This window comes from Pimephales promelas, chromosome 1 (assembly GCF_988280905.1).
Source record: "Pimephales promelas chromosome 1, fPimPro1.hap1.1, whole genome shotgun sequence".
Taxonomy (NCBI): Eukaryota; Metazoa; Chordata; class Actinopteri; order Cypriniformes; family Leuciscidae; genus Pimephales; species Pimephales promelas.
This window is the reverse complement of record NC_142769.1, coordinates 40359104-40647461: the sequence shown is the minus strand read 5'-3', so window position 1 is coordinate 40647461 and position 288358 is coordinate 40359104. Positions and strand designations below refer to the sequence as shown.

The 288358-nt window shown below is 38.3% G+C and overlaps 10 protein-coding genes, 4 long non-coding RNA genes and 1 pseudogene across 27 annotated transcripts in view; 9 read left to right on the top strand and 6 right to left on the bottom strand.

Annotated features, from left to right (window-relative positions):
• htr2cl1 (5-hydroxytryptamine (serotonin) receptor 2C, G protein-coupled-like 1) overlaps positions 1–28920 on the top strand; it is a 102956-nt gene extending 74036 nt beyond the window's left edge. Inside the window, exons 2-5 of one of the 2 annotated variants that reach the window (XM_039651209.2) lie at positions 1178–1279; positions 16449–17054; positions 24840–25040; positions 26520–28920. In XM_039651209.2, coding sequence (XP_039507143.2) covers positions 16664–17054; positions 24840–25040; positions 26520–27478 — 1551 coding nt within the window. In that variant the 5' untranslated portion in view covers positions 1178–1279; positions 16449–16663 and the 3' untranslated portion in view covers positions 27479–28920. The remainder of the gene's footprint in view (positions 1–1177; positions 1280–16448; positions 17055–24839; positions 25041–26519) is intronic. The other variant, XM_089129698.1, reaches the window with a different exon arrangement.
• A 944-nt stretch (positions 28921–29864) lies between these two features.
• On the top strand, positions 29865–54646 carry LOC120462612 (actin-binding protein WASF3). 4 transcript variants are annotated; one of them, XM_039651211.2, is made up of 10 exons: positions 29869–30074; positions 40613–40754; positions 42317–42451; positions 48037–48190; positions 49080–49197; positions 49586–49669; positions 49999–50177; positions 51953–52237; positions 53055–53440; positions 54445–54646. In XM_039651211.2, exons 2-10 carry the CDS (start codon positions 40622–40624, stop codon positions 54600–54602), a joined length of 1632 nt encoding a protein of 543 aa, XP_039507145.1. In that variant the 5' UTR covers positions 29869–30074; positions 40613–40621; the 3' UTR covers positions 54603–54646. The 4 variants fall into 4 exon arrangements, with proteins under 4 accessions (XP_039507147.1, XP_039507145.1, XP_039507148.1 ...); XM_039651212.2 differs by having other exon boundaries at positions 29985–30074; positions 40616–40754; XM_039651213.2 differs by lacking the exon at positions 49586–49669 and having other exon boundaries at positions 29865–30074.
• Positions 54647–58790: 4144 nt separating this feature from the next.
• LOC148998480 (uncharacterized) lies at positions 58791–59556 on the top strand (annotated as a pseudogene).
• A 9759-nt stretch (positions 59557–69315) lies between these two features.
• gpr185b (G protein-coupled receptor 185 b) lies at positions 69316–71428 on the bottom strand. Its single transcript, XM_039651165.2, has 2 exons — positions 71205–71428; positions 69316–70406 (listed from the first exon to the last, which is right to left on the bottom strand). Exon 2 carries the CDS (start codon positions 70402–70404, stop codon positions 69406–69408), a length of 999 nt encoding a protein of 332 aa, XP_039507099.1. The 5' UTR covers positions 70405–70406; positions 71205–71428; the 3' UTR covers positions 69316–69405.
• An 11248-nt stretch (positions 71429–82676) lies between these two features.
• Positions 82677–184654, top strand: LOC120462588 (diacylglycerol kinase delta). 3 transcript variants are annotated; one of them, XM_039651178.2, is made up of 29 exons: positions 82677–82839; positions 84759–84995; positions 125070–125180; positions 125284–125364; positions 125467–125571; positions 126870–127002; positions 127268–127374; positions 127454–127579; positions 127839–127941; positions 128612–128771; positions 129041–129149; positions 130068–130207; positions 130301–130385; positions 130576–130661; positions 130786–130885; positions 131209–131413; positions 131775–131873; positions 133222–133312; positions 134203–134310; positions 134485–134581; positions 134823–134930; positions 137054–137167; positions 137724–137858; positions 139455–139615; positions 139898–140012; positions 181117–181206; positions 181302–181418; positions 182437–182545; positions 182867–184654. In XM_039651178.2, exons 2-29 carry the CDS (start codon positions 84819–84821, stop codon positions 182917–182919), a joined length of 3225 nt encoding a protein of 1074 aa, XP_039507112.1. In that variant the 5' UTR covers positions 82677–82839; positions 84759–84818; the 3' UTR covers positions 182920–184654. The 3 variants fall into 3 exon arrangements, with proteins under 3 accessions (XP_039507112.1, XP_088985823.1, XP_039507113.2); XM_089129697.1 differs by lacking the exon at positions 82677–82839 and adding an exon at positions 82921–83117; XM_039651179.2 differs by lacking the exons at positions 82677–82839; positions 84759–84995 and adding an exon at positions 116141–116350.
• Positions 183047–195598, bottom strand: LOC120462574 (cysteine and histidine-rich domain-containing protein 1). The gene is made up of 11 exons (XM_039651161.2): positions 195310–195598; positions 194635–194684; positions 194390–194446; positions 193311–193465; positions 193014–193117; positions 190045–190097; positions 187624–187694; positions 187245–187347; positions 186984–187103; positions 186834–186896; positions 183047–185586 (listed from the first exon to the last, which is right to left on the bottom strand). Exons 1-11 carry the CDS (start codon positions 195371–195373, stop codon positions 185269–185271), a joined length of 1158 nt encoding a protein of 385 aa, XP_039507095.1. The 5' UTR covers positions 195374–195598; the 3' UTR covers positions 183047–185268.
• LOC120474243 (uncharacterized) lies at positions 190346–192493 on the top strand. Its single transcript, XR_016167738.1, has 3 exons — positions 190346–190664; positions 191352–191403; positions 191572–192493. It is a non-coding gene; the product is annotated as an uncharacterized LOC120474243 (long non-coding RNA).
• On the top strand, positions 193084–193729 carry LOC148998479 (uncharacterized). Its single transcript, XR_016167749.1, has 2 exons — positions 193084–193262; positions 193331–193729. It is a non-coding gene; the product is annotated as an uncharacterized LOC148998479 (long non-coding RNA).
• A 4403-nt stretch (positions 195599–200001) lies between the features above and the next one.
• On the bottom strand, positions 200002–254617 carry LOC120462608 (phosphatidylinositol-binding clathrin assembly protein). 6 transcript variants are annotated; one of them, XM_089129693.1, is made up of 20 exons: positions 253234–254617; positions 235547–235689; positions 226335–226410; positions 226150–226252; positions 225850–225943; positions 224625–224736; positions 223504–223610; positions 221877–221918; positions 218879–218964; positions 217857–217992; positions 216173–216306; positions 213812–213909; positions 211161–211271; positions 207777–207908; positions 207463–207493; positions 207209–207359; positions 205803–205829; positions 204014–204070; positions 203788–203904; positions 200002–202021 (listed from the first exon to the last, which is right to left on the bottom strand). In XM_089129693.1, exons 1-20 carry the CDS (start codon positions 253361–253363, stop codon positions 202007–202009), a joined length of 1902 nt encoding a protein of 633 aa, XP_088985819.1. In that variant the 5' UTR covers positions 253364–254617; the 3' UTR covers positions 200002–202006. The 6 variants fall into 6 exon arrangements, with proteins under 6 accessions (XP_088985819.1, XP_039507136.1, XP_088985820.1 ...); XM_039651202.2 differs by having other exon boundaries at positions 205803–205826; XM_089129694.1 differs by lacking the exon at positions 221877–221918 and adding an exon at positions 221441–221461.
• LOC120483538 (uncharacterized) lies at positions 243477–247226 on the top strand. The gene is made up of 6 exons (XR_016167612.1): positions 243477–243925; positions 244030–244102; positions 244199–244306; positions 244429–244543; positions 244672–245162; positions 246761–247226. It is a non-coding gene; the product is annotated as an uncharacterized LOC120483538 (long non-coding RNA).
• Positions 254618–255718: 1101 nt separating the features above from the next.
• On the bottom strand, positions 255719–258932 carry LOC120462576 (uncharacterized). The gene is made up of 3 exons (XR_005618388.2): positions 258381–258932; positions 258173–258275; positions 255719–257261 (listed from the first exon to the last, which is right to left on the bottom strand). It is a non-coding gene; the product is annotated as an uncharacterized LOC120462576 (long non-coding RNA).
• Positions 258933–259981: 1049 nt separating this feature from the next.
• LOC120462575 (ras-related protein Rab-32) lies at positions 259982–266358 on the bottom strand. Its single transcript, XM_039651162.2, has 3 exons — positions 265799–266358; positions 262106–262386; positions 259982–261999 (listed from the first exon to the last, which is right to left on the bottom strand). The coding sequence occupies exons 1-3, from the start codon at positions 265989–265991 to the stop codon at positions 261820–261822; spliced, it is 654 nt and encodes a 217-aa protein (XP_039507096.2). The 5' UTR covers positions 265992–266358; the 3' UTR covers positions 259982–261819.
• Positions 266359–267223: 865 nt separating this feature from the next.
• Positions 267224–272215, top strand: rab39bb (RAB39B, member RAS oncogene family b). 2 transcript variants are annotated; one of them, XM_039651191.2, is made up of 4 exons: positions 267262–267401; positions 267492–267579; positions 268411–268637; positions 271543–272215. In XM_039651191.2, the coding sequence occupies exons 3-4, from the start codon at positions 268423–268425 to the stop codon at positions 271967–271969; spliced, it is 642 nt and encodes a 213-aa protein (XP_039507125.1). In that variant the 5' UTR covers positions 267262–267401; positions 267492–267579; positions 268411–268422; the 3' UTR covers positions 271970–272215. The 2 variants fall into 2 exon arrangements, with proteins under 2 accessions (XP_039507124.1, XP_039507125.1); XM_039651190.2 differs by lacking the exon at positions 267492–267579 and having other exon boundaries at positions 267224–267401.
• Positions 272216–273800: 1585 nt separating this feature from the next.
• vbp1 (von Hippel-Lindau binding protein 1) lies at positions 273801–278621 on the bottom strand. Its single transcript, XM_039651192.2, has 6 exons — positions 278474–278621; positions 278067–278191; positions 277767–277833; positions 276726–276824; positions 276208–276346; positions 273801–274419 (listed from the first exon to the last, which is right to left on the bottom strand). The coding sequence occupies exons 1-6, from the start codon at positions 278552–278554 to the stop codon at positions 274343–274345; spliced, it is 588 nt and encodes a 195-aa protein (XP_039507126.1). The 5' UTR covers positions 278555–278621; the 3' UTR covers positions 273801–274342.
• Positions 278622–280621: 2000 nt separating this feature from the next.
• syt4 (synaptotagmin IV) lies at positions 280622–285661 on the top strand. Of its 2 annotated transcripts, XM_089129692.1 has the most exons (5): positions 280622–280718; positions 280851–280964; positions 281647–282497; positions 283537–283657; positions 284564–285661. In XM_089129692.1, exons 2-5 carry the CDS (start codon positions 280931–280933, stop codon positions 284872–284874), a joined length of 1317 nt encoding a protein of 438 aa, XP_088985818.1. In that variant the 5' UTR covers positions 280622–280718; positions 280851–280930; the 3' UTR covers positions 284875–285661. The 2 variants fall into 2 exon arrangements, with proteins under 2 accessions (XP_088985818.1, XP_039507144.2); XM_039651210.2 differs by having other exon boundaries at positions 280638–280964.
• Positions 285662–288358: the final 2697 nt, after the last annotated feature.

Sequence of the window (288358 nt, the reverse complement as noted above, 5' to 3'; positions counted from 1 at the left end):
AAAATATATCAAATTTGATGAGGTAAGCACTGAGAGGTTTATGATTGGTTGTCTCTTGTTACATACTCAGGGTAGCATTTTAGCACCACATAGTCTCACTCATACTAAATAATTGTGGCACTGAGGTAAAACCTAGGGTAAAAACGAGCTTTTTTCTCATTAACCCAGGGTTATGTGAAAAGCCCTAGAGACCCATATTTCTCAGGATTACTTTTTCAGTGGTTTCTTATAATTGAATACCTAGACATGTCAGGTAGTAGAGGGTCAATTTGTGCTTGATACATGCCTGATATTCAAAAGCAATTTCATTTTTCCGACAGTTGACCATGTGATAGAAAAAATATTAAGAGTTGTTTTTCCTGTGCATATGATGTGGAGGAATGATGAAAAAAAAAACAGTGGAGAAGAGAGAGAGTGAGACTAAGGCATTTCCTTCTAAACTATCTTCTATAGACAGGCTTGAAAACAGAACACTGTTATATTTCAATGCATTCTCAATATAACACGCTTCGGTTATGGGTAGGTTTAGGTCTGGGGTAGGGTTAGGGTTAGACCACTAGGAGGCGCCTTCTGCCCCATATATATCTGAGTCTCATATTGACGCTAAAGGGTGCCATGTGCGTTGGATGCCTACTCCATCTTACATTCCTAAAAGCAGGGCTTGTTCTCTCTGCAGACAAAAACTTAAAGCCACACTTTAATTGCCTTATAACATAACAGCTAAGCTTTTTTTTTTTTTTTGACTTCACATAACCATTCTAATTTACATAGATATTCGAATTCTGTTGTCCCCCAAAGGCTTGTTAAATCGACCTGAAAGATAAATGATTATAGCCTTACAAAGAGGGAACTCCTTTTAATTTTAACAAATCATTTCTGGCCTTTATTGGTTCTCATTTCAAAAAGAAGTGGATCAGAAATAGGCTGACAAAGCAATTGGCTCCTAGGCTTTTAATGAGGGGGCAAAGGTGGCACTAACTTTCCCATTTTCCCTTAATTGCTTGTCTTTCATTATGTCTCCTTAATACTCGCAAGTCGCTCTGCATCTAATTAAAATATCGGATGAATATTCAGCGTAGGGCAGGGATCCTTCATTGTTTGGGTGTGTAGAATTAGAACAAGAGTAAAGGAGAGGGGAAAAGAGCTGCGTCTGATCAAGTGTGTCTCTATCCCACAGCGGGCGGCACTCAAGTCGGAGAGCAGACTTTGATTGACAGCTGACTGTGGATAAACTCCTGACAGTTCACTCTGCAGTTCTGCACGTTGAAGGAGCTCTCAGGTGAACACGGTAAAACACTGGGTGGAAGACATGTTAATCTACTTACTGCCTAAATTCAAATCGCTAACAGAAATTTGATCACAGAATTATTTGGTAACACTTTACGGTAAGGGTACATGAATTATCATGAATTCATGTATAAATTAATGCATGAATTATGCATTCATTCATGAATTAATATCTCATGAATCATCAGGAACTTACACAGGTTCAACGTTTTTCATTCATGACTTCATGAATGAACTACACCTTAATTAAAACATTAACTAAGATGAGCACATCATCATGAATTATGATTTATTACGCATGATCATGATGTTTTCTTTGTCCACAGTTATGCCACCATTAATAGCACATTGTTCATCAGTGTTTCAAAGGACCTAGTCACCACTTTAGTTGAGGGGCCACACACATGATGAAGTCATTGATAGATAATGCTTAGTTAATGATGACTTCTGTACAGTATTTGATTAGCAGAATATGTGTGCTATGAGCTGCGATTGCTCTATTTTGTTGTCTGTCTATCATTAACTAAGCATTAATCTATTAATGACTTCATCATGTGTGTGGCCCCTCAACTAAAGTGGTGACTAGGTCACTGACCTAGACTAAGAACAAAGAAAACATCATGATCATGCGTAATAAATCATAATTCATGATGATGTGCTCATCTTAGTTAATGTATTAATTAAGGTGTTGTTCATTCATGAAGTCATGAATGAAAAATATTGAACTTGTGTTAGTTCCTGATGATTCATGAGATATTAATGCATGAATGAATGCATAGTTCATGCATTCATTTATACATGAATTCATGATAATTCATGTACCCTTACTGTAAAGTGTTACCAATTATTTTATAGGATGAATCGATGTGGGGACAGTTCTTATGACTTATTAATTATCTGGATGAACACAAGAATGAGGGAAATAAATAGTTAAGAAAATCCATGTGAGAATTAGTTAATTATTTATTTATTAATTTTCTTAAATTAATAATCAGTTATTAACATGATTGCCATACATTTATGAATTATTAAAGCTGCAGTCCGTAGCTTTTTTGGGGGTTAAAAATGATCCAAAATACATATTTGAGAAAGTACATAACCAGCCAGTGTACCAACATAATAATGTTTTTAATTCCAGTAGTACTGGTGGATTTCTGTGGGAGATTCGAGCATGTCTTTGTGTCATTACGCCAAATCTGTACACATAAAGAAAGAGTCTTGGCTAGTATATTGCGTGTGAGGATGCTGGTGGAGATTTAGACCCTTTTCTTACAGCACTTGATATAGTTAAACTTATTAATTTGATGGCGGATCCAGAAAGGTTCAGATAATCACCAGTGACAACTAATTCACCCGTTGTAAAATGCAAAAGACTTCTCCGGACTTCGGAGTGGCTATACAGAAAAAAAGCAATTTCATTTGGAGTATCATTTGGAGTTGGAACTTGACTCCCATACGGCCGTTTCTGGAAACCAGTGATTATAGTTGTATAAAGTTATAAATAGGGATATTTTTTGATACCTCTTCATTTCAGAAGGCTTTTATTTACCCTTTAGAGCCGTATGAATTACTATGGATGGATGCATCGGATCCCATTACAAAGCTGGGATAGCCAGGATATTTTCAGATAATATCTCTGATTATAATTGGCTGACAGTCATAAAGTTATATACACCTAGGATGGCTTGAGGGTGAGTAAATTATGGGATAATTTTCATTTTTTGATGAACTAACCCTTTACAGTAAGTAAACAGTCTACAAAGTAATAACTAGTTGACATGCAGTTGCATTAATAGAATGTCTAAAGTGGACTATCAAGTTTATTCATTAATTAAATAATAAATGAATTAATATTTGATACATTCATAATTCTAAAATATTATGACAATAAATTAATGAATTCAGTATTTAATCCATTATTGGATAATGAATTCAGTGAATGTTAATGGAGTGACAAGTGAAAAAAATGTCTGAAATGAATGAATATGAGAATGCATGAGTGAATTAATGTATGATTGACTGAGTGATTAAGTTATTCAGTCATTTAATGATTAAAGGTCCCCTGACATGAAATTTTCACTTTCTGTGGTTTTATGACATTTATCTGTACTTCCGAGGCTCTTCCCGCTCTTCAATTTTAAAATGGAAGCTGCGTGAAATCAATGTATAGCTGTAGTAAAAGTATTTGAGAGAGTTTCACATGTAATATGTAGCTATTTCATATGCAAGCATGGCAGCCAATCACAGCAGAGGCCAGTGACTGAATCCCACAGCAGACACGCCCCTTAAAACAGAGCGTTCAAATCAGAGGCTAAAATCAGTCTAGGAAAAATGCCTTTTATTTCCAAATTATGACTATTTTTGATCTAACCATACTACCATTATAAAAGCAACCCAGGAAACATTATAAAATAATAAATAACCCCATGTATTGGGACCTTTAAATGAGTGAAAAGGGTAAGTCAGTCAGTGAGTGAATAAATGAGTGGGAGAGCATGTAACTTAAGGAGCAAGTGAGAAAACAACTAATAGCTAAATTAATTAGCCGTTTATCAGTGAGTCAGTGAATGAGCAAGAGAATGCATGAATTAATTAATATGGAAATGAGTGAGGGAGCCAGTAAATGAGTAAACATGTGAATGTGGGAGTGATGAATGAGTGAGTGAATGGATGGATGAAAGCCTGACTGAAGAAATTAGCGTGTAGTCTGAGTGAGTGAGCGAATGAGTGCGTGAGGATTTTGCACAGATTCACAAGCGAATTTATGCGAATGCCTCATGTTGAATAATGATGAACAGGAACAAAGAAAAGACTGTTGCACAAAGCTATCTTAATGTTCTTCATTCTCTCTTTTAATAATGGCAGCAGCACATTCATTATCCCCTTGACAGACATCATGGAAACTATAAAGTGAGAACAACGCTCACCTCAGGTTGAATGCATGAAGAAGGAACTTCCTGAGAGCAAACACTCAGAGAAAAAGCCCAGAGGGAGGTTCAAAGAGGTGAAGAGGACGGCTGAATGACACAAGCCCTGCAAAGGGACCCTGTTAGGACACGACATTAGAAAGCTTTTCAAAATGAGCACTTGCCACTCCTGCTTGTTGTCTTGTTTGCTTAGAGAGCAAAAAGCACTCTCTCAGTGCTTAAATTCCACAAATCCAAAATCCATACAGTACCTTGACACACGGGTGGATGTGTGACTGTGTAACCGAGAGGCAGATTAAGCTTCAGTCTTAACATTGAAGGGCCGCGATTGCGAGGAAGTGTTGGATTTAGTGACATTTGGCTCGCCTGTAAATTCAGTTAAAGAATTAGCAGCTTTTTCCACTTTTTGTTCACCGAGCTAGAGGAACAGTTTGAGAAGTTTTCTTTAGAGCTAAATGGTCAGTCAAAAGCAGCCTTGGTGCTAGAAATGAGGTAGAACACACTAACTGTGTCAACTATTATGTCTTTTCAAGTGGCTGTTTAGTGAAAGAACTCAAAGAGATGCAGGACCTTCAGCACTAAAGCAGTTTCTTATCCATTTATTTGTTGGCTTGCTTGTATGTGTGTGGGCAATGAAAGCCGTTGGATTTTTTTTAGCAAGTAAAGTTTACAAACAAATGCTAATTAGCAGTCTCTCATAAGTACACACTCACAAACTTGCGACATAATTATGGTTTTCGGTGGCCTGAATGTCAAAAAACACAGGATTTGTCGGATGACTCATGAGAGTTGGTGAGGTAATCAACCGACTGTGCGCGTCCTCCAAATTTTTACGATAAAGATGCTGAGTCTGAGAATAAATGTCTGTTTCTGTATCAGACCTCTCACTTGTCTTGAGCATGTGTGAAGTGTTATGTCAGAGCAATAATTTAAAATAGTTTTTCTTCCTTATTTTTATCTTTTCTTATTGTTTTTTATTTATTTATTAAATATGTTTTAACTAAACAGAACAAGAGCCGCTATGAGGGTCCGCTTATGGAGGGTCGGCGACCCATGCACTCCTCAACATTTTTCTGTGCTATATACCTGCTATATACCTTTTGTTCTCTCTCTCATCTTCACACAAAGCCTTGAACCATTATGACAACAATTAATACCTGCCATAAATCACAGAAAGAGAGAAAGTCAGAGGGAGATGAAACTTGTCATCTTCTGCACCATCTGTCTGTTTCACGTTGATTGATGGATTCCACTCCAGACATTGTTGTTTTTTCTACTCTTCTTTACAAAAGGATTCATTTCATTTTTCTTCCCTCATTAATCACCCCATTCAGATGATATTGACAGGCACCATTTAAGTGCCATCGTTTATAATAGAGCATTTCTGAGATACAAGTTAGGACATCCTGAAAAAGGGAAGAGACTATTTAAAGACTACATGATGTACTATTGAAGTGTCTCTTCGTTTTTCAAGTGGACTAATTTATTTCCCAACATACCCACTATTGTAAAATCAAACTAACACCTATATACTGTATGTGTATATTTCAAAGTAGTATTATGGTATTGCTTTCAGATGCCATAACTACACCACTTTGAGGCACGACTAAAGGTTGTATCCTTAATGAAATGCAAGGTCCCCTTGTCCTATTGCCATTTTGTCATGCCAAGGGAGTATGCAGGGGGCGCATTGAATGCCCTACGACAAGGGCTTTTTGCTAATGAGGATTCATGCTCTGTTCTTTTGCTTGCCATATCAGAGGCTTTAGTAACTCGCTTTGTTGTAGGAAAATCATAGGGGATTGTCCACAAGGACAGCATGAATGATGCTAAGTGAAGACAACCTCACCTACAGCACATGCTAATGGCTGGGCTAGAGAATGTACTGTAGTATGGTGTAGGGTCTCCTTTTGCGGCCAATATAGCATCAGTCTTGGAAATAACAGATACAAGTCTTTTTTTAGCCATTCCTCTTCCAGAACAGTGGCCAGGTCACTATGGGGCTGTTTACACCTGGTCACTTACATTTTCTGTGATCGTAGATATCCGATCGTGAAAAGACCAGGTGTAAATGTCCTCCAAAACGCATTCGAGACGGATTTGAATCCGATCGCTCAAACCACTTCAGGAGGTGGTCTGGGCCGCATTCCAGATGAAACTGGACAAGTGTAAATGCATCTGGTTGTTTAAACCACATATGCAAATTTTACTCCTCCCAAAAATACTTAAAAAATAAACGTGTGCGAGCATGTTATAGGCTATATGTCATGTTATAGTCAGATACGACGATGCTACTGCAACACGCATTACCGCGGATGAGCATCATCAAACCAACGTGCAAACTATCGCAAATCAAAGTGAAAGTAAGGCGATCATCTTCAAGTAAAGAAACTAAATAATCTTACCAAGGCTGTTGTCGCTCTCTCTTATTGCTGTCTGTGATTTTGAAATTAGCCGATGATCAATAAAATCCTCCATTAAATCTGCATATAGTACGGGAATTGAAGATCGAATTTATATCCGTTTTGCAAAAACACATAAAATGGAATCGTTTTGATAAATCAGACAGCTATCCTATCTGAGAAAACACATGAAGTGGCCAGGTGAAAACAAGCCCCATTGTGGAGGAAACCATTTTGTCCTCCAAAATACCCCAAAGTGGTGACTGTGCAGGCCATGGGAGATGTTTACCTTCACTTTCATGTTCATCGCACCATTCTGCTATCTATCTATCTATCTATCTATCTATCTATCTATCTATCTATCTATCTATCTATCTATCTATCTATCTATCTATCTATCTATCTATCTATCTATCTATCTATCTATCTATCTATCTATCTATCTATCTATCTGTACAACGCACACACAGAGCTATCTAAATGGGGACATTATAATGGTTTTTATACTGTACAAACTGTATATTTTATCCCCTTATACAAACTCATCACAGAAAACTTTCTGCATTTTTACATTTATAAAAAAACTTTAATTACTCTATATTTCAACGCATTCTCACCCCAAGGCGTCCCCTTTGACCATGCTTCAATATTTGACGTTTTAGGCGCCCTTTAGCGTCACTTACATGACGCGATCCTACGGCGTCATCTAACTGACGCTAAAGGAAAGCGTCTGTTAGAGGACGCGGTTAGGTTTAGGTGTGGGGTGGGGGTAGGGTACACACGATCCTAGGGCGTCATCTAACTGACGCTAAAGGGCGCCTAAAGCGTCAGATATTGAAGCATGTCCAAATGCTTCCCAAGGCGTCAGTTAGGTGACGTCTTGGGAGTGAGAATGGGCTGTATATTTATACCTGATTTACAAATGAGGACGTTCGTGAAGCAGGGTTTTTTTTTAGATTTTGTCAGGCTTTGGTCACTTCTGGGAACAAATGTGTCCCCAAAATATAGTTAAGTATGTACATACATACATACACACACACACACACAAGAAACAAGGGTAACACTTTAGAATACGGTTCCTTCGTTAATGAATAACTACACAAGAACTAATGAGTAACACAATATTAACAATCTAGTAACTATTATTAACTAACAAGAAACTCTGATTAACAAACTACTAAGTAATATCGCACAGACGAAAGTGGTAGTTCACTATTAAGTAATCAATAACTACTATTTTTTCAATACTTCCCAGAGAACTACTGAAAAGTTTATTAACAATCTAGTAACTACTATTAACTAAAATAAATTCTTAATAACGAATTAGTAAGTAATAGCTCACAGATGAAAGTGTTACTAGATACTTCTGTGGGAGTTACTAATTATTTGGATTCGTATTATAAAGTGAAGATCATTGGAACTAACTAGTAATTACTCAAGTGTTACTAAAGACATTTTCTAAAAGTATACTAAAGTTCACCAAAAATCTCAAACGGTTGCACAAATCATGACTAGATCATGTAGTAACACTTGAGTAATTACTAGTTAGTTCCAATGATCTTCACTTTATAATACGGATCCAAATAATTAGTAACTCCCACAGAAGTATCTAGTAACACTTTCATCTGTGAGCTATTACTTACTAATTATTTGGATCCGTATTATAAAGTGAAGATCATTGGAACTAACTAGTAATTACTCAAGTGTTACTACATGATCTAGTCATGATTTGTGCAACCGTTTGAGATTTTTGGTGAACTTTAGTATACTTTTAGAAAATGTCTTTAGTAACACTTGAGTAATTACTAGTTAGTTCCAATGATCTTCACTTTATAATACGAATCCAAATAATTAGTAATTCCCACAGAAGTATCTAGTAACACTTTCATCTGTGAGCTATTACTTACTAATTCGTTAATAAGAATTTATTTTAGTTAATAGTAGTTACTAGATTGTTAATAAACTTTTTCAGTAGTTCTCTGGGAAGTATTAAAAAAATAGTAGTTATTGATTACTTAATAGTGAACTACCACTTTCGTCTGTGCGCTATTACTTACTAGTTCGTTAATCAGAGTTTCTTGTTAGTTAATAATAGTTACTAGATTGTTAATATTGTGTTACTCATTAGTTCTTGTGTAGTTATTCATTAACGAAGGAACCGTATTCTAAAGTGTTACCGAAACAAGCACATATGGCTTATGCTTCCTTACATTCAAATTCCACAATTGTTATAAATAGAGATCTATAGTCTCCCTCAGCTCACTTCTTTTGCCGTATCTCAAGAGTATCTTTGATCAAAGTTTGATAAAGCAGAATAGGCTGCCCACAATATGCTGCAAGGTAGTGTTTCTGAAAGCAATCAGCCCCAAGACTTGCATTCAAAGGCCAGCTCTGCCCGGATCATCATCATTCCCCCACATGCCTCTGTGTGTTTGTTCCAGTGAACACTTTTAGATGATTTAATGGGTCAATCAGGACGACAGAATGCATTCAGAGGTTTCTTGCATCCCTGAAGGTCACTGATCCTTCAATCTGTGCGGCGTTAGCATTAACCCAGGCCACTCCTCCGGTTAAACCTAGCTGTTGAGGCCAGTGTAGTGCTCGGGGTGATGGTGACTCGCTGATTATCCTTGAATATCCAAGCAACTCAAGTGTCATTGAAACAGCTTTGTAGACAAGTGAACAAGGGAATGAACGCATCATCGCTTCATCACTGAACTGTGGGGTCACTGGGAGGAAGTGAAGAAACTGAAGTGGTCGGTAATTGGACTAGAAAAACATAGTTATTTATCTTTGGTAGTGTGGTATAATTGTGAAAAACTAAAAACAGATTACAGATTTGCTTTTGCAAACAAGCAGCAATTATCATAAGTGTTGGTTGAGTGGAAGTCTACAAGGAAAGGAAGACTGATGCAGCAGGTCGGGAATGGTATATAGACCAACTCGGATATGATTATAGAAAGAAGAGGTGCTAATGAAAGCCTTTGTGTCAGTGTGTTCGGTTAAAAAACAGGTGTTATATAAACAGGCAGGAGTAAAATCATGAAAAAGCTCAAAGGAGAAAAAAAGCACCATTCCCACAGAAGAAGCAAAAGGTGTTGCTCTGTTTGATGGAAAAAGAGAAGAGAAAAGGAAATGGAGGTGAAAGATACTTAGAGTGAGAGAAAAGGGGTGAAATTATTGCTGATGGTGCTCAGTCAAGGGCATAGAGCACCTCGACGGCTCTTCACCAACAGCTCCTGAAATGTGACACAGAGAGAGAGAGCTTTAGAATTGAAAAGCTTGAAAGAAGTTAAAGAAAGATAGCGTATATAGAAATCAATATACTGTCTCCCTGGTTGCCCCTTCCACTCCCCAAGGCTTGCGAAAATAAAAAGAAAGAACAAATATTTGATATTACAAATGGATTGAAAATACAAAACCGAGAGGAAGACAGCAATTTTAAAGATACCCGGAATTTAATTCTTTAAATCCTATATTGAATGCAAATAGATCTCATTCATGCGTCACTGAAGTCCAGACATGGTTTAATTTCCAAAATTAAAAAGAGTCTTTATCTTGTGTGCATGTATGCACAATTTCAGGGTTTTTTTCTCCAATCATTGGAGACTTATAACTATTATATGTGATCTGTATATGCAATATCTTTTTGTTTAAAAAAGTGCCTTATATAATGAAGTTTTATACAATCCTTGTATTCATTTAGCTGATGCTTTTATAGTCATTGGAATGGAAAGAAAAGTTAGAAAGTTTTTAAAATACATTTTCTTTCTTTTCAACTGCATTGTAGCAAGAATGACAAATAGTTTCATCCAAGAGAAGTTCACATTTCTGCACCTCACCCTAAAATAGCTTATCATGAGTGGTAGATTGCTAATATCAGAGATCAGGCCTAACCTCATGCATAAATTTACAGACGGCTTATTTTGCTTTTGTTAATAAATTTGGGGATGTTCCGCGCAAAGGCATGCCAATGGCCATTGTAACTAAACGACAAAAGAAACTGGAAAATGGTTTCAAATGGAATGCAAAAAAATGACAAAGAAGACATCCCAGAATGCCATGCGTTGGCCTGTTCTTTGGTATTTTGCCTGAATTCAACTTTTTCCTTATAGGCCTATTACATGCATTTTGCAATAGGCACAAGCTGACGTGAGATGTTGAGCCTGGAAAGACATATGAGAGGAAATTTTTATCAATCGCACCAGTTCTGGTAAACAATAGCAGGTGCATATTAAAAAGTTTGTGTGTGTTTGTCACCTTTATCAGATCCTGTCTACATATTCACCCTTCCAGAAAATACATCTAATGAAAGAGACTGGTGTTCTATCACACATTAAGACTTTCTGAAAGCTTCGTCTCACAAAGGTGTCAGAGTGACTTCGCTAACCCAACCAAGTAAAGATCCGTTTCATGGTTCAGAGAGGTTTCTTGTTCTCCCAAATACTTAAGTTTGTATGTGTATGTCTGTGTTTGCAAGTATATGTGTGTATTCTCATTATAATTACCTCTTTATGAAACAGAATCGATTGGTCATTGATTTCAGCCTGTTAAATGCACATTAGCAGTCTGACCAGCCTCTGATTCAAAGGAAAAATGTGGATGCAAAAAGCTTACCACAAACCAAAACCTTTGGCACAGGCTCTTGTTTCAGAATATCTGATGCGCAAGAAAAAGATGCTGCATACTAATATTTGAATTTAGATTTCGGTGACATTCTCAGTATAATCACAGAAAGCAGAGGCCTTTTCATCTTTTACATTACATAAATTTGTCGCCAGCGGCTTTAGTGACTCCTGCAACAGTCCTCCCATATGAGTTGAGTTATTATCTGAATGACCTTCTCCAGAGATGTGAAGAACAGGGTGAAACAGACATATATGAATAGATTTCAAATCATTAGCCTGGGTTATCTTACAAGAGCAGATTTTAATGGTATGTACCGCAAGCTGCAGATTAATCACTGTATCATATGGAAGAATTTTACTGTAGTGAATAATGTAGCCTGATATATACGTACTACGTACAGTATGTATAAATAGGACTGGGGGCCTTATCTTGCACCCGGCACAAATGAATTGTACACGGACGCATGTATCATTCCTATTTGCTCCCGTGCAAAGCGGGCTTTTCCCTCAGACGCATGTTGGTAAACTAGGAAATGAACTTTGCGCTCCCTGGGCGAGTCGCCGAAAAAAAGGAGGTGTGTTTCGTGCAAACATTTCCTAGTGCTATTTCAACGCATTCTCATCCCAAGGCGTCATATATGATGCTTTTGCCAAAGCGTAGACATCCAACGCACATTACACCCCTTAGCATCAATATAACACGCATAGTATGAGGTTAGGGTTAGACCACTAGGAGGCGCCTTCTGGCCCATATATATCTGCGTCTCATATTGACGCTAAAGGATGCCATTTGCGTTGGAGAACTGGCTGACTATTTTGCAGCTCCAGAAAACAATTCTGCCACTAACCTGAAAAAAAAAAAACTAATCTTAAGTCAGTGGCGCATTGTTCATAATGCTATTTTAAGCGCGCGCCGGCTTGGCCATAATGTAGTGGGTGCACAACCCTCATACAATTTGATCTCTCATCAACACAGATGCAGCAGTTTTTATTTTTGCAAATCATACGTTATATCAAGGAAAAATGAACACATGAGTGAAATCATTGTGGTGTCAAAATCTAGCTTTCACATTTACCCAAAATTTTCAGGATAATTGTAGTAATGACGGTGTTGTGCCTAATTTCGACCCCCTGCCAAATTATTACCCCCTTCGTTGAAGACAGTACCTGATTGCCTAATCTTAACCCCGCCCCTAATCCTAACCCCTCCCCCACTACTCATCCTAAACCTACCAATGCTAGGGGGGTAATAATTTGGCAGGAGTCGAAATTCAGCACAACAACCGGATCAGACCTGTTTGCCCTATAGTGGCAAGACACATATGTATATAAGGACATCTGACAAATTAGTTTGTCCATCAAAAACCATGAAAAAAAAAACATCCCCATACAACGTCTTTCACTGCCCTGACAAGAACGTTGGTCTCCTTGGCTGTGAACGTTCCTTGCACGCGTCTGGTAAATCCGCCATAATAATAACAATCCACCATGCTACATGTGCACCTGCTCTTAAAGGGTATGTTGGATGACGCTCTGATTGGTTTATTTCACGTTACGCCCAAACCACACCTATGAATAATGAGGCTACTTCAGACCAACCCCTTTTAAACTTGCGTCGGGCGCAAGAGTCATTTATCCCGCCAGAAAAATAGCAACAGCGCCCAAGACAACACAAAGCTACTTCGAGCTTGATACTTGCGTTTCAGATTGTTAAAATAGGGCCCAAAGTATTTTGTTGCAGTAAGGATGTTTAGTAGTTTTGTTTCAAAAGCCTGACCTAAGCATTCCATCCTGGTAGCAGCAAGAAAAAAATGAAAGGAAAAGGCCACGGGCGAGAGCCGAGCAGTTTGTGTTAAGCTGTTTGTTTTGATTTTCTTTTCTTCTCAAGTGCTGTTCATAAAGTGGCACACTTGACAAATGAATCCAGAAATGTCTTCCATTCTGTAGAAACAAGGTTTCAGTTTTTAAGTCACGATTTTACCCTACACCAGGACAAATTGAGCCTGGAATTTATTTTCTGTTCCATTAAAATGCTGCACTGAACAAAACTTGGTAAATGACTTTCTAAGCCTTCTGGTTACTTTAATACAGTACTATCAGGCTCTGTGGACAAAAATGAATGTCTCGGCTTTGAGAAGCAGTGCGGAGTTAAACAGAACAATAAATTAGGGGACATAAGTCTTCTCTGTTGGATCACAATTGGGGTCTGTTTCACAAGCACTTGCCGAGAAGAAAGCTGGATATGTTAAGTGCCTGCACATTGTGTTATTAGGGTCATTGGGAATCCCTGTAAATCAGTTTATTATTTATTTATGCCAGACCCCACGCACACATGGCTACTCCCGTTTGCCTGATTTTACATTTCATTTATTGTACCAAACAAAACGCCTGGGACCGCAATATTATATTTGTAATTCTACAGATTTCAGAGTCACTAGTCTCAAAATGCCTTCCTCTGTTCTTCATTTGCCTCTTGATCTCAGTCGACAGCCCCAGGACTAATTTACTGCTCAGCATTTATTTCGTATGCTTATTTCACACCACTCGGATTTAGCTTTGGAGATTTTTTAACCCTCCTGTCCGAAAAGGGTTTTTCTTAGTGGGAGGAAATGTTAGTCTCCTCAGGCCGATTCACCTTCCCACAATTCTCATCATGTAGAAACATTTTCATTTTCCAATTCAAATATGAAATGAGACGACCAGTTCTAACAACACATTCATGTAGGTCAGTGCCTCAGAGTGGTCAGAGTGTGAGACAGAATCATATTTTGTATGTTTTGTTTTTGTATTCATACTATTATAAAAGAAAATGTGGATGTTTCTGTGTTGTTTTGGTGGATCATGAGGGAATCTCTGAATGCTTTGATAACATTTTCCCAATGAAAGCCTTTCCAAATAAACCTAAAATCTAATCTAGTCCTGATCATTACCAGATTAAATGCTGGAGGGTATTTGGGCATTGTCCTTGTTTCCTGTGGTCGTTCTATTTCATGCCAATTTATCCCAATGCACAGTTACTTGATTGGCTTCTGCTGAGGAGGCTAATTACCCATTGTTGGAATGCAGGATCTCACTTAGTTTGTGAGTGCACTCTCATCCACTTCATTAATGGAAGATGAAGAGGTGTCTGAAGGGAAAAGAGAGTGTTTGAGGGTGAGCAATAGAGAGAGAGTGAGAGTTAGGAAAAAGATTGATGATTTCTCATCAAGTGAGCCACAATCAGCTTTGTTAACTATAATAACAAAGAGTTTTATGGTTCAGTGTTCTTTTCAATAAACTGCATGGTTTTTGCACTTCGCCCAACACATACTCTGAACCTATAGTATTTGAACACCTAAAATATTCATCTAAAATAAATATCAAAGAATTTTCTGACCTCTATGTGATATATAAAGTTCAATGTTTTTGAAACAAGTCTCTCATTCTCACCAAAGCTGCATTTATTTCACAGCGATACTGTGAAATATTATTAATTTTAATATAGGCCTATATTAAATATAGTGATGGACTCAAGTGATGTAAAAAAAAAGAATTTTATATTATATGGATTTAAATGATCAGTGTTGAAATCAGTTGTGCTGCTTAATAATGTTGATGAATAGAACATTATAAATGTTAGCAATTTTTTAGCAAATTCCTTGCCGAATCAAAGGATTAATTTCTTTCAGTAAATATATAAATAAGTTAACTTAATGACCCTAAAGTGCGCGCGTGGTGTCCAAATACTTTTTGGTGTCACTGTGTAGTGAGACAGACTACAGAAATGCTACAGTTCATAAACAGACTTCTAGTTCAGAGCCATTTAAAACTGATTTAAAACTTAGCCCTCTGCAGCCCATCATGGTGTCCATTCTTTGTGCCCACCAGCATGTCTCCCAGGAGGATGCTCTATTCTTTTATAATGGGGCTTGGAGTGTCATAATAAGATTCAGAGCTCACTGTAAATTGGCTAAAAAAAAGTCTTGTGGCTTTTATGCACTTTCTTTGAACCTGTATTTAAGATGCTCTCATGCCTATGTGTATGTGTGTGTGGTACACAGGAAAGGGACTATCCAGTTATTTATTTATTGTAGGGCTGTTTTGCTTTTTGCTGTCATTTGCTTTATCTCAACTCTCCAGAGAAGAGGTCAACTACCGGGGTCTCTTCATGCATCCAAGGAACTTTACGATTTTGCTCTCTATTTAGATGCAGGGAAACGTCTGTATATCAGAAAACTGCCCTCCCCTGCAGTGAATAAACCTATTTCTTAGCATTGTAGATGGAAGCCGGGACAGGTCGTGCCATATTTTCCTGTGCATTTCACATTTTCTGTCTATAGGGGACAATTTCAGAGGACTTGATTTAGAGATTTGTACTTTTGTTCTTCTTCTCTTCTGCTAGTCTTAACTGATAAAGATTTGTTTAGATCACCTAGTCATGGCGACAGCCATCGGAGGAGTGTTTTAAGTTTTCAAACCAGAGATTAATCATGTTGCTCATTTTCAGCTGCTTTTTTTTCCAAATTAAAGCATACATACACAGAGCACTGTTGGTACTTGTTATTCCCACACACGTAACATGCCATCAGTCTACACCTACTACAACGCACAGCCTAACTGATGGGGTGAAAACTGCAATTACCCACATCGTTTTTAGACATTGTTCGGTGACTGGCTTTTTGAAGTGACAATTTCCCACTTGTACATCAGTAATAATATAATAATGTCATAATAATGACATTACATCACATTACCTTTGACAGGTGTCTTGAGTTATTAATACAGCTATAATATCGAGTAACCTCTGATCTGGTGAATTATGATGACTCCCTGTAGGCCAGTACAGCAAAGTGCGGTAGGTTCGCAGATTGTAGCGTATCATTTGAACTTGTGAACTCAATTACCTCTATTACCACAGAGATCGGGTGCTAATGGTTTCCTGAAATTGACAGATCTTTCCGTAACTGATCATTTGTGCGTCTTCCAGTATTACAATGACGATATTCTGACTGACAACTGAAATAAATTCAGCAAGTCAAGTCAAGAGTGCTGTCAGTCACCATTTGGATGTAAATATTCAGCACAACCTTCAATTTTGTGTGACTTTGATTCCTATTATTATTTTATCTGAGCAGCTCTCAGTGATAGTCTTTTGTGTCTATTATCTATGAGTTCCTATTATCTGGTATTCATTGGTATTGTGTGTCTCTCATTGTGTTTTACAGATACAGTTTCCATGAATAAGATCCTGAGCCAGAAACGAGGAACAGGAAATGCTATGGATATCCTCAGCGCAGTTGATTTCTCCTTCACATAGCATTTTGAGTGGATCTTTTCTTCATTTTTGAACTTCTAAACTCGTCTTCCCATACGTGGCCATCAGCGGCCATGATAGGAAGGAGCTCTGATTGATACAGGGGACAGGAAACGGCATCAGAGGATGGGGGCACCTGGCGGGCCAGTTGTGGGTGGGTTTAGCTCCACAACATCCTCCCTAGACCTCGTTGGCTGGATGGTCTGGCCTGGTAATACCACTGTGAGCCTGAACCAGAGCTTCTCCGGAACCGATTACAGCGTCGATCTCCCCTCCTCATCTTCTTCTTCTCCTCATGGGGTCGAAAGGGAAGTGATGAAGGAAAAGAACTGGCCAGCCCTGCTAATTCTTGTGATTATCTTTCTAACAATAGGAGGGAATATTTTGGTTATTTTGGCCGTGTCGTTGGAAAAGAAGCTGCAAAACGCAACAAACTTCTTCCTGCGGTCCCTTGCAGTGGCGGACATGCTGGTCGGCATCTTGGTCATGCCCATCTCGCTCATTAACATCCTGTATGGTGAGTTGACACAGGGATTTCCAAACTATTTAATGCCATGGACCCTAAAATATAAAGATTTCTTTCCCATGTATATTATGAAAAACGATGAATATTATGAACATACGTAAAACTCGTTTTACATTAATACTTAGTTATTTGCATTTGAGCACTATATTACTCTGATTGAGCATAAAGCTCACATTCATATTCCACAACGTCATCAGGATTTGCAGTTTTGAGAGGTGTATTTTGGGTAAAGAGTTAAAGGGTTAGTTCCCCCAAAAATGAAAATTCTGTCATTAATTACTCACCCTCATGTCGTTCCAAAACTGTAAGACATTTGTTCATCTTCAGAACATAAATGAAGATCTTTTAAGGAAATCTGAGAGCTTTCTGTGTTTTCATCGACAGTCTACGCAACTACCACTTTCAAGCCCCAGAAAAGTATTAAAGGCATCATAAATGCTCAAAACAAAAAATCACTTTATACAAAATATTCATCTCCAACACGTGTTCACGTTATGTTGACATGAGAGCAGACTTATTGCGTGAATGCGCATAATATTTTCTAAATAATTGTGGGTGCAGATCACTAAAATATTCCAAGCTGGTCTTTAAGCCAATGTGCACTAAAACTTCTAAAATAACGCATCCCATTAGAAAGCCCCCTTCACCTACAAAATGTAGCCTCTCGGGAAGCCACACTTCCCGTAATATAACTTTAGTGGCATTTCCCTTTAAAACCCAGGGGCTTTTTTCACTGGTGCGAGGCAGTCCTTCTCCTCCAAATAACACGGCTCATTATACAAATGACACGATAGAATATAGCTTGGTTAAATAACACATTTAATTGGTCTCTTTCCACCAAAACTCATGAGATGATAACTTTTATTTTAAAGAAAAAAAAGAGTAAGGGTTTAGGTTGATTTAGTTTAGAGATTGTACATGAGTTTAATCATGTATAGTACAGAGCACTGACAAATTTAGAAATAAAAAGGGCCAGAGGTGGCAAGATTTAATAGCTTTATAGCACTGTATAGCGTGAAGTCTCCTTTCACAGAGCAAGAGAAAGAGAGAAACAGGCCGTGGGGCGGCATATTTGGAGAGACAGAATCTTCTTTGGCATTGCTTTGCTCAGAAGCCCACAGAAATATTGCCTGTGGCAGAATTCAGATCGTTTTCCAGTCCGGCCGCCTCGGAGCAACTGAGCTGTCTGCTTCTGAGTAATTCTGGCTCTTGCTATTCATTCATGGGGCCACATTGTCTATCTCTCCTCAGCCATGGGGAGCTCTTTCAGGATGCGTCGTCACCTCGCCAATCTCTGGACATGAGTGGGTTTTCCGAACTCTCTCAAACTCCTTATATTGATTGCAGAACATGTCCTAACTTTAAATGATCTTAGTTGCTTGTCAGCTGTAGATAGTGCACATGATGAGCTTGCATTTGTCAGTTTGAGAGGAGAGGCCGTTATTGATTACAAAGAGATATTGATCAGTACAGCATCCTGCAGGCCCTTAGAGCAAACAGATCATTGGGAAAAAGGCGATTTAGTTGCGGGAGAGAGAAAACTGGCATGGATCCATGCACATAGACACACTGTTATTCTAGTATCACTGATAGTACTGTTTGTAGTACGATAGTACAGTGGTGGGCCATCAGGGCAAGCAGGGCCTTCTTTACTGGCCCTGTCCAAATCAAAAATATTATATATATCATAAATATATAAGTGTCTGAATGTGTCTAAATTCAAATACTGTCTATTTCAGTACATAACGATTGTATTTCCAGAAAGAATATGTTTTGTTTTTTTTTTAGGCTGAGCTGGATTTTTTGCAGGTATGTAGCTACAATAACAATTTTCTGAAAAAAAAATAACATTACGATGTCCAGAAATACATTTTTGGGTCATTTTGGTTACATTTGTAATTTAATGAGATCTATGTTGTAATTTTCACTTGACTAAATGCATAGATTCGCCAACATTATTTGTGTACTTTAATGGTCTATTGATAGAACTTTTGCATAACGTGTCAGAGGTTATGGGTTCTAATCCGCACTGATATAGTTATTATTTTTTTTCTCATTAAAACCGAAAATGTTCCTCATTGGTTGTAATTTAAAAAATATTGATGGTTTAACTTAAAAAAGTAAGTAACCTGGTTGCCTTAAAATGTTAAGTTCATTAAACTGGAAAAAGTGAGTTAATACAATGAAGGAGATTAATTTAACCATCAGAAACTCAAAATTATATGCTATCTGAACTAAATAAATTATTTAAGTTGATTTGACAAAAGAAAAACTGTTGTGATTACTACACTGTAAAAAAAATATTGTTGGTTTAACGTAAAAAAGTAAGTAACCTGGGTTGCCTTAAAATTTTAAGTTGATTGAACTGGAAAAAGTGAGTTAATACAATGAAGTAGATTAATTTAACCATCAGAAACTCAAAATAATAAGTTATCTCAACTAAATAAATTATTATAAAGTTGATTTGACAAAAGAAAATATGTTGTGATAACAAATCTTGAAAATAGTTTTTACAGTGATAGGGACACGTTCGTGTGCATTTTGTTTTGTGATTTAACTGGTATGAATGGAGATCTCCACGGTGTAAAGCAATAGATTGAAGAGCGTGTCCGTGTCAAGACTGTGCGAGAGCCAAAAGAGAACAACTGTATCCGCGGCAACGAGCTCAGCAGCTTGATTTCAAAAACAACATATTTCAGTGCTAGAACGCATCTTTTTTTTAACAAACAAATGAAATGAATGCCCTGCTAGTTAACTGGAGATGTTTAGGTACATCCGTGCCGTGAGATGTTTCAGAAAGTGGTGGGGACATGTCCCACCAGCAAATTATGCGTATGTACAGTATATAGCATATATATAGTGCACAGTGCGTGTGAGCTATGGTTCAAGATCATCTGTCTCGTTAGTGTTATGCAGTACAGTGCATGAATGTATTTTTTTTGTGTGTGGTGTTCTCATGGTGGTGGGTGGGGGATGGGGGGTTGATGGAGATCGTTACTGAAGGTGGTGCAACCAACTCTCTTCAATATTTTGAATTTGGACTGTGGTACCCATTTCAACCACCATACTGTCAATTTTACATACTGCACCTTTAAATCATGGCCACAATTTAAGAATTTAGAATGTTGTTGTAACTTGTTCCCTCGTTTGGATTTAACTAAAACAAGGGAACAAACTATGACTGCTTGGCCATGGTTTAGTAAAAAAGGGGGAGCAAATTCTTAATTTGTGCATGGTTTAACTAAAACAAGAGGATGAATTGGTAGATTGTGCCCAGGATTAACTAAAACGAGGGAATGAATCAATAAGGGACCTGGTTTAATTTTAGTTGACGATAATAAACTTGCTCTGGCATCCACAAAACATAGGCCACATAAAAGAGTGTTTGTAAAAACTCAAGCATGCATTAAAATACAGGCAATATTTTATATACTGAACTGACACAAAATTGCAGTTTGTGTGCCATAGACATATGTTTCTTGGGTTTTGGTGTCTTACAACCAGAGGATAAGGAAAGATACACCCACCAACCAACACACACGGACACATAAGCACACAAATTGAACAGATAAAGATGGAGTGGAGGGTTTCTGCTGCATGTCTGCTTGTTGTCATAAACACTAACCCTGTGATGGCCATTACCAGCAAGCTGTCAGAGCAAAATATTATGAACTGTTAGAATGTGTGAACGTGTACTCTCAGACACCCACATACGAATGCTTTCACGCTCATAAACTCAGACACACCTATGCCTACACACAAACACACATTGACATAAAATAGTTTTCCACTGCAGTGGATGAGACAATGATGGATTTCACACTCCTCATTTCATTTACGGTGTGTGCGATTGTGTGTTTGAGAGTGCACCACATTTGGTGAGCTGCCATGTGACTTTCATAAGATACAGCCATCTGACCTTGATTCCGTCTGTTTAATCTGTGTGAGTTGAGTGTTAAGTTCCGGTGTATCATCTCAAAAACGGATGAAAAAGATGGCGAGATGAGATTTATGATGGAGTGTTGTGGCCTTCTCACATGTATTACCTTCTGAAGGAAGCAAAGAAAACTTATCGCTGAGAATCAGCAAAAGACAGACAAGGAAATAGCGAGACAGTACAGTTGGAATGAACAGAGAACAGAGAGAAGCATTAGACTGATTACCTCTGGGAACATACAGTGACAAGATATGTTTAAGATGAGCTATATACTGATACTCAGCCGCTTAGATGGTGTTGAACCGATCTCACAAACCAATTCTTTCTTAAATCTGAAGAGCGGTTCGGGGCCTGTTAAGGTCAGGTTCCTGTTCATGTACTGCACATCAACTCTAGCCACATTTTTTCCAGCCCGTTTGACAAAATTATTTAAATTATTGTATTTATAAATATTATATGTTTAAATTTATTTATACAAATTTAACCATTACATTTATTGTTTTGTTTAATATGTATATATATATAGTGGCTTGTAAAAGACCTGTGACAACATTGCAACATTTTTTTTTAAGGAAAAACTGAAATAAGTTGCACAACATTGCACAAGTATTTAAACTCTTAAATCAGTATTTAGTAAAAAAAGCATCTTTACAACCTCGAGTCTTTTTGGATATGATGTGACACATCCGCATTTGACAATTTTAGGCCATTCTTCTCCTCAGATCCTTTCACGCTCAGTCAGGTTGGATGTGGACCGTCGGTGGACAGATATTTTCAAGTTTCTTCAAAAGTTTCTTCAGCAAAAGCTCCATCCCTAACCACACTGCTAAATCTAACCCTCATTGGGGTGAATTAGGTAATAATAATTACAAATTCACCACCTATTTGTCTAAATGTAAATTAAAGTTAAAAACTGCAATTAGAGTGTGTTGTTATCCTAATTTTATTAACAGTAGTCTAATTGTTTAGTTTTCTGGATGATATTACTTTGGATGTTAAAATATGAGATATTAAACATCTACATTTATGCATTTGCAGCCCATTCTCACTCCCAAGGCGTCACCTAACTGATGCCTTGGGAAGCATTTGGACATGCTTCAATATCTGACGCTTTAGGCGCCCTTTAGCGTCAGTTAGATGATGCCCTAGGATCGCGTGTACCCTACCCCCCACCCCACCCCACACCTAAACCTAACCGCGTCCTCTAACAGACGCTTTCCTTTAGCGTCAGTTAGATGACGCCGTAGGATCGCGTCATGTAAGTGACGCTAAAGGGCGTCTAAAACGTCAAATATTGAAGCATGGTCAAAGATGACGCCTTGGGGTGAGAATGCGTTGGCATTTGACAGCAAAATCAAGTACATTCAAATTATATATAAATGCATTCATGCATGTTCCCTTAAAATCAAACCATTAATCCTGATGTTGCTAGTAGTTTCTGAGCTACAGGAGCATTATTAGACTTAGAGAGTCCACATTTATCACTGAGAGAAAATGTGTGTGCAAAGCCCATAAGCTAATTTGCTCATCATGGATGTCTGAAAAATGTTGAAAGAGCCTATAAGGAGTTCGTTAACTTTCAGTTATATCTGTGACGTAAAGAAAGCAACAGTTGTTTTTTCATATCTCTGTAGTGTTCCAACACTCCGTCTCTGTCCGTCTGAGAGAGAAATTAATCTACTCACCATGTAAATCAGGGATGAGTTATCAGTTGTTCCAATTAATCAAAGCAAAATGCAAAGGGCCGAATGCAGCTGGACCAATCAAGGGATGAAAGACGGTTATATTGTGTGCTTTCTGTCATCAACATGCAAATGAAGTTGCATGTTAACATGTGAGGAAATGTTGCCCTCCAGGCCCTGTTAATTAGGTTTAAAAATGTTTTGTAATATGTAAACACAGGTTGTTAAAGGAGACTACTTTTTTAAGTAGAATTAGAATATTTTGCTACATAAAGGAATATGTAAAAAGCATGAGTATTTAAACTAATTGATTCACCATTATTTAAAATTTCCAAATTACATGAAAGAGGATATATTGGGAGAATGTTTGATTATTGCTCCAATTGTAGAGCTGCATGCACAACAGAATGTGACAAAACAGTGTTAAATCAGTGATGTATTGTGATTACTTTATTACTCCTCTTTTATTTTCTGCCCCTCCTCTTCATCCCACTTTGTCTTTTTCTCTTGCCCCTTATTTAACACCATAATCTGTAACCTCACATATCTCCTCTCATTTAGCACTGGTGTAATGTGCTGTGGACAACAGAACCTGAATGGGAATAACGAACGATACGGACAAATAAACGAGGAGAGGAAACCCCTCACCCCCCCCCTAATCTCGCTATCTTGGCATCAGACGTTTCCCTCATTTCTAGTACAGGTGTTCTGAGCTCTAAAATGCTGTCTGGATGTGGACCAGTCTCGTTCAGCCTTTGATTGGAGTGCCTGCTCTTTCCCTGGGCTTCAATAAAATGTTAAATTGACAATGACTCACTCCTCGTGTGGTGCTAATGTCTTCCGAACCCTCAGACATGCCCCTCCAGACCTGTAGACCTTGCGTTAAGAGTGCCTGACCCTGCATTACAGCGTGTCCTTTCTGAGGAATGTTTTCATTTTGCCACTTCTGTCACCTAAATGCGTATCAATTACAGGTTGTAGTCAAGACCACCTAAACTGAGACAAAGTCAAGACCAAAGCTGGGCAAGAATGAACAAAATTCATCTTTGCATTGCAGAATGGCAGTGCAAAGATGATTTTTATAAAATCAATGTCACATTTGCAGTCGCACTTCAAACAGATCTCTTGCTCTTATAACAAAAAAGAAGAGTTGAATCATATCTTGAATTTTGTGGGCATTTGTATTCATTTTGGTGACATTTTTCACCCTGTTCATTTCTGACGTGGCATTTTATTAGTCTAATCACATGAATTATGTCAACAAGTTCATTTGGTGTTTTCATTTAAAAATTTAGAGTGAGTCTTAGTCTGAAACCGAGACAAGCCAAGACCTTCAAAAAATGGTCTCAAGACCAGTCTCACATGGAACTAACATTTAACAAGAACTTAAATGTTGGTCAGAAACTCAGGCTACTGAGGTGCTTACTAAAGCTAACATCACTATTACAATAGTCGACGAGCAGCTTCCCTTTAAATAGACATGAACGCTTACTCAAATTATGAGATTTAGGGATGCTTTCTTTCTATCTAAGCCTGTAGATTACCACCTAGCACTTAGAAACACGGGCAAATGTCCTGGTAACAACCCAAAACATCCTAGTAACTGCATAGCAATTCACTGGCAGCCACCCACAACATCATCATAACATCTTGGCAGCAGCGACAGACAGAACCACTCTAAAAATCTAGTTTTATTAAGTCACATTAAGGACACATTTCATTCAATTAAATCATTGTTTTACGCAAATAATGCAGGTGTTTCACATCACACTGTTTTGAGCATTGTAGCAACCTGGAAAACAAACTAACAAATAAGACAAATAAAAACCAGTGCTGTTTTATAATTCTGGTATTATCTCTGAAGACCCAGTGTGACTGTGTGTTTGTATCTCTCTCTCTCTCTCATCCTTGAACCTACACAATTCTAAATGAATTTCATTTTACATAACCTAACTGTTTCTTAATGTTTCTTAAGGTTATTTTAAGCTTGCTGACATAACAGTCTTTTTTAGCTCTTGGTTTGAAGTCAGTTGTCTGGACTTTAATAATGTGATCTGCCATGCAGGACCACTTTTCCTTGTCTCTCTCTTATCTATCCTTTCTTTCTTTCTTTTTCTTCATGTTTTATTAAAGCAATCTCTCTCTGTATATTTCCAGATTATGCCTGGCCATTGCCCAGTGCTCTCTGTCCTATTTGGATATATCTGGACGTGCTATTCTCCACCGCTTCCATCATGCACCTGTGTGCCATTTCCCTCGACCGCTACGTGGCCATACGTAATCCGATTGAGCACAGTCGCTTCAACTCCCGCACCAAGGCCATGCTGAAGATCGCTGCGGTTTGGACCATTTCAATAGGTCAGAGAAACATTTATAATATCATTGATTATTTCTAACAAAATGGTGCGGCAATCCCAGATAACCAGCAGCCTGAAAATCCTGCAGGAGAAAAGAAAGGACAAACAACATTATTTTCCAATGACAGTAGAGGTCTTTAGATTGAACAGTTGTTCCATGAAGTCAATTTCAGTCCACTGCAATCCTCTTAAATCTATTACTGGAATGTGTTCATATCTCACAGGACTCCCCAAAATGCCAGATTATTTTTTTAAGGCTCCGGCTGGGTCTAAGAGGCCCGTCAGATCAGCAACAATGGGAATTATTTGAAATGACATTGTATAAACAAGCACCGGTTTAGTGATTGGGGTGATTTTCTCTTTCACCAGAGCAGCTCCTCTAAATTCAGAGTAGCTTAGATTAATTTAATGTTTGTGGTCTGGTAATCACATAGAGAAGATCACCACCTATGGTTCAATAAAGCAAACCACAGCCTGCCATTGTGAGTGGAATGATGGCATGCTTCTGCATTAGCGCCCTCTAGAGTCGTGTGACTCTAATGCAGAGTGACCATGACTGATCTGATCCAATAACAGTTGAAGGATTATCTAAATTTATTGATTGATTTATACAACTGGTTAAATTGAAGGTTAAATTATTTTAGTGGACTTATTTATAGAAAAATAAACCCACCTTTCCCTGTTTTTCTTTTTCAAGCCTAAATGCTCTCTTGGACATAGTGTCTCTTTCTCTCACCCACATAGGCTTTCCCCTCTATTGTTTCCATCTCAGAGTTGTTGTTTTTTTTCGATACTATTATTGTTTTTATTAATATTTTTAATGAATTTTTATTAACATAAAGTTATTTTTTATTTATTCAGATAGTTGCCAAGGCAATTCATTCAGGTTTTTCATTTAGATATTTATATTTTAATTTATTTCAGTTTTTCTTCCAGCTAAAAAAAATATATTTTTTGTCCCTTTATGTTTCTCTTTGTCTCCTGTTCATCTCTTTAACATCAGTTAGATGATGCAATCTACTCCTAACCCTACCCTAGACCTAAACCTACCTCCATCATCTAACTAACTCGAAAGGTAAAGTGTCAGTTAGATGACGCCCTAGGATAGCGTCATCTAACTGACGTTAAACGGTACCCTAAAATGTCGGATGTTGACGTCAAAAGTGTCAGTTAGATGACGTCTTGGGATGAGAATGTGTTGAGAGTGCAGATGACAGAGAGCTCACACATCTAACCTCTCTCTTGTTTGAACTTGAGCCCAATGTTTCTTTAATTCTATCTGGGTCCAAAACAGCATTAAGGTTTCTATCTGCCTTGACAGTATCATTCATCTGCTCTAATTAAATAAAATGTTCTCTCTCTCGACCATCAGGAATACTGATCTACTCGGATAAGACGAGAGAAGATTTGTCTCAGACTTTGTTGGTCAGACTGTTTCTTTGGTGTTTACGTATATTTGTTCCCTTTTCCCCAACTCCAGGTATCTCAATGCCTATCCCAGTGATCGGACTGCGTAACAGAGATAAGGTCCTTATCAACGACAACTGTGCTCTGAACGAGGAACGCTTCATACTGGTTGGCTCTTTTGTTGCTTTCTTCATTCCTCTGGTCATCATGGTGGTCACGTATTGTCTCACTGTCCAAGCGCTTCAGCGTCAGGCCACAGTCTTCCTCTACGAGGGCAAAGCCTCTTCTCAGCAGCCATTGCAGCCTCCAGCACCATCCACTTCCCAGTTGGAGCCGTCGTCGGCTCCGTCACGTCGCAGCAGTCTGAACTGTCTACGGATCAGCAACAGCGATGGAAACGCGCTCGGTCTGACTGTGCCCCCGGACACCATCTCGATAATCCCGGGTTCAGAAGCGCCGTCTCAAATGAATTCGCCCACTGGACGGGACCCGGGTGGAGCCCGCGGGCGGCGAGGCATGATGCAGGCCATCAAGAACGAGCGGCGAGCATCCAAAGTGTTGGGTGTGGTGTTCTTCCTCTTCCTTTTCATGTGGTGTCCCTTTTTCATCACTAACGTTCTGTATGTCCTCTGCCGTGGAGCCTGTAACGAGCCTCTGCTCACGGAACTGCTCAACGTTTTCGTTTGGGTAGGTTACATCTCATCAGGTGTCAACCCTTTAGTGTACACTTTGTTTAACAAGACCTACCGAAGGGCATTCTCAAGCTACTTGCACTGCCAGTACAGACAGGTGGGGCTTAAACCCATCGCTATACACGTTCCTTGTCCATCCCATGCTGTCACGCCTATCCTGATCTGCGAAAAAGTTCAGATTGACCGGAACAGTAACTGCCGCAATGGGGACGGGAACGGAATCCGAAATCTGGAGCCCCATGACATGGACACTGACCCCGGACTGGAGCTGAAACTGGGAAAATCAGAGCTCTCCATTAGCAGCGGTCACAATCACACAGAACACACCAGCAGTGTCTGAAAAATATCTTTTAGTTTGACCTGGAACATAGGACAGGTGTGACAGAGCTGCAAGTGATGCTTAGATCTTCAGATGTCACACTTACAAGAAAGTGTAACTCTTATCGACTGTATAACAGCATAGAATGTATGCTGAGTTAGCTACAGAAACAATAATCTGACCAAGGTCGGAAAAGGGAGATGGAATGTAATGTGCGTGTGCGTGTGTGTTAACAGGTTCAGATGTTTGAATGCCATTAAGTACTGCATGAGCACCCGGTCTTTTACTAAAGCAGCATTGGACATTATGAGACAGCGGTTCGTGTAAGATAGAGTCATAGCATCCTCATGTGGTCAGTTGAAAAATTACAAAAAAACATGGTGTGAATCCAAACAAGAGTTACTTGTCATCCAAGCTTGTTGCATTACAATATGGATGAAGCTATGCTATTTACGAGTCAGATCATTGTTTGTGTAACTTGTAAACACCTTCAGTACGATATGCTGAATTCTTTGAGTGGCAGTAAAATGATTATACAGTTGGGGGGTACATCTTATTTCCTGGCAATACATAAGAAATGACTGCAAACCTATAGCAACCCAGCAACAGAACAATGGGGTTTTTTACACTGTAACAAAATTACACTGTAAAGGCGGCACAGAAACGCTTTTGAAGTGGTGATAGGTGTCTTTACACAAACTGTATAATTCTGCTCATAGGGGGAATAGATCTATTTACACGGCAATTTTAATAATATACATTTATAGTAGGGGATAAGGTGGGTCAGAGCAGGCATAATTTAGTCTGGCTTTTGTGCAGCATTACGAATTTACACAGAATTTTGAGCAGGCACTGAGCAGCCTTAAATCAGTTGTGCAAAGATGCCTATACTTAACATAAAACTTTGATCAACATAAAACTTTGCATCTTTAATACTATGTAATGCAGTTTGAGGTTTAGTCCAGTTCAAACTGCTTCTCAAGGATTTCTTTTTAGAAGGTATTAAAGTGATTTGCCTCTAGCTCTGGGGAACACGCTGTCCTGTGAATGTAAGGCTAGATGTGTGCTGCCTCAAGTGGTCATAACAGAATGAGAGAAGCAGCAAAAGTGCACAACAGAAAAGAGTACTAAAACATTTTTTTATTTTTTATGGAAGAATGGCAACAGATGTTGGTCAGTAAGACCAAAAATGCATATTTGAGGATGTCTAGGGATATATAATGTATAAAGCTGTACATAATTGCTGTTTTCCTGTGTAGAACCTTAGAATTTATCATATCACCTGCCCTTGTTCAAACTCCCACTTCATTTTTATACCATTGCCTGTAAATGTTTTTCCAGATCTTTATTTTTTTTTTTTTGTAAAAAAAAAATCTCCTACCATCCTCACAATGTTATCATTTGGTGAAGCTGCTATTTATTTAATTAAAAAAAAAAACTATTATCATTCATTCTGCAATACACCTCACTGTGGTGGTCATTGTGTTTGTAAAGTTTTTTAGATTTAAATCTCTAAAAGTTTGGGTACATCTACCTGCAATGGAATCAAACTGATTCCAGGACCATGGACAGCGCCAGATGCATCAGTGGGCGGGAAATCTATACATCTTTAACACAATTACATATTTAAAATCGTTTTGTGGAAATTACATCTATAAGCCATATGTTTAGATATTTTACCTCAGACTAGAAAAAACAATTCATTTTATAAATTACAGTTTAATTATACTACGGCATGGAATTCATGTCATTAAATTATATAATGTTAATACCTCTTTTACAAACTCTTAAAATTATTTTGGTGTAAACTGCTGACAATAACACAGGTTGTAAAATTAAAAGCCACACAATGACGTAAAGTTAATCAAAATTGTGCTTAAATACAAGTATTTCCTTGTTATATGTTTTATTATTAATTTATAATATTAAGTAAAATAAATAAAATAAAATAATAATAAAATAAATTGTGTATATATATATATATATATATATATATATATATATATATACATAGGCGATACTTTTATGTTTGTGTATTCACATATATTTAAGTGTAGCATCATATAGCCTGCCTACTTAACGGTGCTGCCATCTACTGATAGAAATACAAATGTACAGAATGAGAAACAAATTATGCATAGGTCAACTCTGTTTAAAAAAGCCCATTAATTTGTCTTTACCTGTTTGTGCTTATAATGGGTTCAGCCGTAAAGCATTTGTCAAACGACAGTAGCCTACATAATGGCAATGCAGTCTTAATGGACGGTTCTCAGTGTTATTTTGTAAAGATGAGGTAAAGAGCTAATTATTTTCTTCCTCTGCTGCTCCAGTCGGTCCTTATTTTGGTGGGAGGTGGTCATGGCTACAGTCTGCGCATGCGCGCAGGGCAGCGTTTATCTTGCTCTAGCAGAAGACTCACGACGCTGTCAAGGAAACGCGCACGCTGGGCGCATCGTTCCGAGATTTACAAACAAATGAACCTGTCTCGCCTACCGTTATTCATATAGCCGTTGCAGATAATAGGCGTTGAGCGACGCCTGCGATGTAACTATACAGTGGAAGATAAACATACGGACCGAAACCAGAGAGACGCCGCGCCAGTGCTTGATATACACAGGTAAAACGGTCTTTTAATCGGTTTTGCATCTCTCATGGGCTTGGACAAAGCTGAGCTGCTAACGCTAACATCGCGCGCAAGTGCTCTGTTTTGATCACGTAAAAAGGCTGTCACTGTGGTGTGTTTTGTTATGTGTATTTTTGCTGTAACGAGGATTAATGTGATGCCGCGAAAATATTCGTAACATATGGAGTGGGCATTTTATTATTATTTGCTTTGGCGAGAAATCATGTGGTAACGTTACTAACAAATGAAATATGTTGCCAATTGAGACTGGTAACTTTATTGGGGACTGCGACGTTGTACGTCCATATTTTTGTTTACATAATTTATAATAGGTCGGTCTAGTTTGCCTAAGGGCTTGCTGTCTCCAGAATAAAATATTATGTTTGTGTGAGTGAGAGTGTGAGTGATATTTCTTGCATTTATCTACAAAAACAAAAGTATGATAATTATAAACACAAAAATAATGGATTATCTTCTTTTTTCCTTCGTTTATTTTTTCTGTCCACCCAAAGTCTGTCCATTTTTTCATATAATTATATTCTCTCAGTTTTCAGACTCCTCAGTCTCAATTAGGGCATATCTGGTTTTGAGTAAATGTTGGACCCTTCACTTTAATCTCTTTACCAACATTTGTTGCATATACCTTGCATTTCTTATGAGCCTAAATAATTGCTTTTTTATTCAGAAATGATGTCAACCAATCTCAACATTTTTATTTTTTGTGAAAACATCTCCAGGGCCCCAAAATACTGCCCCAGACAGAGGGTGTCAATTTGATCATGTTAGCCCAAGTAAATGATGTGTGTCCACTGTCTAGCGTTCTCACCAACTCTAAAATGATCTGTTTTGGAATGGATCTGTTTTCTTCAACTTTAGCATTGATGTCAATTCGGTAAATGTACTGAATGGACATGTTCACTTTAACGTCCAAGTCAAGTCTCAACTCAAGTTTCTGTTTAGCTGAAATGTACTGTCTGTATTTGTACAGCAGGCCACCTCTCTGCTTTGTTGTGTTTTTGTGTGCAAATGTGTTTGTGAGCAATGCCTATGTAAAAGTGCTGTTTGCTGCTATTTTGCCTTTGCCTTTTGTTACCCTACACCAAAAAAAGAAAATGCAAGCATGGCCTGTCTTTTGAGCCCATCGAAAAGGGCTTTCTAGGTCACGCTACATATCAGGATACTAGACAGCTGGATTAAACCAGTGCCTGTCTCATTTTCTCTCTTTATTCACTTCTGTTGTCAACATGAGTAGGTACTTTAAATCATTTGTTTCCGGTTTTGTGAGTCTGTTTTACCAGCCTGCTTACTCAGTAATTTCAGGCAGCAGTAGGCATTATCGATGCTATGTCGTTGCAGTTACTTTACATGGGTGTGACGGTGGTCATCATCGATGTTGTGAATCAATCCACTTCTGTACAATGTCATCAATCTCAGACTGCTGGTCTGGATGTAGTTGGTGTTAAACAGTGTTCGACCGTACACCGATTACTTGGCCATCGCGGCACCGCGATGTTTAGCTTTTATATAAAAACAAAAACCATTTAGTTCAGTTGGACAAAGGACGCTATAAAATAAAAGGGCCCTATTTTAACGATCTTAGTCTTTAGTATAAGTCTAAAGCGCACGGCGCAAGTCCACTTTTGCTAGTTTAACGACAGGAAAAATGTTTGGCACACTCGGCGCATGGTCTAAAAGGGTTGTCCCTATTCTATTACCAATCAGAGTCTCGACGCTGAAACTAGCAAACACTTTCGTCGCGCCGAGTGTATGATGGGGCCCAAAGAGTTGTAGCAGGATTTCAGATAGATTTCACCTTTCATGTGACGAGTGAAAGGAGAGATGACTGACAAGATGATAGCGTAGAACTTGCACAACATATTGTCATTGACAAATATCTTACCTTGTAAAATGTGCGTTCAGTACTCCCTATACACAGAGTATGCGTGATCACAAATTCAAAAGCTAAAGTAAAAAGCGGTCGAATGGTCAGTAATGCATTTCAAGACGGTTATTGTCTGATGTCTAATTGCATGCTGTAAAAAATGTTTTTTTTTGCATCGTATTCCATAAATCTATGATTTTTGTACAAGTTTTGTGCAGTGACCCTGAATTGACCTAATTATGTAGACAAGGCTTAACTGGAAGCAACTTGAACTGGAATTTCTTAAAAGGCCAATGTTTGGTCTCAAAGATGCAAACCAGTAATCTTTTTTTCTAAAGCTTAAATGTCCTAAACTTAGGCCTAATTCTGACTTAAACTGGACCTTAAAGTCTCTATGTAATGGAAGTTGAGAAAAAAGAAAAAACACATACATGGATGAATCGTTCACAACACCACACTTTTTAAGAAAATAAATGAAATTGCATTCATTTTCATTTCATGCTGACTTTAAGATTTGGTTTGAATATCAAACTGAAGTAATCATTCTTTTGGGTCTTCTCTGGGCTGAAGGTTTCATCCATCTCTAATCTGCCCACAGCCATATTTCACTGTCCAGTTAGCCCACCGCCATCTCTCCAAACACCCCCGTTTATTTTTCCTGTTAGCCTGCCCCCTTTACACAGATGAAGGGGTCCATCCATGTCCTAATAAATCTACTGGAACTTCAGATACAAAGCAGGTCACAGATCAGAGCAGTCCTCAAAGCACTGGCTCCAGGGAGTGACCCCTTTTGCTCCAAGCCTGATCCAGCCAGGGGTTTATGCACAGGGACTCCAGCTAGGTCACATGGTGTCCTGGCTGATTTGTTCTGATTGTGCTGAATGCAGCACATTTAATTGTGTGTGATGGAGTGAGAAGAGTTCATGGGAGAGGGACAGAGAGAGAGCGTTGCTAACCATCAAGCCCACCCAGTTTAACAAATGAACTCTTTATTTTAAAGTTTGGGCTTTAGGGACTCTTTTTTCCTCTAACTGTACAGCTTATGATACCATCAAAATCAGAGCTTTTGATTAATTGATTATTTAATCTGTCTGGAGCAAGATTGATATAATTAACAAAGAGTAAAACAAAACTATTAAAACATTTGAATCTGTTTAATTAAAATAAAACAAATAGTAGATAAAAACTAAATAAATTACAAATGTGGCTTAAGGCAGTGCAAAATGTTCTATTTAATTTGTTTTGCTGTCGTACGAGCTTGCAGGCAATTTTTCTCTCGGGAGAAATCTTGTCTAAATTGTTGATGCTTGTGTGGTTGTGTGAGCGGAAATACTAGCCAAGCTTAGTTTGTTGCGATCACTTGTATTTCATATGTTTATTCTCAGTTTTCAGACTCCTCAGTCTGAATTAGGGCCTACCTGGTTTTGAGTAAATGTAAATGTTGGAAATTCCCCAGACTCCAGAGGGTGTCAATTTGATCATGTTTACAGTATGTTTAAAAAATCGAAAGTTTACCAGTGTATAGGCTGTCCCAACATACACAACCACATCACATAGGCTAGATCTATGAATATAATTAGCAGTGGAACGATAGTAGCAATGAAACCGAAATCGCAGTGTATGAAAATAAATAAAAACTGGAAAAAAAAAAGACAAATTTAACCATATTTAAACCACATGAAAATGTAAACATGAAAACAAATGAATAAAAACAATAATAAAAGGTAAAAAATATCATAAAACTAAAATAGCACTTTTCTGAGGTCATTGATCTTAAAGGGAATAATGTGCATTTTGTTCTGTCTTTCTGCCAGGAACTATCTTGTCTGTCGAAGTGTTTGGCTTCTGCTCTTCCTTTCCTCTTTTTTTGATCGAGCAACAATTGGGGGCATGAAAGGAAACCATGGCAACTCTTCCTCTCAGTCTGCACTAATGACACTCTTGTTCTGTGTTCCGAACGGCACTGAATATTTTGGATAAGTGAACAGAATGCAGAATGTAATCGTATTTCCTTAAAGTGGTCATATAATGATACATGCACTTTTACAAGTTGATTGTACAGAAATGTGTGTAGGCAGTGCCTGTACCTGCCATCAAATAATGATGAAACTCTATTCAGTGTTTTTGATTTATTCTCCTTATATGTTTTTCCCTGCCTCAAATCGAGCCGTTCGACCGTGTGACGTCACACGGTCGGACGCCCCTCCCACGATTGAGTCTGCTGTTGGACAATGTTTGTCAGTTTTGTGTGTATGGTCACAAATGTAATATCAGACATAGCCTGATAGCCAGACAAGTCTGATATTGTTGAGGTTTGCTTTTCAGTGTCTCTCTCAAACATCTATTATTATGAGAGATTTTCCTTCACAGAAATAAGTCACATTTTGAAATGCATTACTGTGCAAAAGTCTTATTTTTGTAAAAACCATTGGTGTAGTGTGTCAGGAGGAAATTTCAGTTTACGTTTCCAAACTCTTTGCTTTTGCCTCTCTCTTTGCCATTATTTGTAATAATCCACTCAGTGAGATCTTTGTATGCTATTGGAGTCTGACAACAACTGGTATGATCTGATTTCACTATCATCAAAACTTTTAGTCACTTTCTTAAGAGACTTTCAAAAATAATGTTATAAATACACTCACCGGCCACTTTATTAGGTACCCCATGCTAGTAACGGGTTGGACCCCCTTTTGCCTTCAGAACTGCCTCAATTCTTCGTGGCATAGATTCAACAAGGTGCTGGAAGCATTCCTCAGGGAGTTTGGTCCATATTGACATGATGGCATCACACAGTTGCCGCAGATTTGTCGGCTGCACATCCATGATGCGAATCTCCCGTTCCACCACATCCCAAAGATGCTCTATTGGATTGAGATCTGGTGACTGTGGAGGCCATTTGAGTACAGCGAACTCATTGTCATGTTCAAGAAACCAGTCTGAGATGATTCCAGCTTTATGACATGGCGCATTATTCTGCTGAAAGTAGCCATCAGAAGTTGGGTACATTGTGGTCATAAAGGGATGGACATGGTCAGCAACAATACTCAGGTAGGCTGTGGCGTTGCAACGATGCTCAATTGGTACCAAGGGGCCCAAAGAGTGCCAAGAAAATATTCCCCACACCATGACACCACCACCACCAGCCTGAACCGTTGATACAAGGCAGGATGGATCCATGCTTTCATGTTGTAGACGCCAAATTCTGACCCTACCATCCGAATGTCGCAGCAGAAATCGAGATTCATCAGACCAGGCAATGTTTTTCCAATCTTCTATTGTCCAATTTTGATGAGCTTGTGCAAATTGTAGCCTCAGTTTCCTGTTCTTAGCTGAAAGGAGTGGCACCCGGTGTGGTCTTCTGCTGCTGTAGCCCATCTGCCTCAAAGTTCGACGTACTGTGCGTTCAGAGATGCTCTTCTGCCCACCTTGGTTGTAACGGGTGGTTATTTGAGTCACTGTTGCCCTTCTATCAGCTCGAACCAGTCTGGCCATTCTCCTCTGACCTCTGGCATCAACAAGGCATTTCCGCCCACAGAACTGCCGCTCACTGGATGTTTTTTCTTTTTCGGACCATTCTCTGTAAACCCTAGAGATGGTTGTGCGTGAAAATCCCAGTAGATTAGCAGTTTCTGAAATACTCAGACCAGCCCTTCTGGCACCAACAATCATGCCACGTTCAAAGTCACTCAAATCACCTTTCTTCCCCATACTGATGCTTGGTTTGAACTGCAGGAGATTGTCTTGACCATGTCTACATGCCTAAATGCACTGAGTTGCCGCCATGTGATTGGCTGCTTAGAAATTAAGTGTTAACAAGCAGTTGGACAGGTGTACCTAATAAAGTGGCCGGTGAGTGTAGATTTGATTTATCAATTAACTTCTAAACTAAATCAAATCAATATTTGGTGTGACCACCCTTTGCGTTTAAAACAGACGAGGTACCCTCGCACATAGTTTGGGACGCTGTTGACCAGGTACGCTTGCACATTTTTCAAGTAGCTTTGCAGGTCCGTTTCTTCAAGCATCTTGCTAGACGTTGCTGCAATTCTTCTGGATTTAGTCCGGAAGCTTTTTCCTGTTTTTTCGTGTAATCACAGATGGACACAATGATGGTGAGATCAGATCTCTGTGTGGATCATACTGACTCCTTGCGCATACAGAAATTTCACTGGTTTATTACAATTAATGGCAACATGAATGTTTGGAAATGTAAACTGATAGTTCCTACTGAAACAGTACTGTATTAAACCAGTTAAATTTTCACAATTTTTTGGATAGAAAAAAAAAATCTAGCCGCAGATGAATTACATTTGATTGGAACCTGTTAAGAGAATGAACGTCAGTGTTTGTGACTAATGATTTAGTGTGTGATGTTTTGCAAGCAGTCTGCAGGCATTCAGTTCACAGTGGGAGATGAGTGTTGGATAGCATTACATTGACTTATAAACACATGCCTGTAGAGAGGGAGAGCTCACAGCAAATGATCATGCACACATACAAACTTAATAAATGACACTGATTCACATCAAAAACAACATACATCTACAAAGGCGGGTAGTTATGTCTTTAATATCATGCAAACAGAGACTATACACACACGCTTATTGACTCCTGCTGTATTATAACTGCTCCTAATCAGATCGTTGTGAATGAGTGTTTAGCGTTGGTTAATGAGGTGAACCTCATATGCTCATTGCTCTTAATATTCATATTAATATACACATTACATATTATTACTGCTTTACATCCCAACCACCGTACACATTACAGCAACTCAACAATTCACTCTGCTGCTCTCCTCTCCTGCTGTCAGAGAGAGTTGGGGAAATTCAGACATGCTTAGGTAGTCATTAAATAACTAAATGAATAAATGGGGTGTGTGTGTGCGTGTGCTGTCCTGCTAAACCCTATGTTGTAGGGAGAAAATATCCCCACAAAGATGGGAATATCAGTCATTTTTTACCTTAATATGGGGAAATGTTTGGGCCCATAGTTTTTTGTTTTCCCTGTAATGTGTGGGTTAGGGGATAGAATGTACAGTATAGAAATCATAATTTCTATGGGATTTCCCCATAAAACATGGAAACTCAACGTGTGTGTGGTGATTTTTTTTTAGATCTCTGTGCTAATGGCTGTACATATCAGAGAGGGAGGGGCTTACAAGAGTGGGTGTGGCTCTGCTGCATTTCTGATGCCTCGTTGAGATGTAGAAGGGATTTTCTCTGCACCATTTTTCACTCTTCTCCCTCTCTCTCATTCTCTCTCTCTCTCTCTCTCTAATTCAATCCTTTCTCAGAAGCCATTTCAGTGTTGTTTCCATGGCAACATCATCAAGGCCCCTCCTGGCAAGGTGGCACATTTTTTTTTTGGCTCTCTCTTTCTCTCATTCATTGCTTTACGTTCTCTCTGTGTGTGCTTCTTATAATTCTCCTCATTCTCACCCTCATTTTTTCTAGTTTGTGTTTTTAAGGGTTCAAGTTTTTAATATTATTATAATATAATAATATAATATATAGGTCTATAATATAGACCTCCAACCCCCCACCCCCATTTTAGTGATTTGATTTCAATTCAAGTTAAACTAAATGGAAATGTCTCTTTGGGAACGAGCTGAAATAAAATAAGTTTAAGTTTTTATTTTTTATTCCAATTAACATTTATTTCAAGAAATGGAAAAAAATATGCTTTTTATGCTTTTGGTTTTAGTTAAATAAAACCCAAAATTATGTTAAGAGAGAAGATGAGAGAGAATTTTATTATTATTATTATTTTTATTTTTTTGGCTAAGTATGAAAATTTCCTGAATAGAACATTGAGAATTTTCTCACACTATTACACCTAACCAGAAATAAAACGAAGCAGCAATTGAATATAATTGAAAATGGGAGTTGATAATTTTTTGTTCTTAACCAACCACAAAGTCTTTGCAGGATTTAGCCAGGTAGTTCTACCCACAGTGAAATATTATTGGTCCAAAATCCACCTAATTGTATTTTATTAAAATTTTGAATTTTTCTGAAAATTTTGGCTGTGATTTGCATGCATCAAGTTGCGATGGAAACTTGATCTATCATGGCAGGTTAGGATATGGCGTTGGTATCAGTGACTGTGTTTCTGATCTTACATATTTGCCAATCTAAACATCAACTAAAAACTGTCTTGGTAGGTAACATTCCTGCAGCTCAACTGCCAGGCCCGAACAATGCCAAGGTCACGGAGTTGATTTCCAGGGACATTCTGACAAAATTCAAATCATGAATTTTTTAAAAGTCAAAATCACTGCAAAACCACATCTGCTGAATGCATTTTACTGTATAAATGTAGATAAAGAGCTCACATGGTTTTTAGAGACAGCCATGATGAATTGTCCTGCTTCTCAGTATTTTGACGTCAAATGTGTCCTTTCATAAACACATATTCTCTCTCTCTCTCTCTCTCTCTCTCTCTCTCTCTCTCTCTCTCTCTCTCTTTTTCTCTTAGTCTCTCTGTCTTCCATTAACCCATCCTTTTTATTACTTACACTTCACACAGTCCTGCCTAGCGCTCGAGGGAGTTAGGATTACAGCCGTCTCTCTATGGTCTCATTCATCTCTACTGCTTTATTCATGAGCAGACCCAGAGACTCAGAGAAGACAGGCTGAAAAAGAGTGTGAATATTTCAGTGCAGTGTAATCTGTCATTGAACTGGTGTGTAATTGTTATGATGGTGTGTATAGAAGAGATCAGGCCAGCACTTGATCAGCTGAGCAAAATTCTGAAGACTGATAAAGTATCGGGTCTAATGCTTTTCTCTAGTTAATAAACATTACCACGGTAAGGGATGCTGATAAGGATTAGAAGTGAAGAATAGGATGTAGAATCTCTCCCTCTCTTTTGATTGGTAGTGTAGTGCAATATGTTTGTTAAAGCTGGGGGGGGGGGTGTTAAAAATTATCCAAAATACATATTTGAGAAATGTTTCACCCTCACAGTGTCCTCAAACATTGTGTTCATCCACGCTGTGCCGTGTCGAGGGTGTTGAAGTACAACTCGTGTAAAGTTGATAATTCCACGAATTACTGCAATTGCAGATTTCGAACAGAGATGGCGACAAAAAGGAAAAATGCCGAACTGCAGCTTTAACATTTACTTTATAGAGATTTTAACAACTAGACACACGAGAAAGCAGGAGCACCCACTCACACACATGCCTGCTGTCACACAGGGCTATAACAGCGCTCTTTTTCATGTCTCATTAGCAGCATACTTGTCCACTTTTGTTTGCCAGGCAATGTTGTCTGCATGCCCAGGTCGCTGAACCATTGTGCCTGCACCAATGTGTGTGATGCCAGTGACTGTCTTTATTAGTCTTTGTCTGTGGTCTTTGCTGGTCTGTAAACATAAGCAGACCACAGTGAGTCACAGGTATGTAAGGTTGCCCTTATAATGTTAGTATGTTTTAGATCAAAAATAGTCATTTAGAAATAAAAGGCATTTTTCCTAGCCTGATTTTAGCCACTGATTTGAACGCTCTCTTTGAAGGGGCGTGTCTGCTGTGGGTTTCAGTATAACCGCCCACTGCTGTGATTGGCTGACATGCTTGCATATGAAATAGCTGAAACTCTCTCGAATACCTTTACTACAGCTATTATACGTTTTTACTATTACAGATATCGAGATTAACAAATCATGAGAAGTTTTTAAAGTATTTAGATCTATTCCCATCACATAAAATGTTGTTGTGATGAGCATTGAGCAAGCAGAGGACAATGTGTTGATCGTGAGAATGAAGATCTTATCCTTGCCACGCAGTTTCTGCACTCTATTGCTTTCACCAATGCAAACACGATGATATACATACAGCAAGAGCTTGGTTGTGCAGTGTAACGTGCTTCATTGATTTCATAACGAGTTGTCCAGATAAATTCGGGCAGTGTGCAAAGATTGTTGTTTGATCTCTTTCTGTATAATTTGTTCACAATTTAAATAGGATTATTTTCATCCTACTAAAAGAAACGCTGTGAAGTTGATATTTTAGTCACTGGCTCGACTTATGCATAAACAGTATATTGAATGATTTTGAGAGAAAGATTACCTGTCTGAACTTGAACAATTAGGCTAGACATCAGAAATTGTTGCTTGCTAGCTCCATTTATTTTCAGACGTTCATCGAGGCCAGCTCTGTATCGGCCCAAGTTTAGAAAACAGTCGTCGGTGAAATGTTTGGACCATACAAAACTTTGGGAAGTTGTGTCTACACATTTACAGAGAAAATAAAATTAGCCAATTGTTTCTTCAGAGGCTCAGATGAAGGAACTAAAAAAATACTTTTGTGTTCATTTGTACATCCGAACACTGATCAACTGCCATGCTTCGCTCGTTTGCAAGCCATGATATCTCTCGAGGAAAAAAACCTATGGGAAAAACTCAACGTACTTCCTAGCTCATTTTCTCATGGGTGAGCCAAATTCTCTAGGTGGGCAAAGCAGAGAGAGGGGAGGTTACCTTTCCTCCGTATGACGTCATATGGAGGAGATTCAAAATCAGCTTGTCTGAGCTTTCATTTTCTCAAAGGCAGAGACAGATCGCCAAAGCTTGGTTTACAACGATTGAAATTTAATTAGGTGGTTGGTTTGTGTCTTAACAGGCCTCTGTTTTTCTGTCTCATCAGTAGTCAGTCATGCCGCTGGTGAAGAGGAGCATTGAGCCCAAGCACCTCTGTCGAGGAGCTCTGCCTAATGGAGTGCCCAGTGAGCTGGAGTGTGTCACCAACAGCACCCTTGCGGCCATCATCAAACAACTGGGCAGCTTGAGTGAGTGGCACCCTGCTTTTCATTTCTTTCTTGTTGAATTGTTAGTTCTTTTAATAATAATGTTATCTATTGAAATAAGTCCTATTTGTGTTATCTCACAATGTCGGAGGCTCTCACCCAACTGAAAAGTCAGGGAACAATCATTCAACCAGACTGCCATTATAGCCAAGTACTGTATAGACAAAATGTTCGATGTGAACACCATTAAAATATAGTTAACATAACCAAGGCATGTTTTCCCACACCTCTTATTAAATAAAAGCTGTAGTATGCAAAATATTTTTTAATTATATTCACTGAAACCGGCACTATGCTTCGACAGAACAACATAAATCAGCCGGTTTTAGAAAAAAAAAATGCTTCTACCTCTATCTAGAGCCTGTTATTTGTTTTGCAAAAATCCACATCTCCCGGTTCTTCTGAAACAAAAAACAAAGTTCTCTATTATCCCCGTTTTCCCCTTACACAAGTGTGTAATTTACTCAAATAACGTGGTAGTTCTGCATACGTCAACACGTGACCTTTCCAACGTTTACGTAATGCATGGTGCGTCGCAGAGTTCTGCAAGACGATCATCTGTGGTTAAAAAATGTATATAAAATTTTATATTTTTTAGAAAATGAGCAATTGTTTCTCTAGATAAGACCCTTATTCCATGGCTGGGATTGTGTAGAGCCCTTTGAAGCTGCATTGAAACGGCAATTTGGAACTTGAATCCATTGGTTGCTATAGAAGTCCACTATATGGAGAAAAATCCTAGGAAGTCAAGTACAGTATATTTATATTGCGCTTTTCACCATATTTTTCACCATACATACCATCAATGATTTCCTCAAAACCTTAATTTCTTTTCGACTGAAGAAAAGATGAGGGGGTGAGTAAATTATACTTAATTCTGGGGTGAACCTTAGCCTTTAAGAGGTAGGGCCTAATCCTCAGATGTGTTTTCTTTCTTGTCAGTCATGGAGAACACAGAAATGACCGCTCAAAAGACAAATGTAACAAAATTTTATGTAAGCTGTGCCATTTCAAACAAGGCCTGGCATTATTCCACCAGAGCCATGCATAACCGTATTCAGGACATGCACATAGGCTAAAGGTGTGATAGCCAAAGCAAGCAAATGACCATTGCATATTCACTTCAACTTTGAAAAAATAACTGAGCTTCAGAATCAGTATTAGAATAAGCTTTATTTGCCAAGTGTGTTGCAGTGGCAGTTATTATGGGATTTGACTGTTTGATTTATAGATTAAGTGCTCAAATGGATCATATACACAAAGCTTCAGAGGGTTTCTTTTGGACTAAAACTTCAGTTTAAACGACAAATGTCAAATTAGTGGATGCGCACATCCCTAGATTAAACACAAGCTAATTGTTTCCTAACCAGGGTCTTCATCTAGTTTTATCATCATGCAAACCTGCTTAATTTGAAGACACCATTCTGGTCCACCAGCTTGAACAAGTTTTGCTTGTCCACTACCAAGACCAACCCAAAGACAGCGTGGAAACAAATTACATTTTTTCAGCGTGCCATTCTCTTCTGTCTGCATTTGTCTTGCAGGTCGTCATGCAGAGGACATCTTTGGAGAGCTGTTTAATGAAGCAAACAGTTTCTACATGCGTATGAATAACCTGCAGGAGAGAGTGGACCTGCTGGCTATCAAAGTCACTCAGCTGGACTCCACCGTGGAAGAAGGTAACATCAAACATTAAGCTTTATCTCTACATCATCTCCAGATCTTATCAAGCTTTCAGCTGTAACAGGTAGCAGCTGGAGAGAGGCTGAGAAAGGGCATGTTTGCCTTCTAGTGCTGTCCTCTAAAATGGTCTTCTTTTAGCCTGTAGTTAGAGCGATGACCCAGCTTTCTCTGCCATGAAAGAGAGAGAAATCAAACTGTATCACTTTACTCCTCCCTCTACTCCTCTCATCTCTTTCTTTTGTTCTTCTTTCTGCGGAATAGAAGAATCCAGTGCCTGGTGGCACTGTCTTTTGTCTCAATAAATGAAACGGAGAGCAGAGCTCAGCACGTCTCTCTGATATCAGGCTTTGTGTCTCGATGCCCATCACATAACTTTTTTTATCTGTAAACACCCTGGCCGTATGTAAAATCAAGATTAGGGCCATGTTACATGTTCTCAGAGGATGTGTGTCCATTACCTCTAAATAAGATGCAAAACATGCACACAAAAAAGTGCAGGGTTGATGTATTTGAAATTTAGGCTGTAGAGGTCAGTCTTTGTTTTAACAGTGAATAGGCTAATTGGCCATAGTAGATCTGCACTGTAAGCATTAGACTTAATTATTTTTATTTTGTTCTAATTACAATTTATCTGATGGCACTTTATTGTAACTGTAGATGCAGTAACTGTTACATTTGCTGTTCTATTTGCAGTGCTTTGAGCAAAACATGCACACTGAATAGAATACTGTTTCTGTATTCTCAATAAAAGGCAAAATATAAATTTTTTGTTGATTTATTTGAAACTTAATAGATATCATGTAAAAATATCGAGTATTAATCGTATCGAGTCGAATCGTATCGCAGGGAATTTTGAAGTATCGAAAATAATCTAATCGTTGGCTTAAGAAATCGGTATCGTATCGAAGTGTGCAGGGTTGATGTATTTGAAATTTAGGCTGTAGAGGTCAGTCTTTGTTTGTTTTAACAGTGAATAGGCTAATTGGCCATAGTAGATCTGCACTGTAAGCATTAGACTTAATTATTTTTATTTTGTTCTAATTACAATTTATCTGATGGCACTTTATTGTAACTGTAGATGCAGTAACTGTTACATTTGCTGTTCTATTTGCAGTGCTTTGAGCAAAACATGCACACTGAATAGAATACTGTTTCTGTATTCTCAATAAAAGGCAAAATATAAATTTTTTGTTGATTTATTTGAAACTTAATAGATATCATGTAAAAATATCGAGTATTAATCGTATCGAGTCGAATCGTATCGCAGGGAATTTTGAAGTATCGAAAATAATCTAATCGTTGGCTTAAGAAATCGGTATCGTATCGAAGTGTGCAGGGTTGATGTATTTGAAATTTAGGCTGTAGAGGTCAGTCTTTGTTTGTTTTAACAGTGAATAGGCTAATTGGCCATAGTAGATCTGCACTGTAAGCATTAGACTTAATTATTTTTATTTTGTTCTAATTACAATTTATCTGATGGCACTTTATTGTAACTGTAGATGCAGTAACTGTTACATTTGCTGTTCTATTTGCAGTGCTTTGAGCAAAACATGCACACTGAATAGAATACTGTTTCTGTATTCTCAATAAAAGGCAAAATATAAATTTTTTGTTGATTTATTTGAAACTTAATAGATATCATGTAAAAATATCGAGTATTAATCGTATCGAGTCGAATCGTATCGCAGGGAATTTTGAAGTATCGAAAATAATCTAATCGTTGGCTTAAGAAATCGGTATCGTATCGAAGTGTGCAGGGTTGATGTATTTGAAATTTAGGCTGTAGAGGTCAGTCTTTGTTTGTTTTAACAGTGAATAGGCTAATTGGCCATAGTAGATCTGCACTGTAAGCATTAGACTTAATTATTTTTATTTTGTTCTAATTACAATTTATCTGATGGCACTTTATTGTAACTGTAGATGCAGTAACTGTTACATTTGCTGTTCTATTTGCAGTGCTTTGAGCAAAACATGCACACTGAATAGAATACTGTTTCTGTATTCTCAATAAAAGGCAAAATATAAATTTTTTGTTGATTTATTTGAAACTTAATAGATATCATGTAAAAATATCGAGTATTAATCGTATCGAGTCGAATCGTATCGCAGGGAATTTTGAAGTATCGAAAATAATCTAATCGTTGGCTTAAGAAATCGGTATCGTATCGAAGTGTGCAGGGTTGATGTATTTGAAATTTAGGCTGTAGAGGTCAGTCTTTGTTTGTTTTAACAGTGAATAGGCTAATTGGCCATAGTAGATCTGCACTGTAAGCATTAGACTTAATTATTTTTATTTTGTTCTAATTACAATTTATCTGATGGCACTTTATTGTAACTGTAGATGCAGTAACTGTTACATTTGCTGTTCTATTTGCAGTGCTTTGAGCAAAACATGCACACTGAATAGAATACTGTTTCTGTATTCTCAATAAAAGGCAAAATATAAATTTTTTGTTGATTTATTTGAAACTTAATAGATATCATGTAAAAATATCGAGTATTAATCGTATCGAGTCGAATCGTATCGCAGGGAATTTTGAAGTATCGAAAATAATCTAATCGTTGGCTTAAGAAATCGGTATCGTATCGAATCGTCATGAAGGCCCCGATTTACACCCCTAGTTCTAACGATGTCCTCGTCTATTTAAAACATTCCTCCCAGCTGTGATCGATAACTGGATAGCCGATAAAGAGGGTTTAATATGTTCTAGCTCCCTTGTGACCCCTTGTTTAGGTAGAAGAAACACCGACGTTTCTTTTAAAGTCAGAGTAACATCCATTATCACCTGATTCGCAGTGAGTAATGACCTCTCAACCACACCCGCGCTGAGAGCCAAGGCCTGCTGGGAATGCACACCGTGCAGTTTCTGGACCGTGTGTGTGTTTATAGCTCTCTAATGTGTGTGTCTGTCTGACCTGATGGTGATCTGGGGTTTTATGTGTGCTGCATGCAGAATGAAGCGTTGTGAAGGAGACGTGTGTGTGGTTGTGCTAACAGAAAGGGTGATGGGGTTTGCTGGCATTCATGGTTGTGTCTGATCCAAAAATGTCAACCCATCCCCTCCTCCCTTAACGTTCATTCTAATTATTAATTTATAACCAGCCATCCACACTTAAAACCATGTTTCTTTTGCTCTCCAACAGACTGTATACAAGGACAAAATAGGTATTTAGGGATTAAATTAAAAAAATAAAAATAAACGGAGACAGACAAAGAAATCTGAAATTAATAAAATAAGGCCTGTAGTTGGTGTGTGATGTGAAGTACATAATTGGATATTAATATGTTTCAGTGACAGGATTATTATAGTTAATTAAATCTAAAGCAGTAACACTTTACAATGAGGTCTGATTTATTAACATTAGCTAATGCATTAACTAGCATGAACTTATAATGAACAAAATATTTTTACACCATTTACTAACCTTGTTCATGTTCGTGGTTAAAAGATGCATACAAATGTATTAGAAAATGCTGAGATTAGCATTAACTAATATAAATAAATGCAGTAGAAGTATTGTTAGTTTGTGTTCAATAATGTATTTAATGTTAACAAACGAACCCTTATTGTAAAGTGTTAGTTTACAATAGGTTCATTTAGTTTATCTTGATATGATAAAATATTTAAAACTTGAGATAAAAATGAATAAAAACTGTAGATATTAAAAAAATAAAAGAATACACATGACAAAAATCTAATAAACTTCTAATTAATAAGCATTACTTTAAAATATATATAACATACACGAAAGGTTGTGACGACTCTAGGTTCCCTGCAATTTTAGGCGAGGGGAAAACCCTCACCCCCCCTTCCGAACCAATTTCAAACAAAGGGTGAAAAATGTGGCTCACAACTCAAAGTACATTTTTTTTTTTTTTTTGGAAAAGCAAAAACACCTTGTTTTAAAAGTTGTCCCAGGTTTGACCTCATATACCCCATTGCTACCATCAGATCAGCCAGTATGCTCACCCTTAAATTATTAATGTTCAATAAGAAGTACGGTGCTCCCTGAGGCACAGCCAGTGCTTTAATATTGCGAGTGTTCTCCTGTGGCATACATAATTAGAGGGTGATTGAGGCAGTCTATCATTCTTTACATCAAAACAAGACCTGCCCCCTCAGTGACAGACAACCTCAAGACTAATGTAGAAGATCCTAATAAATTATTTAGTTTTGGACCAGAGCCAAGACATTAATATATACACAATGGCATGGATCACTTGCATCATCGTGACTTTGATGTTGGGCAATATCTAAATAGCTCTTTTCCACTGCTGTGCACTGCTTTCTGTGCAGAAACATCATTTGTATAAAAGAATTTTAGTCATAGTATATTTTTGTTGATATAAAGGCCATTTAAATTTCTACATGTTTAAATTTTATATTTATAGTTCACTCACCTAGAATGTATTAATATAATTATTAGGGCTGTCAAACGATTAATCGCGGTTAATCGCATCCAAAATAAAAGTTTGTATTTACATAATATATGTTGGTGCACTGTGTATAATTATTTTGTATATATATAAATACACACGCAATGTATATATCTTTAAGAAAATATATTATTTATATATAAAATATTTCTATTTATATATAATATAAATGATATATAAATCTATATACATGTCAATATTTCTTAGATATATACAAGCATGTGTGTCTATTTATATATATATATATAAAATAATTATACACAGTGCACTGCACCTGCATATATTATGTAAACACAAACTTTTATTTTGGATGTGATTAATTGCGATTATATAATATAATTTAAATATTACATCATATTATATTATATAATTTGTGTATATATACCATTAATTAAGTTTAGATTTTAGTTTATCAATATTATCATTAAATTAAAATTTTAAACATTTAAATTGTCATTAGTTATCACATTTAGTGACCCACTGTGATGTCCCAAGTTTTAATGTGTACTCTAATGAGATTTGAGAGTTGAATTTGAAAGATTAGTCCCTTTTTCCTTATCCCACACACAGTGTTTGGATCCTTACCTTGGTTTTGATTAGTTACTGATTAAGCTCTACATTCTCCAAGGCAGTCAATGTTGCTCTTAAATCTGCATTGATCTCATTGCATGTCTGTGCCATTCGAGATTAGTCCAGGGTGAGAAGCAGAGCATGTGAATAGGAGAATGACCATCTGCTGTCTCCTGGATAGCTCTGTCCTCTCCTTAAGTGACTTAAGCAGCGATTTCACACAGCTCTGCTTTAAGGCCCTTTACTCTTTACCCTGATGACCGCTTGTCTCAAATCACAACTTTAATCACCATAATGGATCTTGGATAATGGCCATAAGAATTGGCTTATCGTTATCCAGTCCTCAAAGATTGGCAGTTAACCCTCTGTCTTGTGGCCACTGCACTCAACTGAGTGTGTATTACAGAGGTGACTATTCCTTTCTGGTTCTGGTGCTGCTCGTGTATACAGTAGTAGTCATTCATTATGGTGAGGATGAACTATTTAGCCTTACTTTGATCTGTCTTTCCTTCATGTCTTAGTAAAGAAATGAATGCATAAAACCTGAACTCTCCCTCTGTCCCCCATCTTCAGTGTCTCTGCAAGATATCAACATGAGAAAGGCCTTCAAGAGCTCCACCATTCAGGACCAACAGGTGGTTTCCAGGAACTCCATCCCCAATCCTGTTCTGGAGCTCTACCACCGTGGAGACAAACCTCCTCCTCTCAATATTCTCAGCCCTTACAGGTGACATCATCATCCTTACTTCCAGCTGACATTTTGCCATGAAATACATCACATGATGTTTAATATCAACAGTAGTGATAGTGCATCTTCTGTGGCATACTGTAGCTTCAGCTCAGTTTTTTTTTTTGTACTGCGGAGATAGCCAGGCATTTTATTAAAATGGGCCAAAATCTAACTTGAAAGAAAATATTGCATTATATCTAACTACTGTATATTTTCTTAAAGATTAGCTTTTTTGACCAATTAAATTCACTTCTTTTCTACATTTATGAAGAAATGCCCCGCCTCGGGGGAACATTTTGTACATTTTAAAGTGAAATACATCAATCTGGTGCACTTTGGGAGGAGCTCCAACCCATTTTCAGATAAAACATCTTTGGCTTGTTCCTGGCCTTCTTTTTAGGTGTGATAGTGTCTCAGTCCACTTCACCATCACACTTAGTAGTTTTAGAATGCCAAACTATATAAATATAATATAATATTGTATTTATTACATTCATTCATTGTGTTCCCAAATGCATGTTAAACTCACACCACATGAAGAGATGAAGTTTACTGCATTTGCTGTTAGATTTTAGTTCAATTGACAAATATTTTGTCCAAAGCAATGCCGCTAAACCACATTAGAGATGTTTTATGTTATTATGAGAAGTGCAAGTATATTTTCGGGGTTTTTTTAAACTGGCGGCACAGATTAGATTGTGACAAAATGACAAATCACCTGCTGCTCATCAAGTTCTCTCCTAGACCAAGAACACTCTCCTAGAATGTTCTCAATCTAAAGTGCTGTCTGAAAGACCCATTTGTTTTAGCAAATTAGTTTGTTTAAACCATTTCTACCATTCAATACAATACTTCTACAGCCATCATATGTTCTTTCCTTACATAGAGATGACAAGAAGGATGCACTGAAGTTCTACACAGATCCCTCCTACTTCTTTATCCTCTGGAGGGAGAAAATGCTGCAAGCCACAGAGGACAAGAGAAAAGAAAAGAGGAGACAGAAGGTGTGTGTCTACTACGTGCGCTTTATGTCCTGTTTCATCTGCTTTTTCCACAATCATGTGCTGCATTTGGGATATCAAAAATACTACAACTTTGGTACCAAGTTTGTACTAAAATAAATGTTGTGCATGTTACTAACACGGTTAAGATTAATTTGTCAACAAGAGCTGGAATAATGCTTAGCACATCATACAACCTACCTTTGATTCCATGGCACATCCAGGACCCTGGTAAAAGCAGTTTCTCAGATTCATTTCCTCTCTTAAAACCAGAAGCCAGTGTGTTTATATGCAAAGAAGAGAGCAGAAAGAAACACGTCAGTGGACGTACGTGTCTTTTTGTGCATGAATGAGAGCTCTAACCCCCCCAGAATCTGCCCCTTCTCTCCAGACCAGCGGCTCAGGCCAGACTCACTCAGACCAGACTAAGTCCCACTCCAGGCAGGCCCTACTCAGAAGCCCCCTCCTGTCCTCCGTAAGAGACCTGCATTTCTGTCAGTCCTTCTATTCATCCGTCAATCCCTCACTGCTGACTCCTGTTTATGCTTCCACTTTCTTTCCCTACGGTCTCTTCACTCTTCACTTCCTTTTCTACTGAGTGCGTGTGTATGTTTAATGCATTCCCTGAATTATGTAGAAAACTTTCTTCACAGCATTTTCAGTGAAAGATGTGGACACTACTTTGCGTGCTTGACGATCTAAATTCCTTTCACCAAATGTGATTTGTGATGAAACCCTGGGCTTTCTGCAACATTAGCCTCAATTCTCACTCTCTCACACTCTCTCTCTCTCTCTCTCACTAAGGAGCAGCAGAAGCAGGTTGAGGACCCCAGTCGTGAGGTGAAAAAGGTTCGTAAGGCTCGAAATCGCAGACAGGAGTGGAACGTAATGGGTTATGATAAAGAGTTCCGCCCAGATGCCCGCTTCACACCTTCTCCGTACCATGGCATGTCCTCTGAAGGCTCCCTCTCACCGGACAACAGGTTAATGGTCTCTTTCACTTTGACTCATTGATCAATACCCGATCATCAAAGTGGGCTGCAGTTCAGCATATCTCAGTACTGCCATCTGTTGACACTTCGAGCTGCTCACATCTGTTTGCATTTATAGAGACATTATTGTTATTATTTTAATTTCCCACTTGAAAGTTTGGGGTCGGTAAGATTTTTTATAATATTTGTATTTTATTCATCAAGGACGGACTCATTAAATTGATCAAAAGTAACTCTAAATACTTTTATAGTGTTACAAAAGATTTATATTTCAAACTTCCTATTTAGCAAAGAATCCTGGAAAAAAAATATATCAAAGTTTCTAAAATATTAAGCAGCATAACCGTTTTCAACCTTGATTTTCTTAAAGGGATACTCCACCGTTTTTCATATTCAATTGTTATTCCCTTAACTAAGACGAGTTGATGCATACCTCTCTCGTCTCAGTGTGTGCGCTCAATCGCTCCGTCTTGCAACGAAACTTTGATAGCACTTAGCTTAGCCCCGTTCATTCATTAGGATCCAAGTAGAGAAGCGACCAAATACATCCACGTTTTATTTAAATACGGTTATTTAAATACTTGGTCGAGTAGTTTAACTCGACCAAGAATGGTGACACGAAATAAAACGTTGTGTAAAGTGGATAAATATAATGTATTGAGGAATACCATAGCAAGTGCTTGGGATGATATTACTGCGCCGAGTCGAAGTGCTCCTAAGCACTTGCTGTGGTATTCCGCTATACATTATAGTTATCCATTTTACACACTTAGATAAGTGCAACGTTTTATTTTGTGTTACCATTCTTGGTCGAGTTACACTACTCGTGTAACTGTATTTAAATAGGGAAAACATCCTGATGAATGAATTGGGTTAAGTTGAGTGCTAACAAAGTTTCGCCGCAAGATTTAGTGCATGCACTGACATGAAAGAGGTATGTATCAACTTGTCTTTTATTTAAGGGAATAATATAGTTTAATATGAAAAAACGGTGGAATATTGGAATATCCCTTTAACACCAAATCAGCATATTAAAATTCTAAAGGATTGTGTAACACTGAAGACTGTAATAAGGGCTGCTGAAAATTCAACATTGCAATCACAGGAATAATTTACATTTTTTAATATTTAAAATAGAAACTGATTATTTTAAAGTGTATTGATATTTCCCCCAATATAACTGTTTTTCTTTATTTTTATCAAATAAATGCAGCCTTGGTGAGACTTAAAAAAAAAAGGGCTATATGCTTGCATAAGTTCCGCATTTGACGCAAAGATGCTCGTCAGTTTCCGGTTGGGGAGATTAAAGCGGAGGAAAGCGGAGGAAAACTGAGGAAAACGGGATTATTCAATATTTACTGTCCTCCCGTATTTGAAACGAAACTTTCATACGTTTAGATGTAATTTTATATATAGTTATGTTTATTTCATATAATTTTAAAAAGAAGCTTAAACACAACGAGGGGTGTCTGTTTTGGTGACTATCGTTTCTTTAGTATAACCATGGAGTATAAAATTCAATATAAATTCTCGGTATTGCATTGGCTGGTTTTGGCTCTTTTAACATCTGGTGCTTTGGCTTGCTCATAGACTTTAGAAGTCCACTGAGGGGCAAAATCAATAGTCAAAATTAGTATCTTTGGTAATAAATAACAGAAAGCCACACATATTCTTTCAATAGAGCTGAAGTTTGAAAACTAAAACATTTGAATTGCATTTAATGATTGCTCTCTCTCTCTCTCTCTCTCTCTCTTTTCCGCCATCAGGTCGGTTGCCTCAGACATGGGTGAACACTCTTACCCCGGCAGCCCCAGTCACCCGGCTCAACAGATGGCTGTGACCAGCGCCTACTCTGCTGCTGATGGTAAAGAGCACCTCATGGCTCCCTCTCATGTTCAGACCCAGTCCCTGGACCGCGGTTACCGGCCAGCTCCTTCCTCCTCCGCTCCACCTGGGAGACAGACCATCGGCAGGGTTCAGACCTCCCATGGACAACCAGTCACAGACCCTGCTCTCAACGGGCCACGCCCCCTGCAGGCTAAAGACTACAGGTCTGTTATTCTTTGGCTTCTCTTAATACAGTATCTCCTGTGTAAAAAGTGTCCAAAGCAAAGTGTCTTTTGTTTTATATAAGCTGAAACCTTATGATCTAAATTATTTATGTGAAATGCAATATTGTAATTATACTTTTTTTTTAATTCAGTTTTTTTATGCATTTCTTTTACTCTCTCATGAAACCCCTGCAGTTCCATCAAATGAACCACTAGGGGTCGCAAAACTCTGGACTAAATGCTATTTCATTCATATTTTTGTTTAGAGTCTGAATACAAAATACATATACAATCATGTGTAAAAATTTAGCTCGCATCATGTCTGTGGCCTGTTTTCATTTTAATTTTAATTTGTTTATTATTTAGTATATTATTTATCTTCATTTTATTAGCTTTTAGATTTTAGAGTTTTTCACACTTGAATCTAGTAATATTTTTTTAAATATTTTTTTCAGTTTTAGTTATCTTAGTACTTCAACTTAAATTTGTTTTATTTCAGTATGTTGGCAAGTTTTGTTCAGTGAATTTCTTTTTTTCCCCTCATCTTTATTCCAGTAAACAAAACAATTTTCAATCGTTTCAGTTTTAGTTAACGATAACAAAAACTGATGCAAGAGCTTAATTTATTTATTTTTCCAGCATAACATGGTGGGAGGGTTTTTGGTTCTTTTTTTTTTTTTTTTTGTATTAGCCAAAAACCATGCTCAAATTAATAACATAAAAAGCAATGAGTTTCCGTCTTGTAGTGCGCTTCAAGCTTATCTCTTGAGTAAAGTAGTTTGTCTGAACAATTTCTATCTCTCTGTTTGTATCTCAGTGGTCAGCAGTCTCAGCATCGAGAGTATTTCATTCCTCCTGCTCCTCCTCCACCTCCACCTCTCATTCCTTCCGCCCAGACTGCCTTTGACAGTCCCACTGGCCCCTCCTCTGCCCCGGCCAGTGCCATGCCATCTCTTACCCAGACTTACAACCCCTCTCCTCCGACTCCTGCCCTCCCTGCTTCTTACACTCCTTCCCCAACCCATCCTCCCCCCGCAGCCCCCCCTCCACCTCCACCTGGGCCACCCACACACCCCCACTCGCACCCCCACTCACACATCATGCCCGGAGCCCCTGTGGAAGCACCAGTTGTCAGGAAGGGCCAGGTACCTCTCATCCCAATGAGCGATGCACGCAGCGACCTGCTGGCAGCCATCCGACGAGGTGAGAGGTCACACTTAAAGTGGGGTTTGGGTGTGAAGAAATCAGAGGGTGACTACAATCTACTTTTTTTTTCTTGTTTCGATAGTGAGAATTGGTGGCATCATGAAAATAATGTCACAAAATATTGTTTTTTTAATATTATACATTCTTAATATGATATAATATTATATAATTCAAATATTTAGGGACAGTACTTTTTTAAAATAAATTAATACTTTTATTTTAGCATGGATGCATTAAATTGATCAAAAAGTGACAATATAAAGACGATTATAATGTTACAAGTAATGACTGCTGAAATCAGTGTTGTGTGATAGGGATCAATTTAATTTTAAAATGCAAAAAAGTTATTTTAAATTGTAATAATATTTCACAATATGACTGTTTTTGATTTAATAAATGCAGCCTTGGTGAGCATAAGAAATACTTATTTTAAATAATTAATCTTTTTTTAGAATTTTTTTTAGGGTGAAATTTCAGACACTAATATTACTGCACTCATTACTGTGAATAGGAGAAATATGCAATATGGTGGATTAAGTCCCACCTTCTAAATAAGAGCCAATCGCCAATTGTTAAAATCATTGCACCTCTGCAGATGCCTTTAGAAGCTCAGGTTGGTATAGAATGCACATTGGCTGGTCCAGCCTGAAGAGTGATGGGTTTTTTTTGTCATTATTTCTGTGTTTAGAGACAAAATGTAGGAAACCGTTGATGTTTGATTTCATTGGTGATTTCAAATATGAAATTTAATTGCAAGCTTGGTGAACAGCTTTGGAGAACTTGATGTTTCCCCATTTAAAGAGTACTTGCATGACTGAAATGGCTGTCCGAGAGGCGTTTCAAAGATGGTCGCCAAGTGAAATGACTTGCATTCAAGGAACTTTGGAAATGTGGCCTGAGCCATATTTCTTAACAGTTCTTTAAGTTCACCCTTTTAGTTATATACGAATTAATGTTCAGACATCTTCTCTGGTCCTCCCTTTTCCATTTTTGTTTTATAGGGATCCAGCTGCGTAAGGTACAGGAACAGCGGGAGCAGGAAGCAAAGAAGGAGCCAATTGGAAACGACGTGGCCACTATTTTATCGCGTCGCATCGCCGTGGAGTACAGCGAATCTGACGAAGACTCTGAGCTGGATGAAAACGAGTGGTCAGACTGAGACCGGAAAAACGACAATAGAGGAATAAAAAAAATAAACATGAAGTAAGCATTAGAGTGTAGGTTTCAGAGAACAAAATTATCACAACTAATGTAGCATGTCGATGTCTGTCTGCACTAATATACCATGGCTCCTGTGTTTTAAAAGAAGGGCTGCGTAACTACAAAGTCTCAAAGAGACAGAACCAGAAACTTTTTGAATTTTAGATTGTACATCTTAAATTGATGCTTTGACGGTGAAATTTAATGAGAGTTTTGACCCCACGGAGCAATGTCTGTTAGAGATCGGCTCATCAACGCAGTGGGCTTGAGTCCTCCGCCTGAGACTATTCATCACATACTCTGAGTGTGGTGGTCCTACCATCTGTCCTCTCTCCTGCACTCTTTCTCTCTCTCTCTCTTTAAACTTACAACATGACCTCATAATTATTAGAACAGCCAGCTTGATGATAATGCAATGTTAACTTTAGCTTGAAGGACCTAGGGCTGTGAAACAATTAATCGCGTCCAAAATAAAAAAAAAGTTTGATTACTTATTGTATGTGTGTATACTGTGTATAATTATTTTGTATATATAAATACACACACATGCATGTATATATTAAAGAAATATTTGCATGTGTATATACTGTATATATTTATATGTAATTTATATTATATATAAATATATATTTTTTTATATATATAACACATTTTTCTTAAATATATACATTCATGTGTGTATTTATACAGTATATACAAAAAATAAATAAAAATACACAGTACACACAAATAAACACAAACTTATTTTGGATATGATTAATAGCGATTAATCGCTTCACAGCCATACAGGAAACGGTCAGAAATATATTTGAGGCTATATTATATACTAAATGATTAAGTTAACATTTTCATGTTCAAGCCCAAAGACACAACTGCATTTTGACCTCTTAAATGCATGTTGACCAAGTATCAAGTAGATAACAAACCAGTTGAAAGTCTAAATAGCAATATTCTTGAGCTATTCGCTCCAATAGAGCACAAATACACAGTAGATGTTTAGTGAAGATTTTTGTTTGTTGATTAAAATGTATAAACTTTATTCATGTTTACATCCCAGCTAATTGAACAGTATGGATGGACAATCTGAATCAGAAAATTGTATGAAGGCCGTGTTTGTAAGATATAATCAAATTCTGCTGGGAATATAACATTATTTTCTGTATCTAAGGGATGACGGGAAGCTTAGTGGTGATGTTTTACGTACTTTATTGGTTATTGATATTTCCCCAAATTTAATTAGATAATTTAACCCATTTGGATGGATTGGAATGAGTTTCAGGGTTTTATTTGCTTTCTTCTTGACTACAAGTCAGGCTTTTAAAGGACTATGATAGTATATTGGTGCATTCTGAATCCACCAATACATTAAAATCACAAAGTGTGATTGCTGCTAATTGTAGGCAAATAACTTTAGACTAGGCTTTTATTAATCTCCAAGCTCATTAAACAAAACTTTAATGCTTTGTTTTGAGGTTCAAGTGGTGCTGTGTTTGTAGTTATGGATTGTATCTTTAACTGTGTCAGTTCAAACTCTCTTTGTTTTTTTTCCACCCTGTCTTTTCAAGGATGGAAAAAGAAATCATAGTTTTCTGTGTCTTTTCAAATGGATACAGTTCATGGCCATCTGTTTCCTAAAGGATCAAACCACTCACTCGTCAGTCATCTCACTATAGCCGCGGTAGATGTCACTGCATTGTTACCAAGGCAACAGGCACACCATAATTGAGCAGACAACAACGAAGACAGCTGTGCTTGTAACACAAACACAAATAGAAATTAACAGTGTTTTCAGTGTAATTGATCAACAGCTGGTTTGGGGTCATTATTTAAATTTAGTTTTGTTTGCTAGTTTTTTTTTATTTGGAATCCTCTTGCCCTCTAGGGCATTTGAAATGTTAAATATGCTAATTTGTACAAAATAAGAGCACTTCAGTATTTCAGCTATTATTTTTTATTTATTTGCTTAAATGTGTCATTTACTGCACAAATAGGGAGGCTTCGAGTTTAAATCTCCCAACTTAACAGCTATCGTGAGCTGTGTATTTAGCCTGTGTTTTGTATGTAAAGAATGAAGTCCTTTGTGTTTTAAACAATGTGATGTATAGAACTTTGTTAAAATGGCAGAACTTTGATTTATATAGATTATAAACAGTATGAGAATCAATGTATCAAAAAAAAATTAATATAATGTAAGCAAATGCTGCATGCACGTATGAACTGCCATTAAAGTGCTTCTTAAAACATTTCTCAGTGTGGTTTGTTTACATTTAATATTTCCATTTTTAATCTATTTATAAATGAATTTAAAGCAGGTACTAAGCTCAAAGCAATATTTTTTTATATAATGTAATGATTTGTATCATAGTGTATTTTTTCTAAACTCAGGAACTATCCTGTGATCATTGAAAGCCTGGACTTGATTTTTTTTTTTTTTTTTTTTGATTTCCAGGAATTAACAATTGGGATTAATAATTTAAAAAAAAAATCTCTCTTTTGTGTATCTTAGATTGGATGTTTTAGATATTACCGTATTTGCACATAGTCGCATTATTTTAATATGCACTGAGAATTAATAATATATTTAATTCTCAGTGCAATTATTTACTTTTCTTATTCATTTGCATATAATATGAATAAATTAAAAATATTGGTGTGAATAATGAAATGGATATCCACTCCAGCAATATCTACATTTTTTTTTATTTGTATTATTATTGTTTTAATCACAATCTACTACTAGAAAAGGACATTCATTGGCCAAAGTGTGTACAAGTACCTTTTTGTACCTCAAGTACCTTTTATTGTATTACACAACCTTTCTTGTATTGTATAAGAGTTACATTAGGCTACTCTTAATCTCACTGTCGGTCCGTCCGTCTCTTGATTTATGGATTGTATCCTTCAATTTATCTCTATCATTTTCCAATTCTGCTTTCTCATCCCTAAAGGGAAGAGCTGAGGGTCTTGTTCACCGGATCCAAACTTTGAGGAAGGTCTGATGCGTCTCTGTCACAGTCGTGACTTGCAGCAGGACTGATCAATTGTGTGAATCTGTGACGCATCTCTCCAGTTTGTTTCTCTGTCCTCGTTTTCTCCTTCAGCTATTTGTAGCTGACAAATTGAGTTTTTAAAGTAAATGAGCTTGTTTGCTGGAAAATGTTTTTGGGGATACAGGAAATAATTTTGACCGGGAGGGACACGTTAGGGGGCTCACTTAGTTTTGGAACATGATACTGTATGTCGTCGTAACCACATGATAATTTGTGGGAGCTGTCGTGGCCACAAAATAATTTTGTTGAGGTAACGTCATTGTGTTGTGGCCACACGATGCGAAGTCATGGCCTCGAATTCCTATTTCCTATAATGATTTTTACAACATGCATTTCTTGTTAAAGGAATAAGAATGCGTTGGAATGACATACAACGGTATGTGATGATAATACTACCTATTTGTATACTTTTAATTTTTTGCTTGATCTCATTACCCAATTAACCTTCTGTGCTATCAGATTGCTCTTGTCTGCCTTGCTGCTGGTCTGCGTCTGTATGCTCTGTAAAGTTTTCTGTTTGAATCTCTATTTACTATTTACCTTGCTGTTCTTATTCATCAACATAGATATTGTCTAATAGGGATTATCACGCTGATACGTAGTACTTCCGGATTCTGTGATCTTTTGTGCACTGCCACTTGAATCACCAATATCGCTGGTGAACTCATGAAGGACTACACTAAGTTTATTTATATGGCATCCCTGGTAAATTAGTCGGATTCACTAAAGTGCCGGCTGCAAACAAACGTGCTACCTTGTTTTATTTTAAAGTTTTAATCCACTTCTTCCATATACTGAATTCAGTCGGGAATCCATGAAAACTTAAGAAGTGTTGGCGTTGTTGGTTAGATTTACAAAGTGGAACAGAGCAGTGACATAAATAGCATTCGTCTCAGGCATTGTTGAACTGCATCGGAAGTGGACATGCACAAAGTTGACAAATCCCGCCCATGAAACCCAGAAGCGTGATAATCCCCTATAATCATTATCGCTAGCACGCTAGCATTATCGCTAACACGCTAGTATCTCGTTAGCCTGTTAACCTGCACCTTTTGTCAACTAAGGTAAGTAAAATTATTCAACAAACACGGTGAGTAATGTCTTCTGTTATTGTCACTTGCACTTTGTGTCACATGTATAGTATAGCATTCTCTGTCAGCATTGAAGGATTTACATGTGATAAATGCAAGGAGACAGTCGGGCAGAAGATAGTAAGAGTTCAAGGGCTTTAGATACCGCTTTGGATGCGACTAGCTTAGTGAACTCTGTACATTGTTCGGTTCCGGCTGTAGAGCCTGTGCCGCAGGGCAACTGGGTGACCATGAGACGCGGGACAAAGCACCGCTCTTCCGTTCCGATAACAACATTAAAAGGTTTCTCCCCTCAGTGAAACGCCCACTGAGAATCCTGTTAAATATTCCCTAGTTATTGTCGATTCTATTACACAGGATGTGAAAATAGAGAGATCCGCCACCATAGTCACATGTAAAAGTGCTGGCTAATGCAAATCATAAATTCTCTAAAATTATTATTCACGTTGTCACTAATAATGTTCGATTTCGGCCGTCAGAGAACATCAAAATTAACGTTAAAGAGGTGTGTGAACTCGCAAGTACGATGTCAGGTACTGTAATTTGCTCTGGCCCCCTTCCTGTTCACAGGAATTGATGATACTTAGTAGACTGTCATCACTCAGTGGCTGGCTGTCTTAAGTGCTGTCCGCAAAATAATATAGAATTTATAGACTGTTGGAAAAGTTTTTGGGGTAGACCTGACCTGTTGAAATGAGATGGTATTCATCCCTCCTGTGATGGTGCTGCTCTTTTCTCTAGTAATATGGCACATCTTAGAGGTCAAATATGACAATCTGGGGCTCAGGTCAGGAAGCAGACAGACTAGCTAAACCGACCGTCTCATGTCACTGAGGTCAGATAAATCCCATCACATAGAGACTCTTTCACCTAGATATTATCATATTGAGACTGTGTCTGTTCCCCGAATTAGGGCACAAAAAACTAATAAACACATTTAAGGGTAAAAATGTAATTGATGTTCAGCAAATAAAAGATATGATGAACAAATGATAAAGCTTAGGTTGCTGAATATTCAATCCCTTTCTTACTTCAAAAGCACTTGTTGATATGATTACAGATTATAACCTAGATGTGCTATTTGACAGAAACCAGACTTGTCTGAAAGTTGCTGTAATTTAAATATCTTCAGAATTACTGAGAAGTGTATGTTTTTGGTGCTGTGTTGGTGCTTAATGTAACACTATCGAGTGCAAATAATAAATCACATTTAGGATTTGTGCTGACTACTGTATACAGGCCACCAGGGTACCATACAGACTTTATCAAAAGAATTAGCTAATTTTCTATCAGAGTTACTGGCTGCAGTCCTAATTGTTGGTGATGTTAATATAAATGTAGATAATGAAAAAGATGCATTAGGATTGACATTTAAAGACATTCTGAACTCTCTTGGAATTAGAAAACGTGTCAGGACCTACTCATTGTCGTAATCATACTCTAGATCTATTGCATGGAATCAATGTTAATGCCGTTGAAATTCTACAGCTGAGCGATGACACCTCAGATCATTATCTAATCACATGTATAGTTCATTTAGCCAAGGCTGCAAAGTCAACTCCGTGTTACAAATGTTAGACCTATCACTTCTGCCACTAAAAATAACTTTATTAATAATATTCCTGATCAGTTTCATCTCCTCAGCATCCCAGATAGCTTTGAAGAACTCAATATTGCGACAGAAACTTTTGACTCTCTCTTTTCCAGCACTTTAGACACAGTTTTCCTTTGCGCTTAAAGAAGATTAACGAAAATAGTCCAACGCCGTGGTACAACGAGCACACTCAGGCCTAGCAGCCAGAAAAATGCCACTGCAAGGAAACAAAACTAGGGTTTTTTTGCATTTTATGGAAAGAGAGCACAATTGCATAGAGAGGCCTTAAAAGTTGCAAGATCTGCTTATTTTTCAACCCTAGAAGAAGAAAATAAAACCCTAGCAATTTATTTGAAACAGTGGCTAAATTGACGAAAAATAAAACCCCAGACTTTTCCAAGCAGCACAGTAGTAATGACTTTATGAATTTCTTTACTTACAAGATTGAAAATTATAACTATACAACCGTCTACTACAGTATTGCATCATTGTAGTCTCCCTGAGAAAAAAAAAAATTGATTCATTCATTGCTATAGGAGAGGAAGAATTTTCTATACTCGTTAAATCATCTAAATCAACAACATGTAGGCTATGTTAGACCCTATACCGACTAAGCTATTGAAAGAGATGCTTCCAAAGGTCATAGATCCTCTCATCTTTGTTATAGATACATATAAATATAGGCTATGTGTGCAGGGGCCAGGACAAAACTTAGAGAACCGAAGATGTCCTATCCCGCTGGTCATGGTATAGGAAATAGCTAGTGAGTTGTTGTCAAAAATGGTTTAAAAGGTCTTCTTTCCTGTTTAAATTGTTTGTACATGTCTAATGGAGAAAGAGACCATAAAGAAGATAACGAAAAAGATGCATTGGGATTGACATTTAAAGACATTCTGAAGTCTCAGGACCTACTCATTGTTGTAATCATCCCGCCTATCCCGCTGGTCATGGTAGAAAATAGCTAGTGAGTTGTTGTCAAAAATGGTTTAAAAGGTCTTCTTTCCTGTTTCAATTGTTTGTATGTGCATGTCTAATGGAAAACGAGACCATAAAGAAGGATCACTAATTCACTATGTAAATGAGTAAACAGTAAATGAGCTTGTGGGCATACGTCAGATGAACTAGCTAGCTCAAAGAGTGTTTTTTTTTTTGTTTGTTTTTTTTGGTTTTTTTTTTGGTGGCTCACAAAATAGTTTCTTTATTGTCTTATTTAAAGTTATTTGAAAGTGTAATAACTGGTAATAAAAAGAGGATATATTATGTGGCGTTCTACGTTTGTGTCGTGGAGCAGTTCTCGTGGTGACTGTCTCAGTAGTGCTGTAGTGTGACTCAGTGCTGTTGAGGCGGTGATACTGTCACTTCTCCGCTTCTGTCTGCATGCGTGGGCGCGCGCGCCCGGTGACTCATCCCTGCTTTTCACCGTGTGTTGGTTCGTGAGCGAGTGAGTAGGCAGGTTATATGTGGGTAAACCTTACCGTCCTGCCTCTTCTCGCATTCATTAGTTGTGATTCATCCAAATTACCAGCAGGATGCGCAATTCTCACTTGTACCATTCAATCGAGGGTAAGTTCATGTGTGGTACATCAATTTCAGTGTTTCTTTTTGTTTAATATACAGGTCAAATGAACACCATTAACCACAGTCCTCCAACCTTTTCTTTCTCCCCATTGTGTGTGTGTGAAATAACAGGCAAGAGTTTAGATTGCTGCTGAGGAAAGCAAAGTTTTACATCAGCACGCATTTGTTTTCGTTTTCAGCTTCCGTTCAGGACATCACATTTCTCTGGTGTTTTTTTAAATGTGCTCTAAGCTATGTCAGGCGTTTTTTAGGCCAATTTTTTTGTGTGTGTGTGAGTGTGTCACATACAGCAAAGAGGGAAATTATTAGTATAACCCTTAAGTTTTAAATGACCGACACACGACCAAAAAGACTACGTTCTGATGAACAGATTGCAAAAATGCAAAGATGAGGGATAAGGAAAAGGAATGTGCAAAGTCCCGGATTTCAGAAAAGCCTTAAAAAGTTAGCAAGATCTCCGCTGGCAATCCGACATTCAGGTAGCTCTTTTTTGGTGGACAGGTATCCAGTTTGTTTTTTCTAAATGGACTTGAACAAACACAAGGATATAATTAGCTAGAACTATATGCAGTCACTGCTAACTTTGGTGAATACATCTGTTTCTAGCAGCTAGCTAGCGATCTCTATTGTAGGCCTAAATGATCAAGCTTACTCACAGCAGGGCGACAGTTTGTGTGAATTATTGTTTTCACCAACTGTTTGTTAATAATTTGAATGTTAATTCATAGCCTATTGACAACTTTGACAAAATTTGTCTTCGACAGAGCGTTGTTTATGCTCACTGGGAAACGTGAAGCTAACATTATCTTGCTATTGTTGCTTGTATGGGAGCTAAAGTTATAACCTCAGGTGGTAAAACGTTTTATCGTGTTTTTCTGGTAATGTTTATCTTTTCTGAATTCTGTTCTGAATTATATGCAAGCATTTACATTACACCTTGAATAAAGTATCATTAAATCTACAGGGGGAGGGGACGGGATGAGGAGGAGGGAGGGTCTAGCTAGCCTCTGTTTTGTTTGACAGTACTTCAAACGTCAACAAGAATTGACGTCACCCGACATCGACTAGAGCACCTTTAAAGAGTTTTTGTCATTTGGTTGCCACCCAAATCGCATTAAATTTGATTTGTTGTGTAATGCTGGAAATCTATCTCACACTGATGTTTTTTGGACAAAATAATCTTTTCGCGGCCTGTGACAGGCCAGAAAAGCGTACGCTAATTTATTTCTAACTATAAGGCTACGTAGCCTGTATATTTAAAGCTACATTTTATAATAGTTATAATTACTGTTTTGCTACGGATGTGATATTAGATATCGTATAGTAGCATTTTAATGATCATACACTGTTTTCCATCTAAAGTTATTCTTGTTAAATTGACCTTTTAACTTTATTTGCTTCAACAAATTTAGTGTCAATATTGAATTTCAGCTAATGATTTGGCTACAATTTATGCTAGTATCTTTAAATCAATAGGCCTATTTATAATTAATTGGATTTTGTCAATGGAAGCAGTATTACTATTCACTATTCGATTATATATATTTTTTAGTATAATATATTGCTGCATTTAGAGTACAAATTTAAACATTAATATTTGGCTCATAATTAGGGCCGGAATGGGTGAAGTCACAAAGAAGATTGCTGTTCAAAGTAAGGGAGTAACACATATACAATGTAATAACTGAGCATATAAAAAAAATCTTAAATCTTAAACTGTTTTAAGGAGATCCCCTATTAGTCCATTATGGTTTTATACCAGTGAAGATAACTAACTAAATTCAGCTGAACCTGTAATAGGCCTACATTTTCTACAGCAGACGTTTCAATGTTGATCGCCCCTTCAAAAAGGCGCGAATTGTCCATCACCTCACAGCGTGGGCTCAGCAAGATCTTTGGTGTTCAGATCCCACACTCACCGTGATCCTGACAGCGTTACATAAAACGGAACGGCTCAATAATTCATACGCAACCCTTTTAAAGCTGAGCCGCCTTCAAACGATAACCCGTACAGATGTGAGTCTGTCCCTCCCGCTCAAACACACACACAGGTGATAAAGACACGAAACAACCATAGGCCGTGATTGAGTTTGCTGAATTTTATTTGACAAAGTATTCTCCTCATTTTGTTTTTTTTTTCCTTTACCCACTTTCTTTTTGTCTCGATATTGTCATATTTACAGTAATAAAAAATAAATCATTTTTAGGAAGGATTACATTCCACACTTACATTGCAATGTGTAGCATGTTCCTTTCATAAAGTGCATCGTATTTGTCAGATTTCTGTTCACAATACAAATAGAAACAAACAAAGCAAGAAAATGACCAACAACGATTACATCACAGTATCAGAGCACCCATCCACATCTCTGACCGCTTGCTATAAGGGCCACATAATTGTGCTGACAGTTTACCTACACAAGAACTTTCCTTTAGCTCTATAAATGAGTGCAAAAGTGATTGTGGATCAAAGTAAGACTTCATCAGTAACAAGAGATTTGGATTTTGGAGAATGGGCTACATTTGGGTGCAGTGGTTACATAGGCTCTTATAAAGGCTTACTGTCTCTCCTCTTCTTTATTTTAGGAAGGCGCCTTCTCACTCTAATGTTGCTGTTGATGGGAAACACAGAGCTCTGCTTAATGGCCCAGAAAACGGATTTCAAGTACCCTAGATAAATGTAACATTTCATGCTCTTCAAGGTTATTTTTAGCAGAGCTAGATTTAGTGGTAATAGACCTTCCACGCTTTTAGGTGCCGTCATTCAGACGACCTCTCCGTTTATGTACGCCAGCAGTGACGTCATGACAAAGGACTAAGGTACGTACGGTAGTCAAACTCTAATTTGTTCTTGTTTCTCTCTCTATAACTCTCAAAATAAGCCCCCATTGCCTGTGCTGTAGCTAGGAATGCATTCATCTTAAATTTTATCCACCACTGACTGAAGATATGTGAAATTCTAGATGGCTGGCTGCCTGACATACTTCAATTCTGTGATGATATCTGTGGTGTTAGTAATTGGATAGGTCACTTTTGAGCATGAGGCGGGGGGTGGACCATCTGTCTGAAGTCTGGCACACTAAAGGGCTGTCCCAGTCCAACAGAACGCTAAATAAAGGTCTGCATTGCCGGTAGCCGTACTGGGCTCCAGTGTCCAAGAGGGAGGGTGGGATGCAGCCGTTCCCTTGGTGTTGAACACCACCTGGTTCTCTGGGTCTATTTTGTAGCTTTTAGACCTCACTGTTAAAACTAGGGATGCACCGATACGAACATTTTGGCCGGTACCGACAGTCAAACCAAAATTTCCTCAAACCACTCCTCCATCATTTTTCACATTATCACGGTTTATTCTCTATAGTTTAGAAAATGGTAATAAAATATGACAAGAACTCGATATTTCACTGGTTTTGGCCATCCTCTCACAAAATGAATTAGGTTTAATCGCTGGCAGCTGTTAAATTTAAGTACACAATTTGATAGTATCAATTTAGGTCAACCAATTACCGAGCGATGCTTAATTTTGTTCAGTCTGTGGTGTAAAAAGGTGGCATTAGGAATTTGAGAAAAAAACACTTAAGCAAAACACGGTCAGGTCAAAGTGTCTGAATAATGTTTGGTCCCAAATGTTTATACATTTTACTGGTATGAAGAATTTTTGGGAATAATATGTCACAGTTTACTTTGTTTTGCTATCCTCACTTACATATAGGGTCCTGCACCCACTTTTATATATATAAAAAAAAAGATATCTGGTATAATTTTTGAATAATTTTTGGTTTGACTATATATTAAGGCCGATAACTGATAAATTGGCTGATAAATATTTAATTGTACATTGTTATAATTTTTGAGAGCCTGATTAAAAAAACAAAATTCTCACTCAATCACACAATTATAATGTTCTCATTAAAGCACATTTTCCTTTTTTGAAGTGATTCCAATGATATTTCAAGCAATTCAAAACACAGAACAGTGCGCATCTAAAGTGAAGAAAATAATCCATTATTTATCACTTTAATATATCAATATCATTAAAATATATATATATATATATATATCAGCCGATACGGTAATGGTGGCCGATATAGCGTGCATCCCTAGTTAAAACTGTATGCTACTAATCAAACGATATCTTGTCTGTCTTCAGTAGTCAAGCTGCCTATATTTGGGGCACGAAGCTGTATTTGAACCACTGCAGGTTTGAAGGTGCATGGTACTGCGACTGTCGACACAGTCAGGTGATGTTACAAATCATAATCCTTGTTTTTACTGATCTGATTAATGCATTAACTCAGTAAGACACTAGTAAGTGAAATTTTGGCACTTTCTGCCTGGTTAACACTCTTTTTGTTTCATGTGTTTGTTAGTTTTGTTTAGTTTTTTTCTGTTTTTGCTTTTTCTTGGAAACCATTGATAAGAATACAGGTACTGAATACACACACATATACACACACACCAAAACGACATCATAAAACTCATGCCCTGATGTGTATAAAAATATACGTTTTCATACAGCATTGCATAAGAAAAATAACCGCTGCACCCCTGTACAAACTGAATCTATGGCATCCAATTGAGTACATTGTAGTGGAGATACATTACATAACGATAGAGATTTTCTGAAAAACATTAATATTTGCCAGGTGTCGTGTATTATGAGGGGTGGGTTATTTTTTATAAGTGGGCACAGTGTGACAGGTCACTGAACCCCACTCCTTGACATAAGTGAGTGGTATATAAACAAATGGTACGCTCGCTCTCGCTCACAGACACACAAACAATCAAGCGTATCATACAATCGCACAAAAAAAAAGACTGAAGAATTGTTCCACAGTGTCCAGACTGTGAAATAACTCCACGTAGAAGTCCATCAGGTTTTGTACAGGTCACTAAGAGTATTGAGGTTCGTCAGAGGGCATCTGGATGGGCTCTCAAGGCCAACTTTGAATACTTGTTCTACAATGTGAAAGCGCATCCTAGAAAACAGTACATTTGATTTGAAGAGCTGAAGCACTCTGGTCTCACTAACCTATCTTTTTATCATGTTCAAGTCAGGAAGTAAAATTAGCTCTGTTGATGGCCTCATTGTGATTGTAGCTCTGTCAATGAACGGTACATGCTGGTTCATTATTGCAGAAGAGAAACGGTAAGGCCTAAATTAAGATTCTTTGCTGCAAATGAGGGTTCGTCAAAGAACAGCTGTGACATTCATTCCCCCCTTGAAAACACAAGGCTTTTGTTATGGTCATATTTCACAAATAGCTCCACAAATATACATATAAAATATTACAATTAATTCTTTAGCTTTTAGTGGTTTCATTTGCGCCATTTTCGAGTCGTAGTGTTTCTCGGTTTTGTCTTTTAAATTTCTTGTGTGTTTTTGGTTGTACAGCATCCAATTTGGCAGATTCACTAATGTGTTTTTCAAATCTCACATGCCATTTCAAAGTATTTTGGGCTGAATCTTAACTTACGTCCCTTCTGTCCCATTTTGGTCTAGTTATCTGATCTTTTAATAGGCCTGCATGTAGATCTATGTACACACAAGCCCCAGTTGGTCTTTTGCAGAATTCCTTTTAAAGATGTTGTCTGCATTGAAGACTGCACTTAAACTTAATTAACCCGCCGTTGTAGCCTGGATGCCAATCTGAACCCCGTCCACACAACGCATTTTCACCCCAAGGCGTCACCTTTGACCATGCTTCAATATTTGACGCTTTAGGCGAGCCTACGGCGTCATCTAACTGAAGCTAAAGGAAAGCGTCAGTTAGAGGACGCGGTTAGGTTTAGGTGTGGGGTGGGGGTAGAGTACACGCGATCCTAGGGCGTCATCTAACTGACGCTAAAGGGCGCCTTAAGCATCAGATATTGAAGCATGGTCAAATCCTTCCCAAGGTGTCAGTTAGGTGACGCCTTGGGGGTGAGAATGGGCTGGTTCACAACATTTTTTGGTCGGGAAGTTCGGTCTGGACTCGATCCATTGAGGAGTAATTATGATTGGTTCAGAATTAGTCGGGCCAATCAAATCGCCAGGATGGGCTTTATACAATGATCGACAGATGATAATCATCAGATTATCAAATAGCGCTTGGGATGAACCTTTTACTGTCTGTGGGTTGAACTGGTTGGTTTCCCTCAAAGTTGACTGCAGCTTGAGAATTGAGATGTATAGATCCGCTATTGCGTCTGTTGTGAAAGAAATAGGCAGCGCATTCATTTTAAAACTAAAAGACGAACAGAGAACTGCAAACAAGGCGTTTGTCGATTGGAAAGATGAGTTTGCCGTCCTTCCTACGGGATTCGGCAAAAGTTCAATTTGTCAGCTAGCTCTGATGGTCGCTAAGAAGATGGGACGCAATGAAAACCCTGTGGCCGTTGTGGTTCCTCATTAGGTCGCACTCATGGAGGACCAAGTAAAAGAAGAAACACTCGTTATTTGACATTATTCCAACTTTGCGTAGCTCATAAAAAATTACTTACTGCATTACTCTGATTGGTTGTAGGTCTATCCAATTGAGTGCAGAGTTTTTTAGTTTTTTTCCTGGTTCGGTTAAGACACGTCTCATAATCAAAGCCCTATGGAGCAGTCTCAGACTCACATTCTGACTAGAATATGAGTATGACAAAGTCAGGCTACCGCCGTTGTGCACCAAAAAAGTGTGCTCGATAGATTCCAGAGACAAAAAATGTCTGAAAATATGATTTGCTTCGCAACTTTGTGGCAGCAGATATTTTGCTGTCATTAGGGATGTAACAAACCAATTCAGTATGTCTAAACAAACTGGCTTTTCCCAGGAAATCTTACATTTATGATATGAAGTTTCTCTGCAAATGATGTTAGTAACAAAAAAGAGGTCATGTTTTTTTTTTCTTGCATCATTATTTCAGTTGGTGAGATGATCTTTAAAAAAGTGAGTTGATAAAACTGTCTGTAAAGCGACAGATGCCAGAAGCGGTATAATTTTCACTCGTGGGACTGTGTTTTCTTTCTGTCATTCATACATTTTTAAGTGAACACGGATAAAAGTGTCGAAGGCGGGTTTGCAAGGGAATGGCCTCATTGTATCTGCCACTGTCCGTGGTTCTGAAAGCACTCCCATATCATGAACGTGTGTACATTCACACAAATCAGGTCGATTTTGTAATCTTTACTATTAATGGTGTTTTTTAGATATATTGATATTTGTCACGGGGCCTGTACGACATATCTCAGATTTTCCAGATTATTCGGATCATGTCTACAATTTGATATTTTGTGCATAGAGGTGTGCTATGCATTAAAGACATATGCAAATTAAACATTTGCAGATTGACATCTTGGATCTCAACAGCTAATGCATAACCCGCAACATTTGACTGGGATCCCATCAAGGGAAAACATCATATCATTAACACTGACACGGTACAAACCAGTTATATGAGATAGACACAACTCGTAGGTAGTCCGACCTATACGTCGCTCGATGTCCTTGGCCGCAAGGAGAAGTTGGACGGCACGCATCCGCAGCAGGCTAGCCACAGGGATTTCTGGATGTCCGGATTTCTGTAAGCGTATATGATTGGGTTTATGACCGAGTTGCATGTCGCCGGCAGCACTGTTGCATATGTGTAGATCATTGGGTAGCTGGAGTCTGCCACGATCGAATACATAGCGAAGGGCATCCAACATGCGGCAAAGGTGCAGAGAATGACGGAGAGCGTGGAGACACCTTTTGTGGTGGAAATGGCCATAAACTGGTGCTGGACAGCGATTTGCTGTGCATGGCGGAAGGCAATCTTACAGATCTGTAGGTAAAGCTGCATCATGAGGGCGAACACCAGCAAGAACGTCACAGCGAGCACCACAGCATTGTTCTTGGTGACCGGCCGGCAGATACTGCAGCTGGCCTCGTCTCGGAGGCAGTTCCAGCCGAGCACTGGCATTAGGCCCAGGATGATGCACACCAGCCAGATGAGAACCACCACGACATAGGTGAATGTCACCGTGCGCTCCGTGTGGTAAGTCAGAGCGTTGTACAGGGACAAGTAGCGATCCACTGTGATGGCCAGGATGTTGAGCACTGAAGCGGAGAAGGCGGCGATCAGCAAGCCGACGGAGATCAGAGTCGCGAACTCTTTGTTCAGCATATAGATGAAAACGAAGTTGAGAATGAGGCCAAGTCCTGCGAGCAGGTCCGCAAACGCGAGGCTCCCTATCAGAATGAACATGGGGGCTCTCAAGGTGGGCGTGTAGAAGAGGATGGCAATCACGATTGCATTCTCGCAGGAGATGAGCGTGCCCGTCACACACAGTGCAATGTCCCACGGGCTAACGGGAAGAGGCCTCAGCTCTGCCGTCCGCACCGGTGATGAGTTCCGCACATCCAGGAGATTCCACGTGCCCGCCGTGGAGAGGGAAGAGGTGTTTTGAAGTTGGTTGCTCATTGCTGCTGCAAGAGAGTGAATCATAGCTGATGGTGGGGGGAGGGAGGGGGTGAAAGAGAGAGAGAGAGAGGGGTGCGGTAGTGAAGATAAGAGAGAATGTGTATGTCAGTGGAAAGGCAGTTAGAATAGGATACCGGTCAAAATTAATATGCCTGAACCCGATCACACAGGTGAATAAAATTACTAGGCTGAGTGTGACGTGCATTTACAAAATTTGTTATTAGCTGGAATTTTCTGATTCTGTCATTATTGCTGGAAAAGTGTTGATTTGTGGTCAATTGGTAATTAAACAGTCATTGAACACTTGCGAGGCGCAATTATCACATTTTGAACACCACCAAAACAATGTAGAAAATTGCATCCGGACGAGCTGTAAATATGCCATATGTGTAGCTTAATTTACTGCTGCATGTGCATTTCATTGGGAAAGGGCTATTAATCAAGCACCAGTCCCGACGAAACGCACGCACTTGACTTTGTTTCTATTTTTAGTAATTGTCTAAAAATAAGACGCGCCACCTCAGTGCACGGGTCTCTCATGAAGGCATCGCGTATATGCTTCCAGAATCCACAATGATGCGCTTTTTTCTGACGCCATAGACGCAGACACATTTGAACTCGTTCATTCATAAATTTCCACCTCACCGACCTGGCTATATATAGCTAAACTGACCAAGAAAAGACTGCAAAGGACTCGGAGAGGTCAAGCCTCCGGCAATTTGTTTAAATACACTGGTGCCCGTTGAAAATCAATTATTGCAATTCAATGACACGTTTAACTAAGACATATTCATACAAAAGATCAGCGCATCAGCATACGGTACCTCAGTGCCATGAAGCTGCAATGCCTTTTTCTCCCCTGAGCTCGCGCGCAGTCCGTGCCTGTCATACGAGAGGAGATGGAGATGAGAGGAGAGATGGAGGACCCAGAAAGAGACGGAGAACAACATAAAAAGAAGAACTAAAATGCGCTTTGTTTCACGTAGTTGAGTAAAACCGTCCTCTTTGGCGGGTTAAGTCCTGTGGAGGTGCCCGTCGGTTAACATGGCTAATTCTGTTGGTAGGACGATAGCTCTGCCTCGCTTGATATTCCCCCCATTGGACCTCAGCGATGATTCTCCCCTCTGACGTCAAGAGTCCTCACAACAGTCATGATCGAGTCTGTGAATCAGAGATGCTGTGGACGGAATATTAATAATAAAACACGTTCAGACAACAACACGAATCCCACTATAAATTACAAGAGACAAGCGCGTCTCAGCCTGTGTCATTCCCCGGTACCGGACCCATTGTCGGCGGCAACTGCTGCCGCTTTGCGCAAAGCAACTCAATTATTTCTCATTTTTCTCCAAGATTACCGACCACACCAAACTGTCCAGCTCACACAAAGGGAAAGCACCACTATCATCTGTTTTAAGTAACAAAATCTGTCCACTTTGTGACTTTGCGCATGTCTATGTGGTTAAGTGTCTCCCTTTTAATGACTTTCATGTGTTTTTGTAGGTTTTTACGCAACATATTGGCACCCTAAAATTCTAAAAGTAGCTATATATTTTTAATTGATGATTATGTAACATGTCGATTCAGATATCTAATTTAGTTGTTGTCTTTCTTTGTTGGTAGGATGAGTGTTCAGGGGCGCGCGTGCGTCTCCCACTATGAGGAGGACACTTTCAAATACTCCAACAACAGATGTCTTTACAAGTTTATTTTTAGAAAGTCGCGTTTCCTTGAATTGTGCACCTGATAGCAAACACTGGCAGATGGTTATGAGAATTAGTTTTCTAGCTGTAAATGCCAGGTTTTACCTGCTGTGACACTTGGGTCTGTTCTCATACCTCACAAAAACCTGTTAGTCACAACGACGTCCAAAAGAAAAACTGGACAAGGAACTGAACAGGAACAGACAAACAATACATTGAAGGTGGCTTTTGTTTGTGTGCTGAAAATAGAGACAAGGTGAGAAGGGAGGGAACTGAACTGTTTAAAGGAATGCTGTTTTCCGTTGCGTTTTCCCTGACAGACAATCTTATGAATAAGTAGTCGTGATCAGAATTACAATAAGTCTCAACATTGGTCGAGAATCGGCCCTGCAATGTCTATTCATTGATGGGAGCTCCCACCAATCCCCTTCACTCTCACTCCCCCATTCATCTTCTCTGCACAGCATTGTGGGTAAGCTATTACATCATCACTCTCTCACACCTTTCTCAGAAGGATGCATGCACTGTTACAACACTAATCCACAACATCTTTCTGCATGATCACAATATACACATATTTCCTGATGATTTGCCAATTAGCAATGCAGTTAAATCAATGCACACTCACATGGTTAGTATCTGAATAGACAGGCCTATTTATGTGTCTTTTTAAAATCCATTTAAATCAACTGGATTTGCCAATTGTTTCTTAGCTATGTTTATCTTATTATTTGTAAGCAGCTACAGCCAACAATTTACTCTCTGTTAGACCATATAAATAAACAAGTGCATGTCAATATAGTGCTTAAGTTGTCCTAAGATACTGTATTGATGATTGAATAAATGCATTGCAATCCCTCCGTTCAGCTGAGAAGACTATTACTGAACCCGTGTCGACCGCGCAAAAACCTGCTGACGCTTTCCAAACGCTGGAACTCACTCGTCAGCAGATGCTGTAGCATTGTGTGCGCGAGTATGTGTGCATGTGACTGCCTCATCAAATGTATTTATCTGCTGTGAGCATGCCACTGTGCTTCTATTCACTGTCTGTTTGAGAGCAGCAGCTTAAACACTCGCAGTGTGAAGGTTTTATTTACTGAGATTTTCTCAGTCGCAGCCCTCTCCAGTTTCAAACTGTTTTCAGTCTCCAGCGAGAGGCTCTTTAATGCAGCACTCTGCTTCTTCCAGGCTTCTTTCTGCTTCCTGTCTTAATGATACTGATGTTTATCTCTTGAGTGGGTGGAGCAAGTCACACCACCACAAAGTTAAAAAAGGCAAGACGGCAATGAGAAACTGTTTTTGAGGTTTACACATTTGAAAGCAAACTAGATAAAGATAGATAAAATAGATAGATAGATAGATAGATAGATAGATAGATAGATAGATAGATAGATAGATAGATAGATAGATAGATAGATAGATAGATAGATAGATACTGCACTAAACGATGGCACCCGTGATGCAAAACTACTGGCGACTGAATAGAAAGGTCAATTACATAAGAATTGACTATGAAATGTCATGATTTAGCTTAGTTACTGCAAAATGCCACAATTTTGAGGTTTGTAAAGTGCATTGAGCGGATAATAGCAGTTAATTGTAGTGCATATTGATTGATGATGAGTTAAGCATGGGTGAAATTTGTCAAAAATGTCACATGCAAGAAAGATGGTAAAAAAGCTAGAAAGCTGTTTCCATTCAAGCTTTTAAGTAGTCATCTTCTTCAGAAGGTGACTGTCTGCTAGACAGAGGCTCGACCTTTTCTTTTCCTCCTAATTTTTCGCCTTTTGTATTTATACAGTATGTGGTGCGGACTCCCGAATTCTTAGAAATGTATGGTTATCGTTACATTTATCATTAATGGAGTGAATGGACCTTTTTTTCTTATCATACATTATCTATCTATACAAACTGGTCTTGATTCGGTTGTTCTGAAAGTATTTAAAAAAAATGTTTACACTTCAGGTCTTCGGGGTCAATATGACCCCACATTGAAATAAATGGGAAATGTGAAAAAAAAAAAAACCCTAAATATATTTTCTTCAAGTGTCAAAAAAAAAATCCAGCATAAATCAGAAAATTTTTACACAGAAATGAAGGCCTAGTTCTAGAGCATAAATCCAATGTATCATAAAAAAAATGATATTTCATATGCAAGCTAATGGTGTAGTTGAGAATGGTATATGGATACAAAAGTACTTTATATCTCCAAAAACACAGCATTAATGAACAGTGTTGGGAGTAACGCATTACAAAAGTAATACATTACAGTAACATATTACTTTTTGCTGTAACGCAGTAGTGTAAGGCATTACTAATCAATTTTCAGTAATATTTTACTCGTTACATGTTCAGTGAGGCTTGTATTACAGTTGTATTACAGTGAATTGTCTGCTTTTACTTCTTAAAGGCAACAGACTATGTGAAAGATTTAAAGCAGTCTTTTAGTGCCAGTTCAGAGCGGTCGCGTCTGTAACATTGTTTTTTCCTCATAAATGCGAATACGAAAACTAAAATAAAATGAATATTTTAAGTTCTATGGAGACTGGAGAGCCAATCCTTCCTCATCCGATTATTACGCAGTGTAATTAACAGAATTACAAAATATATATTTTGCCATTTTTTTGTCACGCATGAATGTGTCTTTTCCCTAATATTAAAAATAAAACATAGACTGATATTTGTCTAATGTCTGGAGTCCTTTATACGTTTCAATACATGTATCTTCTGAGAATTTTTATTTCAAGTTTTGACTGCAAATGTCATGTCCATAATGCTGGACTTCCCCAATTTTCAATAATTTATCCTCAACTAGTTTTGTGGTGTAGGTCTACGTATTTTATAATTTTAACTTCAAATAATACTAATAGCCTAATTTAAAGATAAGGCAGCATTGGATATGATCGTTGATCTGAGTCGTGTGGCGAATCGCGATTTCGGTTTCATATTGCATATCGTTACAGCCCAAAAGTTAAGTTCTACTTAGTTATTTTGGTGAAAGTAACTCAAAAGTAATACATGAGTAATGTAACGCATTACAATTCTGGGACAGTAATATTGTAAGGTAATGAATTACTTTTAAATAACAGTAACAAGTAATATCTAATGTATTACAGTTTGGAAGTAACTTGCACAACACTGTTAATGAATAGATGGGAAGTAAACAAAAAAAAATATATTATTTGCATGATTAAAAATGTATATTTTTTGTACAATTACTCAATCAATTGTTGGGGTCGTATAGACCCCGAAGCCCAGAAGTGTAAACAGGGAACGAAGACCATTTGAAGGTTAAGAAAAAATGCAGGGCGGGGACATGGACTTAATGACTTAAAAAAGCATACATCACCAGAGGGAGGCGAAAATGGGTGCAATATCCGAAATCTTATAAAATCATTACTAAGTGATCTTTTTTGAAAATGTAAAAATACCGAATGTTGTCAATGAATGGAAGATTTAGGATTTGGGGATAGAGTTTGTTCAGTATAAAAATCATTAGGTCTATGGAATGTATGTCCCCATAAAACAGGGAAACCCAATGTGTGTGTATGTGTGTGTGTGTGCGTGAGAGAGAGAGCTTACATTAATAAGTCTAACTGGGTCAGTTTTCCCATCTAATAATCGCAGTATAATACCTATAGGCTATTTATCATTCCTCTTCTTTCTTTTTCCATCCAATCCCTCTCTTTTGTCAAGATCCCTTCTTCACTCAATGGGGCTTTAGTGTGCAGCAATAAACTCATGCCCAGTGGGTCCGGCTGGCTTGCGTGAGAGGCAGGTCCCCATGCAAGAGTAATCCCAAGGGGGCCAAAGACAAGTGTTAGCATCCACTCAGTATAGACGTTTCCACCACTTTCACCCAAAGCCTCTCTGACTGATGAGAGCATGTCATTTCATATTAGCCCTAAGAGGGAGACAGCAGGGGTTTGGGCAATTGTGTATTTACGGAATGTGTGAAGATGATAGAGGAAGGCAGAGGTGGATAGCGGGTCAGATGAGGCAAAAGCCAGCCAGAAAGAAAAGATAGTAGGGCTTAGTGAGCGATTTTACTTTTTTTAAACATTGTTTAGTTGAATTTTACAAAATGATGATAAGCAGTTATCAAGTATTTTTACCTGCAAGATTTGTGAGTAGTAGCAGGGGAGGAGTTAGTGATCCTAAAACGGATATCTTAAAAGGGTTAGTTCACCCATAAATGAAAATGATGTTATTAATGACTCACCCTCATGTCGTTTCAAGCCCGTAAGACCTCCATGTATCTTCGGAACACAGTTTAAGATTTAGTCCGAGAGCTTTCTGTCCCTCCATTGAAAATGTATGTACGGTATACTGTCCTTGTACAGAAAGGTAATAAAGACATCATCAAAGTAGTCCATGTGACATTAGTGGGTTGGTTAGAATGTTTTGAAGCATCGAAAATACATTTTTGGTCCAAAAATAACAAAAACTACGACTTTATTCAGCATTGTATTGTCTTTGGGTTCTGTTGTCGATCTGCGTTCAGTGACGCTAATGACGTGATGCTGCTGATGTGTATCTGGTGTGCCCGTGTATTCGGGCTTCCTCGAATGTATCCGTGTATTCGTGTCTTCCTCTGTGTGGAAATCCTTAGACATGTTTGCGAAGATTGTTTCATTTTCAGCGTGCGTCTCCCTCAGACTGTAAACGAAGCTCGGCCACACCAGATACACATCATCAGCGTCTTACGTCAGCAGCGTCAAAATGTATTTTCGTTGCTTCAAAACATTCTAACTAACCCACTGATGTCACATGGACTACTTTGATGATGTCTTTATTACCTTTCTGTACAAGGACAGTATACCGTACATACATTTTCAATGGATGGATTGAAAGAGATTTACTCTCAAAGTAAATCTAAAATATATTAAAATGTGTTCCGAAGATGAAGTGAGTTATAAATGACATAATTTTTGCGACATTTTTGGGTGAACAAACCCTTGATTAATAGCGTAATGACATGATTACACAAAATTGATGAGGTTTTTATTTGATTTTATTTTTTAAAATATGTATTTATACCCAAGGATTTGTATCCAAATCATTTATTTTCAATAAATAAATACAATTTAAAAACAACTTTGCATTATACGATGACAAGACTTTCTGCATATTTTTGGAACCTATTGTCAGCTGTCAATCCATCATTTATTTTGCTTTGAGGGGAATATTCTTCTGTCTAGTTGTTTTTCCATTTGGAAGTCTGTTTATTTTTCTATTTTCTCCATAGATTTCACAGCAACTTTTGGTGAGTTCAAGTCATGTCGGAAAGATCGTATATACAAGTCGAGCGCACATTTCACCTCAAAGTTGTAAATAAAGCTCTGGATTGTCTTTGAGACCACATCTGTACGAGTTGGGGGAGTGTCAGTGAGAAACATGGCAGAATACCACAGTAGCAGTGACATTGCCAGGTATTTTATTTTTTATTAAGTAGCTAATTGCCTGCACACAAAATATCATTGTAATATACCAATATAATATGTAACAATAAAGTTTACAGTGGCTTCTTAAATGAATTAAAAACAAAACCACAAAACACTACGCACATTCTTTGTTCTTCATTTTATAGAAAAATAGAGTTACATTGCTATATTTTGGTGTTGGTACATTGACATTATGCTCCATCGAAAGAGACTCATTTCATGAACACGACTTCCCAACTTTTTCCCAAATTTCCCTGGAGGACTTGAACACACCATTTTTATCAGAGGACTCATCTATTAATTCTCTAAAACAGCTCCACCACTTGGTTATTTTGCTCTGGAATTAGCACCCTTAGCCTTATCTTTATCTTACAATTACTGAGGAGATGGCAAAGCTGATCTCTAGTCAATGCAAAAGGGCTGTTGTTCACTCTGTTGAGGAGTCCATTGGGAATTGTTCTAAACGATTCACTGATCTTTAGATAATATTCCTCAACTGTTGAACCAATTAGCAGTTTCTGCTTGTGCAGTTCCCCTGTGCACTGTTGTTAAAATTATAATCCTGTTCCAGTCGTGCTCTTTTGCATGATTAGTATTCAGTTCCTTTGAGACAGAAATCCACACATTTTAAATACTTATTTTCACTCACCTTGCGAAGAATAAAAAAAAAAAAAAAAAAAAAACGGTACAGATGCATATTTTACTGGAAATATGCATGGTACAAATGTATGTTTCAATAATTGTACATGTGTAATCACATTTTTATCAAGAACACTCACACATTCAGATAAAAACGCGTTTCTTTCACTGAAGAAGATCAAAGAGGCTCATTGTTTCATGTCTAGTAAATGAGAATGACGTAAATAGCAGTGAATAGGAATAGTCTCTCTCTCTCTCTCTCTCTCTCTCTCTCTCTCTCTCTCTCTCTCTCTCTCTCTCTCTCTCTCTCTCTCTCTCCTCTCTCTCTCTCTCTCTCTCTCTCTCTCTCTCTCTTTATATATATATATATGCCTGGTCTGGTTGTATGTCTGGTATACCATCTATATCTGTCTTTCTGTGTGTCTGTCTTTCTAATTGGTTTTCTATATATCAATTTTTGTATCTATCTATTTTTTTATTTTTCTATATATTGTTCTATATATCGATCCATCCATCCGTCATCTGACTGAGGCAACTTTCATCTCACTGGACGCGTTTCCATGGCAACCGATAAACGGTGAAACAATTATTTTGCATGAACCGTCTGATGATTAAACATTTTGTATAAGCTATAGGCTACTACATTTAAGAGTGAATGTTGTTCGCAAGTGTAGCCTGCATCTGCATCACCGAGCCCCGGTCGTGCTTCTGCCTGCGCACGGCAACGCACGGTAGGATGTGCTTCCTCTGCAGTGGTTTAAGTGCGCGTGGATATGCGAAGGGTGACGTACCTCGAGGGGCACGGCAGCACTCCGGGAATCACGAAACTCTTTCTCTGTGAGATCCGTGTTCAGATGCATCTCTTTGATCCCACACACCAACTAGCCTATTGATTGCTCATAGCACGGTTGAAAAAAAATCTCTACTTTAAGTTCTTTAACTAGTTTGCCCCACATCTCAAAAGTAGCCAACTTTATTTTAAGACGCGGGATGTGGTGTTTTACTACATCGACGCTGAATATAGGGTGGGTATGCGCTATATGCGGCGCATAGGGGCGCAGCACAATGGGGGGCGCCAAAGCGATGGTAAAAAAAAAAAAAAAAATTATATATATGCTATTTTGTATTTCTATATGTAGCTGCCGTTGTGCCATTTCTGCATTCCTTCAATGTTATATAAAATTTTAGAGGACTAACAGCCAGGCTAGAGTAGGCGCCCTCATGGAGAAGGGGGGCGGGTAATATCGCGAGCGGGCGGGGGCGCCGTGAGCGCTGAGCGAGCAGGTAGTGAGGTACAAGTAGTGCGTTGTCGTCGAAAAAGATGGATAAAACAAAATGCTGTGGGGCTACAAATAGAAAAAGAAAGAGAGAAAAGGAGATGGCATGTAAATTGAAATAACTGCATGCATTGCTGAAAGCCAACAGGTAGGATTTAAAATGTGACATCCAGGCATGTAGGCTATCTATATCTCGGTGGCCATCGGGACTACCGGGAGATTCCCGCTGGGCCGACGTGCTTTTCAGCCAATACATTTAATCCTTTTTTAATTTATTTGTCTTAACGGCCAACAAAACTCATACATTTGTTTGTTGTTTGTTTTTGTTTTGTTTTTTGCTTAATTGGCGGCGCTGTGCTGGTGTAATGCATTGGTCAAAAAAAGTCAGCTTTAGTTTTTTTTTTCTGACACACTGGCCCATGAAACATGTCATTATGCGCTTATCAAGTATAGAAATTAGTGCAAAACTAATTATGAAAGTTTCCTTTATTTTTCTGTGCATTTGTTTTACAATAGTCTTTATGGCTATTACTATCATGGAATTAATATTATAACTATTATTATGTAGTAGTGTAATGTAGACAGACACTAACTAAAAGAGGTTCAAATTTTTCTTTGTTTAATTTGCACCCTGACTATGGGTTGGAGCTTTTAATTTTGAACTCTCAAAGTGCACCAGACTGCTGAATTTAACATTACAGAACAAAAAATTTTCTTACGGGGGAGCATGCCCCCGAACCCCCATAGAGAAACAGAGGTCCACCTACCACAGTTTTACCTAAAATCCTGTGAGAAACACTGGTATTGGTGTTACAATGGAGCTTATAGTTTTGTTAGGGGGGATCATCAAGGTGGAGTAGCTATAGTTTAATTGTGTTAATAAGTGACAATTTTGCACTTATTTTTTTATGTTAGCTCTCATTTCTTCCTACTCACTTATTACTCAGCACACTAACATTACATTTATTTTTCCTTTTTTTTTTTTTTTTTTTGGGGGGGGGGGGGGGGGCGCGCTAAAATTGTTGCTGCATACCCCTCTGAAACTGGGTAGTTGCGCCCCTGGTGACCTTGAAGATATTTAATTGGGTCCAATAGCATTAGACAGACAGTGAGTTTTAATTTACACCGCTGGGTGGCAGCAGAAAGCTATAGGATCCAAAATAATGACTCGGTCTGTAGTTTGTGGGGGTGCCCCTTACTCACTAACTTTAGCCTATACAGCCTTTAAGATAGTAACTTGACAATTATTATCTGTTTTTGAAGCATTTTTTGGGATTTTTCAAACCTCCCTTCACTTAATTCTAAAGTTAGTCATTCTTAATTGGTAAATTTTTTAACATGCTGAAAATACACATATTGATTAGGCTATTCAATCTATGATACCTTAACTAGGCCTATAACTTGTTATGGGGAACAAACTTTTTTTTTTCATTTGTTCTATCTACTGGTAGCCTAGTAGCTTTCCATAATAAGTGGAATATTGATTGATATTTGTGCATATAAACTGTGATTCAGAATTAAGGAAATACTCTTTGCTACTACTGTATTTAGTGGTTAATTTATTCTATTTTCTGTCTTCAGAACATTAATGTTAGTAAAGCATAATAAACGCTCTTGTAACATAGCCTACTTGAATTTAAATGAAAATAATTTCTAAGTCCCTGGTTTGTTGGCTGCAGCGCGATGTGAATGTAAATCGACTCAGACCGGCAGTTAGATGCCACTCAGGTGTGTATTAAACATGAAAGCACACGTCAATTTGTGGCAATTTTATTTCTTATGACAGAAAATTAGCATCTATTTATAGTATTATGGATGTGAAAGAGTGCCTAGGAGCTAATAGCCATTAGAGCTTATTATGGTGATGGATGTAGATGCAAAACAAGAATTGATGGTACAAAAAGATCATAAAATTAATGTGACTGTTCATTTTAACGACTATAGGCTACAATCACATAAGAGACGTCAGGGGAGATAACAGCAGTTTACAGAGAGTTCACATCGAATTTGTTGTTGCACTGCCCTCATGATTTTAATCAAACATGATAGCAGTGGTTCAACTGGTCTCAGAACAGCATGTATTTCATTGTGTATATATTCTATTTTCGTTTTGAGAGTTGAGAGTGGTTGTTAAATGGCAAGAGATGCTTTTGGCCATGGCTAATGTGTTGGAGAAATATGGGACAGAAAAAAAAAACCAAGGGTGTAAAGCACTCAAACACAGTTTTCTCACTTACTCCTACACCATTCTTGAACATCTTATTACGACTTAATTTCATTGTGTGCAAATCACTTAAATGTGTAAAATTGAAGTTTATTTCATCCATTCATGTTGAAACTACACACCTTTTTTTTCTCTCGTGCAGGCATTAAATGGGCAGGGGATTTTTGGTTCCTAGCATTCAATCTGGGGACTATTTGCTGAGTAATCGTACATTTGTTAAAGTAAGTGTGAATTTAGCTAAGTTTATAAAAGTGTTTATTATTATAATTATTAAATAATTATTTGTTTATTTATTTATGTTTGGAACAAGATGCAGAAATAGAGAGACATGCTATTGTTTAATGAAATGTTAAACTTAGATTTAAGAATGGTTTTGGTGTTGGTTGGTCAATAGTGGAGCTTGGTGAAGTCAGATAGCTGTATTTCACTGTGCAAATATCAGTGGTGTAAAAAGTCTATTTTCTCTTACACTTCCTGCTACACCAAATAAATGTCTAGTAGGCTATGCTAAATTGGTTGCTATAGCTATACTAGTAAACTGTATTACTTTGACATGTCTGATTGTTGCTATTGGGGTTCCTAAATGCGGTTATTTGTGTTAAGATCCACATTAAGGACCAAAGTCCACAATAGCTATAATTTATTATTAATAAAAAGTACGTCCACATTCTTGATAGCTCATTAGACCTGCTGCTGCGATTGTCTGACCCATTATTACCTTTGAATGTTCAGAAGAACACTGTCAAGATGTGTAGCAACAAGTCCTATTTCTTCTTCGACCCCCCTTCCTTATAAACACTGTCTGCTCCAGTCTGAAGTTTCTGAAGCGTTCCTCTAGTAGAGCATTATGTCTACATAGAGAACTGCAGCAAAACGATAATAGGTGAAGAAGCATTAATCTCAATCAGTCTCAAACATTTCATAGATATCTGTTGTCAAGCCATCCAGATGTGCTGACACACAGCCGCTCTCGCGCTCTAGTCCACCCCTCCCATTCGATTCAAATCTTATCCGATGCTATGCGTGTACGCGCGCATATACGCGCGTATGTGCGCGACAGAAGCAGATTTGACAGTATCTAACCGCGCTGCGCGAGAGCCCACCAAGAGCAACAAGAACACATAACACACACACACACGAGGGTCAACGGGAGCAGACAACGCACTATAGAGGTAAAACACCACATCCTCGTCCGCCTTTACATTTAGTCGGTACAACCGCAGCAGACGGCATCGTGCGCGAGAGTGACAGTTGAGTCTATTTGTCCATTCAGAAAGTGATGGCCGAGGGCTGCGAGCGTTAAATGAATCAAACCGATTGCAGTTTTATTCAAATGACGAAGCCGGAGATTGCTGCTCGCGTGAGATCGCTAAATTGTTTATGTACAACATAAATGCTGCCTGTAACACTGCTGTTTTGGGTTAGAAAGACGAGAACACAGCTGGGGCTGGTGAGTCAGAGATTTTGTAAATATAATCTTCTCAAATTCAAAAGCCCATTAGACGCCTGCGTTTAACTATTAGAAATGTCATTATTGAGTCAAACGTATTTTTATTGCTCTGCAAAGCGACTGGTTTGTTTTCACACGTAGACAGCCAAACGCGCGACATCATAACAGGTAGTTATTTCATGTTTTCGAGAGATGTGTGTGCTATAAACCGAAGTCCGGTGCAGAAAGGGTCGTGTTTTAGATATGGAGACATGTTAATGCAATATTTTGGGGACAAGATGGGTAGTAATTAAATTAACAGATGGAAAGGTGATAGCGGACTCGGAATGTCGCGAAATCAAATGATTGTGAGCGCGGCGAATGCGCAGCTGTGAACACGCGCGGCGCAACAGTCAGCGAGTTCATGTATCTCAAAGCCCTGGCTGACAGCAACCGTCTGTGGATTATGTCAGATGGGTTTGCATCGATCCTGAGCGCTAATGGGCTTCACCGTCTGCATAAGGGTCAATGACGTGTCGCTCTTTATTTTGTCTGGATCTATTTTTATTCAAAACGCAATTCATAAAGTGACCTGAATATATTATACATCGGAGCCTATGATGTTTTCACTCTGTGAATTAAAAATCAACTGGAAATGTGATTTTGTGCGGATTAAAGTAAAAACAAATGTGTGATGGTTTAACTCTGGAGATTTTTTAAATCATTAAATGGCTGATAAAAGGGAATTTTAAAAATAAGTTGTTTAGCATAATCTTATTCTGGGGGACAAAGCAATGAAGAAATGTTGTTTTAAAATATTATTAATAGGCTATTTAAAAACTTTTGTCTGCTAAATCAGTGGTATAGCCAACGTGCAGAAAGCCCATTTTTGTAATGTGATGATAAAATAGTAAAATAGAGAGGATAAACATTATATATATATATATATATATATATATATATATATTAAATGTTTGTACTTGGTGATTACCCAACTTTTTAAAAATAGTTTTGATGCGTGAAACCAACATGAATACAAAGATTGTTTTTTTTTTGTTTTTTTTTTTTAATTTTTTTATCATCTGAAATATCTCCACCCTTTTTTTCAGTGACCCATAATGCTATTGTGCAATATACAAAATAATCCCCTGTTCATAGACGGAGGGTGAACCAAGGGTAAGGCAGTGGCTAGATCTAGATGTGCTTCCCTATTTAAATAAAATGTCATCAAATAGTTTTAAGTGACCTACATGTATACACACTACACAGCCCAACTTAATCGCTCAATAGATTATTTGTTATTAAAGCGTCTACGTTCGCAAACCACTATAATTTGCACAGAAAGCAAGCATATGCGTATAGTTTTGCATGGCAGCCAATTCAAATAATAATAAACATTGCTTTACCTAATGTAGCAAAACATTGGATTATATATCTCCTAGAAAGCTGTCTCTCATCTCAATTAAATGTTGCTGTTAACTGTCCTTTGGTTTATTCACTGGTATATTTTGTTGGCCTTAAAACAATCAAAATAGTGGAAATGAATTTGCTATGAACACTGTAGTTCCTAAATCTTCATTGGTCTTTAAAATGAAAGCAGAAGAGGTCTCTTTGGGAATCAATACTGTTAGCAGCCGTTGAGCAATGCCTTCTCTGTTTCAGAGCTGACTTGGCACAAAGGAGGACACAAGTGCAGTGAAAATCCTGTCCACTTGCACAGTCATGGCCTCAAAGTTCAATCCAAATGTCCTTTATGTCGGGGAGCCCCGGGAGTCCCTGACCTCTCCGGACCCTCAAGCCGAGGCGGGTGATGAATCATCGGACAGTGACGGGGAGCCGGAGGAGACCTCTAACAAACTTATCCGAAAAGTGTCCACGTCTGGTCAGATAAGAGCCAAGGTAAGATTTAGGGATATGAGAGAAAAAAGATAACCACCCAGATATTTGTATTTTTATTTTATTTATTATTTTATTCTAAGTAGAGAATATTTTCTGTGAGTAAAGTTGCTGAAGTCACACTTGGACACCCCAAAAGATGAAGGGCACACACACACACGTTGTATGGTTGTAGCTGGAGTGCATATTGATCCAGCGAACAGTCGGTGATGGCTCAGAATCAGTCAATACTTGGCATGCTATGATGACTAGTACAGTGTATGTACAATATCAATGTCAGTTTGGACTAATGTTTATTCCTGAAATGGAAAAAGGATATGAGACAGTCATTAGCAAGCTTATTGTGTTGCACATGACAAAACCTAGTCCACAAAGTGGATGCACATGTTCTTTATTAATCAAAAGCTCAAATGCTGTTTTAAAAAGCTTCTTCCTTGCATAATGATTTTGACAGTTTGGTGTCGAGGTCAGTCTGTTCAAGAACACAATGAGGGCTAGTCTGACTTTTGCACCCTCACACATCCTTGTTTATTGTGTCAGCTTTGTGTTGCATTGTGATAGAATGATGACAGAAGAATTGTTTGAATTGTTAGCAGACTGTAAAATGTGTCCTAAATATAGATAAACTTAATGTTGACAACAGACAATCTAGGTAGTGCTTGTGCTTCCCACCCCCAACAATTCAGTATTCATTCATGTGTCAGGTGACCTTTCTCCTTTGACCCATGTGAGATCCTGAGTGTTAAATGTGACTGCAACAGTGAGGCCACCTGTTTTGTTGCATTAGAGTCTGGTGTCATTGAAACTGAACAAATGTTATAGATTGCTCCTTCCCACTGCTGAGCTTAGCAATAACTTAGTAACCAGGCCCATTGAACTTTTTTTTTTACATTTAAGACTCTGTATTGCTACTTACAGAGTTCAAAGGTTTATTGCTGTGCCACCATAACAAATCATATCAGCTCTAAGCTTCCTTTTGAACAGATCTCAGATCAGGCCTTTATCTGTGTGCTTGAATGCATCAGCTTCCATTCCTTTCTGATAAATTGCTGAAAACTGACCTCAGATCAGTTTAACCATCTGATCTGCTTAGAGTAAGCAGACCTCAAATAAGCAATGGCTTTTTGTACGTGAACATTTCGATCATAACTGTAATAAGATGAACCTGCTCATGTCAGTCATGTTTATCTTGACTGTGCGGTTGATGAAATTAGCAGAATATTAGTCAGTATCAGCAAGCCAATGAAGCTGAACTAATTGAATCGGGCAATTACACAGATGCCAATTAAGTTAACGTTTTCATTTTGTCAATGAATGTCTAACGCTTCACTAATAAGAAATTATTCGATAATTATTTTTTATTCAAAAATATTTGGGGTCATTAAGATTTATATACTCACCAAGACATGCGTTTATGTGTTTATTTGATAAAAAAAATAGTAAAAGCATTAATATTGTGAAATACTATCACAATTTACAGTATAACTGTGTTCTATTTTAATATATTTTAAAATATAATTTATTCCTGTCACATGATCCTTCAGATATCATCCTAGTATGCTGATTTGGTGCTCAAACATTTCTTATTATTATCAATGTTGTGCTGCTTAATATTTTTGTGGAAACCATGATCCTTTTTTTAAGTTTCTTTGAAGAATAGAAAGCTCATAAGAACAGCATTTATTTGAAATAATTTTTAATTTTTTTGCAACAATGTGAAATTGGTCACTGTCACTCTTGATTAATTTAATGCATCCTTGCTGAATAAAAGTATGAATTTCTTTTTTAAATATTTTTTTTAAAGATAGTTTCACAAATATATCAGTTTTTCTTATTTAAATCTCAGATGAAATGTCCCTTGGGAGACATCTATGAAAATATTGTCTTTTTTAATTTTTAAAATTTTTTTCACATAGTGTACACATTCACTTTGACGGGAAATAAGGGTGTGCTTACAAGCACTCGCCTTATTACTTAAATGGATAGTTCACCCAAAAATGAAAATTCTGTCCGTAATTAATCATTCTTGTTTTTCCAACCCCTTAAGACTTTCGTTTATCTTCAGAACACAAATTAAGATATTTTTGATTAAATCTGAGAGCTGGATCTCTTCTCCATAGGCTTCTAAGGAATTGAAACTTGCCAGCCCAGAAAAGTTATTAAAGACATCGTTAAGATAGTCCAAGTGACTACAGTGGCTCAACGTTAAGTTTATCAAGCGACGAGAATACTTTTTGTACACATAAAATAAACAAAAATATCGTCTTTATTATTCTCGATAATATAATCTATTCGGGCCTCGAGTGAGTTCACTTAGTCAGTGCTTCTGTGTTGTACGTCACACTTAGCCTCACTATTGGCCGACACTGGTCATGTGTGTGATGCGCACAAAAAGTATTCCCGTAACTTGATAAATTTAAAATTGAGCCACTGTAGTCACTTGGACTATTTTATGTCTTTAATAACTTTCTGGGCCGGCAAGTTTCAATCCGTTAGAAGCCTATGGAGGAATGAGACAGCTCTCAGATTTAATAAAAAAATATCTTAATTTGTGTCCCGAAGATGAACAAAATTCTTATGGGGTTGGAACATTTTTGGGTGAACTAACCCTTCAAAGATAAAGAGCTTGGTCGACAGCTGCCGTTTTATTTTTATTTTTTATTTATTTATTTATTTTTTTTTCTTACATTATCTGAACCTGAGTATTTGTACGCATGTACTGTAAGCCTGGTTTCACACTCCACAGACAGGGCTTAGATTAAGCCAGGATTAGGCCCAAATTCAATTAAGACATTTAAGTAGCTTTTATAATAAAGTCTTAGAAAACCATTACTGGTGTGGATTTTGAGACAAAACAATAACAGTGGTATATTTTAAGACGTGTCAGTGCAAGGGCAGGTAATGATCTAATTTACTGAGTCATACACAAGCCATTGGTCGATTCCGATGTTCGGCCCAGATTATCAGGTAATATTTTACAGGTCAATCCTTAAACAGATCAATCCTTAAACCTTCCGATAAGCTCACGGACACAAACATGTTTGATATTTAGGATTTTAAATTTAGATAATTATGACTATGCCTATATTAGTACTTCCACAATAGCTAATGAGAGAGACAAGTTAACAAGTAGACAGACCCCAGCAAGCAATTTTGCGTTTAAAAGACATCTAATAGCCGTCCAAACACAGGCCAGACGTCTAGGCTAAAACGAGGCAAAATTTTGACTGTCAATGAAAATTTAATAGACGTCTAAACCATATCTCAAGAATAGACTAGTCATCAATTAGATAACAAGGAAATTAAATGAGTGAATAAATGAAATCAAACACCTTGTATTCATTGTTTACTTTGCTTACAAAATTAAATATCTTACATCTCGCAAGTTATTGTGGCAAAAAACAACATGTATCCAAATTCAAGGTTATTTTGACTAGACCTACACCAGACTACTCTCACCTAAAGGATTATTAGGAACACCATACTATTACTGTGTTTGACCCCCTTCAGAACTGCCTTAATTCTACGTGGCATTGATCCAACAAGGTGCTGAAAGCATTCTTTAGAAATGTTGGCCCATATTGATAGGATAGCATCTTCCAGTTGATGGAGATTTGTAGGATGCACATCCAGGGCACGAAGCTCCCGTTCCACCACATCCCAAAGATGCTCTATTGGGTTGACGTCTGGTGACTGTGGGGGCCATTTTAGTGTGTGATAAGCCACAATTTTCAAATCTTGTAGCTTGTGCAGGTTTGAGATTTAAAAGAAAAAAATCTGTGAAGATTCTCGTTATTACCGTAATGCAACAAAATTTCGCAGTCAGTTAAGATTTATAAACTACTGCAATCTGAGAGCCCAGCCATGTTTACCTTCAGTAGATTATGCCACAATAATTATTGCTTTCGGTGATGCACTCATTGTGACAGCCCTAATCCAAAATAACATTGTGTACCAGAGGTTGCGTAAAGCAGCCAATCAGACCGGACATGACCATTTCAATCAATGCTTGCTATTTTTGTGTACAATATGCATCACACACACAGTCAATGAATGCTGATGGTTTGTTGGATGGTTATCAGACAATGAGAATAATGATAGGCTAATGCAGAATAAAAATTGAGTTCAATGATGAAAAATAATTGTCTGTTTGTGTGTGTGTGTGCTTAGATTGGTGTCATGAAACACTGACTGCATGCTTCTTCCTTTTACTCATTAGTGATTTCCCCTTCATTAGCATACTTGTTAAACCCTGCTAAGTGTGTCATGTCATTTCAGCCTGACTGAGTTAATTTATTACCTGTTGTTGTCTTGCACACACTGACATTTAAATGTGTAGAATCAAAATTAACATCGTGTTGTACATTTTGTAGGTATCTTAGACAGTTACCCCATATGAGCGTTTTGATGATGAGCACGCAGTGATAGAAATTGATTGGATATAACAAAATAAAAATTGTGTTTTAAGTTACTACTGTACATTTGACACCCTGAATGTAAAAAAATGGGTCTAGGCTTAAATGAATACTTTTATTCTGCAAGGATACATTACATTTATGAAAATTGACTGTAAAATTCACAGCATTTTACATTACAATGTATATGTTTGTGCAAGAAATTCTATATTGCAAATTAATTATGTTAAGAATGCTAAATATAATGGATCGGTTTCCACAAAAATTAAGCAGCACAGCTGTTTTCAAGATTGATAACAATAAGAACTATTTATTGTGCACCAAATCAGCATATTAGACTGATTTCTGAAGGATCATGTGACACAGAAGATGCGTCGTTCACGTAAACTCAGTTTTGCCATGACAGGAATAAAACACACTTTAGAATATTAAATTAAAATAGAAATCAGTTATTTTAAATTTTAATAATATCTCACACTATTACTGCTTTTAGTGTATTTTTGATAAAATAAATGCAGCCTTGGTGACTTTGTTCAAAATCAGTAAAAAAAATCGCACTGATCCTAAACTTTTGAATGTTTTGTATGTATTAGATTGGCTTCCATTTTTTAAGCTATGTAATTATTAAAGATAAACTCAAATCGTAATCCTAGAAAGGCCAAGCTGAAAACATTTCATTTCAGAGATGGTGCACAGTATGCTACTACACACTACATTCATTACAAAATAGTAGGTAATATGTCATTCCAAACATGCCCTATGTGTTTCTATCTATGATAACGGTATGTTAATGATGACTGGATTAGTCAATAGGAGGAGATCTGAGAAATAAGTGTGTGCAGAGCTCAACAAACAATGTTTTGCAAATCCTGCTCATTTGTGCTGATGTAAATCTTTTGCCACGTTACATTACTAGCCTGGGTGACATGGATGATGATTTGTTTGAGGCAGTTAAAATTGTAATTCTTGAACTGTGGTGTGAAGAGATAAAAAATAGAGACAAATTGAGATGTTGTAGAAAGAGTTTGTTATGTGTGTGTGAAGTAGGAGAAAGAAGAGAGTAGCGGCGATGTGTGTAGGTTTATCCTGTAACAGGTTTCCTCTGAGGGTCTCATTTATCATGTCAAACTCTTTCAGTGTTCGATGGCCCTATTCTATTTCTTCCTCTCCAAGGGGTAAAGAATTACATAAGACTCTGTCTCTCTCGCCCTCTCTCTCTGCCCTTTTTGTTATGCCCTCATTAATTTTGTGCGCAGAAACTGGAGGCAGGCAAGGAGGAAAAGAATGTGTGTTGTGGTGTTTTGTGTGTGTTAGTTGGAAGACACATTCAGTCCATTTGCTGAGAAACAGAATGACACAAGACAAATTCAGAAAGGACAGAATTCCATGACAACTAGCGGTAATTAGCCGTGTCTCCTCAAGGTAGCGGACCAAACGAGGATGACTGGTGTCCAGCTATTTTTTTTTTCTTATACAAAAGCAACACTTTATATTAACAGTTTGAAAAGCTGTAATTGTGAGAGAAATTGCCTCTCAAGGAGGGGTAGGAAATGCAAGGCATCGTTTAGGGTGATTAGCAAGGTGACTAAATGATGTAGCAAAATTGAGAGTCAAAGACCAAGCAAAACATTTTGAGAAAAACAACATTCTAGTAAGAAAGACAGAAATAGAAAGCATGGCTAAGGGTAGAAAAAGAGAAGTGAAGACGAGTGCTTTGACTGTGGGTGTGACACTGAGGGGTAAATATATTTCTTCTATTTCGGTTGGTGTTGTTTATGGTGATGTTATTATTTGCCATTGGAACCAACATTGTTAAATCAAAATGTAACATAAAATGTGATTTATTTATTTATTTATTTTTCTTTTAATCTATGTACTTTTTTACTTCAAAGGTGCATTTTACAGTATGGACGATATTGGATATTTAATTGTTCATGCTCATTTCCTGTATTTTTTTCCCCGTTGCCTCATTTTTAAAAACACTAAGAATTTAATAACACAATTGAATGCAAAAACTTTAAGATCTCAAAATTACTGTATTCATGCTATAGATTATTACACAATTTCACTTGGCATTTTGAAAATACTGATTTTAATGTTAAAGGGATACTCCACTTTTTTTGGAAATAGGCTCATTTTACAACTCCCCTAGAGTTAAACAGTTGAATTTTACCGTTTTCGAATCCAGTCTGACGATTTTCTGATATTTAGAAGAATATCAGTAACGAGACAGAAACTGTGTGGTTACTGATATTCTTCTAAATATCAGAAAATCGTCAGACTGGTTTCGAAAACGGTAAAACTCAACTGTTTAACTCTGAGGAAGTTGTAAAATGAGCCTATTTCCAAAAAAAGTGGAGTATCCCTTTAAGCGCTTTATTTTTAATTTAATAGTACAGACTTTTAATATCAGTGAATTTCTTGGCACGAGCAGGCATATCACCACTGTGCTACAGCTTCTACTGTATTTCAATCTGTTTTTACTGTTTATAGTTGGTTTGCATTTAGGAACTTCCAAGAAGACTGTAGCACTAAGTGAAATGCCTAGATGTCTTGAGAAGCCTACAAATTCAAACTATGTGGATGATGCGAGCTCTGTGAATGTTTCATGTGCTCCTGGGTGTTTTTGTTTGAACAGTCATATAGATGATACTGAAAACCGAAGCTGCGTCTGAAATCGAATTCCCTACTATATAGGATGCGAAAAACAGTACGCGAGCATAGTAGTATGTCCGAAATCATAGATTTCAAAAAACAGTAGGCGAAAAGTACCCAGATTACCTACTTCATCCGGCGAGATTCTGACGTGCACATACGATGGACACTTAACTATCCCATGATGCCACGGGAGAGAAGTTGTTGTCGTTATATTTGAAAATGGCGGAAACCGGAGACGCGGCTGTAACGTTAGGAGATAAACACAGACACACATGCGTATCTCTATTGATTCATTCATGTTTATTTATTTATGGTAATATCACAAGCAAATAAATGTCTTTTTCCTTGTTGTGTGTGTGTTTTATGAGGTAAAATTTATTAGGTAAATGTTATTTGAGAAATTCCGCAAAAGGCGTGATCTGGGAGCAGCTGACCGCCGCCTCCTCTTGATTGTTTGCTCGGACGACGTAAAATCGCAGATGAAAACAGAAAGCAGAACTAAAAACAGTGCGAAGTTGGTGCAGTCACTCTTTAAATTTTCGCACTGTTGTGACAGCGTATGTCACGTGACAACAACATGGCGCATGTAAGTACTTTTTAAACGGTCGCGAAGTACGTTCTTATTTAAATATAATACCTACTCACATAGTAGTACTCGATTTTGGACGCAGCCCAACTGTATTCAGTTGGAGGAGGAGGTCAAGGGTCATGCTATGTGTGTAAAGGCCCTGTAGAATTACTTGAGGAAACGGGTAGTCTCATATGTCTAGGAATGACTGTGTTTTTCCCTTTGCTGTGTGTTTCCCAGAAGTTGACCTTATGTGTTATCTGAGAGTAACCCGCAGTGAGTTTAACCCTGAGTCTCAACCCACCACTAATGGCTCTTTAATCATTTGGGTTACCTAAAAAAAGGGATTTTATATATTCAAGACCCGTGCCACTTACTCTTACTGTAGCAATTGCATTTTTTCTAGTATGACCTGCTAAACCATGTCAAATATATGTCCAGGACTGAAAGAGCTGTAACTGAATTCTGCTGAACTTTAAAAAATAAAATCTAAAAAATGATCTAGACACCCACTTATCTTGTCTAAACTGGTGTTTTAGCTTTAGGATATATATACAGGATGTCATAATCACATTATACCTAAAACAGAACCTTGTTTTCTTATTGACATCACATTATGTTGACAGATAATTGTCTTTAATAAGTAAAAAGTAATTAGAAACAAAGACAGACTGAACGTCTGTCTCTAATCTCTTTCAGCAGGAGACTTTAAACCCCTTTTGTATTGATGTTCTGTCCTAGTGGATTTTATGGGTCCATGTGGAGGAAGACAACCTTAAATACATTATTACAAGGGACAAAGAGAGCGAACAGGAGAACTAGTAAACGAAGGCACAAGGGAGACTTTGATGCATATTTTTTCATGAACTTCTTGTAATTACATCTCCCCAAAAAAATTTATTATTTAGTGTTGTTGAAAACTGTATGCTGTTTTTTAGTCTGTTCCTCAAATTAAACTGTCTGAAGATTCAGAAGAGATGGAGTAGAACAAGTCATATATGGTGTATTATAGGGCACTGTTTACTATGAACTGGCAAGCTGTGTAACAATTCTTTTAAAATGTGTTCAGCAGAAATAAAAATAGCAGATGTATTTGTAATGACATGAGTAAATAATTAGTTTAAATTAACCGATCGAACAAATTTTCATTTTTAGATGAACTGAACTGAACTCTAAAGCATTTGATTCTTTTTCTCCTGAGGATTTTCAACACTATCTCACGACCAATTCGTACGAATTCGACGCATGTTTAAAAAGTGTCTAATTCGTACTAATTCGTACGACCTCACTCGTACTAATTCGTACGATTTGTCTAAACCCACGTGATGGTTAGGTTTAGGGGCGGGGTAAGGGGTAGGTCATTCGTGCGAATTCATACGAATTGGCCAATTCGTAAAATATGTACGATTTAGCAAAATCGTATTAATTCGCACGAGTGAGGTTGTATGAATTGTTACGAATTAGCCACTTTTTAATCATTCGTCGAATTCGTACGACTTGGTCGTGAGATCGGGTTGGGATTTTTCATTTGTTTCCCTTTTTGCGTTCACATTGTACCTGTCTTGTTTATATTTCTTTCTTTTTTCATCTCCTTTTTCTGTCTTTCTTCCTCTCATCACCCCTCTCTTTCTCTTTCCCTCTCTTTCTGGGTTAAACTTGAAAACCTAATTAGAAAAGCACCGTCCATCATTGCCTTGACAGTCCATTAAGGCAATGGAGCGAAGAAATGGAGAAGACAGGAGAAAGAGAGAGAGTGAGAGAGACTGTGTAAGAGGGGTCCGACAGAGGCCTGAAGGATCTCTGGTTTGTCTACAGGGTGTCGAAGCGACAGAAAGATTGCAGAGCATTTAAATAACGGGAATAGCTGTCGGATCGTGTCTGTCTGTGTGTGCGTGTGTGTGAGAGAGGATGAGATGGAGCATTTTTTGTGTGTTTGGAAACAGAGGAGCTGTTTAAAGGAGTACTAGCTAAAAAGAAATGAATAGCACTCGGAATAATTAAAGGAGGCATAAGGAATTCAATCATTTAGGTTCTAATGATTAATCTTAATGATTTAATGATTTTGGTTCTTTAACAGTTTCATTAAAGATTATTTTACTTCAGGAAAAAAAAAACTAATGCAATTGACCCTTCGCAAAGCCACGCCCGAAAACCGCCACTGGCCAATCGTGTCTTAGCAACCGTAACTAGGCACGGGAGGTCTGGCAAGCTTTCGAGCGAGGGTAACATGCCGAAGCATTGTGCGTTTGGACAGAGACTATTTATATAGAGACATGCCACTTCCTCAATCCTTAATACAACTATATAGGGAAAACCTGTAACACCAAAGATGGCGGTTGTATGCACAACCCCTCCCGTATACCCGTCCCGCTGGAATGCCAATCGTCTGCTTTTAACAGTCAAGCTGGGAAACATTTAAGCCTATCGTCTCGTTCCACCGATGCATGCGCACAGTTGAGGTTTGCGACAGCGGAAAATATGTTACTGTTTGAAAAAGGCGGCAGATTTGATATGTGTTAGTTGTGTAAATATCAGACATCCCAAGTCTCCCGGAAGTTCCTGGTGTGTGTTATTGGTTCAACAAAAAACAACCGGCTGCGTAGACAGCGTAGTTCATAACTGCACAGTACATATCCTCAATGGCATTATGTGGACCTAATTATTACAGTTCTAAAAATGATTATGTGGTCGACAAATGTGCTTTTCTGAGGCTATTGTATTTTTTTTTGTTTTCTTTGTTTGTGGATCATTTGGACTACACTGGCTTATAATAATAATAATAATTCAGTACATTTATATAGCGTTTTTCTCAGCACTCAAAGTGCTAGAAGAAGGGAATCTCCTCAACCACCAATTGGTTGCGCTGTATGTGTTTGATTTGCCAAAATACACCACTCATAGGTCCTACATTGGTCTTGCTGTATGTTTCAGTAAAAAGAACCAGCTCATATAAATCATACGTGATTTGTGAATCGGGAGACTGACTGGTAATGTTGTAAGGTTTTGGTTCACTAAAAAGAACCTCAAAAGAGTCTTAATTCAGGGATCTGTCTTTTCTTTCTTTCTTTCTTTCTTTCTTTCTTTCTTTCTTTCTTTCTTTCTTTCTTTCTTTCTTTCTTTCTTTCTTTCTTTCTTTCTTTCTTTCTTTCTTTCTTTCTTTCCTTTTTTCTTTCTTTCTTTCTTTCTTTCTTTCTTTCTTTCTTTCTTTCGGTAAGTGCTAAGCTATGTAACAGGGCACACATGTACAACATGCTTTATTTCCCACCATCTTCCATTTATGTTGTTTTCGCTCTGCTGGGCCCATAAGTGATCTACACACAAACTAGAAATCCTTTATCCTCTGAAGAAAAGCCTGCTTTAATGAGCTCTCTCTTTCTCACATTATGAGGGCATGTGTATGAGAGAGACAGGTGGCAGAGAGAGCAGAGGACAAGTGAACGAGAGGCACAGAGGTCCACAGATGCAGCAGGTAGCTTTTAGTTTCAGTCATCATCACAGCCGCCCAGGGGAACCTGTTTCGACTGTGCATGTTTTTTACACCCTAAGTAGGTGTGATAAAGTGACAATTGGTAAATCAAATCTCTCCAATCTGCCTCTTTGTATTTTGTCAAAATTGTTTGCTTTCTATTTCTGTCGTGTAATTCTGGATAATTTCACCCAGAGTGAAACCTCATTGTTTGAAATACAGCTGTATGTAAGCGTCAAGTATGTTGTCATTTTGTTGCGTCGTACAGCCTTTATTTTTTGCATTCCGAAAAATGAAATGCTGTAAATGTTACGGGTTTAAGACACAAGCCTTGTCTATTGTATGAGTGAAATTAATATCCCCAGTCATAATGTTTAATGTGTGTCAGTGAAAAAGAGGAGGAATCAGCTACTTGGTTGTTAGTATGATTGATAATACAGTGTGTATGCCAGTTTCCGTCTCTTTTCTTTTCTAATGTAGACAGATTGCACATCATAACATAGCATCAGTCATGATGAACACACTTAGCAGCAGCAGTAGCATCTCCAGTCAGGACAAAATGGAAGCCATCAGGCCACGCTGACGCCCACTCAGTTTCTCTCGTCTATTTTTTTCGTAGTTTAAATGAAGAAAACTGAAGCAGGAAGGAAGTCTACTTCTGTGTTTCCTCTTTTGACACTCTCTGCTTTTCAGAGCATGTTTTGTGCCACTAAAAATAGCAACGGAGGGTTTTGATTCACACTATACACACTCCACATAACAGGAAGCGTCCAGGGGTTTAATTCAGTCAGGACAGAGAGACACATCTTTAGTGTAGACAGAGTTTGATCAGATGTCATTGTTGTTTGTTTTTTTTTTTTTTGTTTTTTTTTTTTTTGCAAAATTGGATGTCTTTCCTTTTTTCTTTCTTTAGTTCTTTCTTTCTCTTTCTTACTATCTTTCTTTAGATCAATTGATGATCACAGATTGGTTCACCAGTATGAGCAATGCACTTGCATTGAGGCTGATCCAGGTCAGATATGACTGTAGCCCTATCAACACTTTTCAGATGTTTTTAGTATTGCGCTGGTTCCATACAACGTTAAATAGGGTTGCATGGTGTACCCCCGAATTGAATCGCAATGCCTGTGCCTCAAAATACAAGCAGTGCCACAGTATATTTCAAATGGTATTACGTGATGTATGTTGGTATATTGTGTGCAACTGAATGAAACACATTAATCAATAATTAAAAATAGTGCATGTGGAATATAACAACATGGCAGTGAACTGCATAAGCACTTCCTGTGGTGCGTTTTATGGACTTTGGAGAGGTTTAGGATTGTTAGTTTTGCTCACGTTCATTATTGCAGACATATCTTTACAGTTACTCAATAAAAGTTGCGGGCTTTTGAAGTCTCCCTTCAATTCTCAGTGAAAACTGCATTGCTGTGTGAAACTGAAGACATTAAGTCATGTTCAGAACTATTTTGTTTTGTACAATAATATTCACTGTAGTAGTAGTTGTAATTAATTGAAAAAATGTGTAAACTCATGATACTTCTTGTATTGTGATGCTTTAGCTGGTACAGTATAATATGGATTAACAGTTTCAAATGTTTTATGTCCTGTTAATGAAAGAGTCATTTGAAATTTCATCTGCACTGTTACTCGGAAGAATAGTCACAGAGAGTCTGAAATGGGAATGGTCTGAAGAGTCAGAACTGGTGGTTTTGTGGGCATGAGCAGTGTCAGAGTGATATGGTGACAATCTACACATTCATGCAGGCCAGAAGCTGAGAGAAAGAGAGAGAGGAAGCAACAGGGAGGAATGAGTCATTCGTCGCTCTGGTCCACTCGAGGAGTTTTAGAGGAGAAAGAGAGACAGACCTCTTCTCTAATCAAAGGCCATTGTTCTGTGCCCGGCTCTTGTCAAATCTGGAGCGGTCTAGTATAAGGCGATCGTATGCATCAGCACTGCACCAAACAACACCGCAGTGTAAACAGAGGGCAAACACATACACAAGCCACTGTGAAAGCCTAAATTTACATGAATGCACACATTTAAGCACAGACGCGTGCAAACTGAATGCGTGATGCAGATGATCTCGATTCCAAAAGAAGCTCTCCAGTCATCTTGATTGATGTTTAGATTAGTTTGATTTGAACACAGCAGGAATGCCAGCGGCTTTAGCAATATTAGGTCAACTACTACTACAGAAATGACATGTTGTTAATACTGAGCTGTTTGGGTGTGAGGTGGAAGGATCAGCATTTCTATATCTGGGCCATTGTCATCAGTACATGAAGGAAGTGGTTTTTGGTTTCATTTGTAAAGAAGTTTCACATTGTTCTTCTTCTTCTTCTTCTTCTTCTCTCTCTCTCTCTCTCTCTCTCTCTCTCTCTCTTCTCTCTCTCTCTCTCTCTCTCTCTCTCTCTCTCTCTCTCTCTCTCTCTCTCTCTCTCTCTCTCTCTCTCTTCCAGTAAGCAGTGCTAGCAGGTCAGTCATTTTTAGGCTAGTGCAGGTCTATTTGTGGCTGTGGTCAGGTCTGCAGCAAGATGGTTTTAGTGTGCTTGTTATTTCCTGTGACGTTCATCTGAATCGAGTCCAAAAATGATCATACTGAGAAACACACAAAGATATAGAGGAAGATTTGGCTAGATAAGTGAAACAGACTGAAAGCAAGCAGGGTGCCTTGACACGTGACATGGCGGTCAGATTTCCCAGAAAGCCACTCATGAGAGGTGTGATTTAGAAGAGGGTTTGCTCATCGTGTCTAATGTATAGAGGGAACATTTCAAACTTAGTGCAGAATAGATTAAACTCGAGTGCCTTACTTTAGAACTTGTCCTACTTTACATGTATTCACCTTGTAGCTGAAACTGACACTCTCTTCCAGTTCCAGGTCATGGTAACTGCATGAGCTAGAAAGAAAGAAAGATGGAAAGGGGAAGATAGGGGATAGATGAGAAGGAGAGAATGACTAGCTTTATTATCATGTTCTGCATTATCATTGTAGGACAGCTAGTGGAGTTAAATACCAGTGCCAAACCAACATCCTCGAACAGCATGGCAATTTGCAGCAGGGGAGAGAAAGAGGAAATTGGTAGATGTTGCTCAAATCTGTTTCATCTGCATGAGAACTTCTACCCAGAAGAATTGAAATCCGTCTCAACTGTTTATTTTAATCATCAAAGAATTGTTGCTGTTTTTCTGCTGTTAGATGCTCGGTTAATCTCTGTTCGTGGTCATTAATTGAAATATTGACAGTGGAGCTGAAGATGCTCTTGTTTTTAAGACAGCCTGGAATGGGAACGTCGCCAAGATGAAAGTAATCCCATCTCAACGTCTAATCTTATTAGAACAGGATACACATACTCACTCTCTCCCTCTGTTGTACCTGCTGTCAGGTTTGATGCCAGAGAGGAGGAGGAGTCTAGAATGATGTCTCACATTTCACTTTAAATCACTGAGATGTTTTCTACAAGTCCCTTCATCTTGTTAATTTCACAACACCAGCAGTGTTACTCCACATGAAGCACTTGAGAGAGTGTATCTCATCCATAGTTCATTCTGTTCAGGCTGTGTTTCTTGTCTGTAACTGTAGATGGTCTGTTGTGACAGCGATCGGTTCCTTGAGGTTTCTCTGTTGTGAATGGAGCAACATCTCTCATTGTTCAGAGGGGTGAATTGTAACCGAACAAAGTAGGACGGTGTCGTTTTCATTTCTCAGGGTCAAATTTGTGCCCACACGGTATTATCTGGAAGAGTTTAGGTATTGGTTAGACTGAGTTTTACCCAGAACTGTGCTAAAATATAGTGAAAGGAGCATTTTGCTGAATGATGTTATTATAGCTCCAGGACAGAGAACATGTTTAGTTCCTGCATCTCTCAAACACACACTCACCCGCCCACACCCTAACACACACACGCACCTACATACACTATACAAAATTATCTTAAAGGTTGACTTTTCTCTCTTTCTCTTTGAAAATTGAAATTGACTTTTACCTGAACTTTTTCTAATGTCTCAGTCAACAGGTTTAGGAAGCCAAACAATTAGAATACAATAATAGTATTAATAATTTTGAGGTATTATTCAGTAATTTTGTATATTTTTATTTATTATTATGACGGTAATATGTAATGTAAAACGGAAAATACATATTTCATAAGTATATTATTTTACTTTACGCCACAGTAGGGAAATTACAATGCTTTTTTCTAATCCTAGATTTCTTAATCCTAAATCCTCAGGCTTTTATTTTGACGGAAACTGCAATTGAGCTTTTATTTTGGCGGAAAACTACAGTCTGAAACAGGTTTACAAACATGTCTCATTACAAATCTTGAGAAATGCTGTAATCATCTTCACACAAAAATGTTGGAAATTATGCAAATGTGAAAATAACGCGTAACTGTATTCACGTTATTAATTTGCTGTGAACTGAATCGTACTGAGATGTGGAAAACACCGGAGCAGGAGCTGATCGTGTGAGTTAAGTGCACACTTCGATTTGAAACACGCAACACAAACAGATATACTTATTTGTATACTGATGTGTACGTGTGTTTGCCTTTGGTGTAATGTTGTATACTGAACACCGATGACTTTTTAGAGCTGAGAAGGAAGGACTGTGAAACAAAAGAGGTTTCAGGTAACGAGAACAAAAAAGGAGAGGTTTTAGAGAATGAGAATGAAGTAGCCTATACTGAAAGTAGAAGAAACTCTCAGAGGAAGGAAAACACAGGCTTAGGGTTTGTGACTTTGTGCTATCAAGGTCTAAGGCTAAACGCTTATGGTTGTGCATGTGTGGGTGTGTATTATTCCTCCTGAAAAAAGCCTGCAGCTCTGAGGTCTGTACTTAATGTTAGAGCACATCCTGTCTGTGAGCCCTTGAGCAGCATGTATCATTTACATGACATACTATAACACCTTGTCAGGACTAAATCAAACCTTAGTGCTTCAGTTACACCCATCAGAAAACGATTTCTACTATTCAAAATCTCTGGCAAGACCTGAGCACTCATCATTCCTTTTGTGTTTCATCATAAATGTCCTTTTCAAAAAGAAAGAAATAAAAAAAAAATGTCCTTTTCAGAATAAATGATAGTCACAGCTTTAGAGAAGACTTATGTCCAGTTTAATTGTATACTTTTCAAATAAATATGGTTTCAAAGCAGCTTTACAGGTAATTGTCCCTTAATTATCCCTCAATCATTAATGCATTTGTTTATTATTGTTTTGGACCCCATTGACTTTCATTGAATGGACAAAAAAAATATTCATTTGTTTGTGTTTAGCAGAAGAAAGTCATGAATAATGTTTGGGTGAACTATCCATTTATTTGATCGTTTATGTTGATCTACTGTAATAATTGAGAAAGTTAATCTTACGTCACCAGATCTGCTGCAAATCTCCAGTTTCACCAGAACATCAAGTTATGTCGTTCGATTAAAAATGATGTGGTCCAGGACGGTGTATTTAAAAATCTAAAATGGAAAAGAATAGAATTGGCCGTTGTGACGCTCAAAACTGAAGCACACTTTATTTCAAACTTTAAGTGAAAAATATGTCAAATGGGATGAATGATTCGTTTCACCTTACCATTTTCAAATTATTTTTGTACAATTGTGGTCCATTCTCAACTTTACGATTAAAGGCACAAAAGTCACACAAAAAAAGAAAAAAAATCTGTCAAAACTTGGAAGACTTTCTTTTGTGCATCACCAATGACTTACTTTCTTCTGTAGAAAAATAACATTTTAAAGGATATTTCAGTCAGAAAGAAAGTCATACAGGTTTGAAACAACATAATGGTTAGTAAATGATAACATATGTTTTGTTTTGAGTGAACAATCCATTGAAGTATTCTTAAACACAATCTACAGAAGTACAATATACTGTATTTTTAGCTATACTGTTACCCTTTATTGTTGTTCCAATAGAGGAGAGGAAGGAGGGCTTCCTTGTGTTTTGCCGTCTTAAGATAGTCACCATCAAGAGGGTACACACACACACACACACAAACACACACTGAGTGCAGGTGCAGATTATATAATACTGGGGAGGGATTCTGTGTCACCCCGAGATGAAAGCACTGAAGCACCCTCTCCACACACCCACACACACACACCTCCTCAATCAAGTGTGTTTGAGGGTTTGGGAAGGAAGAAGCATGCCTGAGTACAGAAACAGAGACAAAAAAAGAAAAAGAAGACACCGCTGCATCTCTATGTGCATGTGTAAGGGAAAACACAAGCACCATATATGTTTTTTTTTTTTTTAGTTTTAGTTTTTTTTGTCCTGCACTGCAAACCACATCCGTGCTTCCTCTGCTCAAAACGTCACACACTTTTACGCTTGTATACCAACAAGGCTTTATGGCTTTACCTTTATCGTTTACTTTCTTCTGAACACTAACAGAGATATTTTGAAGAAGGTTTCAGTCAGAACGCATGTCATACAGGAGTGGAATGGCATGAGAAGGAGTAAATCATGACAGAATTTTAATTTCTGTGTGCAGTACTGTATGTTACCCTTTCAACCACTATAGTTTTTCCCTCTAAACACAACTCATTAACATTAAACAAGCAAAAAAACTACTTTTCATCTCCGCTAATGGAAATATGGAAGACTGTTTCCAGACAATTGTGAGTAAATATTGCAGCCTCACATTTATTGTCCTAATTTTGGCTTTACTGTACATTTGTGACTATTTTCGCTTAATTGTGACTTTGACAATTGAAGAGTTCAGATGCAAAAGCCTCTAAATGCCATTTAAAATTTTCTTCTTTAATGATGATTTTTATCAAGCTTGTATATTTAAGTTCAGTAATTTCACTTAAATAACAATTAATAGGTAATTATCATTGCCATTTAAGTGAAATCACTGAACTTAAATATACAAGCTTGATGAAAATGACCATTCTAGAAGAAAATTTCAAATGGCACTTAGAGGCTTTTGCATCTGAACTCTTCAATTGCAAATTTGACATATTTTCATAATTACCATTGTATGTCTTATAATATGACTTATGTTTCTTGCAGTTGTGACTGTGTCTCATAATTGCAACATATATACAGTATATATAAATTTGATCACAATTGCCTCTTTTTTTTACTCAATGAAAACGGTCTTCCTTAAAGTAGAGTAAAGTCTTGTTAAACGCACATTTCGCAATAGCTGAACCCCCGTTGCCCACTGGAATGACCCAGCACAGTTATGTTTTGACCTCTACTCTGCTATCTTCTTACAGTATTTTGAAACGGTCAGAAACTTGCCTAAGAGTGCAATGTAAGAGCTGATATTGCAGTGAGCACACCAGAAACCGGTTGCAATGAACGGATTTCACCACAGCGTTCTGCTGGGTGGAGCAGGGGTTATTGGGAGTTGTCTTTGGTGCTTTCCTCTCACCCTGATGCTAATCAGTGCTTACTATAATTTTTCATGAGTTTAGTAGATTAAATTTAGTCCAGCTATATTTATTCTCAGTTTTGGTCCCTGTCTGTGGCCTCCGTCTCAGAAGCCACATTGTGACACAGAGGGTTGAAATTGTGTGTGTGAGAGATTGGTGAAGAAATAATATTGAGTAATGACTGCGTGTGGCAAAGAAAGTGTGTTTTCTTCTTGTATTTACTCTAGCAGCCTCTATCCATGGCTAACTCTCCATCATTTGCTCTTTCTTGTTCTCTCCTCACATTGTTTATCACCTGCTGCTGGATATTGGAAAGATGTCACTGGTAAATAGACAGAGTGCCATTTAACCAGCCCCTTTCCACTTTCTCTTTCTGTACTGTTTTAACTTGTCTCCCGCTGCGTTTCTAATCGTGTCAAGCTGTGTGTGTTGCACAGTGCCCCAGGGACCAGAGAGTGTGTTCCCGTGGTTAGATTATTTTCTCCTCTCAATCTTTACCACTTGTCCACGATTGCTTGATGAAACAAGGAGCATTGAGAAATGTTCTCCTTACATGAGACTGTTGGAGCTTTAGCAGAAGATTCGGGCAAGGCTCCAAACACCTGCTGGGAGCATAACCACTGCTCTTACAATCTCTATTTTCTAATATCTTCATATCTATCTCTGATGTTCACTTTCTGGGATGAATTTAGCATACACTCTTTCTTAAGCAACATGCATTGGGTGTTGATTTTTTTCCTACGACAATAGACTTTTTTTCTCTGCTTTCTCCAGGTAGGATCAATTAAAAAAAAAAACCTATCTACAATCTTTGCCAGTTTTGAAGTACCCTTTTAACAGAACCTCTGAAGAACCTTTTTCATACGTAGTGGATATGTAGATTCTATGGATGTTTAAGGTTTTTCGTGGAACATAAACAAAATAAAGAACCTCCAAACACCAAAACATACACACACGTTTGTTTTTCATTGACTTATGTTATTATACAGTATATATATAGAGGGTATGCGCGTGACGTCACCGTCGGCCGGAGTGCCTGCTCACAGTTACTCACAGTGAGTGGCAAAAAGACTGAGCGGCTGTATATGTTTTCAGAGTGAATGCTGTGAAAAACAAACACAAATATAAAGTGGGAAAGAGCTTTGCGATTGACTGTACAACTAGATTTGACAAAAAATCGGAGGTATATTTTTACAGACAACAGAAAGAGGAGCAAATGGATCGCTGCTATTCTCAGAAACAACTGGACTCCAGTCAGCGAAAGGTGGATTTGCAGTTATCATTTTGTGTCAATATGCTGAATTTAGGTGTAAAGGTGTAATTGATGAGTTGTAGATATATTAACAACTCATCAATTAAATATTTATCATTGCATATTCTGCATTATTGGATGTTTTTTTAATAAACACAGACCAAAAAAACCTATAAAATTTTAGGGCTGGATGATGATGAAATATATAGGCTACATGTAACACTGATATAAGTGATCACCCGATTTAGACCTGTATTGTATTTATATAAAGCGTTCACAGGCAAATTTGCTTTATGTTTAGGTCTATATTGCTTTTATTTCCCCGGTGTCGAAATCAGGCAAACATAAATGTCAGGCGACACGATTCCTGGCTGCACGTCAATATCCATGGATCACTGGATCTTTAGTAAGAGTCCAACATTTAGTTTAAATTGATAAAATTGTTTGTTTTAGTCGCATTTTCGCAGTTTCCCCTATTAAATTCAGTCATGCAGCAGATCTTTTGCTACTCAGTCAGGCTGAGGTCGGATTGTTCTGGCGGGAAAGTGATGTCAATGCATTCCCTCTATAGAGCTAATGATATTTTCCATCCCATATCCTTTACTATCGCTCAAGATGTTTGACTAGTTAACTAATCATCCATCAACAGTCTAGCTTATAATTTTTTTTTTTTAGTTCTTTACTTTAGCGTCTGCTTTAGACAGTTTATGCATCATAAAACCCTCTCTGCTAATGCCAAACATAACTGTCATAGAAATCATTTTGCATTTTTATTAAGACATTGTTTATGTTTATGAAGCCGTTTCGCTTGGTCCCCACATTGGGATTTCAGGTTTTACTATCCCTATAAGGATATTTGGTCTCCACAATGTAGGTAAAACTTGACCCACACGCACAGTTATGCATAAAGACACTTGTGTTATCTCAAAAATACAGTATGCCACTTCAGTCATTATCTGTTTGTGTGTGCGACTGCAATGCGGTGGTTACACAACAGCAGGGCCTGAGGGGGCGGCCAGAGAGAGCACACTACACACCAGTGCTCTTCACACTGACCCTAACAAACTGCGGAGGAGAATACACACACACACACACACACGGTTATGCTTCCTCTCACTCACTATAGCTCCAAGCAGTGTCTATTTTTATTCACTTTCTAGAAATGTGCGCACATTGAGCAATGCTCTCTCTCAGAAAATCAACATCATGTAGAATTATCCTTGGAATATTTTAACTATCAGTGACTTTGATTTCACCAACTAACAGTTTTGTTTAGTTTATCTTTGTCAAACAAGAGTGATGAACTAAACTTACATTTTCTGATAGATAATGTGATGGTGTTTGCAAATGCAAAGGTCGCCTCCACACTGCTAGGGAATTGTGGGTGGTTGCCGGGTCCTTGCCGTGTGTGGTTTTTAGTGCATTGATATGTGGTTGATAAAGTGTATTTATTTATTTTATTTAGTTTGATTATCTCTTCTACACACAATTTGAAGTATCATCCATGTCTGCACACTACAAGACACTAGGCTACAAAGACACACAGGCTAATATTTACAATTATGCATTGCGTAAATAAATGTAAAAAAGTACATAGCAATTAAAAAGTTTACTACTAAGGGTTAGGTATTTGAACAGATCCCTAAATGTACACTACCATTCATTAGTTTGAGGTCGGTAAGATTTTGTTTTTGAAATGTTTCTTATGCTCTCCAGTCTCCAAGGCTGTATTTATTTGATCAAAAATAAAATGGTTTAGTACTGTGTATTATTTTACTAAATATTATTAGTTGAAAATAACTGTTTCTATTTTAATTTGAAAATGTAATTTATTCTTGTGTTATGACAAAACTGAATTTTGTTTCTTCAGTGTCACATCCTTCAGAAATCTTTCTATTATGCTGATTTGCTACTCAAGAAATGTTTCTCTTATTATTATTAATGTTGAAAACAGTAGTGTTGCCTAATATTTTTATGGAAACCATGTTTTCTTTAAACATGTTAAACATGTTGTGGAAACATGAATGAATCGAAAGTTAAAACAAACAGCATTTATTTAACTTAAAAAAAGTATTAACCGTCACAATTGATCAATTGAATGTGTTAAATAGCTGAATAAAAGCATTTACTACTTTTAATTTTTTTTTTTTCACAACCAAATATTGTTTATGGTAAAAAGTCACAAATGAAGAGGTGTTCATATATAGCTCTTGTCTCTTGTTAGACGTCATGTAATATAAATTTGACTTGTAAATCTGCCCTTTTTGCATGTCAAGGTGAATGTGTGGGCCTGAGAAACAATTCCGGCATTGACACTTTTATATCGTCTTCTGATATGGGATATATTTAGATGGCTATTTTTAGTCACAAGCTGGATTTTTTTTGTTTTATGATTTGAATAGTGCCGTCATTTTCAGGGTGTTCCTTGTTGCCCTTTAAAAACAAACACATGAGATGCAAAGAAGACTGGTCGACTCTTATTTGAGAGATGGTGTGAAAACATCTCTGCCTGCAACAACATTATCATATGCAGAGGAAGACACACTGAGAGATAGTTGGCAGGCAGCAGTATTGTTTTCTTCTTCGATTCCCTATTTGGCTTGTGTTGAGCATTTGCGGGAGAGAGAGAGAGGTGGTGAGAGAGGTGTGGATTCAGCCTTCAGTACCATCAAGAAGGCCAAAGGAATTTCCCTCTTTCTCTCTATCTCTCTCTTGCAGTGGCCATAGGCTATGTAAATTAGGGCCTTGCTCTGCTAAATAAAGAACACTCAAGAAAACAAGTAGGTATAAAATAGGACAAAGACATGAGAAGAGGGGGATAAAGAAATGAAATGATTTGCACTGGCCTGAAATAGACAGAAAGGATGGCATGAAAGTAGAGAGTACAGGAGAGTGGGAGGACGGTGAGGTGATCGAGTGTTGGGTTGTGTGTGAGTGTTGTTGAGAGTTGTGTATAGGGCTCATTTGCATGGTGGATGAACCAAGAGAAGGGGAGAGCCTTTCACGCCTCCACTGAAGGACTACCACACTGGACACAGAAACACACACACACACACATGCACTCAATTGTACTGGCATGATGACAACTTCACTTCAGGACTGCTAAAGTGTTTTTAGCATATCTGAGAAATTTGCAAAGAAAGTAAATTATGAAAACAAGTCAAAATGTACAAACTATCGTTAATGCCAAATTAAAGTAAAGCACTAATTCATAGACGTTCTCTTCTACACCCATATAAACCCACACACTCTTAGTCACCAACTCACACACACAGATGGAGTTCTTTCTACAAGAGCCTCTGAGTGCTCTCCAGCACATATGTACTGTAATCTGTACACCGACACACGCTCAGATTTGGCTCTGTCGAATCTCTTGTACTAACACAGTTTCTTATTAACATCTAGTAGCAACAGTGCGACTATATTTGACCTGAGACTATATGCAAATCGGAATACAAATGAGTTTTTCGAGTATGCAAAGTTTGGCACTTACAGTGTGCTGTCACAGGCTGTTTACCACGTAAAATACTGTCTCTGTATTGTTATTAAAATGACAGAGGAAGTCCCTACTGCAGATTTGCTTCTCTTTTTCAGATCCAAGTATCCTATCAGCACAACAATTTCAGTGAAAAGTTGAATTGAAAAATGGCATGTATTTCAGAATGCTTTGTCTGCCTTTTGTTTGAATGACAGCAGCACTGCATGAGCTCCACAAGAACATGATTAATGTCACAAATATTTTTGATTAGTGATCTAGAAATACTGTAGTGCAGAGTGTTAAATATTTCTTATTCATTGCTAGTTGCTACTGTAAGTAGCTTTGCAATCACAAATTGTATTTTACAATATATTCAAAAAGAAAACAGTTACTTTTAATTGTAATAATATTTCATAATATTACTGTTTTAGTGCTGTTTTTTGATAAAAAAAATTCATTTAAACCTTTAAATAAAGTTTTAGGGTTTAAAAATACAAAGAAACGTTGACTAAATGAATACGAAATATTTAAGATTCTGCACTATTTCTAGGTCACTAATGCTCATGCAGTGCTGCTGTCATTCAAACAAAAGGCAAAAGAAATTCTGAAATTCATGCCATTTTTCAATTCAACTTTTCACAGAAATTACTGTGCTGATTATTTCATAATTTGATCTGAAAAAAAGATAAGCAAATCTGCACTAACTAGCAATGAATAAGAAATATTTAAGATTCTACACTAAAGGTCACTAATCAAAAAAGTAAATTTTTGAAATGAATCATGTTTTTGCTTCCAAACTCGTGGCGTTCATGCAGTGCTGCTGTAAGGGATAAAGTAAAAGTCCTTGCATAGGCTACTGAGTCCAAAATTTGTGTGTTTTTTTCGTATTCGTCATTCAGTAGCTCTAAATTATCAAAACATCTCTCAAAATGGTATCGAACCCGATCCAAAAAAATATATATATATAATGGACAAAAGTTTCTTAGGCAGTGTGTAAACGTGCTTGACTATAGATGAGGTCGTATTTATTTTTTTTACGAGAATTTCGGACTCAGTGTGCAAGAAACTTAGGAATAAGAATAAGGGAAAGAGTAAAGGAAGACCTACGTAGTTGGAGAAACGAAAATGAGATCCAGTCCAACCCCACACACACACACACACACACACACACATACTAACTGGACATTAGTGTTATTGCTGGAATCAGTTGATTGGAGTGGTTTACTGTAATTGAACTAGAGCAGGTTATATGATCCTTTGTGATTATCCTGTGGAAGATGATATCGGCACACATCCTGCTTTAGAGACCAGAGAGATGGAAGATCCTCATTGACGTAAGGCTGGGTAAATAAGTAGGTTGTATGGCTACACACGTATTCGTCACACATCACAAAGCGTATTGGCTGTCAAGAGAAAGAAAAGGACAGAGAGAGTGAGTCACAATTAGCTTGCTGATCAATGAAAGGCCTGATCCGTTAATGAGCTGCTGGGAATGTCTGTTGGTCACACTGGGTAATATGGTTTCCTAGAGGAGAGGGAGAGATCACAGGGTGCTGTGGAATCTCACAGTCTGGACACACTATTTGAATATGTGTGTTATCGTTTCCACCGTCGTGATGTCGGTGGTGGTGCCAGTTCTCTGGGTTCGCTAAAGTACACCGTCGTTCAAATGTTTGGTCAGTTTTTTGTTTTGTTTTTAAGAAAGACACATTAAATTAGTCAGAAGTGACATTTATGAACTAAACAATCTTATGAATGATTTCTGTTTTAAATAAATGCTGTTCTTTTGAACTAGAATCTTGAAAAAAGGTTTTCACAAAAATTCACAATATTACTGTATTTTACTGTATTTTTGATCAAAAAATTACAGCCTTGGTGAGCATATTAAAATAAAAAAAACATGCAAAAATCTGACCGACCCCAAACATTTGGACAGTAATGTTGGATTTGCTTTGAAAAGGAGTGAATAGGGGAAATGTTAGCATGTTAACAATAGCTATACAGTAAATAGTTAACCTAGTTATGCCACATTAGCAAAGACTCGTCTTAAGTGTAGATGTTGTCTATACCACTCTCTTCGGGCTGTGTAAAGATGCTGAATTAAATTACTGTGGATCTTAAGTCTCAAAACTAAAGTCAGTAGACCTGATCGGAGAGAGGTCCTCAGATCCCCAGCCAAGCGCTGCTTTGGCACCGGCATGATTATGGTGGAAAAGGGATATTTGTGTGTGTGTGCGTGTGTGTGTGATCAGCCTACAGGCTCCTGAAGAACCCAGTCATTATGAACCTTCTTCATAATGCATGTTGACGTTAAGAGGATGTCATTTGAATGTTTGGAAAGTTTTTGTTCTCTTCACTTATCTAGAGAGATTTATTTTTATAAAGATCATGCTCTGTGATTGATTAATAAAGCAGAACATATTTTGCTGCCGGAGGAAGCCGAGCGCTGCCAGTAAAGAGAAGAACTGCTGACGAGACACAAAGAGCACACACACACACATGCTGAAATATAATAACATTCACTTATGAACGCAGTCAGAAGAGGAGACAACACAGGTGTACAGCTGCGACCTGCGCACACAGAACAGGTGCTGGGTCAGGTGTGTGTGTGTGTGTGTGTGTCTCTCACTGGAAAGGTTAAGTGGAATGTTAGTCTACAGCGCTCTCTCTCTCTCTCTTTCTCTGCTGTGTGCACTAACATTCACAACAGCTGTATGTGGTTTCACTGGTTTGTAATCTATCTTTCCCACTGGACTCGCTGTGTTCAGTGTGTTTATGTGTTAGGGATTTATTAAGACTTAATTAGGCTTGTTGTGTTTTATAGTTTCCCTTTCAAGCCAATTTTTGTGGTAGTTGTTCTGGCAATGCTGCCAACAACAACACACGCACACATACACAGTGGGACTGTTAAAGAGATTACAACCACAAGCAATACTCTTTTCTCCGTTTCTTTATCCATCTCTACAGGGCTGGCATTATATTATCAGGTATCTGTTATGTTAATATACAAAATTGTAAACAAAAATTAGCAAAGATTATATGATATATCTTAATGCTCATTTATTTACAGACAAATACCAAAGAAAGTGAATTCAGTTGGATTGAATTAAATAGAATGGAACTGAATCAAACCAAATTCAACTGAATATAGGGTCCATTTTGGGTTGTTAGGTTAAAGTCGGCATGAAATGAAAATTCACTCTAAATACATATTATTGTAAATGATTCATCTATATACAGTATTTTTATTTATTTATTTATTTATTTTTTTTACTTTTTTGGACCTTGTGGTTTTTAATCAAAATGTCCAAATCTTTCAAAGAAACGTCATTCTCTCTGGTGACATATGCTGGACTTCTTCAGTAATTTAGTCTGGTTTAACCGTGCCCCTTTCTTACAATCGACTGCAAACTTGCATTCATTTTTGATGGAAAACCAATGAATAACCGATGAAAAAATACCTACGTGTTTTTTTTTTCCTTTTTCAATTATCTGTTTCACTCAGATGTATGTCACAATACATAAGAAAAGATTGTGTCTTTAAGCAATTAGCCAATTAGTAGATGCTATAACCACATGGCAAAAATCTTCTCCATTGAAACCCACTGTAAAGTACCTATGTTTTTTGACCTAATTAAATGTAAATATTAAAATATAAATTGCAAAACATTTATTCAAATATATTTTTTAGAGTGCCTCTAAACATTCAAATGAGCAAAATGTTTAGTTAGTCTTGACTGTTTTCCCTCTCTGCTACAAGGCCTTTTAATAGAACCATCAGTCACATGGCATATTTGCATGCTATAATTTTAGTTTAAAGCTACACTGTGTGATTTTTACCCCCATCTAGTGGTGAAAAGGTATATGACCATCCAGTGAATATTAGTTTCTGTTCCTCTCAATTCCGATTTCGTTTTAACTGCTACGGTGGCCAATGTAGTCCAAGATTAACATGGCTTCCAGCTCGACCTCGTCCGTGAGTGTTAACTCAAACGTAAACGCGAAAGGCGAAGCTTGAATTAACGGGTATGTCCCTCTTTGGCTAATGTACTTTCAAGATGGAGGGGCAATAAGGTGACTGACATTAGAACCCCTTACCCTTATGTATTTTCAAAGGCATATTATAGACTCACGAGAATACTTTATTACTTGAACGAAGTAAATATACATTAATGAGCACATATATTTTTGAAAGAACTAAGTGTTTTTAGCTAAGAATAAACTAAAAGAGTTACACGGTGTAGCTTTAAAGTCTAAGTGCTCATTGGTGTAAAAACTTTTTTTAAATCGTTTTTTTTTTTCTTCTTTTATTCGGTTGTTAAGTCTGACGTCACGCGTGACGTTTAGCCTCTTCCGGGTCCAAGCGCTCCGCTCGTCCATATCTAATTAACGTTACAACCCATAACGTTAGACTAAGCCCTTTTCTTAAAGGACTGGCTTCGCTTCAGCGCCAGTGGGTGTTAGGGATAAAGGAAAGAATTGTAACTTACCTTATCAACTGCAGCCATTTTCTCTTTTCTTTCTCGTCACAGGGAAAGCGGTAGAATGACAGTTGAATGTCACTTGTTTTTTTTAACTCCGATCTATTTAAACAACATGGGACACAGCACTGCGGCATGTTAAAACTCGGGCAAAAGCGATAAGCAGATAGAGAGGACCCAGCATTTGGACCCGGAAACAGTATTATCAGAGCGTGATTACGTCACGACTTAACAACCGAATTGACACTATTTCAACCATTTAAACATGTGCTTATTGTCACACAACTCAAGGCCACTACACTTCCCAGCATACCTCATGTTTCCCGCCTGCGCACTATCAGCTGTCACCTGATCAGTCACCATGGATACTAATGATCATCACAGCTGTCTGTCATCATCATCTGTGTATTTATTTCCTGCTTGTCTTCAGCTCAGTGTCTGGTGTTGTTTGTGTCTTGCACACTGTCTTGCACACTGTCTTGCACACTGTCTTGCACACTGTCTTGCACACTGTCTTGCACACTGTCTTGCACACTGTCTTGCACACTGTCTTGCACACTGTCTTGCCCACTGTCTTGCCTGTTGGTTGTGTTCTGAGTTACTTATTAAACAAACTTGTTACTTTTCAATGATCTCTGTGTTGTGGAGCAGACATATTCCTCTCACATGTGTAATGAGGTGGTCTGGAGCTTGTGTGAGCGCTGGCATGTTGTTTGTGGAGGGACATTGGGCTCTTTAGTGGAACACCACTCACAGAAATGGCTGGGGATTGTTCCTGTGGCGATGGCACAAGCGGCAGAGCACTTGGGGTTGAGGAGGATGTCGTGACATGGCCCAGCATTTGCGTGTATGTCATGAGGGAGCAGCAGTGACGGGACATTCAATCAAAAGGCCTTTGTTCAGTCCATGACATGAGCAGCAGGTGTTCACTCTTTAGGTGTTGTCACATCTGTGGGACGTCTCAATCCCTTTCTTCCTCTCCTCAGCCTCTGTTCCTGCTGTGTACACTGTTTCTCTAGTCGTAATCTGTTCTCTTTCTTTTAGCTGTGCTGATGTTTTTATTCATGGTATTGATTGTTAATCTGGGATTATTCCTTGTGTTCATTAATGTCTGGTTGAACTTTTATTTTTGTACGTAAAATTTGATATAATTTCTGACACCTTATTTTAGAATGTGCTTGTTAATATTTTTATATGTATAATGTCATTTTTAACTACTAAATATTTTTCATACAATAATATAAGTACAAGGTATTCATGAATAATACCTTTTGTATTTTATTTCACTTAAAATGTATTAACATTAAATTAGTATTTTATTTGCATAATATTTTAGATTATAAATACAGAAACTTATTTTATTGTTCCTGTCGCTGCTTTTATTGTGTGAATAGATTTTTTTTTTTTAGTTTGAGGCAAAACATTACTTTAAAATTATTAATGAAGACAGTTTTGACATGCACTCTTTTTTTTCTTCCTCAATTAACCTGTCTTCGTTTCATTGCTTCATTGTCTTTAGTCTCTCTCATGGGATTATGTGGGTCTGTCCCATATTTGTGGCATATGCTGGAAGCAGTCGTCAGTAATTCTGCAATGAGATTAGAGCGATCTCCCACAGAAACTGTGTGTGTGTGTTCATATATTTTCTAATTTCTCAGTGTCCTTCGACTCCCTCTTCTAATTTGAATCGTAATGGCACACTAAGATAATCTACATTTGGAACCAGTCACGTTTAATCAGTCAATACGGAGAATAATTTCTGCAGGGAATTGTGTTGACTCGGATCCAGACACTAAATCTGACGCCGGTGTCATTTAGGTTTAATGTTGGCAGTGGGCTCTGTCTCTCCATAGTCTGTACACAGATTAGCTGGCTTAGCTCCATATGTCATGTGATTCTGCCATTTGTTTTGCTCTCTGGCAGGAAGTGACATAGCATTTCATTTACTCTCCAGCAGCAGGTTGTCTTCAGCCCAGCTTGTTGATGTGGGAATTTGTGTTGATTTACAGTGTGTTTGTGTGTATGGCCTGGTGGCCCTTCAGATCATCCGTCTCCTCGCCAACCGGGGGGCCAGAGTAGTAGTTGCTATGACAACCCTGAATGCTATCATAATATCACGGACCATCATTTAACATCAGCTGTGTTAATACATTTTTCACGTGTGAATGTCATGTTTGGGTATGTCAATGGTTGTGATAAGCACACACTTTAGTGTTTTTCGGCTCAACAGAGACAGTAACAGACGATTACAAATAACTGCAGTACTGCTTTAGCTCCAGCAACTACTGCCCTCTAGTGTCTTCACTATTAACTGCAACCCACAAATTCTCTCATTCATCCTATTCTCATAAACAGAGCCATAAGGGATGATGTCTTCACTCAGCATTGCACTGTAGTTAGATGTTTTATCTCATTACCAGGCTGCAAAACAGCAGACACATCAAGACAGAGAGGTTTAGAGCGACAGTATGTGAATTGAAGATATAGAGTATGGTGGAGGTTTAAGATAGAGGGACAAATTTTCTCTGTCAAAGATATGAACATATCATTGTGTCTCCTTGTCTATGGAGCTACAGTAATAATGACAAAATGATTTGAATTGTGTAAATCTAACAAACAAAATTTTTAGATGGTAGTTAAATTTTTTTTTTTTTTTTTATATATATATATTTCTGTATCTTTTCCACATCCTACTTGTTTCTGTAACAGACACTGTCTGTACAATATGTTCCACAGTCAAGATTCTTAGATATTTTTTAAATGTTCCACTTAGCATGTTGGTTTGCTTCGGAACAGACTTGTGTACATCAAGTGAGAAGTAGGAAATATTTATTTAGTTTCTTTGAAATCAACGATAGATAGATAGATAGATAGATAGATAGATAGATAGATAGATAGATAGATAGATAGATAGATAGATAGATAGATAGATAGATAGATAGATAGATAGATAGATAGATAGATAGATAGATAGATAGATAGATAGATAAAAAAGTATAGATTGTAAAAAATAAAAAATAAACCACAATTTATCTGAAATAGAAATCTTTTGCAACACACAGTACTACCAATCAAAAGTTTGGGGTCAGTAAGATTTTGGTTTTTGGGGGGTAAAAATTAATACTTCTATTCAGCAAGGGATCAAAAGTGACAGTGACTGTCCTGATCCAATGGAAACATCTGTCTTGACCTATAGGTGCTTGGGTTTTTCATTGATTCTGTGAATAAAGACGCTTACCAAACCAGTTTATCTAGTTCTAAATATAGACCTTTACAAGCCTCTGTGTGTTTTCATTCTCAAAGGATAGGTCTGGGCGTAATAGGATGGGCGGTCTTATCACTTCACCTGTAAGAGGAAGTTCTTTTTCAGAAGAAGGCGTGTCTTTCAGGTGCAGCACAAAGGAAGTCAGCGTGTTACTGTGTGAAAGTGTGTGTGTACATGTCGATGGCTGAAGGGACCCATCATGCCCAGGCTGTGTCCAGGCAGTGTGTGTTGCTTTACTCCACTATTGTTCGGCTGTGATGGGGGTGGGCAGGGAGATGCCAATTGCTTGAGAGAGGAAGACTTTTTGGAAACCTCCTCCAGCAGTTCAGTTAGAACAACAGAAGGACAGACAATCAGCAATAGCATCTTGTCACAGGTTTGGATTGGCTTTTCCTTATATCACTGTGTAGTTTTCTCTAGAGTGAGTTTGTGTGATGTTATTTTGGTGATTATGTGATTTATTTCATTGTGAGGCTCATCCCGGTCTCATCCGTTTGATGATCTCTTCCTGTCACACCAGTTGACTCATGAATGGATTTGTGCGTTCATGCAGATGTGTATTGGCTTAGATTTATGAGATATGATGCAGGATGTGTATTTGTGTGTGTGTGCATCATAAGGTTTATCTGGGCTAGCAGGACATGCTTGTTTGTGCTGATCTGATTACCACAGCATTAATGCTAAGCCTATAATGAATGACAGATTTGGACAGTCTGGACAGTTAAACACACATAAAGTTCTGTTTATGTAATTCATCAAATGTATGTATGAATATAGCCATGGGGACATTACTAATTTATATCCATGTATCCAGTATAATGGTTCTCAACCAGGGGGTTGGGGCCCAATAGGGGACCTAAGCAAACTTCCAAAGGGACCTCAAGATGACTTAAGATGATTTAAAATAAGACAAAACAAGCATGAAAATAAGCTAAAACAACTATTAATTAAGATATTTCTTATTATTTTATAACAAATATACATATTTCCAGGTATGGCAAGCAATATTTAGTAGAAAGTAGAAAGTGAGTTTATTGAGTGAGTTGTTGCCTAGGAGTAGTTCACTTTTTAAAAAAATTTGCTGATAATTTACTCACCCCCATGTCATCCAAGATGTCCACGTCTTTCTTTCTTCAGTCGAAAAGAAATTAAGGTTTTTGATGAAAACATTCCAGGATTTTTCTCCATATAATGGACTTTACTGGGAACCAAACGTTTCAAAGTCCAAAAGACAGTTTCAGTGCAAACTGCAAACTGTTCAAAGGACCTTTTCACATTCACTCTCCCGGTCGCTCCTTGAGGTCTTCAGGCCAAGACCTTTTTATTGTTCCTAGAACACGTTTTAAAACAAGAGGTGATCGTGCGTTTTGTGTGGTGGCTCCAAGGCTCTGGAATTCTCTTCCATTAGTCTTGAGAGCTTTGGACACTGTAGAAAATTTTAATAAACACCTTAAAACACATCTTTTTAGACAAGCTTTTAACTAGCTATATGGTGATGTTGTAATGTGTGTTGTGGTTTTTATTTCTTTTATTATTTGTTTTTTACTGTAAAGCACTTTGTGACCCTTCATGTCTGTGAAAAGTGCTATATAAATAAAGTTTACTTACTTACTTACTTACTTACTTAAACGATTCCAGACGATGAATAAGGGTCTTATCAAGCGAAACGATCGCTCTTTAAAAAAAATTATAAATAACAAAGTGTACATTTTATAATCTCAAATGCTATTCTGTGTGACTCTCCTGTTCGAACTCGTTCATCAAAATGAACTAATCTTTTTTCGTGTCATTTGGTTCATTTAACGAATAAAATGAATGAATTGACTCGGGAAAAGATTCGTTCTTTTTGATGAACGAGTTTGAACAGGAGAATCACACAGAACAGAGCAAGGCGAGCATTTGAGATTCTAAAACTTAAACTTTGTTTTGTTTTTGTTTTTTTAAATGAGCGATCGTTTCACTTGATGAGACCCTTATTCATCGTCTGGAATAAAGCCCTTTGAACAGTTTGCAGTTTGCTCTGAAACTTGAACCATTTGGTGCCCAGGAAAGTGCATTATATGGAGAAAAATGCTGCAATGTTTTCATCAAAAACTCAGGAAAAATGAGTCCAGACGAGAATATAATATATATATATTTGCAATTTGTTTGCAATGCTTCTTTTATTTTGGCCTCTGTTGAATAGAGCACCTCCATTATCTTTTTGCCAGCTTTCTGAGTATGATAGCATTTGAGTGCTGTTCAAATATAAAAAGACAATTAATCCAGAAGAAGAGTCCAATCACAGGCCGGGTCATACCTGAGTATGATCCTCACTTTAATTCCTTTTATAATTAAATACATAATGTACATGAAATCACGGGCATCCTAGGTTAATCAATGTAACTGAAACATTTGTTTGGAAGAATAATCCCCTTTTACTAGTGCTAAAGATCATGGTAATCTTATATGTGTCTCCTGTATAGAAGAAATCTCAGTAATGTCACAAACTGTGCTGGGATTTGCTATGATGCCAAAATAAATGTCAAACCTTTCTTATCAGATTCTTCCAAGACCAGATTATGTGAGCTGTAACCTCATTCATTTTTATAGCTCTGTACTCATACTGAATGTTAATTTGACCATTTTTATTTCTTTTTAAAGATATTTTAGGTGCACCTTATGAGACCAACTGACACTTAAATGGAATAAGATATGAATAAGTAAGAATTACCTTGTGATGTAGCAACCAAAACAAAATAAATGTTTTGAAAAAGAAAAAGAAAATGTTAAATATGGCCATGGCAATTGACACAAAAATTCAAGTTGAAGTAGTAAAGTTATTCAAACTAAAACTGACAGCTTATTTAATTAATAATAAAAATAACACGTTTTATTCTAAGATAAGATGACACCTTTTCATACCCATGAATTAGCATTTCTATGTAAAAAGGAACATATGCCTCCTGACTTCTGTTTTTATCACAAGATAATGAGATATCTTTGAATGTCTGTTGACGGAGACATCAGCATGTTGAGAACACTAATATTCTGTAGCATTTATCAGTTCTCTCATCTCTGCTGATTCGGTCACCAGCCAAAACCCATCAAGCTATCGACCGATGAGTGTTCGTGTGTGTCCTGACTTTAAATTGGATCAAACTTTTCAGTACATATCTCTCAAACACCACTTCCTCCTGAGGTCTGAAATGCACCCCGATAAGGCAGCTCGTTCAGATTTAAATGCATTAATTTTAGCATCTAACAAACACTAATATCTAAAACAACATGCAGGCTGACATGGTTGCAGCATTAGATGCTCTCTAGGGTGTGTGTGTGTGTGGGGACATTTATTGTCACTTGACCATTTTACTGTTCAAAGAACTCTTTCTTTTATGTTCCTCAGTCTCCTTTGGCTATCTTCCTCCCGTTTACAACTTCAATGCATTTCTTAACCATATATTCAAGTAAACCCAAATATAATAGTTTTGATTTGGACATTGCAAAGCCCATATCAGTGAACGTGGAGGGCTGTTGTCCGTGCCCATCATAATATACTGTATGCACATTCATTATAGTGATATAGTGTGTTGCATGATGTCTTTATAAAACTAATATGCTAAAAGACACGTGAATTGTATGTGTGTGCGGCAGTTTCCATTAGCACGCTGCATGTGTAGAATCTGACAGTGTTACTGAATGAGTCTTGGCTTCTTCAGGGCGCCACCTCGGAGGTATAAATTCTCAGGCTGTGTGATTTAGTCTCTAATTAGATCGCACATGCACATACACACTCGGAGGACGTACTGCAGGGGCTGTAATCAGTTCATTAGGTTAATTACTAGCTGTGAAAGGGACTCGTGGTCTCTGTGGGCGCTTTGGGTAATTGGTCTGGCTTTAACTCAACTTTAACCAGACTGTGCCATCTCACCCTGACTGGCTGACATACAGTACATACAGAGCCTGGAATCAAACACACTGCACATTAATCCGATCTGATCTTAAGGACTGTCATTATGTACGGTAAATGATGCAATCTGATCTGTTTGTTCAGAATGTGTGGTCAATATCCGGTACATCTGCATCAGTTGCTATAGTGATGATGTAAGCGTCAGTGCAATGTCAAGAGACTCACTCATTATGACAACTGAGAGTAGATGCCAGTGAGGATGGAAAAATGGAAATGTTTGCCTCTGCTCATTGTAGGAACTCATAAGGCACACGAGAGAACATTACAGAGACAAGTTTTCTAAATGACAAAAGTACAAGTGAATGTGAATGTATTCAGACACTGCTCCAGACAATATTGAGCGGTTTGTGTAATGTTACATAAAGGCCATATAAGCTTTCTGTGGAGAGCCAAACAAACTGCATCACTTGAAATACAATCTGACCTTTCAGACAGACATATTCAGACAAAAATCTGATCAGAGTTCAAACTGTAGATGACTGTGATTTTTTAAAATCTGATTTCATTAGGTTCTCTGCTACTGACAGATATGTCAGATCTGTCCAAATAAATCTGGTGTGTCTTGTCTGTCTATGCAAAGCTTTAGAGATTTCAGCATCAGCCTAGTTCTGTAATTATTTATGGAATGTCTAGAAGGAGGGAAAGATTATGTTTTATATCTGAATCAACAAGGGATTTCATAACAGAAAAAACAGTCTGGCTTTTTAATGATTAGGATCTGTGTATTTGACCAGGCTTGGCTGAATAAAGAAAGTGTCTTCATTAATTTTAAATTATTTTTTTTCTTCAATGTTTCAGGGTAGTGTAGCTTATTGCTGCACAATGTTTGGTCACTTGTTTGGAGCGCAAATCGTTTGAATGACATCTTTGTTTGCTGACAGCTCATTGGTGTTTCCATGGCAACTGATAGATAAGGGTGATTGGCTGAAATTGGGGGATTTTCAGATGATTATTCAGCCATTCTATAACACATACAAGCAGTGTTATTTTTTTTCCATTAAGGTCAGTAGGTCAGTAAGGTCAGCTTATATATAGCCTAATTTAAGCATTTGGCATAGGTCAAATCTCTCTCACTCTCTGGTTGATTTCTTCCAATTGGACACTTAATTAAGATTCCCTGCTTGTGATTTAATTTATCTCTCAAATGGACAAAATAATACTATTTTTGGAGTGTACAAATTTGTTAATGATGCTTTTTGGAGGGTTTCCATGCTATGCTTTCTTTTTCATTTTCTCCCATTGCTCCCTTACATATTTAGTGGAATATTTTTTCTCTCTCTTTCACTTTCACAAATGGCTTATTTGTTCAACTGGGTTGTAGTTACATTATCAGTATAATGACATGATTGTCCTAATAGCTGTTACAGCTTTGACTTCAAAAGCCACTCAGACCCACTTTAACAGCAATTCAGAGGTCAAAAGATGACATTCATCCCAAGTTTTTTTTTTAATGGAGTTTTTCAATAATATTTCATAAGCAAAAGCCATTGTTTCGAAAAAAAAGTTGGTTAATTTCAGAGCAAGGAAAACCTGGACTGGATTGAATTATTAGTATTCACACCACAGCAGCACCACAAGGTCATGCGCTTGCATGGGAACAACAGACTAGTGGATCCAATCAAGGGGTAAAGGTTTGACTGGTTAGCTGTGACTTATTTCCTTCTGATAGATATAATCAGTCATCAGTATAATCAGTTTTGGGGGGTAATGCATTACAAGTGATGTGAGTAACATAATCAGATTAACTTGTAACTTTTAAAAAAACTTAAATTTACAACAAAATATGTGAGTTACTTGTAAATAAGTAACGCAAGTTACTTTGGCTTCCCGTTTATAAATTAGCACCTCTCCTGTCCCCATGTTGAGAGAAGTCGGAAATAAGTGCAGAGGCGTTGTGTGCGCTGTGTAAACATGATAGCGACTGTAGTTCTACTCTATTCATCAATTCAATACGTTCCTGCCAACTGTGAACATCACAACTCGTACCCATGAAGTAAAAATCGCAGCATCCAGTCTGTGTACTTCTGGGCTGCATACACTAGTAACCATTGAGATAAATGGGAATGCTGACGGATAGCTCGCCACGTTTTATAACTCCTTAGACCTAATCAGCTTTGCTGTAGGCTAAGGAATCGTGGGATTTGTAGTTCTAGCTCTATGTAGGGCATTGCAGAGGCACTGTGCACAAGAGAAAAGAGGAGGATAAAAAAGAGAAATGAGAGGGGAATGACAGCAAATAGAGAAGGGAATTAACAGGGAGAGTCAAAATGACGCAATAAAGAAGAGAGAAAGGAGAAATAGAAGAGCGGGTTGAATACAGAAACCGAGGATTTGAGAGGAACTAAAAGAGAGAGGGGAGGATTAGGAGAGGAAGAGGTAGAGATTAAACAAAAATAGCAATCATTGTGAGATTCCTCTGAGTCACCATCTGACATCACTGTGTGTGTGTACACTGTGTACGCTTGCAGACTGCGATGGATCAAAGATGTTCTCATTTTTGTATGTGTGGAACCAGCTCTGTTCTGAAAGGATGGAGTGAGTGATGTCTGGGTCTGATGTGTGTCTTGATGTACAGGGAGGCTTCACTGGCAGATATCCTGAAGTTTAGTCTCTCACACAGACTTATTTGTTTCATAATACATACACACCTCTTTTTTATGTATTTTCTGTGATTTATTGTTTTAAAATTTGTTTTTGTTTCCAAGACTTTACAAAAATAGCAAAACCTGACCCACATACATGCATACATGGAGAACATACATACTATAGTATTTTATATTATTTTATCAAAGGGGGTTTTAACAGATTTAACTACCTTCTGAGGGAAATTCACATATATTTTTGAGCCCTGCTGGGAGTCGCTGGTAGAAAATGAGACACCTGTTGAAGGGGATGTAGAGAGTATAATCACCTTGACATTGCAACTGAATGTGGCTCAAATCCTCACATGACCTAACATTTAAAATTCAGAGACATTTTGGGCAGATTTACTAAACAGGGCAAATTAGCTTGAGGGTGCAATTCCAAAACAGTGGATTTTAACGGTCTTTAGTTTTACTGTTAAAATCACATTTATTTTTTACAGTGCACATAGAATTAAGGCAGTTCTGAAGGCGAGAGGGGGTAAAACACAGTATTAGTATGGTATTCCTAAGAATCCTTAAGGTGAATGTACATGTACTTTCTTTCCCACTAGACTAGACCTTACAGGTTTTTATTGTCTCTGTGAATTCACTCCCTTCATGTGTACGTCATCATGACTCGTAGCAGATTGCTTGGCTAGGTTACTCACTTTGATTTTCTTAATGATTAGCAACAGCACTCTCACTTTCCTTGTTTTCAGTGTGACACAGAGACAGATATGCTGTTGTTTCTGTCCCATCAGCCTGTCTCACTGCTGAGCTATTGGCGGTGTTCTGCCACGATATACTCATCTCACGTCATCAGAGGGCACAGAATATGCCCCTACATGTTTAGACAAGGACAAACTACATTGTAATTTCGATTTTGCTGCTGAAGTGCAAGTATTTGATGACTTCTAGAGAGTCTTTTAGCTGCTCTGACCTTCAGACAAGATTGAAGTGTCAAGGTTTATGATGAAAGTCCGCGATGAATTGAACACCTGATCATGAAGTGGAGGCCCAAAGTGAACTTTATGAAAATGTTGCAGCTCCTCTTTCAATGTTGTTGGCACTTTAATCAGGAATTCTGCTTGCTACATATCAGGTTTTTTAAATGCTTTACCGTAACGCCTTTACATTGAACCAATGTTTCTTATAAGCAAAGTAAAGAATGAGTGAAGGAAAGTGTTAGAGAGAGAAACTGGTTTTGACTGTTTTGTTATGTTAAATCTGATAGAGGCTCATAGATAGTTTTAATGTGCTAATAAAGTTTTAATGTGCTTCAGTGTTTCCACTGAAGTCATTGACAATGTCTGTCATGCAGCAATACTCACCCTCAAGTTTCAAACCTGTATGAATTTCTTTCTTCTGCTGAACACAAAAGGAGATATTTTGAAGAACATGCTTAACCAAACAGTTCCATAGTATTTTCATCAATTGTTTGGTTACCTATGTTCTTTAAATTTTTTTTTCATTCAGCAGAAGAAAGAAATTCATACAGGTTTGAAACTTGAGGGGGAGTAATGTTGACAGAACTGTCATTTTTGGGTGAATTATCCCTTTAACCAAACCATGCATGCTTGTTTAATACATATTCTTTCTAATTTTATACTCTTGTCTACACTGTAAAAATGAATATGCTTTATCAAATTAATAAAATTGTGGCAACAGATTACAAACAATATTATTAATTAAATTCAACAAATTAGAATTGAGTAATAATTAATCAAATTATTCCTTAAAAGTTAACCATTTGAAAAGTATTTAAAAATTTGTAAAGTTTACAACAAAAAAAAATATCTGAATAACAGACAGACGTCAAAGATTAATTAAGAACTCTTTATTTTAAATTGCCAACATTGAAAACCATGGAGAAACCATCATTTTAAAACAAACCTTAAACAAACACCAATCAACATAATGGTGACTTAAATGTACTTTTTTGGTACGTTTTACTTATTTTAATTAAATTTAATTTAACTTTTAAGGAATTAATTTGATTAATTATTATTGTTAAAATTAATTAATAATATTGCTTGTAATTTCTTGCCACAATTTTTTGGTTAGATAAAACGCATTCATTTTTACAGTGTATCAAAAAGTGTATAAATCTCTGTTAAATACATTTTATCATGTTTAAAACCAGAAAAAGCAGAACAAAGTCCAACAATAACATCTGGGCCTGGTGATAAGCCATTGTTATTGAAGTAGGTCTGCAAGTTGGAGCCACAGGGGTTTGTCCGTGTTCATTTCTTATTATGATTTAGTATAACAAACTGAAAACTGAATTTCATGCACATGCAAAAGAAGCAATTTACGAACACCAGTAAATCCACCGGGCTGTGAAGCAGTTTCTAAAAATAGCCAGTTCTAACATGGCATTAAAATGTTTCATTATAAAAAATGTGGCAGTCGGGATACATGAACAGAACACTATTATGGAAACAAATCAAATCGTTGTATTTTCAATAGCTGTCTTGTACATGTTTTTAATTTATGTTCTCTTTCTCTGCATTGTTTTGTAGAAGAGTGTAAAGGAGGGTATTCTACTCAAACAGACCAGCTCTTTTCAGAGATGGAAGAGGAGATATTTCAAACTGCGAGGCAGGACTCTCTACTATGCCAAAGATTCAAAGGTAAAAGCATGGCCCCTCTGGAGTAGATTGAATGGTGCTGCTGGATATAGGTGCTTGTTTCAGTGTTTGTTGGTGACCAAAACGTGCTACTTTATTGTTGTAGTCTCTCATATTCGACGAGGTCGACCTCTCAGATGCCAGCGTGGCCGAGACCAGCACCAAGAACATCAACAACAGTTTCACAGTAAGAAAAAACACTTTTCAGAGGCTTTATTTAAACCTTGTGAAACAGTTTTAAATATGTTTATGTAGGTATCTTTCTCAATCATCTCTCGTTCTCTCCCAGGTTATTACTCCATTCCGTAAGCTGATGTTGTGTGCGGAGAGCAGGAAGGAGATGGAAGACTGGATCAGTGCTTTGAAGTCTGTACAGAAATGGGAGACTTATGAGGTCAGTGTCTGAACCTTCACCTTTAAACCCCTCCAAAATCATTCAAAGATTCAGTTAATGTGCATTGATGCTCATAATGGCAGTTTAATGTTCCCTCACATGGATTCACCTTCCCTCTTTGTTAAGTGATCAATAAATGAAAGCTACTGGAGAAACTAATATAATTCTAATTGTGTTTAGGTGAAATATTGATGTAAAGTAGCTAGTGTGTCAATCCATGTGACTTTTAAATCTTTAGAGGTTTTCGTGAGCCAAAGTTAAAAAAAACAAAAAAACTCTTAACAGATCCCAGGCTAGTCTTTGTCTATAACAGTGGCTTGTTGTATTTGAGCCTATATCAGTGGTTCTTAGCCTTTTTTACTTCTCAATTCTCACAATTTCTACCCAATAAAATATTTTTGAGATTTACGTAATATAAAATGCCCATTGTGTTTTAAAATTTTATTACATTTACTTTTGAATTTATTTTGTTAATTTAAATTTAAAACATTATGGCCATGTTCACACAACAGAACACAGTTGTCAGTCCGCTATTTGAGTCCTTAATATGGTTACGTTCACACAGAGATCAGTTATTTATATTCTATAACCAAACTCACACCTGTACATTTTCAGGACTCACAACAGCATTCTCGGAAAACCCGCATTGTGTGAATGGATCCTGATTGGACCACTATTTGTCTTTAACATCATACAGTGCGAGAGAGCCGCTCTGCGCTACACAAAGGCGTGTCTACTGTTTGTTGTGGGGTTTTGTGTGTGGTTTTGCTTTCAGTAAGCTACAGCAATGGATATATGATCTGTGTCATCTGAAGGTTTTAGATTCAGTCACTGTCCTCCACCGGAGCGGCTCTTGTCAGTTTTGTGACTCAAAATCTCTGCTCTCCACATACAGTAGATATAAAAGCTGCTGTCGGTTAATGAAGATTTGACAGACGAACTCACAGCTCAATTGGACTCTTGTCATGTCAAAAGTGATACTTTTCAGTTTTATGGACGTCGTTATCTTCGTTATTACTTTGGTCACTGTCGCTATTGTTACTGGTAAGAGAACACTGGATTGACTCCCGTTCATACAGACCTTATTCGAGACGCTTGTGGTTGTTTGAACGTTGTTGTTGTGGTAAGTTGTTGTTTGAACGGTCAATCTCAAAAACTGTCTGTGTGAATGTAGCCTATGAGTCATCTTGAGGCCCCCAGGTTGAATCACTGCAGATCTTATTATTTGGGTGTTTATAATAGATTTATATGTTTATATTTATAATGCAGTGATGTTGACATGATTTTTATGTTTACAGGCCAGTCAGTTTAACATGGAGCACTTCTCTGGGATGCATAACTGGTACGCCTGCTCTCACGCCCGGCCCACCTTTTGCAACGTGTGTCGAGAGGCTCTGCCGGGGGTCACCTCTCATGGTCTTTCTTGTGAAGGTAAACATAAACACAAAGCTTTTTTTTCTCCATATTTGTTTGTTCTCTCTCTCTCTCTTATTCATTATGAACAATTTGTTTGGATTTTCCCTTTTGGTGCCATTTACCTTTTCATTGGTTGTTTATTCTGCTCGTAGAACGAACAATGACGTTGTTTGTTTAGTGTGTAATCAATGACTCATGAATACGAACATTGCCTTCAGCCTGTTATCACATTCTAGTGATGACCTGTTTAATGTCATCTTTTCTCTGCGTGTGTTGTTAGTGTGTAAATTCAAAGCCCACAAGCGCTGTGCCGTACGATCCACAAATAACTGTAAGTGGACCACTCTGGCGTCCATAGGAAATGACATCATTGAGGATGAGGATGGGGTAGGTGAATCTTTTAAATTCTACATGCCTATGCTCTCAGTGGTCATCAGTACCTAAATTAGCATGTCTGTGTATTCAGGTGTCAATGCCTCACCAGTGGTTGGAGGGAAACCTGCCGGTTAGTGCTAAGTGTGTGGTGTGCGATCGAAACTGTGGCAGCGTCCGCCGACTACAGGACTGGCGGTGCCTCTGGTGCAAAGCCATCGTACGTCACCTTCCTGCCCACTCTGTAAAACCGATCACAGTGCTGTATATCACACACACCCAAAATATTACATCACACCCACTTCACTCTGTAAACATAACAACTAGAAATACCACATAAACACAGTTTACAGGAAAGACTATGACATCTACAGGTGTGTACCTTGTGTAACCAGTGTGACTCCATCTGTTACACTGATGGATGTTAGCTGTCTCTGAGTAGCCAATAATGTATGTCTCTGTACATTCCTTCTGTGTAGGTGCATAATAGCTGTAAGGAGCAGTTGGGAAAGGTTTGTCCTTTGGGTCAGTGTAAGGTCTCCATCATTCCACCCACTGCACTCAACAGCATCGACTCTGACGGTAAGGGTTGCCCTGGCAACTGCATCAGCTTAGCTGTCTCCTTAACGCTTGTATACACTGTCATATGTTTTTTGTTGCGAATGACATTATTTAGATCAAGTTTAATTATCACTGTGTCAGTTAAAAATACCATTGCATAAAACGCTATTTCAGTTATTTCATTACCTAATATATATTTACACCACCATTCAAAGGTTTGAGGTCAGTACGATTTGTTTTTAGTACTTTTATTCAGCAAAGATGAAAATATTTTTCAAATAAATGCTGTTCTTTTTAACTTTCTATTGATTAAAGAATCTTTAAAATAAATTCAAATATTAAACAGTTACTTTAAATTGTAATAATATTTCACAAATTTATACTTTTTACTGTATTTTTGATCAAGTACATGCAGCCTTGGTGAGCATAAGAGACTTATTTCAAAAACATTAGAAGAATCTTACAGACCTCAAACTTTTGCATACTGCATTCATCTAGAGATTTTATGGGAGCAAAGTAATTCTTAATGTTAGTAATGTTATTAAAGAGATGGTGGTTAAAGATGGTTACATTTCCAAACATGACACCCCTCCCAAGTTCTTTTCCTTTCCTCTCCTTCTCTTATTCCCACTCTTTTTCCCTCCTCTCCATCCCACCATTGTCCTTCTTCATCATCCCTTGCTCACTGCAGGTTTTTGGAAGGCCACCATTCCATCCTGCTCGAGTCCTCTGCTGGTGCTGGTGAACAGTAAGAGTGGTGACAACCAGGGCGTCAAGTTCCTGCGCAGGTTCAGGCAGCTTCTGAACCCGGCGCAGGTCTTTGACCTCATGAACGGCGGCCCACAGCTGGGGTGAGATCAATGTCCGCTGATAGCACACTGCAATATCAATTAAAAGGCTTTGTAAGGCAGTTAAAGAGTCAGGAATCATTCACCGTAGCTTAGCTTTTAAAACAGCCCAACATATTTATTTGATGGCTGTAACATTCTCAATCATTATGTACTTTCAATCTTAGTGCAGCTTTTAATAGTACCCTGTTTTGAACGTACAATTTTGTTGGCAAAGTGAATTTGCCCTCTGCGCCATATTTGTTGTTTTTAATTTTTGTTTATGTGTACAGGCTTCGCCTCTTCCAGAAGTTTGAGACCTTTCGAATCCTAGTGTGTGGTGGAGATGGGAGCGTGGGCTGGGTTCTTTCTGAACTGGACAAACTCAGCCTGCACAAACAGGTCAGAATAACCAGAATAAAGTATTTTAATGAAAGCTTATGAAAATGTGCACTAGGGGCCGTCTGTATCTGTATTTCTAACAATCTTAATAAATCCGAAAGTGGGCAGGGCTTTAACCGGAAGACCATTTTAAGTGTAATTTTGGTAATTTCTTAGTTTTCATTTAACAAATGCCTTGTATAACTTTTTTTTTAATATAATTATAAAATGGATTGAAATGTATCTTCTAATTAAAGCAACAATTCTAAATGAAATAAACAGGTAGCATATTTATTTTTATTTTATTTTTATTTGAAGAGGATTCATCCACAACCTCAAATAAAAAGACTCTATATAAAAAAGCTGATTAGAGAACATAAATAAACGTATTGAATAGTTAAAAACTGCTGAAAACAAATGTTTCTATCCATAAAAATGCAAATCTGAACTAGTTATAAAGAATACATAAACACCTCCTGTCTCTAGGAGACAATTGGAGAAACATAGAAACGTATCATATTGTTTAAGATTTAAAACGTTTAAACAAACATATCAAGTAGTAAAAGAATTTGTGTGATGTTGCATCTTTATCGATATTACTCTTGTCAAAGCTTTGATTTCTGAGAGACGCACAGAGACGGCAATGCAGCTATTGGATTTGCGATCACGCTGTCCTTATTTAATTCATAAAGTTTACAATAATTTGTGTATCATATTGTACAAGGTTTAAAAATTTTAATAGACATGTTAAATGGTAGAAAATGTGTATGATATAGTATTTTATTTGATATTACTCTTCACAAAGCTTGCGGCGATTTGATTTTATTGATTTTTAAAACCTCTATTTTACATACAGTATGTCCATTTTTATATTGTCGTCTTTAGCTCTAGATGTACCCAGAAGTACACTCTTATTTTGTTGTGTTGTGTGTATAACAGTGCCAGCTGGGTGTGTTACCGCTGGGCACGGGAAATGACCTGGCACGTGTGTTGGGCTGGGGAGGACTCTGTGATGATGATGCTCAGCTGCTGCAGATACTAGAGAAACTGGAGAGAGCTACAACCAAGATGCTGGACAGGTGAGAGACAAAGAAAAAGAAGGAGAATGATTGAATGAGTGGATGAATGACTCTCATCAAACTCATGTCTCTGTTCCTGAATGTGTGTTACAGATGGAGTGTGATGACGTATGAAGTGCCCACCAAACAGACTCCAGCCATTTTAAAGGAGGAGGACCCATTAGACTCCCCCCTACAGGTGACCTTTATTTCTTAAGCATTTACTAAGAGAACAGTTCTTTTAAATTGAAATAATATTTCACAGTATCACTGTTTTTGCTGAATTTTTCATCAAACACATGCAATGTTAGTGATATTTTTTGAAAACAATAAAATATATCTTAAATTGTATATAAATGAGATTTTAAAATTATGTTTTTAAAATCCAGATTACACAATATGCTGATTCTGTTGCCACTCACTTGACCAAAATCCTGGACTCTGACAAACACAGTGACGTTATATCATCTGCTAAGTGAGTAAACAGTTGATTTGTGTTTATGAATGTGTTGTGCAGGTTATGTTTATAGAATATGAATATCATTCATTTTTCAAAAATCCTTTTGAGCCTCTACATTTTGTATTCCTATCATTCACAGGTTTCTTTGTGGAACAGTTAATGAGTTTGTGGCCGAGGTCGGCAAAGCTTATGAACGGGCCACAGAGAATAAAGAGGAGGCCGATGCTATGGCAAAAAAGGTAAATCTGGAGACTTATGTGATTTTTTTTTTTTTTCAAGTTATTGTGAGCAAACAGTTAACCAATTAGCCAAAAGAACATGTGAATGGTTAAATAGACAAGTGATGAGTTAAATATAAACCAAAGGAACAAACAAATATTAAGTAAAATCAACATAAGATGAGCCAAATATACAGTTTAATAATGAGTGAACTAGCAGTCAAAAGATTAAATGAAGAGCTAAACAAACAGTCAAAAAAGCAGTTTAAATAAGAGTCACATAAAGAGTTAAATGTGTTTGGTTCTTTATTAAATGTTTTGATTTATGCGTGCGTCTATCTCAGTGTGCCATGTTGAACGAGAAGCTGGACTCTTTGGTTAAGGCTCTCAGCGAAGACGCCAGTGCCCAGTTGGTACCAGCCGTACCCATCTCACCAGATGAGAGCAACACTGATCAGTCCAGACCCTTCAGATCAAGAGAGCAGCTGATGCTGAGGGCCAACAGCCTAAAGAAAGCACTCCGGCAAATCATAGATCAGGCAGAAAAGGGTAATTCTTTACAATATATGAATGCATTCATCTGTGGAAGTGGAAAGTCATTGGATTTTGGGCCAGTGTTAGAATACATAAAGTACAATGCTTGAATTATTTTCTTTTTTGATGTTTATTCTAAGGGAAATCATCTGTACTTTATGAAGATAGCTGTGAAATAACATTTTCAAAACATGCCCAGAGAGAAAAACACAAAGACTATTTTTACTGTGTTTACCGTGATTGTATTTAAATAAGATAAAACTAAAATCTGTGGTTTGCAGTACAGGAATGGGCTGGGAATATACACACGTTACAGTGGCTTGTGGGAAAATTTACCCGATATTTAATTAGATTGCTATTGATTGCTTTCTGTCAGTGGTGGATGAGCAGAACAGACACACCCAGGTACAGAGAATGTCATCCTCCTCATCAATCAAAAGAGGCAGCAGTGAGGACCTCAAAGAGGCGGAGCCACGTGAGTGACAAACTCTTCTCGATTACATGTTCCACTGCTTTTTTTGATCTCTACTGTAGCTCATTCAAACATTGGCATTTTGATCAATTAAAGATGTTTTTAGTACAATTGACCTTCAACCTGAGGATCATTAAAATAACCACCAACGTCCCTATATAAAAACCCCAGTTACAAGATTATTATTCATTTTGTCAGCTGTAGAAATTAAGACCTAAGAGCATTGCAAACACAGAAGAAATAACATGCAAAATAACGTGTTTATTGTGTAATGTGTTTATAATGATGTGTTTGCATGCCCTGGTGGAAGTAAAAACTACATCATGCAACCCAGACACTGTCTAGAAAAGGTCGTCCCCCAACCCCCACCCCCCCTTTGTGATCAGGGAGACGTGAAAAAAAGAAAAGGCCAAGGATGACTAGGATGAGCAACAGAGTTAATTAACATCAACTATATCAACATGCATAACACTGCATTAGCTCACATAAATGGCAGCACTAAACCCATTTTGCATGAAGAACTGTTTTGTTAATTTTGTCACATGAAATGAGTACTCTGAAAAAAAGAAAAGTTTAACTTTCACTGATGCTAGTTTTTACTAAATTTACTCTTGTCAGTGTTACTAAACAAATGTGTGTAATCAAGTGAGCTTAGTTCAAAGAAAATAACCTTAGCTTTAATTGACACGTATTTGTTCAGTCAACTGGAAATGAGTTTTCTTAACTTTTAAATACACATGTAAACTACTCAAATACTTTGTGTAGTGCTATAGACTATAAGAGATTTGTTTGCGTTAATTAATGTGTGTTTAATTGGTTTCAAATTACTCAAGTAAGAGTTTCATTTAGTTATAAGAAATATTCTTTTTATTAGACACTTTTATTAGAATTTTACAGTTCAAAATGCTCAAATGGTTTAAGGAAATTTGTTTCTGCTAATTATTTAATTCATTGGATTTATTGTATGTATATGTCAAATGAAGACAAAGATTTTCAGTCTTACACTAAGACTGAAGACTGAAGCTAGTCATGATTATATTAAGCTTTGAATCATTTTCAAGGATTACATCGTAGACAAAATAATTGAATTGAAACTACCAAAAATAAGTAGTTGCATGAACTTATATCTAAAAGTAGATCATTTTAGTTCATTCAACCACTTATCGAAAAAAGAAAAAGAAAAAAAGTAAATTCAAAATCTTTTTTTTTTTTTTTCAGAACAGTTTAATACACAGTTTTTTATTATTGTACTATTGCTATTGAGTTTCTGTAGTGATTCTAGTTTTTTTCTCTTATGGCTATATTTTGCACATCACTCTATCACTCTTCTATTCCTTTATTTCATTGACAGGTCAAAACACATTGAGTCCAACCACTACAACCCCTATATTACTGGAGAAGTCAGAGAGCTTCAGCACGGTGCTTTTCTCTGAAGAGTCTGTGTAAGACTGTGCAAACACACACACATACTGTACACACATGGCAGGGCTCTTATCTTTCTCCAGAGAAGTGCAGTAATGACATCTGAGGTTCCAGTAGCTCTAAAACCATGTTGACAGTGTAATATACCACAGTGTTTGCTATTCCACTCACCGACACACTAGTCCATCAAAGTCTCGGTGGACATAAATCTGTTTTTATCCCAGGCCTATATGTTTCCATCTACAGGCTGTAGGGCTCACGTTTACAATGTTAGCATTATTTACGTAATTATAGATCTGAAAAGAGTTGTTCTAGATTAGCTGAAAATTTAATATTTTCTCTTATGCTCATCAAGGCTGATTTATTTGACAGTTGAAGTATAAAAAAAACAAAAACGTAATGTTGTGTAATATTATTACAATGTAAAATAACTGGGTTTTTTTAATGTAATTTATTCCTGTGATGGCAAAGCTGAATTTTCAGCATCATTACTCCAGTGTTTAGTGTCACACTGTTTTTCAGAAATCGTTCTAATATGCTGATTTGGAGCTTAAGATTTTGTATTATTATTATCAATGTTAAAAACAGCTGCTTTATATTTTTGTGGAAACCGTGATTTGTGAATAGAATAATATACATTTTTTTTAATTAGATATCTGTATTAATGTATTATGCTTAATAGATCATTAGACGCTTAGCACTTCTCATATCCATCACTATAAGAGACAGTTGCTTATGTGACATTGCAACAATTTCCTCTATAAATGAATAAATTTTCCTTGTGAATGATGTATGACAAATACATCCATCTTTTCTGTTTATTTAGCACTTCAATTTATTTTTATTCATAAGTCAGTCCTTTTGTGACTCAGCTTACACAATTCATCCTGCTTGTCTCTCTGTTCCACAGGCAGTGCACAGAAAAGTGTGTGATGAATAACTATTTTGGCATCGGGTTGGATGCCAAAATATCTTTGGAGTTCAACAACAAGAGAGATGAGCACCCAAAAAAGTGCAGGTAAGAAAGAAGAAATGTTTGATAATTGCTTAATGTAATCCATTAAATCCAAATGAAAATGTCTTGCAGAGATGTGGCATTACTAGTTACAGTTTTGCGTTTAATGCTGTTGTTTTGTTTTTTTCAGTGAGAATGTTAAAACAGTGAAATTTCGTTCTTCTTTTTTTTCCACAGTAGTCGCACCAAAAACATGATGTGGTATGGAGTGCTAGGGACCAAAGAACTGGTGCAGAAAACTTACAAGAACCTGGAACAAAGAGTCCAGCTGGAGGTATGAGCATGTGTTGTACAGACAGAGAGAAAGGGAAAGCAAGGTGCTGACATTTGCGCTGAATACATTTCTCCCTTTTTCTGACCTTTAAGGGGAAGAGGAAGTAGTACTTGGCCACTGTGTGTTTATGTGTAGATGTACTTCTCATCTAAGTGGTCATGGTTTCATGTTTCAAATGTTGTTCTGAGAAGCTGTACATTACATCATGTCTCTCTCTCTCTCTCTCTCTATTTGTGTGCAGTGTGATGGAGTGCCCATGTCTTTGCCGAGTCTTCAGGGTCTTGCCGTTTTGAACATCCCCAGCTATGCAGGAGGCATTAATTTCTGGGGTGGCACCAAAGAGGACAATGTGAGTCCATCAATGAAACCGAATTTCAGTTCAGAACTTATAACTTTACTTTCTGGAGGGCAGTTCAGTTCAGCAAAGTGAAAAAATCAGCTCAGTGTTGAACAGATGAGTCTGTGCCGTTCATTTATCCTCTGTGCATCTTTTTAATGTTCTGAGCTGTCAATAAACAATGGCTCCTTCCTTGCCAGACACTCTTCTTGCAAATACGACTTTCAGAATGCTTCAACCGTACATTTACAACCACTCGTCAATCCATCAATATCCTTTCATCATTTTTCAAAATGCATTGTGGCGAATAAACAGGAAGCAATTTGAAACTGGTCTGTTGAATAAATGGTGGAAAATAGAATGAGAGCGTAAAAGAGCGGTGAAAATGTAACAAGTACGATCATTTACAGTACACTGAAGTCTAATATACAGAAACATTTTAAGCTCTTGCTCATGCAATATTTCTCAAAGTTACAATATGTAAAAATTTTGTTAGAAAATATTCAAAAATCACTTGCACAGTGTGATATATTTCTTGCAGTTCTGTACTTCAAATATCCCCAAATTTCCCAAAGATTTTTAATTTCAGAGAAATTCCCATTTTAAATAATGGCTCGTCCCTGGTCATTGTCGCCTGTCAATAACATAATATCCGAGCTATCCCTAGTTTCTGCTCGTACTGCCATAGTAACCATGGCGACAGACGTGGACAACTGCGTAAAGTCTAAGCGGCACGCTCACGCTGTTGTTGTTTCGTTCCGTTTAAACATTATGGATAAAAGGAGAACTAAAACGAGGATCAATATCAGCGTGGCACTTTTGAGATACCAAGAGCTAGCGTCCGTGACTAACTTCGACTTGACAGAGACACCACTCTTGCATGTACTTTATTAGACAGGTGAGCAAATGTACATAAAACAAATCAAGGTTATATAGCTCAACATGATGAATGTTAGAATATGATCAGTATGTTATTCTAATGTTGATCTAGCTTACTGCTAGTCACATACAGCCAACAAACTGACACATAGAATAACATTATAACTTTCAACACACACAAATGCAGTTTAGCGTGATAGTGTAGACCAAATGAAACAGTGCTGTGTTACCTCACAAGTTGAATTCGTCAAATAAACTGACCTGTGTGAGTAGTAATTCTGCACTTGCGGGCACTTTGGTAGAATGAAATGTTCTTATCCAATAGCGACCTGCTTCATACCACAGTCATGTTAAAGCTACACTGTGCAACTCCTTTTGTTTATTCTTAGCTAAAAACACTTAGTTCTTTCAAAAATATATGTGCTCATTAATGTATATTTACTTCGTTCAAGTAATAAAGTATTCTCATGAGTGTATAATATGCCATTGAATACACATACGGGTAAGGGGTTCTAATGTCGGTCGCCATGTTGTCCCTCCATCTTGAAAGTACATTAGCCAAAGAGGGACATACCCGTTAATTCAAGCTTCGCTTTTCACGTTTTTGTTTGAGTTAACACTCATGGACGAGGTCGAACTGGAAGCCATGTTAATCTTGGACTACATTGGCCACCGTAGGAGTTAAAATGAAATCAGAATTGAGAGGAACAGAAACTAATATTCGTTAGATGGTTATATACCTTTTCACCACTAGATGGGGGTAAAAATCACACAGTGTAGCTTTAAAAACATCCATGTATTCACTCATCCATACATTATTAGATCCATTAGCATGATGACTAGTTCCATAATTCTGCTTATGCTTCATCAACCTACGCCTTTGTTATTGTAATAGGTTAGCAACCCCTAGCGGCGGAAACAATGACATATTTTAGCTTTAAGTAAGTACACAGTGCAATTTTTTACATATTTGCAGATATTTGTTTGGATATCTGATCAGTATCTGGCTCACGTCACAGTAACAGATTCTTTCCTGTAAAGTGGAAAACCATGATATCATTTCCCAGTAAGAATCAGAGTGCACACATAAGACATCTGGTCCTTCCTGTGTTTCATGTTTCAAGCTGCTTATCTTAACATATATATTTAGATTGATATAGACTTTTAGTGTAAATAAAGAATAGTTCAGATGATGAGAATGTGGTTCAATGGTGGACGTTATGAAATATTGTCTGCCATTGTAATTGTTTGTGTAGAATTTTGGAGCTCCATCGTTTGATGATAAGAAGCTGGAGGTGGTGGCTGTGTTCGGCAGCATGCAGATGGCCATGTCCCGAGTCATCAACCTACAACATCACCGCATCACACAGGTCTGAACACTTGGACACAGTGCAGAATTTAACAATTATCTTCCCGTCAATTCATGATCACGGGTTGGAATATAAATTAAATTCAACTACACCCTAACTGAATTTTGAATCAAAGTGACAAGATGAGGTATATACTGAATTGCAATTCATAGAAATTAAACAGTCACAAAGGAGAAATTTGTCCAAACAATTTTATTTTTATTTTTTTGACAACACCATGATTGTATCATCAATTTAGTCTAATAATACTCCCTTTTGTAGAGATTAGGATAAATTAGAACATTGTGTTCTTCCACCGTGGTAAAATGAAACTCAATTTATTAAATATAGGCTAATGAAATATGCCGAACTAAAATTAAATACAGCTGTCTTTACTCTCTTTTTTTAAATGCTGATCATCTAATGTTGTTGTGTGTATATGAGAACTTGTTTATGGGTCATTTTTGGTAAATAATTTAATAATATGCATCATCTGGTAATTTAAATGTAATTTTTAATCTAATGTTACACGAGTCATATGAGTTCAGATGTGCTTTTACACTGGCTGTTTCCTCAGTGTCGGCAGGTGAAGATCACCATCCTGGGTGATGAAGGCGTACCTGTGCAGGTGGATGGTGAGGCCTGGATTCAGCCTCCTGGCATCGTCCAAATTGTCCACAAGAACCGAGCCCAGATGCTCACCAGAGACCGGGTGTGTGTGTGCTTATCTTCTTTTTTCTTCTTTAAAATCTTTGTCAATCTTTCTGAACAGACCAGCATTGCTAGTCACCCCTATGTGTTGCGTGGATTTTGTGAGATACCGGTTATACTGTCCCCATTTAAAAACTAACCGACTAACCGAACCAGCCAAACCTCCTGTAAGTTTTACCAGAAAAACAAGCTTTATCAGCATAGTTTTGCAGATGAACATGCATACAATTATCATTCAAAAGTATCAGGTTGAAAACATTTTTTAAAAACAGGAAATGTAAACACTTGATCGTATTTAATACAGAAATTGAAGGTTATGTGCATGTGCAATGACATAGAAATTGCTTAAGGATGTATAAGATGAGCTTTTGTTGTTGAATATGTAAAGGATATTCCATGGCTAGCTGTGTGTTAAACTATTTTAATGCATGACGTGGAGGCAAATAACTGAAAAAACGCAAAGTGCATTCAAATTGTTTAATTCACAGCTAGTCATGGATTATCACGCTTATACCATGGTCATTTGCCAGCACTGACAATTTAAGCTGTTATTGATGTTTGCAGCTCAATATTTGACCAGAAGGGTAAAAGTGACGGTTATTTTCATCAGTTACGGTTTGTTAGATCTAGCATTCTGCCCGCTTTGAATCAGACACAGATAAAGTAGTGTGGTAAGATTACATTTATTTGAATTAATGAATTGCATTTAGATGAATTAATTATAGAGAGAGAGAGACAGAGAGATGAGATATGCGTACCTGCTTCTGTTTAGTGTCTCTCTCTCTCTCTCTTAACAAAGAGAGTGTGAGTTTAATTTCTTTAAAATAGCAAAGTAACCCCCTTGTTGCTGAGAAATATAATGTAGCAATTAAGTAGTGAAGCTATTTTATAACTAAAAGTTGCAGGACAGCTTTGTCCATTTGTGTTTGTGCTCAGCGCGAACTCCGCTCTCTGTGCACAAGTGACGTACTCGTACTGTATGTATGTGTGAGCTTCAATGAAAACAGTGCATTAATATAGAACAGTGTCAGTGATTAAATTGACCTGTGCATTAAACGCTTTTATTGGACACCTTCCAGCCAATCGGAATCGAGTATTCAGACAGACCACGTTATCAAGTGTCATAAATGACTGTGGAGACATTGTAAAATTCTGCTTTTACTCATCGGCTGTGAAGTGCTGCAGGACAGTCCTTGATTCAGACTCTCATCCACAGAAGCCTTGTTTTGGGCTCAGGAAGAGGTGTTTTTACTGCTTGATAAATATAAGCAGCACGGCACAGAGCTTCCTGTGCTTGTCATCTCCAACAACAGCTGGAAACTGTATATTCTTGCAGTGTGCACATGTCAAAAAGATCAAATCTGCCCACAAACCAAACCCGATCACTTTATTTAGCGTTCATGTAAACACTATGTTTGGATTCAAACAAAATCCAATCCATGTAAATATAGCTAGTGTTACATGATCCTTCAGAAGTCATTCTAATATGTAGTGCTCAAGAAACTAATTTTAATTGTTATCAATGACAGAGGCTAGTACTGAACTTTAGTGTAGATGCTCTGCATTCTGTCAACATTGTTTGTTGCTGTGACTCAAGGCATTCGAGAGCACGCTGAAATCGTGGGAAGACAAGCGGAAAGGAGACAGCCGCCCGTCCCGACCCCGACTGAATTCCCAGCAGTCAATGGAGTATCTGACGGAGGAGGAATGCGCACAGGTTCAGCAGCTTGGCTTAGTGGCAGACTCACTCATCTACAGGTGTGTCAATGACACCTACACAAAAATAGGTTGTAACCCAACAGCATTGTCACACCACAGTGAACATCAATGCATATGTATGTGAGAAACTATTTGAGGACTATTAAAGAAATTAACTGTCCATTTTACCTTGAAACCGCACCCCTAACTGTAACTTCGGATTCTTCGAAATGTAACACTTCCTTGTATTGATGATTCATAAGTGTATTAAAGGGCGTATTTATGGATGGAAAAATATTTGTTTTATGCTGCTGCTGAATGTGTGGTTATCATGTTTTGTAGGATCCGGGAAGTGGCAAAGACTCATAAGGTGGTGGAGCAGGAATTAGCTCATTCTGTCAATGCCAGTGCTGCCGTACTGAGTGAAGCCTTCCCCTCCAAACCCTCCAGCCCTGAGGTGAGCAAAACACACTTGTGACTAATATATTTAACAAGTACATTTAACACGCTTAACAAATTTATTCATTACATTTGCTCCATCATTCTGTTTGTATGGCAGAATTGAATTATCATCAAGTTTATTTATTTTTGATAAATCACCTAGATGCAAAATACACAGTAGATGGTAAAATTTCTAAAAAATAAATAAATAAATAAGTTAATGCATTATCTGAATTCAAAACATTTTGTAAATAGAACAATTTGGTTCGATACGATACCACAAAAAGAGAAATGCCAGAAAAATGTCCTTGATATAATTTTTTAATTATATTTTTTACTTTGAGCAATGATGGAGCTATACTCGACTTTTCTTAGGAGCATATAAAACAAAATTTGAGGAAAACTAACATTTGAGTGCAGCAATTGTATTCATAATGTCAAAATAAAACCTTAAAGGATTATAGCCTACTATTCCTGCCAAACTTCCATGGTAACAGTTAGTAGTGTTACTACATCCATGGTGAATGTTGCTGATCTGTGGACACTGGACACTGATTGGTTCATTCATGGCACAATGTTTCTCCTGGTTTCCAACGAGGCTGAATCCAGCAACTTATTCGTAGCTCCTTATTGACACTATCCGTTCCACCTTAAATGGTGGAGCGTCAAACGCGTCGAGCTACTTATTGATGCTCAACTTAGTTTTTCTTTTTTTTCGCGTTTTTAAAGGGATCGTGTTACTTTTGAGTCTATATTCAGAATAAAATAATAATACAAATGTTTACATGCAAATAACACTGATATATCAGCGAAAATGGACTGTAAAAATATAAAGGCACTTAAATACAATTAGGCTACATTATTCTTTAATTATTGTACATGTCATCAGCTCAATTTAGGGATGGTTTTTCACTTATTCACTCTTATTAGAGACCCTGCTTGTATTTTTTTATGTTTTCATAAAAGAATAATTAACTATTTTGAAATGTAAATAACAAATAATAATAACATCACATAGATTGCTGTAAAACTATAATTAGGCCATTATTCTACATCATTCTTTAATTTTAGCAATTGACATCATTTGGATCATCAATTGACAGAATTTATTTTTAATGAATTGTTGAATTTTGCACTTTACACAAAGCACAATAAGCCGCATAATGCATTTTCTACCCATTTCGTGGCGCGGTTCCTCCCCCCAAAAAACGACAGTGGTGTACCCACCCACCCCCCCCCACCCCCCCAAAAAATAAACAAAAAACGACAGTTTTTAAAAAATAAGTTTCTCCAATCTTCTCAAAACTCTGGATTCTGATAGAGGGCCATGAGACTTAGACCTGAAAGGGGTACCACTGTCTTTTTTTTTTGGAGGGTTGAAATATTGAGCTTCACTGATCTTCTTGAAATTCTGGATTCTGATAGAGGGCCATGAGACTTAGACCTGAGAGCAAAAATTGAGGCTCTAGACCCCTCCAGAGCTGAGATATTGAGATCCCACATAGCATTTATGCCATTATAAAAATCTCAATATCTCAGCTCTGGGAGGATCTAGAGCCTCAATTTTTGCACTCAGGTCTAAGTCTCATGGCCCTCTATCAGAATCCAGAGTTTTGAGAAGATTGGAGAAACTTATTTTTTCGCCCCAGAAAAAAAAACGAAAGGGGTACCACTGTCGTTTTTTTTGGAGGGTCGAAATTTTGAGCTTCACTGATCTTCTTGAAACTCTGGATTCTGATAGAGGGCCATGAGACTTAGACCTGAGTGCAAAAATGGAGTCTCTAGACCCTTCCAGAGCTAAGATATTGAGATTTTTATAATGGCATAAATGCTATGTGGGATCTCCATATCTCAGCTCTTGAAGGGTCTAGAGACTCCATTTTTGCACTCAGGTCTAAGTCTCATGGCCCTCTATCAGAATCCAGAGTTTTGAGAAGATTGGAGAAACTTATTTTTTCGCCCCAGAAAAAAAACGAAAGGGGTACCACTGTCGTTTTTTTTTTTTGGAGGGTCGAAATTTTGAGCTTCACTGATCTTCTTGAAACTCTGGATTCTGATAGAGGGCCATGAGACTTAGACCTGAGCGCAAAAATGGAGTCTCTAGACCCTTCCAGAGCTGATATATGGAGATCCCATAGCATTTATGCCATTATAAAAATCTCAATATCTCAGCTCTGGAAGGGTCTAGAGACTCCATTTTTGCACTCAGGTCTAAGTCTCATGGCCCTCTATCAGAATCCAGAGTTTTGAGAAGATTGGAGAAACTTATTTTTTCGCCCCAGAAAAAAAAACGACAGTGGTACCCCTTTCTTCCCAAAACTCTGGATTCTGATAGAGGGCCATGAGACTTAGACCTGAGTGCAAAAATGGAGGCTCTAGCCCCTTCCAGAGCTGAGATATCGAAACTCAAAAATTCTGCCCGAAAAAAAAACGACAGTGGTACCCCTTACGTTTTTTTTTTTTGGGCGAAAAATTAAGTTTCTCCAATCTTCCCAAAACTCTGGATTCTGATAGAGGGCCATGAGACTTAGACCTGAGTGCAAAAATGGAGGCTCTAGCCCCTTCCAGAGCTGAGATATCGAAACTCAAAAATTCGGCCCGAAAAAAAAACGACAGTGGTACCCCTTACGTTTTTTTTTGGGCGAAAAATTAAGTTTCTCCAATCTTCCCAAAACTCTGGATTCTGATAGAGGGCCATGAGACTTAGACCTGAGTGCAAAAATTGAGGCTCTAGCCCCTTCCAGAGCTGAGATATCGAAACTCAAAAATTCGGCCCGAAAAAAAAAACGACAGTGGTACCCCTTACGTTTTTTTTTTTTGGGCGAAAAATTAAGTTTCTCCAATCTTCCCAAAAACTCTGGATTCTGATAGAGGGCCATGAGACTTAGACCTGAGTGCAAAAACGGAGGCTGTAGCCCGTTCCAGAGCTGAGATATCGAAACTCAAAAATTCGGCCCGAAAAAAAAACGACAGTGGTACCCCTTACGTTTTTTTTGGGGGGGCGAAAAATTAAGTTTCTCCAATCTTCCCAAAACTCTGGATTCTGATAGAGGGCCATGAGACTTAGACCTGAGAGCAAAAATGGAGGCTCTAGCCCCTTCCAGAGCTGAGATATCGAAACTCAAAAATTCGGCCCGAAATAAAAAACGACAGTGGTACCCCTTACGGTTTTTTTTTGGGCGAAAAATTAAGTTTCTCCAATCTTCCCAAAAATCTGGATTCTGATAGAGGGCCATGAGACTTAGACCTGAGTGCAAAAATGGAGGCTCTAGCCCCTTCCAGAGCTGAGATATCGAAACTCAAAAATTCGGCCCGAAAAAAAAAACGACAGTGGTACCCCTTACGTTTTTTTGGGGGGGGCGAAAAATTAAGTTTCTCCAATCTTCCCAAAACTCTGGATTCTGATAGAGGGACATGAGACTTAGACCTGAGTGCAAAAATGGAGGCTCTAGCCCCTTCCAGAGCTGAGATATCGAAACTCAAAAATTCGGCCCGAAAAAAAAACGACAGTGGTACCCCTTACGTTTTTTGGGGGGGGGCGAAAAATTAAGTTTCTCCAATCTTCCCAAAACTCTGGATTCTGATAGAGGGCCATGAGACTTAGACCTGAGTGCAAAAATGGAGGCTCTAGCCCCTTCCAGAGCTGAGATATCGAAACTCAAAAATTCGGCCCGAAAAAAAAAACGACAGTGGTACCCCTTACGTTTTTTTTTTTTGGGCGAAAAATTAAGTTACTCCAATCTTCCCAAAACTCTGGATTCTGATAGAGGGCCATGAGACTTAGACCTGAGTGCAAAAATGGAGGCTCTAGCCCCTTCCAGAGCTGAGATATCGAAACTCAAAAATTCGGCCCGAAAAAAAAACGACAGTGGTACCCCTTACGTTTTTTTTTGGGGGGCGAAAAAATTAAGTTTCTCCAATCTTCCCAAAAGTCTGGATTCTGATAGAGGGCCATGAGACTTAGACCTGAGTGCAAAAACGGAGGCTGTAGCCCGTTCCAGAGCTGAGATATCGAAACTCAAAAATTCGGCCCGAAAAAAAAAACGACAGTGGTACCCCTTACGTTTTTTTTTTTGGGCGAAAAATTAAGTTTCTCCAATCTTCCCAAAACTCTGGATTCTGATAGAGGGCCATGAGACTTAGACCTGAGTGCAAAAATGGAGGCTCTAGCCCCTTCCAGAGCTGAGATATCGAAACTCAAAAATTCGGCCCGAAAAAAAAAACGACAGTGGTACCCCTTACGTTTTTTTGGGGGGGGGCGAAAAATTAAGTTTCTCCAATCTTCCCAAAACTCTGGATTCTGATAGAGGGACATGAGACTTAGACCTGAGTGCAAAAATGGAGGCTCTAGCCCCTTCCAGAGCTGAGATATCGAAACTCAAAAATTCGGCCCGAAAAAAAAACGACAGTGGTACCCCTTACGTTTTTTGGGGGGGGGGCGAAAAATTAAGTTTCTCCAATCTTCCCAAAACTCTGGATTCTGATAGAGGGCCATGAGACTTAGACCTGAGTGCAAAAATGGAGGCTCTAGCCCCTTCCAGAGCTGAGATATCGAAACTCAAAAATTCGGCCCGAAAAAAAAAAACGACAGTGGTACCCCTTACGTTTTTTTTTTTTGGGCGAAAAATTAAGTTACTCCAATCTTCCCAAAACTCTGGATTCTGATAGAGGGCCATGAGACTTAGACCTGAGTGCAAAAATGGAGGCTCTAGCCCCTTCCAGAGCTGAGATATCGAAACTCAAAAATTCGGCCCGAAAAAAAAACGACAGTGGTACCCCTTACGTTTTTTTTTGGGGGGCGAAAAATTAAGTTTCTCCAATCTTCCCAAAACTCTGGATTCTGATAGAGGGCCATGAGACTTAGACCTGAGTGCAAAAATGGAGGCTCTAGCCCCTTCCAGAGCTGAGATATCGAAACTCAAAAATTCGGCCCGAAAAAAAAAACGACAGTGGTACCCCTTACGTTTTTTTTTTTTGAGCGAAAAATTAAGTTTCTCCAATCTTCCCAAAACTCTGGATTCTGATAGAGGGCCATGAGACTTAGACCTGAGTGCAAAAATGGAGGCTCTAGCCCCTTCCAGAGCTGAGATATCGAAACTCAAAAATTCGGCCCGAAAGAAAAAACGACAGTGGTACCCCTTACGTTTTTTTTTTTGGGCGAAAAATTAAGTTTCTCCAATCTTCCCAAAACTCTGGATTCTGATAGAGGGCCATGAGACTTAGACCTGAGTGCAAAAATGGAGGCTCTAGCCCCTTCCAGAGCTGAGATATCGAAACTCAAAAATTCGGCCCGAAAAAAAAAAACGACAGTGGTACCCCTTACGTTTTTTTTTTTGGGCGAAAAATTAAGTTTCTCCAATCTTCCCAAAAACTCTGGATTCTGATAGAGGGCCATGAGACTTAGACCTGAGTGCAAAAATGGAGGCTCTAGCCCCTTCCAGAGCTGAGATATCGAAACTCAAAAATTCGGCCCGAAAAAAAAACGACAGTGGTACCCCTTACGTTTTTTTTTTTGGGCGAAAAATTAAGTTTCTCCAATCTTCCCAAAAATCTGGATTCTGATAGAGGGCCATGAGACTTAGACCTGAGTGCAAAAATGGAGGCTCTAGCCCCTTCCAGAGCTGAGATATCGAAACTCAAAAATTCGGCCCGAAAAAAAAAACGACAGTGGTACCCCTTACGTTTTTTTTTTTGGGCGAAAAATTAAGTTTCTCCAATCTTCCCAAAACTCTGGATTCTGATAGAGGGCCATGAGACTTAGACCTGAGTGCAAAAATGGAGGCTCTAGCCCCTTCCAGAGCTGAGATATCGAAACTCAAAAATTCGGCCCGAAAAAAAAACGACTGTGGTACCCCTTACGTTTTTTTTTTTTGGGCGAAAAATTAAGTTTCTCCAATCTTCCCAAAACTCTGGATTCTGATAGAGGGCCATGAGACTTAGACCTGAGTGCAAAAATGGAGGCTCTAGCCCCTTCCAGAGCTGAGATATCGAAACTCAAAAATTCGGCCCGAAAAAAACGACAGTGGTACCCCTTACGGTTTTTTTTTTTGGGCGAAAAATTATTTTCTCCAATCTTCCCAAAACTCTGGATTCTGATAGAGGGCCATGAGACTTAGACCTGAGTGCAAAAATGGAGGCTCTAGCCCCTTCCAGAGCTGAGATATCGAAACTCAAAAATTTGGCCTGAAAAAAAAACGACAGTGGTACCCCTTACGTTTTTTTTTTTGGGCGAAAAATTAAGTTTCTCCAATCTTCCCAAAACTCTGGATTCTGATAGAGGGCCATGAGACTTAGACCTGAGTGCAAAAATGGAGGCTCTAGCCCCTTCCAGAGCTGAGATATCGAAACTCAAAAATTCGGCCCGAAAAAAAAACGACAGTGGTACCCGTTACGTTTTTTTTTTTTGGGCGAAAAATTAAGTTTCTCCAATCTTCCCAAAACTCTGGATTCTGATAGAGGGCCATGAGACTTAGACCTGAGTGCAAAAATGGAGGCTCTAGCCCCTTCCAGAGCTGAGATATCGAAACTCAAAAATACGGCCCGAAAAAAAAAACGACAGCGGTACCCCTTACGTTTTTTTTTTTGGGCAAAAAATTAAGTTTCTCCAATCTTCCCAAAACTCTGGATTCTGATAGAGGGCCATGAGACTTAGACCTGAGTGCAAAAATGGAGGCTCTAGCCCCTTCCAGAGCTGAGATATCGAAACTCAAAAATTCGGCCCGAAAAAAAAACGACAGTGGTACCCCTTACGTTTTTTTTTTTTGGGCGAAAAATTAAGTTTCTCCAATCTTCCCAAAACTCTGGATTCTGATAGAGGGCCATGAGACTTAGACCTGAGTGCAAAAATGGAGGCTCTAGCCCCTTCCAGAGCTGAGATATCGAAACTCAAAAATTCGGCCCGAAAAAAAAACGACAGTGGTACCCCTTACGTTTTTTTTTTGGGGGGCGAAAAATTAAGTTTCTCCAATCTTCCCAAAACTCTGGATTCTGATAGAGGGCCATGAGACTTAGACCTGAGTGCAAAAATGGAGGCTCTAGCCCCTTCCAGAGCTGAGATATCGAAACTCAAAAATTCGGCCCGAAAAAAAAACGACAGTGGTACCCCTTACGTTTTTTTTTTTTGGGCGAAAAATTAAGTTTCTCCAATCTTCCCAAAACTCTGGATTCTGATAGAGGGCCATGAGACTTAGACCTGAGTGCAAAAATGGAGGCTCTAGCCCCTTCCAGAGCTGAGATATCGAAACTCAAAAATTCGGCCCGAAAAAAAAACGACAGTGGTACCCCTTACGTTTTTTTTTGGGGGGCGAAAAATTAAGTTTCTCCAATCTTCCCAAAACTCTGGATTCTGATAGAGGGCCATGAGACTTAGACCTGAGTGCAAAAATGGAGGCTCTAGCCCCTTCCAGAGCTGAGATATCGAAACTCAAAAATTCGGCCCGAAAAAAAAAACGACAGTGGTACCCCTTACGGTTTTTTTTTTGGGCGAAAAATTAAGTTTCTCCAATCTTCCCAAAACTCTGGATTCTGATAGAGGGCCATGAGACTTAGACCTGAGTGCAAAAATGGAGGCTCTAGCCCCTTCCAGAGCTGAGATATCGAAACTCAAAAATTCGGCCCGAAAAAAAAACGACAGTGGTACCCCTTACGTTTTTTTTTTGGGGCGAAAAATTAAGTTTCTCCAATCTTCCCAAAACTCTGGATTCTGATAGAGGGCCATGAGACTTAGACCTGAGTGCAAAAATGGAGGCTCTAGCCCCTTCCAGAGCTGAGATATCGAAACTCAAAAATTCGGCCAGAAAAAAAAACGACAGTGGTACCCCTTACGTTTTTTTTTTTTGGGCGAAAAATTAAGTTTCTCCAATCTTCCCAAAAACTCTGGATTCTGATAGAGGGCCATGAGACTTAGACCTGAGTGCAAAAATGGAGGCTCTAGCCCCTTCCAGAGCTGAGATATCGAAACTCAAAAATTCGGCCCGAAAAAAAAACGACAGTGGTACCCCTTACGTTTTTTTGGGGGGGGCAAAAAATTAAGTTTCTCCAATCTTCCCAAAACTCTGGATTCTGATAGAGGGCCATGAGACTTAGACCTGAGTGCAAAAATGGAGGCTCTAGCCCCTTCCAGAGCTGAGATATCGAAACTCAAAAATTCGGCCCGAAAAAAAAACGACAGTGGTACCCCTTACGTTTTTTTTTTTTTTGGCGAAAAATTAAGTTTCTCCAATCTTCCCAAAACTCTGGATTCTGATAGAGGGCCATGAGACTTAGACCTGAGTGCAAAAATGGAGGCTCTAGCCCCTTCCAGAGCTGAGATATCGAAACTCAAAAATTCGGCCCGAAAAAAAAACGACAGTGGTACCCCTTACGTTTTTTTTTTTGGGCGAAAAATTAAGTTTTTCCAATCTTCCCAAAACTCTGGATTCTGATAGAGGGCCATGAGACTTAGACCTGAGTGCAAAAATGGAGGCTCTAGCCCCTTCCAGAGCTAAGATATCGAAACTCAAAAATTCGGCCCGAAAAAAAAAAACGACAGTGGTACCCCTTACGTTTTTTTTTTTGAGCGAAAAATTAAGTTTCTCCAATCTTCCCAAAACTCTGGATTCTGATAGAGGGCCATGAGACTTAGACCTGAGTGCAAAAATGGAGGCTCTAGCCCCTTCCAGAGCTGAGATATCGAAACTCAAAAATTCGGCCCGAAAGAAAAAACGACAGTGGTACCCCTTACGTTTTTTTTTTTGGGCGAAAAATTAAGTTTCTCCAATCTTCCCAAAACTCTGGATTCTGATAGAGGGCCATGAGACTTAGACCTGAGTGCAAAAATGGAGGCTCTAGCCCCTTCCAGAGCTGAGATATCGAAACTCAAAAATTCGGCCCGAAAAAAAAAACGACAGTGGTACCCCTTACGTTTTTTTTTTTTTGGGCGAAAAATTAAGTTTCTCCAATCTTCCCAAAAACTCTGGATTCTGATAGAGGGCCATGAGACTTAGACCTGAGTGCAAAAATGGAGGCTCTAGCCCCTTCCAGAGCTGAGATATCGAAACTCAAAAATTCGGCCCGAAAAAAAAAACGACAGTGGTACCCCTTACGTTTTTTTTTTTGGGCGAAAAATTAAGTTTCTCCAATCTTCCCAAAAATCTGGATTCTGATAGAGGGCCATGAGACTTAGACCTGAGTGCAAAAATGGAGGCTCTAGCCCCTTCCAGAGCTGAGATATCGAAACTCAAAAATTCGGCCCGAAAAAAAAAACGACAGTGGTACCCCTTACGTTTTTTTGCGGGGGCAAAAAATTAAGTTTCTCCAATCTTCCCAAAACTCTGGATTCTGATAGAGGGCCATGAGACTTAGACCTGAGTGCAAAAATGGAGGCTCTAGCCCCTTCCAGAGCTGAGATATCGAAACTCAAAAATTCGGCCCGAAAAAAAACGACAGTGGTACCCCTTACGTTTTTTTTTTTGGGCGAAAAATTAAGTTTCTCCAATCTTCCCAAAACTCTGGATTCTGATAGAGGGCCATGAGACTTCGACCTGAGTGCAAAAATGGAGGCTCTAGCCCCTTCCAGAGCTGAGATATCGAAACTCAAAAATTCGGCCCGAAAAAAAAACGACAGTGGTACCCCTTACGGTTTTTTTTTTTTTGGGCGAAAAATTAAGTTTCTCCAATCTTCCCAAAACTCTGGATTCTGATAGAGGGCCATGAGACTTAGACCTGAGTGCAAAAATGGAGGCTCTAGCCCCTTCCAGAGCTGAGATATCGAAACTCAAAAATTCGGCCCGAAAAAAAAACGACAGTGGTACCCCTTACGTTTTTTTTTTTTGGGCGAAAAATTAAGTTTCTCCAATCTTCCCAAAATCTGGATTCTGATAGAGGGCCATGAGACTTAGACCTGAGTGCAAAAATGGAGGCTCTAGCCCCTTCCAGAGCTGAGATATCGAAACTCAAAAATTCGGCCGGAAAAAAAAAACGACAGTGGTACCCCTTACGTTTTTTTTTTTTGGGTGAAAAATTAAGTTTCTCCAATCTTCCCAAAAACTCTGGATTCTGATAGAGGGCCATGAGACTTAGACCTGAGTGCAAAAATGGAGGCTCTAGCCCCTTCCAGAGCTGAGATATCGAAACTCAAAAATTCGGCCCGAAAAAAAAAAACGACAGTGGTACCCCTTACGTTTTTTTTGGGGGGGCAAAAAATTAAGTTTCTCCAATCTTCCCAAAACTCTGGATTCTGATAGAGGGCCATGAGACTTAGACCTGAGTGCAAAAATGGAGGCTCTAGCCCCTTCCAGAGCTGAGATATCGAAACTCAAAAATTCGGCCCGAAAAAAAAACGACAGTGGTACCCCTTACGTTTTGTTTTTTTTTGGCGAAAAATTAAGTTTCTCCAATCTTCCCAAAACTCTGGATTCTGATAGAGGGCCATGAGACTTAGACCTGAGTGCAAAAATGGAGGCTCTAGCCCCTTCCAGAGCTGAGATATCGAAACTCAAAAATTCGGCCCGAAAAAAAAACGACAGTGGTACCCCTTACGTTTTTTTTTTTGGGGCGAAAAATTAAGTTTTTCCAATCTTCCCAAAACTCTGGATTCTGATAGAGGGCCATGAGACTTAGACCTGAGTGCAAAAATGGAGGCTCTAGCCCCTTCCAGAGCTGAGATATCGAAACTCAAAAATTCGGCCCGAAAAAAAAAACGACAGTGGTACCCCTTACGTTTTTTTTTTGGGGGGCGAAAAATTAAGTTTCTCCAATCTTCCCAAAACTCTGGATTCTGATAGAGGGCCATGAGACTTAGACCTGAGTGCAAAAATGGAGGCTCTAGCCCCTTCCAGAGCTGAGATATCGAAACTCAAAAATTCGGCCCGAAAAAAAAACGACAGTGGTACCCCTTACGGTTTTTTTTTTTTGGGCGAAAAATTAAGTTTCTCCAATCTTCCCAAAACTCTGGATTCTGATAGAGGGCCATGAGACTTAGACCTGAGTGCAAAAATGGAGGCTCTAGCCCCTTCCAGAGCTGAGATATCGAAACTCAAAAATTCGGCCCGAAAAAAAAACGACAGTGGTACCCCTTACGTTTTTTTTTTGGGGCGAAAAATTAAGTTTCTCCAATCTTCCCAAAACTCTGGATTCTGATAGAGGGCCATGAGACTTAGACCTGAGTGCAAAAATGGAGGCTCTAACCCCTTCCAGAGCTGAGATATCGAAACTCAAAAATTCGGCCCGAAAAAAAAACGACAGTGGTACCCCTTACGTTTTTTTTTTTTTGGGCGAAAAATTAAGTTTCTCCAATCTTCCCAAAACTCTGGATTCTGATAGAGGGCCATGAGACTTAGACCTGAGTGCAAAAATGGAGGCTCTAGCCCCTTCCAGAGCTGAGATATCGAAACTCAAAAATTCGGCCCGAAAAAAAAACGACAGTGGTACCCCTTACGTTTTTTTTTTTGGGGCGAAAAATTAAGTTTCTCCAATCTTCCCAAAACTCTGGATTCTGATAGAGGGCCATGAGACTTAGACCTGAGTGCAAAAATGGAGGCTCTAGCCCCTTCCAGAGCTGAGATATCGAAACTCAAAAATTCGGCCCGAAAAAAAAACGACAGTGGTACCCCTTACGTTTTTTTTGGGGGGGCGAAAAATTAAGTTTCTCCAATCTTCCCAAAACTCTGGATTCTGATAGAGGGCCATGAGACTTAGACCTGAGAGCAGAAATGGAGGCTCTAGCCCCTTCCAGAGCTGAGATATCGAAACTCAAAAATTCGGCCCGAAAAAAAAACGACAGTGGTACCCCTTACGTTTTGTTTTTTTTTTGGCGAAAAATTAAGTTTCTCCAATCTTCCCAAAACTCTGGATTCTGATAGAGGGCCATGAGACTTAGACCTGAGTGCAAAAATGGAGGCTCTAGCCCCTTCCAGAGCTGAGATATCGAAACTCAAAAATTCGGCCCGAAAAAAAAACGACAGTGGTACCCCTTACGTTTTTTTTTTTGGGGCGAAAAATTAAGTTTTTCCAATCTTCCCAAAACTCTGGATTCTGATAGAGGGCCATGAGACTTAGACCTGAGTGCAAAAATGGAGGCTCTAGCCCCTTCCAGAGCTGAGATATCGAAACTCAAAAATTCGGCCCGAAAAAAAAAACGACAGTGGTACCCCTTACGTTTTTTTTTTTGGGGGCGAAAAATTAAGTTTCTCCAATCTTCCCAAAACTCTGGATTCTGATAGAGGGCCATGAGACTTAGACCTGAGTGCAAAAATGGAGGCTCTAGCCCCTTCCAGAGCTGAGATATCGAAACTCAAAAATTCGGCCCGAAAAAAAAACGACAGTGGTACCCCTTACGGTTTTTTTTTTTTTGGGCGAAAAATTAAGTTTCTCCAATCTTCCCAAAACTCTGGATTCTGATAGAGGGCCATGAGACTTAGACCTGAGTGCAAAAATGGAGGCTCTAGCCCCTTCCAGAGCTGAGATATCGAAACTCAAAAATTCGGCCCGAAAAAAAAACGACAGTGGTACCCCTTACGTTTTTTTTTTGGGGCGAAAAATTAAGTTTCTCCAATCTTCCCAAAACTCTGGATTCTGATAGAGGGCCATGAGACTTAGACCTGAGTGCAAAAATGGAGGCTCTAACCCCTTCCAGAGCTGAGATATCGAAACTCAAAAATTCGGCCCGAAAAAAAAACGACAGTGGTACCCCTTACGTTTTTTTTTTTTGGGCGAAAAATTAAGTTTCTCCAATCTTCCCAAAACTCTGGATTCTGATAGAGGGCCATGAGACTTAGACCTGAGTGCAAAAATGGAGGCTCTAGCCCCTTCCAGAGCTGAGATATCGAAACTCAAAAATTCGGCCCGAAAAAAAAACGACAGTGGTACCCCTTACGTTTTTTTTTTTGGGGCGAAAAATTAAGTTTCTCCAATCTTCCCAAAACTCTGGATTCTGATAGAGGGCCATGAGACTTAGACCTGAGTGCAAAAATGGAGGCTCTAGCCCCTTCCAGAGCTGAGATATCGAAACTCAAAAATTCGGCCCGAAAAAAAAACGACAGTGGTACCCCTTACGTTTTTTTTGGGGGGGCGAAAAATTAAGTTTCTCCAATCTTCCCAAAACTCTGGATTCTGATAGAGGGCCATGAGACTTAGACCTGAGAGCAGAAATGGAGGCTCTAGCCCCTTCCAGAGCTGAGATATCGAAACTCAAAAATTCGGCCCGAAAAAAAAACAAAAGTGGTACCCCTTACGTTTTTTTTTTTGGGCGAAAAATTAAGTTTCTCCAATCTTCCCAAAACTCTGGATTCTGATAGAGGGCCATGAGACTTAGACCTGAGTGCAAAAATGGAGGCTCTAGCCCCTTCCAGAGCTGAGATATTGAAACTCAAAAATTCGGCCCGAAAAAAAAACGACAGTGGTACCCCTTACGTTTTTTTTTTGGGGCGAAAAATTAAGTTTCTCCAATCTTCCCAAAACTCTGGATTCTGATAGAGGGCCATGAGACTTAGACCTGAGTGCAAAAATGGAGGCTCTAGCCCCTTCCAGAGCTGAGATATCGAAACTCAAAAATTCGGCCCGAAAAAAAAAACGACAGTGGTACCCCTTACGTTTTTTTTTTTTGGGCGAAAAATTAAGTTTCTCCAATCTTCCCAAAAACTCTGGATTCTGATAGAGGGCCATGAGACTTAGACCTGAGTGCAAAAACGGAGGCTGTAGCCCGTTCCAGAGCTGAGATATCGAAACTCAAAAATTCGGCCCGAAAAAAAAACGACAGTGGTACCCCTTACGTTTTTTTTTTGGGGGCGAAAAATTAAGTTTCTCCAATCTTCCCAAAACTCTGGATTCTGATAGAGGGCCATGAGACTTAGACCTGAGAGCAAAAATGGAGGCTCTAGCCCCTTCCAGAGCTGAGATATCGAAACTCAAAAATTCGGCCCGAAAAAAAAACGACAGTGGTACCCCTTACGTTTTTTTTTTTGGGCGAAAAATTAAGTTTCTCCAATCTTCCCAAAACTCTGGATTCTGATAGAGGGCCATGAGACTTAGACCTGAGTGCAAAAATGGAGGCTCTAGCCCCTTCCAGAGCTGAGATATCGAAACTCAAAAATTCGGCCCGAAAAAAAAACGACAGTGGTACCCCTTACGTTTTTTTTTTTTTTGGGCGAAAAATTAAGTTTCTCCAATCTTCCCAAAAATCTGGATTCTGATAGAGGGCCATGAGACTTAGACCTGAGAGCAAAAATGGAGGCTCTAGCCCCTTCCAGAGCTGAGATATCGAAACTCAAAAATTCGGCCCGAAAAAAAAAACGACAGTGGTACCCCTTACGTTTTTTTTGGGGGGGCGAAAAATTAAGTTTCTCCAATCTTCCCAAAACTCTGGATTCTGATAGAGGGCCATGAGACTTAGACCTGAGTGCAAAAATGGAGGCTCTAGCCCCTTCCAGAGCTGAGATATCGAAACTCAAAAATTCGGCCCGAAAAAAAAACGACAGTGGTACCCCTTACGTTTTTTTTTTTTGGGCGAAAAATTAAGTTTCTCCAATCTTCCCAAAACTCTGGATTCTGATAGAGGGCCATGAGACTTAGACCTGAGTGCAAAAATGGAGGCTCTAGCCCCTTCCAGAGCTGAGATATCGAAACTCAAAAATTCGGCCCGAAAAAAAAACGACAGTGGTACCCCTTACGTTTTTTTTTTTTGGGCGAAAAATTAAGTTTCTCCAATCTTCCCAAAAATCTGGATTCTGATAGAGGGCCATGAGACTTAGACCTGAGAGCAAAAATGGAGGCTCTAGCCCCTTCCAGAGTTGAGATATCGAAACTCAAAAATTCGGCCCGAAAAAAAAAACGACAGTGGTACCCCTTACGTTTTTTTTGGGGGGGCGAAAAATTAAGTTTCTCCAATCTTCCCAAAACTCTGGATTCTGATAGAGGGCCATGAGACTTAGACCTGAGTGCAAAAATGGAGGCTCTAGCCCCTTCCAGAGCTGAGATATCGAAACTCAAAAATTCGGCCCGAAAAAAAAACGACAGTGGTACCCCTTACGTTTTTTTTTTTTTTGGGCGAAAAATTAAGTTTCTCCAATCTTCCCAAAAACTCTGGATTCTGATAGAGGGCCATGAGACTTAGACCTGAGTGCAAAAACGGAGGCTGTAGCCCGTTCCAGAGCTGAGATATCGAAACTCAAAAATTCGGCCCGAAAAAAAAAACGACAGTGGTACCCCTTATGTTTTTTTTTTTTGGGCGAAAAATTAAGTTTCTCCAATCTTCCCAAAAATTCTGGATTCTGATAGAGGGCCATGAGACTTAGACCTGAGTGCAAAAATGGAGGCTCTAGCCCCTTCCAGAGCTGAGATATCGAAACTCAAAAATTCTGCCCGAAAAAAAAAACGACAGTGGTACCCCTTACGTTTTTTTGGGGGGGGCAAAAAATTAAGTTTCTCCAATCTTCCCAAAACTCTGGATTCTGATAGAGGGCCATGAGACTTAGACCTGAGTGCAAAAATGGAGGCTCTAGCCCCTTCCAGAGCTGAGATATCGAAACTCAAAAATTCGGCCCGAAAAAAAAAACGACAGTGGTACCCCTTACGTTTTTTTTTTTTGGCGAAAAATTAAGTTTCTCCAATCTTCCCAAAACTCTGGATTCTGATAGAGGGCCATGAGACTTAGACCTGAGTGCAAAAATGGAGGCTCTAGCCCCTTCCAGAGCTGAGATATCGAAACTCAAAAATTCGGCCCGAAAAAAAAACGACAGTGGTACCCCTTACGTTTTTTTTTTTTTGGGCGAAAAATTACGTTTTTCCAATCTTCCCAAAACTCTGGATTCTGATAGAGGGCCATGAGACTTAGACCTGAGTGCAAAAATGGAGGCTCTAGCCCCTTCCAGAGCTGAGATATCAAAACTCAAAAATTCGGCCCGAAAAAAAAAACGACAGTGGTACCCCTTACGTTTTTTTGGGGGGCGCGAAAAATTAAGTTTCTCCAATCTTCCCAAAACTCTGGATTCTGATAGAGGGCCATGAGACTTAGACCTGAGTGCAAAAGTGGAGGCTCTAGCCCCTTCCAGAGCTGAGATATCGAAACTCAAAAATTCGGCCCGAAAAAAAAACGACAGTGGTACCCCTTACGTTTTTTTTTTTGGGCGAAAAATTAAGTTTTTCCAATCTTCCCAAAACTCTGGATTCTGATAGAGGGCCATGAGACTTAGACCTGAGTGCAAAAATGGAGGCTCTAGCCCCTTCCAGAGCTAAGATATCGAAACTCAAAAATTCGGCCCGAAAAAAAAAACGACAGTGGTACCCCTTACGTTTTTTTTTTTTGAGCGAAAAATTAAGTTTCTCCAATCTTCCCAAAACTCTGGATTCTGATAGAGGGCCATGAGACTTAGACCTGAGTGCAAAAATGGAGGCTCTAGCCCCTTCCAGAGCTGAGATATCGAAACTCAAAAATTCGGCCCGAAAGAAAAAACGACAGTGGTACCCCTTACGTTTTTTTTTTTTGGGCGAAAAATTAAGTTTCTCCAATCTTCCCAAAACTCTGGATTCTGATAGAGGGCCATGAGACTTAGACCTGAGTGCAAAAATGGAGGCTCTAGCCCCTTCCAGAGCTGAGATATCGAAACTCAAAAATTCGGCCCGAAAAAAAAAACGACAGTGGTACCCCTTACGTTTTTTTTTTTTGGGCGAAAAATTAAGTTTCTCCAATCTTCCCAAAAACTCTGGATTCTGATAGAGGGCCATGAGACTTAGACCTGAGTGCAAAAATGAAGGCTCTAGCCCCTTCCAGAGCTGAGATATCGAAAATCAAAAATTCGGCCCGAAAAAAAAAACGACAGTGGTACCCCTTACGTTTTTTTTTTTGGGCGAAAAATTAAGTTTCTCCAATCTTCCCAAAAATCTGGATTCTGATAGAGGGCCATGAGACTTAGACCTGAGTGCAAAAATGGAGGCTCTAGCCCCTTCCAGAGCTGAGATATCGAAACTCAAAAATTCGGCCCGAAAAAAAAAACGACAGTGGTACCCCTTACGTTTTTTTGCGGGGGCAAAAAATTAAGTTTCTCCAATCTTCCCAAAACTCTGGATTCTGATAGAGGGCCATGAGACTTAGACCTGAGTGCAAAAATGGAGGCTCTAGCCCCTTCCAGAGCTGAGATATCGAAACTCAAAAATTCGGCCCGAAAAAAAACGACAGTGGTACCCCTTACGTTTTTTTTTTTGGGCGAAAAATTAAGTTTCTCCAATCTTCCCAAAACTCTGGATTCTGATAGAGGGCCATGAGACTTCGACCTGAGTGCAAAAATGGAGGCTCTAGCCCCTTCCAGAGCTGAGATATCGAAACTCAAAAATTCGGCCCGAAAAAAAAACGACAGTGGTACCCCTTACGGTTTTTTTTTTTTTGGGCGAAAAATTAAGTTTCTCCAATCTTCCCAAAACTCTGGATTCTGATAGAGGGCCATGAGACTTAGACCTGAGTGCAAAAATGGAGGCTCTAGCCCCTTCCAGAGCTGAGATATCGAAACTCAAAAATTCGGCCCGAAAAAAAAACGACAGTGGTACCCCTTACGTTTTTTTTTTTGGGCGAAAAATTAAGTTTCTCCAATCTTCCCAAAACTCTGGATTCTGATAGAGGGCCATGAGACTTAGACCTGAGTGCAAAAATGGAGGCTCTAGCCCCTTCCAGAGCTGAGATATCGAAACTCAAAAATTCGGCCGGAAAAAAAAAACGACAGTGGTACCCCTTACGTTTTTTTTTTTTGGGTGAAAAATTAAGTTTCTCCAATCTTCCCAAAAACTCTGGATTCTGATAGAGGGCCATGAGACTTAGACCTGAGTGCAAAAATGGAGGCTCTAGCCCCTTCCAGAGCTGAGATATCGAAACTCAAAAATTCGGCCCGAAAAAAAAAAACGACAGTGGTACCCCTTACGTTTTTTTTGGGGGGGCAAAAAATTAAGTTTCTCCAATCTTCCCAAAACTCTGGATTCTGATAGAGGGCCATGAGACTTAGACCTGAGTGCAAAAATGGAGGCTCTAGCCCCTTCCAGAGCTGAGATATCGAAACTCAAAAATTCGGCCCGAAAAAAAAACGACAGTGGTACCCCTTACGTTTTGTTTTTTTTTGGCGAAAAATTAAGTTTCTCCAATCTTCCCAAAACTCTGGATTCTGATAGAGGGCCATGAGACTTAGACCTGAGTGCAAAAATGGAGGCTCTAGCCCCTTCCAGAGCTGAGATATCGAAACTCAAAAATTCGGCCCGAAAAAAAAACGACAGTGGTACCCCTTACGTTTTTTTTTTTGGGGCGAAAAATTAAGTTTTTCCAATCTTCCCAAAACTCTGGATTCTGATAGAGGGCCATGAGACTTAGACCTGAGTGCAAAAATGGAGGCTCTAGCCCCTTCCAGAGCTGAGATATCGAAACTCAAAAATTCGGCCCAAAAAAAAAAACGACAGTGGTACCCCTTACGTTTTTTTTTTTGGGGGCGAAAAATTAAGTTTCTCCAATCTTCCCAAAACTCTGGATTCTGATAGAGGGCCATGAGACTTAGACCTGAGTGCAAAAATGGAGGCTCTAGCCCCTTCCAGAGCTGAGATATCGAAACTCAAAAATTCGGCCCGAAAAAAAAACGACAGTGGTACCCCTTACGTTTTTTTTTTGGGGCGAAAAATTAAGTTTCTCCAATCTTCCCAAAACTCTGGATTCTGATAGAGGGCCATGAGACTTAGACCTGAGTGCAAAAATGGAGGCTCTAACCCCTTCCAGAGCTGAGATATCGAAACTCAAAAATTTGGCCCGAAAAAAAAACGACAGTGGTACCCCTTACGTTTTTTTTTTGGGGCGAAAAATTAAGTTTCTCCAATCTTCCCAAAACTCTGGATTCTGATAGAGGGCCATGAGACTTAGACCTGAGTGCAAAAATGGAGGCTCTAGCCCCTTCCAGAGCTGAGATATCGAAACTCAAAAATTCGGCCCGAAAAAAAAACGACAGTGGTACCCCTTACGTTTTTTTTTGGGGGGCGAAAAATTAAGTTTCTCCAATCTTCCCAAAACTCTGGATTCTGATAGAGGGCCATGAGACTTAGACCTGAGTGCAAAAATGGAGGCTCTAGCCCCTTCCAGAGCTGAGATATCGAAACTCAAAAATTCGGCCCGAAAAAAAAACGACAGTGGTACCCCTTACGTTTTTTTTGGGGGGGCGAAAAATTAAGTTTCTCCAATCTTCCCAAAACTCTGGATTCTGATAGAGGGCCATGAGACTTAGACCTGAGAGCAGAAATGGAGGCTCTAGCCCCTTCCAGAGCTGAGATATCGAAACTCAAAAATTCGGCCCGAAAAAAAAACAAAAGTGGTACCCCTTACGTTTTTTTTTTTGGGCGAAAAATTAAGTTTCTCCAATCTTCCCAAAACTCTGGATTCTGATAGAGGGCCATGAGACTTAGACCTGAGTGCAAAAATGGAGGCTCTAGCCCCTTCCAGAGCTGAGATATTGAAACTCAAAAATTCGGCCCGAAAAAAAAACGACAGTGGTACCCCTTACGTTTTTTTTTTGGGGCGAAAAATTAAGTTTCTCCAATCTTCCCAAAACTCTGGATTCTGATAGAGGGCCATGAGACTTAGACCTGAGTGCAAAAATGGAGGCTCTAGCCCCTTCCAGAGCTGAGATATCGAAACTCAAAAATTCGGCCCGAAAAAAAAAACGACAGTGGTACCCCTTACGTTTTTTTTTTTTGGGCGAAAAATTAAGTTTCTCCAATCTTCCCAAAAACTCTGGATTCTGATAGAGGGCCATGAGACTTAGACCTGAGTGCAAAAACGGAGGCTGTAGCCCGTTCCAGAGCTGAGATATCGAAACTCAAAAATTCGGCCCGAAAAAAAAACGACAGTGGTACCCCTTACGTTTTTTTTTTGGGGGCGAAAAATTAAGTTTCTCCAATCTTCCCAAAACTCTGGATTCTGATAGAGGGCCATGAGACTTAGACCTGAGAGCAAAAATGGAGGCTCTAGCCCCTTCCAGAGCTGAGATATCGAAACTCAAAAATTCGGCCCGAAAAAAAAACGACAGTGGTACCCCTTACGTTTTTTTTTTTGGGCGAAAAATTAAGTTTCTCCAATCTTCCCAAAACTCTGGATTCTGATAGAGGGCCATGAGACTTAGACCTGAGTGCAAAAATGGAGGCTCTAGCCCCTTCCAGAGCTGAGATATCGAAACTCAAAAATTCGGCCCGAAAAAAAAACGACAGTGGTACCCCTTACGTTTTTTTTTTTTTGGGCGAAAAATTAAGTTTCTCCAATCTTCCCAAAAATCTGGATTCTGATAGAGGGCCATGAGACTTAGACCTGAGTGCAAAAACGGAGGCTGTAGCCCGTTCCAGAGCTGAGATATCGAAACTCAAAAATTCGGCAAAAAAACGACAGTGGTACCCCTTACGTTTTTTTTTTGGGGGCGAAAAATTAAGTTTCTCCAATCTTCCCAAAACTCTGGATTCTGATAGAGGGCCATGAGACTTAGACCTGAGAGCAAAAATGGAGGCTCTAGCCCCTTCCAGAGCTGAGATATCGAAACTCAAAAATTCGGCCCGAAAAAAAAACGACAGTGGTACCCCTTACGTTTTTTTTTTTGGGCGAAAAATTAAGTTTCTCCAATCTTCCAAAAACTCTGGATTCTGATAGAGGGCCATGAGACTTAGACCTGAGTGCAAAAATGGAGGCTCTAGCCCCTTCCAGAGCTGAGATATCGAAACTCAAAAATTCGGCCCGAAAAAAAAACGACAGTGGTACCCCTTACGTTTTTTTTTTTTTTGGGCGAAAAATTAAGTTTCTCCAATCTTCCCAAAAATCTGGATTCTGATAGAGGGCCATGAGACTTTGACCTGAGAGCAAAAATGGAGGCTCTAGCCCCTTCCAGAGCTGAGATATCGAAACTCAAAAATTCGGCCCGAAAAAAAAAACGACAGTGGTACCCCTTACGTTTTTTTTGGGGGGGCGAAAAATTAAGTTTCTCCAATCTTCCCAAAACTCTGGATTCTGATAGAGGGCCATGAGACTTAGACCTGAGTGCAAAAATGGAGGCTCTAGCCCCTTCCAGAGCTGAGATATCGAAACTCAAAAATTCGGCCCGAAAAAAAAACAACAGTGGTACCCCTTACGTTTTTTTTTTTTGGGCGAAAAATTAAGTTTCTCCAATCTTCCCAAAACTCTGGATTCTGATAGAGGGCCATGAGACTTAGACCTGAGTGCAAAAATGGAGGCTCTAGCCCCTTCCAGAGCTGAGATATCGAAACTCAAAAATTCGGCCCGAAAAAAAAACGACAGTGGTACCCCTTACGTTTTTTTTTTTTGGGCGAAAAATTAAGTTTCTCCAATCTTCCCAAAAATCTGGATTCTGATAGAGGGCCATGAGACTTAGACCTGAGAGCAAAAATGGAGGCTCTAGCCCCTTCCAGAGTTGAGATATCGAAACTCAAAAATTCGGCCCGAAAAAAAAAACGACAGTGGTACCCCTTACGTTTTTTTTGGGGGGGCGAAAAATTAAGTTTCTCCAATCTTCCCAAAACTCTGGATTCTGATAGAGGGCCATGAGACTTAGACCTGAGTGCAAAAATGGAGGCTCTAGCCCCTTCCAGAGCTGAGATATCGAAACTCAAAAATTCGGCCCGAAAAAAAAACGACAGTGGTACCCCTTACGTTTTTTTTTTTTTGGGCGAAAAATTAAGTTTCTCCAATCTTCCCAAAAACTCTGGATTCTGATAGAGGGCCATGAGACTTAGACCTGAGTGCAAAAACGGAGGCTGTAGCCCGTTCCAGAGCTGAGATATCGAAACTCAAAAATTCGGCCCGAAAAAAAAAACGACAGTGGTACCCCTTATGTTTTTTTTTTTTGGGCGAAAAATTAAGTTTCTCCAATCTTCCCAAAAATTCTGGATTCTGATAGAGGGCCATGAGACTTAGACCTGAGTGCAAAAATGGAGGCTCTAGCCCCTTCCAGAGCTGAGATATCGAAACTCAAAAATTCTGCCCGAAAAAAAAAACGACAGTGGTACCCCTTACGTTTTTTTGGGGGGGGCAAAAAATTAAGTTTCTCCAATCTTCCCAAAACTCTGGATTCTGATAGAGGGCCATGAGACTTAGACCTGAGTGCAAAAATGGAGGCTCTAGCCCCTTCCAGAGCTGAGATATCGAAACTCAAAAATTCGGCCCGAAAAAAAAAACGACAGTGGTACCCCTTACGTTTTTTTTTTTTGGCGAAAAATTAAGTTTCTCCAATCTTCCCAAAACTCTGGATTCTGATAGAGGGCCATGAGACTTAGACCTGAGTGCAAAAATGGAGGCTCTAGCCCCTTCCAGAGCTGAGATATCGAAACTCAAAAATTCGGCCCGAAAAAAAAACGACAGTGGTACCCCTTACGTTTTTTTTTTTTGGGCGAAAAATTACGTTTTTCCAATCTTCCCAAAACTCTGGATTCTGATAGAGGGCCATGAGACTTAGACCTGAGTGCAAAAATGGAGGCTCTAGCCCCTTCCAGAGCTGAGATATCAAAACTCAAAAATTCGGCCCGAAAAAAAAAACGACAGTGGTACCCCTTACGTTTTTTTGGGGGGCGCGAAAAATTAAGTTTCTCCAATCTTCCCAAAACTCTGGATTCTGATAGAGGGCCATGAGACTTAGACCTGAGTGCAAAAGTGGAGGCTCTAGCCCCTTCCAGAGCTGAGATATCGAAACTCAAAAATTCGGCCCGAAAAAAAAACGACAGTGGTACCCCTTACGTTTTTTTTTTTTGGGCGAAAAATTAAGTTTTTCCAATCTTCCCAAAACTCTGGATTCTGATAGAGGGCCATGAGACTTAGACCTGAGTGCAAAAATGGAGGCTCTAGCCCCTTCCAGAGCTAAGATATCGAAACTCAAAAATTCGGCCCGAAAAAAAAAACGACAGTGGTACCCCTTACGTTTTTTTTTTTTTGAGCGAAAAATTAAGTTTCTCCAATCTTCCCAAAACTCTGGATTCTGATAGAGGGCCATGAGACTTAGACCTGAGTGCAAAAATGGAGGCTCTAGCCCCTTCCAGAGCTGAGATATCGAAACTCAAAAATTCGGCCCGAAAGAAAAAAACGACAGTGGTACCCCTTACGTTTTTTTTTTTTGGGCGAAAAATTAAGTTTCTCCAATCTTCCCAAAACTCTGGATTCTGATAGAGGGCCATGAGACTTAGACCTGAGTGCAAAAATGGAGGCTCTAGCCCCTTCCAGAGCTGAGATATCGAAACTCAAAAATTCGGCCCGAAAAAAAAAACGACAGTGGTACCCCTTACGTTTTTTTTTTTTGGGCGAAAAATTAAGTTTCTCCAATCTTCCCAAAAACTCTGGATTCTGATAGAGGGCCATGAGACTTAGACCTGAGTGCAAAAATGGAGGCTCTAGCCCCTTCCAGAGCTGAGATATCGAAAATCAAAAATTCGGCCCGAAAAAAAAAACGACAGTGGTACCCCTTACGTTTTTTTTTTTGGGCGAAAAATTAAGTTTCTCCAATCTTCCCAAAAATCTGGATTCTGATAGAGGGCCATGAGACTTAGACCTGAGTGCAAAAATGGAGGCTCTAGCCCCTTCCAGAGCTGAGATATCGAAACTCAAAAATTCGGCCCGAAAAAAAAAACGACAGTGGTACCCCTTACGTTTTTTTGCGGGGGCAAAAAATTAAGTTTCTCCAATCTTCCCAAAACTCTGGATTCTGATAGAGGGCCATGAGACTTAGACCTGAGTGCAAAAATGGAGGCTCTAGCCCCTTCCAGAGCTGAGATATCGAAACTCAAAAATTCGGCCCGAAAAAAAACGACAGTGGTACCCCTTACGTTTTTTTTTTTGGGCGAAAAATTAAGTTTCTCCAATCTTCCCAAAACTCTGGATTCTGATAGAGGGCCATGAGACTTCGACCTGAGTGCAAAAATGGAGGCTCTAGCCCCTTCCAGAGCTGAGATATCGAAACTCAAAAATTCGGCCCGAAAAAAAAACGACAGTGGTACCCCTTACGGTTTTTTTTTTTTTTGGGCGAAAAATTAAGTTTCTCCAATCTTCCCAAAACTCTGGATTCTGATAGAGGGCCATGAGACTTAGACCTGAGTGCAAAAATGGAGGCTCTAGCCCCTTCCAGAGCTGAGATATCGAAACTCAAAAATTCGGCCCGAAAAAAAAACGACAGTGGTACCCCTTACGTTTTTTTTTTTGGGCGAAAAATTAAGTTTCTCCAATCTTCCCAAAACTCTGGATTCTGATAGAGGGCCATGAGACTTAGACCTGAGTGCAAAAATGGAGGCTCTAACCCCTTCCAGAGCTGAGATATCGAAACTCAAAAATTCGGCCGGAAAAAAAAAACGACAGTGGTACCCCTTACGTTTTTTTTTTTTGGGTGAAAAATTAAGTTTCTCCAATCTTCCCAAAAATCTGGATTCTGATAGAGGGCCATGAGACTTAGACCTGAGTGCAAAAATGGAGGCTCTAGCCCCTTCCAGAGCTGAGATATCGAAACTCAAAAATTCGGCCCGAAAAAAAAAAACGACAGTGGTACCCCTTACGTTTTTTTTGGGGGGGCAAAAAATTAAGTTTCTCCAATCTTCCCAAAACTCTGGATTCTGATAGAGGGCCATGAGACTTAGACCTGAGTGCAAAAATGGAGGCTCTAGCCCCTTCCAGAGCTGAGATATCGAAACTCAAAAATTCGGCCCGAAAAAAAAACGACAGTGGTACCCCTTACGTTTTGTTTTTTTTTGGCGAAAAATTAAGTTTCTCCAATCTTCCCAAAACTCTGGATTCTGATAGAGGGCCATGAGACTTAGACCTGAGTGCAAAAATGGAGGCTCTAGCCCCTTCCAGAGCTGAGATATCGAAACTCAAAAATTCGGCCCGAAAAAAAAACGACAGTGGTACCCCTTACGTTTTTTTTTTTGGGGCGAAAAATTAAGTTTTTCCAATCTTCCCAAAACTCTGGATTCTGATAGAGGGCCATGAGACTTAGACCTGAGTGCAAAAATGGAGGCTCTAGCCCCTTCCAGAGCTGAGATATCGAAACTCAAAAATTCGGCCCGAAAAAAAAAACGACAGTGGTACCCCTTACGTTTTTTTTTTGGGGGGCGAAAAATTAAGTTTCTCCAATCTTCCCAAAACTCTGGATTCTGATAGAGGGCCATGAGACTTAGACCTGAGTGCAAAAATGGAGGCTCTAACCCCTTCCAGAGCTGAGATATCGAAACTCAAAAATTCGGCCCGAAAAAAAAACGACAGTGGTACCCCTTACGTTTTTTTTTTTGGGCGAAAAATTAAGTTTCTCCAATCTTCCCAAAACTCTGGATTCTGATAGAGGGCCATGAGACTTAGACCTGAGTGCAAAAATGGAGGCTCTAGCCCCTTCCAGAGCTGAGATATCGAAACTCAAAAATTCAGCCCGAAACAAAAACGACAGTGGTACCCCTTACGTTTTTATTTTTGGGGCGAAAAATTAAGTTTCTCCAATCTTCCCAAAACTCTGGATTCTGATAGAGGGCCATGAGACTTAGACCTGAGTGCAAAAATGGAGGCTCTAGCCCCTTCCAGAGCTGAGATATCGAAACTCAAAAATTCGGCCCGAAAAAAAAACGACAGTGGTACCCCTTACGTTTTTTTTGGGGGGGCGAAAAATTAAGTTTCTCCAATCTTCCCAAAACTCTGGATTCTGATAGAGGGCCATGAGACTTAGACCTGAGAGCAGAAATGGAGGCTCTAGCCCCTTCCAGAGCTGAGATATCGAAACTCAAAAATTCGGCCCGAAAAAAAAACAAAAGTGGTACCCCTTACGTTTTTTTTTTTGGGCGAAAAATTAAGTTTCTCCAATCTTCCCAAAACTCTGGATTCTGATAGAGGGCCATGAGACTTAGACCTGAGTGCAAAAATGGAGGCTCTAGCCCCTTCCAGAGCTGAGATATTGAAACTCAAAAATTCGGCCCGAAAAAAAAACGACAGTGGTACCCCTTACGTTTTTTTTTTGGGGCGAAAAATTAAGTTTCTCCAATCTTCCCAAAACTCTGGATTCTGATAGAGGGCCATGAGACTTAGACCTGAGTGCAAAAATGGAGGCTCTAGCCCCTTCCAGAGCTGAGATATCGAAACTCAAAAATTCGGCCCGAAAAAAAAAACGACAGTGGTACCCCTTACGTTTTTTTTTTTTGGGCGAAAAATTAAGTTTCTCCAATCTTCCCAAAAACTCTGGATTCTGATAGAGGGCCATGAGACTTAGACCTGAGTGCAAAAACGGAGGCTGTAGCCCGTTCCAGAGCTGAGATATCGAAACTCAAAAATTCGGCCCGAAAAAAAAACGACAGTGGTACCCCTTACGTTTTTTTTTTGGGGGCGAAAAATTAAGTTTCTCCAATCTTCCCAAAACTCTGGATTCTGATAGAGGGCCATGAGACTTAGACCTGAGAGCAAAAATGGAGGCTCTAGCCCCTTCCAGAGCTGAGATATCGAAACTCAAAAATTCGGCCCGAAAAAAAAACGACAGTGGTACCCCTTACGTTTTTTTTTTTGGGCGAAAAATTAAGTTTCTCCAATCTTCCCAAAACTCTGGATTCTGATAGAGGGCCATGAGACTTAGACCTGAGTGCAAAAATGGAGGCTCTAGCCCCTTCCAGAGCTGAGATATCGAAACTCAAAAATTCGGCCCGAAAAAAAAACGACAGTGGTACCCCTTACGTTTTTTTTTTTTTTGGGCGAAAAATTAAGTTTCTCCAATCTTCCCAAAAATCTGGATTCTGATAGAGGGCCATGAGACTTAGACCTGAGTGCAAAAACGGAGGCTGTAGCCCGTTCCAGAGCTGAGATATCGAAACTCAAAAATTCGGCCCGAAAAAAAAACGACAGTGGTACCCCTTACGTTTTTTTTTTGGGGGCGAAAAATTAAGTTTCTCCAATCTTCCCAAAACTCTGGATTCTGATAGAGGGCCATGAGACTTAGACCTGAGAGCAAAAATGGAGGCTCTAGCCCCTTCCAGAGCTGAGATATCGAAACTCAAAAATTCGGCCCGAAAAAAAAACGACAGTGGTACCCCTTACGTTTTTTTTTTTGGGCGAAAAATTAAGTTTCTCCAATCTTCCAAAAACTCTGGATTCTGATAGAGGGCCATGAGACTTAGACCTGAGTGCAAAAATGGAGGCTCTAGCCCCTTCCAGAGCTGAGATATCGAAACTCAAAAATTCGGCCCGAAAAAAAAACGACAGTGGTACCCCTTACGTTTTTTTTTTTTTGGGCGAAAAATTAAGTTTCTCCAATCTTCCCAAAAATCTGGATTCTGATAGAGGGCCATGAGACTTAGACCTGAGAGCAAAAATGGAGGCTCTAGCCCCTTCCAGAGCTGAGATATCGAAACTCAAAAATTCGGCCCGAAAAAAAAAACGACAGTGGTACCCCTTACGTTTTTTTTGGGGGGGCGAAAAATTAAGTTTCTCCAATCTTCCCAAAACTCTGGATTCTGATAGAGGGCCATGAGACTTAGACCTGAGTGCAAAAATGGAGGCTCTAGCCCCTTCCAGAGCTGAGATATCGAAACTCAAAAATTCGGCCCGAAAAAAAAACGACAGTGGTACCCCTTACGTTTTTTTTTTTTGGGCGAAAAATTAAGTTTCTCCAATCTTCCCAAAACTCTGGATTCTGATAGAGGGCCATGAGACTTAGACCTGAGTGCAAAAATGGAGGCTCTAGCCCCTTCCAGAGCTGAGATATCGAAACTCAAAAATTCGGCCCGAAAAAAAAACGACAGTGGTACCCCTTACGTTTTTTTTTTTTGGGCGAAAAATTAAGTTTCTCCAATCTTCCCAAAAATCTGGATTCTGATAGAGGGCCATGAGACTTAGACCTGAGAGCAAAAATGGAGGCTCTAGCCCCTTCCAGAGTTGAGATATCGAAACTCAAAAATTCGGCCCGAAAAAAAAAACGACAGTGGTACCCCTTACGTTTTTTTGGGGGGGGCGAAAAATTAAGTTTCTCCAATCTTCCCAAAACTCTGGATTCTGATAGAGGGCCATGAGACTTAGACCTGAGTGCAAAAATGGAGGCTCTAGCCCCTTCCAGAGCTGAGATATCGAAACTCAAAAATTCGGCCCGAAAAAAAAACGACAGTGGTACCCCTTACGTTTTTTTTTTTTTGGGCGAAAAATTAAGTTTCTCCAATCTTCCCAAAAACTCTGGATTCTGATAGAGGGCCATGAGACTTAGACCTGAGTGCAAAAACGGAGGCTGTAGCCCGTTCCAGAGCTGAGATATCGAAACTCAAAAATTCGGCCCGAAAAAAAAAACGACAGTGGTACCCCTTATGTTTTTTTTTTTTGGGCGAAAAATTAAGTTTCTCCAATCTTCCCAAAAATTCTGGATTCTGATAGAGGGCCATGAGACTTAGACCTGAGTGCAAAAATGGAGGCTCTAGCCCCTTCCAGAGCTGAGATATCGAAACTCAAAAATTCTGCCCGAAAAAAAAAACGACAGTGGTACCCCTTACGTTTTTTTGGGGGGGGCAAAAAATTAAGTTTCTCCAATCTTCCCAAAACTCTGGATTCTGATAGAGGGCCATGAGACTTAGACCTGAGTGCAAAAATGGAGGCTCTAGCCCCTTCCAGAGCTGAGATATCGAAACTCAAAAATTCGGCCCGAAAAAAAAAACGACAGTGGTACCCCTTACGTTTTTTTTTTTTGGCGAAAAATTAAGTTTCTCCAATCTTCCCAAAACTCTGGATTCTGATAGAGGGCCATGAGACTTAGACCTGAGTGCAAAAATGGAGGCTCTAGCCCCTTCCAGAGCTGAGATATCGAAACTCAAAAATTCGGCCCGAAAAAAAAACGACAGTGGTACCCCTTACGTTTTTTTTTTTTGGGCGAAAAATTACGTTTTTCCAATCTTCCCAAAACTCTGGATTCTGATAGAGGGCCATGAGACTTAGACCTGAGTGCAAAAATGGAGGCTCTAGCCCCTTCCAGAGCTGAGATATCAAAACTCAAAAATTCGGCCCGAAAAAAAAAACGACAGTGGTACCCCTTACGTTTTTTTGGGGGGCGCGAAAAATTAAGTTTCTCCAATCTTCCCAAAACTCTGGATTCTGATAGAGGGCCATGAGACTTAGACCTGAGTGCAAAAGTGGAGGCTCTAGCCCCTTCCAGAGCTGAGATATCGAAACTCAAAAATTCGGCCCGAAAAAAAAACGACAGTGGTACCCCTTACGTTTTTTTTTTTTGGGCGAAAAATTAAGTTTTTCCAATCTTCCCAAAACTCTGGATTCTGATAGAGGGCCATGAGACTTAGACCTGAGTGCAAAAATGGAGGCTCTAGCCCCTTCCAGAGCTAAGATATCGAAACTCAAAAATTCGGCCCGAAAAAAAAAACGACAGTGGTACCCCTTACGTTTTTTTTTTTTTGAGCGAAAAATTAAGTTTCTCCAATCTTCCCAAAACTCTGGATTCTGATAGAGGGCCATGAGACTTAGACCTGAGTGCAAAAATGGAGGCTCTAGCCCCTTCCAGAGCTGAGATATCGAAACTCAAAAATTCGGCCCGAAAGAAAAAAACGACAGTGGTACCCCTTACGTTTTTTTTTTTTGGGCGAAAAATTAAGTTTCTCCAATCTTCCCAAAACTCTGGATTCTGATAGAGGGCCATGAGACTTAGACCTGAGTGCAAAAATGGAGGCTCTAGCCCCTTCCAGAGCTGAGATATCGAAACTCAAAAATTCGGCCCGAAAAAAAAAACGACAGTGGTACCCCTTACGTTTTTTTTTTTTGGGCGAAAAATTAAGTTTCTCCAATCTTCCCAAAAACTCTGGATTCTGATAGAGGGCCATGAGACTTAGACCTGAGTGCAAAAATGGAGGCTCTAGCCCCTTCCAGAGCTGAGATATCGAAAATCAAAAATTCGGCCCGAAAAAAAAAACGACAGTGGTACCCCTTACGTTTTTTTTTTTGGGCGAAAAATTAAGTTTCTCCAATCTTCCCAAAAATCTGGATTCTGATAGAGGGCCATGAGACTTAGACCTGAGTGCAAAAATGGAGGCTCTAGCCCCTTCCAGAGCTGAGATATCGAAACTCAAAAATTCGGCCCGAAAAAAAAAACGACAGTGGTACCCCTTACGTTTTTTTGCGGGGGCAAAAAATTAAGTTTCTCCAATCTTCCCAAAACTCTGGATTCTGATAGAGGGCCATGAGACTTAGACCTGAGTGCAAAAATGGAGGCTCTAGCCCCTTCCAGAGCTGAGATATCGAAACTCAAAAATTCGGCCCGAAAAAAAACGACAGTGGTACCCCTTACGTTTTTTTTTTTGGGCGAAAAATTAAGTTTCTCCAATCTTCCCAAAACTCTGGATTCTGATAGAGGGCCATGAGACTTCGACCTGAGTGCAAAAATGGAGGCTCTAGCCCCTTCCAGAGCTGAGATATCGAAACTCAAAAATTCGGCCCGAAAAAAAAACGACAGTGGTACCCCTTACGGTTTTTTTTTTTTTGGGCGAAAAATTAAGTTTCTCCAATCTTCCCAAAACTCTGGATTCTGATAGAGGGCCATGAGACTTAGACCTGAGTGCAAAAATGGAGGCTCTAGCCCCTTCCAGAGCTGAGATATCGAAACTCAAAAATTCGGCCCGAAAAAAAAACGACAGTGGTACCCCTTACGTTTTTTTTTTTGGGCGAAAAATTAAGTTTCTCCAATCTTCCCAAAACTCTGGATTCTGATAGAGGGCCATGAGACTTAGACCTGAGTGCAAAAATGGAGGCTCTAACCCCTTCCAGAGCTGAGATATCGAAACTCAAAAATTCGGCCGGAAAAAAAAAACGACAGTGGTACCCCTTACGTTTTTTTTTTTTGGGTGAAAAATTAAGTTTCTCCAATCTTCCCAAAAATCTGGATTCTGATAGAGGGCCATGAGACTTAGACCTGAGTGCAAAAATGGAGGCTCTAGCCCCTTCCAGAGCTGAGATATCGAAACTCAAAAATTCGGCCCGAAAAAAAAAAACGACAGTGGTACCCCTTACGTTTTTTTTGGGGGGGCAAAAAATTAAGTTTCTCCAATCTTCCCAAAACTCTGGATTCTGATAGAGGGCCATGAGACTTAGACCTGAGTGCAAAAATGGAGGCTCTAGCCCCTTCCAGAGCTGAGATATCGAAACTCAAAAATTCGGCCCGAAAAAAAAACGACAGTGGTACCCCTTACGTTTTGTTTTTTTTTGGCGAAAAATTAAGTTTCTCCAATCTTCCCAAAACTCTGGATTCTGATAGAGGGCCATGAGACTTAGACCTGAGTGCAAAAATGGAGGCTCTAGCCCCTTCCAGAGCTGAGATATCGAAACTCAAAAATTCGGCCCGAAAAAAAAACGACAGTGGTACCCCTTACGTTTTTTTTTTTGGGGCGAAAAATTAAGTTTTTCCAATCTTCCCAAAACTCTGGATTCTGATAGAGGGCCATGAGACTTAGACCTGAGTGCAAAAATGGAGGCTCTAGCCCCTTCCAGAGCTGAGATATCGAAACTCAAAAATTCGGCCCGAAAAAAAAAACGACAGTGGTACCCCTTACGTTTTTTTTTTTGGGGGCGAAAAATTAAGTTTCTCCAATCTTCCCAAAACTCTGGATTCTGATAGAGGGCCATGAGACTTAGACCTGAGTGCAAAAATGGAGGCTCTAGCCCCTTCCAGAGCTGAGATATCGAAACTCAAAAATTCGGCCCGAAAAAAAAACGACAGTGGTACCCCTTACGGTTTTTTTTTTTTTGGGCGAAAAATTAAGTTTCTCCAATCTTCCCAAAACTCTGGATTCTGATAGAGGGCCATGAGACTTAGACCTGAGTGCAAAAATGGAGGCTCTAGCCCCTTCCAGAGCTGAGATATCGAAACTCAAAAATTCGGCCCGAAAAAAAAACGACAGTGGTACCCCTTACGTTTTTTTTTTGGGGCGAAAAATTAAGTTTCTCCAATCTTCCCAAAACTCTGGATTCTGATAGAGGGCCATGAGACTTAGACCTGAGTGCAAAAATGGAGGCTCTAACCCCTTCCAGAGCTGAGATATCGAAACTCAAAAATTCGGCCCGAAAAAAAAACGACAGTGGTACCCCTTACGTTTTTTTTTTTGGGCGAAAAATTAAGTTTCTCCAATCTTCCCAAAACTCTGGATTCTGATAGAGGGCCATGAGACTTAGACCTGAGTGCAAAAATGGAGGCTCTAGCCCCTTCCAGAGCTGAGATATCGAAACTCAAAAATTCAGCCCGAAACAAAAACGACAGTGGTACCCCTTACGTTTTTTTTTTTGGGGCGAAAAATTAAGTTTCTCCAATCTTCCCAAAACTCTGGATTCTGATAGAGGGCCATGAGACTTAGACCTGAGTGCAAAAATGGAGGCTCTAGCCCCTTCCAGAGCTGAGATATCGAAACTCAAAAATTCGGCCCGAAAAAAAAACGACAGTGGTACCCCTTACGTTTTTTTTGGGGGGGCGAAAAATTAAGTTTCTCCAATCTTCCCAAAACTCTGGATTCTGATAGAGGGCCATGAGACTTAGACCTGAGAGCAGAAATGGAGGCTCTAGCCCCTTCCAGAGCTGAGATATCGAAACTCAAAAATTCGGCCCGAAAAAAAAACAAAAGTGGTACCCCTTACGTTTTTTTTTTTGGGCGAAAAATTAAGTTTCTCCAATCTTCCCAAAACTCTGGATTCTGATAGAGGGCCATGAGACTTAGACCTGAGTGCAAAAATGGAGGCTCTAGCCCCTTCCAGAGCTGAGATATTGAAACTCAAAAATTCGGCCCGAAAAAAAAACGACAGTGGTACCCCTTACGTTTTTTTTTTGGGGCGAAAAATTAAGTTTCTCCAATCTTCCCAAAACTCTGGATTCTGATAGAGGGCCATGAGACTTAGACCTGAGTGCAAAAATGGAGGCTCTAGCCCCTTCCAGAGCTGAGATATCGAAACTCAAAAATTCGGCCCGAAAAAAAAAACGACAGTGGTACCCCTTACGTTTTTTTTTTTGGGCGAAAAATTAAGTTTCTCCAATCTTCCCAAAAACTCTGGATTCTGATAGAGGGCCATGAGACTTAGACCTGAGTGCAAAAACGGAGGCTGTAGCCCGTTCCAGAGCTGAGATATCGAAACTCAAAAATTCGGCCCGAAAAAAAAACGACAGTGGTACCCCTTACGTTTTTTTTTTGGGGGCGAAAAATTAAGTTTCTCCAATCTTCCCAAAACTCTGGATTCTGATAGAGGGCCATGAGACTTAGACCTGAGAGCAAAAATGGAGGCTCTAGCCCCTTCCAGAGCTGAGATATCGAAACTCAAAAATTCGGCCCGAAAAAAAAACGACAGTGGTACCCCTTACGTTTTTTTTTTTGGGCGAAAAATTAAGTTTCTCCAATCTTCCCAAAACTCTGGATTCTGATAGAGGGCCATGAGACTTAGACCTGAGTGCAAAAATGGAGGCTCTAGCCCCTTCCAGAGCTGAGATATCGAAACTCAAAAATTCGGCCCGAAAAAAAAACGACAGTGGTACCCCTTACGTTTTTTTTTTTTTTGGGCGAAAAATTAAGTTTCTCCAATCTTCCCAAAAATCTGGATTCTGATAGAGGGCCATGAGACTTAGACCTGAGAGCAAAAATGGAGGCTCTAGCCCCTTCCAGAGCTGAGATATCGAAACTCAAAAATTCGGCCCGAAAAAAAAAACGACAGTGGTACCCCTTACGTTTTTTTTGGGGGGGCGAAAAATTAAGTTTCTCCAATCTTCCCAAAACTCTGGATTCTGATAGAGGGCCATGAGACTTAGACCTGAGTGCAAAAATGGAGGCTCTAGCCCCTTCCAGAGCTGAGATATCGAAACTCAAAAATTCGGCCCGAAAAAAAAACGACAGTGGTACCCCTTACGTTTTTTTTTTTTGGGCGAAAAATTAAGTTTCTCCAATCTTCCCAAAACTCTGGATTCTGATAGAGGGCCATGAGACTTAGACCTGAGTGCAAAAATGGAGGCTCTAGCCCCTTCCAGAGCTGAGATATCGAAACTCAAAAATTCGGCCCGAAAAAAAAACGACAGTGGTACCCCTTACGTTTTTTTTTTTTGGGCGAAAAATTAAGTTTCTCCAATCTTCCCAAAAATCTGGATTCTGATAGAGGGCCATGAGACTTAGACCTGAGAGCAAAAATGGAGGCTCTAGCCCCTTCCAGAGTTGAGATATCGAAACTCAAAAATTCGGCCCGAAAAAAAAAACGACAGTGGTACCCCTTACGGTTTTTTTTTTTTTGGGCGAAAAATTAAGTTTCTCCAATCTTCCCAAAACTCTGGATTCTGATAGAGGGCCATGAGACTTAGACCTGAGTGCAAAAATGGAGGCTCTAGCCCCTTCCAGAGCTGAGATATCGAAACTCAAAAATTCGGCCCGAAAAAAAAACGACAGTGGTACCCCTTACGTTTTTTTTTTTTTGGGCGAAAAATTAAGTTTCTCCAATCTTCCCAAAAACTCTGGATTCTGATAGAGGGCCATGAGACTTAGACCTGAGTGCAAAAACGGAGGCTGTAGCCCGTTCCAGAGCTGAGATATCGAAACTCAAAAATTCGGCCCGAAAAAAAAAACGACAGTGGTACCCCTTATGTTTTTTTTTTTGGGCGAAAAATTAAGTTTCTCCAATCTTCCCAAAAATTCTGGATTCTGATAGAGGGCCATGAGACTTAGACCTGAGTGCAAAAATGGAGGCTCTAGCCCCTTCCAGAGCTGAGATATCGAAACTCAAAAATTCTGCCCGAAAAAAAAAACGACAGTGGTACCCCTTACGTTTTTTTGGGGGGGGCAAAAAATTAAGTTTCTCCAATCTTCCCAAAACTCTGGATTCTGATAGAGGGCCATGAGACTTAGACCTGAGTGCAAAAATGGAGGCTCTAGCCCCTTCCAGAGCTGAGATATCGAAACTCAAAAATTCGGCCCGAAAAAAAAAACGACAGTGGTACCCCTTACGTTTTTTTTTTTTGGCGAAAAATTAAGTTTCTCCAATCTTCCCAAAACTCTGGATTCTGATAGAGGGCCATGAGACTTAGACCTGAGTGCAAAAATGGAGGCTCTAGCCCCTTCCAGAGCTGAGATATCGAAACTCAAAAATTCGGCCCGAAAAAAAAACGACAGTGGTACCCCTTACGTTTTTTTTTTTTGGGCGAAAAATTACGTTTTTCCAATCTTCCCAAAACTCTGGATTCTGATAGAGGGCCATGAGACTTAGACCTGAGTGCAAAAATGGAGGCTCTAGCCCCTTCCAGAGCTGAGATATCAAAACTCAAAAATTCGGCCCGAAAAAAAAAACGACAGTGGTACCCCTTACGTTTTTTTGGGGGGCGCGAAAAATTAAGTTTCTCCAATCTTCCCAAAACTCTGGATTCTGATAGAGGGCCATGAGACTTAGACCTGAGTGCAAAAGTGGAGGCTCTAGCCCCTTCCAGAGCTGAGATATCGAAACTCAAAAATTCGGCCCGAAAAAAAAAACGACAGTGGTACCCCTTACGTTTTTTTGGGGGGGGCGAAAAATTAAGTTTCTCCAATCTTCCCAAAACTCTGGATTCTGATAGAGGGCCATGAGACTTAGACCTGAGTGCAAAAATGGAGGCTCTTGCCCCTTCCAGAGCTGAGATATCGAAACTCAAAAATTCGGCCCGAAAAAAAAACGACAGTGGTACCCCTTACGTTTTTTTTTTTGGGCCAAAAATTAAGTTTCTCCAATCTTCCCAAAACTCTGGATTCTGATAGAGGGCCATGAGACTTAGACCTGAGTGCAAAAATGGAGGCTCTAGCCCCTTCCAGAGCTGAGATATCGAAACTCAAAAATTCGGCCCGAAAAAAAAACGACAGTGGTACCCCTTACGTTTTTTTTTTTTGGGCGAAAAATTAAGTTTCTCCAATCTTCCCAAAACTCTGGATTCTGATAGAGGGCCATGAGACTTAGACCTGAGTGCAAAAATGGAGGCTCTAGCCCCTTCCAGAGCTGAGATATCGAAACTCAAAAATTCGGCCCGAAAAAAAAACGACAGTGGTACCCCTTACGTTTTTTTTGGGGGGGCGAAAAATTAAGTTTCTCCAATCTTCCCAAAACTCTGGATTCTGATAGAGGGCCATGAGACTTAGACCTGAGAGCAGAAATGGAGGCTCTAGCCCCTTCCAGAGCTGAGATATCGAAACTCAAAAATTCGGCCCGAAAAAAAAACGACAGTGGTACCCCTTACGTTTTTTTTTTTGGGCGAAAAATTAAGTTTCTCCAATCTTCCCAAAAATCTGGATTCTGATAGAGGGCCATGAGACTTAGACCTGAGAGCAAAAATGGAGGCTCTAGCCCCTTCCAGAGCTGAGATATCGAAACTCAAAAATTCGGCCCGAAAAAAAAAACGACAGTGGTACCCCTTACTTTTTTTTTGGGGGGGCGAAAAATTAAGTTTCTCCAATCTTCCCAAAACTCTGGATTCTGATAGAGGGCCATGAGACTTAGACCTGAGTGCAAAAATGGAGGCTCTAGCCCCTTCCAGAGCTGAGATATTGAAACTCAAAAATTCGGCCCGAAAAAAAAACGACAGTGGTACCCCTTACGTTTTTGTTTTTTTTGGGGCGAAAAATTAAGTTTCTCCAATCTTCCCAAAACTCTGGATTCTGATAGAGGGCCATGAGACTTAGACCTGAGTGCAAAAATGGAGGCTCTAGCCCCTTCCAGAGCTGAGATATCGAAACTCAAAAATTCGGCCCGAAAAAAAAACGACAGTGGTACCCCTTACGTTTTTTTTTTTGGGCGAAAAATTAAGTTTCGCCAATCTTCCCAAAAATCTGGATTCTCATAGAGGGCCATGAGACTTAGACCTGAGTGCAAAAATGGAGGCTCTAGCCCCTTCCAGAGCTGAGATACCGAAACTCAAAAATTCGGCCCGAAAAAAAAACGACAGTGGTACCCCTTACGTTTTTTTTGGGGGGGCGAAAAATTAAGTTTCTCCAATCTTCCCAAAACTCTGGATTCTGATAGAGGGCCATGAGACTTAGACCTGAGTGCAAAAATGGAGGCTCTAGCCCCTTCCAGAGCTGAGATATCGAAACTCAAAAATTCGGCCCGAAAAAAAAACGACAGTGGTACCCCTTACGTTTTTTTTTTTTGGGCGAAAAATTATTTTCTCCAATCTTCCCAAAACTCTGGATTCTGATAGAGGGCCATGAGACTTAGACCTGAGTGCAAAAATGGAGGCTCTAGCCCCTTCCAGAGCTGAGATATCGAAACTCAAAAATTCGGCCCGAAAAAAAAACGACAGTGGTACCCCTTACGTTTTTTTTTTTTTTGGGCGAAAAATTAAGTTTCTCCAATCTTCCCAAAACTCTGGATTCTGATAGAGGGCCATGAGACTTAGACCTGAGTGCAAAAATGGAGGCTCTATCCCCTTCCAGAGCTGAGATATCGAAACTCAAAAATTCGGCCCGAAAAAAAAAACGACAGTGGTACCCCTTACGTTTTTGTTTTTGGGCGAAAAATTAAGTTTCCCCAATCTTCCCAAAACTCTGGATTCTGATAGAGGGCCATGAGACTTAGACCTGAGTGCAAAAACGGAGGCTCTAGCCCCTTCCAGAGCTGAGATATCGAAACTCAAAAATTCGGCCCGAAAAAAAAAACGACAGTGGTACCCCTTACGTTTTTTTTTGGGGGGGCGAAAAATTAAGTTTCTCCAATCTTCCCAAAACTCTGGATTCTGATAGAGGGCCATGAGACTTAGACCTGAGTGCAAAAATGGAGGCTCTAGCCCCTTCCAGAGCTGAGATATCGAAACTAAAAAATTCGGCCCGAAAAAAAAACGACAGTGGTACCCCTTACGTTTTTTTTTTTTTGGGTGAAAAATTATTTTCTCCAATCTTCCCAAAACTCTGGATTCTGATAGAGGGCCATGAGACTTAGACCTGAGTGCAAAAATGGAGGCTCTAGCCCCTTCCAGAGCTGAGATATCGAAACTCAAAAATTCGGCCCGAAAAAAAAAACGACAGTGGTACCCCTTACGTTTTTTTTTTTGGGCGAAAAATTAAGTTTCTCCAATCTTCCCAAAACTCTGGATTCTGATAGAGGGCCATGAGACTTAGACCTGAGTGCAAAAATGGAGGCTCTAGCCCCTTCCAGAGCTGAGATATCGAAACTCAAAAATTCGGCCCGAAAAAAAAAACGACAGTGGTACCCCTTACGTTTTTTTTTTTTGGGCGAAAAATTAAGTTTCCCCAATCTTCCCAAAACTCTGGATTCTGATAGAGGGCCATGAGACTTAGACCTGAGTGCAAAAACGGAGGCTGTAGCCCCTTCCAGAGCTGAGATATTGAAACTCAAAAATTCGGCCCGAAAAAAAAACGACAGTGGTACCCCTTACGTTTTTTTTTTTTGGGGGCGAAAAATTAAGTTTTTCCAATCTTCCCAAAACTCTGGATTCTGATAGAGGGCCATGAGACTTAGACCTTAGTGCAAAAATGGAGGCTCTAGCCCCTTCCAGAGCTGAGATATCGAAACTCAAAAATTCGGCCCGAAAAAAAAACGACAGTGGTACCCCTTACGTTTTTTTTTTTGGGCGAAAAATTAAGTTTCGCCAATCTTCCCAAAAATCTGGATTCTCATAGAGGGCCATGAGACTTAGACCTGAGTGCAAAAATGGAGGCTCTAGCCCCTTCCAGAGCTGAGATATCGAAACTCAAAAATTCGGCCCGAAAAAAAAACGACAGTGGTACCCCTTACGTTTTTTTTTTTTGGGTGAAAAATTATTTTCTCCAATCTTCCCAAAACTCTGGATTCTGATAGAGGGCCATGAGACTTAGACCTGAGTGCAAAAATGGAGGCTCTAGCCCCTTCCAGAGCTGAGATATCGAAACTCAAAAATTCGGCCCGAAAAAAAAAACGACAGTGGTACCCCTTACGTTTTTTTTTTTGGGCGAAAAATTAAGTTTCTCCAATCTTCCCAAAACTCTGGATTCTGATAGAGGGCCATGAGACTTAGACCTGAGTGCAAAAATGGAGGCTCTAGCCCCTTCCAGAGCTGAGATATCGAAACTCAAAAATTCGGCCCGAAAAAAAAAACGACAGTGGTACCCCTTACGTTTTTTTTTTTTGGGCGAAAAATTAAGTTTCCCCAATCTTCCCAAAACTCTGGATTCTGATAGAGGGCCATGAGACTTAGACCTGAGTGCAAAAACGGAGGCTGTAGCCCCTTCCAGAGCTGAGATATTGAAACTCAAAAATTCGGCCCGAAAAAAAAACGACAGTGGTACCCCTTACGTTTTTTTTTTTTGGGGCGAAAAATTAAGTTTTTCCAATCTTCCCAAAACTCTGGATTCTGATAGAGGGCCATGAGACTTAGACCTTAGTGCAAAAATGGAGGCTCTAGCCCCTTCCAGAGCTGAGATATCGAAACTCAAAAATTCGGCCCGAAAAAAAAACGACAGTGGTACCCCTTACGTTTTTTTTTTGGGCGAAAAATTAAGTTTCGCCAATCTTCCCAAAAATCTGGATTCTCATAGAGGGCCATGAGACTTAGACCTGAGTGCAAAAATGGAGGCTCTAGCCCCTTCCAGAGCTGAGATATCGAAACTCAAAAATTCGGCCCGAAAAAAAAACGACAGTGGTACCCCTTACGTTTTTTTTGGGGGGGCGAAAAATTAAGTTTCTCCAATCTTCCCAAAACTCTGGATTCTGATAGAGGGCCATGAGACTTAGACCTGAGTGCAAAAATGGAGGCTCTAGCCCTTTCCAGAGCTGAGATATCGAAACTCAAAAATTCGGCCCGAAAAAAAAACGACAGTGGTACCCCTTACGTTTTTTTTTTTTGGGCGAAAAATTATTTTCTCCAATCTTCCCAAAACTCTGGATTCTGATAGAGGGCCATGAGACTTAGACCTGAGTGCAAAAATGGAGGCTCTAGCCCCTTCCAGAGCTGAGATATCGAAACTCAAAAATTCGGCCCGAAAAAAAAAACGACAGTGGTACCCCTTACGTTTTTTTTTTTTGGGCGAAAAATTAAGTTTCTCCAATCTTCCCAAAACTCTGGATTCTGATAGAGGGCCATGAGACTTAGACCTGAGTGCAAAAATGGAGGCTCTATCCCCTTCCAGAGCTGAGATATCGAAACTCAAAAATTCGGCCCGAAAAAAAAAACGACAGTGGTACCCCTTACGTTTTTTTTTTGGGCGAAAAATTAAGTTTCCCCAATCTTCCCAAAACTCTGGATTCTGATAGAGGGCCATGAGACTTAGACCTGAGTGCAAAAACGGAGGCTGTAGCCCCTTCCAGAGCTGAGATATTGAAACTCAAAAATTCGGCCCGAAAAAAAAACGACAGTGGTACCCCTTACGTTTTTTTTTTTTGGGGCGAAAAATTAAGTTTTTCCAATCTTCCCAAAACTCTGGATTCTGATAGAGGGCCATGAGACTTAGACCTTAGTGCAAAAATGGAGGCTCTAGCCCCTTCCAGAGCTGAGATATCGAAACTCAAAAATTCGGCCCGAAAAAAAAACGACAGTGGTACCCCTTACGTTTTTTTTTTGGGCGAAAAATTAAGTTTCGCCAATCTTCCCAAAAATCTGGATTCTGATAGAGGGCCATGAGACTTAGACCTGAGTGCAAAAATGGAGTCTCTAGACCCTTCCAGAGCTGAGATATGGAGATCCCATAGCATTTATGCCATTATAAAAATCTCAATATCTCAGCTCTGGAAGGGTCTCTAGAGTCAATATATAAATTCAAAACAATAATTTAAAACAATATATAAATTCAGTAATATTTCTATTTCCTTCGTGAGTTTAGTCTTAAATTTAATTTAGAAGTGGTATTAAAATGTCTTATAAAGTCTTAAATTTAAATTGTTTATACCTGTAGCCACCCTGTTCTTAGTTCATATCAGTGAGTGATGTGATGAGGATCAGTTCAGTCTAGCTCTGCTTTAAAGGTTAACAACTGAACCTTTCAGTCTCCAGTAGGAAGTAGCAGGTCCGTCCGTCCTGCTGTGGCTTTCAGCATGTTCAGCTTCTCATGCTGTTCTCCACGGGACCTCCATTGACCAGCGAATAGAAGAATGACTAAGTGTTAATCACTGAACAGCGAGAGTCTGACAGAAAGTCAAACTGAACTTGAGCTGTGATTGTGTGTGTGTGTGTGTTTCTCTGCAGGTGTTGAGTCGCAGTACTGCTGTAGACATTGTCAACAGCAGTAAAGTTCTCCAGCAAGAGACCAAGATGCTGCTTGAGGGAAAACTGCTGGTGAGCGGCTTCACTTTCTCTGGCCTGTTCTTGTGCATAAGTAATTCTGTATGAAATATGATAAAGACATTTTCTGTGTATATGTGTGTATGTAGCAGTTGGAGTCTTCTCAAAAAGAGGAGCTTCTTTCCACAGTGGATAGTCTCGGCGCTGAGCTACACAAGCTGGAGGACATTCACTGGATCTGTCCCAGCATGCACTGCTCTGAGGAGGTTTGTCCTACTCCACATTCATGTCTTTAGTCTCCACAGTGGTTTCATTTTAGTTTGCATTACTTTTTCTATATAACACAATAGTTAAAAAATACATTCATTTTCTCTAAAGAGAAGTTTAAATGTGGTGTGATTTCAACTTTATTTTTTTTTAATCACAGTGATAAATTCCTGATGAAGTCAATACTAGTCAGTATTAGGACAAGGGCAAGACTGCTTCAGACAATGTTTTTAGTAAAGCCCTGAATGTTTTGTTTTCCTTGTCTTTCTCATAAAGCTGAATAATTAAAGCAGCACTATGCAGTTTTTTTTTACCTTAACTGAATAGCTTCGGAGTTATTGCAGCCCCCCATTGTATCATTGTATCATAGCATTGTAGCCAATCACAGACATGTTTGTTGATGAGCCACTGTGCCAAAGATTTATTTAACACAAGCTCATTGAGTTCTACACTTTCGCTAACATGTCAGAATCATTATAGCCAATATCCTGTTGTTACAAATGAAAGATTCAAATGAATGATTGAAAGCTTCGGATTAAACACCAATTGCGTTCTGCATATAATCAATTCACAATTTGAACAAATGCTTTATTTTTCATGCTGCTAAGAGGAATGGCCAGTACACAGTGCAAAATTGTGACAACTGCATTTAAATGTGGCATTCAGTGTTTCCAGGAATTTATTGCTCCATGTCACTGGCATTCGTAAAAGCAGTGAATTTCATAGAAGGCAGAATATACTGTTTTGCTCTCTTTTATTTTCGCAAACTTTGGTAATTCCAACAACTATTTTTACTTTTACACTTTAGAAAGACTCATTTAAATGAACTAATAACTTAAAATGCTCGAATTTCGAATTGTTACATAATAGTCTATTAATATAATATTAAAATCAAAGGATGGCTTAGTTTGCATCGAGAGAAGTCTAGGCTAAAGCCCCAAATGTCCACTGACCCTAGAACCGCCCCTGCTCTTTAGACTCCTTGTTCTTGACTCCTCGTTCTTGGTTTCACTCTAGGACCCGTCCCGTGTGTTGGTGAAAAGCAGTATGAAGCTGAAAATCATGCCCAAGGGCAAGAAAGAGCGAGAGAGGCTGCATAAGCAGCGGTCCAGCAGCTCTCTGTCAGGTAACAGACACAATCACTAGCAGAAACACAGTATTAACCAGCCTCACAATCTCACCGTCATGGTCAATTATTGTAAGTACACCCATATATCGGGCTAATATGTGGCTCACCCTTGTCATGCTAAGTGCCAGTTGCTTGGCCTGGTTGTGAACTAATTATTTCTAATCATCTCGTCTACCAAATATGTTTTGCATAATATTCCTTGTGCCATTTACAGATGGTTCAGATGCATAATGAATTATTTTAATTGAAAAAAAAATGAATCATATTAATTGAACAAATTCAACTCAAAATCTTAATACATTTGTTTGCACCACTCAGGATCATGGGATATCAAAGGTGGGGTGTATGATGTGGATCCTGGAGGCAACTGAAGAGGTTTGTTGCAGCTCATCTGTGAGGACACGGGATGCTGCTTTACGGCCAGTGAGGGAGGGCGGGAGACCACCTGTGCAGATACATGCCCCATCCCCATGTTTGTGAGCTTTTTTTGGAGGGGCGTGTCCCGGCCCGGCACTGCATTACTGTGCTTCTGTTTGTTTCTTCTCTGCCTGCGGATGGTGTCATGGGAAATGCTCAGCATCAGGGAGTAGGAAGTGGACCGTCCACCATCTCTCTGTGTTTTCAGCAACGCCACTCCCATGCATGACCAAATCCGTTTCTTTTTTTTAATTATCTTGCTACTTAGTATTCCAGCCGTCAGACACAAACTATAAACTTTTTTTCACTCTCCAAAGGGAAACAAAAAAAGACCCCGTCCTTTCGCCGCCTGAACAACAAGAAAGGAACAAACTAAATCAAACTAAACAATTGTACAGAAATGAAGACAATTTAACACATGCAAAAAAAAAAAAAAAAAGGAATATCCTGATGATGAATGTATGGTGGACCTGTATTATTCGTCAAACTGGCTGAATAGTTAATCTGCATCTAGTCTCTGTATCTATCAAAGACCATCTCAGTTTCTGCATGCCTTTCATGCCCTTATGCAGGAAAAAGGTCTATTTTTCTTCTTTTTACTCTCAGATCGTCAGCCAAGCCGTGATGGTGTATCACTAGTGTCAATTGAGCCGTCGTTCTAGAAGCTTCAGTACCGTAACTCTTGTGCCAAGTGAGTAAATGGAGCGCAGTGGTTTTTAAAGTGAGCTGTTTCTTTACTTTTTTCTGCAGGGAAATCTTGTGAAAGAAAGTGATGCTGTGTGTTGTCGTACATTTCAAGATGTATTTTATCTCGCCTTGCACTTTAATATAGAAAACAAATGTTTAAAAGAGGCAAAGTAAAAAGGTTGTGTGTTCTGTTTTATCATATGAAAACTGGTATCTCATTCATGGAAAACCTATGGGATGTTACATATAAGGCAGTATATAACCAAACTTATGAATGTTATTCAACTGTCGCCCCTTTTCAGGGGTCAGTCTGTTTATGGAATACATGAGGTAAAACAAAACTTGAACTTGACTAATAATATATGGTATGGTTCTCAAGCAGTATTTATCGACACACTCCAATGGTACAGTTTAAACTAACTAATATACACAATACTAGACAACTTAATTGTTTTCTTGATAGTTATGAGCCAAAGTCTAACAGTGTTGCTCTATAAGAAACACACACAGAGACATTGCAAACGTGGTATTGATTTGAAGTCAAGGTGCTGATTGTGCCCCTAAAAGCTGTCCTGTATTTTTTTAATATTGTTTTGCATGTCTTTGTTTTAAAGTTTCACATCTGTGATGAACTGTTGCTGTGTGCTGTTCAGTTTGGATGGACACAGCAAACACATTACTTGACCATCTCCACGTATCAGCTCATTGATTTTGACTGTGGCTATCAGGTACAAGCAGAAGACAATGATTTTATGAACAGAGAAAAAGAACCAAAACAGAAGAGATTGACTTTTTATTTGCTGGTACCAATCCTCTTCATCGTCAAGACTACTGTTTACTTTTAAGATGTATTATTTATCCTTTTTATTTAAAATATTTTTTTGCCATATGGGTTGCAGTCAAGCTTCCATGGCCTTAGACCCTGTCTGACTGCAATCACTTTCTTCAGGATTGTTGCTGTTGACTTGACGCAAAAATAAAGTGTGGCCATTGCTGTTTGAACTCTTGCACTTTCTTGTCATGATTTCACAGAATATACTTCATCTAAGCTGCGATGGTTTACCGCTCTTATGCTACAGTATATAAAATGTACTTTGTCAGCGCTGAAAATCTGCAATGAATCCACAGTTATGCTTTGGGCTCAGTCATTTTTTTAGTTGTTGAAAGAACAGTACTTTTATTCAGCAAAGATGCTTTAAATTACATTGTTACAAAAGTATTTTTCAAATAAATGCTGTGCTTGTGAACTTTCTATTCATCAAAGAACACTGAAAAAAATGTGATGTCATCCACAAAAATATGTTTTCAAAACTGCCCACGTCAGCATATTAGAAAGAGTTCTGAAGGATCATGTGACACTAAAAACTTGAGTAATGATGCTAAAAGATTTGACATCACAGGAATAAATTACATTTTAAAATATTCTGCATCAAAGTACAAAACAGCTATTTGAAATTAAAATGTTTCACAATACACACACACACATATATATATATATATATATATATATATATGCATGAAAGAGGCAGCCCCACATTTGTATAAATCTATCAAGTGTTGTGTAAACAAATGCATAACTTCAGAAATACATTACCATTGCACCGCAGAATAAATGTTCATTTTACTGGAGGGACATCAGCAGGTTCTTCTAGCTCAGGGGGTCCATCTTCCTGTTGTTCGTTTTTCTCCTCACTCTCTTTCTTGTCCTCATCATCATCATCTTCCCAGTCAGACTCACTGATGTCATCATCTGAGATGTACCAGTCGGGTTTGACGTTTTCCTGTTCTGTGTTGTTCATTTCATCGGTGACCTCTGGCTCTGGTTTGTGTTTGGGGTTCTCAAGTTTTCCCCAGGCTACAGCATGAGCCTTCTGCATGGTCACCTCCACTTTAGAGGGCACCATGTTCACAGAACTGCTCTTCTCGTCGATCACCTAAAACACCAGCAGTGGACACACATCAGATTGACTGCATTCGGGGATTTTTTAAAAATATATGTACACGGTATACCTGTGTGGTTATTGTTAACTTAAATGGTTAACCTTATTAGGAATGCACGATCCACCATCGGTATCGGCCGATATTTGATCATATTAATGTTATCATTATCGTCCCAATAAGAAAATTTGGCTGATATATTAAAGCTGAGAAATAATGAATTATTTCCTTGATAATGGAAAATTTCCTTTATTTCCAGTTGAGACACTTAAGATGGTTTTGCTTTGCTTTGAAATATGATTGGAATCACTTTGAAAAGGAAAATATGTCCAACAGTCTACATAAAATTATGATGAGAACATTATAATTGTGTGCTTGGGACATTCAGAGACTTTTTTTGTTTTTGTAATCAGGCTCTCAAAACTTACATAAAAATTTGGATTTAGAGTTATCAAATATAAAGAATTATCGGCTATCCGTATCTGCCAAAAATTTCATATCGGTGCATCTCTTCTAAATATTAAAGTAAAATGAACATTTTAAATATAAAAAAATAAAAGCTAATAATTCAAAATATTAATATAAACTTGAAAAGTATTTTAAACTACTTTTGTAAAATTGTTTATTATCTACTAAACAAAAAAAATGCATTAATTTATTTTTGCCTTTAATAGGACTAGTGCAATGCCCAGACAAAATCAGTTTTTGTGTGTTAGTAATGTTGGTTTGTTATGTTTGAGTTACTGAATAGCCTAGGGTACTATTACACCTAAACTCAGAGAAAATGATCATGTTAAGCCCACCAGAAAAAAATATATAATATTCAGAATTAAAAAGTGTAGCTGACTTACAGATTCAGTTGAATCGCTACTTTTTCAAAATATAATTCCTCCTTTTTTTTTACAGAATCGCTACTTTTTAAAAAAATGAATCGATACTTTTCAAAAAATAATTCCTCCTTTTTTTACAGAATCGCTACTCTTTCAAAAATGAATCGCTACTTTTTCAAAAAATAATTCCTCCTTTTTTTTACAGAATCGCTACTTTTTTAAAAATGAATCGCTACTTTTTAAAAAAAAAGAATTCCTCTTTTTTTTTTTTTTTACAGAATCGCTACTTTTTAAAAAATGAATCGATACTTTTTCTAAAGTGAATTGATACTTTTGATAGTGAATTGATAGTATTGCTAAATGAAATTGTCATTGTTAAATCATAACAGACTGTGAATGTAGAGCAATCTTACCCCCCATAAGTGGATGTCCTTGTGAAACACTTTGTCGCCCTCAAACTGAATGTGGCATGTTAACTGCAGATTGATGGAAAAGACAGAAACATGTATTGATGGAGACACAGAGACACAGATTCATGTTTTTAAGGGTTCATTTGAACTCACCACTGTGCGGTTTGCCTCCACATAGGAATGCTCTGGACTGGAGTTCTTGGCGTAGATTGTGACCACGACCTGGTTTCCTGTTTGGTGCCAATCGTGCCGGCAAGCCACTTTCTTTTTGTCCTTCATTCCAGCACAAACAAAACATACAGACAGTAAATATATTTTTCCAGAGAGGGTTAGTTGGTTGTTTCCTGATTATACAGTACGATCTGTGTCCATGTAAACAACTATCCAGTGACCATAAAAAGTCTAAGCTCTTACATTTTTGGGGATCCAGCAGTGTTTTCCTGCTGTGCAGCCCTTCTGATCCAGGAAGGCGTTGAAGTCCGTGGTTTTTATGCAGCAGCAGTTCCAGTATTTGTATCTATGAATAGCAGATGTGAATTATAATGCATTTCCCCTCTCATCTCATACAGTAAGTACTGATATTAAGAGCACTTTTGTGTGATCGTATCATGATCTCTTGTTGAAATGGACTGCACATGTGGATCTGAATCCAAATTGGTTCTGTGAGAAACGCTTTAAGAAAACAGGCCATGCGTGTACTGTAATATTTTTAACAGATACAGGAACTATTTGTCTGTTTGAAGATAAGTATACCTGTTTCCAAAAAAAGACTCAAATGCTGCAGTTTTCTTACCCTTCGTGGAAGACAGGGGCCCCGGGATGATGTGAGCAGATCTCTGTGTCAGTCTCTGGACCCTGGTAAGTCTGAACACACACAAGAATTTGAACAGCTACTCAAAACACACAGATGTACCTCACACACCACTAAAGAAATCTCTCCATCACTCCAGAGAAACACTCATAGTCAGTAACTCAGCATATTTAAAGTGCTGATGCTCCTAAACTCAGCACAAGCTCTGTGTCATCCGTTTACTGCCTTCACGCCTGAAAATACACTCATTTTTCTACTCTTCCAAATATATAAAAGAGCAGAAAGCTGTAACAGAGCTATATGTGTCTGTTTCAGAGGATAAAAAAACACCATTAGTCTGAGAGAACCAGCAATATGGCATTACAGGTACTAGTAACTTTTTGGTTTAAAATGAACAAAATTGAATGAGTCGATGCATCAATATTTCTTCCAAAACGTGTTTTTGCCTATTCTAAGTGTTTTAATTTTACACACAATGGGATGGTTTTCGCGGGAAAATTGCTACATCGGTCATTGCCCGTGTGTGTTCGCGTCATATAAATAGTTAAGTAAATTGATTCGGCTACTTCGACAAGTTTATGGTGTGGACACACACGACGAACGAGAAAGTTTGACAACATGGAGCAACCATGTTAAAATGTGATAAAAGCGATGTATATATGTTTTTTTTTTTTACTCAACAACAAGTGAGTAAGGTATTTTATTGAACCGATGTTAACTCTCTAACAGAGTTCATTACAAAATGGCTGTTGTAGAGCTGAGCTGGAATTTATTTTCAAGGAAGTAGCTTACCACCATGTCTATAAATGGATATGGCTACAGCATCTTCCTTGAGATCCTTTCCATCTAAACTGATTATATCTTTTTAGCCGCTTATTGAATGTTTTATGAGCAGTAGGATGACCGTATTCATCCGCACAGGCACGCAGAACCAACACTGTTGTTCCAAAAAAAAATGCATGCCTTTTTGTTTTTTAACCACTAGGGGGCCATAGTGTACCTTCAATTCTAAACCGTTCTGCTCATCAGGTTAAACAATTGGCTCCTTTTCAATACAAGAGATGACATTTCTATTTAATTTGTCATGACCGACAGGATACTGAAATGGAATGACAGGAAGAGGAATTTATTAAGTCTGTGCTTGACTTGTGTTGTCTGGAATGAATCCATTTCAAAGACTGTTCTTCTACGGTGCATAAAATTCAGTGCGATATATGAAATATCCTAAACTCAATTCCTATTGGTGACATTTAAAAAAAAAATGGAATATGCTTTCTGCTTATTCATAGTAAAATATTACAAATTATATAAAAAAAATACACTTACCTCAGTAAAAAAAAAAAAAAAATCTAAATAGGCTAAATAGCACATGCCCCTGCTGACACAGGTTTAGTTTTCTCCTGGACTAAAGAACAGCTCTGCTGAGTAATTAACATGATAAACTTCTGGGATTTCAGCAAACTAATCCATTAAAGATGATCCTTTCCCAGAGAAGGGAAGCTTTAAAAGAAGGCATTAGGGTCAGTAAGGGATATTTAGTCATTAATTCTTACTCATCTGCTGCTCTGTCTCCATTCAATATTCAAATGCTGATCTAGTTACACTCGAGATTATTAATGATTTTCTTCAGTGGAGTCTGTCCGTACATGAAGCTCTGCAGTTTCATTCTTTAGTAGGATCCACTAGATGGCATTAAACTGTATATATTGTTGATGTTAATATTATGATTAAATCTGAGAGCTGTCTCACTCCTCCATGGGCTTCTATTGAATTTGAAACCTGCCGGCCCAGAACGTTAGTAAAAATATTTTTAAAATAGTCCAAGCGACTCAACCTTAAGTTTATCAAGCGATGAGAATACTTTTTGTGAGCAAAAACAAACAAAAATAAATGTATCATTTAATCAACTGTTCATCTTCTACTGTGTGGGCCTCTGAGTGAGTTCATAAAGTGTAACAGTGCAGTGCTACGTCAGAACGTAGGCTCACTATTGGCCAGCATCCCACACATGACCAGCGTCTGCCAATAGTGAGCCTACGTTCTGAACTCACTCAGATGCTCTAGTTGTTATTTACGTTTGTTTTTGCACACAAAAAGTATTCTCGTCACTTGATAAACTTAGGGTTGAGCCACTGTAGGCACTTTGACTATTTTTAACAATGTTTTTACTAACTTTCTGGGCCGGCAGGTTTCAATTACAATAGAAGCCTATGTGAGAGGAGTGAGACAGCTCTCAGATTTAATCAAAAATATCTTTGTGTTCTGAAGATGAACAAAGGTCTTACAGGGTTGGAACAACATGAGAGTGAGTAATTAGTGACAGAATTTTCCTTTTTGGGTGAACTAACCCTTTAAGCAAGCTGATTGGTTTCATTGTGATTTACAGATTACATGAGTACCTACTGTTTTGCATCCTGCGTTTTTGCACCTAACACCAACCATGACGATTTGGCACTCTGTGGGACAGCGAGAGGGAAGAGGTGACAGTAGGAAGAGAAGACAACAAAGTCAGGTAGTTAGAAAATAGATAGAAAACTTTATAAGACAAAAAAATCTTTAAATTTGCAATAGTCACACTACTGTCCGTCTTAAGGTCAATCCTGCAGCCTGTGACAGGACAGCACAGCAGACCTGAGAGACAGCAGTGTTTCTGTAAAGGGTCCTATAAAAGTGACAGACTGTGGACAGGACAGGTGGACCCAGGGGCGGTTCTAGAGGCGGGGCCACAGGGGCCTGGGCCCCTGCTGAAATCTGATTGGCCCCTGATTGGCCCCCCTTCCATCAATCGTCGACGAGAAGAGCAACCGGAGAATTTTTCCACGACGATCACAGATGCAATTCCACCCCCAAACAATTGGCGGCACTGCGGTAGTAATGTGGCAATGTAATTTGGGAGAAGAAGCAGTGCTTGAAACTAATGCGCAAAATCGGAACTTTTGACTACCAGAACATCGTCGGTGATGTTGCCTGTACACAGGAGACATAATCCATCAAACAGTAATCCAACTTAGAGACAACTTTTGGTGAGTCACAAATCGTTGTGTTGGTTGTCATTAAAATATGAAAGTATATTTTAGCTGCTGCTCTTACTTATTTTAGGTTTGTTAACTTAATTGTGGAAGACTTGTTAAAGTTGTTAGCAATGTTAACATGTTAAGATAGCGTTAGCAAAGGTTATAGAGTTTTTAGAGAGTTTATGCATTCACTAACAGCCTTGTATGTAATTATACCTTTGTGATAATGTTAACTATCTTGTTTGGCAGATATAGTGAGCATGAAAAAAGGGACAGACACAGGGAGCTATTCAGAGTTTTTTTTTTTTTACAAGATTAACCCATGATACTCATAGATATATATGATGATACTACTAAAAGTGATGGTTTAAGCAAGGGGACGTCAGAGGACAGAATCAACCAGCAGGCAGCTGAAGACCAGGGTAGCCCAAACCCCTCTTCACCAGATCAGATAAAACATGATGTAGGCAAAGCCAGATGATAGAAACACAATGTTATGTATTAAATGGTATTCAATGAAACTGCAACGAGAAGAAGTGTACTGCTTGCTGAGGGTCTGACATAATGATGCCAAAATGGATGTTTCTGCTAGCAGCTAGAACCAGAAATGTTAGCAATAATATAACTGCTCATATTAACATAATTTTCAGAAGACTCAGTGGTTATGTTTAATTGTTTTTCATTTGCTTCTTGTAGACATTCCCTGGTGCCTAGCAGAAAAGTTCTGCTGCTCCACCTGGACCTGATGGTATGCCTATATTTTCATCCTGTTGAAGTTGTCAATGGACATTTAACAAATTATGCATTAATTAACAATAATTTACTGTTTATAAGCGACAACATGATTATGAAACTTAAAATGTCGAATTCAGAAAGAAGTTATAAAAAAAATCTATTTTTTTTTGCTTCTCTCCAGACATTTCCCAGTCCAGAGCAGATGGTCCAGTGCAACCTGTCCTCAAGGTTTACCCCAAGACACAGCACGGGAACAGGAAGAGAGCATTCATTGAGACCTGGCAAAAGACTTTACGTGGCTGCAGTATTCTGTGTTTGGAGCAGTCTTATATCCATAAATAAATAAAAAAAAATCATTAAGAACTTTACTGGCACATTTTTTTGAAAAATTAATAACTGCCGAACTGTATTTGCACCGTACTGAATAAATTATTTTGTGTGCATGGATGTGCCCTGTACTTGGCCCCTGATTGTAACATCTGGCCCCTTAATGGCCCCTGTTACAGAAAAATCCTAGAACCGCCACTGGGTGGACCTCATATCTACAGCTATTGCCAAGGACTGAAATGACCTTCACTAGAGCAGTGCGGCTGACTGCCAACAAAGCAATGATAAAGAAAATAATATGATTAAAATCATATCGTTGTGCATAACTAGAATCAATAAATATGCTTATTAATGTATAAAAGGGAGGAGTAAATTGCTTCACATAGATTTTTGTCTCTTTTGTTAGTTTTCATTAGTGTTTCTTTGTTAAATATATGCCTACATACAGTAGTTTTTATACATTTTTATTTGTTAGTTTTATTTTTTATTTAGATTTTTGTTATTTTGGTACTTAACTAGTTTAACAAGTTAAACTAAACAATACATTTGACCATGGCAACAAGCTGAAATAAAGCTGAAGTTTTTTATGTTATTTCAGTTCACTTTTATTTGGTTTTAAGTAGCAAAATGGTTTTAGTTTTATTTGAGTTAATGGTAATAACCCTTACTTTATTAAATACAGGCTTGCTTGCATGAAACATGGATAAACATGATTTATGCCATTCAGTATTTTTGGCAGCAAAGATAAATAGAATTTATTCATATATATTTTTAATCTTCATTCATATGAAAGTATGATGTTAATATGAATTTAATATTATTAATAATTAATTAATGATTGTTTTGTTGGTGTTGGAACATTAATAAACATAGTTTTTGACTTCAAAGATTAATTTTGTTATGCATATTTTTAATTTTTTTAATATATTAATTTTGTAGATTAATTCAAAGATTAAGATTTTGTTTTGTATATCACTAATTAATTAAATACATCTTTAAAACTAATGAATTTCATTGAATCTTTTTAAGGACATTTTTTAGTGTTGGATTGTCGATTAATGCCCAATTTAAAATCTGGGTTCTGGAGCAAAAACCAGTGAAGAACCACAGCATTAGTATCAATCTGCAGTGAAAAACTATTTTAGTCAGAAACTGCGAGTAAATTTCAGAATGACCGAAACAGAATTTCCTTGTAAAATGCCCTCTAATAAACTTTGTTTTCTGTAATGCAGTGTGCTTGTGTTGCAGGTGATCCTGATCATGATGATGACCAATAGGAATAATAGGATTGCTCACCTAGCTTCTCTCTCTTCTCCCTTTCAGTGATCTCCATTTTCTCCAGGATCTGAGCCAGAGAGGGAGAGACCTTCACCTGCAGCTTTACCTTGGGCTCTTCTGAACTGAGAAAGAGGGAATCGAAAAACATGTCACTGTCTGTTTGTATTCAACAGTCAGAAAGATCTCGACTTCTATTTTTAAAGGAGCGACAAAGAAAGGGCTTCAGAGAAGGAAAACGAATGAATTTGTATTCAGAACAATGTGTTGGTGGGTGAAAGCGCACAATGTGTGTGCGTGTGTGAGTTGCAAATTTACCTGGGTCTCTCTTTTTCCAGGGCTTCAGCAGATTTGGGTCCCTGGTAGATAATCTCTTCTCCACTGCGCTGCTTCACGTCTCCCTTCTCAGACGTCACCTCCGGCCGCAGAGGCTCCAGAGGCTTCTCGTTACTGTGACGCCCGCGGGTGCAACCCTGAGGACAAGCACAAGACAGGACCTGCCAATCAATATGTGACTGGAAGAAAATAATTAGTAAACAAATGACTTGTTTGAGATTGTATGAATCAAATGACATTGTGAAAAAGAGTTAAGTAATGTTTGATTATTAGTACTGTTGTTACTTGTTTCTGAGATTTTGTAGCACTAGTTCTTAACATTCAGTAATGCTAATGATGGCTACTATATGATAATTTAGTAAGTCACTTTTAATAAAAGTATCTGATAACTGAATGTAAAACGTCTAAGGGTGCCTCAATATACGGTCATTTTTAAAGTGTGATTTCCAGACCTGGCAAAAGTCTGGTAAAATACAATAAACATTTTTATGTTTAATATAGGCCTATATTTATAATTATGCCAAGCACTACCTTCTATGCCAGGTAGAAATTATTTAAATTAAAATCCATTACTTTTGCATTCAAATTTTTGTTGTGGACAAACAATACGATTCAGTTAGTTAACAGTTAGGTGTCATAAAAAAATACATTTTTTACAGCATTTATTTCATTTATAATGTTAATTTATAAATAAACTATTGTAAATTGATTTCCCTGCTGGAAAAAAAGGTAAAAACCAGCACAAGCTAGTCAGCTGCTCTTAGCTGGTTCAAGCTTGTCTCCCAGCATGACCAAAACCCCTCTAAAACCAGTCATGACTTAACCAGCTTTGTCTTTTTCTCTCTCTTTCTGTCTCCCAATGCCCATAATACAATAATGTTCATTTATACTACATTTATAAAGTGCATTAATCCATTTTAACCAAACTGAGCTTTATTGTTAAGTGTTACCAAAGGATTTTTTGTGGCTGTCTGAGACATTTTCTGTCACTTTGTTCCAGTCTGTAGTTAATGCGCGTGCAGGGCATGGAAAGCAGCGCGAGATGATTATTATTAGCATACCTTGATTGACAGGAACTCGGAGAAATCTGTCGTCTTCTTTCTACAGCAGGACCAGCCCTGAGGAGAATAACCCAAACAAAGAACCACATCAGACAGCCAAGAACAAAATAAAACAAAAACGCACGAATATAGGCTCCCTAAGAGGCAGGCAAACACGCAGAAAATGTTCTTATCAGGTTATGACAGCGCTAAAAACCGAGCAGGCGGCGGTCTGTGCAGACAAAGATACATTCTGACGAGCTCACCTTTAAGGCATCGTGGAAGATTGGCACTCCGGGGTGAAACTGACAGGCATCTTCAGGTGGTGAGAGAGAAAATAGGAGTTAGCAGGAGACATTTATCTACAGAAGTCCATCCCTCATTACCTTTTTTTTTAATGAACTCAACTCAATAGGCCTCACGCCTTGCTTACTGGCATACATACATAGGCTAGCTAGATAAACACATGGACAGCTACTGTAGGAGATGAGCCATTTATGGAAGTAACATTTGATTAGAACACCTCCGAACGTGCTGGAGACTTCGTGGATCGAATAAACCTTTATGGACACACACTAACCCATCTTTATCTATCAATATTATATATAAAACAAAGAAAACATGTAATAAATGGTAGCTAGCTGGAGGCCAAAATGACGTCGTGCCCCCCGAGACCAGCGACTCTCTCTCATTCTCACAGCAATCAGCTGTCGGCTCAGCTCTATTTATATATTTCAATTTCTAAAACAGCTTCACAGTGGTCTAGCACAGAAAGTGATTAAACACTTCTCCAACAGTTATGTCACTCTTAAAAGTTGTTGGTAGATTTATGTAACATCAGGCCTGTAATACCAACCATGAGCTTCACAGTTCACAGTATAAGATTATACTTATTTAACAATATAGATATAGTAAAAAATATTAATAATTGTAAAAATTACCATCTGAGTTTTTGTCAGCATCAAATCGATCCCCGCAGCCTCTGTTGTAACACAGTAGAGCCATGTTGGCTTGTTTGATATTCTGGTTGACTCGTCTCGGCTACTTATAAACGTGCCCGGCCCCTGACAAGCTTGTCCAGAACTTTCAGCTGAGGAGAGATCCAGAAGGAACGACCACGTCCAGGGAAAGATATGTTTGAATGAGTTGGTTGAATGAACTCTTAAAATAGCCAGTGCCATGTGTTCTCTCTCTCCTTACAGCTGCTGGGGTCAGTCTAAAGAGGGTGTCACATTCCTGTGGGGGTGGGCACGAGATGGTCCTCACTGCGGAACATGAAATCCATGGGGAGGAGTCGGATCCAGATCCAACTCCTCCCACCTTACATACACCTAAACCTAACCAACTCCGCCCCCTGATCTCTAAACCCACCCCTAATCCCTAAACCCAACCCTAATCCTACCCATCTCCACCCCTTGGATCGTGATCCGACTCCTCCCCGTGGATCTCATGTTCTGCATTGAGGTGCTACTGGTGGGCACAGCAAAACCATCCACGAATGCCACAGAATAAACTGAAACCTGTCTTTTTAAAAGCTAATTTTAAGATGGGTGGTTAAACCAATGATGTGGTTTTACAACCAATACTATAATAAAGAGTGTTCCCATAACTGATAGATAACTGATTATTAGTTTTGTATAATTTATGTTATAACTTAAAAATTGTGCCATTTATTGAACAACTTGAAAATGACATATTGATTTTAAAGAAAATCATTTTTATTCAGCAAGGACGCATTAAAATGACTAAAAGTGAGTTTTTAAAAGACATTACAAAAAAAACTTTCTTTTAAACTTTCTTCAAATTATGTTTCTTGAGCAGAAAATCAGCATATTGGAATGATTTCTGAAGGATCATGTAACACTGAAGACGTAGTAATGACGCTAGAAATTCAGCTTGGCATCACAGGAATAAAATATAATGTAATATTAAAAATAGAAAACAGATATTTTGAAATTCTAATAATATTTCACAAAATTACTGTATTTTTGATCAAATAAATGTAGTTGTGGGCAGAAGAAACTTCTTTCAAAAAAAAAATCTGACTAACACCCCATTTTTTTGAACAGTGTACAGTACATATAGGACAAACCAATTAACATAAGCTTTTTTTGCAAATGCAGTCAGTTTGAGTCATGAAAGGTTAAAGGTCAATTTACGAGCTATAAGGGTTAGACAAAACGGATCCACAGTGGAAGCACAAACTTTTCATTGAGCAATAAATTGTTTTCAAACTATATCAACCACTGACAGGCACAAACTACAAAAGTAAGGATTCTCATTGTAAATAATAAACAAGCCGCAGAAGAGAAACCTTGAGGAATGGAGTCAGATACAAGTCCTGACTGTGAGATGAATATTAATGGATGTTTAGAATAAGCAGCCGAGGTGAAATCTGTTAAAAATGTCCTTTATTAAGAAACCGGTGAGCGCGAGCGTTAATTCCATTTATTCACCAGGCATTCACTCGTGGTTCAGGCTTGCAAGTTGCAACCATAAATTTTCGTCACAAATACAGACAACAAAACAGTCAGAGACTGAGACAGAAAGTAAGAATAAAAGAACTTACAAAAACTGACTCAAGCAAAAACCGCAAGAGGAATAGAACATACCAGATCAGCACAACCAACCACTGATAAATCATAAAAGTAACAGATATACACAGAACCCGTCCATCACTACGACATCGACTGCTTACTAAAAAACAGCACCATATTTAATAGAACTTCGCAAACGTTACATGGAACTGTGAAACTTTCCCAGGCATGTCAGATACAAAAAACCATGCAAGAAAACAGGTACAAATTATAAAGCGATCCAAAGAAAATGGAGTCAAATCCATCACATCTCTTGGTCCTGGGTTGAGCATCTCAATGCAAGCGTACAAAAGACAGTTCAGGAGAGACTGGCATCATAAGATCATCGGCTTCAACCAGTGCTGTGGTTCATGAAGCTCACGGGGAAACCGAAGGCAGTTGCAGATGAAACGTCGATGATGAGGGGGTTTGACTTGGGTTTAGTTGCAGATTAAAGGTTTCACTGACAACCGATACAAGCATTCTAGCAGACTTGAGAGAGTTGGTGTACAAGCACAACCAGACATGTCTGATTCTGTTCCCCAACGATACATACTAAAAAAAAACAAAAACAAAAAAACAGACTGCACTAAGTGGCTGAACTCAACTTACTGCTTCAAATCAAGAGCAAAGGGTTAAATAATCTAAACCACATTTAGTTACTTAGTAACTAATGAAGCTGAATTGAATGTCTGGCCATATATTACAAGAATCACCTTAAATGTGAATAGCAAAGAGTAATTTAACCTCCCATAGAACCACTTTATCATGTGGACTGTAAAGTTGGGGAAAAGGACCACAAGATGGGAGGTATTGCTGTACAGCCTTTCCACACATTATATCCAGCTCCACATACACTGTTTGGACAATTTCAAAACAGCTGAAGTTTTAAAACAGAAGATTCACAAAGAAACATTGGCTGAATTTGCAGTTACTGAGTCCACTGTCAAAAAGTGCTACAACGAAATAAACAGGTGGTTCCTGTTGCAGTGAAACTCGTGCAATAGATTCAACAGAAATCACATTGACAGACGCGAAAACAGCACAACACGGCACTATACAAATTCGACCAGGTATTCAAAACGTGCATTCATTAAAACCCTGCATTATGGGCCATGAGGCAGGCATGAAGTGCAATTTCAAGAGGCCAGAGAAGAGCAAACAAATAAAACCGGACATCGGGTCATCCAAAAATAACTGAGCAATGATCTTCCTGCTTGGGATTTAACAGGGCTTCAATCTGATCAGATGGACAAAATGGAAGGATGGAGGAAAAAAAAATTTAAACTAAACAAAAATAAACAACAACTCAGGAATGAAAAGGGACTTTATTTATGTCAATGAAAGACAAACAAACAAAAAAGAAGTTAAACACAATCCCACAATTTCTGCTTTTCATTTTCACCATGCTGAATAAACTCCTTATGGTCTGCATAAATAAATTACAAAACATACATTGAGGAAATCTGCATAAATGGGGGTTCTCTTTTATTTTTATTTTTTTTTGGCATTTTATGATAAATATAGATAAGATAAAGTTGCTGTATTGCTCCCCTGGGCTGATGGTGCCCCTACTGATTACATATTTCTAAATATACTGTATATATATCTCTGTAACAGGAAAATAAGTATGAAACAATGAAAGTAGCAGACAAACAGTTCACTAAAAAAAGCCAACAACAGCTCCATGACAACGCAAAGGTGAAGAGGATCCTGAACACCAAGCATCCCCACTAGAGGCCTAAGACGTGTGGCACACGCTGACTCATCGTTTCTCAAAGGCCGTTGCTGAGCTGAGTTTCCCAGTCCAGATAATGAGACGAGCCAAGGCGTATGAAATCAGGCTAAGTAGTTCAGAAGTGCTCTGGATTTGGCTGGTCTTCAGTCTAAAGGAGGTGAGTCTAATACACTCAGACATTTGCTTTGTGTGCACAACAGCCCCATAAACACCAAACAAAAGACTCGGGTCACAGTCTAGCAGCTGTTTATATGAAATATGGCACACAGTGACCACAAGGGGGAGCTGTGAGAGCAAGAACGTAGGGACCGGGTTATGCTAAATATACATGGAAGTCTTGAACTTGGTTTAACTTGGCTAACCAAGTAGCCTATTTTATTTAAAAAAAAAGGGCATCTTTAAGCAATATTCTCTTAGTTTGCCAAATAAACGCGCATTTTAAGACACATCCTTCACCACAGGCAGGGCTGCTAATGCATGCAGAGTATAGTTTTAAAAGACAAAATATGTCTGAAAGGAAAAAAAAGCTGAAAAGCTGTGCTCAACGGGATGTGTCAAGGACCAGAAACTGAAGATTACCATGGAAACCCCGGCTCATGATGGAACCCTAGCACATCTTGAGATCTTTCACCCTCCTTGAAGCTCACAATCATATTTACTCTCTCGCTCACGCACACACAAACACAGCCTCCGGTGACGGGATAATAGAATAGATCCTAATTAAACAACATCGCTCCTCAGTGCCCCGTTACCTTGCAAACCCAGCGAGAGTATCAACACTGAGCCTGCATATAAAAAGCATTCGGTCTGAAGCAGCTGGACCCTGACAGCGCTCAAACGAGAATAAACTCACAAGCTTGTTAAGAGTCACTCAACAAGGAATTAGTAACCCACTCACACAGAGAAATAAGCAGAGAAACATGATGCACATTGTTTCTACATAAGGGAGCACACAGCACGTATTACAGCAACGGTGTGGAACTTGTGCTGATGATTTTTTAGCAACACACACACAAGCAATGACCACCCTTGACCAGCTGGAGGGTCAAACTCAGACTTAATGGTATAGTTCACCCAAAAATGAATGTAGGCTACTCATGTGGGCCTACTCAACCTCATATCGTTCCAACCAAACCTTATAACTTTCTCTCACAAAAGATTGTATTTTGAAGAATGTTGGTTACTGAACAGTTTTGACTATGAAAAAAAAATACAATCGAAGTCAATGGGAACCAAAACGGTTTGTTATATTTTATATATATATATATATATATATATATATATATATATATATATATATATATATATATATATATATATTGGTGTTCAGTAGAAGAAATAAATGCATAAAGGTTTGAAATGACATGAGGGCGAGCAAATGATGACAGACATTAACATTTTTGGGTGGAGTACCCTTTTAAGTGGGCTTAACCTGGTGCAAATAAATGCACAAATACCAAAAACCATTCTGATAACTATGTACACATGACTGCCTGTTATAAACATATCATAACAGCTCTATATCATGTCTTGCAGGTGTAAAGAGTGACTTTTTTTCTTATTAAAAAAGGCTAATCACAGGTGGAACCAAGAACTACATTGCTCATTGCTTGGCAGAAGGATTATTTGATAAATGAGTAAATTTAAATCCTGTTTTATAGCGGTTTTATAAAAACCATGTGAATACATGGTTTACAGTGATTTTAGAAAAGCTAAGCGGCATTGTTAAACATAACCCAGATTGGAGATTCTAAAATCACTGTAAATCACGGCTTCACAGGGCTTATTGCTTTCATTTACTATGGCACAACCCGCAACCACACTGTATCTCCACTGCCATTCCATCAATCCATGCTGAATAAAAACTAAACATAGCATGAAGAAACAAAGCAGGAATTATGGGATGATGTAAAAGGCTGGAGTGGAAACCTGCACTATAAAGGGTTAAAGGGATCACAGGAGGATAGAAAATGCTTTGGCTGCAAAAGCAAAAATGAAGATACCCTGTTAACAGTGCCCCGAATTTGAGGAACTGTACGGAAACAGACTAAAAGTAGATTTTAGCTATTGACTTTGGTTCCACAGTTGGCAAACACCAAACACCAGACAGAATCGTGATGTCAGGCGCTGGGTACAGGAGCTAGCTTACGGCATTTTTCGAATTACAAATGTACATAATTTGGCAACATAAAACAAACAAGATTCATGTCTTTCTCTGAAATAATAATGAAAAAAGAAAGAAATTTAGATAACATGCTTTCTATGAAATAAAAAGATTTAAAAAAAAAAAAAAAAAACCTTATAAGAAACAGATTTTTCTCCTATGCTTCCGGTCACCTGCTCCCAGGGTGGGCGGTACATGTGGGAGTGGTCTCATAGTGTGAGATGTAGTCGTAAATACATGCATGTTTGGATAACACACAGAAGAGCAGGAGCAGATATGTTTATCAGTGTCCTGGAAGTGACAAAACAAGGTGGGAGGCCAATAAGAGGGGGCTCTTGTAACAACAGTTAATGTGCGTGCAAGACCACCATCGTGTCTGAAACGACAACCCGTAAAACCAGTATAAACAAAGAAGAACTGACAGGCTGTTTTGCACAGAACCCATCAGTGACAGTAAGACGTGTTAATTGTTAACATTAGACTACAAAAGTTCTAGATATAAGAGGCACTCTCAATGTTGTATATTATGTTACACATACATGCATGTGTAAAGTGCTTGGGGGTGCAGACAGAGCACCTTAAATAATGGGTCAAATTCTTTCCTTCTCTGTTCTGAAGTGAGAAGCCAGGGCATTGTGTTAATGAGCCATTCAAACGTTTATGAGCTAGCAACCTGCATTTTCTTTGGCGACATTCGCCATTTTCCTGAACTCAGCACAGGCATCTTCATAACACAGCAAAAGATGACAGTACCATAAAGTCCACGGTTACTGTAATGGGCTTCAGATTTAATTAATATTAATTGTGGGGGGGAAAAAAGAAGAGTGCTTGGTGCATTGTAATTTAATACCGGCAATAAAGTCCACGATTTCCATGATGTATCACACCTGCCAGTAGACACAGTGCCCCAGGAAAGAAATAAACCTCAAGAGATGAGAAATGAAACATTGTGTGCACTCTCATTTGGGGTGTGTGAGTGTGTGTTGGGTGAGTCGTTTCAGACAGTGAGGTAAGCATTCTTGACACAAACACATTTCTCTCTATATGCGCACTATTTCTTTTTGTCTCGCTCTCCTTTTATCCGGTGGTATTCGGATCCTCCTCTCACTTGCTTGGTGTTCCTTTCAGCCGTCTTGTTTGGCGCTCTGCTTAAGTGCTGCTTACATGAACTGCATCTGTAAAAAAAAAAAAAAAAAAAAAAACCACACACACACAAATAGTTATAAATGAAGAAAACAACATCAAATCACTCAGTAATGACAGTGTGAATGCAGCAATAATGAATGTTCTGGAGCATCTGTGTACTTGCCACAGTCATGGAGCTGTATGTGTGTGTTAGTTTGTCACAATACAAATTTTCAGTAGTTAAATATAATGCCAATGAAATGTGATGACTCTTAATAGCGCAACGAAAACTAATATGCTGTTTAACAATGCTTAATTTAACATTTTAAATAACAACATAATGGTAATACTTTTAATAATAATAATACTTTATTTTCTGTAAAGCTGCTTTGAAATTATGTGCATTGTGAAAAGCACTATACAAACAAATGTGAATTGAATACTAGGGCTGTTATTAAATCTCACCATGAATCTCTAAACATTTTCACATTGACTCTCCAAATTAATATGGAAGCAACATAAAGATGGTACATTAACTATTTGTTTAAATTGCATCTTTTTACAAAGTACTATGAATGAATGTCAGTATCAGTGATACCAATACTGACACTAATGCCTCTATTAAATTGATTTGCTTTCCATCATTGGCTATAAAATGAGTAATTATAGACATTACAGTATAATTAAAAGCCAGACCTACACTGCAAATTATCAGATTGTTTTTTTTTATAATTTAACAATTACAGAACATTCAAAACATTACTTTTAATTGAAGTGAACTTGATGTTCTATCAGCTCAGATCATGTTTAACTCTTGTTAAAGTTTACTTTACACAATCATTTTCAGAATAAAAAAGCAAGAAAGACATATATTAAAAATTAAATACATTAGCATAGCTACTTCAGGAATTTAAAAAAAAAAAGAATGTGTTAATTGCTATGATCACAGGTTAACACATTAAACCGCAAATATTCATTTTTATCCCCCTAATGTTATTTTTCTCACCCATAATACATATGCTAATGCAAGATTTCTCAATTAAGTCTCTGACGCTGTTCAAGTGAGCACCACGACACGTGTGTGCTGCTGACGCAGGAGCCGGTCAATATTGAGCCGGTGTTCTGACGATTTTTGCTGCCTTGTCGAAAAATGCTACCGTAGCGCGAATTGATCACAGAATGCAGATTAAAGTCGTATGAAATTATAATACAATTCTAAGTTATGAGTAGCTACTGTATACTGTAGACTACTGACTACTGTAGACTACTGTTTTTATTTTATTTTCTACTGCGCATAATAAGTAGCAAATCTCGATGGGTAGCATGAATCGTCAGAACACCGGCATTCTGACGTAGAACCCGGAAGTACTGCATTGTTTACAACATGAACAGCGTCAGAGACTGACAAAGAAGAAAATAAATTGTTGAATAAAGCATTTCTTCTTTTTTTTTGCACAATAAGTTCTCATCGCCTCATAATGTTAAGGTTGAACCACTGTAGTCACACAGACTATTGTCTTTTAACAACCTTTCTGGGCCTGCATTGCAGTATATGAGGGCAGGCGGAAAGTATCAAAAATATCTTCAGCAAAAAAGGTCTGGAACGACATTATTATGACAGAAAATTATGACAGAAATGTCATTTTTGGGTGAATTAACCCTTTAAGTTTCAGTCTGTTTTTCAACTGAGAGACAACTACTGTACCAATGTGATTTTTTTTTTTTATTAGAGCACTGATGTATTGATAAAATGCATGTGAGGCCAATGTTTGTGAAATAAGTAGATTAACTGGTGTGTGTGTGTGTGTGTGTGTACCTGGGCTCCGGGGATGGGGGTGAAAGGGTTAGTGGGTCTGAGAACAGGCTGGCTGTACAACATGGGTTGTTGGGTCATCACTGGAACCCCTCCCATCTGTCCGAGCTGAGGAGGGACCTAAATCCACACACAAACATAACATCCAGTGTTAACTTCTTTTCAGCCATTGACCATATCATTCATCTACATAATATCCATGTAGCCACTGTAAGGTCACAGTGCTCACCATTCCATACACAGGCACTTGAGGTGTTGTCATGGGAAACGCCATGGGAGCAGGAGCCTGTGGGTAAAAAAAAAAAAGCCACAAATCAACCATCAATCCGCTGACGGATCAAACAATGCTGCACTGATTAAGCGAACAACGAGATACTGATCAAACACTACTGTATGCTCATTTAACACCATTGTGCTTACTAATCAGGTTCATTTAAAGATCTGGTTTAATTGCACTCTTTTGTACCCATGACAGGTCAGGGAAGCTTGGACTGGTCCATTCAACACATGCAACACTGGAGCAAAAATATATGATTTGACACATTCATATTACTAAAAGTTTCACTGAACAATGACCCTTCAAAAGTTTGGGGTCAGTGTGATTTAATAAAAAAAAAGTTAATACTTTTATTCTGCAAGAATGCATTAAAATGATCAAAAGTGAGAGAGAGGACATTTATAATCTTACTAAAGACTTCTATTTCAAATAAATGCCTTTCTTTTGAACTTTCAATTAATCGAATCAATCATGGTTTTCACAAAAATATTAAGCAGCAAAACTCATTTCATCATTGATAATAAGAAATACTTTTTGAGTAGAAAATCAGCATATCAGAATGATTTCTGAAGGATCATGTGACACTGAAGACTGGAGTAATGATACTGAAAACTCAGCTTTGCATCAACGGAAATTGTTACATTTTAAAATGTATATCAATGTAGAAAAGTTATTTTAAATAGTAATTTTTGATCAAATAAATGCAGCCTTTCCAAAACATTAAAAAACAACTTACCAACCCCAAACTTTCGGATGGTACTGTATGTCTGAAAGAGTTTTCCCTAAAACACTTACTTACCCGAATATCTGTCATACACTTAAAAGCCTAACACCTCATTTGACATGACAAGCATGGATTTTTACTCATTGGCATATAGCATATATTCATCGGTTTTGAATCGTAAGCAAGTTACGTAAAATGCAGTCCCCAAACACACACATTTGCACAGGTCTGGTTTGCAAGTCAAAAGATGGATGCATCAAATGCTACAGAAAGGGCAAGAGAGACCAAACAAACATCTATATGTCACAGGGAAATCAACATATGACATTTTCTGTGTTTATCAGGCATGAAATGGAAAAAGAGGGTGTAAAGGCCTATTCACACAGAGTATCCATTTTCAACCTCTTCACACACAATGTAAAAATTGCCTTTGGGGGCATAAGGTCTGGAACCAGAGATTCAGAGACATCAAACTATTGTTTTTTAATTAGTCTCATGAGACATATAAAGTCACTGTGGTAAACAACCTCAAGCTAATGCAAAAACAAGGCACCATATTATTAACAGCTCTGCCATAATTATTACTAGTTAAGTATTCACCAATACTAAAAATCTGCTGTGATGTTTCATGTTAAGTTTGCTTAAAACTACATAACTATTTTGTCTAGATAGATAAAATAACAGTCAAAAGCAATCATTTTAAATTATAAAATTGATTTTAGGCATCACAACATTATAATTTGACAAGGACTTGTGTGTTGCTTCATAAGCACATGAACAACCAGAGTGTTTTCATTTTCGTTCATATAGGCAAGCTTTTCTAAATAACTAACCATTTTCACCATATCACTTTACTGAAAACTTCATTCATTAGACTGAATAGGTGTAGATAGACATAAAAAAAATTAGGTGTGGAGAAGGAGAGTGTGAAAGAGAGAGAAATGTGAGGGAATAAGAGTCGATCCCTCTCAAAAGATACTCAAGATAATAGAATTTTCAGTTATAGGAGGTACTTACATAACTAGTATAGAACATTCCAGTCTGCTGGGTTAAGCACAAGAAAGAAGATAGGGAGAAAGACAGAAACATACAGAGAGGAGAGATGAAGATGTTAGACGCGGGGAGAAACAAGCCAGAAAGATGCAGACCACAGGAAAGGTGGAAGGAGACAGAAAGAAAGACATTGAAAGTTAGTCATTCACAGACATCTGCTCTCTCTCAACTCATGCAGTTCAGAGGTCAATCGACACTGAACGCCCTGAGTGAGACAGACGAGGCGCCAAAACCACATGTAAACAGCTAAATCATCTCGTCATCTCCTTCCTGTCTCAGAACACACTAACACCTCACCTGCCCGACTGGATCAATACACACAGCTTGAGAACAGGAAGTTTACACACTCACTCATATTTCCTGAAAATACACAATATAGTATAATAGCAAACAAGAGTAGAACTTGCCATCTCAATACTACCTACATCTAAATGAAAAAAAAAAATTGATATTTGCTGTGAATTCAGCTTTCCAGCTGATGGATTCCTTTATGTTTATAAGTTTATTTAGTTGAAATTATGACTAGTTGAAATTATGTGTGTGTGAGAGAATACATCCGTTTACATATACAAGAATGTCTGTATATATTAAGTACTGGTTAAATCTACAGTCATCCGGTTACAGGGTGATCAAGACATCAGGAAGTAAAGGACCCTTAAATTTGCTACGACCCTACTTAAATGGCTACAGTACTAATAAATAAATGGACATAAAATATTGAGTGGAAATTTTTGTTATGTGAGAAGAAATCGAATTTAGTGTGATATGAGAGACAATAAAAACTCCACAGAGATGTAGGAAATCATTTGCCTCGTAAATTATAGAGTTTAGTGTCATTTGTCCAAAACAATTTGACTGCAGAAATCAATCAAAATTTTGTGGTCGGTAAGAAATGAACACTATCATTCAGTAAGGATGCATTAATTTGATCAAAAGTGACAGTAAATACTGTTAAATTGTTACGAAAGATTTATATTTCAAATAAATGCTTTTTTTTTTTTAACTTTCCACTCAAAGAATCCTGAAAAACTGCATCAGGGTCTCCAAAAAAATACTAAGCAGCAAAATGAAATGTTTCTTGAGAAGCAAATCAGCATATTAGAATGGTTTCATGTGACACTGAAGACTGGAGAGATGATGCTAAATAATACATTAAAATGAACATTTATAATATATTAAAATAGAAAATAGTAATTTTAAAATCTTTTTAAAATTTTAAAAAGTAATTTTAATATTTGACAATATTACTGTATCTAATAAATGCAACTTCTTTGAAAAATCTTACTGGCCTCAAACTTTTGAACAGTAGAGCAAGGATGTTTAGATGGCTGTATATTAGTGTGTGTTTGTGTGCATGTGTGTGTTCTCACCATGTGTGGCATGGGCATGGCGGCAGGTGGCATGGCAGCGGGTGGCAGCGGGGCGGGGCTCCAGGCAGTGGTGCTGCTCATCGTCTTTGACTGCCAGTTAGTACCACCAGTCAACTTCTTCTCTCCAGGCTGAGTCCAATGCATATCAGATCTGCATGCAAACAAACAAAGTCAGAGAAGCTAGACACTTCCTCTTATAACAGGTTGAAGCATGCAACCAGAAATGATTCAGATAATTAAATTGAAATCCTCACTTTTTGACTAGTGTTCCACCAAACTGCAAGTCTAAAAAGAAAGCGAGAGAAAGAGAGAGACCGTTAGAACAGCCTCACATCAGCGTAATATTGGAAGACTTGGAGGCATCAGAGACCTATTCATTTCCCATAAGCTGGGTTTAATTCATCTCTGTCCCTTAAGCACACACACATAGCATCTAGCACCATATGGCTGCTGACTCTCTGTTCAGTAGAGTAGCACAAATGCAATTTGAAGGTCAGGGACTTATGACCAAGTAAATAAAGAAAGCCACACAAACAGACAAATAATACTGCGAGGGAAAGGGACTCACTGCCAACGAGGTGAGCCAGAGACGAGTCCAGGTCATTGGCCAGCAGTTTACTGTCTGTATGATGGGACATGACCGGTACCTGACTGTGAACCGTCACTGTGGGCTTCAACAAGTCACCTAACCCATCATAACCTGAAAAAAAAAAAAAGACTGATTAATCCATTGATGAATCCATTAAAGTATTATGAGAGTGACAAGCCACTGATTTTTGCAGCAGACTGGCACCTAACCAGAAGCGACACATCAAGCGACCAGCAATAAAAGCGATTAAGGAGATTTGATTATACGTTTGGTTACCAATTCTGCGGAGTTGAGGTTTTTTTTAATGAATTAGGTATCAGTTAGACTTGACCAAACCAAATTCGCTACTGTGTGTTAGACGTGGTTGTTACGATTAAAGGGTTAGTTCACTCAAAAAATGAAAACTCTCCCTCATGTTGTTCCAACCCTGTAAGACCTTCGTTCATCTTCGGAACACAAATTAAGATATTTTTGAAGAAATCTGAGCGCTGGATCACTCCTCCATACTAGTCCATAGGCTTTTTGAGGGATTGAAACTTGCTGCCCTCGAAAAGTTATTAAAGACTTAGTTAAAATAGTCCAAGTGACTAGAGAGGCTCAATCGTAAGTTTATCAAACGACGAGAAAACTTTTTGTGCACAAAATACAACAAAAATAACGACTTTATTTCAACTATTCATTTACTTCTCTTTCTGCCTCGAGTCAGGTTACTAGTTTAATAATGTATGCTTCTGTTATTGTACGTCACACACATCACACACATGACCAGCGTCGGCCAATAGTGAGCCTACGTGTAATGTAGCTGTACGCTATCGCACTACGTTAACTGACTAGAGGCCCATAGAGAAGAAAGTGAATAGTTAAAATAATGTCGTTATTTTTGTGTGTTTTTGAGCACAAAAAATGTTCTCGTCGCTTGATAAAGTTAAGATTGAGCCACTAGTCACTTGGACTATTTTAACGATGTCTTAAATAGCTTTTCAAGGCCGGCAAGTTTCAATTCCTCAAGAAGCCTATGGACTAGTATGCAGGAGTGATCCAGCTCTCAGATTTCATCAAAAATATCTTAATTTGTAATTTTAATTAGGTCTTACGGGGTTGGAACAACATGAGGGTGAGTAAATAGTGACAGAATTGTCATTTTTGGGTGAACTAACCCTTTGAGCACCGAAAAGGATCAAATTTAATTCGTACAGATGAACAGCATTATCAGATCAGAGTTCTGTATTCTGTTGGTCTTGGGAACGAAAAAACAGGATCAGCGCATGGCAACTCAATATAACTGTACATGAAATGTCATAGACGCTCTCAATGGAAGTGAAAATATCACACTGAGTATCTGTAACGCTTTCAGTATGGACACATAAATTGCTAGTTGCTGGAAACTTATTGCACTGGGCTGGTTAGATCATAAGTGTTATAGAGCAAACAGACAGGAGTAGGAAGAGAGAAAGTGTGCTGTCCTGCTGAAAGTCCTGCTGATCTTTATAATGATGTGAGCAGCGGGGATGAGCCCCTGTGAGGCCACTCATGGCATGACAAAATACCCAGAGAGATGTAGAGTAGAACATGAGGTCAGGATGGGAGGAACCACACAGAGATCTAAGAGGGAATAACATGGCGGGGGTCCTTAAAGAAACTGGAAATGTATGACATCCCCTTTTCTTCTTATTGAGGCATTAAAATTCAACATGAAAACAAATTATTGGCCCCATTTACCTTCTTAATACATGTTTCAGGTCTTATTGGGCATGATTAATCGGTGAAAAAAAATGTATTTGTAATCTTCATTCAAATGTGATAAATCTTAAATGATTTCTCCTTTTTGGCTGAAATCACATAGGTCACACAGGATATTGATTAAATGTTAACCAGTAGATATTTAGGCTTCGTTTTGGACTTCTATTGTATGTAATGCAGCATGAACTTGATATTTAACATCCCAATTGACTGCAAACTATCAGCTCTGTCTACATTTATATATAGTGGTGATGGCGCAGTGGATAAGACACATGCCTTTGGTGTGAGAGACTGTGAGACACCAATGTGTCCCTGAGCAAGACCTTTAACCCCTAGTTGCTCTAGAGGCATGCGACCTCTGACATATTGTTGCTTTGGATAAAAGCGTCAGCTAAATGAATAAATGTAAATGTGAATATAGATAGTCCACTTTTTATAATCCAAATAATACCTTATATAAAGTAATATCCAAATCAAGTCTTATACGGAATATTTGCTTATATCAAGTTAATCATTTTCTATAACTAAAGTAAAAGCTGAAATTAAATAAAATGTGAATATTAGACAAATTAACTTCAACTTATAAAAACTTATTAGAAATAGAAAATATTTCAATTAAAGCTACTGTAAATATAAATAGAAAAAGCTAATAATAAATGACAATTGCTAAAACTTAAAATTAAAATGAACAAAATTAAAAATAATTTATAAAATGTATAAAAATAAAAGCCAATTCAAAATATGAACAAATGTTCTACTATATTTGTATATAAACAATACTAAAATAGCACTTTTGTAAATGTCATTTCATGTTGAATCAAACAGTTTCATTAATTGAAGAGGGCTCTGATGGTTTTAAAATGGTAAATAGCACAGGGCCTTTTGCTAATTCTTTTAGTAAATGAGAGAAAGCGAGAGAGAGTCTGCTGACACATGCCATATTTATACAGTTCTACTTCCTGCTTCGCCAGCAGGAACAAGGAGGCCAAAAAAAAAAAAGAAGTACACTCACCACATCAGATCAGCCATTACAACCCAGGAAATAGCAAATAAAAAAGAAGACAAAGGGGTGGGTGGAGACAAACAAAAAGAGCAAAAGGTAAGAAAAATAGAGGATAAAAAACAAAAGAGGAAGGAAAAGGGACAGAGAGAGAAAGAGTATATTGGTGAGTGGAAATGAGTGCGAGTCTGCGTTCTGTGTCAGATAAGGAGTGTAACAAGCGATTAACAGATGGAGAAAAATGCCAGTCAGCACCACTAACACACACACACATACGCACACACTGGATGGATGAGGGGATGATAACAGACCGTCCACAGCCACAGAGCAGCGAAGTGAGCGAGTAAGTGGCGGGAAAAAAGCATGAGCGTTTCCCCAAAGAACATTCCCAATCTCTCCAGAACCGAGTATGGCGGACAGGTTCTGCAGCCGGCTGCACAATTCGTTTCAGTTTTCCAGCAGCAAAAGCTCCACAAACTCACCATACAGCAAAACCAGCAGAAGAGATTTATTCTGGGTGAAGGTTACTAAGTTTTGCAGATATTAAGCGCCACAGCAAGGATCAAACCTTTAAAGATTAATAAGCGCAGTTATGAGTAGATCACACTTGTGAGATATTTTACCAGCTGATGGCTTCACATCATTATTGGAAGCTTTAGTCCCAAATACAGCATCAAAATCTACATTCATGGTGGGAATGGAAGCCATGGGATGAAGAGTGCTGCTCTCTAGACCTGAGAGTAACACACACACAAAACATGGACAGATGTCACACAACACATTTGGATTGTCGCTCTGCAAAATACCTGATACTGTTCCCTCATCTTTTGACCACTAAACTCCCATGACTTTTCCAGACATTTGAGATTATTGGAATATAGGATAGAAAATGTTGCATAGCAATTCCCTATCAAAATTTCCTTGACATTCTATTGATTTTCATGGAAGGGCCGAATAAATCAATGAATCATTTAACTAATCAATCATAATTGCTATAAAATTAAAATAAATTCCAAACATTTATTATAGCCATTATGTGCATGTCTCGTTTGTATACTATCGTTGAAAAGTTTAGGGTGATTTAATTTTAATACTGACAGATTCAGACTCATAGTTACAAAAGATTTGCTTCAAATAAATGCTGTTTTGAACTTTCTGTTCATTAAAGAATCATGAGAAAAATTATATATATTTTATGATTTCCAAAAAACAATTAAGCAGCACAACAAAAAAGTAAGAGATTTATGACCGTCCCCAAACTTTTAAACGGTAGTGTACATGACTTCTTTTCTGGCAATATATTAGAGATGATCCACCATTTAAATTGATTCTAGAGATGCACAATTCATCAAAATAAAATCGGAGTAATGATATGGCCTATTAAATCACTGGCTTGTTGATCTAAAATGGCCCATTATTAATCTTGTTATATAGTAGTTTTTGCACATGCTATTTTAAAAGTGATTTTATGACTTTTTGCCTGGATATCTAAATAACAGCAATAGAAAATGTGTAGCCCAGTTAAACATGGACCATTTTACATGCATACTGTATCCAATATATTAAAATTTCTGATAACAGTTTCCATCCATCCAAGAATGCCAATTTTGTCTGAAAATGTTATTAAATACCATTTTCGGTAAGCCCAAGTGCTTCAGACAGCCAAAAATGCAGTGGATTCCTATAGTTATTGCACAATTTCTAATGTAAATAACAATATACAGCTTAAATCTGTGCCTGTGGCTCTTTCTCACTCCTCTGCTCATTACTCAGCAGTCCTTCCCCCCCCCTTTTTTAAAAATACACCTCATTCCTCCATCTGTCTACATTGGGGTGTCTTTGCACTGTTGGTACTATAGGTGGGTCTCTAGAGGCCTGAATCTCATTGTGCGTCTGGCTAGCCCTCGGCGCACCTGCCCACTAGCTGTAAAGCGTACGCTCCAAGTGCATGCTGTGACCTACAAATCCTGGCATAGTTAAGAGTCTGGCAGTGTGTCTACACTCTGTACCTTGTGTCCTCAATTCACACTATCCCAGCAGATGTGCTGAACTATTGAAAATGAACTTCTGACACTAAGCAAGGCTCCCAACCGAAGAGATACTTCCTCAGCGTAATGGTACCCAAACCGGTCAGCTTCATAATATCTATAAAACATTGATCTAAACCGGCACAATAGGATGGATGGGTACGAGGAATAAAAAACGAACACACAAAAACACAGTTTGGGTTGCAAATCCTAGCCAGCTGCTCATCTAGACATCACTGGGCCTACGATGCTCTAAAATGATTCCTACAGAACGGTCCTCAAGTGTTTTCGTGAAGTCCCCAAAATTGTAGGTGTCTCATTTGTGATCACGTAAACTAGAAGAGTGCTCCCTTTGTGGTCGTGATGTACTCTTATTATGCATTTTTGCAAACCAAACACCACTGCACACTACAACCCAACAGTCTATACGACATTTCGCTACCTGTCAAAAGTTTGGAATAATTAAGAGTTATGTTTTCAAAAGAAGAATCTCACTCACCAAGTCTGCACTTATTTGATCAAAAATACAGTAAAAACAAAAATAGTGTGAAATATTATTAACATTTTAAAGAACCGATTTCAAATTACTTAAAAATGTCATTTATTATTACAAAACTTTCTACTCAAAAAATCCTGAAAAAAAAAGCATCACGGTTTCCACAAAAATAATATGCAGCCGAGTCAGAGTTAAGATTGAGCATAATAAAAGCCATTATTAAAAACTGAGCGCCAACAATTATTGATAATAACTGAGCAGAAATCAGCACATTAGAATGATTTCTGAAGGATCATGCGACACTGAAGACTGGAATAAAGGGTGCTGTAAATTCAGCTTTGTCATCACAGGAATAAATTAAATAGTAAAATATTCAAATATAAAAAACATTCTTTAAATTGCAATATTTCACAATATTACTGTTTTACTGGAAATGCAGCCTTGGTGAGTATAAGAGTTTTCTTTCTTTCAAAAACATTAAAAAAGTGGAGGACACTCAAGGGCTCATGGCAGCACTTGGTAAAGGGGACACAAATACAGCTTGTAAGGATTTGAAACAGACAATGTACATAGGAATGAACTTGGGAGTGAACGAACAAATAATTAAATGAAGATTTACTGCAAGTTAACAAAGGATTGATCTGTTCTAATGATTTTTCTGGGACTATATTAAAGGTCAGCGATCTAAAGTGGTAAAGCAACAGAGGCGGCATTAGTGATGGGGTGTGTGTGTGGGTGGAGTGGGCCGCACCTCCCCAGGCACTGCTGCTGTTGGAGATAGGAGCGCTCTGCACTGCAGGAACGAAGGCAGGCTGGAGGTCAAACAAGTCACTGGTGAGGTTTGGCATGCTGTGGGAAAAAAAAGGAAATTAGTTTAAAAAGTAATACATTCAAATACTACCACAGAGATTGCGATTATTTTGTAAATATATTGCAGTATTTTATACTATTTTATAAAAAATGTATTGAAATTATTTGAAGGTCTTACAATACAACATTAAGACACAGCATTTAAAAAATTTGGGATGAGAATAAGTTAAATTATTTCTAATTGTTAAGATATTAATACTTTATTTCAGCAAGCATACATTAAACTTTTACAATGTAGATTTCGATTTCAAATAAAAACAACTCATTTAAAGTTTCTATTCATCAAAGAATCCTGATATAAGGTATTCCGATATCCACAAATATAATAATGAGAACCATTATAAATAATCACCAAATCTGCATATTGGAATCATTTATGAAGGATCATGTGACCAGACTGGAAAATGACTGATGCAAATTCAGCGGTGCCTTCACAATAAATAAAATTTTAACTAATAAAGAGAACAGTTATTTTAAATTAGGATAACGTTTTCACCATTTTGACCACATTGTTGATTAAATGAATGCAGCCTTGGTGAGGGAGATTTCAAGAAACTTACTTGCTCCAAGCTTTTGAACGATAGTGTGTATATCGATAGTATGACAGCGCTCCCAAAGTTTGAGAAATCATAACCTAGATTATTGTTCAATGTCAAAAGCAACTGGACTGTAGTTGGATTTTTATTGGTTAAGACATTGCACCAACAGGCCAAGTGGCTTCATCAATTTACTCAAGAGAGGCAGACAATCGAAACAGCAAGTATTGATGTCTGTGTCCTTTTTCTGTAGTCGACATCTAGAACTCCCTCCTTACTCTCATGTACTGTATAGCACCTAAAATGCTTCACAGTCTTGTATATGTTCTGTAAAAGGCTTGGTAGGGTTTGGGAAGGAATCTGAAGCAGAAGCTGGGGGATTTTCTCACAAAAAGTGTCCAGTGATCTCTTTTTTACTTAGTCAATGCAGACTACATTTAGAGATACTAGTGAATTAACTTACATGCCTTTTACCAGCCAAAATACAGACGGGGACAGCGAGTATCAGCTTTCCGTGACAAAAACGCATGTTAATATCAGGCTCTTTCAAAGCACGGCTGAGCCAGCGTGAGAGAAAACAACGTGTCAATGAATGAACACGCAAGTACCCTAAAAGTGCATTAAGGCAGCATCTATTTCGTGCGCAAAACGTGGATAAACTACAACAGATAAACATCAGCTGTGTGGACGAGATTGTCCACAATTCTCGTTTATAATTGATTCTGATATGAATTCTTATCCTAAATATCTTTTAATCTTTGCTGTTTTCTGTTACTGCCTGAACTTCGCATTATTTGTAGCGCAGTCATCCATAATCGCAGTAATATTTGTACTTAACTGTCACATTTAATGCGTCACTTTTAATGTCTTTAAGTTTAGTAAACAAATAAACTTTCAGCTTTCAAATTGTCAATTTCATCTCAAAATTCATCTCAAAATACAAGCAATAAATGTAGTTTTGGTGACAACCTGAGAACTTTTTACCTCAAAAAGCAGCTAGAAAAATAACTATAGATTTTGCTAAATATATGCACTATATATCACATAATCCTTATACTTAAATATGAGAAAGATTCAATAATAGCTCAGATTCTGTAGAAAAGAACAATTATTTGTAACTTTGTGTAGTTCTCAAGCTGGAAAAGCAATTCAGGCCCTACTTTAAGTGAATCTTAGTTCCTAGGACATCCACAACACATGACAAAATTAAAACACGCTTATTCTTTTGTTGCACTTAAAAAAAATAATTGGGCGCCTATTTTTTTCCCACTTCTAGGAGGCAATAGCTCCTAGAGGCAATAGCAATAGATTTTTTTTGTCTGGAGCACTGCACAAGGCTTTTTCATTCTCACCAATGGCACATTTGGATTACATTATTGAGCAACTTAGAGTCAGAAAACACCTCCAAAATGCATTAAAAGTCAAACTGGGTGAAAAGATTGGGTCGTGACCACCTGTCCACATCTTAAGACAACCAACTCACATCATCAGCGAGGCTGACTCCAACAACAATCACGAGATTCATGATGCCAACAGAGTTTAAACCAGCCACCAAACCAAAAAGATCCAAATGCAGTGTATAAATTCAACTTTTGTACAATGTGTACATGTATTTTTTTATGTGTTTATGCTGTGTGTCATACATATTGTTTTGTATTATCGTATGGAATAATATCTACTGCAATCATGTACAGTATGTCAATGACCTGTTGGTTGAGGGTGGGCTTGTGGTGTTGGTGAAAAGGTCCATGCCCGCATTATGGTTGTTGACACTGCCCATAGACTGTGTGCTGGGGGAGGCGGAGGGGGTGTGTATGCCAATCTCCTTCAGACGCTGGTTCTATACAAACACACAAAACACAGGAAAAAACATTGACAGAGAATGTGAAGTATGTAAAGACTGGGCTGTTTGGCTGAATACTTGTGTAATGGTCACTGTAGAGCAGGACAGCACAGAGCATTTCCTTATCTGAGCTCTGTGAAATCAGACAGATTACAGCAACTCGGGCAGATGTGGGTCTGTATTGTGGCTGTATCCACCATTCTCTTGACGACCATGTTGCGTTTTAAATTATGGGAGGTACTTTTGGATTGGTGAACTTCTACTCAAAAAGACTGAAACAAATTATGATGTTGCGCCAAAAATAATCCTTATCGGTCAGTTTGACTAAATGAGCTGTCAATTTACCTTCATGTTTTATTTTCAGACATCAGAAGAATAATATAACGCTTTTACACTTTTAAAGTTTCCTTTTTATGTTTGATGGTTAAAAGGTGAGTAGAATAATGTTACCTCATTGTACCCAACTGTTGAAAAAAAGGGGTTTATTGAGCGAGCCTTTCACTGATTGTTATAGTTTAAAGGAAGTTACTCCCATAATTCGCGGAAAGCATCATGGGGCGTGGGAAAGAGGTGGATAAGAAATGGCTGAGATAAAAAGATTTCCCAAGTCATTTCCCTTGACAGAAACTAGAACAGCCTAAACCAACCATATGAAAAGAACAAGAAAAGTCACAAATCAATAATATGTTGGACCATTTCAAGCCAAGCAAGTCACTAGAGTAAATTGAGTTGCTTTTAGATCAAGTAAAACCTAGAGTCATGTCTGGTCTAAAGTCTGTCCATGCTGCCCAGTGTCTTAAAAATGCATCAACAACAATAATAATTGCTAACATTATTAATTATAGTCATATCAACACAAAATATTTGGCCAAATGCAGCCTTAAAAATAATCACAGCAAACCTGGAGCTTTTTTATTCACTTAAAATCTCATTTAAAATTGCAATCTTTAACAATAAAAACTGATTTTGTTTCCAGTCCTAGATTTTCTAAACAGAGAGGAAGAAGGTTGTGACATGTTGAAGTTTTATGCCTTTTGATATGCCCTTTACAACACTGACAAAATAACACACAGAAAGCGAAAGCGGTAGCGGTAGCAAGAAAACTTGCCCCTCCGGGAGTGTTGAGAAAACAATAAAATCACCAAGAAACACCAGTTCAATTTCACACAAACTTATTTGAACATGGGCTGTGTAAATATTTTGATGTTGGACTTTGAAATTGCTCTGAATGTTTGCACTATTCAGATACGGAGCCACAGTGCATCTGGGGATACATTGTACATTGTGCGAGGTATGACAGTACCTCCTGATGGGGACAAAGAAGTTTGATTAACCTCGTCACTACTTACTGCTGGAGGCTAATCATTGAAGGTACAAGGGCGTATTGTATAAACAATCATGTATGTGTAGGACACAATTTTCCCAGAACAGCAGCTCCAACCCAGCCAAAACTCAGCTGAAACAGCCTTCTCTTAGATCGAGTTGGGATATGCATGTATTGTATAATCTTTATATATATAATTAATCAAGAAGAGAACATGGCCTACCTTGAGTGCTTGCAGACGGGCTTGCTCCTCCTCCAGGGCTTGCTGCTTCTCCTTCTCGTCCATCCTGCTGGATGAGAAGGAGAAGGACATCCCGGTGTTGGACAGGGTCGACACCGCATTGGACAGAGTGTTGGCTCTGCAGACAAAAAAATAAATAAAAATCCACACAGAAGTGAGTTTTCCCTTTCATTTCTTTAAGACCTGATCAATTTAACATTGTTCACAACCCCAAAAGAAATCAGTATGTGGCTATTTACAAATCTCTTACTAATCATAGTTGTTCCAGTATCAGGTGGCATACAGAATCTTAAATATGACTACATATTTTTGTTTTTCTGTTTTAAAATGTTGAGATAACTGAGATGCCATTAGCCTAATTAAAACAAAGTTAATTGCCTAAAAAACGGTTTTATTTGTCACAAAATGGGACGCTTATATGTTATTTTATGACAAGCCTGCCACTCAATTAATATTATTCAATCAAGTGACTTTAATTCGCAATATTTATGATCAATAGCAGTGCAAAGTGAAAACCAAACATATGGTACCACCAAGAAAACATTACAGTTTTTAGATATATATATAAAAATCAGTGAATGTTAGATTTGCTAGGTTCTGTAAAAAGGCTTTAGGTTATCTCTGTTCATTACCATTAATTCATACTAGTAATTCAATCCTTTTTTCCCCATCTATTAATTAATGTGGTAAACATGGAAGGTCAACCATGCATGCTTCATGCGCAAGAATGAACCTCATTGGTTCTCGCACATTATGTCAGCGCAGTTGAGTGTGTGTTTACCATATTTGATGAGATCGAAGTAGTGTGAATCAAAGCCTAAATTAAACCTGTTCAAAGCAGCCGTGTTTGTACAGAAAACTTGGATTAACAGCTCAATTCATATGGATTTATTCTGCAAATTCTTTATGAACCTTTCAAATGCGTGGCAGTTTTATTTGGTAGACAATTACTTCACAGAATATCCAAAGTGATTCTGGTTTGTTTGGATCTGTACGGTTCGAACCTGTTGTCAGCGGAGAGCTCCTTGGTTTTCTTTCCCTCCAGAGAGGCCAGGTGCTGCTCAAGAGCCTCCAGGAGACTGCTGGGAGCCTGCAGGAGAAAAAAGACGAGTCAAGAACTCAACAAAAACACACAGCAACCGGTTTAAAGAGTACGACACTCACTCACAAGTCAAACACACTTAACACACACACACCCACTTGATCAACCCAAGTTTCAGCAAATAAAAACAGGAGCATGCTTTAAGCTTTTGTGAAGAGGAGAACAGGCAAAGGATAAACAAGCTCAGAAAACAAGAGAGAGGAAAAGTACAAATATAAAAAGAGAGGAAGTGGCATGCACACTTGAAAATCCAAACCTTAGACACACGACAGACCCATGAGGTCACCAATATAAAAATCACTAAAATGGCTTTACACTGGCTTTTGGAACTAGTACTTCAGGATTTCTGCGAGACATTCTTGTGTTTTGAGTCGAAAACCTTCCTCTGAGCCTTTTACACCGTTCTAGGATTTAGTTTCCGAAAATAATTATCTTAACGACATGAGGAATCATTAAACAATCCAGATCAGCAAACACGGAATGTGTATGTTAGCACCTAAGAGCAGAGCACACACACCTCGTGCTGCTTCATTCAAATGAGAGTAAATGTTAGCACAAGCTCAGAGCTCACGGTCGGTGAAAAGAGCAGGTGCTTTGAGCCAAGTTTCCAGAACAGACAAATCGTGTATAAACTGCTCTTATGGACTAAGGGGAAGGTAAGCTCTTTGACTGAGCCTAGCTGGCAGCGCTGGCCAACATGTCTGGATCTGATCTAGGTTGGCTTTTTCTCCACATCGCTGTGAGGGCAGTTTGGGTTTAATCCATCCCACAGAAAACAGAAGCCAAAAGAGAGGAAAAATACATGTGCAGCAGTCTACAATTCAAATAGAAGTAGAAAACGGACATTTTTACTAAGCGGTAAAGTGTATTCCAAAGAAGTGAGATAAAAAAAAAGAGAGATGAAAGGGCAACAGCTTTTAATTTGCTTCTTTCCTGTCTGATTTGATTTCCTCGAAGAGATGACGAGAACTTTCTTTTGATTAAATAGCTACATTATAGATGTGCGTGCTGGCTAAGGACAAAGTGAGGTTACATGAATACTTCATCACAATCCTACAAACGAAGGCCGCTGGGGCAGTTCTCACATAAAGGCGGAAAAAAACAACATATAGCAGCTCTGTGCTAGAGAGCTCCACCTTCACCGACTTTGATGGCCAGGGGGTTTACAAGCACGAAGCCGCCATGCAACCCAGCAGGAGATCTGCTTTTATGCTGATCTGAGCCAACGATTTGATCAAACCATAAAGAGACAACTGTGAGTCTGGTCTCAGATCAGCAGAAATAGCGACGTACAGCCATGCCTGCAAAGTGACAGGGCAGAAGATGGCAGTTTGAGACGCATTTAATCAGTTAGTCTGGTTTTAAAGGGATGAATCTGCTGATGCAGTCAGGAACAAACTAGGGCTGGGAGATATAACTAGAAAAGTTAACTCAATATTTACCATTTGATGATATCTCAATATATACTGTATGTATTGGCTCTTAAATGAGTGACTTTTTATTTACAAAATAATTATTTCAACCAAACCATTAAGATTCAGACTCAAAATACAATAAAATTTAGTTAAGAAATTACTTACAAATAATAACCAAATACATACATTTATATTATTTATTCATAGATTTTATTATTTTACATAATATTACATATACATACACATTTAAATTGTTAAATCAATATTAAATAGTATTATTATTATTATATGAATAAGCATTTATATTATTTTATTTATATATTTTTTAAATCATTCTTCTCATTCCAATATTATGTAGCACAACAATACATAAACAAAAATACAAACCCAAATATTTTTGCAGAAACATTGAGGCATATTTATCAATTTATTTTTTAACTAAGGCACAGTTTGATTTTTTATATGTCCCTCGTTTCATTTAAAAGATGGTATTATAATATTTTTGTTAAAATATTAACATATTTATGTACCTAGGATGAGTGCAAAACTGCTTTCTTATAAACATAAATATTATGGCTGGGCATTGACAGCCATGAATTGGTTCAACTTAGATTAGATTCAAAATCGATTAATTGGGGTCTATCAGGTACAATACATGACAAATTTTCAAGGAAAAAAATAATCTCTCAACTAATCCTGCAAACTATACAGGGAACCCCCATTGGTACATCACTTTAATATTAAAGGTTAAAATTAACTGATTTGTAGGCTACTTGCATTTAATTCATACATAACATTCATACATCATGACATATGTATGTTTCAACTATTTTTTTTAATAAAGATTTAAATTAAATTATATTTAAATAATTCAAACTGAAATAAAATATCGATTCTTGGGATTACCTAGTTTGTCCTAGCACTAATAAATTTTAACAATGCTGGTTAACAGCATTTTTAATATGTGGTAAATGTTTGATTTATCACCCAGCACTAGTATTAGCCCAGATTATGTCAAATACAAGCAGTGCAAATAACCCACCACCTACAAGGTAAGATCCTCTAGTCGTCTGAAAGGAACAATAAACAATGTGTTACCAAACAAGGAAATAACCTTTCATTCAGTGTGTTAACCCCGCTCTGTAATGTCAACACATTCAAACACGGATATCAAGTGTAGATCCTTAAAGCTACACTGAAATAGTGTGATCATCACTAAACACACCATTGAAAGGGAACTAAACACAGACACAGGTGTTTGATATTTGATCGAACTTTTGAAAACCAAACACAAGAGAGAACGTCTAAATAACAGTGAGCATGGGTACAAAAACAGCACATCAGACAACAAGAGATAGGACGAAGACAGGGGGAACACAGAGAGGAAAGAAAAAAGGGAGAGCGTTGGTGTGATGGACGACACAGCAGCAGCATAGTGAGGAAGAAGAGGGAAAAACAGAAAGTGGAGATGAAATGTACACTGACCTGAGTGAGATCTGGGATGTCACCCTGATCAATCCCAACTTGCTGTGTCATAAACAAAACAACAACAAAAAAGGTAAACAAACAAATAAACGAGGGGGAGGGGGGGAAATATGAAAAAGAACAAACATAACGGATCAATACCTCATGCAGTGACTTAAAAATGATAGAAATAAATGTAACAGTGGTGTGGCATGCCGAGAGCCACGGAGGACCAATGGGAACGGACAAAGACATTGATAAGATCTCACACGGCTGACTGTGCCGTGTGGAGTGGTTAACATTCAAAAACAATTTTGACAAATGATGACATTTAAATGAGACCCAATGGGGGTAAAACAGCAAATTAGACAATCATCTTACATTGGATGGACACTGATTTTCAAATCAACTCCCTGAGATTTCTGATGCATCAGAAGAAGAACAGCGAGTCTGAAAATAAACCAGACAGTCTAACGGCTGGCTGAATGAACGGAGCTGGGAATTGTGGGAAAGAAGGCAGCAGCATGGAAATTCATCAGTGTCAGAGAGAGAGAAGAGGGAGGGAGAGTCCTATAAAAACAGATCTTCTTCTGGGCCAGAAGGAGAGAGACAGGACACTGAAACTTTAAAAGCTCTCAACTTCAGCCGCGTGAATCCACAGTATGAAAGACAGCCATCAATGACCACAGTATGAATGGCAGGAGACAAATAACGAATCTTACCACACTGTATACAGCAGTCTTAGTGGGGTACAATCCATGTGCAGTGTTCCCGCACTTTTGGACCAATCACTTTCAAAGATAGCTTTTACAGTCGCTCATGATTACTGGATTCAGATTGTAGAAATTGCTGGGGGTGAATTTACATTGGGTTGGGTTCTTTTTGAAAGTCTATTACGCTCACCAAATCTGTACTTATTTGATAAAAATAGAGTAATAAAATTTATATTGTGAAATATTACAATATATAATAATGGTTTTCTATTTTAATTTTAATGTTTGAAACAGTCATTTGTTCCTGTGATGGCAAAGCTGAATTTTACTCTTCAGTGTCGCTTATTATTATCATCAAAGCTGAAAAAAATATTTTAATGGAAACCAATATATGTGTAAATGTTTTTTTTAAACAATTAATATATAACTTTGGATAGAAATATTTAGCAAATTGAAATCATTTGTAACATTATAAATCTCTTTAATTTCAGAAACTTTTTTACATTTTTGATTATATCAGCTATATAACAATATCAAATCAAGGTGAATATCATATGAGACCTTAAATACTATACAATGCTGATTCCAGTCTGTTTTTATCCAATGTCCATTTATCCTCGATTCATACGAAGGATGAAATGCAGTGACAACCAACCATTTTTTGCAGAGAAGGCACATGTATATGCTTATGGGCACAGTCCATGAGGATTGTGCAAGGCAATGTAATGCAGTGCCGCAACACTAAATATGGTCTCTGTGCATGCAACCATCCAGAGAAAATGAATGCCAGAGCATTGTGGGATAGAGAGAGATATCAGAGATGGAGGGGGAGAGAGAGAGAGCGGGCAGAGGGGCTAGACAGCCTTTCTAAAGTCAGACCTGTCATATCAAAATACCCTTGATTGTGTGTGTGTGTGTGTGTGTCTCATTGGTACCTCAGCCACTTTAAGGAACTCTGACAGCTTGGTCATCCTGTACAGAAACTTTTTATAGATGTCCAAAGCATCTTTACACTGGTTTTTCTTCATATCAAAGTATTTCTCTGAAAAGGGAAAAGGGAAGAGAGAGAGAGAGAATAGAGAGAACGATTAGCAGAGTGACTCAAATAGATAAAGACTGCAATTACCCATCAGAGGACTGTCAAAACACTCTGGGCTGACTGAGACAGGGGCATATAAAAGCTGTTGTAATGCTTCGCTCAAGGACAGCTAGCACTCGAATGCCTTTTTAGATTACCAACCTAAACGCCATATGTTACAACATAAAACAAAATAATTAAAATCACGGAAAAATGACTGGCTTAACGACTAAATAATAGAGCTCAAACAGAGAGCTTAAAAAACTAAGATCGGACCTAATTTCATTAAAGGGTCATGAAACCCTAAAACCTATGATAATTTTTCTTTTTGTTTTATCAGAAACGTACAGGTTGTACAATCACTGCAACCAACAATGACAATCGTTATGTTTATTATTTAAGTCCCATTAAAATCAAAATGGATTTTTTTTGCCTTTTAGTATGAATATGTTAGCCTTAAGGTTATCTATAAGTTAATGTGCTCCAAAACAATGACAAAATTTGCATTTAGAAGATTTAAGCATTCAAAACGTACAGTCTCTCACTTCCACAATTTTGATGACATTCCCCAGCACTTCAGCTTCTCATCAGATTTTTTGTCCAATCAAATGCTCTCTAGAATCAAAACAGACGTCGAAGCTGTGGCTGAAATCAGTTACTTGTTCACACTATTACTATTTTATATAGAAGATAGGAAACGATTCAGATAGTGTAAATATGCTTTCCATTGGGGCGAATGTAGTCTAGTGCACAGTCTGCTCAGGTCCACAGACACAATATCTAAAAGTGGCTATTTTTTCTTTTTCTGAGCCATTTCGTTCTTCCGTTTTAAAAATCAAAGTTAAACCAATGTCACGTAAAGTGAGGTCCAAAATCAACTGCACGATTCTTTGCTCAGAAAGCACAAAGACTTAACCCCTAAAGCAGAGCGTGAGAGAAGAACACTCTCTAGAGTAAGAGGGAGTAGATTACTCTTACCCAACAGGTTGATGACACCCTCATTATAAGCAGCAAACAGACGGATGGAGTCTTTGAAAAGCAGCATGAAGGCAGCGTTGATCACTCCGTTAGTCAGCTCATTAGGGTTAGCCTACAGACACACACGCACACATCCACACGAGAGAGTACATATCATACCAAATAGCTTGGACTGAATCAACATCAATGTTGATCTGTTAAAGTAGGGTTTTCCAACCTGGGGCTTAAGGGTTGCCAAGCCTACTTGAATTTATCAGTTCAATAACAAGAGTAATCAAATAATCTGCACTGTAAACACTGACCCATCTTTTCAAACAGAGTGAAAAATCACTTTCATTATAAGAAGAGAATAAGGAGCTTTTTACACTGTACATATTCATGCATTCTGTCTGCACAGATTTGAATTTTCATATGCACTCCTGTTAAAATTTCGGGGGTCAGTAAAACATTTTTTTTGTAGATATTAATATTTCAGCAAGGATGCATTAAACAAATTGAAAAACAGAGTATAAATATTTATAATGCGTCAAATTTCTCTTTTAATAAATGCAAAAATAGGGGAAAAATAACTATTTTCACAATTAATAATATAATAATAATAAAATGTTTCTTGAGCACCAAATCAGCAAATTAGAATGATTTCTGAAGGACTATGTGACACTGAAATTCTGCGTAGTGTTAACGAGAAAAAAATTAAACTTTAGCTTATTAAAATAGAAAGTTACGGAAGCGTATTGCATTCACTTGAGGAAAAATAATCTGCTCCGTTTTTCTTAATTAACAAATCAATTATATCAGAATTCTGAGATAATGTTTCATGGAAAAAAGTTTTTGCTCTGTTTTTCCTGAATTAATTACTTAATTATCTCAAAATTATGAGTAACTCATTAATTCATAAAAATTTTTTAAAAAATGTATCTCGTAATTCTGAGATAATTAACTCGTTAATTCAGAAAAACAGAGTAGATTTTTTTCTCCTCAAGTGAACTCAATTAAATTGTAATAATGTTATTTCACAATATTACAGCTTGTACAGTATTTTTAACAAATAAATGCAGCCTTGGTGAGCATAAACGAATTCAAAAATCCCCAATCTTTTAAATGGTACTGCATGCAGTTTTTTTTTTTTAAATAGGGGTTACGAAGCATATAACTAGTAAAACAATGGCAAGAGAAAAATCACTAGGAAGTTTTAAAGCATTTATGCATGTTCTCCATCACAAACCTGGAAATCCAGCAGTGCGTCCAGCTGGTTTTGAATGATAGGCAACGTTTTGATCAGCTTCTCTGTGTTCATGGTGCGCATGACTCCATCAATACTGCTCCATAAACAGATAAACAAACAAATCAGTACTCGCCACTTACTCGCAATCTTAATTAGCGCTTTAAAAAAATAAACCACTTAATCAGCTTTTAAAAACAACTTAATTATCGGAGTAATGAGCTAGCATGATTAGATTGTGTCCTGCTGAGACAATGTGTTTGAAAACAATCTTGACTCCAGGCAGAAGTGAGGTTTACCCACCCTCTTTTCATCTTGGTGAAGTCCACAGCCACCAGCCTATAGGAAAGAGCTTTCTCGTTGAGATATCTGCTGTACCGCCTGATGAATGTGGACATGTCATAACCTGAGGGACAGAACGAGGGGTTTATCATCAGTGTATGTATGTATACACTGATTTAGAGACAGTAAAGGTGTTTCTTACATACCTTGCAATGCACCTTTGTCAAGGAAATTGTTCAGATTGAAGAGCGTGTTTCTTGAGGCCAGATACTGGATGAAACGCTGCAGGTACAGAGAAGAGATGACACAAAAGTGTAAAGTTACACATGCTAGACTAGACGTCATTCTGCAGCTCTTAATCTGTCACTATGCAAGAGCGACTTCATCCCTGACAAGCGGAAACTCCCCGCTGCTGAATTTGCCGTACACTGTGTGAAATCTAGACTTGTGTACAAGACCAGACTCCTCTGAGCTCTCTTTGAGCTGCCAAGTATGTCTGCTGCAGCTCCTCTCCTCCGTACAGCCCCATCGCACCATCTCACACAGCTGTGGGCTGAAGAAGAGAGCAAACAGAAGCACACAGCATTCTAGGTGCTGTTGTGAACAGACATGATAGGAGGTTTGGGAATGCAGGAGAAGATTTACACTAAGATATGACGCATTCCGACCTCATTCATGCATGTAGTGGACATGACGGGTAAACAGAAAGTAAAACAGACTCTGGACCTGGGTACATATATAAATGAAGGTCACTTATGAATGTTCACTAGTAGGGATGTAACGATACAATGTCACACATAAAATATCAATACAAGGTAGTTTTATTTTGACACTCTCCACATCCTCACGTATCTTTTCTCAGCTGAAATAGACACCCGACAAGATTAACTGAACCTTAAACATGCTTCGTCACAAAAGCCGGTAGGCATCGCAAATTCATACAGCAGAAGCTGACAAGCAGCACCCTTGTTGTTTGTGAAAAACCCGAAAAGTCCATTTTAGCAAATCAGCAGGCAGTATTCAGGTCAGGTGAAAAGGCTGTTAGTCACTTTGAAAATAGGCTCGCTAGCTGAGAGGAGTTTCATCAAAGCAGACTAAAAGTGATTGAGGATGGATAATTTCAACGAACTTGATAGGAACCAGCAGGGAAAAACTCCCTGTGCGTCTAATCACAACAGCAAAGTTTGTCAGACGTCTATGTCAGTTGAGGAGATTAACGTTACAAAAATTAACTGTTTTATTATGCACCATAGCAAGTACTTGGTTTTGTTTAACTCTGAAACATGAAATGTGGAGTTATCGGCTTTTGCAAAAAATAAATTAATACATTTATATATATATATATATATATATATATATATATATATATATATATATATATATATAAACATACTTTCAATTAATTAATTTTAATTTTGTAAGTTACCTGTATTTTTTTACTTATTACTTAATCAAAACAACCCAGCTGTAGTTTGATTGACATTACTTGGAATGCATAATAATAATAAAAAATATGATTATGAAAATGAACAAGACTGGAGTTCTGTTTTTGCAAATGAACTCTTCTGTTGTAAGCGTCCCAACTGGGAGAGGGTGTGCAATTTTTGCAAGCTTGATTAAACGTTCATGTAATATATTTTGGTTGCATTTGTGAGTTCATAAATGTAACTGGTTGTATAAACTTGGCACATAATATGGAAATATCATAAATCAATCGATATAACCCTGAATCAAATAGGATCGTTATGGTATCGCAGAATTTTTTGAGGTATCAGCAAATATATCACTGGCTGAGAGAATCAATATTGAATCATGATGAACAGTCCAATTGACACCCCTACATTGTACCCTTACACAGACCTCAAAACCATCTGGTATAAATATTGTTTAGTAGTAGTTTGTGATCAATAGAGGAATAATCATATTCTAAAATGTTTTGTGATCTGATTACGCATTTCATACTGTAATATAAAATGCAAAAGATCTTGCATTTGTGACACTGATCTGCACAAAGCAACAATGGACCGCCCACTCACCTGTCAATTAACCACTTTACTAAAACAAAGATTTGAAAAAGATCTTATTTGTGTTCCAAAGATGAACAAAAGACTTACGGGACTCACGACATGAGCGCGAGTAATAATTAATGACAAAAAAATTATTTCAGGGTGAACTATCCCTTTAATAACCGGTGCAAACAGCCTTCAACTGCCTGAAACAACGTCAACAAAGAATTAGTAAGAAAATCTGAATAATTAAATCTTGCAATAAATCAGAATAACTAATTGTGTTTTCCTGGAACTGTATTCGTCAATGTGATTTATGGGACGCCACAAAGTTATCAGCCACCAGAATGCAGTAGGTGTAACCTTGATCTTAATTTGCAAATCAGTGCAAAGAGTCAGCAGGAAATGTACTAGTTTTTACGTACTGGGATGGAGCCTTAGGCTTGTTTCACCTCAGGGGAGAACCAGCATGAGGACCTGGTGACAGGCCCAGCGGTCAGGCAAAATCTGCTTGGCGCAGAGGAATAAAATAGACCTGGCAGTGGCCATTTCTGCCTGTGGTAAAAGTATTCAAAGGTCGAGAGTCACTGAAATCACACACGGTTCCTAAAATGGATCTGAAGGAACGGAAGGTTAAAAAATACTGCATTCCTAGAGCTCTGCTTAAGTTAGAGGATCAAGAGTGGCAAAAATAGAGGGAAAGAGGCCACCCACCCTTTGAAAAAAACAATGATCTCTGATCTCAGGCTGGCCCTGGTCATGTGATGGCTTTGAGTGAGTTTCCTCAATCTCTTTTACAAACGCTTTAATTTGTGCAGCTCCATTTTATTATCATTCTAACATTAAAAAACGGACAATGGGGGAAATACTGATGTAACACAGGGGTGCATGGAAAATCATTCTCAGAGAAAATACTGGCATACTTCTGCTTTGCACCCGACCCGTGCCTCAAACGCTGGTCTAAAATCCTTCGGGATCAGATCAGAGAAGCGGAGTGAGGCAGACCGCATTCAGACCATGGAGAAAATCCCCAGGAAAGCAGCTGTGCGGCTCTCTCTCTCTGGCACCATGGCTTAACCTTGGAGAGAAACCTCTTGGAAAATGCATGGCCGAGCCAGTGAGCACCAAAATGCGGAGAATTTTGCACCCTTCCAGAGCGTAGATCGATATGGATTACTAATTCAGTGGAGTCTGCAAATCCACGCTCCTCTGCAGGAACGCCTCTATCGTACATGCTTAGGTTATTCAAAATGGATGTCAGAAGTAAGGACGATAAATATAGATTGATAGTCCAGGAAGGGTCCCACATTCTTTGCTTAGCAAATAATTAATGTGAGAACAAACCTCAAGTAGTGTCAGAGAGAAGCATCATTTATTATTAAGGCAGGAGGCACTTCGGCTTGGAGGTTTCTCTCCCGAACGGAGGAGCTTCTATTAACACAGCAGCTCAGGCTGAGGGAAGATATCAGCTATCTGGGAATGGGGATTGCTCATGTTTTAGCCACTGATTTTCCGCGTGCAGTCAGGAACTGATCCAGAAGCAACGCTCGAACTGCATGTGAAAGCTGTATGTGTGCGTGTTTGTGCGCGAGAGCACTAACGCTGCAGGGAACATGTGTAAATAGTCTGCATGATGATGCCCTGATAATGTGTCTTCGCTCTCTCGATCCATACATGTTCTGAGGTTTCTATGGATACGGCCAGAGCAATTACTACGGTTAGAAAAAAACTTAAAGAAAAATGGAGAGCACAAAAAGATAATGACAGGATGTGAAAGGAGGCAGGTTGTTCGATAGCGATTATTTTCAAACACTAAACCCATTTTATTTGTAAAGTTAAGAGCTGGAATTGCATCTGATTCACAATGAACGCCTGAACTAGAATACAAAGTGAAAATGGGTCACCAAATTGAAAAAAGCATCAAACTTGCAAAGCTTAGCTGAAGTAGTTTCACGCTCACAAAGAGAAGTAATTAATGTAAATGTAAACCATTAAACTAAAAAAAATTACCCTATCAAACACCAGTGTGGGCAACAGTTCTTATAGCAATGAAGAAAAGTGAAAAAGCATCATGGATAACTTTGCCCCCGTCATCGAAGACCACCACAGAAAACAAATGGTCAATGTTTCAATCCAACAAGGTGAGTTCACCAATTCCCACATTTAGTTTATCCATACTCCCTACTTATGCATTACTGATACTGAGAAGCAGGTGTTAGTTTTCTGCCAAGATTTGCCATTCCTGCCTGCAGGGTAGACAAAGAGGGGAAAAGACATCAGGGGAGTGAGAGAATGTTTCATAAAGGTAATAATTACCTTACCTAGTTCACATCAGTCACAAACAACATCCATTATGCAAACAGATCCCACACAGGGACCTGAACTCAAGAGTCAGCACATGGCCAGAATGCTAAACAGCCCAATTCACAACTATGTCAGAAAAGCCTTCAAAGTCAACATGAAACAGCATTTGCAATCCATTCCTTTAGGATTGTTACTTCAAAAATGTGATGCATGCATTTCCAAATTTGACTGGATAAAACAATAAATGTTTGTATGTAATGTATGTATTACATTATTGACAGATTTGGTCAGATCTCTCAAATAGACAAAATAAAAGCCCAGAAAACAGAAGCAATGTCTTTACACCCAATTACATGCACTTTTGAATTATGAAGGAAAGCAAATTCCACGAATCCATAGATTATACATAGCATAGCATTATATACAGCAGCAACAAATTCATATAGAGAATGTTCTCTGTAGCTCTTCAGAAAAATGCACCAGATGTCAGACACAGGATCCCAGAGCACACGCTGAGCACCTGTGTTCACACTCGAAGAGCATATTCAAGCCTGACATTTGCACGGACTTAATAAAATTAGATCTTTAAATGCTGAAACTCTTCGGTGGTCTTGTGTTGACATTAATCTTCTGTGTTAACTATCAGCGAGATTTCAGAGAGGCTGCATTAATTACAGCAATAGCCTTAAACAATGCCTACAGCTATTTGGCTATTGTTTAACATTATCCAGGAGCCCATGTGACCCACGTGACAGAAGCTGCGCAAGAAAGACGTTTCAGATGTAGAAGTTAATTAAATTTTGATGAAAGATAAGACAACTAGTTTTTTTTCCTTCTCTGAACTAATATGCACTGCATAATGAGACCAGGAGTAAATAAAGTAAATGGAGTCAACTTTGATTTTCTATAGACACAGCTGCATGTCCAGTGATGAGACAACAGAGAATAGATCAACCACTTTTTTTTGTCTTTTTTTTTTGCTGAAGCAAAATTATTAATTGTAAGGAACAAATGTTTGACACAATGTTTATACCAAATTCATTAATTCCATTCAATCTTCTGGTCAATATTTGCGCATTTCCAATTATTAACAAGTGGTATTAGTCTATTCAACTCAAATAGTAGGGCCCTATGATTTCAGCAATGAGGAAAGTGTGGCAGAATCAAGGAATCCAATCCATAAAAATGGAATTCACAGTATCCACAAGTTTCCTACGCCCCATGAGGCCTTGCGTCAAAAGTGGGCGCGACTTCCGGTTTGAAGTAAACAATGCACTACTTGACATGCTTGACACTCGTTCATTCAACAGTTGACAGTCATTCAAGTTATAGCGATCCAAACTAGCTAACGATGTGGGAACACAACCTCAACGAAATTCAAAAGGGTGAAATAACAGTACCTTTACCCTCTGCAGTAGTTGATTGGGAGTATTATAATAACATTATTAATAATCAATACTGATCAAGGCATGTTGACAGACAGTTGTGCGAGCTGACAAACAATTAAAATAAAAAATACACACTTAGTCATTGTGCTTTGGAGTTTATTCAAAATTATAAATGAATGTGCTACTTGAATACATTAACTGGCACATTTGGTATTCTGTCAACACAGGCTTTGATCCTGAGTTTAGGTGTAACGTGAACAGCCAAACACATGCTGAAAGAGTTTATAGAATATTAAGATTTTAAACAAATGCACACAGGATGATTCGTTGTCTTTTGGGAGGTTGATGGAAACTTCAGTCGTTGGTAGGATCACTGTGATTTCGTTTTCAGCTTATGTTCAAAACAATCCCGTTTAAGCCACTGAATTAGTTTAGTCCGGTTATAGGCTACATACAACCGCAAACAGCACATGTTGTCCCTGAGCTCCGTAACGACATCTCTCACAAAGATTTGCGTCTTTAAATAGTAAAATAATTCTCCGAAAAACAGCTAGCCTCTTCGCTAACTAACACACAAAATACCATTGGAATGCTACTTCCGCCGACTCACCGGAAGTTTCACCCACTTTATTTTTTACATGAGCGCCCCTCGTAAACTTGTGGATAATGTGGAATAATACTGTGGCAAATTTTGGATGAATAAATTAAAAGTAGGAATGCGCACTTAAATCTCTATATTAACCAGTGTCTGTGAATATTCAAATGCAAAAAGGATGCTATTTACTTCTGAAGTCTGCATGTTCTGTTCATGTCTCTGTGTGAATGAGGGGCACGGTTTTGTAAACCGCACACATACTGAAACACGTGTGACGCTCATGGCGTTTTCAGGATCGGTGGTCTCACTATAGGAGGACACTTCCCAGGACTGAATCCCAGTAAAAAGTTATTTTTTAAAGTTAAGGGGGGGGGGGGGTCCAGTAAACGGTTACAGGGCCAAAAAAATAGTTGACAGATAAGTTAATGATGAAACCAAAAGGACATACACTCTTTATTAAACTAACCTTTATGTGAGCCTGCAGCTTCAAATAGATCCACTGAACTCCCCTCACACACAACCTCTCTCAATCTTTAGTTATAGCTCACTCACACACTCTTCCTTCAGTACCCGAAACGAACCATTCTAGATGGACAGCTGGGGCAGTGGTGTCCCCATACAAGGTTAAGCAATTTGTCTACAGTGTGACCCCACATGAACCAGCCGATTAAAATTCCACCCGCATCTCTTGCTGTCCCTTGCAATTTCTCTTTCTCTTAAAGTTCCTTATCCCTAAAGTTATCCTACCTAGATGTTTTCACAACCCCTCCTCTCCTATCTCTACCCTAGACAACATACAATCCTAGTGACGTCGACACTATATCAAATTGTTCGTTCAGTATCTGGGCCATCATTGAGTGACATCGCCCTTTTTCCTCTGCTTTTCGCAGAAACGCATGGGCAAACGCCCTTATCAACAATACCTTATCTGTGGCCCTTCCTGGCTGTGCCCTCTCACAGGACTACTGCTGACAAGACAAATGTCTCTGCTCCTCGACAGACAGTGATAACCAAACGTGTGTTTTTGAAACCATAATGGGGTAAAGGATTAAGACTAGTCCTGACCTGGGCCAGACGTTCAGCTCCGATAACAACCCCCCCCCCCCACCCCCCTGGCTGATTAGTGCCCCGTCATGCCATAGAACAGGGTGTGCTGAAGGACAGTCCTCCACGCTCACTATCTCTGACACTGGTGAGCACAAGACGTATAGTGAAGGGCTTTTTATTTTATAGTCCAAGGGAATGAACAAGGACACATGTGAGTCACTAGCACTGCCATTGTTTTTGTGTGTGCGTGTGCCATTGTTTCCTGCGGAATCTATAGTGTCAGAAAAAGTAATTATATCCACCCCGAGTTGTGAGCTTGCTGTCTAAATTGAATGTGATGAGATAAAAAGGACAGTGCACTACGAAATAATGCCAGGTCAATACAATAGATGTGTTTTCTTCACTGGCTCGCCTTAGTACATTTCACAAAGTAATCGAATGACTCAACTCTTTTAATGAATCGTGCAAACTTCTGATTCACTGAATCCCACAAGTTATCTAACAGACAAACCGTCCCTTTCAGGACAACAGTGAAAATTAGTCAAAAAATTCATACATATTTGGAAAGACATGTGGGAGGATATCCTAATGGTGAAAGAATTTTCATTTTAAGGTCTGAAATAATTAAAATTAGCTTTAGATAGAAAGTGAACAAGTATTTGGTATATTTAGATACTGTAGCTAGGTAAATGTGTGTGCATTTCTAGAGGAGCTTATGTACTGTAGTAACAATGCATTAAGCAGGCCATGTGCACATCTAGGTCACGTCCTACTGTATACATCATTAATGTGTGTGTGTCATGTTCTCACCTACCTGCTGTTTATCATTAGCGGTCTACATGTTTGTGCTCGTAGGCATCTATTTCTATCTAACTCTTGTTGCTGCGCATAAACTGTACAAACTTTCAAACTCAAACACTGTATTGAACTATTAGCACATGTTTGCAAGTATTTTTTCATTTCAGTTTCAAAATGCATTAATTACCAATAGAAATGTCCAACAGAAGTTGAATATTTGGTCTGCCAGACCTACAGTACATGTCTATGAATTATGAAATGATTGTATATTTATCTTAAAATGCACTATATAATACATCTAAGACAGAAAGGCAGTGGCATCGCTCCCACTTTTCCTCCTCATTAGCGAGACCCCTGTAGAATTGTGAAAAAAAATTCACCTTTCAAAAGTTTGAGGATTTCTTAAAAGAAATGAATACTTTGATTCAACAAGGGCGCATTAAATGTATCAAAAGTGAAAGTAATGTAACTAAGTAAACTCAGCAAACATGCCTTTTTCGGGTTGTGGCCAGAGCGATAAACTGCAATGTCCGTAATGTAAGACGCCTAAAAGACAGTGTTACAGGGAGAAAGTGCTACTGCAGAGCCAAACCATCTATAACCATATGCCCCTCCATTATTTCTTTTCTGATCATCAATTGTCTGTGAAATTTGTTCAATTTTTGCAATGTTCAATGTAGAAAACAGTTATTTTAAATTATAATGGTATTTCACAGTTTTAAATCAAATAAATGACTTTTTCAAAAACATTAAAACATCTTAACAACCCCAAACGGTAGTGCAAAATATTAAAATATGAATATACATTAGGTCTCAAATGGTCAATTGCTTTGAACTAAGAAAATGTAATGCTATGAAGAAAATCTAAGTCCATTTACATTTCAGTTCTATTAATTTCATTCATATAATATCATTTATTACGTATGATAAATGACAGTAATGAACATGCCTGGATAAGGCTTTAGGCATTCAGCTAAACTTAGGAATGTCACTCGTTTAGTCTATCCAAGTTATTGCAGGCCACTTTGACACATTTAAAACATCCATCACAGATTTACTGTAACTTAACACCAACTTTTCAGGATGGCAATGTAAAATGCTTTCACTGTCTGTCACCATGTCTCACACACACTCAGTCACAAACAGCACTTTGTGACTGCTGAGTGATTTATCATGTAGGGTCAATTTGACCGAGCTATGCTGTATCTTCACAGAAGGTTGTCTGGAATCAACCCCACCCCACCCCAAAAAAAGGATGAAGTTCAAGTGCAGAATCTCACCTCATTTCCATACATCATTAGGTGGTGTGTGGTGATGAGCGCCTTGAAGACCACAACCCAGCTGCTGTTGGTGGTTCTCTCAAACAATGTGTCAGCCAGCTGGGGAACGTTCACATTCATCTCATTGGTGCAGTGGATCAAGTCTGAAAACACACATGACGCACACGTTAGAGCAACACACGTGACTGATTCACATCTCGAATGGTTCTTCTAAGACCCTGGAAAAGATGTTCCAATAAACACAGGGCCCTTGCGTTGCGTGAAACACATTAATGTATCTGCAGTGGGTGCTAATGGAAGCAGATCTCAGCGGACTCTCGTAATATCTCTCAGTATTCTACACAGAGGGTTAGACAGACTTCTAACCAGTCGTTCTGTTATGCAACACACAGACAAGCAGGGAAGATCCATAAAGAGAGACGCATCTTTAAATATGCAGGAGCACCCCAGTTTACGCATCCGAAAGCAGCATCTTTTGAACGCCATCAGATGCTCGAAAACTCGTTTCTGTTCTGTCCTGTTTGCATAATGAAGACATTCCTCCTTCAACCCACAGTGTTCTTTTTAGTTCATCAAAGGCAAAACTCTTTTTCTCCCTTCCCTTGAGAGAAACATCTTTTCACACACAGAGCAGGTAATGAGGGAAACGACTCCTCCGTATCTGTCGGATTTGGGCCCTGTGGGCCTGTCTGTTGTTCTAATAGGGAGTACTAGTAGTAAGTAGTGCAGCTCCCAATTGGAGTCTGATGATGAATCACAAGGATCTGGTAAAAGAGACGGCACACTAGTATGTGCTATACGTCTACGTAATATTATTATAGTGAATATACCATATTGTTATTCACAAGATATGCAATTTAATGTTTACTTCAGTTGGCATCAACAGCAGTTATTTGTTGAGATGATTATAGATAGAAATTAAATAAATAGCAGCACTAAGCTCATGGGTTTGATTCCCATGTATGCATACCTTGGCAAATTGGTTTATGTACTAATATAACAATACAAACGAATTTGAGATTGTTTGATTTTGTTCATTTGATAATATTTATCTGAAGAATGTATGGATCAAAACCGGTGAAATAACTGTCGAAAAAAAAAACTTTGGACCCTATACTGATTTTTACTGAATAATAAAAAATAAATAAAACACTGAGGCATTTTACAAAATATCATCTTTTGTGTTTTCCAGAAGACTTTTGAATGAAACGAGGCCGAGTAAATGACAGAATTAGATTATGCCTTTAAACTGAGAGAGATTTTCTTTCATACATTTAAAACGACTAATAACTGAGCTATTTTGGAAATTATAATTGAATAGAGAGTTTTGAATAGCTTGTTTTCATGTGACGTCACGCCACTGCGTTACCATGGCGCGAAATGTAGATGGAGGGCAGGAAGTGATTTTCTATATTTAGGAAGCACTATAACACACTCAAAATGCTTGTTTTTTGTCGTTTATGGTTGCTCAAATCGATCAAACCACGAGGAGTTTTTATCGTGTGCCAAAAGTTGTTGTTCATAAGGGTGGAAAATACAAGAAATTGACAGAAAAACACCGTGAAAAATGCCTTGCAAACCTACGTCTGCGGTCGGGAGGAGCCGAATGGGAAAATGCCTGTGTGTGTGCAGTAATCACTTCGTCAAATGTGAGTTAATACATTATTATGTGGCTTATAATTACATTATTCAGGTGTTTAAATACACTTATGAGGCTGTTTGTGTAATGCACCAGTTTCCGAACTTTGTAAAGTCAAAGTATGTCTGTAAGACGAGTTAGTTGCTGATATCTACAGCCTCGATGGCAGGCAAATCTCTCAATTTAGCTGAAAATCGGTCCTCTTCCTAACGTAAGGATCACGCCCAACATATGTTTCGATTTTCTGTTTATATATTTCTCTTGTAATAGCATCTAAAGTAGTACAGGACGGATTTTCCTCCATCTCGTCCATTGCACTCTTCACTCCTTGCCCTCCATCTGCATTCCACGCGTCAACACAATCACGTGACTGCAAACCACCTATAGGAATCAAATCTGGAGAGATCTGTAGCAATACCCTGCCTTAGTTGCTAGGGTGTTATGGGTGGTTGCTAGGTGGTTACTAGGTTATTCTAGGTGGCTGTTTACTGGCCCAAATGCAAATAATCCCTCCCTAAATCGAATGATATTCAGATTTCTAAAAAACACTCAGGGTCCCTCTTTAGTCATGCCTGTGGTATCACCCACCGGGGGAAAAAACCTGATTACTTAGAAAAGTAATAGCACACAGAGGCACGCTTTGAGGTGTCATTCATACCCCGTAGCACAAACGAGTTACGTGCCAACGTTTAGTACTTAGGTTGAGCAACAGTAATTGTATTGCAAGCAGCATTAATAAATCTGTGCGATCCTGAAGATTCAAGTCAACTCCACTCAGCTATTCAGCATCTCTTCCCAAGATGAAAGCATATTCACATACTGTGACTACTATTAAAAACACACATCAGCCTGTTGGGGGATGAGTTACGAGATTGCTGCCTATTCAACAGTGTTTTTCCCCGTTTCTCTCTCTCTCGCTCTCTTTCCACTACTGAACTGCACCATGGCTTTTGCTTCAGAGCTCTGTCTCCTTTCTTCTGTCTTGCTTGTTTTCTATAATGGTCAGTAGGAGAGCCTGCGAGCTGATTGGCTCCTTAGGGAGGGAGGGGGAGGGAAAGAGAACGAGAGTGAAAAACTCTTCTGAAGTGAGGATATGTGCTGATTTAATTCGATAAAACAGGGCTCATTTGGTGGTATTGATCAAAATTCCATTGTCTTAAACAGAGAAAGACTAAGAGGGGCACAAATAACAGTTAACGAGTTAGTATCTTGTGGCCACGAGTTAGTATCTTGTGGCCACGAGTTAGTATCTTGTGGCCACGAGTTAGTATCTTGTGGCCACGAGTTAGTATCTTGTGGCCACGAGTTAGTATCTTGAGGCCACGAGTTACTACAGTATCTTGTGGCCACGAGTTAGTATCTTGTGGCCACGAGTTAGTATCTTGAGGCCACGAGTTACTATCTTGTGGCCACGAGTTACTATCTTGTGGCCACGAGTTACTATCTTGAGGCCACGAGTTAGTATCTTGTGGCCACGAGTTAGTATCTTGTGGCCACGAGTTAGTATCTTGAGGCCACGAGTTACTATCTTGAGGCCACGAGTTAGTATCTTGTGGCCACGAGTTAGTATCTTGTGGCCACGAGTTACTATCTTGTGGCCACGAGTTACTATCTTGAGGCCACGAGTTAGTATCTTGTGGCCACGAGTTAGTATCTTGAGGCCACGAGTTAGTATCTTGTGGCCACGAGTTAGTATCTTGTGGCCACGAGTTACTATCTTGTGGCCACGAGTTACTATCTTGAGGCCACGAGTTAGTATCTTGAGGCCACGAGTTACTATCTTGAGGCCACGAGTTAGTATCTTGTGGCCACGAGTTAGTATCTTGTGGCCACGAGTTACTATCTTGTGGCCACGAGTTACTATCTTGTGGCCACGAGTTAGTATCTTGAGGCCACGAGTTAGTATCTTGAGGCCACGAGTTACTATCTTGTGGCCACGAGTTACTATCTTGTGGCCACGAGTTACTATCTTGAGGCCACGAGTTACTATCTTGTGGCCACGAGTTAGTATCTTGTGGCCACGAGTTAGTATCTTGTGGCCACGAGTTAGTATCTTGTGGCCACGAGTTACTATCTTGAGGCCACGAGTTAGTATCTTGTGGCCACGAGTTAGTATCTTGTGGCCACGAGTTAGTATCTTGTGGCCACGAGTTACTATCTTGTGGCCACGAGTTACTATCTTGTGGCCACGAGTTACTATCTTGAGGCCACGAGTTAGTATCTTGTGGCCACGAGTTAGTATCTTGTGGCCACGAGTTAGTATCTTGTGGCCACGAGTTAGTATCTTGTGGCCACGAGTTAGTATCTTGTGGCCACGAGTTAGTATCTTGTGACCACGAGTTACTATCTTGTGGCCACGAGTTAGTATCTTGAGGCGACGAGTTAGTATCTTGAGGCCACGAGTTAGTATCTTGAGGCCACGAGTTAGTATCTTGAGGCCACGAGTTAGTATCTTGAGGCCACGAGTTAGTATCTTGTGGCCACGAGTTAGTATCTTGAGGCCACGAGTTAGTATCTTGAGGCCACGAGTTAGTATCTTGAGGCCACGAGTTAGTATCTTGTGGCCACGAGTTAGTATCTTGTGGCCACGAGTTAGTATCTTGTGGCCACGAGTTAGTATCTTGAGGCCACGAGTTAGTATCTTGAGGCCACGAGTTAGTATCTTGTGGCCACGAGTTACTATCTTGTGGCCACGAGTTAGTATCTTGAGGCGACGAGTTACTATCTTGAGGCCACAAGATAGTTATAATTAATTTTTTTTACCAAAGTGGGACTAGAGGGGCTCCGTAGAACTAACCCTTTAAATCCATTTATCAAATGAATTTTCACTAAACCAAAAAAAAACAGGTTTCCTAAATAAGCACAAGCTATTAAACAGACATTCCCCAGTCCAGTTAGAGCAACTTCTTTGGTCAGTTAAGCATTTTACTACCTTGTGCCATGTTTTCACACAAAACAAAACTAATGTTCCCCCTATGTGAGACTGTTGCTGATTTTGCTTAATGTGGGACAGTATAAATCACGTAATTAAGGATAACTAAAATATGAAACAGTAATACTAACCATCAGGGATTTTTATCATGGTTTATCTTCAAACCGGTAACCCCTTGTACCGAATTATGATGACATATCGTATATGATACGTGTATCGCATCATGAGGTAATTAGCCATAGCACATAATACTAATCTCTAATTATCTCCTTTACAATGCTTCTGAGGGTCACACGGCAAGTTCACAAAAGTAGATTTGCAAAGTGAGTGAGAACAGGCAGCGTTTCACACCGCAACCTTTAAATAGAGTTTCTGACAGTGTTTCAGTAAAACAGACAATCACACTTCCATGTTATCCCTCACAAACACACACACACCTGCATGGTTCCATGCTGAGATGTGCGCACCAGAGCATGAAATGATGTGCAGTGGCGAGAATCGAATCCGTGAAAGGAAGCTGTGGCCTAATGATGTCACTGCAATGCAGCAAATGAAGAGTCTTTGAGCGATGAGGTCACACACTTTCAGTCTGCCTGTGTCAAAGTCTTATTGTTAGCCGGAAAGACAACGAAACCCTTTGGAAATGTTCATACCGGGCTGAGCCTGCCACCAGTCAGTCAGGGTTGACAGAGGCTCAAAACATCCTTGATTTTTCAAACGCACACGTCGCTGACATAATTGGCCGGTGGAAACTGGTTTGGAATTATAACCAGCTCTATGCAATGGTGAAAAATTAACAAAATTACAAATTAAAGCACTTTTGATTCAAAGCATGATTATTCTCTGCAGTGCCTGGGTTTACAAATTAATCTGGATTGAGCCTTGATGAGGCACAGGAAGTTTGGCAGGAAGCCTCTCGTGTGTGTGTGTGTGTGTGTGTGTGTGTGTGTGTGTGTGTGTGTGTGTGTGTGTGTGTGTGTGTGTGTGCGCGCAAGGAAGTAAATTGACCAGGTGGCCTGACGGTCTGTCCAGCTGTCAGCCAGAAGACTGTGGCTGGTGTTCACCTCTGAACCGCCACAGCTGCCATGCTAATTACTTGTTCCAAGTGTACTAATCACTGACTCCAGGTCAGTTCTCCATGTCCCTCTGCTTCTGGGATAATGCACTGGTGGAGTGGGAATTGACATTTCAAAGTATTGCAATATGTTATTGCACTATATTCTCAGACAAAACCAGATCCCCAATTCACTAAACATGCACGCACTAATTTGTGCAGGAAATCTGCGTACAAACGTTTTCACGAACAAATCATAATTCACCAAAAATTTTCATACCAAGGCCCTGTTTACACGAGAACGCTCGCGGGTGAAAACGTAAAAATATTTAATTTTTTTAGTTTACACCGCGACGGCATTTTTGAGGCTTAAAAACGCAAAAAAGTGAAACCACCCTCCAGAGTGGAAATCTTAAAAACGCTCCACCGCCGCGTTCCCGTGTAAAGGGTAAAAACGCAAAAGTCTGCTTGACAGTGAAGGTTGTACACAGGCGCGTAGACTTGTGGTGTTGTAGTATGCACTTCTAGCCGCCTGGAGAGCATACTACATTGAATTTCACACACTTTAATTTGCACACGGATTTCCCACCCAAAACGCTCGTCTAAACGCAGAATAAAAAGTGATGACGCAACGCCACTTTTGCGTTTTCTCTTCAGAATCGTTTCAGTGTAAACAAAGCCTCAAAATTTAAGCTAAAATTATTCTAAAGTAAAACTAAAACCACATGTACACACACACACACAAACAAATGTGTGGCCTTATGTTAAAAAAAAAATTACTAAATAATACAATTTAATTTGAAAGCTGTAAAGGAAAGATTCTGCGGAAAGGCCTTATATGGAGATGGTTTGGGCATGTTTTAAGCAAATGTCTAACCTTGTGCACGTGGCGCTCATTTACAATATTTTAAATTCACTAACATTAGAACGAGATTAAGAAAAAAAATGTAGGTGCGTATTAGGCTTGCAGAGATAGTCTGTGTTACCGTGTTACATCACTTTCCCACTGCAGTGATGACGATGTTTCTGACAATGACATGCCAACTCTCTAAGCTAGTTTTATGGCTCTCAAATGAAAAACAAGTAGAAAGTTCAGTACTACTTGTGCAAAGCTACTTGTCCAATAAAGATGAATGGGAAATTAATTCAACGTTAAACGCTCGCAATTTTACAGTTCTAATCATAATAAACTAAACACAAAACGAAAATACTACTGTATCATGACACCGACATCAATATAATATTTGTATCGTCGTCAATATAATATTTGTGTAGTGTGCAGGCATGTTTACTGACTATATGGACCTCCAATGCAAGAGCATGAAAAGATTTTTTAAAACAATTTCACAAAAAAAAATTATATATACATCAATAAGATTCTGATATCCTTTGTGGAAAAGCTAATCACTAAGATTAAAGGACCCCCAGACCTGTTGAGATTTTACTCTATGCTCATAAAACAAATGCTAACCTCTCTAACCTGCAGATAAGAAAAGCAAACAGTGTTGGATTTAATGAGCGCAGAGTCTCTTTTATCGGCTAACTGCTTCAGCAAGCTTGAAGGAGAACAGCAAGGAGACTTCTTCTCCAAATAATCGTCTGTGCTCCCTCTGTCTGGGGAACCTGGGACCTCTATTAAATATAGCTGGGAATTTTTTTGAGAGCTTGTTTGCTATGTTTGTATCTCTGCCTCCATTTCCTTCAAGATGTGTGTTGATGGCCTTTTTGCTGTGATTGCGAAGTGCTGGAACAGGAAATTATGCATATCTGGTGGATGGTGGTCTGAAATGTGGTGAGACGAGGTCGGTATTTGATCAACGTTCTGGGAACATAAATGTGATGATGGCAACATTTTTTGTAAAAGGCCTATATGGGATTCCTGAACAGTGAGTTCAGACACAGTTCTGTGGAATACCGCAGCTATTCCCCACATGTCATTCCCATATTTCTCCATCTCTCTCTCTCCCTCCCTCTCTTTTCTTTTTCACCAGGACAACTTTGCAACTAATCAGAAACTTTGGAGCACAGCTTGAAAAATTCTATAAAGCTCCAGTCTATGATAAAAAGGACAAAAGAAAGCCACACAATCCTATACAAGATCACCCGACCTTTATTTCTCACAAAGCCCAATAAAGGTAATTTAAGGCAAGGAATACCAGAAAGTAGAAAAATCAAAGTGACATCAAGTCTTTAAGCATAAATTCTAATGCATCAATGTCTACTGTTCAAAATAGCTTGATCAAATTAGGAAAGGTTAGGAAATAGTTATAGTTTTATTTGAATGTGTGCCTATACACAGTAAAATCTCCAGTGTTGAAATCCTGGTGTTAAGGACTTTTAGAGTAAAGTGTTAATTTTCTGGTGTTGAATTTCAAGGGATTAACACTGCTAGTGTAAACCACACTCTCTGGCTGGTGTAAATATGTGGAGTTATACACCAGAGATGCTTTGAGAACACCGAGAGTGTTACTAGTCACATCCGGGACATTTACGCGCTGGGCGGGACGAAACGAGTTGAAACTTTCTTCACAGGCGCCATTTTCTTTGACTCGAGTCGCAAGACATGCGAGGAGGAAACACGCATTTATTATGCGTTAAATCGCATTTATATATTAATTTTATAACACCATATTGTTTTATAACAATGTGTATGTGCTGTGGACGAGCAAACCGCTCTCAGAAGGGGTATTTTCTATGACGCGCGATGCGGAGCAGACCAGGATGGGTTTGCTTTTTAACAGGGAAACAACGAAAGTAAGTGTTTTCTAATTCACATAGCCAATATATTTTATAACACATTGATTCAAAGCGATATTTAAATGTTCTGCGCGATTAAACGGTCGAAATTCTTTTCAAAGACGACATCATCTTTGAAACACGGAGCTGACGAGGAGGAGGCTTGTAGCTAACGTTAACAGGGAAACACCTAAAGTAAGTGTTTTTAACATAATTTACCACATGAATTTCATGGCATTATATTGTTTTGTAACGATATTTATGTGATGTGCGCGCCTAAACCTCTCACAGTCTAGGTCCTGCATCTTCTTTGACTCGTGACCTGCTCGTGACGCATTTCAAAAAGCAGTGCAGAGTGCAGACACGGAGTTTGCTTTTAACAATAAAAACACCGATTAAGTAAGTGTTTAACTCATTTACTATACGTGTTTTATAATATTATATTGTTTATGACGATATGTGTGATGTGCAAATATCATAAAGGATTTATCCTAAAACTATCTTTTACTCTCGTCTGCCAGCAGACCTAACGTTAACGTATAAAACAGAAGAACAACTCCACAAACTGCGGACCAACAATGCACGTGGAATTTGCACTTTATTTCCTTATTTGGAGGACCAATCTTTTTAGAATGGGTAAGCAAATTGCAATTATTTCAAATTAAATATTGATGCAAAATGTATTTATCAGATTAACTTTTGGTTGATATTTGGAGATGCTTTAATGTTTAAATGTATTGATTTTTACAATTTGTGTTTGCTAGGAGCATTTCTATGATGCACTATGATTTCTATGAAGTGACTAAGGGTACCAGGCTTGGTGTTTAAAGACTGTACAGACTAGAACCTGGTGATGGAAAGAGAACAGATAAGTTAACATATGAGAGAATCATGGGCACAAACAAAAAATAATCATAGCTTGGTTGTTATTTGGTATAGCTAGATTTTCTTTGTTTCATAACACTCATTTTGAATTTGTCCAGTCAAATTCATTTACAAAAGTAAATCTAGTATATATATATATATATATATATATATATATATATATATATATATATATATATATACTTAAAATAAGATTTCGAACCAATGGTTTTCATGATTTGACAAGGAGATGTTTTCTTGCTGTTTAATTTTAGACTCAACTGATTGGAAAATCTCTGCCCATCACCTGCCCCCAACATACAAAGCCACAAGACGGGAACACCGATCCTTCCGGAATCCGACGGCTGACAATTTAGTGAGATTTCTTGAGGTGCGTGTCTTTATTTTTTCTTAAAGTGTTAGTTCACCCACAAATGGAAATTCTGTTATTAATTACTCACCCTCATGTCTTTCCAAACAAGTGAGACTTTTTCATGTTCACAACACAAACAAACATATTTTTAATGAAATCGGAGAGCTTCCTGTCCCTCCATTGACAATCTACACAACTACCACTTTCAAGCCCCAGACAAAAGTACATCATTAAAGTACTCCATGCAACTCCAGTGGTTTAACATAAATGTTTATTAAACTATGCAAGTGCTGTGTTTACAGCAAAAACAGATTTACAGCTTAATTTATTAAATATTTATTTCCAACATGCGTTCATGACAAAGTTACAACTCGTGCTTGTTGTTGATGTGCATGTATGTGCATTGAAGATTAATATTTTGTAAATAAAGTTGAGTTAAAATTGTCAAAAAGGTTGAGGTTAAACCACTAGAGTCACATGGATTACTTTTGATTTCCTTTATACCTTTCCGTGGTTTTTGAAGTGGTCGTTGAATAGGCTTTAGATGAATGGACAGAATTCTCTTAGATTTCATTAAAAATATCTTTATTAAAGGGACTGTTCACCCAAAAATGTCAATTCTGTCAGTAATTACTCACCCTCATGTTGTTCCAACCTCGCAAGACTCATTCATCTTCGGAACACAAATTAAGATATTTTTGATTAAATCTGTGAGCTGGATCACTCCTCCATAGGCTTCTAAGGGATCAAAACTTGCTGGCCCAGAAAGTCATTAAAGATATTGTTGATTACAGAAGCGCAATCCTAAATCCAGTCCAAACGAGAATGCTTTGTGTGCGCAAAAAAACAAACAGAAATTACGACTTTATTCAACTATGCATTTCCTTCTCTGTGGGCCTCGAGATGGGCTTCTCGTAGTGTAACAGCGCAGCGCCTCGGTGTTGTACGTCACACACAGGCTCACTATTGGCTGACGCTGGTCGTGTGTGTGTGTGTGACGTACAACACAGTAGCGCTGCACTGTTACACTGTTAACTTGCTCAGGCCCACACAGAAGAAAATGAATAGTTGATTGTAATATTTTTAATTTTTAGTTTGTTTTTTGCGCACAAAAAGTATTCTCGTCACTTGATAAACCTGAGCCACTGTAGTCACTCTGACTATTTTAACAATGTCTTTAATAACTTTTATTGGCTGCCAAGTTTCAATCCCTTAAAAGGCTTTGCAGGAGTGATCCAGCTCTCAGATTTAATCAACAATATCATTCATTTGTCTCCCGAAGATGAAGGAAAGTCTTACCGAGTTGGAACAACACGAGGGTTGAGTAATTAGTGCTAGAATTTTCATTTTTGGGTGAACTATCCCTTTAAGTGTTCCCAAGATGAGCAAAACTCTTACTGGTTTGGAACAACAAGGGTGAATAATTAATGACAGAATTAAATTTTTTGGATGAATTAAATCTTCAATTTACTTGGAAATCAATAAATGCAAGTCTTAATCTAACCAAAATGGTTTCTTGTTTGAGTCGATGATTGAACTTTTTTCACCATAAACCTGCTGTATTTATGAAACACAAATGGTATTAATTGTAGTTGATCTGGTTTTGTGTTGTCTAGGTACCCAGTCCTACAGGATTTTTCGAGAAAGTTGGATCTACACAGCTTTTGCTGCTCTGTGAAACAACTATGCACTGAACTTTACTGTTAGTGACTGGAGATACACAACTGATCCACTCATATCCTGCTACTGTTCTTCATCTGCTGAATGTTTTTGACTCAAGCACTGCTGTACTGTTGCAAAGTCAAAGGTACTGAATCAACTTCACTGACACAGGACTCACATTCACTGATATGTTCAGGACACCATTTGATCACAATATATAATTCTGATTACAGTGCATTCATCGTTTATTTTAAAAGTTAACCTATGATGTAAACGTGTTTGTTCGGTAATAAAAAAAATAGTTTGCTTGAAACAACTGTTTACATTTGCCTTTATTTTCAACTTTACAATGAACTGAATTCTACTATGATCCCATACTTTCTGGATTGTTTTGAAATAAAGTTTTGAAAGAGTAATAAAGAGTTATGTGTTTTTCAAAGTGAAATTATTCTTTTCAGATTTAAAGAACTGAAGAAAATAAACTGACAAATCATTTAAGTACAGTAGGTAATGCATAACCCTAATAAGAAAAACTGGTAACTTCTTTTGTGTTTTTATTTGTAAAAATGTGTTCTATTAACACCAGGATGGTGTAATTTGACTACTATAAGGTTGAAGAAGTAAACACTGGCAGTGTTGTTGTTATCTGCATTGGTGTTAAAATTCCACTCTCTTAGTGTTCGAATTGTAACACTGTGTCGGTGTTGAGAGAGGCAACACTTTTGAAAGTGTTGAAGTAACACTTTGTGGGTGGTTCCCAAATATACACTTTTAAAGTGTTGAAATTAACTCTATTGGTGTTGATTTCCGGATTTCAAATTTACTGTGTACGCAAACACCAAAGAAGGGTCATTCCGTGTCAATTCAACCAGAGGTCCCAGTAAAAAAATGTGGATTTTTTAACGAAATACATAAATGAAGAAGAAAGCTAAAATCTTAAATTGAATGAATTGACTAATACACTATATTGTAGAGGAGGGTCAAAATTACTATTTTAACCTGATATTTGGAGCCAAATTAAGGGGGGGGGGTAAAAATTACTATAAGATGGCAGCAGCATCATTTTTATTTTTACACGAAGACTGGTCTGTTAGAAAAATCTGTTGACTTTAACAATCTCGGTTGCATTATATGCCAACAGTGACCGTTCAAAAATGGGGAAACCACTTATTTGTGTTTTCTTCCCCTCAAGTTTGCATGCCCCCTATTTGGCTCCAAATCTCAGGTGAAAATTGTCATTTTATTTGCCATTTGTTATTGAGCCGGACAGTTTTGTGCCATGAAAGGTTAAAGTTATGTAGTATCCGAAACTGAAAATATGTAGTTTTGCACATATGGGCATGAGAGGAAAAAAGAGCTTTGAGATTTCTCTCCTCTGAGATGCGTCATAAATAAAGTCCCAGGTTTTGCAGAGGAGATTTAAGAAGACGAGCCAAGGGCTCTTATAAGGTACAAAACAAGCTATCAAACAGAGCCAAAGGCCCTCAGCAGCTATAAATAGGCCACATCAGCACTATGAGCGTGAAGGGAACAGAAGCAATGTGTCATGCAGCATGTGGAAGCTCTCTTAAAGTGGTGCAGTTGTGTCCTCACACTGAATGAAGCTCAACAAACATTGATCAACTGCTTCTCTAGCCTTGTAAAAAAAAAAAACTCCAAGACATCCTCTTTTATCAGTAGCTCCAGGTTCTATTTCTGCTTGCTTCTAACACAACATGGTTCAGTGCTTAATAAATACAAATACAAACATCCGTCATCCACAAAATTACAATGAGTTCATAAGTAAAAGCTACTCATCTGTGGAGCGGTTTGCTCTTGCAGAGCTGATTGCTGTAAACAGTGGACAAAGCATCCTGAAGAGTAATCTGTATTCTGAAAGGCTGCGTGGTATTTCCCAAGACATGTTTGAGAATGGCCGTTTTGTCTTTGCTGCACAGCATCATTTCAGCTGTCTAGTTCTAAATCAGAAGCAATTCAACTTTAACCCTGACACACTCCAGATTCAGATTGCTGCTAGTTGGAAAGTCTCAGGATTATTGACTATGGGTAAAGGTCTGCTTTAGGCATGTGCAGAAACACACGCATTCTAATCAATTAGTCTGGTGGGTTAACTGAATGACTAGTCAAACAGTCAATCTTAAAGGGATAGTTCACTTTGAAATTAATTTTTGATATGTTTTAGCTTACCTCAAGGGGATCCAAGATGTAGGTGTCTTTGTTTCCAAAGCATTTTCAATTTTGACATTTTTTGGTCAAACCATTGTTGTCTGTCAGTCATACACTGGAGGTGAAGGGAGTCCTCAATCGGTTCACCTCAAAGAGCATGCACAGAGAAGTCAAAATTAAACATGGTTTAATGACTCGTACATGTAAGTACACATTGATGGCATTAGACACGAAACGAGCGGTTTGAGTGAGAAAACTAACAGTATTTATATCGTTAATACCTCTTGTATTCATAGCCATGACAAAATGATCTGACGGCACGGGCGCTTCGGTCTGTGCATGCGCTGGAACTGATCGCTTGCGCTCCTACGTCACTCTTTGTTTATACAGAGATTATACAGAGATTCATTAAACATATTTAGATGTTCGGGAAAACGCAATGGAAGACGATTTCGGTATATCTAAATATGTTTATTAAAAGGTAAAACTTCCCAAATCTCCGTGTAAATATTGAGTGACGTCACACGCAAGCGATCACTTCCGGCGTAACATTGAACTGATTCAGTTCGGTTCAGTTGGACATTGAACAACTGATTCAGATCACTTGGATTACACGAGGTAAAAACGATATAAATACTGTTCGTTTTCTCACAAAAACCGCACGTTTCGTGTCTTAGGCCATCAATGTGTACTTACATTTACGAGTCATTAAATCATGTTTAATTTTGACTTCTCTGAGCATGCTTTTTGGTGGACCCCCTTTGCCTCTAGTGTATGACTGATCAAACAACGGTTTGACTGAAAAATGTCAAAATTGAAAATACTGTGGAAACAAAGACACCTACATCTTGGATGCCCTTGAGGTAAGCTAAAACATATCAAAATTAATTTTAAAGTGAACTATTCCTTTAAGAATGGTATATGCATTAAATTAACTGTTTTTTAAGACCTGCACTAATAAAATTAATACTATAGGAATTGTGCACACAGGAAAAAGCAATGTCAATGGTAACATTGTAAACCATAAAATGACTGTTAAAAAAAAAGGAATCATAATTTTAAATTCAAATACAGGTTTGATAAAAGTAATTATTTTCACTATCAGCCATAGGCCGATTGTTTAAAAACAGCCAATGATCATGGACGATTATATCCGGTCAATCAAAATCCGCAACTTGCATAGCCTATCGTATAGCCGAATCGGCTATCGTATCATTGAAAAAAATTGTATTCTGCTTCTCTATAAATTATTATATTTATATAATTATGATTATATTTAAAATATATGACTAGCCTATATGTTATATGATATACGCCAATACACTTAGATTTTCTGAATGCACATTTGCTTCTTTACGACCCACCAGTTAATAACAACACTGTGTGTAAAGGGCTAAATCAAAATCCAAATTTACTCTGACAACACGTGGCGCTTATGGAACAGCAGAAATATAACGGTTACTTGTGAACCCCTGTATACAAAACATCTGTGCTTATTAGAAAAATATTTCTAAGAAAGGCAATGAGTTTACAGCTGATATAAACACCGTAAGGTAAACAATTTTATAATTCACCAACAGTAGATTATAAGCAATCGCCAATTGCTTGGCATAAATGTGTGGTATTTATTGATTGCGAATACCTAGCCTTTTCAAGTTTAACGAAAAAAATTACATTAAACCATATAGCGATTCTCCTTTTTCAGTCCCCAAATTTAAGACATCTTTAAATGGCAATTAAGAGTTATACCATAAAAGTCTGTTCCATTCTATTGCTTTCCTTGTAGCTTGTTTAAATGGAACAGAACGCAGGGGTCTCAAGGTGTGATCCTGGTTTTTACCCTAACAACTGACACTTTTAGCCTGAGCAAAATAAGAATGAAACATTCATGAAGGCTATCAATAAATAAAACAGTATAATATACATACATATATTATATATACACATATACTCAGTTTTTTCTTCAAGAGTTTCATTTGTTTCTATTGAATAGCTCTCAAAAAATAGATGCTACAAAGCTTCCTAGCTATTAGTTCTTACAGAAACTCTCATTCAAGCTGCTTAGTAATTTGTAAAACACTTTCCCCTAATAAAATCCAGTTCAACCAGTCACCCCAAAATTGCATTAAAACAAGTAAATTAGGATATGTTGATTTAAACCATTTTGTCATTTTTGTGATCAATATCCATCAAGAGGTCCTGTAAATTTTAAATGGAAAGTAAGAAATCTGAAACTGAGACATGTAGCCCTAGCAATGTTGTCTGTGCCAATCTGAGAATCCCCAGTTAGCTTACTGGTTAGAATGTAAGACTGAGGACAGATCCCAGTACAGTATGCTCAAATTCTACTAAAAGACAGTGCCCCACTCACTGCCTCCGAAGAGGTCAGAGTGCAAAATCTGTTTGTTGACTCAGTACAAATCTCACTGCTGTTTGCACAGAACAGGAAAGTGAATGCAAACTGGACAAAACTTAATAATAAAAGATAGAATCTTCAAAAGAGAGAGAGAAAAAAGTGTCACATTAACTTCTTTTTAAGCTAAATTTCCAATCACACTGATTGCTTTAACCAGAATGAAAAAGCATTGAATAAACACTGACTGGGCTTAGGGAGATAGGCTAGTTATGAAAAATTACAGGGATGCAGTAGTAATATTAAAATACTTAAAATATTTTAAAGTTAGGGCTAATCATAACCAATAAAAGGTGAAACATTAAAATTGTACCATGTTGTCTAAATAAATAAAAACTTGATGTTGCGTTGGTCAAATTCACTTGTTACCTGTAACACAACATTATATATAACATTAAATATACAGATTACAGAATTAAAAATAGAGATTCTTTTTGAGATGTATTCATAATATTCAATTGTGTTTTAAAAGAGTACCTTTAATTGAGCTTTAGATGACGGCAAAAGTAATCTAAATGTAAAAAGTGGGGAAGTTACCCGTCACAATACAATTTCCAAAATCAAACAACAATCATACATTGAAAAGAAAATCTCTTTTATCAGCCGATAACCAAGACGATACTAATGCATCCTAATCAATAATTACTACGTACATGGTCTTGTTGGCACAACATACGTCAGGCTTCTGAAATTTCCCAATTCTAAGAACCGGTTAGAACAAGTCATGTGGAAATGTTTCTGGATATAATACTTCTCTGCTTTGAGCAAAAAAAGAGGAAGTACGCAACACTTGACCTCGAGTAATTCTGAAAAGTATTGTGTTATGCAGTGTTTGCAGGATTAAATCAGAAGCGATGAAGCTGGCAGATCGGCACAAACTACCGTACTAGGCCACATAACCCAGTGGCTAACACAGGAAACAAATCCAGACTAAACATAAGGCTGTGTTCTGCAAACACTGATGAATCAAAGACACAAACATAAAACAAACCAATCAGGTTTTTTCCGTTTTCTTGGCTGCAAGTAAGCCTGTGGGGTGTTACAGCACGACAGGTGCCGAAGCAGCCAGCCTCCCTCATTCCATCGGGGAATCACAGATAAAGGTCTAATAAGAATGAAATCCCTTGATGAAGAGCATTTTGCACCAAGATGCATTTGGCTGCGTTCAGTGTCAGACACAAGCCGTACAAATACTCCAGCAGCCCTCTGTTCCTAATCTCTTTAGACACTGCCTATGCGAAAATGAAACTGACGTGCTGCATTCTGCATTAACTCTGCTTTTGTCAAAAGAATCAATGCCTCAATGCTTCAATGCACACATGCCTGTATTGACCTTCATCGCTTCCTCACCATCTCGACGATGACTGTTAAAGAGGGATCACCCAAGACGTGAAGACATTACGCAGACCATGACTTCAAACACGATGTATCAGACAGCTGCATTTACAGACTCAAGCAGAAGTGGTTATTATGACGCAGATATTATTAAATATAAGCTGAATGTATGATGACATAACTGCTTCAACATTGCTGCAATAACATATGCTGGATATATGATTACAAAAAAATAAAATGGGCCACAAACTAAGTCAGTAAATGACCCTATACTGCCGCGTTACAGTGGCATCAGCTCCTTGAACTGACAGCGTCTGAAACAGATCAGCATTCCCATCACGAGCATGTACCAATTCATCACTGGTGTCCAGACAGCTGAGGATGTGCAAGCCAAGGCTAGTGGAACTGCATGCCAGAAATGCAGTAACACTTTGAGCTTTTAAAAAGCACCCAAGAATACCTGCGAAGAGACTTGTGCAAGTACAAATACAAGGATCTTTTTGGCATACTCACAATCGAGGTGTTTCTTTTTTGGTCCACTGACTTCATGCGTAGTGGCCTTGCAGAGAGCTTTGGTGATGGCTGATCCAGTCATGCTGTGCTGGGCCGCAGCGATGCGATCCGTGATGGACTGTCCTGACATTTTTATTCAGCTCTGATACGAAAAATCAACACTAAACTTGACCTGGTCTCACTGTAGACGTGTGTACTCTCACAACGATCTAGTATAGGAGTTGATAATTTTACAAAAATACACTGACTTGATGCAAACAGTTGAGTTAGATGCGTTTTGAATTCGCCACCAAGTCAACTGTCTCTAATTGATACACTTGTAGTAAAAAAAGGGAAGGAAAAGTTGACTTAACTAGTAAAAATGTCACAACTAGATATGCCGTAACTAAATTGGAGGGGCGATCTGAATTTTTGTTAGCTAATATTACTCATACAACATTGGCACCAAGAACAGATACTGGTATTGAAGTCTGAAGATACAAAACAACTGTTGGAAAATGTCATAGCTATCGGTCAGGCCAGCTCAGAGGATTCAGGCAGAAAATATCACCTGTCAGCCAGCTTGAGCCTCACCAATAAAGACCTTTTAAAAAGAAAACAAACTGGATATAAGACGCACCAGCAGACTAGATTGAGATCAGATAAGCAAAACTGTTCTGTGGATTTTCTTGCCTTTATAAACCTGCTATTACACTTGTACCAAGACTTAACCAGTCAATAAATCTAACAGGTTTTCTTGCGAGATATGCATAGACATACAAACCGAACCCTATAAGTGACTTGGCAAAGAGGCGGTAAGAAAGGTGGATTAACTCAACTATGTAACTATACAGGTAACAAAACAAAAGTATTATGTAACCAATCAATTTAGGCGATTTAACGAATCAACAACCTAAACTATCTGCCCAGCCAGCTGAGTAGATAAATCACATCTGAGCTTGAATTATTGCTCCAGCTTTCTTATATTTAGACAACTACGAACAAAAAACAACCTTGCTCGAGCCTAAACTATTCCTAAATAACACATAATCTAAAAAAAGAATGGTAAATGTTGTTAAAAAGAAGTCCAGCGTGCATCTCGACGAAGACAGCTGAAAGTGTCCGGCTCAAGTTGGACTCCAGCCCGGTGAGGCAGTGCGTCTAACCGGATGCCTGGTTCTCTGCCCTTCCGTCCCTTTCAGAAGTGGAAAGTCTCCTTTTAGTCCGCGTATAAGATACGGTTCCGCCCGTGGTGAGAAGGAGAGACGTCGAGTTGCTCGGGACTAAACTGAGGAGTGGTTCAGCTACAACCCCCCTGTCTGTCGCTGTATCTGTGGTTGTGATTCGAACTGTCAGCTCTGTGTTATTCCGGTTTGGTGAAGAATGCGCTGGCGGAGCCGTTCAGGACAAAATGGCTTCGCCGTGATCAGGTGACCGAAGAGCTGGATGTGATTGGGCGGGAGCAAGTGGCGTTCACTCGTTCGTGGGAAATAGCGTTGCCACTCTTTAGTTAGAGCGTGTGATTCTTTTTTGACAGTTATTCCATAAATGAAGATTGCTTTTCTTTTGAAAAACATTTGTTTATTTGTATATATATATACATATATATATATATATATATATAGAGAGAGAGAGAGAGAGAGAGAGAGAGAGAGAGAGAGAGAGAGAGAGAGAGAGAGAGAGAAATATACAGTAGATTGTATATAATTTTTATTCCTCTACAGATTTTATTTATTTCTTTATTTTTTAATTATCCAAAAAAAGTTAATTTAATTTGCCATTTCCAGTTGACATCACAACTTCGCGAACTTCCTGACCTGCAATTCAATCATCAGCCGTTAGGGACTCAAAATGATGGCATGGCTTTTTATCGACTAAAACATATTTTATGTTTTCATGGGATACATTTTATGTAGGCATTTAAAGTAGGCTAATGTAATTTAAGAAGAATGTTTTGTGCAAGGATCTTGTTTGCATTCCAAGTAGGCCTATTTGGAAATCAGGATCAACCAATCAGAGAAGTCGCTAAGGTAGCCTACTCGTTGTTCAATAACAGTGAGACAATCGAGTGTGCCTCTGTCGAAATATTCTTCCATTTTTGGGGTAAAAATCTATTCAAAATTAATAATATTTAGTTTGTAGTATGTATTATAAATAGCCATATTGGGCTATTATTAACCGCTTAAATATGAATTGTAATTAGGCCTAGTCAAATGTATCATAGAAAAGCTTTTTAGCTATTTTTATGTGAGTAAGTTACGTCTGTCTTTCTGAAAACCACAGTAGCACAACAAAGCTGCATGTCTCTTTGCCCTTGTCTATTGGCTTTGGTGGCCATTGGGTCTGTGAAAGCGCTAGGCTATATAAATGCAGTCCATTTACCATTTATTTACCATATTCTATGACATGGTTGTCTTGTGCTTTTCACCATATTATGACACCCATCAAATGGAGCATCGTATGGCCAGTTTCAAAATACATTAGATAAAGAAACATTTAATACATTTTGCTTGAACATTTTTTTATTAGATTTATAAATACAAATTGATTGATAAATACAAATACAAATAAACTGAAGTTAAATGAAAGCAATGACCTGTGACCTCTAAAGCATACAAAGTGTCAGAGTCAAAGATGGTGTGAGCAAGAGGAAATGTTTCTAAGGGGAAGTACAACATTTAACACACCTTTCTGTATGAGGAAGTGGTTTAAAGAGCAAAACCACAATGATGGTGTTAACCATTGCTTTCATTAAGGAGCATGAGAACATGTATCAGAACAATAAGCTTTATATATAAACTGATGACACTCTGGCTAGACATCAGAGCTGAACAAAAACAAAACATTTGTGTTAGCAAACCTGTTTTGCTAGCTGTTTTATCACTGACAAAATTACTATAAAAATGACTAAAAGACTATTCACTTTGTGGTATTCTTGTGCACAAAGACAATGCATGTGCAATGAACATTCATGTGTTTACTGGAACACACACAAGCAACATATAAGTCATCTACAAAACAAGTATTTCTACAAGATCTAATCTAGTAAATATTTGAATAGGCCTACATGCCATTAGGCGAAATGAACAGCCTATGTGCCAGCCCCATCTAGAGGTAAGCAGATGCAATTATTTCCATGGCAACTAGATCCAGCAGTAGCCCTTGGCAACTGATCACTTCCCCAGGGAGCATCTTAATGAAACAAGATGTTGATATGAGATGTTGATATGTAAATAACATGACATAGTTCAGATTCTATCATTAAATGTAATAGAATGATACATTGCATCACTTTATGGATCACTTTATTCCAAATATAGATCACTTTAAAGATAAAAATACAAATTCTGTGAATCAAGAAATTAGAAAATCTTCACATAAATGGTTTCATTTTTATTAGTCCTTGTTAAAAAAAAAGAAAAAAAGAAAAAAAAAGAAGCATTTTATGTTGACTGAAGGTACAGGTGGCACTGTCATACCAATGCAAACAGAGGATTTGTGAGAAGGATTTCTCCTGATTGACAGAGCGTCCAAAACCTGCTTAACCCCTCAGTCACCATTTGCATCATCCATGTCTGATTCTGTGGCTGAATGAATGCATTAACTGCCAACATATAGTCAGGCTTTTGAACTGAATTTAGTGATCATAGCAGGTACTTTTATCAAAAGTGACTTACAAATGAGAAACGTCATAAAAAAATGATTATGCTAATCTTACAATAACATTCAGATGTTCTTAAGATGAGCCTTCAACTCTGTTACGTGAATGAAAAATAAGAATGATTTGTTGTTGCACGCAAACATAAACAGTCGTGAAGACAGACAAGCATGCTATCACACCATTCCTGACATGCTCTCATCTTCAGGTCCAACAACTACAGGCTGGCAGCAGCCGGTGCAAATGTACTGTAGCACACAGAGGTAAACACTGCCGGACAGTCCCACGGCCACGACCAACAGGATCAGACTCAGGTACGATGGCCCAGGCTGGTATGCAACGTCAGTGAGCATGTCACTGTCCATTACTGCGGGTAGTTCAGAGATCTGCGCTGTTGGATTGAAAAGAGACAAGCTGAGTTTTATTCAACAATTCATTTATTATAAAAATTATATCATCATGGTCTATTAGTAATATTTTAACTGCTGAAATCTCAGTTTGATATAATGCACATTGTATTATTTAATGAATGAATTTTGTGTTCAGTGATTATTTTCAAAAAATGCACCTACAAAAAAATAACCACTAACACAATTATCTGTCATTAAAGTATCAAATTATTAATATATATATATATATATATATATATATATTCAGTCAACGTAAAATGCTTTTTCAAAAAAAAAAAAAAAAAAAGGGACTAATAAAAATGAAACCATTTATGTGAAAATGCACATTTTCTAATTTCTTGATCCACAGAATTTAGGTATTTTATCTTTAAAGTAGTCTATTTGGAATAAAGTGATCCATAATGCATCGTTCTATTACATTTAATGGCAGAATATGAACTATGTTCACTATGTTCACTCTGAGCTATGTTATTTACATATCAACATCTCTAGTTTCATTTTATATATATATATATATATATATTATAAAAGGCCATATTCTTTTATACATTGTATTGCACAATGCACGTAATTGTATTCCTTTATAAGACTTGCACATAAATGAAGACATTATTTTTTTTGTTTTAATTTTGATGTGTTGATTCAGGTTGAATTGTGTCTTTTTCATTTTACAGGTCTGCCTTTGAAATTCACCGAAACACTTTTATATAACAGAATAGATAGACCAGTTATAAGACACACCATAGCCTATACAACTAATAAAAACTGTTACACTTTCAAGATTAATAAATGAAGAGGAAGGCTGTCTGATAAGATAAAAAAGCAATAATAAAAACACAATGGACCATATAAACAATATTTTAAAAGCAAATGATTCAAGGCAGTATCCTACCTGAATACAATGGGAAAATAAACAGAAGCAGGAACTCTGTCCCCATCCACAGCATTATGTAGCCTAGAGTTTTACCGCTCTTCTGCTGTCATCCTTGAAGAATCTTTTGAAAAACATTTTTTATTATAATTTACTTTTGATTAATCACCTCTGAATGGCCTGTTTTGGATAGGCAGACATAATCCCACCGTCCCCCAGTTGTGCTTACCAAAATATCTCCTCAAACTTGAATTCAAGACATCATCTGGCACCGCCTCTCTTTTCGTTTTTATCAAAGGTGATTTGGTCCCCAACAGTCGTTAACCTTTCGACATCCTCGATGAGCAGAGAGCGGGTAGACAAACAGTTTCCTCACCAAAGCACTTTTACGCGTAATGCCCTTTGCTCAGTCCGTAAGGAACACGGCGTGACACAATCGCATCATTCGGCTGGAGAGTCGAAGGAGCAAGTAGCCCCCTTGCTCTATTCACGGTTTTACTACTACAATACCTGTAAAGCGATCTATCCTCCGCTGATACTGTCAGACCGGCTATAATTATTGCCCATGGCTGGAAATGCAACACATTTACAGTTACAGCACGGTGCGATGCTCCAATGCTCTATCATTAGCGCGTCCAGAGCACTTTTGTTCCAAACTATAATCCGCGCAATTACCTCTCAAAATCATACAGTTATCATCACCCTTCAGATGCACAATAATGACGCTGGAAAGAAATCACGCCTCACTTGTTCAAGCATTGGATTTTTGTGTAATGATTTTTTTCAGTGGGGTTATTCTGTTTAAGTGTCATCATCATCGCATCATCATTCATGGGTTATTTATTTTTAAAAATGAGTTTTGAAAAGATTTTAGCGTTGTATGACACGAAGATGTCCGTGTAGCCTATTCTGCACTAAATTCGAAAATTATTTAAATACCTTTTATTTATTGTGTTGTTATTGTTATTATATCAAAATGTGCATTGTTGCTAATGAAGGTCTCAGGGTAAACCATTAAAAACAGTAAAGCTTTGCATTGCTCAAGCTGTTGTGTAGCCTGAGCGACATAGGCTATAGTTTCGTTTTTTTGTGGAAAGACTTGTGTCATACATAGTTGCCATATAATTATTCATAATCATGTCCTCTGAATAAAAAGTAGGCTTAGTTAAAGGTCACTGTTAGACACGCTCTATGTGGCAGACTCTTGTGAGGCAAAAGCAGTCCAACAAGCAGAGAGAAACAAATTAAGGCATGATTGCATACTGTGAGATGATAAACACCTTAGAGCTACAAGATGCAATTATACAGATTGAGTTACACTGTCCAAAACACTTCCTCAGATAATGTGGGAAAAGTGAAGCCTATTTAGATGGAAAATCAGTGGATTATGGCAAGTCAAAACAGACAGGGTAAACACACAGTGAAAATGACTGCTGTGAGTGAGCAGACAGAGAGCATATGGGGGATTACATAAAAACATTCAAACATACAGTGACATTTTCACACTAGGCACACGCCGCCTCACTGTCATCTGAGACAATTCAGTGCAATTACTTGTCTGAAGCAATTGCCTTCCATTTTTTTTTTTTTTTTTTTTTGCCTATGGACACACACAGAATTAACACTTGTGTGACTGTGTGAATTCCATGCTATTCACAGTAATGGAATATAATTTGCATGCTGGCACACGACTGCTTTTCTTTGAAATTTATTCATATAAAATCATTTCATTTCAAGATCTTACATCATCCTTGATCCCACCAACCAATGCATACAAAAGATAAGTATCTTATACACATCAAATAATTATTTTCTTTTTGTAGCTATATAAGCTATTGCAAGATAAATACTGTCATGTGTGAAGACATATCTCTAAAGAAAGACCTACAGACAGTATGGTCTGGCTGTTGTTGTTGGTTCAGATGGGCTTTTCATCTTTGGTCTGCATCTGTCCTAAAATTCCAAAAATATCTTAGGTTGATAAACAGCAATGGGCTAGTCACTAAAAGTCGGCATGAAACGGAAGTTGCAATATTCTTTTCTTCCCTATTGTGATGTATGTATCCAAATGAAACAGCTTCTGAAACAATAAAAAAATGTAGGGCGGGACATGGTTCGGTCACATTCCCAGGGTTCTCAGAAGCGGAAGCTGTTATATATGGGTAAACGTCTATAGCGAGTGAGATGACAGCAAATATATATTTTGTATTTCAATTTGAACCAATAGCAAAAGAAAAAATCTGTAGTAGAGTTTCCAAGATTTTTTTTTTTTAAAAAAAGGGAAAAATAAGATTGTGTTGATTGATTGTGTTGGTCAGAGAGAAAAATGTCAAATTTGTTGTCAGTCCCTCAACCATTGTATTAAAAACAGCCTCGCAGCAGCGTTAATTCATTTCTTGACATTTACTGACAAGGTAATATAACATATGCCGTTATAAATGTGTATTACATTTTGTTTTTTATTAAAATAGGGATAAATTAAATAAATGAAAAGGGTCTATTTGGAATTGATTGGACGGTTGTGGTAAACATGTCATCGAAGAGATGTCGGGAGGGGAAGTTATTGTGATTAAAGGGTTAGTTCACCCCAAAATGAAAATTCTGTCAATTCTGTCTCATTGACTTCCATAGTATTTCCTACTATGGAAGTCAATGAGACCAGAAACTGTCTGGTTACTTAGAAATACCAGAAAATCGGCTGAATGGATTTGAAAACGGTAAAACTCAACTGTTTAACACTGGGAGAGTGGTAAAATGAGCCTATTTCTAAAAAAGTGGAGTATCCTCTTTAAGAGGGTTGGAACAACATGAGGGTGACTAATTACGGTAGCACTTTACAATAAGGTTCATTAGTTCACATTAGTTAACAACAGTAGTTAGCATGAACTCATAATAAACAGCACTTATACAGCATTTAATAATCTTTGTAAATGTTAAATTCAATATTTACTAAAACTTTATTAAAATCTTGTAACAATAGTTAATGCGCTGTGAACTAAGATGAACAAACAATGAACAGCTTTACAACGGAGATTAACCAATACTGTAACAAATGTATTGCTCATGGTTAGTTTATGTTAGTTAATACATTAACTAATGTTAACTAATGACAGAATTTTCATTTTGGGGTGAAATATCCCTTTAACGATTATGAGGGCACATGAATTTTAAACAAAGTATTCATGTAATAAATATCCCATTAAAAAAAAAGAATTGTTCATTTTGATTTCATGATGACATTAAATGCGTTTTTGAGCCTCAAGTATCTGTTGAGTGTACATGACCTTATTGGATTTAAAACAGCACACCCCGGCACTAAGTAAATGCATGCACACATTTTTAGGATGCATCATTTAGGTCTGAGACTTTAACAGATGCAGATGTGCACACTACTTTTCTGCTGCAAGAGCTTTATTTAGTTGTAAAGCTAACATTAAATATTTATCAGAGAAAACTGTGTAAACGCTGCATGATTTATTGATGACATTGTTGTTTTGGGCATGTGTAAATGTAAGTGCATATAAGTGTTAAGGCTTTATGCTCCTGTCTTTCCCATAAAGGCTTACTTCAGCACAATTTGAGTGTGACCTCTCTCTCTTTCTCTCTGTATTTTTTTTTCCCCACTCTGTTCTTTTCACCATCTCACTCTATAATTCACTGTAGGGTTTTCAGTTGGACTGGAATTTTGTGCAGGCAGAACATCTAGAGTCACTGCGTTCTTTTAGGTTATAATCAAAAGCAGGCAGGATCAGTACACTGTTGTCTGATTGCACAGGAACATTCTCCTCGTCCATGGCCATTATATTTTGCACAAGACACATGATGGCTGCATCAATGTTTGTGTTGTCCTGTTAAAAAAAAGAGGAAGGAAGAATATGAGTAGCAATGTCTTTTAACATGTGCAGCTACTAGCAAGGTTAATATAATAGTTTAAAAAAAGCCTATAATTTGTACCTTTGCAGACGTCTCATACCAACCCACAAAATTATGGTCCCTGGAGAAATTGTCGAGTTTGGGCATTTTGGCGCATAAACCATATCTCTGTTGGTCACACTTGTTGGCCAGCAGGACAGCTGGCAGAGGACGCCCACTGCCAAGGGCAACTTTAGAATCAAGATCTTTTTTCCATTTCAACACAGCTTGGAAAGTGGAAGCACGGGTCATGTCAAAAACCACAAGTGCCCCTACGGCCTCTCGGTAATACACACGTGTCATGTTGCCATACCTCTCTTGTCCTGTGAATGAAGGAAAAAAAAGTAAAAGATAGTTCATGTGTGTTATTTAAGTCCTATTTTTTCTTGTTTTATGGTCTTGAAGCGGAATTTCGCAATTTTCTTTTCTTTTTTTTTTCTTAGATTGACAAAACTTTAAAAGTGTGGATGGTTTCCTTGACTGCAGACAACAGACATCTCCATTCATCCCAGATTTGTCAGGATAGTTAGCTTACTGTGCTCAACCGTGCTGGTTTGTAATAATTTAAAGGAACCTTTCCAAAAATTAAGGAAAAATTAAAGTTTTTGATGAAAACATTCCAGGATTTTCTCCATATAATGGACTTCAATGGGAACCAAACGGTTCAAGGTCCATTGAGAGTTTCAGTGCAGCTTCAAATGGCTTTAAACGACACCAGACGATGAATAAGGGTCTTATCTAGCGAAACGGTCAGTCATTTAAAAAATAAATAAAAAAGTTTACGTTTTATAAGCACAAATGCTCGCTTTGCTCTGTTCTGTGATGAGCGTTTGTGACTCTCCTGTTCAAACTCGTTCATCAAAATGAACAAATCTCTTTTCGAGTCATGACTCGAAGTGTCCTGGATAAGACCCTTATTCATCGTCTGGTGTCGTTTAAAGCCCTTTGAAGCTGCACTGAAACTCTTATTTGGACCTTGAACCGTTTGGTTCCCATTGAAGTCCATTATATGGAGAAAAATCCTGGAATGTTTTCATCAAAAACCTTCATTTTTCCTTAATTTTTGGAAAGGTTCCTTTAAATTATTACAAACCAGCACGGTTGAGCACAGTAAGCTAACTATCCTGACAAATCTGGGATGAATGGAGATGTCTGTTGTCTGCAGTCAAGGAAACCATCCACACTTTTAAAGTTTTGTCAATCTAAGAAAAAAAATCTTGGATGACATGGGGGTGAATTATCAGCAAAAATGTTATTAAAAGTGCTATTCCTTTAAAGGTTCTTCACGAAACCAAAGATGCCAATAAAGAACCTTTATTTTAAGTATTTTTACATTACGTTATAGAAGTATAACTCGTTCATATATTACTAATATACTATGTCAATAAATATCTTTTTGTGGCTAGTCTGGGAACTTTTCCCTTTTAATTACCATTCTAATCTTGATTTCACAGCACCACATGGAAAAAACGATGGTGACATAATCATGTCTGGATCAGGACTGTTTCACAACGAGAACCATTTGGCCTGATGGTGGAAAAAAGGTATTTTGTGGATGAAGGACCTAATATGTAGCTATAAATGCATTATCATGCTGAAAATCAAGGCAGACTGAGGCTAGTTAGACAGTCACAGCTAGTACACAGGGTTCCCATGTAGTATCTTGAAATTCGATCTCATATTAAGGGCCTCAGTTGTGAGGCCATAAACTACTGCATTCAGTTGGGGATGAGACTGTCTTACAATCTATTTTTCTCAGTAAAGTCCATGCTCAAGGGTGCAGTCATCAATATTACATGCTTTCACAGTCAATAAACTATGCTTATATAAATCTTTATTTAAATCTCATCAGTTTCAACCCGATCTCACGGGAATTCGTACGAATTTTACGAGGTGGCTAATTCGTAACAATTTGTACGACCTCACTCGTACGAATTAGTACGATTTAGCTAATTTGTACATATTTTACGAATTAGCAAATTCGTATGAATTCGTACGAATGACCTACCCCTGACCCCGCCCCTAAACATAACCGTCACGTGGGTTTAGACAAATCGTGCAAATTTGTACGAGTGAGGTCGTATGAATTAGTACGAATTAGCCACTTTTGAATCATTCGTACAAATTCGTACGAATTGGTCGTGAGATAGGGTAGTCAGTTTTTGTGAATTTAACGTCTTTTTACAAACATGACAAACAAAACACAATTCCATTCTGTCAGCCATGTTGAATTTAATGCATTGTTTTCTGGTGCGATTCTGTGCGCGTGAGAGCAATGGAAAAGTGTTTGAGTGTTTTCACATGAGACCAATATAAGCACGAGACCAAACCAGTGAATATAAACACGGGACACACATTCCTGCCCCTGCAGCTTTAGTTTAATCTGAGCATAAACACAGAGAGGGATTCATAGCACTGTGAGGTCACTCACAACAGCTGAGAGAAAAAAAAAATATCCCAAACAAGTCATCATTTGGAATGTATTTAATATGTCCAAGCCAAATGTTTAAGGCATTACTCCAGTAATATTATTCATCTCATTCTGTCGTTTTGTGTGTGATTATTTTTCTTAAGATCAAGTATTATGTTGTAATGGTGCAAGATTTACTGTGGATGGTCAATAAAACATCAGTGGTAGGAAATCTTTTTTCCTAATTTCATTTCATTTAATTTGTTAGTTTGTTTACCTATTGGGTAACACACTTTACTTGAAGGGGTGTGCACAAGACTAACATGACACCTTCATAATCATGACATGACATATGTTGTGAATATGAAGGATGTTTTATGCATGTTTGTGACAACCATCATTAAGTGTCTTTCGCTCAATAATGACATTTTGAATGCAAATATTACATTGTTTAAGATGTCTTTGTTATGACATCTTGACATAAACCAATACATCATAACCTGTCAATGTCTTTGACATGAAAACTTGACATAAAATTAAGTTAAACTGTTATGTGGTTGGTTTTGACATTGGCTGTCATGAGTCCATTATAACTGTGTCATGAATATTTTTCCTCAACTACAGAGGTAATAATTGAATTTGTCATTAAAAAGTTATAATGGCTTCATGACAGCCAATGTTAAAACCAACCACCTGATAGTTTAATGTAATGTTAACCCATAAAGCTAAGTGGTTTCTTAAGTTTGATAATTAATGTCATGTGTGTCTTATGTCAAGTTGTCATGACAAAGACACTGACAGGTTATGATCTATTGGTTTATGTCAAGGTATCATAACAAAGAAATCTCAAACAATGTCATATTTGCATTAAAAATATCATAACTGAGCAAATGACACTTAATGACAGTTGTCACAAACATCATGCATAAAACTTCCTTCATATTCATAACATATATCATGTCATGATTATGAAGGTGTCATGTTAGTCTTGCGCACACCCCTTCAAGTAAAGTGTTACCAAAAAGACTAACAAATATCACTGAATATTATTTTAGCACTTTATTTTATATTTAAGACAACATAAATATATAGTCTAATATAGGCTATCTAACGATGTTTTCTTGTAAAGGCCTATATCAAGAGTTTAGTTGAATGGTTTTAGAATGGTAAACACAGCTGTCACTGCTTGAAATCTCCACTCAATTGCCCATATGTTCATTTCTTTACATAGGCTTATTGGTTTTTTGATAAGGTAGCTATCTGTGACTTAACTTATCGACAATCATTAACATTGCAAGCAAAAGCAAGGAATATAGGCTACTGACCTGCAATGTCCCACAACTGCAATCGAATGACTGTCCGGTGATCCCAATTCAGGACTTTCAGAGCAAAATCCACACCGATAGTTGCGCGGTAATGTTGAGAAAAAATCTGATGCACATAACGCTTTATGATGGAAGTCTTCCCCACACCTAAATCTCCAATGACAAGTACTTTGAGTAACCGCTCCTGCTGCATTTCAGCAATCTAAACTACATGACAAATATGCAGAAGAAAGAAAGCTTTTATTTTTATCTCTGTAAAATTAAAGTCGTGTAAGGCGGAATAGCTATACAAACAGAACAAAAAACGAACTGCGTTCCGTCGGAGCCTTGGACGCGCGCCTGACAGTTGTCAAACGTTTCTTCGGAGGTGAGAAGTTTCACACCTAATTTGCCAGTCGACAACTTTTCATCACGCGGTGGATCCGCTGTCAAGTCTTTCCAACAAACTTTATTTAGCCTAAGCCTTTCTGACCGATCTATTCAAGAAGCTCACTCTTCCCAGTCTGCTTAACTAAACTTTAAGACTAGGAGGAGATTTTGATCGAGCGTTTAGTATCAAGAATCGCCTATAAACTACAGCTCCCGTCATTCTGATTATCTGGTGTGTTTGTCATAAAACTTCAAATAGATGGCGCACATGAAAATACATTGACACTTTATCAATTGACTAAACTTAAAGGAAGATTAGTGTCTCAAGACGAAGTAGCCTACTACTTTTCATGATGTTTCAACCAGCCTAAATGTTAATTTATTAAAACAATATTTAGGCTATAATTTCCATGTGGTACCTACAAGGCCTATAGCCTAGAGCTATCTTTCTTTTAGCTGGTTTAAAAGGATAGTTGGCCCAAAAATGAAAATTGTGTCCTCGTTTAGCTACTCACCCTCATGTTGTCCCAAACCTGTATGAGTTTATTTCTTCTGTTGAACACAAAAGAAGATATTTTGAAGAAATTTGGTAACCAAAGAGTTGTTTTGTCCTATATGTCAATGGCTGTTTGGTTACCCACATTCTTCAAAACATCTTCTTTTGCTGCATTTAAAAAACAAAAACAAAAAAAAGTGTAATGAAAATCAATGATGTGGTCAAACCTGCTAGTCTGTTCAATGGGCCAAAGATTCAAAATTGGGAAGTTTAAGGTAAAACTTTGGGTGTAAACATGCTTTAATGACGTTACACGGCCATAAAATCTAGGCTATTTGTAGCCTATTATCTAGTAGTCTATTAGTAGATTAATGTTTAAAGAACAGCATTTTCGTTTGATGGTGAATTTCCAAGATGAAAATGGTGTTCGAAACATAAATATGTTAAAAGGAGGGGAATGCAAACGCGTATGTCTTTCGCTGCTATTAGGAGGCTTATGGTACTGGTGCTGATGCGGAATGAGTCAGGCTATATGATGCTTCTGCTGTCGCTTCCATTTCATCAGCACAAAACATCCAAACATTTCTCCATCTTCCAAGCGTGGATCAAAACATGACAGGCGTAAATCATCTTTGACTTCCACGCGACTTTGATCCCGGCAGGGACCATTTTAACAACACGTCGACTCACATTTAGCAACATCCAAGCAAAATAGACCGCCTACGCGGAGCAGTTAAGGTTTGCACCTGTTTTTTTTTCTGTAGAGACGAATGTTTTGTTTATTATTCGGTATATTATGTAAATAGTTTATGTCCGTCATTTATCCAGCGGTTTCTAAAGAGGCCTCAATCCTTTAAAGATTATGGAATCTGCCGTTTGGTAGCTTTGAAACGACCAGACAAAACAAAAAAACAATGTAAGTAAAGAGCGCCGAATAAGGGGTTTTTTTTCACAGGTGCTTCTACACAGACAAAGCTTGTTAAACAGTTGTCTGTTTTGCAGATTTAGAATAAGAAACATTCGTTATTATGACAAGGCCAATGATAGCCAGCTACTAGACTAGCCCAGCCACCAGGCGAGCCTCAGTAAGAACAGCCTCGCTGACCAAACTCAACTGGTAAATGAGTTTGTATCGAGTTTCCTGCATATATATGAATAAAGACCTATTAACTCAAATTACAAAAAAAATACATAGTAATTAGGTTAGATGTAACATTTAAGATCAATCATCGTTATTATTATGTGTACCTATATCCATTACTGAAAAAGAGCAAATGTTCATCCAAACATAGTATGGACATGGAATTGGCTTTGCCAGTTCTCCCACTTTACTTGTATTCATCCTATATTTTAGTTATGAAAATGTCACCTGTTAAGATGAACTTTAGGGATATGTAAAGTTTAAACCACCAGACAGTTATTTCTTTATGCCTTGAAATCATTTTGTGCCTCAACTACCTTTATGCGCAGAGCAAAGATAGAGTTGACTGAGAAGATTGTCATGCCATGATCATGTAATTGCTGTAATATTTATAACTACAACATTCCCAGATGAGGTTATATGAATTACAAAAGCTTTAAAGCGAACTTTACTACATTTCCTCCTTTTATGTCAAGCTGATTTGGCTGAATAAAATAAGGAATGTTTCTCTTTCTTTTCAATTTTGTCTTTGAAAACCATGAATATTTGTTTTGGCAGTATCTTACTAACAGTATAATTTCACTTCTCTACTTTTTGCTTTTACAGACCTAAATAGACATGGAAGCAATTTGGCTTTACCAATTTCGACTGATTGTCATCGGGGACTCCACTGTTGGAAAATCATGTTTAATCAGGCGATTCACAGAAGGCCGGTTTGCGCAGGTGTCGGACCCGACGGTCGGGGTGGATTTTTTCTCCCGCCTGGTGGAGATCGAACCTGGGAAACGCATTAAACTGCAGATTTGGGACACGGCAGGCCAGGAACGCTTCAGGTATTGTGGATCTTTATCTTAGATTATGTTATGAGACCTTTCTCATATATCATGTATATGTATTTATTGTACATATGGATGGTTTACCTAAGACAATTTAAATCCTATATACCCCCACTTACATAAAGAAACACAGTATGTCTATGTAAATAATATCATTAGTTCAGAAATATTTTTATGCTAATGGAAACATTATTTTACACATTTAACTTTGTGCCGTGTGAAATAGTTTACTCAAAAGAAACCTCAACTGTATTAAGTTTCAAGATAAATTTAGATACATCATCTTTCTTATCTGATCATGAGTCCTTATCCATCCACATGATCAGTGTTTCCATGGTATCCGTGCTGATGTATTTCTCCCAGACAGACTGATTCACACAGACTGATTCACACGTCACTAAAAAAAATATTTTCCACCTTTGGTGATTCAGAGACACTGTCTTTATTTATTTATTAACAAATGCAGCTCAAAGGCCTCTTTACCAACACAAGGTTTTGTAGAACTCCTATAGGAAATAGAAATAATTGATGAATCACTACCATCTACAATGTCACAAATGTCTTAAAACTTAAAGTGATGTCAGTAACTCCAGAGGTCCCTCAGTATCCTTCACAGCTCAGTGTGTTCCCAGTGGTACTCCTACACAATCTCAGACCTCTTGTACAGTCTCACTCTGATGCCTTTTTACAGTTTTTTCCCCTACCTTGTTTTCTTCCCTGCCTTCTGTTGCAGTTTTACATTTCCTGTTCTCTCCATTCCTGTTATACACATAAATACCTTTATCGGGTTGATCTATCTATCTATCTATCTATCTATCTATCTATCTATCTATCTATCTATCTATCTATCTATCTATCTATCTATCTATCTATCTATCTATCTATCCATTAGGCCTATAAACTTCAATCTTCATTTGTTTTAAAGCTTTTTTCTAAACTATAAAACAAGGCTTTTTGAAGCCACCATTTAAAGTCTATTGTTGTGAAATGTGCTTTTCTAGTTAAAATTACAGTTATATGAATTTATTTGAATTTCAGTTCATTTTAAAATGCAAGTAACGGCAGATCTTTTCTTCCCTATTGTGATGTACCACCAAGTGAAAGAGATTATCGAAAAGAAAAATAATGTAGGACAGGGTCTAGGCTCAAACCATTGGTTGTAGATTGGATAGAGCCAGATCTGAATCCAAGTCATTTTCAGTTATTTGTAAGACAGACGTGGAGTTTAAGTGAAGTCAATGTATTGTTGGCTAAAAAGATCCTACTATTCAACCTGTGCTTAAGATCTGTGTGGAGGATGTGAGCCAAGTTGTCAAAAAACAGAAGATCAGGAAAGCTTCAGGCCCAGATTCAAGCCTAGCCCCAATCTTCATTGGAGCAGTGCTAAAAGTTTCCTGCTGCTTCAAATGCTCCACTATCATTCTGGTCCCCAAAATCCCCAAAATCACTTAATGACTACAGACCTGACACTCTCACATCTGTGGTCATGAAGTCATATGAGGACTGGTGTTTGCCTACCTGAAAAACATCACTGGACCCCTGCTTGATCCTCTTCAGTTTACCCACAGAGCAAACAACTCTGTGGATGATGCAGTCAACATATCGACAACATCTCGATAGACCTGGGACTTATGCAAGATCTTATTTGTTGACTACAGTTCTTCAATACCATCATACTTGAACTTCTCACAGCCAAACTGACTTAGCTCTATGTGCCCACCCAAATCTGTCAGTGGATCACCAGCTTACTAACACAGGCAGCAGCAGCTGGACTGGGGAAACTCACATCCAGGACTTTAATCAGCACTGGTGCTCCTCAGGGTTAGATCCTCTCTCCACTGCTCTTCTCACTGTACACAAATGACTGTACCTCTAAAGACCCCTCAGTCAAGCTCCTGAAGTTGACACCACTGTCTTTCGGCCTTAGGATGGTGACGAGTCTGCATACAGAAAAGAGGACGAACAACTAGCTGCATGGTGCAGTCATAATAACCTTGAGCTGAACATCCTCAAAACAGTGGAGATTATAGTGAACTTCAGCAGGAACACCCAAGCACTCCCCCCACTCAACATCACGAGCAGCACTATGGCAGCAGGGGAGTCATTCATGTTCCTGGGCACCAGAACTGAGACAATCACATTGACTATACCAGCAGAGGTTGCTGCTCAGCTGTCATTCAGTTTGTCGTCTTCTATAACTGATCTATAACTGACTGGTTTGGTTCAGCCACCAAATCAAACATCAGGAGACCACAATGGACAGTATGGATTGCGTAGATGATTATTGGTGCCCCCCTGCCCACCCTTTCAGGATCTGTACTCTTCCAGAGTGAGAAAACGAGCAAAGTAAAAGACTCCATATCATAGACTCCACTCACCCTGGCCACAACCTGTCTGGACGGCACCTCAGATCACTTGGCACTAGAACATCTAGGCACAGGAACAGTTTCTTCCCACAGGCTATTTTCCTCTTGAATAGTTAAATGCCTTCCAAGTGCAATACCCCACTTTTTTTGGGCAATATCCTTGTAAATTAATTTAGTCCTATTTATTCAAAATTGTATTCACAATACTTGTAAATATGTTCTTCATAATTTATAAATGCTTATTCAGACTAAACCTATCTGTGCCTTTTTGATTGTTAAATGTACTGGAAGCTTCAAAACAAAGGTGCAATCACTCTTGGTAAAGCTCTTTTTTTATAATTTCTGAATATCCAGTTGACCTTTTGATCAAACAAAAAATAAACATGCATGGATAAATTGTTCGTCGATCAGATCAACAACGTGCATTTAGAAAATAGAAGAGGTGAATTTACAATTCATACCAAATGTAACGCTACCTTACATTTACCTCAATTCAAATTCAAGAACATTATTTAATTCTGTTATGCTTTCTTCAGGTCTATTACCAGAGCGTACTACCGTAACTCTGTGGGAGGTCTGCTGCTCTTCGACATAACCAACCGTCGCTCCTTCCAGAACGTTCACGAGTGGCTGGAGGAAGCACGCAGCCACGTGCAGCCCCACAGCATTGTCTTCCTGCTGGTCGGCCACAAGTGTGATCTGGAACCACAGCGTCAGGTGAGCCGGCAAGAGGCTGAGAAGCTAGCTGCTGCGTACGGCATGCGCTATGTGGAAACTTCGGCACGTGACGCCATAAACGTGGAGAGGGCATTTACGGAGCTAACACGGGATATATTCGAGCTGGTAAAGAGTGGGGAGATTACCATCCAGGAAGGCTGGGAGGGAGTGAAGAGTGGGTTCGTACCAAACGTGGTGCATTCGTCAGAAGAAGTGACAAAGGGTGATCGTCGATGTTTCTGTTGAGTCAGCAATCACCACCCTGGTACCGATCAAACCTCTGGGCCCTGGTGGACAAAAGAAACACTTCCTCCAATCACAGGGTCAGTCTTCAACTCCCTGATTATGACATCATCATCCCCTTCCTGCCTGCTGAATGCCTAATCGAGTCCCACCATGCCCTATTGCTTCACTTTTCTATACTACTTTGCTCATTTCCCTAATCACACAATCTTGTATATGGCCAAAATGAACTCTGTTGACTGCTAAGAATGTAAGGTTAGTAAATAACCTATCGCAGAACCCATACCGAAATGGCCAGTCTGCACTTTTACTGTATCTGCACATCTGCCATTATTCTATTGAGCCACGAAAGTTAAACTTCCCAAATAAAGATGTTTTAGCTTTGGATATCTCCCGTCTCCAGGACTAAGCTCCAGGTATCTTCTACTGGTCTTTATCATGGGAGAGATAAGAGACTAACAGAAGTTTAACTTGCTTACTTCACAGATGAATGCCGGGAGACCCATTTCTGGTGACTCAAAGATCTCTGACTTGAAAAATGTGATTGCTGGAGGTGTGATGTGTCTGATTATTGACTTTTAGCAACAGGGAAGATACAAGGAGGGAGATAAAATGCAATATACTACGTGAAGAATTCCAAGACTGAAAAACCCATGACCTGTAATGTTTCTGAATAATCCCCAAAACTAGGTTTTCAATTTTAATTGTGGTGTGAGACAAGTATGTCACTCAGATGGTATGATAGTCCATAACATCACCCAAGACGTTTGTTATAATTATGTAATGTGAAGATTGATAAGGGACTACTCAAAGTACATCCTTGAGCCCCAGATGGATTATTCAATTTGTGCATTATTTTACAATAACATCTCACTTATCACACATTGCCACAAGAGGCCTCTGGTGTTCACCAGAATTACAAATAAACCTTAATCTGTTGTTAGGTACATCTTTTACACCTTTTATCCCAAAGAGTGTTTCTGATGTTACAGCTTGTGATTGTACTATCTAATGTGAAAAAAGCAAGCTCTTCCTTTAGGTTTCCACACTGCCCAGTGAGGGCCTTTGTACATGTTCATATATTCTGTACTATCCATAGAGCTTGCATTGCCATGTATTTAACCATTACTTTAATCATCTATAGCGTCTTTACTTTTTGAAATGACTTGCTCTTCACTTTCACTCTCATCCCTAACAAAATAAACCCATAGCCGCTTTCTCAAATCTGATTGGAGATGATTTGTCAATACTGTCCATAACTGTGCACAATTGGCCGAGTAGTTACTACGTCACGTTATTGGATACAGTTAAGCCATTTCTAAACATGGCTGAAACAGGGTCTCAGGGAAGGACCAAAAGATTTTGAATTGTGTTGACGAATCGCTCTCTTTAAACTTTTTTTGATGCTGATGTGGATTTGCAAGGACTGGCTGTACAAACACTACTGACTCTGTACCTCTTTAACAAGGGAACTTGAAATGTACTACAGATTAAAGTAACATGTTAAATACGTTCTTGTTGTATATCATACAATATATCTACATTCCATCCACTATTTAGGGGTCATTCTACAGTTTAATGAGGATATTATCAATTTAACAGTTGTGCTGCTCCAAAAGAATGTAATTGAAAGCCAATGGAAGTTTAACACAAAATTAGTAGTTTCAGTAATGCACAAGTGCTTGCCAAAGGTTGAAAGAAAGGGACAGAATTGCAGGCACATATTTAATTAGTAGCACTCAAAGCTTTTCCATCTCGCTCACTGCCAGAACCTCAATCAGACGAGGAATTATAAAAAGCTACGCAGATTAAAAACACAGACCAGCTCACCAAATTTGTGCCTTCTCAAAACGCTTCATTATTAGTTCCTTGTTCAGTGTTTAATGGCTACAGTGTGACAAATGAACACAGATGAAGGACAAGAAATGAAAAAAGGAGGAAAAGGGAAGTGGAGAAGGAAGCAAGGTATTGAATGAAACCAGACGTCCCCTTGATATTCTGCATGCAGCATTTTGACAATGATCTCACCAAGATATGGCAAGAAAAATTCCACAGAAAGAAATAGGACCATATTGCAATGTTTACCAAACATCAAATGAAAGGAAAAAGGGCACAGAGGAAGACAAATGTGTAGACCCTATGGAGAAATCTGAAAAAAAAAAAAAATCTGAATCTGAAAAAAGCTAATATTTCATCATAAAAAAACAAAACAAAAACTACCATTATTTTGTTTGACGTTTTTTCACCTTTTTACTTGAAAAAATACCTTAAAAAGTAATAAATCAACAGATAACAGTTGGTGCAAACAGAGATGTTGGTGAATTTTCTGATGGGGAAGGAATTCGAGTGGGGTGGGACCAAACTAGGCCTCCTTTTCTAGGACTGCTCAGCAGATTTGAGGAGGTTGTCTTTGCTCCTTCTCTTGACATCCCAATTGTAAACACGTGCCATATCTGTGAGTAATGGTTAAGGTGTATCTGAAAACTTTGGAAAGTTATTTCTGCTTTTTTCCTTACTCCATAACCAGGAGGAACATGTTCCACTTAGATGACTCAAGTCAACAAATCTTTCACTAAACAGATTCTAACAGGTGGTGAGGACAGGTGGCACATATGGCCTGTCTCTGATGTGCATGAATGAGTCCTTTCTTGAAAGATATCTACAGACATCATGCCATTAAAAACCATGAGTTTGCTGAGGCAGAGAATGTGATGATGTGGAATATTCCTAAGCAAAATTCACTCAATGATCACATAAGCAACACACAACATCTATAAATATCCGTATTCATAAATATTAACCGTTTCAATCACATTACAGCTATGACAAACACAATTACCCCTTTTCCACAAATAGTGTTGGAGCCAGTGCATCCGTCCATAGCTATTTTTCCATCCAAAGTTGTGAATTTCACTATTTAATATTTTACAAAAATTAAATATTGCATAAAACATTTGCAAATAATGGGACCATTTCCATCATGTGTTCAAGAGAACAAAATCATCACTTCAGGGGAAATTGGAGCAAAATATCTGCAATAAAAATGGATGTTGCATCTCAAGAGTGCAGACGAAACGTTATCTGACGTTTGGATGCCTGGTGTTTGGGAATACAATCACGTGAGACGCTTCTGGGAGGGAATTAAACCAAATAATTTTGATGACAGACTTCGGCTCAGGCATTTGAGAACGATCAAATCAACGTTTGTGATTCTGTGTAACGAAAATGGTCCACTGGTTAGTCCAGTTATCCAATCACATCCTCTGCTGAGGCAAAGTAATTTGAGTTTTTTGCTACGCATCGAGGGATATATTCAGTAAATTTGTTTTTGTCGTAGTTTATGTGCTTCTTATCAAATAAAAAAAAATGACCAGCCTCAATTAAGTGCATAAGTTTTCTATGCACATTTTTTACATTTTTAGATCTTGCTAAAAACATTGGTGGCTGGAAAAAGCTCTTCTCTCTTGGAAATTACCTGCATTTCCACTGATTTGAGGGCCCGAATAATGTAGTTGACATGACTGTCAAGTCATACTCATAGCTTTGAGAACATTTTACTGTCATTAATTCAGAATCTTTATGCAATCACAAGCTGGCTTATGAGGCAACCGTCAGAATGTATAAAACAAACTTAATTCAATCATGTCATACACACGATTTTTGTAAAAAGAAATACGTTTTTGGTGGAAGTATGCAGAATGGACCAGGTTGGGCGCAAACCAGCACTAGTAGCAGAATCAACATTGTCTAAAAAAAGCACAGATGTGGACTATAAGAACACAGCTATATCAATGCTAAATCTGAACGAATCATTATAACATAATAACAAGAAACAAAGGGCAATGTCTCAATGCTCTCCATATTAAAACTGATAATGTAAATAATGAACAGATTAATCTCTTTCGGATATATGCATATGCTAAAGTTCAAAAGTTGTTTTTTTTAAAGAAAAAAAAAAACATTTTTAATCAGCAGGGATTCATTATTTGACCAAAAGTAAAAGTAAAGACATAATGTTAGCAAATTATCTAGGCTATTTCACCTAAATGCAGTTCTTTTGAAATTTCTATTCATCAAAGAATCCTGAATCACAGTTCCCACAAAAGAGTGCTTAAGCAGTGACTGTTTTCACTGTGATTATACAAATATTTTTGAGTAAAGGACTAATCAAACACAATGAGCACTATAGAAAATTATTAATTCAAACCTGATTCTCTATATTTGCCATAGTTTAAGGATACTGACTTCAGTGGTTGTGAACTGGTCTCTGAGGAAGTCCAGGTCCTCTTCCAGAGAGTCCAAATTACGGGAAGCTGTACCCAGGTTTTTTTCCAACAGCGCCTGAGCCTCATCAATATCATACTCCAACATGACATTAGCCTAATAAACAATAACAGTACCAATAAGCAAGTTTTCATAATAACAATTAAAAACTTGTTTCTGGACATTATCAAAATGAAAGTTTTTCAAGCCCAGAAAGTTACTTGAGTGTTTGTCTTTTAGCAGAAAAATTTGATTGAAGCAATTGGGTATGTTCAAATATAGGCAGTAATCATCAATGTCAAAACAAGAATATTAAAGTCAACATATAATGGTTCACAACTTCTATTAAGTGATGCAACCAATGATGACTAATTAAAACAGTTCTTGATTTTATCAGTCAGGAAATGATTGGACATGAACAGTAATCTCTATATGACAGATGGTTAATTAAAAAAAGTAAATAGGATCAATTTTTAATACAGCAATCAACACTTACCCCGAGCCACAAACACACTTTGTCTGTGGGTGGGACAGAGGCCTTGCAATAGACGTTATCAGCCAACAGAAAATGTGTCTCCATGGGATCTGTAGTGTCCTGTGATTGGACATACATTATTCAGAACAGAAAAACAAACAAAAAGAAGAGCCACAGTGCAAGAGTGATTGAAAATGACAAAACAAAACAAAACAAAAAAACACTTGCTGTACACAGCATCCCATTAAGCATACGATACATTCTAAATAGTCATTAGAATTAATGTGTCCCTAATTATAGTATGTGGAAATGAGTGTCCAAAAAGTACACGAAGAGTCTACAATATCCAGTGAGTGCAGATTCGAATTTCAGATCCATAAACAATATTAGGGTAATATTAACCACAAACTATTGCACTTTGGAGGAGCATTAAAAACCTACAAACATGGAGGACATGCAAAACTCATGGTTAAGTAGAGAGGTTTAGATAAAAGGGCTTGCACAACAACATTGTTAAATTTGCACACAAGACCCACAACTGGCAGATCAATGTGCTTCTTTTCTTCTTTTCTTTCGAATATGGTAAGAAGAATTGTTGAGTAGCATAATATATTAACTGAAAAGTGGAATGTGTGTGCGAGGATGTTAAAATCACAATACAATAAAAGTAGCGACAGATCACAATAAGATTTATAACATGCATTCAGCAAAAAAGAAAGAATGAATTTTCATTTTATGCAGACTTTAACTGGGATAAGATAATTGACAGGCCAGTTTACGGTGGCAGGATGCACTATGTAACAGTGCAGCCCATTAAAAACAATTATGACGTAGTAGTGTGTTCCTATACTTGCCTATTCTTCTGCTACACACTCTTTTCTAAACAATAAGAATACACACTATCAGGGCATAGTACAAATAAAAGAATTAGGATGGGGCAACTCATTTTGAAGCAATATTTTTAGGAATTAGAAAGCAAATCTTTGATATGCGTCCCTCCATCTATTCACATGTATGGAGATTTAAGAGTTAAAACTCATCTTAAAGGAGTGATGGGCTTACCTTCTTTTTCTGCATGTGCCGTAGAATTTCTAATGTCTGTTTGATTTGTGGAATCTGGCTTTTCAACCTGAGAAAGATCAAAAACATGTCATCTTAAAATAAAATCAGCAACAATGTTTTATCCTTACTCTGTGTGATAAGTTAGACTTATTAAAGGCAGTAGTAAATCACTGTTTATCTAAAGGACAAGAGTAGTCTACAACAATGCAAGAAAACCAATACAGACGCAGAGCATCCTTTAGAATTGACACAGAAACTAATCATTACTGTACAACGCACTAAAACGAATAATTGTCATACCTGAGTTTCTTCTGAGACAGATTGAGCTCCATATATTTATATTTCTGATATTGTTCATCCAGCTTCCTCAGCACGGCGTCTGCTGTGTCATTGCCTGGCTGTTTCATGAAGGCATCCACATCTTCCTACAGAACCACAGTAATAGTTAGCATCTTTAAGCGCTTTTATTAATTAATTTATCCTATCAAGTATTTAAATACTGGTTAATCGTGTTTTATGTGTCATTTAAAGCTCACTGGACCTTCAAGATATAAGCAAGTAATGCCTGCATCCTTATAAGGAGAAGAGCAAGGCGCTTTCTACCTAAGAAAGCCGTTTAAAAAACCAACACAACAACACAGAGATTTCACGGGAAACTATGGACAATATGGACATGAAAATTAACTATATGTCATATTCCCACTGACCACAAATATTGCTTCGGGGATTCCGAGGTGTTTTTTCTTATTTGCAGCTCCAGCATTGCCACTCTCTATGGTCGTCGCCATTTTGGAGAGACTTGCGGCCCTTCCTCTTGACGCACGCGCCCGTTGCTCTTACGCACGCACGAGCGCTGCCTGCAAAATAAAAGTAAAGGAATCTGCCTCTAAGCCGTGATGTATTTTAAGGATCCATCTATGTTTTTTTTTCTTTTCTTTTTTGGTCATATTCACATCTATCGTGCTTCAAAATGTTCCTGATGTTCAAATTCAGTGCATTATTAAAATTTAGTGAGCGTTTTTGTCCGCTTCTTCACTTTACAAATCAGCCTGCAGATGTCAGTGTTTCCCAAATATCCCCGAGAAAGAGCACGAGGCGGTGGCCGTGACGTATGCAGTGGGTGGTACGCCAGAAGTTTGATCTAATAGATAAGGTGTGAAATAAAAAAAAATCGACAAATACAATAACCAATTATCTTCAATTTGATTTTAAATGATATTGAGCCAGGTCTCTGTTTTGCATACTAAAACAATAGGCTACTATACAAGAGGTGCAGACACGTGTTTGTTACTGCCCCCTTCAGCACAGGCCTTTACTGTGTGCATTACAAGTGAAAGTGAGTCTGCGCACGAGCAGCTATAGAACATGCTAGCAGCACTATTTCTGCCATAGAAAGATGTGGAAAAAGTAGCAACTGGGAAACCAGCAGTGTTTTTTGTTTTTGTTTTGTTTTTTGTTATTGGATAATGCACTTTTGATCAAATGCAAATATTATGATACAATTATGCATATAAATTATCAACTAAATACTTTGTAAAGCTCACAGACATTTAAATTATTTTCTTTTGAGAGCTCATACTTGTACTACGCGTTCCACCAGGCACCAGAATTCTATTAATTTCATTCATTCCGAGGACGTGTGAACGCCTTGTGTTTGGATAGACTCACCTTCTCGCTGTGATTGCTTGAAAAAAAGTTCCTTTTTCATGCCTGTCATTTGAAAGACTTGCAGATATGCTTGAATAACTCCCGGTCTCCCGCAGTTGGGTTCATCACCCTATCTCTGTCGACTGGTGAATCGTGACAAACACATTCGTCAGAAACGATAAAAAATGTCCATTGCTGTCACTATAGCTTACCCGTTGTAATAGAAGCCAAGCATCTTTAATTCACGTTTTTATTGACTGACAACAAGGCAACATAACACAATACATAGCGTTATAAATGCGTCTTAAATGTTTAAAAAAAAATATGAAAATCTTTAGTAGATTTGCAATGTTGATAGGCTAACTGTGGAAACGTGTCATCACAGTCTGTGAAAAGGGTCGCAGGAGGTTCTGTTGACAAGTGAACCAATGTGGCAACGAGTTGTACCAATGTGGCAGTTGCTGTGCCTACAATCATACACTGAACCACAAATCATTTTATGATTCCAGATGTTTTAACAATATATGATCTTCAATCAAAGTTGAGGAGACAAGATGGGCTACACTATTTAACAAAATAAGAAATATGATTTCAGTTTACATTTTTAATCATTTTAACAGGTAGATTATTTATTATATAGGCTACTATTTTTTGGAATCACTACAATGCCAAAAAAGATGAGGGCTCTTTCTAGTTTATATGATTACTGCAGCATTGATTATGTACTCTGATTATATTAAATAAAACTTCAAACTGATTAAGAAAGATGTGAAGGTGACTCTATCAAGCAGATTTTAATTGATGAGCGTGAATATTAAACAGATATTAAATGAGGACTGAAAGATGTAGATGGCAGGGACGTTATCAATTCCAGAAGGGCCTAAAAGACGTCAGACCATAAATTGCTGGCAAAATAAAATAAAAACAGGTCTGCCAGTTTTTTTATGTGTGCAACCAGATATAGCCATTGAGGCATACTGCTCTATTCTCCATGTTAATGTCACTTCCAGGAAATATAGAATGAAATCTGTATCATCAAATGTTGTTCTCCCCGTTCATAGACCCACTGCAAAGAACACTTCCCTTGGAACTTCTTCAGACACGTTTTATAATAGCCTACACAAGCCATAAACTCTTGGCAATCAAAATGATTAACAGGCCTGATCACTGCGCAGGGAAGTGGTTTCAGATGTTGTGTTCGTCAGAACTGCGTCAGAAGCGATGAACTCACTAGAGTGGAGAAGGATTGGGGAGGCGACGCTTTTCAGGCACACTCATAGCGCAGCGAGTATCAGCACTGGGCGGGTGTGAAGAAACCTCTGGGAAAGGAGGAAAATCTTGCTAGTTCGGTTTTGTATAACAACAATAAACAGGGGTAAATATTTAATCTACTACAACCAATAAATTATTCAGTCTTGCGTCTCTCTCCGCCTAAAGCGAAAGACGGGCGAGTGTATCGTGCGGTGAAGAATCGTGGAAGCATCTTTTCAGGACCTTGGACAGAGCGCGCGCATACAATGGCTCCAGTGACGACAGAAGAAGAACATTTCGGTAAGTAAATGGTTGTCATTTATCATAGTCGGTGGACAAATCTTATTTTTTGCATGGTTAACGCTCTGTTATTATATAGGAAACGTATACGTGGCTCAGTAAGGATTTCTCTGATGCGCGGGCACAGACATAAATAGGCGCGTGCTCTATTAGTAGCCTATGACATCATGGCGTATATATGAAAATGTTTGAAACGCGTTGAGATGCTTGTCAGCAGCTTTCAACGATTATTTAATAATCACAGAAGAGTACTGATTTGTTTTCTGAGAGAAAGACAAAATAAGGCTGACAGGGCACCTTAATTCAACACAGAGGTGCTGCACCCAGCTTGAAAACGGAAATTTCCATACTGCACTACCATATGATTGTTGTTTCTTAGGATTTCATTGCCAACTCGATATTTACAGTAATTTATAAATAGTATGATTTTAGATTTTATAAGTGGCATTACTTTTCTTTTGTATTGTTTTGCTGTTATCATCAGGACAACTGTTAACATCAACACATGTCAGTGTCTGTGTTGATTATGATGCAAGTAAATTTATATAATCTCCATATTCCTTTCCTGGTTGAAGGTGTTTTAATATTTCATGGCAACAATAAGACTACAAATATATGTAAAAAAATTCTAAATATATATTTTTGTTCCCCCCTTCTCCTCAATTTCCTGTTTTATACATAGCGGAGGTTCCTGTGAGTGTGGCAGTGGTGAGTGTATTTGGCCTGGTCTTCAGCGTCTCCATCTTTGCATGGATTTGCTGTCAGCGCAAAGCCAACAAGACCAATAACAAGACCCCACCCTATAAGTTTGTCCACATGCTAAAGGGGGTTGACATCTATCCTGAGAGCCTGAATGGAAAGAAGAAGTTTGGAGGAGAAAAGACACCTGAAGCCCATGGAAAACAGAACCTCAGTCCCAATGGTGGGCGGCCAGAGCTCCATCTGGACCTGGACAATCGAGATCTTAATGGAAACTTTACCTCCAAACCACCAACCCTCCAACTGAAAGTGCGCAGTTCCCCAGACCTGGACATCCCGTCTCTTGGGCCGTGTGGTAATCAGGATGCTGGTACTCCAGAAAGCATCCTATCCAGTCAGACACCAACACCGGCCGTAGAAAAATCTCAGGACAAAGATGGTGGCCTGGGGACTCTCTTCTTTTCAGTTGAGTACAACTTTGAGAAGAAGGCTTTCATGGTTCACATCAAGGAAGCACATGGATTGTCCCCCACGGATGAACAGTCATTGACATCTGACCCATATATTAAGCTGACCTTGCTGCCTGAGAAGAAGCACAAGGTGAAGACACGTGTTCTCAGGAAGACTCTGGACCCGGCCTTCGACGAGACCTTCAGCTTCTATGGAATCCCATATGCACGAGTCTCCCAGCTGGCTTTGCACTTCATGGTGCTGAGTTTCGACCGCTTTTCACGTGATGAGGTGATCGGAGAGACCCTCGTTCCTCTGGCTGACATCGACTTGTCCGAAGGGCGGGTCCTCATGAACCGGGACATTATTAAAAGGAATGTCAGGGTAAGAACAGCTTTAGTTTCCTGCATTTGTCTGTTACAACCTATATATATATATATATACTTTTATACTGTTATTATTTGATATATTCATTTATAATGATTGTATGTTTGTATATACATTTATATATTTAAATTAATATTTATTTATATTTTTTAAATGTATATATATATGCTCCCATAGATTGCACAGCTAAGTTTAAAATGAAAGCACATACATGTACTGTACCTTTTTAAGGTCTTAACAAATCAGTCCCAGCTCATGTGAAAACTGAGACAATAGTTTGGTCTTATTTAATGTGGGCAGTCAATGACACACCCAAGCCTGGAAAGAGAAAACAACTAATGGTGTCTGTTTTTCCACTTGGGTCAATAATTAGTCTTTGCCATCCATCTTAAGGCCCACAGGTTGTTAATTTTTAATTGACCCTCTAATGGACCACTCACAGCAAATTCTGTTTTGCCTGCAGACTTAGTATTCGGGCTTATAATAACTGTACGATGTTCACAAAGAGTCTACAGCAATTTTCTTGTCACATTTAATGCACTGCACTCCTTCATGCACAAAAGACTTAAAAAAAATAGTGAACAGGGCAGAAGTCATCATCTTTGACAAAATCTTGTTTTGGCAACACAATTTTACTGTTATGAACATAAGAATTCACCCCATTTGAGCTGAAAGGAAGACTATTATGTTTCATTGGGGATTTTGACTGCATATAGTTTAACACACGTAATTATGCTTCATCGGTTGAGAGACATTGGAAGTCATCGCCGTGGCAGCAGCAGAACCCTGCTGATGTGTTGCCAGGGCAACATGCTGCCATGTTCACACATAATTGGAGTCATACATTGGTGTTGTGCCAAGGGAATGATTCACAGTCAGTTTCTCGTAACAATAAGGCACTGTTCAGTGCTTAGGGTTAGTTGCCAAGACGTGACATTATAAAATAAACCATTTTGGGGTTTGTGATGCTGATTGTGTCCAAACCAGAGAAAAAAAACATGGAAATAATGTCTTGCTTCTTTATCTTTATCTGTAGAGGAATGCCGGTCGAGGAGAGCTCCTTCTGTCCCTGTGTTATCAGTCTACCACCAGTACTCTGACTGTGGTGGTACTGAAAGCCCGTCACCTGCCCAAGGCTGACTCCAGCGGACCCTCAGGTGAGGTCAGAGTGTGTGGGGCAGATAGTGGTGGTCATTAATAGAAACATAATGCTTAATAAATGGATGGATGGATGGATGGATGGATGGATGGATGGATGGATGGATGGATGGATGAATGGATTATGCATGATGAATGGATGATGGATAGATGGATGAATGATGGATAGATAGATTAATATAGATGGATAGATAGAAAGATTGATAGATAGATAGATAGATAGATAGATAGATAGATAGATAGATAGATAGATAGATAGATAGATAGATAGATAGATAGATAGATAGATAGATAGATAGATAGATAGATAGATCAGGCTCTGTCAATAACCATATTAATATTAAATATATTAATAATATTATAATAATTAAAAATATTTTAAGTCATCCTGTGGCCTCCTTGAAAATTAGCAAGAATTTACCTGCCCCCTTGGACATTTTATGTACATTTTATGAGGGATCGCATCTATTACTGTAGTACCAGTGTTGTTTTATTAGCATAGAGATATTATTATAAATTTTCTTAATATTTTTTATTTTCAATTTTAGGTTTTAGTAATTTTATAGTGCGTTTTAATGGTTTTTCATTCGTTAGGTTTTTTAAATGTCTATATAGTTTTTATTATTTTTAATGCATCAAGATAAACTAAGTGAAAATCAGAAATGTTGCCTTGTCTACAAGCTGAAATAAAATAAGCTTACATTTTTGTTTTTTAAGTTTACTTTCAGTTTAATTGAAGTAATAATAACCCTGATTAGTACATCAATGTGTTGGACACTTATGAAACCCTTTGTACAGCAGTGGTGTGATCTCCCACAATGCACAGCGTAGCATTTCCTGCATATCGACTGAAGTATTGATTTCTGTCTCAATCTGTTTATTTCTCTTCCTCCCATCTTTTTTAGACCCTTACGTGAAGGTGAACTTGTTCCAGGGGAAGAAGCGAGTGTGTAAGAAGAAGACGCACGTGAAAAAGTGTGCCCCCAACCCCGTCTTCAACGAGCTCTTCGTTTTCGACCTGCCCTCGGAAGACGGCCTGCGAGACACCAGCGTGGAGCTCCTCCTGCTGGACTCCGACAGAACGTCCCGTTCACCTGTCATCGGCCGGCTCCTCCTCGGCACTTCGTCCCCCGGCACCGCCGGCGAGCACTGGCGCGAGATCTGCGACCACCCGCGCCGACAGATCGCTAAGTGGCACGCGCTGTCCGAAGACTAGGTCTGCCAGTCGCCATGCAGACAGATGCCCAGGAACTGTCATTGGAATTCATGGTTGAGTGGGCAGGATTTGAACTGTGGACTTGTCGCGAGTAATATCTGTCAATCAACTGATCTCAGTCATACAAGTCATATCATTGGGGCGGGGCTTCTTCTAAAGGGGGAGGCGCCAGCTGAACCCAGCCAATTATTGATTCCAAAGACTGTCTCAGATGCCCAATGGCGCTTTTTCTTCATGCTGATCGATCACCACCTTGTGCAGTACGGAATGTCATGTTGCTATTGCTGTTCTTCTCTACTCACTGTTAATAATACTCCATCATGCGATACAAGTAAGATAATCCTGGTAATGTGATGATGTAAATTAACTGAATGACCTGTTTATTTTTTAAAAGATGCTTCTATCTTTTGTTTATTCTGATGTTGAAACCCATTCAATCTCTTCCTTTTATACTTGATTTCTCGACTTTGGTTTGTTTTTGCATTTTTTGCCTGACGTTTTTGTAAGTTAACATGGTGTGGAAGCAGCCTAAATTAGGCACAAACAAGCAGAGACGGATGTGTTAAAGCAGGACGACTGCACGAACTGAACGGGACCGCATGCAGTGTGCGTGAATATGAGCGTGTGTGCGTGTATCTGTGTGTGTTCTGTATATAAATGTGTATGTGTGTGTAAGTTCAGTTCCAGTGGAGTGTGAGACAGAGTGTTGTTCTCTTCACTGTGAGCACAACGGTGGAAGTGATGTATTATGTGTATTACTATAAAACATCAAGTTCTGAGAAAGAAATATTGTCTCCTGTGTCATTTGGTTAATCTAAATTCATTCCATCAGATTTTAATGTTATTTACTGTGATGACTAAGTCTGAGTCAGTGGTTTTGCGTCACATTCAAATCAATAGTAATTAACATTAGAGAGAAAGAGAGATGATGTCATGTGAAAAAAGTAATCATTTTATTTAGCAAGACAATTATAATGTTACAAAATATTTATATAGGCTATAAAACAAATCATGTTCTGTTGAATTCTCTATTTCTCAAAGAATCCTGAGTTTTGCTATATTTTTTTCAAAATTAATCGAAGCACTAAATCAGCATGATTTATGAAGGATCATGTGACATTGCCATCAACGGAATTAAATACATTTTTGAAATATGTTCAATTAGAAAACAAAGTCTTTTAAATATTATTGCTTTACTGTATTTTGTATCAAATAAATGCAGCCTTGGTGAGATTACAAGAGAATTATTTTGAATGATAGTGTGAATTCCTCCCTCCTCCTTTCTTATTTGAGGGCAGTCAGCAGGAGTTAAAAGTCTTTTGATGAATGATACCAGGAAGAACTCTATCCTCATAAAACCTGCGGGTGGGATGCCATGGCTTAGAATATCAAGGGCCTGAATGTTCTGTTTCTCCTTGGATCTGTGGCGAAATGAGCTAAAGCTCTATTACTAGCCATCTACGTCAGTCCATTGAACAGTACTGGTGTTTCAGTGCTCCACGTTTCTAAAAAAAACATGTGTTACTTAGCACACGCGTGAGTGCCCACGCTTACCATAAATAGTGAATTATCTCATATTTGTGAGACTAGAGCAACAACAATAAGAGAAGCTGAGAGACTCAAAATTACACTCATGCACTCATAAACATACACATACAGGCTGTTGTGTTTATTGATTTCAGTTAAAACATTTTACATGACATTGCATGTACAGAAGATTAATAAAGGAAAATATTGTGATAAAACACACTCTACTGATCACTTCAAGTCAAATTAAGTAAAAATCATTTCATGTCAACGCATTCTCACCCCAAGGCGTCACCTTTGACCATGCTTCAATATTTGACGTTTTAGCGTCACTTACATGACGCGATCCTACGGCGTCATCTAACTGACGCTAAAGGAAAGCGTCAGCTAGAGGACGCGGTTAGGTTTAGGTCTGGGGTGGGAGTAGGGTACACGCGATCCTAAGGCGTCATCTAACTGACGCTAAAGGGCGCCCAAAGCGTCAGATATTGAAGCATGGTCAAATGCTTCCCAAGGTGACGCCTTGGGGGTGAGAATGGGCTGTTCATGTTAAATTTGTAGATCTCACAGTGAGAGTAATGCTGAGGTGAGTAGAGAAATATCAAAAGAGTGGGGAAAGGGTATAGAGAGGGACAGGAATAGTGAAAAAGGTGTGTGTGTGTGTGTGTGTGTGTGTGTGTGTGTGTGTGTGTGTGTGTGTGTGTGTGTGTGTGTGTGTGTGTGTGTGTGATATGACTGAAGTTCTGATGTCAGGCAATACAATAATGCATCAGTTGGCTGTTATACATCAGAGAATAGGTCAGCATTAAGAGCACTGGGGAATGGTCAAACCACACACACACATACTAAACCATCAGACAGATCTGCTTCCACACCTGTCTAGCCAAAAAAAAAAAAAAAAAATGAAGAGAATAATGTCAAAAGAGTGTTCAGATTCTATCATCAGTTTCTACACACCTGAGAAACTGATCCTCTCAGTCACTAGAACGGCTGGGATGGATAGATGGATGGATGGAAAAGACCAGCAATGTCCACATTAGAGATCACCACCTCCTGCAGTCAGGCTCAAATCCCCACCCTGTTCAGTCCAGCACTATCAAGGGACCTGCAATATCAAGCTGTGAACCTGCTCAGACGTTTGTATGTGTGTGTGCTTGTACGCTGGGATATTTTATAGTGCTCAGATGTAATGGAAATGCATTTTAAATGAGGCAGTGTTTCATGGAACGACAAATGAAGGATTGCTGTCTCCTGGCTGAGAGAGAGAGCGAGTGAATGAGGCAAGGGGGTTATTGTCTAAATCTCTACATCTTTGACAACGCAAAAGTGCTTCATTTGTCTTGCCAAAAAAATAATAAAATGAAACTGGGGCGTGAGGAACTTAAAAGTGTGAGAAATAGATGAAGGGATACAAAGTACAAGGCTGGAGAAGAGTTCAAACTGAAATAGGAGAACGATAAAGCCAGAAGGAAACGAATTAGGAAGATAAAAAAAGGAGAGAACATTGAGTCTGCCAAGCAGTGTGTTTTCTGGGGAAAGCAGATGAAATATAGGGTGATGTGAGAGAGAGATAGAGGATGTGAGGCACGTGAGGTTGGGTCTCTGACTTTTTGGTATTCAGAGCAGCCGATGTCTGTCTCTTCAAGAAATAAATTATTAAATGGATGAAAATGAGATTAAAGCACAGAAAAGAAAAGGACCACTGTGATACTGGCTGAAGAACACACACACACACACACACACACACACATAGCAGTGCCTTAAGTTATTAGTAAAACTCACTGATGACACACATGTACTTGTTGGTGTATGTATCAGAAAATCAGCTGAATGGATTGGAAAACGGTAAAGCTCAACTGTTTAACTCTGGGGGAGTTGTAAAATTAGCCTATTTCCAAAAAAGTGGAGTATCCCTGTAAGCGATATTTTTTTCCCCAGGATGGTAGGGGAAGGTCCC

Coding starts and splice junctions, on each gene's coding strand:
- LOC120462612 (XM_039651211.2), top strand. CDS start 40,622: ATGCCGCTGGTGAAGAGGAGCATTGAGCCCAAGCACCTCTGTCGAGGA. Junction 52,238..53,054: donor CTGCAGGCTAAAGACTACAG/GTCTGTTATTCT, acceptor TTTGTATCTCAG/TGGTCAGCAGTCTCAGCATC. Junction 53,441..54,444: donor GCTGGCAGCCATCCGACGAG/GTGAGAGGTCAC, acceptor TTTGTTTTATAG/GGATCCAGCTGCGTAAGGTA.
- gpr185b (XM_039651165.2), bottom strand. CDS start 70,404: ATGATTCACTCTCTTGCAGCAGCAATGAGCAACCAACTTCAAAACACC.
- LOC120462588 (XM_039651178.2), top strand. CDS start 84,819: ATGGCCTCAAAGTTCAATCCAAATGTCCTTTATGTCGGGGAGCCCCGG. Junction 127,375..127,453: donor TCATTGAGGATGAGGATGGG/GTAGGTGAATCT, acceptor CTGTGTATTCAG/GTGTCAATGCCTCACCAGTG. Junction 128,772..129,040: donor AACGGCGGCCCACAGCTGGG/GTGAGATCAATG, acceptor TTATGTGTACAG/GCTTCGCCTCTTCCAGAAGT.
- LOC120462574 (XM_039651161.2), bottom strand. CDS start 195,373: ATGGCTCTACTGTGTTACAACAGAGGCTGCGGGGATCGATTTGATGCT. Junction 193,466..194,389: donor CCGAGTTCCTGTCAATCAAG/GTATGCTAATAA, acceptor GCTTGTCCTCAG/GGTTGCACCCGCGGGCGTCA. Junction 187,695..190,044: donor AAAACGCAGGATGCAAAACA/GTAGGTACTCAT, acceptor GTGTGTGTTCAG/ACTTACCAGGGTCCAGAGAC.
- LOC120462608 (XM_089129693.1), bottom strand. CDS start 253,363: ATGTCAGGACAGTCCATCACGGATCGCATCGCTGCGGCCCAGCACAGC. Junction 213,910..216,172: donor AGCCCACCCTCAACCAACAG/GTCATTGACATA, acceptor TTTTTCCCACAG/CATGCCAAACCTCACCAGTG. Junction 204,071..205,802: donor GAATGTTCTATACTAGTTAT/GTAAGTACCTCC, acceptor TTTTACCCACAG/GCTCCTGCTCCCATGGCGTT.
- LOC120462575 (XM_039651162.2), bottom strand. CDS start 265,991: ATGCAGCAGGAGCGGTTACTCAAAGTACTTGTCATTGGAGATTTAGGT. Junction 262,387..265,798: donor GCAGTTGTGGGACATTGCAG/GTCAGTAGCCTA, acceptor CTTCATTCACAG/GACAAGAGAGGTATGGCAAC. Junction 262,000..262,105: donor GGTATGAGACGTCTGCAAAG/GTACAAATTATA, acceptor TTTTTTTAACAG/GACAACACAAACATTGATGC.
- rab39bb (XM_039651190.2), top strand. CDS start 268,423: ATGGAAGCAATTTGGCTTTACCAATTTCGACTGATTGTCATCGGGGAC. Junction 268,638..271,542: donor GCAGGCCAGGAACGCTTCAG/GTATTGTGGATC, acceptor TGCTTTCTTCAG/GTCTATTACCAGAGCGTACT.
- vbp1 (XM_039651192.2), bottom strand. CDS start 278,554: ATGGCGACGACCATAGAGAGTGGCAATGCTGGAGCTGCAAATAAGAAA. Junction 277,834..278,066: donor CTGTCTCAGAAGAAACTCAG/GTATGACAATTA, acceptor GATCTTTCTCAG/GTTGAAAAGCCAGATTCCAC. Junction 276,347..276,725: donor AAGTGTGTTTGTGGCTCGGG/GTAAGTGTTGAT, acceptor ATTGTTTATTAG/GCTAATGTCATGTTGGAGTA.
- syt4 (XM_089129692.1), top strand. CDS start 280,931: ATGGCTCCAGTGACGACAGAAGAAGAACATTTCG. Junction 280,965..281,646: donor GACAGAAGAAGAACATTTCG/GTAAGTAAATGG, acceptor TTTTATACATAG/CGGAGGTTCCTGTGAGTGTG. Junction 283,658..284,563: donor TGACTCCAGCGGACCCTCAG/GTGAGGTCAGAG, acceptor CATCTTTTTTAG/ACCCTTACGTGAAGGTGAAC.